Below are 288,358 nucleotides of genomic sequence, written 5' to 3' on the forward strand. Positions count from 1 at the left end.
ACTAAAACCTCACCCAGACATCTGGCGGGAAAGGGAGCTGGGTTTTAATTGACTTTGGACATCTTCTTCATCACGGTGGCTGTTCTTTCTGGAGTGCACTCCAAACTCAGGAGTGGGGGTTTCTTACAGGTTAGATCAGTGTGGGTCTGAAGCTGTCTCACTAAGCCCTCCATACTGTGTTAAATGAAGCCTGCAGGCCCATCATGTGACTCTGTGGAGTAACTCTGTGACCCATCTGGAAGACATCATCCAGATTGTCCGTCACCAGGCACCCACATGCCATGGGTTGCTAGAGCACACCTCTTCTGGAATGTGGGTTCTGGTGGGATGGCAAGAAAAACCAGCACACAAACAAGTTTTCCAACTTCTATTTTGAACTCAGAAACAGATGTAAAACTTTGAGAGGCAGGCTTGCTTGCTGCTGTTTATTTAATTTTAGCTTCACTTTCCAAGGTGCTGTGGATGGAACATGCTAGGTAGGCGTTCTTCAGCTGAGCTACACCCTCATTTTCATTTATTATTTTGAAATTTAGTCTCACTATGTTACTCCAGCCCTTTGGCTCAGGCAGTCCTCCTGCCTCAGCCTCCAAAGAAGCTGGAATGTTATGCCTGGAATCTCTTTACATTTTTTTTAAATCATTTTAGTTTAGAGGTGTGTTAGAGACACCAGCTAGCTGGAGGAGAGAAGGGTCAGAGCCTCCACTCAGCAGAGGTCCCGTGGAGTTAACACCAGGCTAACAGGACAGTTGTTAAAATCACGCTGATACATTGTTCTAATTCAGTTCTAGCCTTTCCCTGGACACCTTTCTGTTTCTTTTTGCTTGTTCTAAGATGGGGTCATACTTTGTAGACCAGACTGGAAACATGTCATCTTCCTATCTCCTCAATACCTGAGTACTAGGTTACAAATGTATACAATCATTCCCACCATTTAAAATATTTGCTATATTAATCAGTGTGTGTTTGTATGTGCATGCACATGCATGTATGTGCGTATACATGTGTGATGTGCTGTATGTTTGTATGCAGTGTGTTTGTGTATTTTGTACATGTATGTGCTTGCATGTGTGTATATGTGTGTTTATGCTTGTTCTGCTCTTTAAGTGTGGAAGTCAGAGGACAGCTTGCAGAAGTCAGTTCTTTCCCTACATCACATGGGAACAAGGTTCAATCTCAAGCCCTCCGACTCTACAGCTGGCTTCCTTGCTCTTCTCATCCTTCGATTTCACTCAGAGTCAGTCCCCAGCCAGGTCACTGTCACTTGGGGGGCTCCAGGTAGCTCGAACCATTACTCTACTGACCCTTTTTTAGATGACCTGGACAGTTGCAGCACACACTAGTCACAGCACGCCCAGGGTAACTCCCATTAGCCCTGACAGTGACCCCAATCCCCTAGCTCCAGCACCTTTAAGCATCCTTTTCTGGAAAGTTCTGCCATTTACTGCCCGAGAGACCGCCCATGCACTGATGTCTCCTCAGGGTTTGGCAGAAGGCTTATCCCTGCCCACTCCTTGAGGGCTGGGAGCTGCTTGTTATTTAATGTGGTCCAAGAGGAAGTTTGATCTAATTAATTTCAGAGGAAATACCAGTGAACATTCAGGTCTGAATAACCAGTCTTTTATAGTTGCTGTCAAACACAGAGCGCTTCATCACGCGACTGCTCACACACAGCTCTTCGCAGCACAGCCAGTGTGGCACACAAGAGTCAGGCCTGGCTTCCAAGGGCTGTACACAGAGGAAGAAGCACAAGCTGTGGATGAGTCCTCTCTGCTGTATCAGTGAGTATATGCTGGGGAACACTGGCAACAGTTTCTGTTGAAGACGTTCCTGGAGGTGAAGACATGACGGTGACTGTGGCCAACGCTGTTCTGAACTCCCCACCCCGCTTGAGCAAAGATGCCAGTTTTGCTCAACATGTGTTTAACCCACCAGCAATATCCAATGAAGAAGGCAGGTTGTGCCTTAGGGTGACCAGGAGAGGAATTGGCACTTTGTAGAACCCTTTTAGAAGACTTGAGGGTCCGAGAGGTACCCTCTGATGACAACCATTGTGGAATGAAAAACTTCCTCCTTACCCTCTGCCTTGGATCCTCACCCATTTAAGACAGAAAACAGACCCACTGCAGCCAGCCTGCCCTCTGCCATCCCTTCAGATCCTCTCTGAGCTCTGCCACAGCTGCCCACGCCTGAAGCCCTCCTGGAGGAGAACACCGCGTGCAGGCTACCCTGAGAATCCAACACCACCCACCCTGGGTCCAAATTGAAATGGCCCGTCAGCCTTCTGACTCCGTTTGTTTCTCTCTAGATTTTGAAACCATCTGCCTCATTATTTATTAGTGTGTATGCTTGTGAGTGTGTGTGAGTGTGTGTGCATGTGTGGGTGAATGTATGTATGTGTCTGTATGTGTTTGCATGTGTGTGTATGTGTGTGTGTGCATGAGTGTGTGAGTATATGTATGTACGTACCTGTGTGTGAGCATGTGTGTGAATGTGTGTGTATGTATGTGAGTATATGTGTATGCACACACACTCACATGTGTGCACCAGCAAGCTTGCCACTGGAGGTGATTGTATGTGCATGTTTACTCGGAAGGCACAGGAATGTGGAGGCCAAGATGGCCATTTGGTGTATGCCTGTATCTTTTTCCACTTTAATTGATTTTTATGTCTTTCAATGTATTTTAATAATTTTAAAAGTTCTTTTACATGCAAATTTTTTAATTTAAGGGTTTTTTTTTTACTTATTTTACATCCCATTCACTGCCCCCTCCCAGTTACCACCTCCCACAATCCCCATCCCCCATCTCCCATCCCCCATCCCCCTGTGGGCCTGTGGGCCTGTGGGCCTGTAGGTCTCCAGGGTTTTAAGCCTGAGTTCGACCAAGGACCAGGCTGCCTATGCAAAATTCACCACCCCACATTCCCTCTTCCTCTATCGTCCATCCCCCTCCCCTCCCCTTCCCCTCTGAGTGTGTGGGCACCCCCTGGGTATCCCCTACGCTATTACTTCAAGTCTCTGTGAGACTAGGCTCTTCCTCTCCCACTGAGGCAAGACAAGGCAGCCCAGTTACAAGAACATATCCCACAGACAGGCAACAGCTTTTGGGATAGCCCCACTCGTTCAGGTCACTTTAGGACCAACATGAAGACAGAGCTGCAGACCTGATACATGTGTGTGGGGAGGCCTAGGTCCAGTTCGTGCATTGCTCTGGTTGGTAGTTCAGTCTCTGGGGTCCAAGGGTCCAAGTTCGTTGACTCTGTCCTTCTTCCTGTGGAGTTCCTATCTGCTCCAGGATTGCTTGCAATCCTTCCTCCTGTCCCTCCATGAGAATCCCCAAGCTCCCTCCACTGTTTGGCTCTGGGTGTCCGTATCTGTCTGAGTCTCCACATCAACTTTTGGGACTTAGTCTCTCATGGAAACTGCTGATCACTGGTTCAGCTAGACTAGGTGACAGTAAGCTTCAGAGGACTGTGTGTATCCATGTCCTCTGCCCCCTTCTCCAGTACTAGTGTGGGGTCACTGGCATTAGCTCCCAAGCCTGTTTTTTACAGAGGTGCAGGGGATCCATGTTCAAGTTCTTTGCTTACACAGAGGATGTTTTGGCCACTAACCTGTCACTCAGACCCACTTTATTGACTTATCAGCTCTTCCTTAAGCACCCTCGAGTGCTGGCTTCCTAGTCCCATGACGGCTAAGACACCAGCACACTGTCCTTTTAGGCAAACGAAAGATTAACCCTTTCTCCTGAGCATCCCCTTTTTAAAATTTTAAGCCAGAGCTTAAGGATTAGCAGTTTGGGGGCATCATTATTAATTACATTAGTTCTAATTAAGGAAGTTTCTAGGGTCAGGCTTCCCACAGAAGTTTCTAGGCAGTTTGCCCAAGAAAGGACTTCATTAAGGAGCAAGGCAAACATGAAACTCGTAGAGTCCTCCAGGGGCAGCACGGATTGCCTGGGGAGCCTGGGAGCTGAGATTGCTTCATTTTCTCTCTCAGTCCAACTCCCTTCAGCCTCTCCCGATCCTGGTTATTGTGGACTGAGAGAGGCCAGTTTTGGAGAGATTCAATCAGAGCTTTCTGGTCCTAAAAGGAGAGGCAGGTCCAGGGGCTAGACAGGAAATCCCCGGGCGAAAGGGCTGCCCGGTGTGAGAACAGAGGTTTGGCTGTGCAGTTCTTTCCAACAGGACACATTTGGCTGGGAGAGTAGAAGTCAGAGCAGAGAGGGTACTGCTACAAGTCACCCCATGAGGCCCTGCAGGAAGTGTGGGTGCAGAGAGACTTGGGGATCACACAGTGGCCCGGTGAAGAACCTGATTTTCCTCCATGTGGCTCTGCCTTCTCCTGTGGTAGGGTTGGAGGTCAGCTGTAGGCTGCTTTGTGTTCCAAGCTTCCAGCCCCTCCTCTGCCCATACCTTATCTGAGACAGAGACTAGGCAGGTCATCTTCCAAGTCCCTCTAGGGAGGGCATGGCATCATTTTGTACCACAGGCTGAAGTGGCCACAGTGTGCTTGCTGCAAACCCAGTTGGCAGCAGTGATGTGTGCTTGGGAACCACAGCCATCTTTCTTCCCCAGGTGTGGAGCAATTGCATATGGTGGGGCTTTCAGAATGGAAGGGCCACTGAAAGGTGGCCTCAGGTGTCCCGTGGACATCTCTGTCTCAGTCTGAACACAGACATATCCTTGACCCAACTTTGTGCTGCCCTGGCTCTGCCTGGAAACCACAGCCTCCTGAAGGACGGCATCAGAGTGCCAGGGTCTAAAACCCACATCTAGAATCTACCTCTTGGGATTTAGGTACATCCAGAGAGGAGCCAGCACAGGAGACAGAGACCAGGTCTTCCACGAAGAGAGGGGGGAGTCAGTTCAGTCACATGTGGTAGAAAAATGCAAAGAAGGGTCTGTTGCTCTGGATTCTGCCTTTTAGAGTCTGTAAGAGGGGGCTGGACTCCTGGCTGGCAGGTTCTGTGTAGGATGTTAGGGGTCCCATATCCAACTTTTAATGCACCTTGAGAACTTTCTTATCAAGTATCAGTGCTTTGATTCAAGGACAGAACATTTGAAAGTGTCTTGTATGTTTTTGTTACCCTGAGAGTAACACTGACCTTGCCTCAGGGGATGCCCACCTGGAAAGGAGGCAGAACTCCTGAACTGTACCTAGGCAGTAGAACACCTGGGCCCCAGCACTCTGCCCTCAGAGAGTTCATGGCTAGCCTTGAGGAAGCCACCATGCCCAGCAAGGACCAAGAGAGATTGGCGTGTCGGAGACCCAGACCTGTTTCCTTCAGCCGCAAGGAACTGACTTTCAGCAATCCAGAAAGGAACCCTATTCACCTCAGGCGCAGCCTGGAGAATCTCCAAACAGAAAGTGTGGCCAGGGTCATTATGGAGTGAATCAAAAATTACAAGATAGTAAATGGATGTTTTCAAGACATTGTGTTTATGGTAACATGCAGTATGACAGAGACAGCTAAGGCACCAGCTATAGCCTCAGGTACAGGCTGAGCAAACACATGTGTAATCCTCTATGTGTAATCTCCTCAATGTGTAATCCTCTGAGACCAGCACCCACTGCATCACCTGGGAACAATAGGCTGACCCTTACAATCTATCCTGTGGCAGGCCCCTCAGAGGACCTGGTGCATAGGAGGTCATGAGTTGGCCAGCCATGCCCAGAGGCAACCATAGGAACCAGCTGCTAAGCTGCTGGACAAAGCGCAGAGTGTCTGTGGGTACAGAAGATGGAAAACCGAGGGGCGCTGCCTTCAGGTGCAGCTGGATCCAGGTGCATTTCTGAGTAATCCTTAGCCAGACCTTAGTGCTCACTGGTATCCTGAGGCCTGCATGCATGGGAGTCAGATGCATTCAGTAAAAAAGACCAGATAGAGGAGGAATGGCAACAGGAAACAGGCAGAAATTGCTGCCAGTCTCTACGCAAGGATCAGTTGTCTTTGGAACTTCTCTGGGCTGAGTGAACTGATCACATGGGAATTCAGAACCTCAAAGGCCTTCCCAGGTGGCATGTGGCAGAGGAAAAGCTAACCGTACCCATCCTGTTCCTGAATATCCTGTGCGTGGTTTCCAGGGGTGTGCTCCTGAGCAGGCATAAGCTGGAGGCAATGCTACACAGGGCCTGGCACAGCCCCTGTCATGGCTCAGGGAGCTGCGGGTTCCTGGCTCCCACCTACCACACAGACAGCTGCCTTTTACACCGTGTGGAGCCTTGAAGAGCTGTCCTTTCTCATGGTGAACTGCTCTGGAGTATCAGCCCACGCTGCCCTCTTGCTCAGAAGCCTGGCAGATAGGTCCATCTGTGGCATGCTGACCAAGGCCCAGAATCTCAGCTAACAGCAGTGTCTCTTCCACAGCAATGTCTGTGGAAACTGTTCCCAGCTGAAACCCGCCATTCTGCCTGTCTCCCTCTCCTCCTTACCTGCTCAAGCTTATCTGTCATCACTGGAGATCATCTTGGAACTCAAGATAAAGGCAGTGGTTTTCATAAAGAGGAGGATCATGGGAGCAGAGCTAAGATGGCCTCTCCCAGGAATAAGGGCAGGGAGGGGTTTTCGGAAGCAGCTGTGCTGTCACTTCCAAGCTGAAGACTGCTGCCAATTAGCACCAGAGCCACTCCAGGGCCAGGATGTGGCCCACGCGGAGACATGCAGACTCCACGGGACTTGAAAGGATCCTCTTAAAAGCTAAGCAACTTTCCTCTCTCCATCTCACATTCTCCCAGATGCAGCCATTTTCAGAACCAACTAACAAGATCGTCTACAGATGGCCTATTGAGAAATCGCAGGACCTCCATTATGAAAAGATGCCTTTGGGTACAAGGAACCCTGGAGAACTGGCCTCTGCAAAACCCACCTGCCTGGTGCAGAATTCAAGGAGACAGACCCCCCACCCTTTATCCCCTCCCATGTCCACCATCTCCCTGTTCCATGAATCCCACCCTTACCGATGCATTGAAGAGAGAGCTTGAACAGTCACCAAGAAGTCATTAAAACACGTGCAGGTGCATGAAGTTAACCAGCAGGAGGGATTTGTGAGATCACAAATGCCCATCCTCAGGCCATGTGAGCGCCTGGTTTCTCTGCTTATGTGCACATGAAACACTCTCTTCATACATGTTTCATACATTTTTTCCTTCCTTCTATTAGTGAGCAACATGGCATATTCTGAGTTCCTTCTGGTACTGTGCTTGGTTCCGAGGAATTACCTTTTAGTGGAGAAACCTTTGTGGTGGAGACATTTAATGCAGAGTTAAAATATTCCTGCTGTGTTTTCCTTGCTCAGGAACATGCATGAATTCCAAAAAACTGTTTACCATGTGGAAGATGTGTTGTGTAGTTTCCAGATTGCTTTAGGCTAACCCACCTGTGCGGGAGGTTGTGTTGGTAAGTCTTGATGTTAGAGACTGGCTCGAAGTAAAACAGGTCTCAACCAGGTTCAAAACACACAGTCAGCCCCCAGGAAGATAACCTTAATTTTACAACTCTGATTTTAGGTATAACATCAGCTGTAGACAGGATGATCTCCTGTGCCCCTGAGGATGTTCGAAAGCTGACTCCTATCTGAAGGCAGCATGGAGAATGGGGAGGAGGAAGCTTGATAGATGAAGGGAGCGTCTGAAAAGTAGCACTCACAAAACAACTATTTGGCTCCATTTTTGGCACCATGGCTAATTAGTATGGGAGAAAACCTGAGCAAAATCCTCACGATCCATTCCCCAGCTTGTGTGGAAGGACGACAAGCTGTAACATAGGCTGTTGCGCTTTCCCATGTCTGCTTGGCGTGACCTCTCATTAGCGCGGTCACTGAACGAACGCTGTGTTCCCCGATGGGGTGAGATAGGCCCTCTGCACACATATCTCCATGAAAGGTTAAGCTCATGATGTGGACTTGCTCTGAAGATGAATTTGCTTCTGCAGAGACAAGGATGCAGTTTGGGGATTTGGATGGAGCTTTGAGAAGCAAGCATACTTTGCAAACGGGCAGCAACATCAGCCCTCCCTTCTGCTGGTCTGTCTCCTGCTGCTTCTCCCTTGCAGCAGGTTCTCTGTCTGTGCACAGCTGTTGTCCCTGACTAGAGAGCCCTGTTAGTGTGGTGTGGTGAGGGTGTTTCCATGGGGCAGTGTCAGCTACAACAGTTCCTGCATTAAAATATTAACACCACTCTCCAGAGAGACAGCTGATGAAGTGCACGGTCTAGAAAACGGGCATTTCTTATGATTTCAGAAATGCTTAGTTCGCCCCTGGTCCTGCCATCTCTCCATCTCGTGGTCTATATGTTAAACTTTGGTGAAAGTAGGCATGAAGACTGGTTGATACGGGGACCGAAAATACTGCTGGTGAACAGGCGAGCACCAAGCCAGCCTGTGTGGCTCTTTCCAGCCCAGTCAGGCAGCTATAATTTGAAGTAGACTTGGGTGCCACTGGCAGTGTCTGTCTGGTTGAAATGAGGGCACCTCTTTTTGGAGCACCAGCCGCATCTGAACATTCCAATCTTCTTCATTCTGCTGGAAGATTTTTTTTGTGACACTAACTACTGGCTGGCTCTCCCAACTGCGGAGACTGGAACTGACCTCAAATTAGCTCAGGTACCATGGGGAAGCTTTGGTTTCTAAATCTCTCCTCTCTGACTGGAGCTACCTTTACATCATTCAGGATCCAGGAGCTAGAGATGGCTTAGTCTGCCTCCACACCCCCATCCATATGGTAATGGAATGAGCAGCTGGGGAGGGCCAGCACCTCCATCCACCTCATCACCCCGAAGGAAGAGCCCATAGGACAAGGACAGGTTCAGTGGAGTTCAACCAGGGCTCGGGCTTCTTGGAGGATTTTGTGTCTGTACAGTTGGAAGATGCTGCAGACATTGGCTATTGGTCGGGGAAGAAGTGTTAAGGTCCCTGGACAACTTTGCACAGCCGATAGATGCACTCAAATGTCAGGCCTGCAGAGACGACTCATTTTCTGACTCAGACCCAGATCCTGGTCTGGTTCATAGTGCACACAAAGCTTTGTGGTTGGCAGTGAGTTTGGCAGGAACTTTCCTCCATGTGACCTGATTTTTGGGTGTGGGGACAATCCTATGAGCTGCCTCCAGCTTTGGAGAGTTGCCTCTGAAGGAAGCTGCCTGATAACATATACACACATCTGTTTCTCTTTTCACCCATGAAAGAGCTGGGAAAGCACTGTGTCTTCTAGGTCAGGCCTTCCTAAGCCTTTGTGTTCTGAAGTACATATTTTGCTTTAAATTGCTTTCCCTTCAAGTGACCTTTATATTACAGTTAGGGCATGAAATTGATTTCTGATTAAATTATGTGTGTGCGTAGAGTTATGTTATTTCATTTCAGGGTAACATGGGGATTCTTGATGAATCAGTGTACTGTAGGGCTATTGGGACAGGGTGTGGGGACAGACATCAGATGCCACAGAGGGCACATGGCTTATGGAGTAAATCAGCCACAGACCCATTCTACATAGTCACAGAGGGTACCTAAGACTAAGCCACCAACCAAAGAGTACACATGGAGGGACCCATGGCTCCAGCTGCATATGCAGCAGAGGATGGCCTGGTTGGACATCAAAGGGAGGAGAAGTCCTTGGTCCTGAGAAGGCTAGATGCCCCAATGTAGGGGAATATCAGGACAGGGAAGTGGGAGTGGGTGGGTTGGTGAGCAGGGGGAGAGAGGATGGGTTAGGGGATTTTTGGCCGGGGGGAGGTGGGGAGGGGGGAAGAGGAAAGGGGACAACAGTTTTGTAAATAAAGAATATATCTAAGTAAAAAAAAAAGAAAAAACAAGAGAAGTACATGTCAAATTAAACATACATTCTCAAATTAAAAATGTATGTGTAGTGAGTGCACTCTTGAAAAGCAGAGCCAACTGTGTGTGTGTGTGTGTGTGTGTGTACACACGCGCGCGCGCGCACAAGTCTTAAGCATAAGATTGTATACGGATGTTACCCAGCCCCATGATATGCAGTTTTACAGCCTAGAGAACAGTCTGGAACCTTCCATCCCAACAGATCTGCTCAAGACCAAGAGGATCCAGGGTTCTGCTTGAGTCCACAAAAACAGGTACTCAGCAATCCTTACTCAAGGGAAGCCTGTTGTGATGGTTTGAAAGAGACCTTCTCTCCTTGCTGCAGTCAGATCAAGGTGTAGAACTCTCGGCTCCTCCAGCACCATGTCTGCCTGCAGGCTGCCATGCTTGCTGCTGTGATGAGAATGGACTGAACCTCTGAACCTGTGAGCCAGCCCCAACTAAATCATGTCCCTTATAAGAGTTGTCTCAGTCATGGTGTCTCTTCACAACGATGGAAACCCTGACTTAGATACCTGCATTTGGGTTCTAATCAAGCCTTCACTGTTAGAAAGAGTCCCACCCACATGGGGGAGGGTCATCTGTTCTACTCTACCCTCCCACTCAAATGACATCACACCCAGAAACCCCTCACAGACAGAGCCAGAGTAGCACTTAACCAACACCAGGTAGCCCAAGGCCCTGTCAATAAACACATGTAAGTAACCATGGCAACACACAATAAAACTGAGGCCAGGAATGTGCAGGTGGGGGAAGTTCTAGCTACCAGTGCTCGTTCAGTTTTATGTGGTCCTCCCCACACCTGCCAGGAAAATGACTCTTAATTAGGCTTTTCCTGAAATCTCTTGGGCTTAGTGTCATAGATATCCCGAGAGCCTGGTTGACATTTTCTTGATGACGTGATTTCCAGTCCTGCCCACACCTGTCAGGACAAACGTACTCAGAAGCACGTCTGATCTATCACAGTGAGGGCACTGTTATGAGCTGGAATTGATCACCTCTGCACCACTAAGGCTTTGGATCAGACAATTGCTTGTTAGGGATTTACGAGTGTTTAGCTGTACCCCGGGTCTCTGCAGAAGGTGCTGGAAACATCTCCAGCTTAGTTGTGACAGTCAAATCATCTCCAAACCCTGCCACACACCCTCTAGGGAACAGACTGCCCCACATGACTGTTGGAAGGGGCATGAAGCTCCAGCCCGTTCTGCTTTCTGATCCTCCTGTTTCTTTACGGGACAATGGCTGCCTTAGTGACATGTGGTGGCGCCCATGGCACCTTCGCCTGAGACTCTCCTGAGCCCCACAGCCCACTAGTTTGTAAAGCATCTATGGGCAGAGGACCAAACCAAATCCCCAGCGTGCTTCTCATAAGCAAGGATGACAGCTCCCTCTCCTCTGGAGGCCAGGACTGGACAGGCATGTGCTGAGATCACACCCCAGAGCTCCGGCTCAGAGCCGTGTCAGAGGAGAGGACACAGCAGACAATTTCCACTTGCAGAACACGGAGCGGCTCACCTTTGCAAACCCACCTAAGGGTGTTCAATAGAGCTACTACCCGTTCACCAGGAGAGATTTAAGACTCATGATTGAATTAGATCATATTAAAAGATTAATGTAAAATTAGATTTAAAAATAGCTTGAAAGGACTTTCACATTCAAAGGAGCTGCACAGAGATTTCAAAGCAGAATTTTTTTTTTCCTAAGGTGCATCGCAAGCTGTTTCTTCTTGAATATCAGATTTGACTGAAAGAATGAAGGCATCTTCAGGACACGCTGCGGGATGCAGAGAATGGTCCCTTGATGGATGAGATAAATGAAGGTGGGACAGGCCACCAAAGGCTGCAGAATCTGGCCTAGATGTTTCCTAGTTTCTCTTACATGGGGCAATGTCATGTGCATGTGTGAGTCTTGAGGCAGACAAGCGTAGGGAAATCTTAGCAACCTGGGACTCCACACCCACACACTGCTCCCTCTAACAAGACCCCCATCTGCATCAGGCTGCTGACACACCCCATTCGAAACACCATGTCTTCCTAGAAATCCTTCAGTCAACCCTGAATTCCATGTAAATGTCCTAGAACATATTTGGAAGCCAGAGGTAGGGGACCAATGCCTCGCTAATTGTTTTCACATGCTAATCTTGGTTGTCAGCTTGATCCCCAACTGAGGAATTACCTCCAGGAGACTGTGTACACACCAGTGGAGTGTTTCCTGGTTGCTAATTGACACAGCAGGACTCAGCCTGTTAAGAGTGGTAACACCTCTGGGCAGGTGGGCCTGGGCTGCTGAGAAAGGGTAGCTGAACATGAGCCTCAGAGGACACTAGTAAGCTGTGTTCCTCCGTGGTCTCTGCTTCAGTTCCTGCCTTGGGTCCCCGGCAGGAACTTTTTTTTAAATCATGTATTCTATAATAAAGTCTTTCCTTCCCATGCTGTTTTTGATCATGGTGTTTATCCCAGCAACAGACAGAAACCAACTAAGACAGTGTGCACATTCAGTCAGCGAATTGTGTCCTCTGAATGTTATGGGAAAATACCGCTGTCCCCATTTACAACCTTATGCCTATGCAGCATCGGGCATGCATATGATTAAAACAGATGCACCCTGGGAAAGGGACATGATCGGTAAGCAAAGGATTACATAACCTCAGCCTGCTAATCAAACCAGAAAGCCACCCACAAGGAGCTCCTCAGCTTCTCCTGCTGGACCCAATAATCAAGACCTTCAAGCTCTCTGGCTCAGACCCCAACTTGTGTGTTTATTTTTAGATACAGGTCCTTTGCTACTTCTCTAGATGCGTACATTTCTTCTGTCTTTAAATAAGATGATAAGCATCTGGAAACACCTGCTCCAGGCAGAGAGCTCAGGAAATAGTTCTGTCTAAGTGCTTGCTGTGTGCCAGACCTAGATTAGCATTCAGAGGAGTGTCAGCAAGACCCCCACCATGTTCTTAAAGAGAAGTGACTGGTTGGCAGTGGGAACCTCAGACTCCAGCCTAGCTCAAGCCCCAACGCTTCTCCCCTCCTCACACTGCCTTCATCCTTACTTGTAAGTACATGTCCAGGTTATTATTTCTGTCACAATGACACATGCCAGAGTCATCTGGGAAGAGAGACTCTCAGTAGAGGAATTGCCAGTGTTAGACTGACCTGTAGGGAAGTCTGTAAGAAATTTTCTTGATTAGCGATTGAAGTGAGAGGACTCCCTAGGTTGATGGTACAGGGTTTTAATAGAAGAAGAAGAAGAAGAAGAAGAAGAAGAAGAAGAAGAAGAAGAAGAAGAAGAAGAAGAAGAAGAAGAAGAAGAAGAAGAAGAAGAGGAGGAGGAGGAGGAGGAGGAGGAGGAGGAGGAGGAGGAGGAGGAGGAGGAGGAGGAAGAAAGAAGAAGAAGAAGAAGAAGAAGAAGAAGAAGAAGAAGAAGAAGAAGAAGAAGAAGAAGAAGAAGAAGAAGAAGAAGAAGAAGAAGAAGAAGAAGAAGAAGAAGACTGATCAAGCCATGAGGAGCAATCCAGTAAGAAGCATTCCTCCATAGCCTCTGCTCCAGTTCCTGCCTCTGAGGTCTTGCCCTGACTTCTCTCAAGTTGCTTTTGTCCTGTAATGATGAGATGGCTCACACTGCCCTAGGAAATAATAAACATGCAGCCCACACCCCTCTCTGACCCTAGTGGCTCTGCCACCTTCCTGCCAGCTCTGACTATGACTCTGACAGTCACCCACACCGCACATGTCTTTTAGGATACTAATCAGGCCACACCTGACTGCTCAACACTTGCTTGAAGCAAATGCCTGCTCTGTGTGGGACCCAAGAGTGAAGTGCACAGTGAAAAAGGAGCCTACAAAGAGAGGCATCCAAATCAGAGAACTGTGAAGTAAGCAAGAGAGAAAATTAAAAGACAAACAGAGCTTCAAACGGCTACACGAAATTAAACCTGCTATCGATGGAGATGAGACAGTATTAAAAATCACCATCACCAGAAATGCGGGAGGGGCCCTCGCTGAGGCGCCATGGTTATGAAGAGATAAGCGAGTTAAGAAAGAATTAATGCCAGTCAGTTTTAAATATAGATGGAACTGAAGTTAAAACATTTAACTTCTCAAAACGTGTACAATAAACACAAGCACCGACGAAGAGACGCCCAACCCCCTGTCTTCCCCTTTTACTGAAATTAAATGTCACCAAGTGCCCCACAAACAAAACTCAAGGTGCCCACCCCTTCCAAGAATGCATCCCCCACTAGGGGCGTGACCATCCTCCTCCCTGAGACAGGAAGCATCCACCAGGGCAACTTAAAAGGAAGAGAGCTTTCATTTGCTTACTGTTCCAGATGGTTCTGTCCAGTCACTAAAGCACAAGCACTTGAAGCACACACATGGGGATGTGAGAAGCATGAGACACGCAGTGGGGAGGTGCAGGGGTGCAGATTGTATGTGGCATGGGGCAGATAGGAATCAAAGAGAGGCTGGGGGTTACTATTGAAGGCAAAAGACACCCCAAGACCAAGTTCTCAGCACAGAGGAGATTCATGTGCCCCAGAGGGACAGGGAGCAGGGGACAAGACAAAAGGACAGGAGACAGAAGATGAGGGAGAGGGGGAAGGGAACAGAGGAGGAGGAGGAAGAGGAGGAGAAGGAGAAAGAGAAAGAGGATATTTGTTCCCTGGGGACAAAGGACTGCCTTGGGCTAGAGAAGAGACAGAAGTGGCCCAGAGGCATATGGAGGTTTATAAAGGTAAAGCACCGGGTTAGGATGAGGTGCTTAAGTTGGACTGGGCATGTTAATTAGGGGAGCCAAAGGGGGCTTTTGATTGCCCCACCTCAATACTTTGATAGCTGGGCCTTGGTAGTCAGCCTCAGGAGGAGGAAGTAGCCAAACCTGGGAACTGACCTTGGTGGCTAGCTGTAGGAATGGAATCTAATGGTTCTTAGGAAGGTGGGGGGTGGGGGGGGGGGAGAAGGACAAGGCCATGTTTGCCACGTTTGGGCTGGCTAGAGTCCCTTTGACTACAGACTTCAAACAAATCCTAACGACCCACTTTCCATTAGCCAGGACCCAGCTCCAGAACTTTCCGCAGCTGTTCAGAACACTAGGCCTTGAGGGAGTCTCATGTTGAAGCCATGTGACTTGGGACTGCTGCCAACACTCCATTCATCGGCAGGATGATTTCAGAGCCGGAATAAGGTGTCTGAGTGTCAGGATCCTACTCAGCAGCCTCTGTGGATCAATCTGGGTATCAAACACTGCGGGGCATTTTTCTAATCAGGGGTTTCTGGGAAAGTCCATGCAGAGGTCTTCTGGCAGTCTTCTTAGGATTTGACAGGAGTGGGGTGAGGTAAAGAGAAGACAGGGTCTGAAGAAAGCCCCACAGCGCTGTAGGGCTCACAAAGCCATCCTGCACCCCAAGGATCCCCCTGTACACAGTGCTGGGCCACTCAGCTGTGCTGCCAAAGGAAGGTGACATGAGACTTAGCATTAGCCAAGGTGGTTGTACTTGGCTGCTTTTGTGTGTCAACGTGACACAGGCTGGAGTTATCACAGAGAAAGGAGCCTCCCTTGAGGAAATGCCTCCTTGAGATCCAGCTGTAAGGCATTTTCTCAATTAGTGATCAAGGGGGGAGGGCCCCTTGTGGGTGGTGCCATCGCTGAGCTGGTAGTCTTGGGTTCTATAAGAGAGCAGGCTGAGCAAGCCAGGGAAAGCAAGCCAGTAAGTAATATTCCTCCATGGCCTCTGCATCAGCTCCTGCTTCCTGACCTGCTTGAGTTCCAGTCCTGACTTCCTTAGGTGATGAACAGCAACATGGAAGTGTAAGCTGAATAAACCCTTCTCTCCCCAACTTGCTTCTTGGTCATGTTTGTGAAGGAATAGAAATCTTGACTAAGACAGTAGTTCTCTCCAGAAAAGCCACCTCCCCAAGTGAGATTAAACTGAACCCTGTGGGTTGCAAATGCTCTATGCTTCCAAGGTACTATGACTTCAACTCTGACCCGAGAGAGAGGCATGGGCATCCTCAGTCTCCACAACCATCGACATGCAGAAATCACCTACATTTCGAGACCATATCAGTAAGCCCTGGGTTGCAAAGCATTCGACATGCCATTTATTTTTCCTTTTTTTATTAATTCATTATTTTTATATACTCCATATTTTATTCCCCACCCTGCTAAAGTGAACACTGGAGCATAAGTCCAGTTTCTATTTTCAAAACTAGAGAATGCAACACAGGTAAACTCCAGACCTAAGAAGGAGGAGAAGAATACCACATTGTGGAGGTTATCCACACTTTTGAACTGATGGCTTCCAATCCTGAGGTCAGGGTTTTCCATAAGTCACTAGCAATAAACACTGAATGGACCAGAGTGCATTCGCTATTTCTGTGACAGTTGTGACAAAAGTAACTTAAGAGAAGGGTGGGCTGGAGAGATGGCTCTACGGTTAGGAGCACTGACTGCTCTTCCAGAGGTCCTGAGTTCAATTCCCAGCAACCACATGGTGGCTCACAGCCATCTATAATGGGATCTGATGCCTTCTTCTGGTATGTGTCTGAAGACATCTACAGTGTACTCATATAAATAAAAATAAATAAAATAATATATATAAAAAAGAGAGAGATGAAGGGTTTATCTCGGTTCATAAGTCAAGGGTGCAGACCATCATGGTAGCAACAACATGAGGGTCACATCACAGCCAAATCAAGGAAGGGAACAGAGAGACACGCTGACGCTCACCTTACTTTCTCCTTGTTATTCATCCTGGGACCTGAGCAGCAGCAGCAGCAGGAGCAGCAGGAGCAGCAGCAGCAGCAGCAGGAGCAGCAGGAGCAGCAGGAGCAGCAGCAGCAGCAGCAAGAGCAGCAGGAGCAGCAGCAGCAGGAGCAGCAGGAGCAGCAGGAGCAGCAGGAGCAGCAGCAGCAGCAGCAGCAGCAGCAGGAGCAGCAGGAGCAGCAGCAGCAGCAGGAGCAGCAGGAGCAGCAGCAGCAGCAGCAGGAGCAGCAGCAGCAGCAGCAGGAGCAGCAGGAGCAGCAGCAGCAGCAGCAGCAGGAGCAGCAGGAGCAGCAGCAGCAGCAGGAGCAGCAGGAGCAGCAGCAGCAGCAGCAGCAGCAGCAGCAGGAGCAGCAGCAGCAGCAGCAGCAGCAGTAGCAGGATCACTCTGTGGGAAGACCTAGCACGAGCCCTTGAGCCCTTACTGCAGGATGACCCCCACATGGCTGACGCTATGTGACACCAAGAGCCCCCCTAGTGCAGCAAGACTCCATCGGAGCTGTCTGGTGTTTCACCACTCAGATGAAGCTGTGCACACACCTGCCCCTTACTTCATCCCAGGGTAACTAGAACCAGACCCTGTGGCTGAGAGACTATAGTCCTTTGTTTCAGAAATGGGCCTCCTGGGAAAGGAAACAAATGATCCTTCCAGGCTGCCCCCTGCTCCAGATCAAGCCAGGCTGCTGGCCTTGGGGTATCCGCCAAGCAAGGGGAAGCTGGCCCCTAATGAAATGACCTGAGATGAGACAGAACTGACACAGGACACCTCACACCCCTCAGTGTGTACAGAGACAGTTAGATAGGCAGGAACTTTCCTATTATGTAAGCCCATGCAGTCTCCTCTCTCCCATAGAACCAGCATCTTGCAGCCTCAGAGCCCTGTCTGCTTCAATCACTGAGAACACTGACTTCCTGGATTGCTGTCCCCAGGTTGTGTTTAATAGTGTCAACACACTGACTTGCCAGCTCTCTGCCTGGGACAGGGAAGACATGAACACCAGTGGTCTGGGCATTTCCTAATAGGGAACATGACAGAAAGGTAACCCCTGAGGACGTGGAGGGACAGACAAGTTGTACCTGGCTTACTGCGTTGTGCTCTGCGATATCACAGGAAGCTGATGCAGTCGCCAGGGAGGCTGTGTGGAGACAGCTGCTGTGCTTCCTCCCACCAAATGAGGTTTGACTGCTCGCTTATTTTGGATGACCATCTGGGAGGCAGCCACGACTCATGGTTTAGCTACATCCTGCCAGAAACCAAGTGCCTCCGTCCTTTTGTAGACGTTTGAAGGCTGAGCCCGCAGAACCCACAAGCAGACAGTGCACAGCTTCGCCTGGTGGCACAGCCCGCGGGGCTGACACTTCCGACGTTCATCCTGACAGGAACAGAGCACTAAAAGCCAAGAAGCGAACATCTCCCGTGTTCCTGTCTGCAGCTGCTCTACCAGCCCCACTGCCAGGACATCTTAGCTCTGGGTTTTTCAAGTGCTCTGCTTCCTGGGAAGTGTCACAGAGACATCACACAGGAGGAACACTACGTTGTCTTCGTTTTTCGAGAGCAGTCACTGAATCTTGCTGGTGAACTGCCAGTATCCACCATGGGTCATTTTTAATGAGAGCGAAACTCTTCCTATGAGACACAAAACGGGGTCACCAGAATTTCTTGAAATCATTGTATCTACATTTTGCATCTCAGAATACTCAATCATGCCAAGGCTGAAGCTGAATAGGTGGCTTTAACCCCTCTAAGCCTTGCACCATCAGAACATGGATACATTGTTGCCTCTAAGCCTTGCACCATCAGAACATGGATACATTGTTGCTTCTCCGAAGATGAGAGAAGCAGGGATGAAAGCCAGCAGAAGCTTCCCAAGGCTCTTCCTGTGAGAATTAAAGTTGGGAGCTCACCAGGCTCTATCCTCAAGCCCCCAATGCTTCTGTGGCTTACTGCAGCTGACACTTGCATATGTTCACACAAATCAACACCAGTGGGGTCATTAATGAAGATACCCAGGGCTGTGGCAATGAGTAGGGCTGATTCCCTGGTCAAAAAGGTCTTCCCATAGCTCCCTCCTCAATGTCCAACCTCTGAGAGACAAGGCCCCACCCCACTGGCATGGACTATGCCTTCCCTATGCTTTGGCACCCAGTAGGCCTTCTTATGGCCACTTTTGCCCTTAGTGCATAGTGGGTCTCCATTATTCCCCAAAGACCAACATGTGAAGCTATCTACCACCACTGGCAGAATCCAGAACCAATATTCAAGATGTGTGTCCTTGACTGAGGGAGGAACGGCAGCATGAAGATCTTGGCCTCTTGCCTGCAAAACAGAGGATAACAGAGTTGCTGCGATCACAGTTTTCTATGGATGTGACGTCAACTGCCTGACACCACAATGGCCTAAGAGCATGTCAACTCTCCTTGATGACTGCTGGTCTGGTATGTGTACCTTGTGAATTTGCAAACAACTCTTTCAAAGGTATATTTCGTCTTTCCAGCATGGGAAAGGCTCCCTGGGAGCCTCCAGGGCAGTTGTGGCCCAGGATCTATGACTGCAAAAGAGCCAGACAGGGCACCTCAGATCTGGGGGGTTGTGGGGGAAGCAGCCAAGCCATTTTGCCATCCAGAGGTAAACATCACTGGGTTAAAAGTGCTCCATAAACTCATGTGGCCGGATCTTGATGTTCTCACACACTGTCTCATTTGCAAAGTGAATGTGAAAACTTGGAGCTTATGGAAGGCAGGTTTGGGTGGGGGAGTCTGCCCATCCTTACTTTTGATGAGTCATGAGGATATCTGATAACAGATGCTGTAGGTGCTCCCACTGAGGTGCTCCTGCAGAGTGCCAGCCCTGTACCAGCACCAGTTTGCCAGCAGTATAAAGAATAGCCATCCCTACACCACGTCCAGAGAGACATGCGCCCTGGTACATGAACAATGAGGAGCAGCAGAAATACCTATGTCCCCTGTGCTGGTCACTCCCATCAAAATGGATGAATGAATGAATGAATGAATGACAAGAACAGTTGGCATGCAAAACAGTTACATTAGCTTCAGAGTCTTTGGATCCATCATCCTGGGGAAGGCATGACAAATGGCTCTTCACTGCAGTGGAATCCTGTGACAGAGCTTATTCATGGCAGCAGAGAGCAATCTGTAACTAAGGGTAGGTATAACCTTCAAAAGTCACTCCATAGTGGTCCACTTCCCCCGCCCCAGGGAGACCCATCTCTGGAAGTTTCCACAGTCTCTCAAACAAGCACACCATCTTGAGGACCAAGTTTCAGAACATGAGCATGTAGGAGAGAGTTCATGGTCAAGTGATATAGTTTCCATATTCATCTGTGTAGCTCGCTTATTTCCCAAGAGTGCAGAAACACCATCTTTCATGCCCCACTAATTCATTAGTTCATTCCATACATACATACACCCATATATGCATCAATCCACCCACCCACCCACCCATCCACCCCCCCACACACACATACACACATATCCATCCATATATATATATATATATACATACATATATATATATATATATATACACATCCTTTCACTTACTCACCTATGAATTCATCCATGCATCCATACATACACTCATGCATTCATGCGTCCATGCATCTACCCATCTATTCATCCATGCACCCACCCACCCATACATACATACATACATACACCCCCCACCCACACACATACATACACGCATCCAGCCAGCCAGCCAGCCAGCCAGCCACCCACCCATCCATATGATCAATACAAATGTAGTTGAAGTGCCTTTTTCATGTTCCTCTATATAGTGAAACACAGACATAAGAAGGACAACCACACAGACTCAAGGCCCGTGGGATAGTACAGATGTGGACAGAACAGTGACTGTAACAAGAGCTACTGAGGCTCAGGGTGTTCAGAACCACGATGGCACGGATAGGGTTATCCATAGTAGAACTTTCTAGAGAAAGTGGTTTTGTGTCTGAGATAGAATTGGCAGTATTGAACCAGAAGAAATAAATGAGTACGTATTTAGTCCTGGGGGCTCATTCTCTGTTCAGATGGAGCTGACAGAGGCAGCTGTGATGGTGTGCACATCCCTCTAAGCAGTCCCAGCAGGTGGCGCGCACCTTTCTCAGCTTTTCTGAGCTTCTTCTGCCTTGCTGATCCTCCCAGACTGCTCCTCCTAGACTCTGTCAAGCCAGCTCAGTATTACCATGGTGTGCTCAGGGGGCAGGGTCAGCACATATGTGATGTCCATGTGTATACTTATTTTCCATACCATGTTGGTGGTTTGGTCTTCAGTGTGCCCTGCAAAGCTTTACACGCAAAGGTTAACCTTCAGGTGGAAACTCTGGGAAGTAGTAGAGCCTTGAAATGAAGACCAATAGTAAGGAAATCAGGCGATCAGGGGCCACCCTGGATGGAACTGAGGTAGTTACCGTTGCACTTGATTCTTCTCTGAAGAGAAGGCTGTTATCTGAGAGCAAACCTGGCCCTCCTCTATCCTCAGCTTCCTGTTTGGCTATATGACTTAGTCCTCTATGCACTGCCACCATGACACTGTCCTGTAGAAGTCTTCACAGATGCCAAACAGATGGGATACCAACATCAGACTTTCAAATTCCTGAACTGAGCTCCAAACCCTTCTTTCTTACACATTACCTACACTGTGTTCCTGTGGACATCAACCTTCCCTGACAGGAAATCAGAAAAGACTAGGGGTGGGAGACGGCCCCAGAAGAGATGTCTGTCTGCTAGCCTGTGACTGCTGGAGGCTTTTATCTCAAAAATACAGTGTTTCTGCAAGAAGGTACACATTTTCACATCTATTAAATTGCTTTGCATGAAAGTGTACTTTCCCGGTGCCATAGCAACCCAGATCCCTAATCTGATTTAAATTTTTTACCTAGTGTTGCGAGAGTTAATGTCACTCTGAAGTCAATGGCCTCATGTGCCAGGCACATGAAGAACAGTTTCCAGAAAAACTGATAGTCATCTCCGGTCTGAAGCCCCCAGCCCACACCTGTGGGTGACAAGGGACAAGCACTTCCACAGGACTCAGCTGAGACACTGATCGGTTTCTCCATCTGTGGGGAAGAAATTAGACTAGTGTCCTAGGGTTGTTGGAAGGGATCAATGTCACAGGCAGTTAAAGAGGTTGGCCAGCTGTGGGAATGAACCTCTGCTGTGTGAAGGGCTCAGGACCTACACGGTACCAACTGTCATCTGCTACCTTAGCCCTTCACTTCTAGAGCTGATGAGCTACGGTGATATCACGGAGCAGAGGACATGGGACCTTCTCTCCCACACCATGACATTCACAGTGTATCTTGCTCACCGGCATATTCTGAAAGGTTCTGCTCCCTTGGAAGCAGCCATGAGTGGGGAGTGGCCCTTCCAGGTATCCAACGCTGAGTTCTCCCCTCTCAGCACAGCTTCCTCCCCACGAGCACTATACACTGAGGCCCCAGGGAGGTGAGACTGTCCTCTCTTACATTCTGGAGCTCCTCCCCTCTGGAACCATGGCCAATCTTGAATGACCTCTTTAAACATTAAGGAGATGCTGGGCTGTTCCGTAAAATGAGAAACACAGGGTGGATCTGCACACCTCAAGCCCCTTTAACAGCTGGGTCTTGTTCCTCAGACTCACACATCTCCTCAACCTTACCCTTTTTTTAGTTATTATTATTTGGAGAGTGTGTACATGAATGCTAGGCATGCAGGTGGAGGTCAGAGGACAGCATTGTAAAGCAGGCTCTCCAATTTTTATGTGAGTTTTGGAGGATAGACCTTGCATCACCAAGTTTGCGCTGCAAGCTCCTTTACCTGTTGCACCATCTAACCACCCCTGCCATGGTGTTCTGAAGGTGTCTCACTTCTCCTGGGAAGGTAAAGAAGTCTAAGTTGATGCCAGAACACACCAGCAATGCTGTAGGATCCATCTTTGGCTCTTATTTTCTATATGTTGGAATTTCCATCAGTAGAGGTTTTCAGACACTGAGGCATCCCACAGAGCCGAGCATCTAAGAACACCCCAACATTAAACTCCAGCAGAACATCTAGGCCCTCTGGGTGTCAAGAGAAGCAGCTCCAGTTCTGAAAACCCTCTGTTTCCGGGCTCAGGCATGGTGAGCTCATTCGTTTCTCTTTTGTCCTCCTTTCTCCTCAGGCTGACACAGTGGCTCACATCCCACTGGGAGACTATGCCTCCTAATGAATCTGACTGATGCATCTCCACATCACAGGCCTGAAGAAGACAAGGTACAGCTGGAAATCCAAGAGAAGTCTTCCTTTCTCCCCGCTGACGAGCCATGGCCTCCTCACCTCCAGGAGCATATGAAAGGAAGAGGGAAGTGTTCACAGGCTGGTAAAGATACAGTACAGCTACAAACCCAGGCACATGAAGGATAAAATACAGCTACAAACCCATGCAGAGGAAGGGTACAATACAGCTACAAACCCAGGCACAGGAAAGATACAATATAGCTACAAATCCACGCACAGAGAAGATACAACACAGCTGCAAACCCGTGCTCATGGAGCCCTATCTCCCTGCTAGCTTACACGGAGCCCTCTCAACATGAAGCTCACAGATCTTGTCACCAGCATGCATGTCAGGTATTTCTTGATCATGTTCACCTTGTTTATTAAGGTAGGGTGTTTCACGGAACCAGAACCACATTGACTCAGCTAAGACGCCTGGGTAATGAGCTCTGGAGATCCTCCTGCCTCTGCCTCCCAGCACTGCAGTTGCAAACATGTACGATGATGCTTTGACATGGGTTCTGGGAGCTCAAGCTCCCATGCTTGCACAAGTATTTTGCGAGCATTAACTGGGCCACCTCCAAAGGCTCTAGTTTCAGTATCTTGTGCAAAGTCTAAAGGGGCCTTGTAGGGAGGCAGGAGGAGGACAGCCTGCCTGCCTGCCTGCAACTCGAATCAAAGCCCGGCTCCGCCGCTCAGTTTTGTGACCACAGCTACACTCCTTTGTAACTCTAACCTCAGTCTTCCGGGTGCTAAACAGGGAGTAGTGATTTTATGGATGCTTTGGGAAGGATGAAGGGAGGGGGGAAACTCATGCAAAGCATCAACATGGTTCATAGCTGGCATTCATTACAGGTACTAATTCTTTTGGCATATTCATAAGCATGTACACACATATCCACAGCACTGAAGCATTCTTAGACTCCTCCTCCCAGCACACCCTTCTCACACCTCCTCCCCCACAAGCACACCATCATTCTTTGTCCCTACCACATCCTCAGGCCTACCCCACCACACAACTTGGGAGAAGCTGTAACCTGAAGAACCAGTCAGAGCCACGCCACACACACACACACACACACACACACACACACACACACAATGAGGTCCATGGATATAGACAGAGAGGAAGCTAGAGGGACATTAAGAAGACATGCATCCCCTGACACTTGCAGGCTTCCCACTGCAGGCCAACGATTCCCTCCTCCCTTGCAGGCCCCATTGGACCCAGCTCTTCCACCTCCTCTTCCTGTGGGTCAGCCTGAGTTCTCAGACTCACAGTGATGAGCCTCACGCAGCTCCTCTGGACCGGTATTCCACTCTTAAATTGCAAGATGGACACCTCCCTTCCTCAGGAGAACTATAGTGAGCCTTAGAGCAGGTGTACCCAACCTTTTGACATAGCAGTGTGAGACCACCATCTACAAAGTCTACAGTCCAGCATGGCACAGCCGAGTTTAAAAACATTGCAGAGGGTCACGTCATAATTTAAGAAAGCTTAGGGGTCTGTGTCTGCCGCTTCATTGCTCTCTCTGTCATGAGATCACCTCATTCATTTTCCTTTCTTGGATAAAGAAAAAAATATCAATAAATGTACGTCAACAGCCTTTCACTTTCATGGCAACATGTGGGCCCCTGCCAAAGTTTACCCAGGCCATCGCTGTAGCCCTGCAATGTAAATCCTGTACCAGGCACCAAGGAAAAGCGCAAACTGGGCCCCAAACGCCTGCTTGATCTGATTGTTAAGACTCTGCTGTTTGCTTCTGATGTCTTTTGCTTAAGCATTTTAGAAAATAATTTCCTGGCTTTAAGGCAGTTCAATTCTAGTTTAACGCTTCTGTATCTGTCTCTTAAATAAAAATACATCTACTTGTAAACCACAATGCTATTATTAGACTTAACAAAATAAACACTCTCCCTTAATACTGTCTGACAGCACGTCCACATTCAGACTTCTCCGAGTGCCTTGAAAATGCCTTTTTTATAATTGCTGTCATCAAGCCAAACAGGCCACGGGCACGTGTTGCCCGTGGTTGCTACAGCGTCCCCTAAGAGTGTCCCTCTTTATTCATGTCTTTGCGGAGTTGGAGTACAGATGGTTTTACTGCACACCAGCCCTGCACTGTGGCTGTGATGGTGCTCACTCTCCAAGGAGAAACTGATGCCCAGAGAACTCACAGAGCTTCGGGAGGAGGGCGTGCTGGGGTCTCAGCACTGCCAGGGTCTGAGTGGAGATGTGTTTTCCTTCCTCTGCTGAGCTCTTTCTGCTGTCCCATGGCTTGCCAAGAGATGAGGGAGAGGCAGGTGGATGCCTTTGAGTTCAAGACCAGATAAGGCTACTCAGAGAGACCCTGTCTTTACAAAGAATTTTAAAAGGATAAAAATGAAACAGTGTGAGCAGTCATGGTGCTTGAGACATAATGTGCATCAGACAAAAATCGGACAGACAGAAACACAAACAGAGGAGCTGAAGAGGTTAAAACATTAACATTTTTACTGTTAATTTTTGGGGGGGAAATTAAGCAATGTTTTATATGTGTATGAAGTCTTTGATGAATAAATAAATTAGAGACAGTTCTGCAGGGAGTGGGCTAGAGAAACAGTGGCCATCACTCTGTGCCAGGCAGGGGCTATCTGGGGGCGTAAGATGGGTGGAGACTTGAGACTTCACAGACAGACCTGTCAGATGGTCTGTCAGACTGACAGAGCCTGCACACGGCCCCTTTGCTAAGCACATGTGCCCCTGCAGCTGTCTGCTACTCCTAAGAGTGCGCGCTGGAGAAATATTAATAAAAACACGCTGTGTCCACTGCTATCAGGGGCAGCAGAGCTCTCAAGGGCCCTTCCCTCCATCCAGACCCTTTAGGCCAGGTTGCTTTGAAGGACAACTTGAACAGAAGCTTCCCTGAGAGAGCGCGCCTGCAGATAACGCTCGATAGCTTTGCGAATTCAGTTAGAGGCTCTCCCCTCTGCACCCACCAAGAGTGCAATTGAGTTTGGAAATTCTATTTCTTGTGTATTGCCGAGACTTAGGAATTCACTTTTGAAAACCCGGAGCCTGATGAATGTAGTTTTAGAATTCACATCTCAAGCCTATGGCTGTTTACCGGGAGAGATGAATACTCCCAAGGGTCCCAGGGTTTTGTTTCAGATCTGGTGGCCTCTTACAGTGAGCTCAGATTGCCACAAAGAAACCCTACAACCTGGCCCTCCAGACAAGCAGGCAGAGGACACGTGTCTCCATGGGAAGGCTGCTGAGGAACACGCAAAGCCAGAGCCCCAGCACAGGCTCCATAAATGCAACCAACTCTCCGCAGACTGAAGGGTATTCAACTATCCTCCTGCTTGAAGAGTGCTTGAGAAGAGGCTGGGGCCTGGGCTGGGGTTGGATCCGGGGCCTGGGCCTGGGGCGGGGAAGGGGGGCAGGGGCAGGGGCCGCTGCTCTGCTGGTAGTGTTTGCCTGCAGTGCACAAATCCCTGGATTTGATCTCTAATACTGTATAACTTGAGTGGAATTCAATCCCAGCATTTGGGAGGTGGATGCCAGTGGATCCGAGATTCAAGACCATCCATAGCGAGTTCTAGAGAAGCCTGGGCTATATGATAACCTGACTCAAAAAAAAAGCAGTTTGGAACCAGAGAAATAGAGAAATGGATCAGCAGTTAGGATATATACAGTTCTTCTAGGGACCTGAGTTCAGCACCCAGAACATATATAAAAATAAATATTTTTAAAGTCTTCAGTCATTAGTTTAATTTCAAAAATCTTACAGCAAGTAATGTTTTGTTTGTGAGAACATGCTCCCAGCAAGCACCGGAGAAAGCTGCTGGTGTTGGATGAGCAAGTCGTGACAGATGTGGGGAGATGGCCAAGGGAAGGAGGTGAGGTGACTTTTCTCTCTGAAATGGCGAGTCATGGTGACTGACGGTGTCATACATGTATCTGCAAGTCAGGAGATGAGACCATGTCTCCCTCCCAGGTCCCTGCTGTGTTAGCAGAGGCTGCGATCTTCCTCCCCAGTGTTCTAGGTAAGCTCGATTCCAAGGAGATTACAAAGATAACACAGACAACAGAAGATCTCCAGCTGAGATGATTTCCAAACAGAAGGGTGAGACAGACATTGAGGTCACCCCACTGCCCCAGTGTTTCTATCCTACAGGAGTTTGCTCTTGGGACCTCGGTTTAGTTCACATTGAGAATATCTCAAGCAAACCAGTCTTAGTTTTGGTCTTGCTATGAGGTCTCGGTATGAACTGTATCTCAACCAAGGATAGTGACTGATCCTGGTCCACAGCTGGTCTTTCTGTCTTTGGGATGTCAGGACTAGCTGGAGTCGGGACCACAATGCTTACGGTCCATTCTGCTGGCATGCCCTCTCTATTCCCCAGACTGCCAGGCTGTGAGGGATGTGTGGATCCTCCACACCCTCCTCCTCTCCCCTCTTGCACTAGAACATCTCATGGACTAAATTCAGTCATCTGAGATGGTAAGTGCTTTAACACAAAGAAGTGGCCCCTGAGGCTCCCCAGGTGGCCAAGGCTTTTCCTTTGCCCCGACTTTACCTGGTGAAGACTGATCGCTGAAGATACAGCCCCAAATTTGTCCATGGGGAAATCAATAACAAATCAAGCAGGTCTTCACTCAGATTTATGGGCATAACCAGGTGAGGCAGCCAAAAATCCCCAAGAGTGGGCTGTTGATTAAGAGTCAGGCAGCCGGGAACAGACTACGGGCGGATTTCATGCCTGTGTGATAAATTCAGCTACCGATGGCAATCGGACAAGTGGTAACTCCAACAGATGGCTCCTCAAGACACGGGGGCATATTTCATCCCACTTACGGCTTGATGCCGCTAATCAGTCTTAATCTCGGTGTGACTCACCAGTGCAGAAGAGCCTTCTGGGGGCTTCAGGGTGAGGCTCTTTGTCCATGGGCTTATGGTTTCTGTACACTAAAATCTCTAAGGGACTGGCTCCTCCTCAGTTAGAGGTTGGAGAAGTGGTTCCTCTGGGGATATGTTCTGAGAATCTCTTTGTGAGATCCAGCAGTGACACCCAGGTTGCTCATACTGGCACTTTGAGTTTGACGTGGAGCTGGAGGACCACACGATGGCCTGTGGTTTAGAATCTCCAGGCTGCTGGCACGGGAACAAGAGGCTTGATGGGAGCTAATGATCACACCTTTGCAAATGCTAACATTTCTTTCAAAAGCCAAACCCTACAATTAAAATGGAAAGTAAGAAAATCTGAGACAATGAAATCATTTTCTTTTCTCTCCTGAAGATTCCAAATTCTCTGGCTCTTGTGTTTTAGTTTAGAGCAAACACAGCCTGTCACCTCGGCGGCCCCTTCAGTCTTCCCTCCACCTCAGAACCATCTTGCATGTGAAAGGTTTTATATCCCCCTAACAATTTTCACAGCTGCATATATTTATAAGAAATAATTGAAAATGACTGATGTGAGAGTCACACTCTGTGCTCACGGGACTCCGGGGACTGGGATGTTGGGTGACTTGAATCAGGACATACAGGTGCACGTCTCTGGCTAATGTCCAAGTTCTGTCAGCACAAAGCAGGTTTCAGAGAGCAATCCCAGAATCCGAATCATCCTTGATTCAGAGCAAAATGAGTTATAATCCCAAACATCTGCTTCTTACAAATAGCGGCAAGCAGATGAGAAGCAGGGGGTCGCGTGCTGAAGCTGAGGTCTGTCGCCTCTGCCTCTCTCAAGCAAATGGTTACCCTCTTGCAGAGAGAAGGCTGGGTGCCTCAGTGCACGGTGGAGGGTCAGGGGACAGCAGCGCAGAGGGACACACAGGCTGTTTGCAGAAGGGCTCTTCCTCTCACCATACTATCACCCCTTTCTTCCATGTTTCTTCCTATGAAGAGGTGGGATAGCCACCCTCAGCAGTGCACGGGAGCAAGCTTTCAGGTGGGATCTTTCTCCTCAGCCCTGCATAGGAGCAAGCTGGTAACAGACCAGGCCAAAAGAAGTTCCACCCACACTGAGGCCTTAGAGACCCGGAGACACTGTCTGCGTTCTGCGATCCCGGCCTCCCACAGGTGTGGCCACACGGATTGAGCCCAGTGAGCAGAGGCACCTCAGCAGGTCCAGTGGACAAGGAAGAGAGCCCAGCTGAGGCCACAGGGCCCAGCCAAAAGCTGCATGCCTGAATGCAAGGGCTGAGAATCAAACTGGAGACCATGTGCTGTCTCCAAGGCAATTGTCAGGAGTCTACAGAGCAGAGCAATTTGTTACAGGGCTGGAGTAGCGCAGACCCCATGACGGCATCTCTCTTTTCCCCTCTCGCTCCTGCTCTCCCTTCTTCTTCATAACCTCAGGCATCTGGCTAGGACCACAGCACCAAGGAGAATTGCTTCCAGCATTCACACAAAGGTAGAGGATACAACTCGGACCCTGTTTACCACACCCAGAGTCCAGGAACTGGCTTTCAACTCTCAAGATTATTGAGAGCCCAGAGAGCTGCTCAGGCAGGCATGTTGGCTTCTTCCTCCACATGCAGAAACACCTGACAGAAACAACTTAAAGGAGGAGGATACACTCCGGAACAGTTTAAAAGCATCATTCCTCCATTGAAAGGCATGACGACTGAGAGGTTCTGACTGGGACAGTAGACATTCGTGTCACAGCTTGCTCACATGGTACTAACCAGGAAGTAGAGAGAGCTCAATCAAGACCTTCCTCTAGTGACATGCTTCCTCCAGCTAGACCCTGCCTCCTAAAAGTCCCAGAACATCTCACAACAGCAGCACAAGCAAGAGACCAAGTGGTCGGACATGTTAGCCTCTGGGGGATAACTTGTGTAGTATTTTGCCTGTGCATGATGTGTGTAGGGTGTTTGTGTGATGTATGGTATGTGTGAGTCTGTGTATAATGTGTCTGTCTACAGTTGTGTGTGTGTTTGTATATTGTGTCTGTGTATGGTATGTGTCAGTCTGTGTATAATGTGTCTATTTACAGTTGTGTGTGTGTTTGTGTATTGTGTCTATAGTTGTGTGTGAGTCTGTGTAATGTGTCTGTCTATGGTTGTGTGTGAGTGTGTAATGTGTATATATGTCCATGGTTGTCTGTGAGTCTGTGTAATGTGTCTGTCTATGGTGGTATGTGAGTCTGTAATGTGTATGTCCATGATTGTCTGTGAGTCTGTGTAATATGTCTGTCTATAATTATATGTGAGTCTGTGTTATATTTATGTGTGTGGTTGTGTGTGCGTCTGTGTAATGTATATGTCTATGGTTATATGTGAGTCTGTGTGAAATGTGGATGTCCATGATTAGGTGTGAGTCTGTGTGTAATGTATATGTCCATGGTTGTGTGTGAGTCTGCGTAATGTGTCTGTCTATGGCTGTATGTTAGTTGTTTAATGTGGGTCTGTCTATTGTTGTGTGTGAATCTGTGTAATGTGTATATCTGTGGTTGTGTGTGAGTCTGTATAATGTGTCTGTCTATGGTTGTGTGCTAGTTGTGTAATATGTCTGTCTGGTTCTGTGTGAGTCTGTGTAATGTGTATATCTGTGGTTGTATGTGAGTCTGTGTAATGTGTCTGTCTATGGTTGTGTGTGAGTCTGTGTAATGTGTATATCTGTGGTTGTGTGTGACTCTGTGTAATGTGTCTGTCTATGGTTGTGTGTGAGTCTGTAGAATGTGTATGTCTATGGCTGCACATGTGTCACAGCACAGGTATGGAGACCAGAAGACAACTTTGGGTGTTGGGTCTCTGCTCTCACCTAGCTCGAGACAGTCAATTGTTCACTGACATGTGCGCCTGGCTGCCTGCTCTGCACGCTTCTACGGGTTCTCCTTTCTCCTCCTCCCTCCTTGCCTCAGGACTGAGATTACAGGCATTTCTGTCCCCCGTCCAGATCTAGGGAATCTGAAGTCAGAACCTGATGCCTGTGTGGCAAACACGTCACCGACTGAACCATCCATCCCTCTTACTGAGCATTTTACATTCAAGATGGAGTAGTGGGTGGTGTCCGTCACTGCTTACATTTTAAAAATGAGGCTGAGAACTTCTCCAAACTCAAGAAAATGCAGGAACAAGGAATCGTCCCCAAGCCTCTGGACTTGCTGTCTGCAGTATCAGTCCCTTGTGATCAACTACTTCCCGAAAAAATTCCTTCCAGCATGTTCTCATCATAGTTTTATTGTGAGTTAATATCTGTCAGGTTGCTGTTGCCGTGGCAAGACACAATTGTAGAGGGAAGAGTGTATTTGGGTCCACAGTTCTGGAGGAATTGGAACCCATCACAGCAGGCAGACGGGGCGGCAAGACATGGCAGCAGGCAGGCTGACTGGTGGGAGCTCCCCAAAGGCAAGAACAAAGCAGAGAGAGAAGGCTAGAAGCCAAGGGAGGCTTTAATCTCTCACAGCCAGACCCAGGGACACAAGGCCACACCTCCCAAACGTCCCCAAGCAGTGCCAGCAGCTGGGGACTAAATATTTAAATATGGGGACATTTCTCATCGAAACCACCACGGTCGACATTACCAGTCTCTTATTGCGCTTACAAGTTAGAGTTCATAATAGGTGCATGCATATAATAAAAAAGTATGATAAGTCTAGGGCTTGATTTCAAGCAATGCTACCAGTTTCTATCTGATAGGAAGCTCGAAATGTGTTCATGGGACCTTGACTCCTAAAGGGTGTCATCTAATCTAGTATGGACGCTGGAAAATTACCCTTTGTACTCAAAACGTGGGAAAAATAAACATATATGAACTTTGCTGTTGTTGCATAAAGGGCATTACCCTAGAGGGCCTTGAGAACCTCTGACCCAGGCTGGGATGAAAGCATCAACCAGATCACTGTCTCCTATGTTCGCACCTTTCGTACTGTTTCTGAGCTCAGGGAGATTTTGCTTATTCTGTCTTATAACAATCAGAATGTAAACAGAAAGCAGCTTGCTCATTAGAGGGCCTGGGAATTTGCCACACAATAGTGAAATGCATATGGTTAATAATCATTGGTATAGAGTAAACACTCTAAGAATTATTATAATCATGCCATCTCCATGGAAATATTTATTTATAATGAATTATACACTTACAAGGGAATTTATTGAGCTAAGTGGGGATCTAATTACCAGCAGCTTATTCGGATCTTAAAGAAAGCGCCTTCTGCTCTTCCTCTGGGTGATTGGCTAGAGAAGCAGTTGTCCAGCTTTCAGGCTCAGGCTGTTATTGCCACATCGATCAACCTTTTGGCCAGGGTACAAATATTCCTGAATGACTTCATATGCTGATTATATTAATAGGACAGATATGCAGGCCATAAGGATGAAGAAATAAGGCATGGGCTGTGCAGGTGGCTCAGTTAGTAAAGCTCTTGCCTTGAAAGCCAAAGGACCTGAGTTCAATCCCTGACACTGCATACTTGTTCAGTCCCAATGCATTGACAGATGGCACCCAAAGACTGACACCTAAGGTTGTCCTCTGGCTTTCACAGGCATGCATGTGAAAATGCACACACACACACACACACACACACACAGAGAGAGAGAGAGAGAGAGAGAGAGAGAGAATGAGAGAGAGAGAAAGATAGGAGAGAGGGACACATTCATGCACACATGTGTGTACACGTACGCAAACACACAGAGAGAGAGACAGACACACACATAGAGACAGACTGTCAGACACACGCACGAATGCACCCACATGTGTGTACATCCACAGATACACACAAAGAGACATACAGACAAACTGACAGACACACAAGACACAGATGCATGCACATGCGCACATATATACACACTCATGTGTGTAAACACACAGAGACACACATGCATACACAGAGACACACACCGGGGAGAGAGAGGCAGACAGGCAAACAAACACGTACACACACAGAGACAGAAAGGCACACATACATACACATATACATACAGAGACACATATGCACACACAGATACAGACACACAGAGAGAAAAACAGACAGACAGACAGACACACACACACACATACAAACACACACACACACACACACATTCCTTTGCCATGCATCTTTTTGCACCCATCACCAGGAAATCATTCATGTTTGGTGTTCTGTTTCCTCTGCTGTAGCCCAAAAGCAGGAGCCTCCAGGAGACTGCCGAGCCGAGCAGGTGTCCCAGAAAGCTCGTCACACAGTGCACTTAGCGCACAGTAGGGGCATGGAGAAGTTACAATCTATTTGTCCATTCACACTTCATTCCCGGGAAGCCACATTGTGTGTCCGGATCACGTCTACAAAGGAAAGCATTGTCCTTGAAGCCATGGGGACACGTTGGCTCCAGTGCCCTGTCTTTGCTAAGACAATAAATTTGGGCACTAATCCTTACCTGAGACAAATCCATTTTCTCCGCAGTTCTACACCCAGGACAAAAGGTTCACGGCTGCACATTCCTGTTAGTTACAGCCCCGCATAATCTGGCCGGGAGAAATCCACTCTATCATCAGCTTTTATCATAGGTTTTTATCGCCCTCCCATCCACATTCCAATTAAGAAATTTCAAGTTTTATAATAGATCAATGAGTGGGCACCACATCATTAATTTAATGAGAACATTTATTTGAGTATTCAATTCCTGTGTCAATTCCCTTTCACTTAATTAGTAAAATTATCAGGAAAAGTGAATTTCACATAGAGAAAGAACATTTAAAATGGTGAAAAATGAAATCGCACAGGTAATACACACACACACACACACACACAAGCCCCCCCACACACATACACACATGCACACATACACATAGGAACCAGCACACAGTCACAGAAAAAGAGACACACACACAGATACACACATGAGCACGCATGTATGCATGCACACATGTGCATACACAGGCACAAGCAAACGCACACAGAGAGACACATGCACATATGCACAAGCACATTCACATAGAGCAAGAGAAACACATATGTGCACATGCACACATACATGTGCACACACACACACACACACACACACACACCAGGCAAGCTGCAGCTGCCTGAGACAGTGTCTACAGAAACATCCTGCAGACACTGCTCCAAGCCAAGTGAGATGTCACCACCGTCAGCAGGTACACGGAAGCTTTGCGCTGTTTCTTAGAGTCGCATATGAAAATGTTTTAAATATCTACAGGGAACTGTGCGTGTCTGGGAAAGGACACTTCTTCAATGATACAAAGCTGACAGTTGTGCTAAAACTCTGAGGGAGACGAAGGCAGCTTTCCCCAACCTGACTGACTTGCGGTCACTCACTGCACACTGCCTTCTTCACTCTGTGGCTTGTCTTGCACTTTTCTTGCCCCCGTCTCCTGAGTATCAGCTCTCCTCCAGAAAGGCTGCCCTGCTTTCTCCAAGCAGAGACCCGCCACCCCCATTCCTCATTCTCTCTCTCTCTTCCTCTCTCTCCCTCCCTCCCTCCCTCTCTTCTCTCTCTCTCAGATTGAAATTTCTGATAGGTTGAGAGCTGAAGGATTGAGAGAGGGGGTGACCAGGAGTGGGGCAGCAATCGGGACGTAAAGTGAATTAATTAAAGGAAGAAAACATTAAAAGAAAATAAAATTCTGAGTAAATCATTTTTGACTTTACAGCTTAGGCATCTGCTGAATGTATCCACTCCTGAGTCCCCAGCAGTGTATGCACCTGCAATGTGTAGATACACACACACACACACACAGAGAGAGAGAGAGAGAGAGAGAGAGAGAAGAGAGACAGAAACAGAGAGAGACAGAGAGACTCAGACACACAGAGAATCACACACAAACACACACACACACACACAGAGAGAGAGACAGAGAAAGAGACAGAGAGATAGACAGAGAGACTCAGACACACAGAGAATCACACACAAACACACACACAGAGAGAGCGAGAGAGAGAGAGAGAGAGAGACAGAGAGAGACAGAGAGACACACAGAGAATCACACACAAACAGAAACACACACACACACAGAGAGACAGAGAAAGAGACAGAGAGATAGAGAGACTCAGACACACAGAGAATCACACACAAACACAAACACACACACACAGAGAGAGAGAGAGAGAGAGAGAGAGAGAGAGAGAGAGAGAGAGAGAGAGAGAAGAGACAGAGAGACACACAGAGAATCACACACAAACACAAACACACAGAGGGACACACTCAAACACATAGAGAACCACACAGAGATAGACAGACACAGATAAAATCCGCCCCCCCTCTCTCTCCACATTCCCACAAGATTGCTTTTCTGGAGAACATGAGTTGACAGGCTACACAGTAGTGAAGTTCTCAGTTTCATAATTTAGGCAATGGTGATGATGATGGTGGTGGTGGTAATGGTGATGATGGTGGTGATGGTGATGATGATGGTGGTGGTGATGGTGGTGATGATGATGGTGGTGGTGATGGTGGTGATGATGATGGTGGTGGTGGTGATGAAGGCAAGTGTTTATGTATAAACTATACAAACATGAAACAAAGACATAGACAATCATTCATGGTTTTATCTTTTCTTCCACTTGAAAAGAACATACACATATCCTTGCTGAGTTCTGACCACGGAGCAGCACGCACACCCCATCCCATCCCATCCTGCTGTTCTCAGTGCCAACCCCAGTGTTGCCTCTCCATTCCTCCCCCTGCTGCTCAGTGAGAGTCACACCATCCCCCCAGGGCAGATGAGGCTTTCCTGCTCCCCACTCACCCCTGGGAGAGCAGAGCCCAGCCCTCCAACCGGACGAGGTGACAGAACACACCAGGTCCTGCGCGCAGCCTGGCTGCGCTTGCAGGTGTGAGGAGCAGAGGACAGGTGAAGTCCTCGAGCTTGTCCCATCCCGCAATACAGCGTGCCAGCTGGGCTCTGGCTGAGGCACGGCAGGACGGCGGACAAGCTCCGGAGCCTGAGATCCCGATCACTGCATCCAGAGCTACGCAGCCTGGTCCTTTAAACCCCTCTCTCCATCTCAGGATCTTAAAATGAAAACGTTGAGTCTTATCTCGGTAGACTTTAGGGCCACAGACTCAGGGAGTCTCCTGCCTGGATATACAGTATCTGCTGTGTGTCCACTATAAGCAGGGGCATGCCTATATTCATATGTTTTTATCACATGTGCCAACTTGAATCCCTATTTTTGTTACTGTTGTTTTGTTTTTTGAGTCAGGGTTTCTCTATGTAGCCCTGGATGTCCTGGAACTCACTCTGTAGACCAGGCTAGCCTTGAACTCAGAGATCTGCCTGCCTCTGCCTCCCAAGTGCTGGAATTGCAGGTGTGCGCCACCACTGCCCAGCAGGATCCCTATTTTTGAGCATTTGCACTGAGAGGCCCCCCCGGGCTACACTTAGGTTCTGCTTCTCTGTAGGTGCCTGCCTGGAGTTGGGCTCAGAGGGAACCCTCTCTGCCTGATGTCTGGTCGCTGTGGTGGTGACAGGGTAAGAACAGTCAGATGTGGGGCCTGTGAGTGTTAGGGTACTCTGACAACCTCGGGGCTCATCTGAATTGGGGTGGGGTGGTTGTACTGTTTTCTTACTAGTGTGATGATTTGTGTTGTGGTAAATATTAAAAAAGAACATCCCGCCAACTGTCCCCAGCGGCACCAGCCCCACACTTCCATGATGGTGGGGAGTTCTTTTTTTAAATATTTCCCACAACAGATTTGTATATGCTCTGCCCAGGGAGTGGCACTATTAGAAGGTGTGACCCTGTTGGAGTAGGTGTGTCAATGTGATCATGAGCTTAAGACCTTCATCCTACTGCCTGGAAGTCAGTCTTCTGCTAGCAGTCTTCAGATGAAGATGTAGAACTCTCAGCTCCACCTGCTCCATGCCTGCTGAACAGCGCCATGTATCTTGATGATACTGGACTGAACCCTTGAACCTGTAAGCCAGCCCCAATTAAATGTTGTCCTTATAAGAGTTGCCTTGGTCGTGGTGTCTGTTCACAGCTGTAAAACCCTAAGACACTTATGCCCTGTAAATCCAAGCTCAAGAGACAGTGGACCAACTTGTTGGGCTCCTCTGCTTACAGGAGCTCACTGGAGAATGGAGCTCTCCAGAAAGATGGGAGCCCTTTACTAAGGCAAGTCCTCACATGCATATGAACAAAGAAAAATGGAAAATAAGACGGTAGGGAAAGCAGAAAGAACTCCAGAAAGAGGGAAGCCATCGCATCTGACTGAAAAATGACTTTCCTTGGGAAACGCGCCATTTGTACTCATTTAGAATTTGCTTGCACCACACAATCCTTATCTCAGATGTGCTGATTTTTAAGCTAAATTAAAATAAGGTAATGTTTTCAAGCGACTGTTTGCCCACCTCTGTGAGCTCTCTCTGCCTATAAACAGGAAATCTAGAGCAGGATTTTTGGAAACATGCCTCTTCTACATCTGCAAATGGGAGGGCCCATGTCTTGTTCCTTGACCTGATGGTGGCTCGCCTCATTTCTCAGATCATGCCCTGAGAATCTCCAGCTCCCTTCCCTCTTCACAGGCTGTTCAGTGGATGCAAGGCAAAGGGACAGAGACCAGAGGGTAGGTCAGAGGCCCAGGTGCCTTCTCCACCTCTGTTAGATTACATGCTCCCCTCAGCCTAGTAATAATTCCAGCCAACCCAGGTCAAGGGGGCATTTAAGGGTACAGGATTGTGTCTGTCCCTACAGAGGTGCAGTCTGTTTGCTCAGCCCTTCACAATGAGATTCCTTTTTTTAAATGAAAAAAATTTTTAAAGAACTATGTATTTGTTGTAAGTGCACTGTAGCTGTCTTCAGACACACCAAAAGAGGGCATTGGATCCCATCACAGATGGTCGTGAGCCACCATGTGGTTACTGGGAATTGAACTCAGGACCTCTGGAAGAGCAGTCAGTGCTCTTACCCTCTGAGACATCGCTTCAGCCCCCACAAAGAGATTCCAAGAGGAGTTGCCAAGCCTGAGGAGAGGTGACAGACTCACAGAGAGATGCATGTGTCCTTTGAAAGGCCACCAGAACCAAGAAAAGATTAAAGGCCAGAGCAAAACAAAATCCCTGGCCACACCCAGAAATCTCTCTCAGCCCCCCCCCACTTTCCATGTCAGAGGACAGGTGTCCCCCGAACCCTCTATCAATGGGTTCCCCAGGAACCACCTCTTTAGATCTCTAAAGTGGGGAGCCTCTAGGCACCATATGGATTTTCACACTCCCCTGAGTGTGAGATCCGAGCTCTCAGTGTCTGTTTCTTGTTCCTGACTCTGTTCTAAATTCCAGGCAAATACCACATAATCAGAGGGCATCTCATCTCTGGGACAGAAATTGTATTTACTGGCGGACCTTTCACCATCTATTTCTTTTTTTTTTTCCATTTTATCCCTCTCATTTTTTTAAAATTACCTTTACATTCTTGAATGTCTTGCTGCAGAATTCCAGAACAAGGACCTTCCATGGTATCTGTGACGGTTTGTGTATGCTTGGCTCAGTGAGTGCCACTAGTAAGTGTGTCTCTGTGGGTGTGGGCTATAATACTTTAGTCCTAGCTAACTGGAAGCGAGTCTTCTGCTAGCTAACTTTGGAACAAGAGGTAGAACCTTCAGCTCCTCCTGCCCCATGCCTGCCTGGATGCCGCCATGTTCCCACCTTGATGATAATGGACTGAACCTCTGAACCTGTAAGCCAGCCCCAACGTTGTCCTTTATAAGACTTGCCTCAGTCATGGGGTCTGTCCAACAGCAGTAAAACCCTAACTACGACAGTGTCTCAGCCTTTTACGCATACCTAGGTGCTGTTGATCTGTTGCCTTGGATGGGTCGTTTGTCTACACTAGATTCCCTACTGTTGAGGGGCATGTCAAAGGAGGGTACACAAAAAAAGCACACTTTCTACAAATAGCCAACTCCCAGCTACTCTTCAGTCTCCAATCCCTTCCCAGCAGTGTCCCCTCTGTCTCTCATCCCTTCCCACCATGAAGTTAGCACAGTTTCATTTCTCTGTGCAGCTAAGAGCTATTTCATACAGATGTGAGCTTTGCCCATCCCCTTGGGTGAGCATTTATCTCTGGGACATCTGGGTACATCTGGCCCCTGCTTTGAACCTTGGCAATGTATGAGGAATGTTATTTTCCTAGTGGCACCCTGGGCCACCCCTCCACTTCAAGGCCACCGTGCTCAGGGTATTGCTGAGATTGTTAAGGACAGATTCCCAGCTAGTTCCCAGTCAAGCCACAGAGCACAGGCTCCAGGACTTGGGACTTGGTGCTGTTAATGAACAAAGGTTTCTGAATAGCTCTTGTCTAACGGACTATGATGTCCTCTCAACTGGGATGGGTGCTTATATCCTGATGTGTTTATTTGTTTGTTTGTTGTTTGTTCGTTTGGCCTGAGACTGCATGCTCCTTGGCATGTATTCCCTGAGCTTCTGGAAGCCAAGGCTTGGGGGTGGAGCTCTCAAACAATGAGGCAAGAGAAAGCATACCTCCTATGCATCCCCTTAACCCCAAACTCCATTGGCCTGGGCCTAAGTAAGTACTTTAGGACTCAGTGGTCACTGGCAAACATCTCTAGATTCAGGTGTAGTCGTTGCAGCTATGAGCATCCACTCTCAACCTGTCTTTTCACCTAAGAAGTGGTTCTGGGATGTCCAGGTCTCCTTTGTGGGCTCCTGTAAAGGAGACTTGGAGAAGGAGAGGCAATCTAGTAGCCCCTGGCAGGTTTGACTGTGGCAACCATCTGCAGGCTACACTCAGCACAAATGAGTCAATATTTTCCTAAGACTGAAAACTGAATTCTACATTTCAATGTCTTAATACAGGCTATCTAAATTCAATGTATCTTCTCCTGAGAAGAGCTTGTGGCTCCTGTTTCAGGGGTATAATCTGCCAAAGGCGAGCCCTGAGTAGCTTTGGGGTTGGGCCTCAGCAACCTGCCCCTGGAAATCAGACACACTTGAGGTTGCTTTAGAAATACCTGACATAAAGTGACCTACTTATCCTTAGAGTTAGAGCTGCCTGGCTATCCAGCTCATTAAACATGGCAACCAGAGTATAAGCCCTAGGTCCGCCGTTCCTGGCATGGAAGGCAGTCTTTAAAGAGTTTGTTTCCTGTTCAAATGGTTTACACATTTGATAATAAAAGGTGAGATTCTTCCCTGCCTACATTATTTGCCTCTTGATAAAATTCCCAGCCTTTATCTCCTTCTCAAAGGAACATAATTTAAATATGAATGATGAGAAATTGTTGGGAAATGTAAACGCAGTAATGCTTTCTGAGGTGTGAACAGACTTGGATGCAGCACAGAAGACTGAGCATTAGCAGATCTCAGTCTCTCCCTTGGCGAGATGCCCGCTCCCATGGGCTTGCCAGCCTTGGGTGGGGGAGGGGGCAGTAAAGACAAGGCAGACAGCATGGAGATTGGGTTATCCCTGAGGTGGCGAGCAGGAGTAAGCCCCCCTGGCAAGACCCTGAGATGAGAATGGCTGAGCTGATGGCTGTGGTCACATGCTCTGAGATCACCCACACCCCTCCTGTTCCATACAGATGGATCCAGAGATAACTGGGCATGAAACATGAACTGCACATTTATTCTCTCTCTACAAAAATGTGCAAATTGAACTGAGGAGGTTGCCGGGTCGGCAAAGTCATGCCCTGCTGACATGGAGACCCTGGAGACTTGAGTTAAACCCCCAACACCCATGTAAGAAGCTAAGTGTGTCAATGAGAGATCATTGGTCCTGTGACCAATGGTTCGATGCCCCAGTGTAGGGGAATGCCAGGTCAGGAAAGTGGGAGGCTTGGAAAGCAGGGGGAGGGGGATGGAATAGGGGGTTTTCAGAAGAAGAAGCTAAGTGTGGTGGCCTGTGCCAAGGAGCTCCCAGCACCATCTCAAAGGACAGGTGTGAGGTTCCTGAGGAAAGAAATGTTGATGTTAACTTCTGGAATCGTCCCCCCCACCCTCTCTTTCTCTCTCTCCATGTCTCTCCACCCACCCTAGATAATAAACATTGCATTCGATTCCACATGGGACTAAGAAAGTCTTCCTCAGGCCTTTCCTTGGTTTGACTGGGTGATCTCACAGAGCATAGCACACAGTAGCCTTTTCAGTCTCTCTGTGGCAGGCACAGAGGGTGGGATTGTACCTCTGGTGATGGTTGAGACATCCCCCAACCTCGTCATGGAAGCCCTCCAGGGGGGCAGCCACCCATCAGAATTGTCATCATTGTACACTGTATCCAGCCACAAAGAAGGAGGAGATGGTGCCATTTGTGGGAAAATGGATAGGACCGGAGATCGTGTTAAACAAAAGAAGCCATCGCCGGAAAACCAACTAGTCCATGTTTCCCTCCGTGAATGAAGCTAAGTACATATATGACAAGAAAGTAGAAGGGAAAAAAAGGGGGTCAACAATAAGGGGTCTGGGAAACAGAAAAGAGAAATGGGGTGAGTCCAGCAAAAGCACATGGTGCTCATAAATTAAAATCGCACCATGAACCTGTTGCTTAATACAGTGGTTCTATACGAATACATTCAAAGGGGGGAATTAAGAGAGCAGTGATGCAGACCGTCTGCAGAAGTGATGCAGAGTATCAGTGCTCAAGGTAGCTGGGCCTGTACCAGACGCACTTGGCTCTTCCACAGTTCTCTGTTTGCAGCCTTGTTACATTGAATCACATTGTTTGTGGTAACAGCTATGAGAAAGAGAATTTGTTTAGCACTAAACGCTTCACACCTTGAGCGAAGCTATTCTTGCTCAAACTCTAGTTAGGGCTTCTGTATGAATCTGCAGCTTTGAGAGACTTTGGAAGCACAGGAGCCAGCTGTGTGCCTCTCAGTAAAACGACAATGTTGTTGTTGATAATAATGGTGTATTGAACATATATCAATCAGCTGTCTCTCTTTCACATTAGGGGCAACAAATGAACCCGGGCCCCGTGCTGTGCATAACTGCCATTATCAGTAGCAGATGTTGGCTTGCAAGATGGACAGGCAGTGAGAGGCAACGTCATGGTCCAAGCTGTTCGGCTGAGTTTGGAGCGGAGACTGGACTTGCCTGCTCTGCAGAGGACTGCCATGCTCTTTTCTGCAACACAGCAGCTGTTTGGAGTCCAGGTAAGCAGCTATTACAACTGATCTGAGAAAAGTGTCATCAAACAGGGAGGATACCAAGCAACCAGGAACATTTTTAGCACTATTGCATCAGATACACATGAAATCTGAATAAATTCAAAAGCAGCTGTTTCTAGGGCTCTGTTCAAGCACAGGGTCAAATAGAGGTCAAATGGTGTCATGAAAATCAAACAGAAAGAAGAAATAAACACCCTTCCAAGTCTTCACTCTCTTGACCATGGCTGACAAGTGCATTTCTGGGCCAAAAGCCATTACTCCCTGGCTACTGTTTCCTTGTCCAGCATAGTGTCCATATCCAACTGCCCAGGACAAGCCGTTTTCTTAGGTGCTGCTGTGATGCTGTACACACTGGGAGCCTTGGGACCCCTGAGGAGAAGAGTGACAGAAAGGGCTTGTGAAGGAGCAAGTGTTGTATGACACTTTTCTGGGGAGACTCAACACAAGTGCTAACTTTTCCCAGATAGGAAACTGATGAAAGACAGAAGTAACACTACACCTGAGGTATGGATTGGTAAATTACTGACTTTATTGACATTACTTAAAAGAAAAAAGATGAATCAAAGACGGCTGTTTCATAGAACACCCACCCACCATGGGTGACAGCTCATGAAAGCTGGAGCTCTGAGTTTCCTGTGCAATTTGCAGGCAACTTAATAAGAAAGATAGCCTCTTCCAAGGCAGCTCTGCTGATCTGATTCTCCTCAGCCATCCTTACTGTTTAAATGACCTTGGAGAGTGAGTGGGGTATGCATCTGTTCAATTTCAGGGACTTCCTTAGACTTGTGAGTTGTTCAGTTCTTGGGATTCCCTTTCAGAATTTCCAGAGATTCTAGAGCCTCCCTCAACTCAGCAGGGCATGAATACTTCTCTCTGGGTCCATTTCTCCAGGTGGCTTACACTGTGAGGAGCAAAAGGTCACTGTGGCCTAGCCATCAGCCTTAGGCTAGCTTCTCGGAACACAGGAATATCAGCATCACCCAGAGCCCTAAGGTGGATGCTGGTTTTGTTTTGTTTCATAAATTTTGCTGTTTTGTTTTGTTTTTGTCTCTGTTTAGATTCAAGAAGAAAATTTGAAAGATTAAGCATAATTCTATATCCATCCTATTGAGATTTTTTTTTTCATGGTATGAAGGCCATTAAGGCCTTGCAAGTTGAAGGCTAAGTATTGCTTCCTTCATTTCCCAACTATCCTTGGGTAGGTCTCACACTTAGGTCTGGGGTCTGTCTCAGCTAGTTTGAAGGAAGGGTGAAGGCTGTATTGCACAGCTGCAATGCAGAATTATTTTCATACATTTTGCATTCAACTTTCTAGCATTTCATTGAGGAGTATCGAATCTAAATTCACAAAAGAGGTAGTTTTCCCTCTTGAAGTGTCTGGTTCTGTCAGCAGTGGGTTGCTGGCCATGTGGGGCGAACCTGAAGGAAGAGATTATAGAAGGATAGTACCATTTCCAACTTGAGTATTGAACAGAATGTAATGTAATGGATTCCATCTTCGGCTTGGCATTTCTGAAGGTCATTAACAATTGCTGGTATTAATTTCATGAATACATTATCTAATCATCATTTAGTTTTCCTTGGGTGACTCTATGGTATTGCCTTTAGCGTTAAATCAGCCCATCTTACCACAGGGGTGGGAGCTGGGAAAGGAAGGGGTGTGACCAACCTCTCTCTTTCAGTTCTGTGGGATCTGTAGTGATGGTCCTCCTTTTGATTCTGTTATTTAATTTTTGCCTTCTCTATTTTTAGTTTCATTAACCATTTCAAAGAAATAGTTTTGACTTTTTCTGCCTTTCTTGTTCCTATTTTAATTTTTAAATTTAATGAATTTTAATTAATTTAACTACATAAATAAAATATTTCTTTTTAAATCGAAGTATTTATTTACTTTACACTGTGACCACAGTTTTTCCTCCCTCTGTTCCTCCCAGTCCTTCTCCCCTGCACCATCCAATCCTCCTCTCTTTCTCTTCAGAAAAGGAAAGGATATCAACCAGCATTGGCACAACAGGTTGTAGTAAGACTAGGCTCTTCTTCTCCCACTGAAGTTAGACACGGCAGCCAGGCAACAGAGTCAGAGACAGCCCCTGCTCCTGCTGCTAGGAGTCCCCCACATGAAGACCCAGATGCACGACAGTTACATACATGCAGAGAGTCTAGGTCAGTCCCATGCATGACCTCTGGGTGGTGTTTGGCCTTTATGAACCCCTATGAACTCAGATGATTCTGAGAGACATTTTCTTGTGGTGCCCTGACCCTTCTGGCTTCATTGATCCTTACTCCCCTTCTTCTGTGGGATTCGAGAATCGTGGCCTAATGTTTGGCTGTGGGTCTCTGCCTCAGTTTCCATCAGTTTCTGGGTGAAGCCTCTCTGATGACAGTTATGCTGGGCTTCTGTCTACAAGTACAGCAGAGTATCATTAACAATACCCTAGAATCTGATGGTGAGCCTAGCTAAGACTCCTAGAAATAGAGGCTATGGAACCTGAATGGATGGATATGCATCCATCTCCTATAGCCAGGCACGACTTCCAATGGAGGGACTAGGACACAAACCCAACCACAATTAGATTCACAATTTGTCCTGCCCAAAAGATGTACAGGATTAAAGATGGAGCAGAAATTGAGGGTCTGGCCAAGCAATCACTAGTCTACCTTGAGATCCGTGCCATGAGAGGGAGCTCACTTGAATCAGTCAGGGTTCTCTAGAGTCACAGAACTTATTGGACTGTCTCTATCTATTAAGGGAATCTATTGGAATGACTTACAGGCTGTAGTCCAACTAACCCAACAATGGGCAGCTGTGAATGGGAAGTCCAAGAATCTAGCAGTTGCTCAGCCCCACAAGGCTAGGTGTTTCAGCTGGTCTTCTGTATATGCTGGAATCCTGAAGAAGCAGGTTCCAACAGATGTGCTGGCAAATAAGTGAAAGCAAGTGAAGAAGAGAGAGTCTTCTTCCAATGTCCTTATGTAGGCCTCCAGCAGAAAGTGTGGCCCAGACCAAGCCCGTACCTAAGCTTTCCACTTCGAACTTGCTCTTTCCCAGGCACGCCTTGAACTCAGAGATCTGATTCTCTCTTTCTCCTGAGATTAAAGGTGTGCACTACATTGCCTGGGCCTAAGCTTTTCATGACCACTATGCCTCAGGATCCAGATCGAGTGTGTCATCCCACGTCAGGATCTGGATCAGAAGAAGCCTTTGTCTTCTAGCCTCAAGATCTGTATCACAGGTGAGCCCTCCATTTCTGGGTTGTAGTCCATTCCAGATGTAGTTAGTTTGACAACTGGGAATAGCCATCACACCACCCATGACCCTTTTTTTTCTATTTTAACCTTATTAATATCCACTGTGTGGCTGGTTGTTTACTCTGCTTTATCTGGTGTGACTTACTCCTCTTTCTCTCCTTTCCTAAGACACAACTTGAGAGTGTTGATTTTTTTTTTTAACCTTTTCTCTTTCCCAGTATATGTATTTGTAGTTGCAGATCTCCATTTAGCTCCTGCCTTCTCTGTACCATGAATATCTTGATGCTTTGGGCGTTTTTTGTTTGTTTGTTTGTTTGTTTGTTTATTCAAAAAATTAACTTTCCCCTAAGATTCAGTTTTCTAACCTTGTATAATTTAAAGGTGCGTTGAGTCATTCCAGCAAACTTAGGGAGTGTCCCTGATCTTCTTGCTGTGACCATTAAGTCCTTTGCAGCATGAGGACCCATCCCATGTGGGTTCTGTCATATAAGCGGCGTTGCAAGCCTCGGGCTGAAGTCTGTCCTAGTGAGTCGTCCATATCACTTGAGAAGGATGTGCTCGCCGTTCTTATTAGATGGAGAATTCCCTAAATGTCAATTAGATCAACTTGATGGATGGTGCTATTCAGTGCAACAATATCCTTACTGATTTCCTGCCTGCTTAATCAATCAATTACCGAGAGAAGATGTTGAAGAGGCCAGGCATAGGAGTGCATTTATCTGTTTCTCTTTGCAGTTCTATTAGGGATGTCTTACCCCACTTATTACAAAGCGTTCCTTGCTAACTCGGCAACTCTGCTTGCTCTGTGTTCTTGGGACAGTGGCGTCACTTGGCACTGCTCTCTGTCCCTCACGTTCACCTGCTCTCTGGTGTTTGCATGTCTGAGTTGGCATGGACCTTCTGTGGTTCTGTTTCTGTCCATACTTTACTGAAGCCGTCTGAATCATGCTTAAGTTGGATTTCTATCAGTGGCGTACAGTTGAGCTTTGAAAGCCTCACTCTGGTTGTCACTGCCCTTCAATTGTGCATTTACACAATCTGTCTTCAGAAGTGACTATTGGAGGTTTGGAAGGATGGCCCAGAGGTTAAGAACACTTACTGCTCTTGTGGAATAAGAAGTTCAATTCCCAGTATCCACATGGTGGCTCACAATCTCCTGTAACTCCAGTTCCAGGGAGTCTGATGCTGTCAGCTGTCTTCTGCTTGTATTGTGTGTGTGTTTGTGTGCATGCAAACACACACACACAAACACAAATACAAACACACACACACCTGAGTAAATAAAATTTGAAAATGATTGTTAAGTATATTTGTGTCACTATCTATCACACATATAAAGGTTTTATTGTTTTCATTAATTCTTTTCTTCCGTTCCATCTTCATCTTCTATTCAACTTTTAGTGTGACTACATTGTCTGTTCTTTACTAATGTACATTCATACTCTTTTGGTTACTTAAGACAAGGTCTTACCATGTAGCCTAGTCTTGACTTAAACTCATAGTCCTCTGTTTGAGACTTCTAGCAAGCTAAAATTAACTGTATGCACCATCATACGTAGCTAGCCATTTTTATATTTTAAGGGTTGACTTAGTGTTTCACTGATACACATCTGTAATTGACCTAAGTCTACCTTAAAGGCAACATTCTGTGACTCAAGGTAGAGTGAGCCCTTAATAGGCTAGTGCCCCATGCCCTCCTCGGGCTAGTGCCCCATACCCTCCTCAGGTTAGTTCCCTATGTCCTCCTCAGGCTAATGCCCCATGCCCTCCTCAGGCTAGTGTTCCATGTCCTCCTCAAGCTAGTGCTCCATGTCCTCCTCAGGCTAGTGCCCCATGTCCTTCTCAGGCTAGTGCCCCATGTCCTCCTCAGGCTAGTGCCCCATGTCCTTCTCAGGCTAGTGCTCCATGTCCTCCTCAGGTTAGTGCCCCATCTCCTTCTCAGGCTAGTGCCCCATTCCCTTCTCAGGCTAGTGTTCCATGTCCTCCTCAGGTTAGTGCCCCATGTCATCCTCAGGCTAGTGCTCCATGTCCTCCTCAGGCTAGTGTTCCATGTCCTTCTCAGACTAGTCCCCCATGTCCTTCTCTGGCTAGTGCTCCATGTCCTCCTCAGGTTAGTGCCCCATGTCCTCCTCATGCTAGCGCTCCATGTCCTTCTCAGGCTAGTGCTCCATGCCCTCCTTAGGCTAGTGCTGCATGTCCTCCTCAGGCTAGTGCTCCATGTCCTTCTCAGGCTAGTGCTCCATGTCCTTCTCAGGCTAGTGCTCTATGTCCTCCTCAGGCTAGTGCTCCATGTCCTCCTCAGGCTAGTGCCCCATGTCCTTCTCAGGCTAGTGCTCCATGTCCTTCTCAGGCTAGTGCTCTATGTCCTCCTCAGGCTAGTGCTCCATGTCCTCCTCAGGCTAGTGCCCCATGTCCTTCTCAGGCTAGTGCCCCATGTCCTCCTCAGGCTACTGCCCCATTCCCTTCTCAGGCTAGTGCTCCATGCCCTCCTCAGGCTGGTTCTCCATGTCTTTCTCAGGTTAGTGCCCCATGTCCTCCTCAGGCTAGTGCTCCATGGCCTCCTCAGGCTAGTGCTCCATATCCTCCTCAGACTAGTGCTTCATGCCCTCCTCAGGCTAATGCTCCATGTCCTCCTCAGGCTAGTGCTCCATGTCCTCCTCAGACTAGTGTTCTCTTCATTACTCTCATCACTCTTAATAACCTGGACACTTAAACACCATACCCACAAGGCATTGCTGCCGTCCTTAAACTCTCAGCTTTCATCATCACCTAAGGGTTAGAGAGAGAGACATCTTCTGCTCATTCTCTTCTCCTCGTCTCTGACTCAGGACTTCTTCATAGACATTCCGTGTTCTCTCTGAGGAACTTTCTCCCAACACTGGAAGTTGACAAGGGCTATATCGCCATGATCTGCTTTTAGTTCCAACTTCACACAGCCTTGAGTCACGTGGCAAGAGGGAATCTCAACTGAGAATTTGACTCTGTCAGGTTGGCCATGACTGGTGATTGCTGTGGGAGGTCCCAGCCTACTGTGGGCGGCACCATCCATAGGCAGGTGGGTCTGGGATGTCTAAGAAATATATCTGAGCAAGGCAGGGCATGTGCATTGGTCTCCGCTTGAGCTCCTGCCAAGTTCCGTCAGTGATAGACTATGACCTGAACTTGTATAATTATAAACCCTTTCTCCCCACGTTGCTGTTGGTCATCAGTCAAAACAACAAAACCAAACAAAAACAATAAACAAACAAAAAAAATGACACTTGCAGAGTGCTTTGGCTAGTGGTGAACTCCCTGAGTTTTGCCTGTCTGGAGAGTCTGTCTCCCCACTTTTAAGGACTAAATTTATCACTGGATGCAGAACTTGCATTTGGCAGAAGCTCAGGCCACATTTCTCTGTTCCTCTTCCTCTCCCTCCTCACCTAGTCACCGATGAAATGTCTACCGGATGTGGATGTGCCCCTCTCTCTTCTCCGTGTGTGACGGCTCCTCCTCTGTCTGCTTTCAAAGCTTTCCCTTCGTCTGTTTCTAGCAGTCTGTGTTTGATATGCCCAGGGACAGGCTGCTGTTTGGTTTGGTTGTGTGATTTCTTTTTCATGGTTACCTCCTGCAAGTTTCTTAACGTTAGTCGAGTAAGTCCCCAGCCACCATGACATCAAATGTTACCTCCCCTCCTGTCCTTTATACTGCTTCTTGTTTTTTGATCATGTTACACCTTCTGACATTTTCCTGTTCCTCCAGAATATTCTGTTGTGTGTCCTTTATTGTGTTAGAGTTTGCAAAGTTCCTCTTAACACATCTTCAAACTCACTGGCTCCCCTAAGGACCCAACATAGGAGTTCTCTGTTGCTGCTGAGGGCTCTGTTCTCCCTCTGTCCTTCCCTCCTTCCACTCTCCCCTGGACCTGCCTTTCCTCGAGAGTTCTTGGCACATTAATCATCACTGCTTACCTCCCTGTATAATCACAAGTCCGCTCTGCCTCAGTCCTGCTCAGATGCTGACCTCAGGCATGTTTTTTTCTTTCTTTTTTGGAGGGGGAGGCAGTTGTGATTTTTGTTTTTGGTTTTTGTGAATTTTGGTCTGTCTGAGGTTTACTAGTGCTGCTTGTGCTGCAGGAGATGAGGTCTGTGTTAGGAGCAGCAAGAAAACAAACCTTCGGTGTGAGGAAAAGCGTCAAGCTGGCCAGGAGCCAGCCTCTGTCTAGTGTAACCATAGTGGAGGTGATGAGGTTGTCCAAGTCCCCTAGTCCTCTACGGAATCCTTATTTACAATACTAAGAATCCCCAAACTGTACCCATTAAGCACAGAGCCCAGCACAGGGCTTTTCTGAGTGCAGCGTCCTGTGAGATCACATGGGTCACTCCCCACATAGCTGTCCTGCCATCTTCCAAACTGTTGGGCTCTAGTCTTCATTGAAAGAAGAGACCATGGTTCATACAAGTCCCGTGTGAGAGGATCCTACCGTGGACTCACTTCATAAACCAGCAGAGAGCCTGCCTGTAAGTGCATGCCATGCATTGTTAATGAATTGAGTTGAGTTCCAGAGGTGTCTGTATAAAAAGAATTACAGGCTTTAAGTCAAGATATGAATAGCTTCATTGCCATCCTGGAAGTAGGCACCGTATTGATAACGCATATCCAGTGTACTTTAACAGTTATTTCTAGCTGAGGTAGGATTGATTTTTCTGAACCCTTGAAGAGCGCTGTCTTATGTGCAGGCAGATTTTAATTTTGGCACAGCTACCCAGAGTGCCACACTGCTCAATGTTTGCACCCAGGCCTTAGGTATGGCTGTAGCCCGTTGCCCTGCAGAGCTGTGGAGCATTTCACAAAGCCAGGGGCTCAGCAGACAGCCACTTGACTTAAGCAGTCACGGGGCAGGTTCCTGGGAATGTCCTCAAAGCCCCACACCTTCCCTTCACTTCTGTTGCTATGATGAAAACCCTGACAGGAAGCAACTTAGACGAAAAAGTCAAGGCAGGGCTGTGGCACAGCAAGTCGCAGCCGCGGGCGACAGCGGAGAGAACATGGATGCCCGCCTGATTGTGCCCAGCTCTCTTTCTCTCTATTCCAGTACAGCTCAGGCTCCAAGCCCAGGAAAAGCTGCCAACCACAGTGGGCTGAGTCTTCTCAATTAGTGTAATCAAGAAGACATATCCATACAGCAGTCTGCTCTACATAAATCCTCACTGGCCTCTCTTCCCAGGTGATGTTAGTGTCAAGTTGAGAGTTAAAACTGATCATCACACCCAACATTAGTGAATATAGATGGTAGGCTTCCGTGTCACTTTGACTGGATTGAGAGACTCCTTTGATTAGAGATCCCATGGTCTCTGGAAGTGTCCTCACAGACCCAGACAAGTCCCTTGGTAGAGTCAGTATACTGATGGGATTGACAGGCAGTGAAAGGTGGGAGGGGCCTAGCCACAGGAAGTATGACATCAGGGGAGTGGCCTCCAGCTCTGCTCTTTGCATCTCCTGTAGCTCCCTCTCTGCTTCCCTTCGTGGAATAACCGGCATCTGTCACAGCCTTCTGCTTCTTGTGTGATGTTCTACACAAGAGCATGGGATCACGTGACCGTGGACCAAACCCTTTGAAAGTATGAGCCAAATACATAATTCCTTCTTTTAAGTATTTAGTTGCAGCAATGATAAAAGTGACCCAATGGTTAGGGCCTGCAAACCATCAGCTAAGTCTATCCACCTGCACCACACAGCACTTGAATGGTGACTGCCTCTCAGTATTGACCCTCCCCTCTGTGTGGAACACAGGGATGACTGGGGAAGCTGCGGCAGAGTCTCTGTGAGGACTGAATGACTGGTGCTTAGGAGTCTTTGGTTCTGCCTAGGCTCAGTACAAGGCTCCATGGGCACTACCATTATCATTTCAGTGGGAAATCCCAGAACCTTAAATGCAATACTGCACTGTAGGACTTTGGGCTTGTAGATGTAGGGGCTATGATCCACTCAATTATCTGCACCATGCAGAGAGCTGTACATGGACACACAAGGGCTCACAGTGCTCACATCATGTGTGTTCATACATGTTCACACATACTTACATGTATTCATATGCATGTTCACACACTCTTATGGGTATCAGACTATGTATGAAGCTCTGAGGATGTTTATCAGACCAATGATGTTGCCTTCATCTAAAGGCATCTGTCTCCTCCTCCACACGCCCATTTTTTTGATGAGGATAATCCCAGTGACTGGACAGAACAGCACATAGCACATAGCATGTATGGCTACTCCTGTGTCCCATCACAGGTCAGCACACAGCACTTGCAGGTACTCTGTGTCCCATCAGAGAACAACACACACTTGCAGGTACCCTGTCTCCCATCATACAGACTGAGAGATGCTGGGGGCACAGCCCAGGCAGGTGACCCACTCATGGTGGAACAGCTGTACAGGGGAGAGTCACATTCCACCAAGCCCAGTGCCTTCCATGTCACAATGAACCCTCCATGTGACCCACAGATTGCTACCTGTCAAGGCCACAGATTCCTCCATCCTTTTGAATGAACAAGTCACTAGTTTCAACAGCCCAAGAAGGTGCCTTACCTCAGTCCGCAGCTCTGTTGAGCAAACAGTGAAGTTTTCTGTATATCTTTTTAGATTTTACCTTTGACCTCTGGAACTTCTGAGCATCACATTGATCTCCAGATCTGGTATTCTAGCTGCTGTCACACACCACAATCTCCATGCAGGAATTTCACCTGCATCCCCCTAAGAAAGTACTCCAGTGACTGGGACTTCACTGGTATACACTACCAACTGGGGCCCAACACCAGGCAAGTGAGCTGATTCATGCTGGAGTCTCTTGCTGAAAATACTAAAATCAAACTGTGCGATTGTTTGTCTAAACTCAGCTGTGAGAGAGGCCAAATCAGAGCTGATTTATTCTCAGACTCCAAGAAACTGTGTTGAGCCAGCACATCTGTGTGTACAGATCCTTTCTTGGTGAGCTCCAGGTCAATAAGACAAACCTGGAAGGGAAAGGAAGAAAAGTTATAGGCACGATTACCTGTGGAAGAGGCAGAAGACGCCTGCCACCACCCAGCTTTGCCCCAGTGCCAGCCCAGCCAGGCAGAGCACAGGGTCTTCCTGACTGTCCTCAAGCCCTCACTCACAATGCCAGGCAAGCATGGCTCCCCGCCAGCCCCCAGGCTTTCCAAGGACCGTCCACCATCATGGCAATCTAGCCAGACTGCAACCTCCTTGCCTGAGTGGCTCAGGAGTTGGGGGGGGGGGAGGGCAGGGCAAGCAGCTGTCTTCTCGAGAGGTCCAGACATCCATAGGTTGTGGATCCTCCTGGGTCTCCTATCCTAAAGACCGTCACGCAGTGCCACGGTCAGGGAGAGAAATGACCTGGGCATGGTAAACGAGCAAACCTATTTCACGAGTGTTTACTGTACTGCATGTCCAGACTGGAGCCAAACGCTGGCAGTGTTCCGTGAGTGACTAGAACAGCAATCCCACGCCACCTCCAATGCACAAAAGCACCATGGCAGCCTGTGTGTCCTGCCGACTGACAGCCAAGCAGACTGACAGCACCTCTCTTCCTGGCGTCCAACCCAGATGTTTCCCCAATGAGCTAGGACTGTATGTGCTGCTACAGCCTGGTCAGCCTCCCGGGACACAGACAGAAGTCCAAGGGCAGATCCTCTGCCGACATGGGATCATTCGTTTGATCTCTGTGGAAACATATCCTGAGTGCCCAAACAGCGCCAAGCTCTGTTCCAAAAGCGTACCCATCCCCTGTGCAGAAATGAGCAGCCCTGGAAGGAAAGGCAAAGCAGGAATCCCTCCTTCCAAACAGCAGAGGCTGACAGGACACATTCATTCCTGATACCTGTCGTTCAGGGAATTTGGACTCTGTGGCAGTGCTTCACACTCTAAACAGAAGCCACCCTTTCTGTGTGGATCTTCCAGGAATTTCTCCTTTTGGTCAGTCTGAGAACAAAACCTAGGCACAGCATGGATATCAGCCAGTCTGTGTTTCTGCTCGGTGCCTCTCCCCGTGGCTCTGCAACTTGCTGCTCTCCTCACGCTGGGTCCCAGCTCTTGAGGTGTCCCCTGCCCCAGGACCTTCATAAATAAGCCTGGGGTCCAGGGTGTATATCAAGGTCTGGGTCACAGGCATGCTCAGCTTACAGCAGATTCTGGCCGCACTGCTCAGCTGCCCTGTGGCTCTAGTGTGTTCACAGACACCACACTGATGGCAGAGCTCCTTGTGGGGTGCTTTCATTCACTCTCCCGGCGTGACTTGAGCCACTCCTGACAGACTCTGAGCCAGAAGCAGGAAGAGCAACATGAGGAACACCTGCTACCTCTTGAAGATGACTGTGGTCTGAGGAAGAAGCTGGTGGCCATGGGGAATTGAACGCATTCTGCAAGAAGAGAAAAGGACTTCAACTCGTTCTGTACAAGATCCAGGCAAGCCACAGACATGGGCAAGGCAGGACACAGAGCAGTATAATAGGCTTGAGAGACAGCCTAACCATCCGAGGAAGCCAGCCAAGCCATGTTCCACACGCTGACCCCACCCCAGAGAGCTCCACATGTGCATGCCTGAAAGCAAAGCAGATGTGTGTCAGGAGCCAGCACTCGGATCTCCCAGCACAGAGGAGCTTTGTTCCCTTTGCCATCCCACCACTGGCCCAAGACTGACGGAGATTCAAAGTATTTCGCCCTGGCCAAGGATCCCAGAGCCAGCAACCAACTGCGCGACCCCGCCTGGTCCCCGACCTTGGCATGGAAGTGCAGGAGACCAGTGGGGTTTCTCCTCATGACTGTGTGAAGTTCACACACTGATATGATCAAAAAGCCTTCCCTCAAAGGCCTGTGAAGAGGGATGAGACAAAGAGGCAGGAGTTGCTAGGAGCCTAGGACCATCAAAGCCCCTGAGAAGCCTATAGGGGAATGCAGGGATGGAATGCGCCCTGGGGCAGACATGTATACCTGCCCAGGTCCCCGGGAGCTGCCCGTGTCCTGACACCCTCCTCAGCATCTATGTTCACGTTTCACGGCAGTGTGGAACCCACTTCCCCGTCGTGCTTCTCCGGGTTCTGGAGGCAGCTCAGAAGTAGAAGGAGCTCAGAGATGATTATGGATGCCGGGAGCCCCAGCAAAGCCTGTAACCCTCAGTGTAGTCCTGACACAGGAGCGAAAGGCCTCTGGGGCTCTTCTCAAAACCTGGGTGTGTCTGGGCCTCCCTGAGCTGAGGTGGATGAAGCTCGGCCTGACAGGGTCAAGCCAACTCCTGCGTGCCTATAGGCTTCTACACAGGAGATCGTCCATCTTTGAAAACACTTTTTAGTAGATAGGGTGGCTCATGGGAGCAGCTCCCGGTGTGCAGTGGAGTCAGGACAGGTTAAGTTGAATGGTTTCTTGGGCTTTCCCCATGCAGTGTTCTGGATCACAGGCTTGACATGTTTGTTCTGGAGTACCCGCGACAACCCTAATATGTGTCAACATTCGTCCCCCATGTCACTTATGATGTTGATGCTGACACTGCTAGCCTGGTCTTCCTCCTGGAACCAAGTCACCGTCATTGCAGAAGACTCAGCTACAAAGAGCTTTGCTGGGGCACTGTGTGCCTGACCACACTCCCGGACCACGCTTGTCTGGCAATGTCCCTTTCTGCCAATGGGAGCTTGTTATGTCTTCCTAGCTTCCTCGCCCATGCAAATCACCCACTTATAGACTCTCACAAAATTCAATTGCCAATTTGTCTTTTTATTTCTTACACTTAAAGCGATTTGCCTTCAAATAATCTTCGACGAATTGTTCATTTTACAACCGCGGGAAGCGACCGGAGCATCTGAGGGCCACTGAGATTGCCTCCATCCTCGCAGAGCTCCGTTCTTTCCCGCTTCCTCGGGCTGCTTCCAGGAGGATTCTCTAAGGCACACTCATCCAAGTCCCCAGTGTTCTTCCCACTAGCTCACGAACTGGGGTCGGGGCAAGATGGGCTTCCATTTGGCTTCTGTGCTGCTCTGGGAAACTGGCTCGCCTCCAGGAAGGGGTTCCGTGGCCTCGGCCACTGTGCTGCTCCTGGCAGGAGGCCCTGATGGAGAGACTTGGCTGTTAAGTCTCTCAGGATCCACGAAGATGACTTCCATGGTAAGGCTGGCTAAGGCCTACTTCAGCTCTCCAAACTCTTCTTCATCTGCCGCCACCGAACCCCTCATCTGAGCATCACTGAGGCATCCAACTCAGGTCCCCAGCCTTCACAGCAAGCACCCTTAACCCTTCTGAGCCCTCTAACCAGCCCCCATCCACACATATCCTGGTGTTGCACTCCCCCGGAGGATGCAAGACCCTGCCCTGCCACGAAAGCCCATCTCGTCTGTCTCTTACCCCCTTCCTGCCTCTCAGGGAAGGACGTGTCTTCATTCCTTGTGTGTATAGGTGGGAAAGGGAACGACAGGTGGGAACTCACAGGCACTCTCAGACACATGAACTCGGACATCTTCCCACACAGTAGATTCCAGTCTTGGTTCTCCTGGCCTTGAACATCTGAGGAACTCAGCCTCAGAAAGTAGACGGAAGCTGAGATCTTGCAGTGGCGGACTGGCCAGGCCCCAGGAGGGAGCCCCAGTGGGGGCACAGGCCTGAGAGGCAGAAGCTGTGGTGCTTGAGCACCTTCTGGTCTCTTTACTGCTGTTATCTCTCCAGCAGCCTCGGGGTCCCATTTGTTCTTCTATCAACCATGCCTTTCCCCATTTATGGGGACCCAGGGGCAGAAGGTGGAAGCCATGTGCTCTCTGACTGAGGAATTGGCCCCCATCTGCCTGTTGACAGCGGCCTCAGAGCCGAGAGTGCACACAGGAAAACCCATACGGTGGAGTTTAATTGGCAATTAGAGACAGTGGCCTCCAGTGGGCCATCATGCCACCATCTTCAGGATGAGAAAATTGATCGTGACTCTGAAAGCACGCAACTTGAAGGAGAGGGACCAGCTAGGAACCGTGAGGCCAGCACAAGGCCCACACCACACGGGAACACTGGGGAAACACACTGCATTATTTATTGCCATAAAAGGCAAGACTGGAGTTTTATCATAGAACCCGTGTCTGCATAAAAGAACCTGACAGGGCGGATCAATAAACAAGGGAATTGCTTGTCTGGAATGGGCCTTTTTATTGTTTTTGTTTCCTTTCTTTCTTTCTTTTTTATCAAAATACTGCTCCAAGATGACCTCCCCGTCAGTAGGTCTGGGAAGATGGTGCCACGTGATGAGAAGGAAGGAAGGACCCTGAGGCTGGCTTGTCAAATTAAAGAATAAAGGTAGTATGAGTGCATGAGTGTGTATGTGTGAGTATATGTGTGTGGATGTGTGGATGTGTGCATGTGTGTGAGTATGTGTGTACATGTATGTCTATATGGTATATGATGTGTGTACATGTGTGTGTGAGTGTGTGTGGTATGTGATGTGTGTGTGTCAGGGGTGTGATATGTGCATGTGTGTAGTGTGTCATGTCCATATATTAGTGTGTGTTCATTTGTGTGTTGTCTGTGTGAGAGTGTATGTACATGTATTTTGTATGTGTCCATACGTGTGTATATGTGTGTGCATATGTATGTGTATTTGTATATGTGAGGTGTGAGTGAGAGTGTGTGTGTATGCATGTGTGGTATGTGTATGAGGGGGTATGATATGTATGTGCCATGTGTGAGTGTATGATGTGTATATGAGGCATGTATATGGTCTGTGTGTGTATATGTGTATATCTGTGTGTGTGAGGTGTATGTATCACTATGTGTATGTGAGATGTGTATATATGTATGTATGTGACTGTGTGTGAGTGTATGTGTATAAGGTGTGTGTATATGTGTGTGTATGTGTGTATGTGTGAGATGTATCTGTTTGTATGTATGTGTGGTATGTGTATGAGTGTGTGTGTGTGGTGGTGTGTGTATGTTTGTATGTGGTATGTGTGAAGTATGTGTGTGTGCATCTGCATGTGTGTATTTGTATATGTAAGTGTGTGTGTTTGTGTGTGTGTGTGTGTGTTAACTCCAGTATTGGCAAGAAAGAAGCAAGAACACTGTTAATTGCTTCATGGTGGACATTGGCGAGCAGCCTTGCTAGGGTCACATCTGCCTCCAGATGTGCAGCAGAGTGGAGCCTTCTATCCCTCATAGATCTTCAAAAACAACAGCAGAATGTACACAGGCAGCTGAGATAGCCCAGCCATGAGCGGTGCTTACTGTCAAGTCTGATTACCCGAGTTGGATCCCTGGAACACAAGACAGACAGAAAAAGCTGACTCCCTCAGGTTGTGCTTTGACCCCAACATGTACACATGGCACCCCCCCCATTACGTGCACAACTAATGAGTTAAATGTAAATTTAAGCACACACACTTTCTTGAGCCTGTGTGGGTCTCTGCCCATTCCCGTGACAGTCATATCATCCTTTTTCTGAGTCTTCCAGTGATGCTATGAGATAACTGTGTGATGGTCACATGACGAGCAGAAAATCTGAGATCATGTGTCCAAGAGGGACATTGATCATGTCCTGTCTGTGGTCATCAGAGCAAAGCCAGGACATAAATTAATCCCTTCTTCACCCCAGACATTGTACCTCATAGCATCTGCTCAGTAAGCCCAAGCTAGCCTTAAAGCCTCATCTGAGGTAGCCCAGGCTAGCCCTAAGGCCTCATCTGAGATAGCTCTCAGAGGCAGGATAGTTACCACCAGTTAGTCCAATAGTCTCAGTTTAGAGCATGCAGGCAGCCACAGGCATGGCTGTGAGTGTCAACCAAATTAAATATACAAAATATTGAGTAACTGTCATGTCAGCCATTACCATAGAGTCCTGTGTGACTTCTGAGTCTCCTAGTCTGAGGTCTAGTCCTCAGGCAGACTCTCACCAGTCATTTGGGAAGGGAAATAGGACTGTACATAGTCCAAAGATGCTATACCATATCCCTCATCACTAGCATGCTTATTTTTACTCATTGATTATCACCTCAAATTTGCTTCTGCTTTTATTCATGAAGGAACCTGATGGTGAATAATGATTGTGCTGAACATAGTTTTATAGGTGAGTTGGTGTGTGGGAGGTAAATAGACAGATGCTGTGTAGAGAGGTGGCTAGGTGTGTAGCTATATGGAAGGATACGTGAATGGGTAGGAAGGTGGATGGATAGGCGTTTGGTTGGGTTCATATTTGGATGGCTATATGGATGGATACATGGGTAGAAGAACAGGTCGATATAGGTGATAGGAAAATGGACAGGTAGATAGGAAAATGGACAGATAGTTTTGATGACCTGAAGGATGGCACTTGGGTAAGTGAATGCATAAAGGGTTGGGTGGGTAAACAAAGAATAAGCGGATGGATTTCTAAGTTAATGGTTGGCAGATCAGTGAGTGGTATGTCAATGGCTGAGTGGATGGATGGCTGTGTGGATAGATGGAAGGATGGATAGATGGATGGATGAATGGATGGAAGGATAGATGGATTATAGATGGTTGGTTGGATGGGCAGATGGATGGTAGTATAGATGGATGGGTGGGTGGATGAGTGGATGGATGGATGGACGGATGGATGGATGGATGGATGGATGGATGGATGGATGGATGGATGGATGGGTGGATGGATGGGTGGATGGTGTATATGTATATGATGGATGCCTCCTCTACCAGATCTCATGCTAGAAATGCATAAAAAAGAAAAAAACAAAAATGTAACCATGGAACAAGTGGATTTCCAGATGTGATCAGGAGGGACGAGCACTGTTTGCAGCTCATAACGCTGAGAAACCTTTCACAGCAGAAGGGAAGGGTAGGGAGAGGCCTAATTCCTCCTGAGGCTAGTGAATCGCATGCCCATGTCTCCAGCATATTGATCCAGGTGGATGTTCTCCCAGACTCAGTTGCAAACCTTCTTCCATTTCTTTGCTGCAGACGAGAGCCATTCACAGCCACCAATAGCATTCACACCATCGCAGAGATCCAAGCACAGTGAGTTTGCTCTGAGGACAGTGCCAGGTATTTTGACAGTTCGGCAGTATCTCTTGCCCAAGAGGCAGCAGCCTGAGAGTCTCAGCGGTCTGTCACTAATGATCATTTAATGCTGTTTGGTATCAGTTTTGTGTACACACTTCCAAGCAGAGTAAATTACATGTGGGTGTTTACATTTAAGACGAACGTCTGTGTTGCAATTGATGGAGAGCTGATCTCCACGTGGTTCCAGCAGGAAACATGCAAATGGTGCTTCCCAGCATCCCACCAAGCCTTTGCTAATTTTAGGTAAACAGAATGCTTTACTCTGGCCCTCACACAGAACAGAACTAAAGCAAAAAATTGGAGCAGGTCTAAAGAGATGCATCTGTGTAGAGGAACCACTTTCTTATTCCCCTCCTTCTACTCGGGTAGATCTTTTTTGTCAACTTGACACAGTTGGAGTCATCTGGGACTAGGGAACCTCAACTGAGGAATGGCCTCTATTGGGTCAGCCTGTAGGTAAGTCTGTGGGGGCATTTTCTTGATTACCAATGGATATGAGAAGGCCCAGCCTACTGTGGGTAGTGCTGATAATGGGTAGGTGGCTCCGGGTTGAATAAAAAAGGTAGCCAAGTAAGCCTTGGAACAAGCCGGTAACCAGCATTCCTCCACAGTCTCTGCTTCAGTTCCTGCCTTGAGTTCCTGCCTTAGCCTCCCTAGATGATGTAACCTATAAGCCAAGGCTATAGACCCTTACTCTCCCAATTTGCTTTTGATCCTGTACTTTATCACAGGCACAGAGAGGCAAACTAGAACATACCCCATGAGTCTCAGCTAGAACATACCCCATGAGTCTCAGCTAGAACATACCCCATGAGTCTCAGCTAGAACATACCCCATGAGTCTCAGCTAGAACATACCCCATGAGTCTCAGCTAGAACATATCCTATGAGTCTCAGCTAGAACATGCCCTATGAGACTCAGCTAGAACATACCCCATGAGACTCAGCTAGAACATACCCCATGAGACTCAGCTAGAACATACCCCATGAGTCTCAGCTAGAACATACCCCATGAGACTCAGCTAGAACATACCCCATGAGACTCAGCTAGAACATGCCCCATGAGTCTCAGCTAGAACATACCCCATGAGTCTCAGCTAGAACATACCCCATGAGACTCAGCTAGAACATACCCCATGAGACTCAGCTAGAACATGCCCCATGAGTCTCAGCTAGAACATACCCCATGAGTCTCAGCTAGAACATACCCCATGAGACTCAGCTAGAACATACCCCATGAGACTCAGCTAGAACATACCCCATGAGACTCAGCTAGAACATACCCCATGAGTGTCAGCTAGAACATACCCCATGAGACTCAGCTAGAACATGCCCCATGAGTCTCAGCTAGAACATACCCCATGAGTCTCAGCTAGAACATACCCCATGAGTCTCAGCTAGAACATATCCCATGAGTCTCAGCTAGAACATATCCCATGAGTCTCAGCTAGAACATACTCTTTGAGTCTCAGCTAGAACATACCCCATGAGTCTCAGGTGTCTTGGCTACTGGATAAGCTGAAATAAGAAAAAAGAGGTATGTCTCATTGCAATAAGGACTTAAGACAGCCATCTTGGGGAATGAAACACGGAGCCCAGAGCCTCTGAACCTGCAGGAGGCCAGCAAGCCACATGCTCACATCTTCCAACTTTGCTCTAGGAGAACAATGAACATATCACCAACATATTGTGCTAGGTGGCACATGACGCCTGGACTCGGGGACCCTGAGTTCTGAACAAGGTAATGACTAGGCTTCCACCACCTTTTATAGAGTATGGAGAAAAATAGGGGCTCTGAGTACATTGCTTATTGTTGTAATTATGAAAGAAGATGGGGAGCCATTCATACCAGTTCTGGGGTACCCCCGTACTGAGTATCCCCAGCTGTGGATACCACGAGGCAGCATGCAGCAGCATCCAGGCACACTGTGTTATCTGGCTTTGCATGGGGGTAAGGCCAAGAATGATGCCAAACACATTAAAGTATGATTGCAGGGGGCCCCAAGTGGAGGGGATTCTGCTCCCAATGCCAGCAGTGTCTGTGATGGCCTCTGCCTTGGGGAGTCTGGCACTGATGAAACCTTATCAGAGCTTCCCAAAAAGGCACACCCAGGGATTCACTGCACCCCCAGGAGAAGCCCGAAGCCCATGGCTGGTCACACATTCTCCATTAGCCTTCCCTTCAGTGGCATGGTGGTCTGTGCATGCTGGCTCTGGGCTTGGTGAGGATAGCCTGGAGCACAGGAAGCAGCTAACCATCCTTAGGAGGTGCCACTAATCCAGGCCTGTTGGAACGATAAGGGCCACGCCCTGCCTCTCCCTCAGATGTGGGCAGTGAAGAGGAATGTATCTAAAGAGGGAGGAGGGTAGTTGGAGTACTCGGTATCCCACTCTGTGACCTTGTTAAGTTATCCCAATAAACCCAATTCACTAATCAATTCAATAACCTAGACTTGGCTGGAATCATTCTTACGCTGGGTCTGCTGTGGGTGTCCTAGCACAGGCGAATGGTCACGTGTGCATATCCACACAGGTGGGTGTCAGATCTCCAGGGTAGGATAGCGGCCTACTTCCTGACCATGCATCCCACAGAGAATCCAGGTTTGGGGGACCCTGAACTTGGGTGCAGCCCTCGTTCAGCCTCGCCAATGCAGAAACCTCAGGTGTCCTTGTCTTGCTTAGAAAAAGTCATTCCATACGGTTTAAACTTTCTGTAAAGCACTTAAAGTTTTTAACATATCTGCAGTGAACTTTAATGGGTTTCCATAAAACCTGAACAGACCTTAGAACTAGCTGGGAGAGTCAGTGAATGACCTTGGCAGTTTTAATTAAATCTGAAGTGGAACTTCTAGACTTTGAAGGTGGGTGTCTGTGGTCTAGCTCAGGAGGGGTAGGGGTGTTAAGGGAAGAGCTGTGGGGGAGGGGTATTAAGGGAAGAGCTGTGGGGGAGGGGTGTGAAGGGAAGAGCTGTGGGGGAGGGTGTGAAGGGAAGAGCTGTGGGGGAGGGTGTGAAGGGAAGAGCTGTGGGGGAGGGTGTGGAGGGAAGAGCCATCTTTCTGTGCAAATATAAGGTCCTCCACCTCATGTCTTTCTCAGCACGGGTTCCTCATCCCTAGAGCCTCCACACTGGAAAGTTTATGTGGTAGTCACCCATGGCCACAGGGATGTCTGCCCATCTCTCCACTGTCACGGAACTGCATAGCCCTTGGCCTGTGTGAATTTCCAAGCAGTAGATGAATCATCAGAACCCAGGCTCTGGAGTAGACAGAGATCCCATCTAGCAGAAAGGCTTGCAGATGCAGCCAGCCAGATCAAGTCCTTTCCTACCTCTGCCCTCTATTTTTAAAAATCATAGACACAGCAAAACCACCTTTGTGGTTTAAAAGTCGGCATCCTTCACATACGTACAATTCACTCTGCCTCACGGTGAGCACACCAGCTCCACACCCTGTCTGCCGTCCCTCAGAGTAGCCACCTGATTCCTTCTTTTCCTTCAGCAGTAAAGCCTCTCCAAGAGCCTCATGGAAACGGAACTCCACAGTGGATGCCTTTTGTGCCCAGATTCTTTCATTTACTCTAATGCATCCGTGATTCCTTCATGGTGGCTGACAGCAACACAATCCTTGTCCTTGCTGCGTAATATTTCTTTGGGAAGACACACTACAGTCTACATATCCAGACATCCACTGGAGGGTATTATTTAGGCTGTCTCTAGTTGAGGATAACAAGGAATAACACCATTATATGTATTCCTGCTCTTGTTTTATGTGAGAGTCTGTTTACTTCTCTGAGGTACTGGCAGAGTCCTGAACAGCATGGCAATTGTCTGTGTAAGGTTGTGTGGCTTTGGCGCACTGACCGGAGTGACCATCCTGTCTTGTGGTATGTCCCAGAACAGTAGGCTTCGGTCATGTCAGTAGGTTAGCACCTCTGCTTGTACTTGTGGCCTTCTTGTCACCATTCCCAGAGGTCCCCACTTCCTACGGAAAGGCCGACATATGTACTCCAAGCTCTGACGTAGCCATCACATAAACCTCCAGAGCTAGAATCTCCTCTTCCTGGAGCAGCCTCATCTCCACCACGCCATGTGGCTCCCATAGCTCTCCTGTTCATCCCGCCTGGGCTGGGGCTGGAGTCTCAGAGAGCACAACAAAGACGGCTATCTTGGTAGAAAGAATTCTGAAGAATTTCCGCAATGACTTTCTAAACTAGATGACATTAGAGAACATGGGCAAAGGTAGGCTTACTTAAGATAGCCAGAAGCAGACCTGGCCACTCATGAGGTGTGGGTTTGAGGTTGCCATAGCGACGTGAGACGTGACCCCCTGGCCGCGGTGGACAGCTGCTGTGGACAGAGTCCAAGGTTTCTGTTTGGCTTTCGTTTTGTGTGTGTGTGTGTTTTTTTTTTCCCTTTGCATATGCTTCTGCCAAGTCACTTTGGTGTCAGGAGAACTGGCTGCCTGAGTTGTGGAGAGCAAAATGATTTTTAAAAATATAATAAATCTGATTGCATCTGCTTAGTCACTGTAAGAAAGTGGTGAATTAATCTCAGCTGTGGACTTTTAAGGGGCGGGAAAACGGAAAACGGCCCTTTTGTCTGTGAAGGAGGAAGGCCAGTGAGGTCCTGTGGGAGACGCACCGGCAGGCTGGGACTCCGCTGCTTCCTAAGAGATTATGTGGCCAGGCGATGCAGGTAGGCTGGGACTCAGGAAACGGCATAGTGGAAGAGGGGTCTTGATATTGGCAGGAAAGTCCACCTCCCCCAACCTCAGGGTCAGGGAATGCAGGAGCGTACCCAGGGGTTCAGGTGAACTGACAGTAGCTCTGTCAGAGCCATGTACTATAACTACAGATTCCCAGGCCTCTGGGGGAATTTCTCCTGCTAGGCTCCAGACATGGATTCCAGCATTAGAAAGGGTTGGGCCCATCTGATGGACAGAGGCAGTGACCAAACTGAGCAAGAGGAGAAGGCTCTGGAAGAGCAGAGCCCATTGCAAAGCAGTGCCGGCCACCCTTGCAGGAGGTCCTCGCCAGAAGCTGGCCTCTCTGCCAGCCATGCCACTGGCAGCAGAGACGAGTTAGGTAATAAAGGTCAGGTAGCCAGAGCCGGCAGCCAGGTACGGGCTTCTCTGCAGACACAATCACCAGCCAGAGATCCCTGACCCTTCTCGCTCAGCATGTGCAGACCCTCAAAGCTCCTTTGTTGATGCTTTTGCATCCCTCTGGGAACCACAGTAGCTTGACCTGCTTGTTGCCCTCTAAGAAGAGTGGGACAGGCAAGCTTTTGTTGCACTCATAGAAGTAAGCCGTGGCCATGCGAGGCCATGCGAGGGCGCTGTGTCAGGTGGCCCAGCTGTGGCCATGCGAGGGTGCTGTGTCAGGTGGCCCAGCCATGGCCATGCGAGGGCGCTGTGTCAGGTGGCCCAGCCGTGGCCATGCGAGGGTGCTGTGTCAGGTGGCCCAGCTACGGTTCTTATCAGCAGGGACTTCAGAGAAGTCAGAGGCTGATGGTCCTGAAGCCCTGAATGCTCTGTCTTTGTACATGTGACCTCCACTGCCTGTGTGTGTATGCTTGTACTGGCATGTGCACACACATACACACACATCATACACACACAAACATACAATGCTTACACAATCAGACACATAGAGACACAGACACACATGTACATACACAAACACACAATTCACAATCAGACACATACAGACACACAGACACACACACACACAAAATCACAGACACACAATGCTCACATAATGCATGCACACAGACACCCCCCCACACACACAAGCACACACCAACACACGCCAACACACAACCAGACACACATATACAGGCATACAAATACATGTACACAGACACACACATATACACATGCAGGAACACACAGACACACACAATACACACACACAATGCATACACACAGATACATACACATAAGTACATGCACAAGCACACACACACCATACATGCACACACAAAAGCAAACATAAACAGAGACATACAGATACACACACATAAACACACATACAGACACAGAGACACACAGACAAAGACATAAACACAGACACACACATATATGCACACATAAACACAAAAACAGATGCACACACAGAGGCAGACAAACAGACACACAAAAACACACAAGCAGACACAGAGACATACAGATACACACACATAAACACACATACAGGCACAGAGACACACAAAGACATACACACACACACACAAATATGCACACATAAACACAAAGACAGATGCACACACGGAGACAGACAGACAGATACACACACACACACACACACACACACACACGTCTGAGCGCATGGTGCCATGTGTCAGCTCCTGCCTCCTTCTGAATGAGGAGAGCACATTTGTCAGCAACACCACAGTCCCGCAGATCCCAGCATGATTTATGGCATGTGTTAGCGCAATATCTGTGTGCATTGCTGGAGGAAACTTAATTGATGAGAGGATTGTCAGAAATGATTCTGGGTGTGGGGAGGGGGTGCATTGAACAGCAGATCAAAAGAGAAGGCAGCCTCTCTTTGAAATAATATGTTCCTGCATTTTTGATTGGAATATCTCCTGAAGAAACAAGTCCCTCATTTTTCCATCTGAGACTAGATTTCCTTCTCCTTTGGTGACCAGTAAATAAGATACTGAAAGAGTGCATGTGTCTATCACCCAGAGACAAAGTCCCAGTGTGCGACCTCAAGGGCACTAGGTTGTAAGTCACAGTGAGTTCCACATGGGGAAGACTGCCTGGGGAAAGGCCCCGGGACTAGAGTGTGAAGCAAGAGAAAGATAAGGGCAGGTGACACGCTGGCTGTTGGTACTCAGAAGCAAAGGTTCTTGGCTTCTGCCTGTACACCTGTCCTTGCCAACTGTGTGGTCATTTTGCACCACTAGGCTGGACTCCAAAACCCTGTCAGGCAAACACCCATCCCTCAGCTAAGCCCGAGTGCAGCAGGTCACTGCCCTGGGGGACTGGGATGGGGCCAGATCTCTGCCTCAAGGAATGGTGGTGCCTTTGTGGACAGACTCTCACTGGAGGCCACAGCCACACCCGGGAGGTTTCCAAGGAAACAGGCATATGGACATCCAAACCCTGAACCATGCCCTGGCCTCGGCATGCAACCCACAGCCCGACACTGGGAGTCTCTCCCAACTTCCCCGGGCTCCACATTGCCCAGGTCTAACCCCAGGGCCACGCTGCTCATTCCTGAGGCCCTTGGCAAGTGAAGCTCCTGCTGATGGCAGAAGGTGGCTATTCAGGAACTATGCCATGTGGCCCTATCAAAGGAGATAAGAGAGATGGAGACCTCGGCACACCCACGCCCACCCTCTTCAAATGCCGCGGAAAGCCATAAGGCTGTGCTGCGAGCACTGGATGGCACCCTGGACACACTGGGAGGATGGTAGCAGATGCTTTTGGAGACCTTGCTGTTTCCCTCCGTCCTCCTGCCCTTCCATGAAGTTCAGCTCAGAGTGACTATAAATCAAGGACACAGTACAGAAACCCTCTCCAGGACTTGGTTCCGCCAGTCTACTAGGGCTGGCTTTAGGGAGGATCTGGTCAGAAGCAGCTGGGGCACAGGACATTCCTCTCCCCTGTAGTGTTGATCAGAGCTGGGCAAAAGACTCATTTCCCATGTGCATAGTTCTGCGGAGTTTTGAGTGTGGCCAACCCATGAATATTAACAATAAAATACTCTTGATCAATGAGGGCTTTGTTTGCGATAGAACCATCCTGGGTTCAGACAGACAAGGCCCCACAGCTTAATCACTGTCACCTGAGTGTGGTTTGCAGAAGAATCAGGGTGTTCCGACGAGTATTGATCTGCCATCGCAGTCCCAGGCATTCAGGGATGAGGGACCGGCCATAGCCCTTCTGCTTTGTATCGGGAATACGTCAGGGCCGTCCACATTAAACCACCTCGTATCGATAAGCCGGCAAGCTGAAAAACACCGCCATGGTGTGATTGATCGCTGCGCATTAACCGAGGTTATTAGAGCGGGAAAATATGATGCTTTCATCAGGGCCTCGCAGCGCACAACTTAACAATCCATCTTCATTTCCCTTGTGTTTTTCTTCTTCTAGGCCCATTTTTTTTCTTTTACTCAATTAATTGCAGTTAATTAGATGCTGAACACAATGACTTTATGTTGCACCCAAAAAGACCTGAAGGGGTAGATCTCTGTGTGACACGGTAGTCAGTCCTAGAAGACATTGTGCTGCCAGGGTCCTCAGGACAGACAAGGGACCCAGCCAATGCCTTTCTCATGACTGCTAGCAAGCGACAGAGACACCCGTGTAGACTGGCACACACCGGTCATTTCCTAGATCCAGGCTGTGTGTGTTTTTGCACAGGCCAGCAGGAGGCGGAGGATGGCTAGCCCCAATTGGTTTCAGCAAAGAAAAACTGTTGCATGATCCTAGCATTTCTCTGGGATTGCAGGATTAAGTTTTCCAAGGTCCTGAAGGAAATATGCGAAGTCATACCGAATGTTCAGAAGCCCTGTCTATGGAGGGCCATCGAAATGAAATCCCCAAATGTTTGCATTTGGGCACTGTGTCCTGCTTCAGTCTCCTTCAGGGCTGGGGTTAGCTCTAAGCTTTGGTTTCCTCAGCTGCAATTGGGAAAAGGCACACAGTCCTTGTCTGTCACAGTGTGAAGACCCAATGACATCATCGTTTATGTCACGCTGACTCTGAGCTGGAGACATGAGGCAGGTGACAGTGCTGTTTTCCCAAGCAGGGCTACCTTGCCACATCAGCACGGGCATCGTGCTGGACTTGCAGTCAGCACCGCTGATGCTGGCTGGACATCCATGGGTGTCGCCTTGTATGATGCCAGCCAGAGTTCATAACAGCTGTGTAAAAAGACCACATTCTAGACACATGCACACATGCACACACGTGTATACACACACACATACACACACCTGATAATCTTCAGTACTACGACAGAAATATAAAACCTTCTGTCAACTTCTATTCAGCCCACAGTGACTCTGTGGTGAAAAGAATCTGTTCACACTGTGGTCAGTGAACACGGGCTCCCCATGAACATGTCCCAGCCTGGGTGAGTGACAGTCCCTTTCAGTCTAGACTCTGATAACTAGAGTGGAAACAAGTTACTTCTAGGCTCCTTATAATGAAGTTCTTGGTCTAATTTCTCTGCAAAAGGAAAGGGGATGGAAAGTGAGAGGTAATCTTCAGCCTGCAGTAATCTGAGTCCTCTGTGCACAGTACAGTACACAGCAGCTTCTAGAACATTCTGAGAAGTGGGCCCTCCTCAAGGGCCACTCCAAAGGACAGGTGCCTTTCTGCAGATGGGAACCACAGTTTTGTTAAAGTCACTTTTTTTGTAAGTGGTCCTATTCCTGGTTTTCTGGTATGCTCAGCTGGCTGGTGTGTTCTGGCTCCCACTAGCCACTGTGCCTAGGTGGCTGGTATGTCCTGGTACCCAATGGCCACTGTGCAGAGTGTGTTCACTAATGCCACATGGCTGAACCACTTTCATCTTGCCTCACACTCTGCCTCTTCTCAGATCCTTCACGATCCCCACGAGGATCCCTCCTGTCCACCCTTTATCCTATATTCTTCTTGCCTGCCAGACGCCGTGTTGATTGCTCCCTGGCAGGTAAGGATGGCCTGTGCTATTCCCTGAGCTCCCACCCTGCTAGACACCGTGTTGATTGCTCCCTAGCAGGTAAGGATGTGCTATTCCCTGTGCTATTCCCTGAGCTCCCACCCTGCTGCTTGGTGACTATGGAGTATTTGCTCCCGGGTGGTGTCTCGCTGCATCCAATGGCAGTACAGCTTGGTGCTGATACTTCCATCCTTTGCAAGTGTAGAGGGTGGAGGAAGAGAGGGCAGGGGAGGACGAAGAGGAAGAAGTTCCAGGTCAAACCATCCCGAGCTCCTGTAGATATGGCTGCAGGAAGCAAGCTCAGGCTGGGGTCCAGTCGATGTTCACACCCAGGACAGAGACACAGCCTGCATGACTTCCTGTAGGAGAAGCTTACCTGACAGGTGAGCAAGCAGGCAGCTTAAAATAGAGACAAAGCCCAAGCTCAAAAGCCTTGGGGTCTTCTCTGTTTCCAGCTGTGTCTTCCACTGTGGCCACCAAACACCAGGCTTGGGGTAGCCACTAGCTCAGTGATGAGAAGTGACATCCAGAGCAGGATTCAACCAGTCTAGAATTTTAAGACTTGGATCCAAGAGAGGGAGCTGATTCCATTCTTACCCAGCCAAGGTACCCGTCACTCATTATTTGAAATCTCATGGAAAGGCTTGTTAGCCAGCATCCTGTGGCAGTGCTGGCCCCAACAGGTGGCCTCAGGTTAGCTGTGGCCTTGGTGTACTAGAGTCTCCTATGATCTAGAGATGGAACACAGCAATGAATTCAAAGTAGAACCACACCACTTGACACCAGCGCTTCCGGGAGATCAGAACCTGGTGTGGCTGGAAGTGTTCTTGCTTGTGAGGCTCGCAAAGGTGGCTTCTCTCACAACTATTTCAAGGCTTTTGTTTCTATTTACCACAAATCTGAAGCTATATTGTACATGTGACAATCCAGCACATTACACAGAAGAGAATATTCAGCTTATAAAGGCCATTAATTGGCAGACATGGCCTTCAAGTTTACCCCATGGGAATTCCATCTTTAACCGTGTGTGTGTGTGTGTGTGTGTGTGTGTGTGTGTGTGTGTGTGTGTGCTTTTCTATGCTTCAGAGCCAGTCAGCTTCTTCCTTGTAATGAAATAATTTAAATATTTTCGCTCTTCAGTTTGTATCCTTTCCAAAGCAGATCTTCACTAAAAATCATTAACATTTTTCTGTTCTGTTGCCTGCTATTTTCAAATTCTGTATTTACTTCACTCTTCTCATCTCCTGTCGATATTTTTATTAAATCCTCTCTTTCTTGTTCTTTTGTTATGATGGCCTGTATAGGGTTTTTTGTTGGTCCTAAAACAAGCTTTGAACTTAAAAACCTTAGAAGTGTTTTCTGCAGGTGGATGAAATCTGTCAGCTCAGATGCTCATGGGTAGGCGTGTGCTTCCTCTGTGTTTTAATTTTTCAGTGTGATTGTTTACGAACAGGGTCTTTTGTTTCTTCAGGGTTGGTCTAGTCTAAGCACTCATTCTTCACAGGAAACGATAATCCTCAAATAGCATAATCATCACCATAGCAACCTGAGGCGACATCGAAGACAGGATTAGGGCTTCAAGAACCCGGATCTGCATCCCTTGCCAGCTCTTTACACACTAGGCACCTCTGCTGACTGCACTCCACAGCCCAGAGTGTCAAGAGGCCCACAAGGAGGGCTGAGTGGCTCCCAAGCTGAGCACAAGAAGCTGGGAGTGTGCTTGCAAAGTCTGAGCCTGTGGATGCCTCAGCATAGGCGTGAACGCACACAGGCACACATGCATGTACAGGGAGTGAGCGCCTAATACACACACACACACATGCACACGCATGCACATGGTGCCACACAAATACCTCTCACTTCACCAAGATGACTTCAGTCTAACTCTCCAAGTCAACCTGTCCAAAAAAAGTAAAGAGATAATGAGGATACCGGTGAGTTTCCAACGAGAGACAAAAAAACAGAGCTTCGGTCAAGACAGCTCTGAACTGTGGAACTAACTTTCGGAGTCAAATATTAAGGGCTGAGAAACAGCCACACGAATCTGAGAACCTGATTTCTGATCATCAGTATTATGTTCAAAATCAAAAGGCACACACACCCACACTCCCAGTTCTGCAGAGGTGGAGTCAGGAAGATCCTTGGAGCTTCCTGGCCAGCTAGTCTGTCCTACTTGGTAAACCTATCCTCCAGGTTCAGTAAGAGACTCCATCTTAAAAAATAAAGTAAAAAGAGATTCAAGAAAACATGTGGCTTGAATCTCTGGGCTCTACATAGATGTTTATACACATTTACCTGTACAGCTGCTCACATATATGTGCATATGCACACATGAACCTGCATGCACATACATGTGTTTGTAAAGAGTCTAGAAGCTGGCATTTTAGTGATCTGTTTTTTCCTTTGCTTCTGTTTGACCTCTTAACACTCTATAATTCCAACCATGGTAAAGGATAGATTTCCCAGTGCTTTGTTTTATTCCCCAAAAAAACATGCACTGGTGTATCCCCGAGCGCATGAAGGAAGCACAGGTAGTGTCTATGAATGAGATCCTGGGGCACAGAAGCTTATGAAGTGCTCAGGTGACCTTGGTCTTCTTCCTTCTGGGCATCCACAGTGCATTTGCCAAAGCACACTGTCTACCTGTTCTACAGATGGCAAAACTGAGCTCACAGAGCACCCTGAGGCCTCCAGACAGCATGCCCAGGAAGCACAGGGACTAGCTTAGATGCTGTGACTAATGTTCAGGCTCTGGCAGAGTCAGCCCCCCACCCAAAGGATGGCACAGCTCTGCTGTGACAGAATACAGAAGTCCTGGAGGCTGGGGATAGCAGGAAGATGCTCACAGAGAGAAATGAGCTCACAACCTTTCCGCTTACTGCTCCGAAGCTCTCCCTCTGCACTGGGCTTCCTTGTGTTGTTCTTGGTGTGAGAAACGTTGATCCTTCCTTCATAACAGAGCAGGGGAAGCAAGGCAGATATACTTCAGCTTTACCGAAGCCAGACAAATGTCAAAAAATGAGCTGGCATACCATCTTGGCAAAGTACAGTCGTTTTTATATTCCTAATTGCGTTCCCCTGAGTCCCCATCGGTTGAGTTCTTCAAGGAGATATTATCTTTCTCAGACATTTACCATAGTTACCCCAACTTCCCTACCTTCCTGATGTGTGGGTTCAGTCATGTACGAGACTTGTAGAGACTTTCCAAACCTAAGACCAACTAGAAAGTGCCCACACAAGCAGGCGACAGCTGCCAGCCAGGAAAGACAGGCCTAGCCCCTCCCACTTGTCTGACATGCACTAATGAGCTGTAACTGTACCTTATGCTGAGAGTGTTACCACAGCTTACACTGGGACCAAGGGACACTGGTCAAGCAGGCCTCCTCACTGCTGCCCACTCAGCCATCACTGGCAACCGATCTTCTCCGCTCCTCACAAAATTCGAAGACCACCACTGGGTTTGCCTCAACGCGGGAATCCCCACAGACTTTAAAACATGCAAAATAAAAATAAACTAATTACTCCATCAGTGCTTTATGGCGCATTTATAATTTTTACTTAAACATTTAATCTCATAAAGCAAGTTTTCCATGCAGAGAACACTTGATTTCATCAGAAGAAATTGCTGCCTTTGCTTGAAAGGAAACAAGCCGGGGATCCCCAGAGTGAAATGAAGAGGGTGGATAAGCTCCCAGCCAGCTCATGCTGCCAAGCTTTCCCACAAAGGCTCCCCATGCAGCCACGTGCTGGATTCCCAAAGTGATTGGTGGGAAAAGAGAGGGGCCCATGAGGCCCTGGGGTCCAGGCTAGCTCTGGCCAGGATCCTCTTGCCTTGTCTCACACCACTCCTTGATGTTCTATGCTTTCTGTGTGGACATGTGAATGTGTGTATATGTTCATGTGTGTGCAGGTGTGTGAGGAGGTCGAAGGTCAACACTCCCCAGGTGCTGTCTACCTGAGTTTTGAGACAGAATCTCTCATTGGTATCTGATTCCCGGATAGGCTAAGCCAGCTGGCCAGGAACCCCAAACATCCTCCTACCCCCCACCTTGCCGGTGCTGAGATTATGGGTGCACATCACTGTGGGTGACCAGGACCCTGCAACTTCTTTTCTTCTCCTTTTTTTAAAATATTTTTTGACAATTCCATACATATTTCTAATGCACAGCAGCCATTTCCCCCTCTCACGACCCTCTCCTGGCCCCCTCCTTCCTCCCACAGGAAGCTCTCATCAGCCAGCAAGTCCTCTTCCTCTCCTGTGCTTTTTGTGAGTGTGACGTCCACTGACTCTAAGTGGCACACCCAGTTTGTTCACATAATGTCTGGGAACTGAACTGTACCATCTCCCCAGACCGATTCCGCTATCTTAACGTGCGTCCTGCTGCCTCCTTCTCCTTGGGGGAGGCACTGCCGGGGGAGGCAGACTGCCCATGTAGATCCGTCACTCTGACCCCGAGTGAAGGAAATAGGGCCTTATCATCACAGTATTGGGGGAATTAATCACATGCGCCATTTTAACTCATGCTTTCCCCCAAAAGCAGCACAGAAAAGCATTGATTAGCACAAGATCTGCACCACAAACACTCAATTATTCCAATGTTTACTACTGTGAAAACAGCAGAGAACCTGTGTGTGTGTGTGTGTGTGTGTGTGTGTACACGCGCGCATGTGTACATGCAAGGGCCTGAAACAAGGCTTCTTTGGATCCATGCATTCAGGCAGACTATGTAATTGAAGCCAACTACTTCAGGGCTCAGTCCCCCTTCCAACCTCTCTCTCCAGTTAGTCATAGTTTTAATATTGTTGTTGTTGTTTGAGACAGGGCCTATAATAGGCTGGTCTTGAACTCATGATCCTTCTGCTTCAACCTCCTGAGAGCCGGGGTTACAGTTGTATATTACATGCCCAGCTCCATGTCATCCTCTTAAGAGCAGTTTTGTAGTGTCTCTTTCTTGTCCCCGAGTTGGGTCAGAATAAACAGACTCAGGACTGAGATCCCAGGTCTTCAGACTCACAGTCCTCTCTCCTGAGGCCATCATGAAGAAGTGTCTGGTTAAAGGGCTCCTTACCTCCCACTCCCACTCTCTGCTCCAAGGCCTCACATTTCCTCTGTTGTCTCCAGCCTCAGCGGACGGGTGTGCTGTAGTCAACAGAGCAGAAATCTGAAGACACTGTCTCATTTCCCTTTTGTCCTCGACCTTTACATAGTTAAACAATCTACTCAGGGAACCTTCCAGAAACAAACACGGAGAGCCTGGAGGGCAGAGACTGGTTGTAAAAAGAATGCAGGAGCCAGTGCTGCCTGTGACAGCAGACAGCAGTGAGTACAGACCTGGAGTCTCTGTTCACAGAACCACTGATGTAAGAAGGCAGACACTCTCATCTTACGAGGGAGATAAAAAAACGCCCTCCCTCTCCACTGCAGCCCACAGACTTCACTGGAGGCCTTGTGGGCTGTCAGTCATTCAGAGCTCAGCCTTGCCACTCTGGTCAAGCTGTCAGGCACTGTTCTGAGATTTCATGGCCTCCAGGGCCGAGACTGCATGTCCTCAGGACACTGCCTTCAGGAATCCATGCAAAAAAGCTAGAGGCTCACAGCTTCTTCAGCACTGTGCTGCAGACTCCGACACAGTGAAAACAAATAGGATAAATCAATATTTGCTGATGAAGAAATAAAAAATGCACAACTGGGGAGTTCTTCAAGCAAAGCAGCCCTTGCAGAAGCTGGTCGGCTCCCATCAGTGCTGCCGCCGTGTGCTGCCTATTGGAAAACTATGTGGGAAGTTCCCCAAACAAACAGAAATGCTCAGGCCCCAGTCTGCAGGCATGAAAGCCACTTTGGGTACTGTCTGAATTCCCACGTCTGCCTTAACACTCTGGGAATTTCAGCCAGCTCTCTCTGAACCCTCATAATGTGACATCATCCACCCAGAGTAGTAGGCACTGATCCTCTGAGAGGCTACCAGCTTCCTGTCTCCCTATCTACACCTGCAGACTATTGTACAAGGCTCTGTCTTCCTTGGCACCTGTCACAGAGGTTAAAATGCCAGGATAGACCATGAGCTAAAGCCACGAAGATATGGCGTGGAGAAGGAATTTCCCAAGTTACATCCCCGCTGGGGTCAGTGTAGAGCCCAGCTTCTCTGTGCTGCCTCTGCACTGTCCTACACCAAAGCCTGGCAGTCCGCTGGCCCAGAGATGCAGCCCTTTGGGGTTGCCAAGCAATGGCACTAGCAGAGGGACCTATTGGAAGCTCATGACAATGATGGAGATTGTTCCCTTCAGCCTAGTTAATAAAGCATCTTGCTCACAGAACCTTCTGTCTGACAGAAAAGCAGCAGTGGTGAACCACACTTGGTTGAAGCGGGAGCACCATGTAGATCAGGATGGTGGCTTCCTCCATTATGCACTGACACTTGAAAACCAGAGAACTCTACTCTTGACCACAGATAAAGACTCAAGGCTCCCTGATGACTGGAGAATCCTGAAACACTTGATCCAGGGACTAGTGATTCCAAAATGAGCCCAGGCTAGGCAATTTCCCTAGAAAGTCCAAGGTTCAATACACACTGTCAAACTATAGAAGCCCATGAGTGTGAAACTGCTTAACCACACAACCAGCGGCTCCACATGTACCAGCTAAACACAGGGAGAGCTGAATAGCTGACTGGCAGGCTCCTCCTGCTCCATGGGGCCGTGTGGCCACCGATAATCCACATGTACCAGCTAAACACAGGGAGAGCTGAATAGCTGACTGGCAGGCTCCTCCTGCTCCATGGGGCCGTGTGGCCACCGATAATCCACATGTACCAGCTAAACACAGGGAGAGCTGAATAGCTGACTGGCAGGCTCCTCCTGCTCCATGGGGCCGTGTGGCCACCGATAATCCGTGAGTTGCAGTGCGCCTTAAGCCCAGAAGCCTTCTGCTCACATGGCCTGGGAGGTGCCTTTTATGCCTCAGGTCTGGTAAAAGCACCCTAATCATGGCTGTTTATCTCCATACAAAGAGATATTGTATCCCCACTGCAGGTTCCCATGGGGCTTTGGTGTTTACCAAGCTGTGGTTTAGAAATAATTTCTCCCACATGCCGTGTGTTTTCTGAAGTGAGTGATCTACATGTTCCCATTATACAGGTAAGAAAACTAGGAATCAGAGTCAGGAAATGTCCACCTGACATTGGGCCTGATAGCCATGACCCAGAAGATTCTTCTGCAGCTCCAGTCTCAGTATACAGGGTGGCAATGCCCCCCAATTGTGACCTCACATTTCAGACAATGCTCATATCCTCTGGATTCTGCAGGTGTGGGCCTCAGAGTGAAGACACTGTGGCTTTACATTTTAGAAATGTCTTTCTCCACCCCATTTCAGGATGCTGGCTCAGTCATCTGCAGAAAGACATAGCTGATTTAAAGACTCAAGTGATGGCCATCAACAAGACTGGGGTTCTGTTCACACCCCTGATAGCTGGTGTAGGTATTGGAGTCACCTGATCTTGACTGGCCTACAGAAACAGATCCGGGGCTCAGTCCTGGAAGTGTAGACCCCAACCCAGAGGACAGATTTCCCTAAGCCCACCCATCCAAGGAATGGCCTTTCTTAGCCCACTACCCAGGACAAGATTTCCCTAAGTCCACCCACCCAGAGGAAGACCTTCCCCAGCCCACTCATCCACAGAAGGGACGTCTTTAGTCTGCACACTCAAGGGAGGGCCTTCCACAGCCCACCCACCCAGGAGGTCTCTGCTTAAAGCAGGGCAGTGCCCACAGGCACTACGAGCTCAGTCAGGGCACTTAGTGGAGACCTTCAGGAACTTGGTCTTGTGCTTGACTGTGTCACCCCCTGCTAAAGCCACTGTGGACCCCAACATGCTCAGAGCTGAATCAAAGCCTGGGGATTTTGTTTTCGGGGCTATTCCTTCTAGTCCCAGAGAGTATGCTGGCTCACCGGGCTGCAGCTTGCTCTGAGACGATACACGCTTCCAGATTTCTCTCCCAACAGGCCACCATAGTCTGCTCTTACCATTGCACCAACCTGTCATCTGGCGCTGCTCCCTCTAGCCTTAAAGTTTTCCTTGATATCCTGAGCCCTCACCCCACTAGGTCTCTGTGGGACATTGTTGTGTTTTTACTTAACACAGCTATTTCCCCAGCTTGGCTTTAAGTAAAGATTTTATCTGTGTGTCTCAGGTGCCTAGGATCATGCCTGGGAGTCACTGAGTCTAAATCCACACTGTGTCAGCTTCTAGGTCAATACACAGACTCTGCTAGAGTATATGAGAAGGCCCTGCATGCTAAAATACTGCATGTTTTCATAACATAAATCAATGCTAATTTGTGCTAAGAAAATATATATAACCCCGAAAAGATGCTGATAAAGGCCAAGTCCCCATTTGAAAGTCTGACTGGCGAAGCAAAGCGCCATGATTTTATGTTTCCTTGGGGGATAAAAATAATAACATTTCAGTAATTCAGCAGATCCCCATCCCACCCCCAGATTCCAGTGCCTTCAAGATTCCCATGAGGCCAATGGAGCTTGGAGCACCCAGGAAGTTCTCAATGGGGTCTGTCTTGTTATAGAATGCAGTGCTCATTCCTGTGGCACAGAGCTTAGGCTTCAGTCCTGAGGCCTCTGGCGGTAGCCCTCAGACCTTTCTGCTTCCAGATCCAGATCAGCCTGGGTGGCAACACCACATCTCCAGGTCCTGAAAGAGGCAAGAGGGGCTTCCGGGCAGCCAGCGGGGAGAAGTCGGTGTGCTCCGGTGAATCCAGTGGGCCCCAGCAGGAGCCTTCAGGCACCTGCTTTGGGATCTGAACAGCCTGGGCCACAGCACTCAGTCTCCAGGAAGTGCAGGAGACCTGGTGTGCGCCCAGAGGCAGTCTGGGAGCTCACAGCACAGCTTGTTCCTGTGGCACAGAGCTTAGGCTTCAGTCCTGAGGCCTCTGGCTGTAGCCCTCAGACCTCTCCCCTTCCAGATCCAGATCAGCCTGGGTGGCAACACCACATCTCCAGGTCCTGAAAGGGGCAAGAGGGGCTTCCTGGCGGCCAGCAGGGGGAAGTTGGTGTGCTCTGGTGAATCCAGCTGGCCCCAGCAGGAGCCTTCAGGTGTCTGCTTCAGGGTCTGAACAGCCTGGGCAACAGCACCCTGTCTCCAGGCAGTGCAGGAGGTAAGCTGTGCACCAGAGGCCACCTAGGAAGGGGCAGCTTGCACTGGTGAGTCCAGCATTGATAAGACCAACTAACACCAGTGAGAACTAGATGGCAAAAGGCAAACGCAGGAACGTCACTAACAGAAATCAAGGCAATATGGCAACATCTGAACCCAATTCTCCTTTACCAGCATGTCCTGGATACTCCCATCACACCAGTAAAACAAGATTTGGATTTAAAATCACTGGTCATGATGCTGGTACAGGAACACATGAAGGACATACTTAAAGAAATTCAGGAGAAAATGGATCAAAAGTTAGAAGCCCTTGCAAGGGAAACACAAAAATCATTGAAAGAAATCCAGGAGAATACAAAAGCCAATAATGAGGAAACACAAAAAACACTTAAAGAAATACAGGAGAACTTTGGTCAACAGGCTGAGGTCATGAAAGAGGAAACACAAAAATCTCTTAAAGAATTACAGGAAAGCACAAACAAGCAAGTGAAGGAGCTAAGCAAAACCATCCAGGATCTAAAATCAGAAGTAGAAACAACTAAGAAAACTCAAAGGGAGACAACTTTGGAGATAGAAAGCCTTGGGAAGAAATCAGTGGACATAGATGCAAATATCAACAACAGAATACAAGAGCTAGAAGAAAGAATCTCAGATGCTGAAGATACCATAGAAACCATGGACTCAACAGTTAAAGAAAATGCAAAAAGCAAAAAGCTTGTAACCCAAAATATCCAGGAAATCCAGGACACAATGAGAAGACCAAACCTAAGGATTATAGGCATAGATGAGAGTGAAGATTTACAACTTAAAGGGTCAGCAAATATCTTCAATAAAATTATGGAAGAAAACTTCCCTAACCTAAAGAGAGAGATGCCAATGAATATACAAGAAGCCTACAGAACTCCAAACAGACTGGACCAGAACAGAAATACTTCCCGTCACATAATAATCAAAACACCAAATATACTAAACAAAGAAAGAATATTAAAGGCAGTAAGAGAAAAAGGCCAAGTAACATATAAAGGAAGACCTATCAGAATCACAGCAGACTTTTCACCTGAGACTATGAAGGCTAGAAGATCCTGGGCTGATCTCATGCAGACTCAAAGAGAACACAAATGCCAGCCAAAACTACTATATCCAGCAAAACTCTCAATCACCATAGATCGAGAAACTAAGATATTCCATGACAAAACCAAGTTTACCCAATATCTATCCACAAACCCAACCCTACAAAGGATAATAGGAGGAAAACAGCAATACAAGGAGGGAAACTTCACCCTGGAAAAAGCAAGATAGTTACCTTTCATCAAACCCAAAAGAAGATAAGCATTCAAATTTAAAAAATAACGTCAAAAATGACAGGAAGTAACAATCACTATTCCTTAATATCTCTTAACATCAATGGACTCAATGCCCCAATAAAAAGACATAGACTAACTGGCTGGATATGTAAACAGGACCCTACATTTTGCTGCTTACAGGAAACACACCTCAGGGTCAAAGACAAACACTACCTTAGAGTAAAAGGCTGGAAGACAATTTTACAAGCAAATGGTCTCAGGAAACAAGCTGGAGTAGCCATTTTAATATCAGATAAAATTGACTTTCAACCCAAAGTCATCAAAAGAGACTCTGAGGGACACTTCTTGCTGGTCAAAGGAAAAATACAACAAGAAGAACTCTCAATCCTGAACATCTATGCTCCAAATGCAAGGGCACCCTCTTTCGTAAAAGAAACTTTATTAAAGCTCAAAGCACACATTGCACCTAACACAATAATTGTGGGTGACTTCAACACTGCACTTTCCTCAATGGACCGATCAGGAAAACAGAAACTAAACAGGGACACAATGAAACTAATTGAAGCTTTGGACCAATTAGATTTAACAGATATATATAGAACATTCTATCCTAAAGCAAAAGAATATACCTTTTTCTCAGCACCTCATGGTACCTTCTCCAAAATCGACCATATAATTGGTCACAAGACAGACCTCAACAAATATAAGAAGATCGAACTAATCCCATGCCTCCTATCACATCACTATGGAGTAAAAGTGGTCTTCAATAGCAACAAAAACACAGAAAACCCACATACACGTGGAAATTGAACAATATTCTACTCAATGGTACCTTGGTCAAGGAAGAAATAAAGAAAGAAATTAAAGACTTTTTAGAACACAATGAAAATGAAGACACAACATACCCAAATCTATGGGACACAATGAAAGCAGTGCCATAGGAAAACTCATAGCCCTGAGTGCCTTCAAAAAGAAAATGGAGAGAGCATACATTACCAGCTTAATGACACACCTGAAAGCCCTGGAACAAAAAGAAGCTATTTCACCCAGGAGGAGTAGAAGGCAGGAAATCATCAAACTCAGAGCTGAAATCAATCAAGTAGAAACAAAGAGAACCATACAAAGAATCAACAAAACCAGGAGCTGGTTCTTTGAGAAAATCAACAAGATAGATAAACCCTTAGCCAGACTGACCAAAGGGCACAGAGAAAGTATCCAAATTAACAAACTTAGAAATGAAAAGGGAGATATAACAACAGAAACTGAGGAAATCCAAAAAATCATCAGATCCTACTACAAGAGCCTCTACTCAACACAACTGGAGAATCTGGAGGAAATGGAAAATTTCCTTGACAGATACCAAATACCAAAATTAAATCCGGACCAAATAGATCATCTAAATAGTCCCATAATGCCTAAAGAAGTAGAAGGAGTCATTGAAAGTCTTCCAACCAAAAAAAGCACAGGACCAGATGGTTTCAGTGCAGAATTCTATCAGACCTTCAAAGAAGAGTTAACACCAATACTCTTCAAATTATTCCACAAAATAGAAACAGAAGGAACACTACCCAATTCCTTCTATGAAGCCACAATTACGCTGATACCAAAACCACACAAAGATCCAACAAAGAAAGAGAACTTCAGACCAATTTCCCTTATGAACATCGATGCAAAAATATTCAATAAAATTCTTGCCAACTGAATCCAAGAACACATCAAAACGATCATCCACCATGATCAAGTAGGCTTTATCCCGGGAATGCAGGGTTGGTTTAATATACGGAAATCCATCAATGCAATCCACTACATAAACAAACTCAAAGAAAAAAACCACATGGTCATCTCATTGGATGCTGAAAAAGCATTTGACAAAATTCAGCATCCTTTCATGCTTAAAGTCTTGGAAAGAACAGGAATTCAAGGCCCATACCTAAACATAGTAAAAGCAATATACAGCAAACCGGTAGCCAGCATCAAACTAAATGGAGAGAAACTTGAAGCAATCCCACTCAAATCAGGGACTAGACAGGGCTGCCCCCTTTCTCCTTATCTTTTCAATTTTGTACTTGAGGTACTAGCTCGGGCAATTTGACAACATAAGGAGGTCAAAGGGATACAAATTGGAAAGGAAGAAGTCAAACTATCATTATTTGCAGATGACATGATAGTCTACCTAAGTGACCCAAAAAACTCCACTAGAGAACTCCTACAGCTGATAAACAACTTCAGCAAAGTGGCAGGTTATAAAATCAACTCAAGCAAATCAGTGGCCTTCCTATACTCAAAGGATAAGCAGGCTGAGAAAGAAATTAGGGAAATGACCCCCTTCACAATAGCCACAAACAGTATAAAGTATCTTGGGGTGACTCTTGCCAAACATGTGAAAGGTCTGTATGACAAGAACTTCAAGATTCTGAAGAAGGAAATGGAAGAAGACCTCAAAAAATGGGAAAACCTCCCATGCTCATGGATCAGTAGAATCAATATAGTTAAAATGGCCATTTTGCCAAAAGCAATCTACAGATTCAATGCAATACCCATCAAAATCCCAACTCAATTCTTTACGGAGTTAGAAAGAGCAATTATCAAATTCATCTGGAATAACAAAAAACCCAGTATAGCTAAAACTATTCTCAGCAACAAAAGAAAGTCTGGGGGAATCACTATCCCTGACCTCAAGCAATACTACAGAGCAATAGTGTTAAAAACTGCATGGTATTGGTACAGTGACAGGCAGGAGGATCAATGGAACAGGATTGAAGATCCAGAAATGAACCCACACACCTATGGCCATTTTGGTCCTCGACCAAGAGGCTGAAAACATCCAATGGAAAAAAGATAGCCTTTTCAACAAATGGTGCTGGTTCAACTGGAGGTCAGCATGCAGAAGAATGCGAATTGATCCATCCTTGTCTCCTTGTACTAAGCTCAAATCCAAATGGATCAAGGACCTCCACATAAAGCCAGACACTCTGAAGCTAATAGAAAAGAAACTGGGGAAGACCCTTGAGGACATCGGTACAGGGAGAAAGTTTCTGAACAGAACACCAATTCTAAGAATTCTCTAAGAGCACGAATTGACAAATGGGACCTCATAAAATTACAGAGTTTCTGTAAGGCAAAGGACACCATCAAGAGGACAAATCGGCAACCAACAAATTGGGAAAAGATCTTCACCAATCCTACATCAGATAGAGGGCTAATATCCAATATTTATATAAAGAACTCAAGAAGTTAGACTCCAGAAAACCAAACAACCCTATTAAAAATGGGGTACAGAGTTAAACAAAGAATTCTCACCTGAAGAACTTCGGATGGCGGAGAAGCATCTTAAAAAATGCTCAACTTCATTAGTCATTAGGGAAATGCAAATCAAAACAACCTGGAGATTTCACCTTACACCAGTCAGAATGGCTAAGATTAAAAATTCAGGAGACAGCAGGTGTTGGAGAGGGTGTGGAGAAAGAGGAACACTCCTCCACTGCTGGTGGGGTTGCAAATTGGTACAACCACTCTGGAAATCAGTCTGGCGGTTCCTCCGAAATCTGGGCACCTCACTTCCAGAAGATCCTGCTATACTACTCTTGGGCATATACCCAGAGGATTCCCCACCATGTAATAAGGATACATGCTCTACTATGTTCATAGCAACCCTATTTATAATTGCTAGATGCTGGAAAGAACCCAGGTATCCCTCAACAGAAGAGTGGATGCAAAAAATGTGGTATATCTACACAGTGGAGTACTATTCAGCCATTAGAAACAATGAATTCATGAAATTCTTAGGCAAATGGATGGAGCTAGAGAACATCATACTAAGTGAGGTAACCCAGACTCAAAAGGTGAATCATGGTATGCACTCACTAATAAGTGGATATTAACCTAGAAAACTGGAATACCCAAAACATAATCCACACATCAAATGAGGTACAAGAAAAAAGGAGGAGTGGCCCCTTGTTCTGGAAAGACTCAGTGACGCAGTATTCAGCAAAAACAGAACGGGGAAGTGGGAAGGGGTTGGTGGGAGGACAGGGGGAGAGAAGGGGGCTTATGGGACTTTCGGGGAGTTGGGGGACTAGAAAAGGGGAAATCATTTGAAATGTAAATAAAAAATATATCAAATAAAAAAATTTTAAAAAAAAGAATGCAGTGCTTTGGTAGGGCATATGAATGCATAGATATTTCTTGACCTTACATCTTCCAGCCAGGCGGTAGTGGCGCACGCCTGTAATCCCAGCACTCTGGGAGGCAGAGGCAGGCAAATTTCTGAGTTCGAGGCCAGCCTGGTCTACAGAGTGAGTTCCAGGACAGCCAGGGCTACACAGAGAAACCCTGTCTGGAAAAAAACAAATCTAAAAATCCAAAAACAAACAAACAAACAAACAAACATCTTCCATGGAAGGCAAGAACACAGACAGTACACCTTTCCTCCCAGCAGAACTATGAAGGGACTACAGGTACACCCTCTGTCCAAGCCACTTGATTATTTGAACTAAGGCAACTTGACCAACAGAAGCAAGAATCAGGTGACAGCAGCTCAGTGCTGTTTTTTGTGTCCCTTGGGACTGCACAGCAGCCCTTGATGGGACTGGGCTGTCCCACCATTCTTTAGAAATAAGCAGGTCTAGGATACAATTGGAAGGCCAGAGAAGCATGCCCAGGATCCTATGGGAGCTCCAAAGATCCTGATTTTCCATGTTGGCAAATGATACCGGTTCTTCTTTGTTTTGTCAGAAAGGATTGATGACTCTGTCCCTAGAGGTGCAGACCAGGAATCCCTGCTAATTTGCAGGGCTTCAGTGGGGGCAGGGGTTGCTGAGGGGGCAGAGTTACAAGTCTAAGACTTGTTTGTACTACAAAATGAATTCAGTTCCAATCTGGGCAACTTATGGAGAGCCCATCTCAAAAATCAAAAGAAATGAGAGGGCTGGGACTAAAGCTAGACCACAGTGATGAACTTCTCTGGTCACATGTGTATGAGGCCCAGACCACACATGTATGAGTTCATTTTCAATTCCAAAAACAAACAGTGGGAGATGTCTTCAACAGAACAGGCTGTCTAGACTTCAGTGCTGAATCAGGGAAGCCTCATGCTACACCCCTGCACTACGCTGCCCTAGACAGGAACAGAATTCTCACACTTCCAGCAAATGCTACTACTGCTATTTTGAGTGAGACACTGGGGTCCAAGCCTGGGGCCTGATGCATGCATGCTCACGGATGTAGAGTTTTATTCCTGGGTGCCTGGCTTTCCTATTTCACAGTGTACGGCTTGTGAAAAGGTAATAGATGTGCAGGTTTTGGTCTCCGACTCTAGATAGTAAAATAGAGCGGGCAGTGAGCAGGTGCGGTCCAAGGGAAGGTTGTCCCAAGAGAAAGGGGCTGGTGGCTGGACTCAAAAGCAAGATGCTTGTGAGTCAGGACCGAACTTCAGCATGAGAACTCACAGAAATCATTCTTCTGTACACAAAGGTTTCAGCAGTGAACCCTTGACTTCAACTGATTGAATGTCACATTGTACCGAGGAACCCCTCAACACACACCTTCCTGTGCCATGTAGGAGATTCAACTGAGCTCAGTACTCCTGGAACCACTCTGGTAGAGTCCTCATACTGGGGCTCCAGCATGCCCAGTCCCAAGGCTACCATGACCCCCACAGTGGGGTTTTTCCTCTTGCTTCTGATGGTGAAGGCCAAACCTCCTAGACGTCTGCAGTGTCCAAATGGATTCTTGTTGGCAGCAGAGGAAAGCCTCACCCAAAAGCGACCCCGCCTCTGCTTAGCAGGAGCTGACACATCTGCTTGTTTATTTATTTTAGCCTTTGGGTCTCACAGCACAGAGCTAGCCACCAGCCAGGAGAGCGGGCAGCACAGAGTGCCCACAGCCCAGGGAGGTGTGGCATGTGGAATAATCAGGCTCCAAGCTAGTCACTCTCCAGTTCCCACCACTGGAGGCGAGGCCGCAGTTGCTTGGTAACGATGTTCACGGTTGCATTAAGAGGTGCGTTCTGAAAAGAGGATTGCTTAAAACCTGACAGCAATTACAGGGAAAGCGGGTTTCTTTCATCTCAGAAACCAATACACAAATGGATCTTCCCATCCAGCCAGTAGTTTATTATTATTTAAATCGGCTTCCACAGTACTGGAAGCCTTGCTTTGTGTCAACAGTCAGTCAGAGGCCTGCACTCCCTTGGCCTCTGAGCCTCTTCAGGGAAGGAATGGAGAAATTTAGTTGGCTTTTGACATCCTCTTAGCCGCAGAGTTTATGATGAACAGGGGGAAGAGGGAATTCTGCAATCAAAGCTGTGTGTATTGCCTGTTCCTTGGGCCACAGACCTGAAGTCTCGCTTTCAACTGTTGATAAACGAAGCAGACAGGAATCTCGCCTTAACTGACTCATGTGTGATTGTCTTGTACTTAGTTATGAGTCCTTATGTTTGGTAACACTACGCAAATTGTTTGTGTTTCCAGAGAACCCAACATGGTGCGGGACTGTGGGGAATTCTCTAGAAATCGTTACATTGTTTCATCACGGCATAATCTTTATCCATACTGCCTGGTCATGAGTTTGGCTGCTCCCAGCCTAGGAAAGGAATGTGTTGATAACACAGCCAAGCATGCATGAAGGACCTGGGCACATCCACTCGTTCAAATTCTCTGTCCCATCCCCATACACATTTATTTGTAAGTCTGTCTACAGAGGTGTGGAGCCAACTCTTTGCTTGACATGAGTGCTTGGCAGTACTAAGTGCCCTGGGAAGATCCCCACCATTGTTCTTCATCCTAGTCACTCCTGATCTTATGGACCAGAGGGGCTTGCCCTTCAGTCTAGGATGTTCAGCAGAACTGCCTCTGACTGCCCTCTGACATCCTTGCATGTCCCTGGAGAAAGTAACAGCAGTTTTCCTGACTGACTGAAAGCAAGACCTGGGCACACTCAGAAGGCCCCATAAAGGACATTTAGTGAGCACTAGTCAGGGCTACGCACCTCCCCAGCAGTTCAATTGTTCCCTGTGTATGCTTCCTCCAGTTCCCTCACTACTGCCTGAACCTACTCTATCTGGCTTGGAAGAGTTCTTTGGTGAACAAAGACTTGTCTGTCTTCAACACGACCTTACCCACTGCTCCAGACACATAGCGGGCAATCCTGCTACTCACTGTAATATTTGCATCCTCCACTCTGTCCTTGTTCTGAGGTATACTGTCTTCTCTTGTCTGTGCCTACTGTAAGGCAGCTTCTACAATACAATGATGCACAGTTAGAAGCCATGGTTCTGACAACTTGCAAAGCAGATGTGGGTGTAACCAGCAGACATAAGCACCGGTTTCATCAGGACCTGGCTTTCAGGATAGCCTCAACCTCCAATTCTGTCATAGCAGAGAGGTAGACTTTGGACTCACCCAGCATGCCTCTGCTGAAGGTTATTATCCTGACATAAGGGAGACAAACAGGAGAAAGTCCATGTTGACCCAGGCAATTCCTCTGAAAGCATCTTCCAGGACCTTGTGCAGTGTAGATGGAGATTACTGCTCTCAGCAGTGTGAGGAGAAGGAATTGGTTCAGGGGGCTAAGGTACCTAAGCCTCAAGAGTTCAACAGAAGAGGGAGGAAACCAGCAGGAAATGCGTTCAGGCGTGAGCATATATGCAGGTATCCTGGACACCTACATACTAAGATGAGCACAACGCTTCCAGACTTTGCAGAAGATTGTGTGCGGAGACAGGTGAGAGGCTCTGGGTTCCAGGGCTGTAGCACTGGAGAGGGTGCCAGACAGAGGAGATGCATCCCAGAGCCTGCAGGTAGGTGTCAGCTGACACTGCATGCTGGACCCGCAGCGTCAGCTGACTCCACATGGTGCTGACTTTGAAGCAGTTACTCAAGTCCTGTGCCCTTCCCCCATAAAACCCCCAGCAGACAGAGCTCAGCAGCAGTCCACCTGCTAGAACAGGACTCTGCAGAGGAAGACCACATTCAGGTTCATCACAGTATCCAGCTCACAGTAAAATAACTTCCCAGGAACTTGGAAGATCAGAAGATTCAATCTGAAGAAAACAAACCCAGTGGGAGTTTGAAGGTAGCACAATGCTGAACTCACGTGAGGATCCAACACCAATATTCTAAGCAGGCCTAAGGATCTAAATCAAAAGTAGACGCCTACCCAGTGGATGTGAGAGTGCCTACCCGGAGAAATGGCATTCCTAAGAGAAGCCTAGCCTTGCTGTGAGAAAGTGCAATATTTGAGTTACAAGTTCACACCTGTCAGCATCAGAGGCAGAAGGCAGTAGTGGTTCTGATGAAAGGTGTGAGGCAAAGCACAAGGGGGAGGTTGAAAATACCAAGCTTATGACTTATTGAATGATTTCTGACCAGCTGATGCATCCAACTGGAAGCCCCCAAAGGTGAGAGTGAATGTAATTTTAATAACAGAAAGAGAAGGAGGAGGAGTGGAAATGGTGGTCATGATTGGGTTAAAATCTATGGATCACATGTTCCATGATTCTTGAGCAGAGCAGTACAAGTCCAGCACCCGCTACTGCAGAGTCAGTGTACTGAAAATCAGAGGTGAAAGCAAAGAAACTCATCACACTTAGAACTCAATTGGGTTGTACCAGCCTGTCATAGGACTCAGCAGCAATGCAGGCAGCACTGTGGGCAGCAATGCAGGCAGTAATGCAGGCAGTAATGTAGGCAGCAATGCAGGCAGCAATGCAGGCAGTAATGCAGAGAGTAATACAAGCAGTAATATGGGCAGTAATGCAGGGAGTAATGCAGGCAGCAATATAGACAGTAATGCAAGCAATAATGCAGGCAGTAAAGCAGACAATAATGCAGGGAGTAATGCAAACAGTAATGCAGGCAGCAATGTAGGCAGTACAATAGGGAGTAATGTAGATAGTAATGCAGACAAAATGCAGGGAGTAATGCAGACAGTAATGCAGACAGTAAAGCAGACAGTAGTACAGGCAGTAATTCAGGCAGCAATATGGGCAGGAGGAGAGTCCCTTAATTTTATTTATTTACTTATCATTGTCAGGGATTGAGATACAAGGTCTTGTCATGTAGCCCAGGCTGGCCTTAAGCTCAGAGCAATCCTCCAGCCTCAACCTCCTGACAGCCGGGATTACAGATGTAAGCCACCGTGAGAAGGTGCCTTTAGGACTGGTAGTGCCGGTGCCGTTGCTGGATGCTTGCTCGAGAATTCTATAACCAGCAGAAGCGCCTTCAACATAGGAACTTTTAGAGGCGACCCAAGATGGAACTGATCTCTCGAGTGTAGAACTGTGTGTGAATGCTCTCAGAACCTCTTCCGGCTGGAGGGAATGAGAAGGAAGAACCCTAGAGCTAAACAGACGGGCAGCAGCCCTCTGAACTGGCCACTGCTGGTCAACACAACCTCCTTGCCTCTCCTGATGGCAACCAGATGATTGGCTGCTCATGAGAAAATAACACATGCCTCTGATTTCTAAGAGGCAATATCACCAAGGACAAGAGGAGAGACATGAGCACAGGCTCCATTTTTAAGTAGTGTGAACACAGGAAACACATGGGAAGTCCCATGAGTACTGTGTGGACTAGTGGGTCCAAGCATGGCAAATGCAGCTCTGTCGAGCCTTGCCCTTCCCCCACGCCCTCTGCCAACTGTTAGATTCCATTCCTACAGCTAGCCACCAAGGTTGGGGTCCTCATTTGGCCACTTCCTCCTCCTGAGGCTGACCACCGAGGTTCACAGGTTCAGCTATTAGAGTATAGATACCCAGCAATCAAAGCCCCCTTCGCTCACCTAATTAACATGCCCTCCTCCTAATGTGGGGTTTCTTTTTCCCTTCAGAAAACTCCATTTGCCTATGGCCATATCTTCTATTTCCTCTCTATCCAGAGGCAGTCCTATGTCTGTCCAAGACAAATACTCTCCTTCTTCCTTTCCCTTCACTCTTGTCCTCAGTCTCCTGTCTTTGTCTCTTATTCCCTGCCCTTTGTCCCTCTGGGGCAAAAAAAAAAAAAAAATCTCCTTTGTGCTGAGAATTTTATCTTGGGACTCAGGCAGGGTGACTGACTGGAGGAGGATTTACCTTGCAGGCAACAGGAAATGGGTTCAAAACCAAGAAAAAGAAAGAAAAGCCGGTCCTGGTAGTGTGCTGTTTATTATCTGGGGGCCAGGAAGAAAGAATCAGGCTAATCCCTGACATTGAGTGTATACCTGCATAGCTCATGTGGTGAGTTCCAGGCTTTAAAACATGCCACTAATAGGAAGAATAAATTCTTCTAAAAATTTACTTAAACAATGGGTGATAATAAAAACTAATTATTGAAGAAAATTTGGACTTAAAAACCTCAAAAAGCAGGTTGCTCCTGAGGAATAACTTAGGTTATTCTCCAACCTATATGCATAAGTACGCACATGTGTGTGCACAATACAAAAGTAAGGCAAAAATATCTATACATACACAAGTTCAACACAAAACAAAACATAATTAAATGGGGCATAAAGGAAGGGGGGACTATTCTAGGCAGGGAAATAGAAAGCAAAATGAGAGTTAATACTCAGTTAATACTCAGGCACGGGTCAGGCCTTGGACATGGCAGGTGACGCTTAATATTGATCACCAGCTGTCAGGATCTAGAGTCAGTCACCTGGGCGACAAGCCTCTGAGCATGTCTGTAAGGCATTATCTATATTAGGTCAGCCTCTACCCATGCTTATTGGGAATTATCTTGGCTAGGCTAATGGGGGTGGGAAGACCCACTTTAAAAGTTGATGGTCCCATCTCATTGGTTGGCATTCTGGACTATATAAAAAGGACAAGGTGCGTTGAGAACCAGGATTCATCTCTCTCCTTCTCCCTCTCCCTCTCCCTCTCCCTCTCCCTCTCCCTCTCCCTCTCCCTCTCCCTCTCCCTCTCCCTCTCCCTCTCCCCTTCATTCTCCCTCTCCCTCTCTCTCCTTCCTGACTTTGGATACAATGTGACCTTCAGCTGTCTCCAGCTCCTGCTACCAGACCTCCCCACCAATGGGCTTTTCCCTCAAACCATGAAGCCAAATGAATCATTTCACCATGAAGTTGCTTCTGCCAGGGTACTTTGTCATAGCAACAGAGAAAGTGACTAAAACACTCTACCATGACAACTCCTCGGGAGACCGTAGGCTTTGTACATGGGTAGTCTGAAGACAACAATAAGAAGAGGTCGAACTTGAAGTTGGTTGTGTGGTGGTGACCACATCCAAGGATTCCAGGACTGTTGCTTAGATGCCGGCACCCATTTCTGGTCCAAGGCACAAGGAGGCTGTGAGCCATCATGACCATCTCTGTCTCAGCACCTTACCTCTTAGCACTGTGAGTGGGGAAAGATTTCACTCATTTTAAGTATCCTGTTCAATGGCTTGCAACAGATATGCATCTCTGCAGCCAGTGCCAGAGTAGCCCATCCTCCAGAATCATCCGACCCTGCTGCAGTCACTCCTTTCCCAAACCTTCAAGGTCTCCTGAAAAGAAAACTCTAATTCACAATGTCTGTGCACACTTTTGAAGGAGAGCAAGCTGTGCCTGTTTCTTGCACCAGCTGAGAATCTCTGTCATTTCAAGACATGAGCCCAGGTCACTGTCATCTTGACCCCGTGTGTATTCTAGAAGACTGCATATCTCAGGTCATGGGAAGACTGGCCCTGCCTCTCCGTGTTCTTCACATTCTCTCCAGAGGTTATTTCCCCATGAACTTTCCAGGAGCTTTGAAAACTCTTATTTGTGTGAACCTCATCATGGACCATAGGGTTTCTTAAAAAAAAAATCTCTGTGCAAATACTTGTGCAGATTTTGAAAAACTTGAGTATTTTGAATGGTGCCATTTGAGATTATTCTGACTATCCACTTTGATGTCCCCTTGAGCCAGCCAAGGAAGGGTTCTTGTCTCCTGTCCCATGTCCACTTACTGAAAATTATACTAAGAAGTTATATCCTGAAACAAATATCTGCCGCAGTGCCAGACAACAGAATAATACAGATAGCAGGTGAGAAACACAAGAAGCCAGTGCATGAAGGACAGTCTAAGTCAAGCAGTTCTTTAAAGTAAATTTGATCAAAGATAACAAGTTTCAGAAGGATCCAAAATTTGCATTTGACATTAATGAGAACAATTTATGATATAGAAGGAAATCTCCTATTCACAGAGACCTGATTTCCGATTGGTGTTTGGATTCGCAGGTCTCTCTAGAGGAACAGAAGCAGTAGAGTGGACATGTATCACAATGGAGGGATGCTGGACGGGCTTACACACTATGGGCTGGGAAGCTCAGAAATGGCTGTCTGCACACTGGAGAGAAAAACAGCCATGAGGCTGGATGTCTCCCAGTCATAGTCTGGTGGTGAAGGATTCTTGGAGAGTTGCTGGTCTTCAATCCGTGTAGGAAGCCTGAAGAAGCTGGTTCTAAAGTTGGCAGCAGCAATAGAGTAGGTTCAACTCTCACTAGGAGGAGACAAAGGCAGACAGACAACAGCTACAGCTTTTCCCTAGGTTGTTTTATATCTGGTTGCCCGAAGATGCTACCCATGTGAAAGAAAACACATTCACTCGAGATGCCCCCCTCCAAGTTCTCAGCACAAAGGGGATTTATTTGTCCTTGAGAGACAGAGAATCAGAAAGGAAGACAGGAGACAGAGGATGAGGGAGAAGGGAAGGGAACAAGGAAGAGTATTTGTCCCAACAGACAAAGGACTGTCTCTAGATAGAGAGGAGACATAGGATGTGACCATAGGCCAATGGCAGTTTATAAAGGTACAAAGGGAGAATCCCCAAGTTAGAATAAATTGGTTTGTTTGATTGGGTAAATTAATTAGGTGAGCCAAATTGGGGCTTTTGATTGCTGGATTTCAATACTTTGATAACTAGACCTTGATGGTCACCCTCAGAGGGAAGAAGTGGCCAAATAAAGAATAGACCTTCCTGGCTAGCTTTAGGAATGTAATCTAATGGTTTCTAACAAGGCAAAGAGGTTGGGTGGGGGGAGGCCTGACAGAGCCATGTTCACCATGATGGAGATGACCAGAGTCCCTTCACTGTGCTCAGAAGGGTCTTCCCCCTTATTTAATCCTTCTCAGCAATACCTTTCCAAATGGGCCCAGAAGTGTGTCTTCTAGTTCATCGAGACTCCGTTAAGCTGATGACCAAGGTTAGCCACGACAGTATTGATAAAATCACTCCAGTGTCATTGTGGAGCCAATGATGGCATTTCCTTGCCATTCTGAAATGACTGTGTGTGTCAAGTGAACACACACAGAGTGACAGTCAGGGAACCTGACAGAGTTTCAAATCTCTACAGCCCTATCTGAGCAACAACCATCATCGTAGCGCCATCAGTATGAACGTGAAACATGTTCTTCAATTGTTGCCTTTGGGGATTTACAATCGACCCTCTCACAATGGATATCACTTGCCCCAGCATGAAAGCCTCCTTGGGAGTAGAAGATATTTTCCATTGATGTCTTATTAATTAGGGAATCTGTGGCTTTCTATTTTCTTCTTTGCTGTGAGTAAATACTCATTCCTGCTTATGGTGCCTCTAGAATGGTTCATTAGCTAAAGGTGGCTGCTCAGTCATTCCGATTTTTCAGGTCCCATCAAACCACATAGCCTTCTGCCATAGAGGCTCCTTTTCCAGTTCCCAAGCCACATTCCCAGGGTGAAAATGGCAAGCCTCCCATCCCGGGGTGCCCTTCCAATGGCTGAATGGAAAGGGTGAATACCGTCCCTCTCATTTTATCTACCCACCAATCCTTCCATACAGTGGCTTTTTCTCTTTCCTATTTCAGAGAATTAATTATTTGAAACTGCCAGAAATATCCTTGGATCTCACAGCAGTTGCCACAGCCCATCAGTGAGAAAGTGCCTGCAATCACTCCACCAGGAATTACTGTGCTCTGAGGTCAGGGGTGGCCGACGCAGTGAAAGCCAGTCTCTTTCTCGACATTAACACACTTTGTAGATAATTATGTAATTTTCCCAGTATCCCTGGGGATTCGCTTCGGCTGCCCAAACTCATGAGTGATCTTTGACAATAGAAAATTGCGGGTAATTTCTGTTTGTTTGGGTGCCATTTCTATAGTAATGGGAGTAATTTTTAATAAATGGAGAAAGTTGTGCCAGGCATTTTGATCAATAAATAACCTCGTCTTTTCTTTAAAAAAAAAATGCTCACAATAGAGATCTGAAGCAGAAGAAACAAGTGAGCAAGAACATGATCGCAGAGTTCTTTTGTTGCTTGTCTTTTAGGTCTGATGGCATTTCCATCCTAAATCAGTCAACAGCAGACCAAGCAAGGGCTGATTTGTCTGCAGGATCCCAGATGGGGGTGTAGGGCTCCCCGGAAGGAGAAGGGTGAAGGTGCCAGTGTGATTGAAAGACAAGCACCTGCCTTCCCCCACCCACTCCCGTCAACACAGAAGACCCGTGAGAACCCCACTCATCACATCAGAACATTGGGTAGATGGAGGATACAGAGCACATCTTACACAACTGCTTAGCTTCTCTCCAGGACTTACTACCCATGACTATTTTGGGTTTCTAAACCAATGGGTGCCCATAAACCAACAAGTGAGTCCCTTTCCCAGCTGCTGAACAATCAATGGGGCATCATGCCTGCTTTCCTTCATCCACTGTGTTTTTATGAGACCATGTCACACACATGAATCGAAAGGTCAATGCAGTTTTCAATATGGTGGACTGTCCCCAAGGGACAACCCTCCTGGACCTGTCCATGTGTACTTAGCCTTAATGGTCAACCTGATACAATGGAGAATCAACCGGAAATAAAAAGTCTCAGTGAAGGATTGTCTACATTGCTTTCGCCTTTAGAAGTTCATTGATGTGGAAAGACCCAGACCACTGAAGGAGGCAGAGGGTCCTAGACTGTATGAGAATGGAGAACTCAGTCTGAGCACACAAGCAGCGAGTGCATGTGTGCATTTACTCCTTGACTGTGGAAGTGCTGTGAGTAGCTGTCTGAAGTTCCTGCTTTAACTTCCTCCAGTGATAGACCGTGACCTGGAATTGTAAGCTGAAATAAACAACTTTTGGGGCTGATTTCTGTTGGAGTATTTTGTCACAGCAACAGGAATAAAACCAGGACACATGGAAACTTGGAATGAGAATATCAACAGCCTGGCCAGGGTCCTCGTGTCATCATCTATCTCAGCTCTTCTAGAAACACAATCGAGGCAAGGATTCCAGAGCAAGCCTTGGATGTGGGAGTGAGTCCCAGGGGATCCAGTCGGGTAGTGGAGAAGGGAGACTCCCAGGAAGAAAAGGCAGTCAGTAGAGAATGTGGGAAGGAACCTCAATGTGTACCTCGAAATTGTCTTACCTGAGGTAAAAGGGGCCTTGGTCCACTAACTCTGGGTCCATGTTTGTCCTGTGTGATATTAATTCTCTATTTCTGTCTGGCAGTGTGGCATGGGATGGTTAGGTCATGTAGGGCAGAGTCGCTTGAACAATCAGAGAAAGTGTATGATCAAGAGGAGCACCACCCAGGTAGGCTGGGGCTCGACGTGATGCATTGTCCTTACCCCAGCAGGGAGGTGTGGAGACATGCCTGAAACATGGAGATGTAGTGTGCTCCGTTTCATAGCCAGGAGGTAAAACAAGGAAAAATGATTCCTGAGAATCTCTGGGACAATGGCGGGACGGGGGCACTGGCTTCAGGAAGGTAACCAAGATGGCAGAGATTCTACCAACAGCAAGGTACCAGGGAAGTGTGTTCCCGAAGAGTGTCCAGCTATGTCATAGACTGGAGAGATGCCTCTGTGTGCTGTGCGAAGGGAGTGGAGTGCAGGAGGCTGTTTCAGAAGCTTATAAGAAGTGGCAGGTGTGTGAGCTAGGCAGTCGCAGCAGTCTGGAGTGAGGAAACGGGTTAGGAGGGGCCACTCCAGGTGTTGTGGCAATGTAACAGAGCCTAGAATTTCAAATGTTGGAAGTCTGACACCCTTTGGTTAGATGAGGGTGAAGCCAGCCAATCTGATGACCAGTTTGGCTACGTGGCCAGAAACCTGTGGGAGACTCGGACATCCCTGCCCTCTCCCCAGACCCCTCTGTAAGAGGGGGCCTTGCAGTTGTGGGGCTCAAGGCAAGACCAGAAGTCTCCATTCTTGATGCTTCCTTGGTCAGCACCGTCAGACACAGAGGCCATGCAATGCCAGGCTCTCAAGGGAGCTGTGTGCATGGACCCCTCTAGGCACACCTCTGCCTACATGGTCCTGATTTTAGTTTAGAACAACCAGTGACATAGGGTCTGCCTCGCTTCTTCCTGGAAGCTTGCCGCTTTTTTGGTCTACAGCTCTGTACTCTGCTATGGACATTTAAAACTCACCTCCCAAATAATCAGACTCCTTAACTTTTGTCTAAGTCGGGGTTTCTATACCTGCACCAACATCATGACCAAGAAACAAGTTGGGGAGGAAAGGGTTTGTTCAGCTTACATTTCCACATTGCTGTTCATCACCAAGAAAGTCCAGACTGGAACTCAAGCAGGTCAGGAAGCAGGAGCTGGTGCAGAGGACATGGAGGGACATTAGTTACTGACTTGCTTCCCCTGGCTTGTGTAGCTTGCTTTCTTATAGAACCCAGGACTATTAGCCCAGGAATGGCACCACCCACAATGGGCCCTTCCACCCTTGATCAATTGAGAAAATACTTTACAGTTGGCTCTCATGGAGGCATTTCCTCAAGGGAGGCTCCTTTCTCTGTGATGAGTCCAGCTTGTGTCAAGTTGACACACAAAACCAGCCACTACAGCTTTCAGTCTGGATGCTTCTATCTGAGAATTAGCCCCAAGTACCATTCAGAAACAGTTGCAGCAGGACTGATAAGAAATTGAGGTTCCCTTTCCCACCAACAATGCTGGTAAGATGCCACAGCATGATCCTTGTTGTCTGTCATGTGAAACAGAGAACGAAGCCTGTGTCAACACTCAGGTGCTGTGGGCTTCAAAGAAGATATCTCCATCACTTCTCCTGAGACCGGATACCACCATACAAAGGGCTGAACGGGTGGTTTCAAAGTGCTCAGTGAGCAAGCTCAAAGGATGTGAGTGAGCACTGCTGGCCATGGGCTCTGTCTTATGGTTTCTATTGCTGTGATTGAAACACCAGTACCCAAAAAAAAAAAAAAAAAAAAAAAAAAAAAAAAAAAAAAAGCGAATTGGGGAGGAAAGGGTTTGTTTCGCTCACATTTCTGTAAAACAGTTCATCATCAAGAGCAGTGAGGGCAGAAAATCAAGCAGAGCAGGAACCTGGAGGGGAGGCTGATGCAGAGGCCATCGATGGAGGCTGCTTGCTGGCTTGCTCTCCTAACTTGCTCAGTCTGCTTTCTTACAGCACCCAGCGACACCAGCCCAGGGAAGGCACCACCCATGATGGACTGGACCCTCCTCCATCAATCATTAGTTAAAAGAATGCCTTATAGCTGGGTCTTATGGAGACATTTTCTCAACTGAGGGTCTCTCCTCTCGGATGACTCTAGACTATGACAAGGTGACACAAAAGTAGCCAGGACGATTGACTCTTTGTCATACTTGACACACAAATGCATCACTGTTAGCCATAACCTTTCCTTTCCTGTTTGTCCCCAAGATCACACATTAATACCAGGATCGCAACATAAAACATATTACAAACTTTAAAATTTGTAAACAGTTTTTACAATTCAGACACTTTAAAATGCAGTCTCTTTATAAATTTCCTTTTTAACCCTGAAAATGTCTTACAATATAGCCTCTTGACTGTGGGCTCCTGTAAAATAAAATATTAAGAGGGAGGATCCAGGGCACAGTCACAATCTGACCAGAGCAAAACCACCCCCCAACAGTATAAATAACTCAGTATCCAGTGTCTTGGAGTCACTCACAGTCTTCTGGGCTCCTCCAAGGGGCTTAGGTCATTTCTCTGCCTCTGCACCTACAATGCATGCATTTGTCTTCAAAGGTTGAGCAGGCTGTACTCCACCAATGCTGCTGTTCTTAGTAGTCATCTCATGATACTGGCACCTCCAAAATGCTGGGGTCTTCTGCAAACTAAATAGCTGCAACTAGGCTGCACTTTTACCAATAGAATCTCCTGGGCTCCCTTCATGGTGCAAAAGCTCAACTTTTCTTCACGTCTTCAACCCTGGGGCTTCCATTGCTGTACCTTTGCCAATGGCCTTTCCTGGCCTCTCACAGTGTGAACCCTCAGTTTCTCTGTATAACCCCTTCATGCCTTCAAACCCAGTACTATATGGGTGACTCTAAGACTACCAAGTTAGGCTGCCAACGCTAGGTATAGCCTTTGCTGCTTCTAGAACACAGATTCTGTGTTCTAGCTCTTAGGAAACACTTCCCAGAAGACTTCACCCCAGTTTTCTACTAATTTCTCAGCTCCAGATAACCAGCACCCACTGTCCCAGCAAAGCAAAGGAATTACTTTAGTGGTTCTGGTCTCTTGTTAATCACAGCTGATTCTTTAGCTCCAGCTGACCAGACTCCACAGATTCTTCATACCTACAACTAGTAGAGTCACTGATGCCCTCTCAAATATCACAAGCCAGGCTTCCATTGTCTACACTGATCTCAACAGTCTTACCTTCTAAGGTCGTGCAGAACAGCCCACCAAACTCCTCAGCACTTGATGGCTTTTCTAACCCAAAGTTGCAAAGTCCTTCCACAGTCCTCCCCCTCCAAAACAGTCAGGTCTGTCACAAAGATACCTCATTGCCCTGTTTCCAACTTGTCATAGTTAGGACTTCTGTTCCTAAAATGAAATAGCATGACCCAAGGATCTTGGGGAGGAAAGGGTTTATTCAGCTTATACTTCAATACCACAGTTCCTCATTGAAGGAACTCAGGACAGGAACTCAAACAGAGAGGGAACCTGGAGGCAGGAGCTGATTCAGAGGCAATAGAGGGATGCTGCTAACTGGCTTACTCCTCATGGCTTGCCCAGCCTACTTCCTTATAGAACCCAGGACCACCATCCCAGAAATGGCACCATCCACAATGGGCTGAGCCTACCCACAATGGGCTGAGCCCACCCACAATGGGCTGGCCCCACCTACAATGGGCTGGACCATGCCCCATCAGCCACTAAGAAAATACTCTACAGACTTGTATACAGCTAGATCTCACGAAAGCATTTTCTCAATTGAGACTCCCTCCTCTCAGATGACTCTAGCTTGTGTCAAGTTGACATAAAACCAGTCAGGACAGGACCTCTGGCTCTAATACAAACTATGAAAAGAAGAGATATTATCATTATTTGCGAACAGTAGGAAGAAGCATTGACGAGAATGTTACTGCTCTCAGAGAGAGGAGAAAACTGGTCAGCCATGTCTTATGAGTACAGCCCCAGGTGCCCGGGGTGGGAAGAGTCACATGCCCTGAGGAGCTGGGAAGTCTGCATCCCCAGCCACATTAGGAAAGTTCTGTTAGCACACAGGAAACACTGACTCCTGTGGGCTGGACCCCCCTCCATCCCAGACACTCTCCTGGGCCACCTGGGCCTCTGATCTCGGTGTCTCACCTAGGGCAGTGCCAGGCCTCGCAGCACGAGCTGCAAGCTCAGGCACTCAGGAAGCTGAAGCATAAGAATAAGGAGTTTGGAGGCTACCCTGAGCTACAGAGTGAGGTCAAAGGCAGATGGACAACTAAGAGATAACCTGTCTCAAAATAAAGAGATGGGATAGTTCTGGGGACACAGCTTAGTGACAAAGCATGTGCTTAGTATGTGTGAGTCCCTAATGCAAGATCCTGACATCTATGGACTCCAAAAATAAATTCCCACCATAGTTCTTATGAATAAAGCTTTATCATCACCCACCAAGTCTGTTCATTCACACCTAATCTGCTCTCTCCACCTCCATAGCCGCTGAACTGAACTATACAGACTGACAACCTTTCCCGCGTGGTTCTTCACAATAAAGGCATGCTGACCCTTGGTCAGGAGGATAGACAGCAGCGTGTAGGTGCACTCGTGTAGTTTTAAATTACAGAATATGCAGGCACAGGTGTGAGAGGGCTGAGGAAAGGAAGGCAGTATCCTCGCACCTGGAGGCTAAGGTGTGTGGTTGTACTCCAGCACCAAGAGGAGAGCCCGAGGTCCCCTACCTCCCACGATAAATGGAACAATTCAAGCTTATTCCTTTTACAACAGTCTGGAGAAAGGTCCACCTCCAAGAGGGCACGTTCTCTGTGGCTGGAACCAGAGAAGCTCGCCATTGGCCTCCCTGCCTATGTTTCCCTACCTGGAAAGCTGGAGCACCAGAATCTTCCTCTCCTGAAGGCCACTGTTGGACTCTAAAGTGGAAGCTTGTATGGAGCAATATTGGGTCTTGCCTGCAGAAAATACACCAAATACTTGAAAACCAAATTTCAGTGGTGCCTCTCTGCTGGAACCAGGGAGAAACAAATGAAGTAGTTCTTGTGTGTGACTGGAGCCAGCCCAACACAACACAACATCACTGCAGCCTAACACTACAACACTGCTACAGCCCAACACAATACAACACTGCTATAGCCCAACACAACACAACACCACTGTAGCCCAACACAACACTGCTACAGCCCAACACAATACAACACTGCTACAGCCCAACACAACACAACACCACTGCAGCCTACCACAACACTGCTACAGCCCAACACAATACAACACTGCTATAGCCCAATACAACACAACAGCACTGCAGCCCAACACAACACTGCTACAGTCAAACACAACATGACACTGCTACAGCCAAACACAACACAACACTGCTATAGCCCAACACAACACAATACTGCTACAGCCCAACACAACACAACACAAGACCATTGCAGCCCAACACAACACTGCTACAGTCAAACACAACATGACACTGCTACAACCAAACACAACCCAACACTGCTATAGCCCAACACAACATAACACTGCTACAGCCCAACCCAACACTTCTATAACACAACATAATACCACTACAGCTCAACACAACACCACACTGCTACAGCACAACCCAACACTGCTACAACACAACACAACACTTCATAGGCACTGGCTCTGCCATGACAACCGCCAACTGATGTTGGCACCCAGGATGGGGAACTGCAGTGACACCAGTTTCTAGAGATGCTAAGTTGTAATTCACCCTGAGGAGGGAGACAACATCCTCTGAGAAGCAGGAACTGATGACACAGTAGTGGATACTAATTTTTAAAGGAATGACAATGATATTACCAGATAGGCAATGAATTCACGCTTCTTTCTTCCCTCTACAACCTGCACTCACAGCCTTTCCCATTAACTCCAGGCATTCAAATAAAGATTTCCTGGGTATTGCTGGGATGGTTTGTCATCAAGGAGCACTCACCTCTCCATCGAGGCAGAGAGTGTTCCACCACCGGTGGTTTCTAGCTGCAACCAAGGAGAGGCCTGTATAGACTCAGATGATGGGGACTCCAGCACCACTGAGTTCCTGGGAATGGAGCCTGACTGAAAGACCACACCTAGAGAAACCAACTCACACATCACACATATTCAGACATAGTCAAATCACCCCTTAAGGCAAAGAGCAAAGATCAGAGAAGAGCACAGAGCTGCTGGAACAATCTTTTCTCTTTCTTTCTTTCTTTCCTTTTTTAAGATTTATGCATTTATTTTCTGCATATGAGTACACTGTAGTTGTCTCTAAATACATCAGAAAAAGGGCATCAGATTCCACTAAAGATGGTTGTAAGCTACCATGTGATTGCTGGAAATTGAACTGAGGACCTCTGGAAGAATAGCTCTTAACTGCTGCGCCATCTCTCTAGCATGACCATTTTAACTTTGTTCTTTGAGAATGTCACCTGTGTAGTCGGCCTGCCTTTATCATATCCCCTCCTACATCCCTCCAAGTCCTGGCCCTGCAACATGTCCCTCTCCCAACCTCACACCCTCTTTCTCTTTTTATAATTTATAATCAAATAAGTCTAACTAGTACTGCCCACCTGCACATGGGTGTGGGATCATCCACTGAGGTGTGGGTACCTTACGAGTGGGTGCTCCTCAAAACAATGTGACTCAGCTTTTTAGACATACTTTGGGAGGAAAGCATCCACGGCTCTCATTTGGAGACATGATTAAGTGGCCAGTTTCTGTTGTTCCTGACACATTAACAGGTGAATCCTGTGGTTCTTTGCTGGACTAGTACTGCCTGCTGACTGTGGTTACCACTCATGCAGTGTGCTGTTTGTACCTTCCCTGATGTGATGGAATGGAATCCTCTGAATCATGGACCAAGTAAACTTTCTCCACTAAGTTGCTTCTGTCACTTACTTCTCCACGGCCATGGGGGAAGTCACTAATGCAGAGGACCACCTTGTCCAAGCCAAGTCCATACACAGGTCTCTCTGCAGAGCAGTAAGTCGAGCTGCTGGGTGTATGCAGTGTCTGCCAGTCACCTGATCTGGTGGCAGATGAAGAGGCTGTTAAAGGAGCCTGACTCAGCCATGAACACACAGAAAAGCACAGGACCCCATGGGTGAGAGAAATCAGAGACACTCCCCAGAACCAGCAAGATTCTGCTGAAGACAACACCAAGGACCCTGGCTCCCTGTTCCCAGTCTCCAGAAGGTCTCCTTGGGGCCTCATGATAAACTTGTCCTTCATGCCTGAGCCGCTCTCAGACAGTATGGCCCAGACCACAGGACTGATCCTAGTGGAATCAGCTAAACGATGGACCCTTGGCAGGAAGTCCTCCACCTAGGTTTAACCCTAAGCAATTCAGCCTTCTTCTGGCACAGTGCTCCTGTCATGCCACAGAGTTTAGGGTCCAAATATATGAGCATTGGCATCTGTCCTCTGGGACCTAAATCATTCATTTCCTTCTACCATGACTGGCAGGAGCTTGGACCACACACAGCTGCGTCGGGCAGCCTGGCGCTGGAGTCACAAGTGGGGCATTTGGGGCATCCTTCCATAGGCTCCTCAGGGTTTTACTTTGGCTTGCCCTGGCCTCCGTCCTATCAACATAACATGCCACAAAAAGAAAGCATTGGCATTTAGAGTGTGGAGGTTGTGTTTGAGGGGCTGTTTTATTCTTTTCACTTAGAAATCAATGGCGCCATCCCTAACCTGTTCTCGAGATTTGCATCTCCAGAAAAGCCTGTATTGATTTGGAAGCCAATGCCACACTCATCCCGTAGGGAGTGTCATAAAAGCAGGCAGTGTGGAATCTTCCAGAAAGCCTTTCCCTATGCAGCCTCATTGGTGAACTGAGCCACAGCCCAGCCCTCCCGCTAGAAGCAAGCTACCTTTATGGGCTGGCAGTGCTTGTCTGAGCAGGCAGTTCAGGTCACACTGCCCAAGGCACAGGCTCTGAGAGAGAGAGAGAGAGAGAGAGAGGTATCCCTGTCACTCTGCCTGAGACACCATTGGACCTAACCAATGTAGAAAACCAGAACCAGTATCCGAACATATGCTACTAAATTGCCATGAATAGCATCCTATTTCTAGAACATTATATATTAAGAGACCAGCAGTAAAACAGTGTGTTTAAAACCATAGGATGAAATATTAAGGAATGATTGTAGAGTCATAAGGGAGGCCTTCTTTGACCTGACAATGCCAACATTACATCTTAAAAATGTGTACTCCTTGGTTGATGATTTAGAATTTGGGAGATCTGCTGGGGGAGGGGGTTTGGTTGGTTGATATTGTTGTTCTTCCTATGAGGTTGCAAATTCCTTCAGCTCCTTCGGTCCTTTCTCTAACTCCTCCATTGGGGACCCCACACTCAGTCAATGGTTGGCTGTGAGAATCTGCCTCTGTATTTGCAAGGCTCTGCCAGGGCCTCTAGGAGACAGCCATATTAGGCTCCTTTCAGCAAACATTTCTTGGCATCTACAATAGTGTCAGGGTTTGGTATATGGGATGAATTCCCAGGAAGAGCAGTCTCTGAATGACCTTTCCTTCAGCCTCTGCTCTACACTTTATCTCCATATTTACTCCTGTGATTATTTTGTTCCCCTTCTCAAAAGGACCAAAGCACCCACACTTTGGACTTCCTTCTTCTTGAGTTTGATGTGGTCTGTGAATTGTATCTGGGGTATTCCAAGCTTTTGATCTAATATCCATTTATCAGTGAGTACATACATACCATGTGTGTTCCTTTGTGTAGCAGAGTATGGCCTTGTCATGTATCAATGGGAGGAGAGGTCCTTGGTCCTATGAAGGCTCGATAGATACTCCAGAGTAGGGGAATTGAGGGCAGTGAGGTGGGAGTGGGTAGATGGAGGAACACCCTCATAGAAGCAGGGGGAGGGAAGATGGGATGGGAGTTTCCTGGGGCGGGGGGACTGGGAAAGGGGATAACATTTGAAATGTAAATAAAGAAAATATCCAATAAAAAAACATTAAAAATGTATAATTAACAAAATTCAAAAATCCAATAAAGCCGTCAGTCACCCACCAGTATTCAAGCTCATGCAGGCCTTACCTTCCTCTCTCCATAGCACCAAGTCACAGGAGAGCCAGTCTCCCACAACATGCAGAGTCTGGACACAGAGGAAGATCCTTGGGCTCCCTGCAGCAGATGCCTGGGCTAGGTGTCTTACTACAACAGCTTAATTCAGGCATGATGACAAAGGGCACAGACCATCAAGAATAAAGGCATGGGTCACTCCACCAGGAAACAAGCCAAGACCTGTTGAGGTTCTTTCAGAGAATGGCAAAAATACAGAAAGAACCTAGAGGAGGAAATACAGCAAAGTGGCTATAAATGCCATCGAAGGCCATGTGACCAGTTACAGAAATGAGGACTATAGTGGACATGCGTGTTTCTGTCATAATTTGTTAAAAATGCATTTGCACTGATAATAGTATTTTCTTTCCTCAATTTCTTTATCATGTGATGTAACATCAATTAAGGGGATATTGATGGTCTGAGATACTAAAAGTTTGGTAAGAGAATATTTAAGCTTGAGATACTAAAACGGTGTCCCTCAAGGGACATTGCTACCTATTCTAAATTTATAATGCATGTGCAGTTGTTTGAGGTCTAGTTATATCATGTTAGGCATAATTATGACCTAGTGAGGTATATAATACATTTGTAATAGAGGGTGGGATAGTTACATTCAGACATCATGACCTGATTATTGTTTTCATACAGAAATTAATCACGGTGTAAGATATGATTGTGTTCCAAGTTGACAAGGAGTGGATTGGGATGCCTATTATTGGTTGTCAACTTGACTATGTCTGGAATTAACCAAAATCTAAAACTGGGGAAGGGCACACCCGTGAGAGAATTTTTTGCTTTAATTTGTGCTCCAACTGTCCAGAACTACAGATTCTTCACACAACAATCCCAGTAGAGTTTTTCCTTCCCTCTGAGACTTCACAAGCCAGGTCTGTCTACACTGCTCTCAACAGTCTCACCTTCCAAGCTCCTACAGAACAGCTAGATCACTGAGCTCTCAGTACTCTGTGACCTTTCTAGCCCAAAGTTCTAAAGCCCCTCTACAATCCTCCCTCAACACATGATTAGGTCCATCACAGTAATACAATACCCCACTCCTGGCACCAAAATCTATATGAGTCAGGGTTCTCTAGTGTAAGATTATAGAATGAATGAGATGAATGAGTGTGTGTGTGTGTGTGTGTGTGTGTGTGTGTGTGTGTGTGTGTGTGTGTATGTGTGTGTGTGTGAAGGAGTTTATTAGGAGGACTTACAGTCTGTGGTCCAGCTAATCCAACACTGACTGGCTATGAATGGAATTGCCAAGAATCCAGAAGTTACTTGGTTCACAAGCTATATGTTCCAGGAATCCCAATGAAATGAGGGCTACTGCCAGTAGAGGAATGGACTTGTGAGCAAGGTGAGGACGAGCAGGCAATGAGAAAAAGCTTTCTTTTTCCACATCTTTATATAATCTTCCAGCAGAAGGAAGATCCAGATTATAGGTATGTCTTCCTGTCTCAAAGTTCTGGGATTTTTGTGTAAAGAAACTGTAGTTCTGGTCAGCTGGAGCTGAAGTGTTAGCTGCAATTAGCAAGAGACCAGAACAACTAAAGTAAAATCTTTGCTTTACTGGGTTATTGGATGCTCGTTAAACAGAGATAAGAAATGTGTCATGATTAAAAAGATATTCCCAGACATTAGTCACTGAGAAATTTACACTGTTGGAGCTTGGTTTTGCTTTATTCAGATTGTTACTGTGCCGTGCTCCTCCCTTCATGAAGAAAGGTATTTGACTTAGTTTTGGTTTTTACAGGAAACCACAGCTGAGAGTCTTTGAACTTTGTGGATTTTTAGACATTGGATATTTTTTTATTCGATATATTTTTTATTTACATTTCAAATGATGATTTCCCCTTTACTAGCCCCCCCCACTCCCAGAAAGTCCTGTAAGCCCCCTTCTCTCCCCCTGTCCTCCACCCATACCTTCCCACCTCCCCGTTCTGTTTTTGCTGAATACTGCGTCACTGAGTCTTTCCAGAACAAGGGGCCACTCTTCCTTTCTTCTTGTACCTCATTTGATGCATAGATTATGTTTTGGGTATTCCAGGTTTCTAGGTTAATATCCACTTATTAGTGAGTGTATACCATGATTCACCTTTTGAGTCTGGGTTACCTCACTTAGTATGATGTTCTCTAGCTCCATCCATTTGCCTAAGAATTTCATGAATTCATTGTTTCTAATGGCTGAATAGTACTCCATTGAGTAGATGTACCACATTTTTTGCATCCACTCTTCTGTTGAGGGATACCTGGGTTCTTTCCAGAATCTGGCAATTATAAATAGGGCTGCTATGAACATAGTAGAGTATGTATCCTTATTACATGGTGGGGAATCCTCTGGGTATATGCCCAGGAGTGGCATAGCAGGATCTTCTGGCAGTGAGGTGCCCAGTTTTCGGAGGAACCGCCAGACTGATTTCCAGAGTGGTTGTACCAATTTGCAACCCCACCAGCAGTGGAGGAGTGTTCCTCTTTCTCCACACCCTCTCCAACACCTGCTATCTCCGGAATTTTTAATCTTAGCCATTCTGACTGGTATAAGCTGAAATCTCAGGGTTGTTTTGATTTGCATTTCCCTAATGACTAATGAAGTTGAGCATTTTTTAAGATGCTTCTCCGCCATCCGAAGTTCTTCAGGTGAGAATTCTTTATTTAACTCTGTACCCCATTTTTTAATAGGGTTGTTTGGTTTTCTGGAGTCTAACTTCTTGAGTTCTTTATATATATTGGATATTAGCCCTCTATCTGATGTAGGATTGGTGAAGATCTTTTCCCAATTTGTTGGTTGCCGATTTGTCCTCTTGATGGTGTCCTTTGCCTTACAGAAACTTTGTAATTTTATAAGGTCCCATTTGTCAATTCTTGCTCTTAGAGCACATGCTATTGGTGTTCTGTTCAGAAACTTTCTCCCTGTACCGATGTCCTCAAGGGTCTTCCCCAGTTTCTTTTCTATTAGCTTCAGAGTGTCTGGCTTTATGTGGAGGTCCTTGATCCATTTGGATTTGAGCTTAGTACAAGGAGACAAGGATGGATCAATTCGCATTCTTCTGCATGCTGACCTCCAGTTGAACCAGCACCATTTGTTGAAAAGGCTATCTTTTTTCCATTGGATGTTTTCAGCCCCTTTGTCGAGGATCAAGTGGCCATAGGTGTGTGGGTTCATTTCTGGATCTTCAATCCTGTTCCATTGATCCTCCTGCCTATCCCTGTACCAATACCATGCAGTCTTTAACACTATTGCTCTGTAGTATTGCTTGAGGTCAGGGATACTGATTCCCCCAGACTTTCTTTTGTTGCTGAGAATAGCTTTAGCTATCCTGTGTTTTTTGTTATTCCAGATGAATTTGATAATTGCTCTTTCTAACTCTGTGAGGAATTGAGTTGGGATTTTGATGGGTATTGCATTGAATCTGTAGATTACTTTTGGGAAAATGACCATTTTAACTATATTGATTCTACCGATCCATGAGCATGGGAGGTTTTCCCATTTTTTGAGGTCTTCTTCCATTTTCTTCTTCAGAGTCTTGAAGTTCTTGTCATACAGATCTTTCACATGTTTGGTAAGAGTCACCCCAAGATACTTTATACTGTTTGTGGCTATTGTGAAGGGGGTCACTTCCCTAATTTCTTTCTCAGCTTGCTTATCCTTTGAATATAGGAAGGCCACTGATTTGCTTGAGTTGATTTTATAACCTGCCACTTTGCTGAAGTTGTTTATCAGCTGTAGGAGTTCTCTAGTGGAGTATTTTGGGTCACTTAGGTAGACTATCATGTCATCTGCAAATAATGATAGTTTGACTTCTTCCTTTCCAATTTGTATCCCTTTGACCTCCTTATGTTGTCGAATTGCCCGAGCTAGTACCTCAAGTACAATATTGAAAAGATAAGGAGAAAGGGGGCAGCCCTGTCTAGTCCCTGATTTTAGTGGGATTGCTTCAAGTTTCTCTCCATTTAGTTTGATGCTGGCTACCGGTTTGCTGTATATTGCTTTTACTATGTTTAGGTATGGACCTTGAATTCCTGTTCTTTCCAAGACTTTAAGCATGAAAGGATGCTGAATTTTGTCAAATGCTTTTTCAGCATCCAATGAGATGACCATGTGGTTTTTTTCTTTGAGTTTGTTTATGTAGTGGATTGCATTGATGGATTTCCGTATATTGAACCAACCCTGCATTCCCGGGATAAAGCCTACTTGATCATGGTGGATGATCGTTTTGATGTGTTCTTGGATTCGGTTGGCAAGAATTTTATTGAGTATTTTTGCATCGATGTTCATAAGGGAAATTGGTCTGAAGTTCTCTTTCTTTGTTGGATCTTTGTGTGGTTTTGGTATCAGCGTAATTGTGGCTTCATTGAAGAAATTGGGTAGTGTTCCTTCTGTTTCTATTTTGTGGAATAATTTGAAGAGTATTGGTGTTAACTCTTCTTTGAAGGTCTGATAGAATTCTGCACTGAAACCATCTGGTCCTGTGCTTTTTTTGGTTGGAAGACTTTCTATGACTCCTTCTATTTCTTTAGGCATTATGGGACTGTTTAGATGATCTATTTGGTCCTGATTTAATTTCGGTATTTGGTATCTGTCAAGGAAATTGTTCATTTCCTCCAGATTCTCCAGTTGTGTTGAGTACAGGCTCTTGTAGTAGGATCTGATGATTTTTTGGATTTCCTCAGTTTCTGTTGTTATATCTCCCTTTTCATTTCTAAGTTTGTTAATTTGGATACTTTCTCTGTGCCCTTTTTTCAGTCTGGCTAAGGGTTTATCTATCTTGTTGATTTTCTCAAAGAACCAGCTCCTGGTTTTGTTGATTCTTTGTATGGTTCTCTTTGTTTCTACTTGATTGATTTCAGCCCTGAGTTTGATGATTTCCTGCCTTCTACTCCTTCTGGGTGAAATAGCTTCTTTTTGTTCCAGGGCTTTCAGGTGTGTCATTAAGCTGGTAGTGTATGCTCTCTCCATTTTCTTTTTGGAGGCACTCAGGGCTATGAGTTTTCCTCTTAGCACTGCTTTCATTGTGTCCCATAGATTTGGGTATGTTGTGTCTTCATTTTCATTGTGTTCTAAAATGTCTTTAATTTCTTTCTTTATTTCTTCCTTGACCAAGGTATCATTGAGTAGAATATTGTTCAATTTCCACGTGTATGTGAGTTTTCTGTTGTTTTTGTTGCTATTGAAGACCATTTTTACTCCATAGTGATCTGATAGGAGGCATGGGATTAGTTCGATCTTCTTATATTTGTTGAGGTCTGTCTTGTGACCAATTATATGGTCGATTTTGGAGAAGTTACCATGAGGTGCTGAGAAAAAGGTATATTCTTTTGTTTTAGGATAGAATGTTCTATATATATATCTGTTAAATCTAATTGGTCCAAAGCTTCAATTAGTTTCATTATGTCCCTGTTTAGTTTCTGTTTTCCTGATCGGTCCATTGAGGAAAGTGCAGTGTTGAAGTCACCCACAATTATTGTGTTAGGTGCAATGTGTGCTTTGAGCTTTAATAAAGTTTCTTTTACGAAAGAGGGTGCCCTTGCATTTGGAGCATAGGTGTTCAGGATTGAGCGTTCTTCTTGTTGTATTTTTCCTTTGATCAGCAAGAAGTGTCCCTCAGAGTCTCTTTTGATGACTTTGGGTTGAAAGTCAATTTTATCTGATATTAAAATGGCTACTCCAGCTTGTTTCCTGCGACCATTTGCTTGTAAAATTGTCTTCCAGCCTTTTATTCTAAGGAAGTGTTTGTCTTTGACCCTGAGGTGTGTTTCCTGTAAGCAGCAAAATGTAGGGTCCTGTTTACGTATCCAGTCAGTTAGTCTATGTCTTTTTATTGGGGCATTGAGTCCATTGATGTTAAGAGATATTAAGGAATAGTGATTGTTACTTCCTGTCATTTTTGACGTTATTTTTTTAAATTTGATTGGTTAACTTCTTTTGGGTTTGATGAAAGGTTACTATCTTGCTTTTTCCAGGGTGAAGTTTCCCTCCTTGTATTGGTGTTTTCCTCCTATTATCCTTTGTAGGGGCTGGGTTTGTGGATAGGTATTGGGTAAACTTGGTTTTGTCATGGAATATCTTAGTTTCTCCATCTATGGTGATTGAGAGTTTTGCTGGATATAGTAGTTTTGGTTGGCATTTATGTTCTCTTAGAGTCTGCATGAGATCAGCCCAGGATCTTCTAGCCTTCATAGTCTCAGGTGAAAAGTCTGCTGTGATTCTGATAGGTCTTCCTTTACATGTTACTTGGTCTTTTTCTCTTACTGCCTTTAATATTCTTTCTTTGTTTAGTACATTTGGTGTTTTGATTATTATGTGACGGGAAGTATTTCTGTTCTGGTCCAGTCTGTTTGGAGTTCTGTAGGCTTCTTGTATATTCATGGGCATCTCTCTCTTTAGGTTAGGGAAGTTTTCTTCCATAATTTTATTGAAGATATTTTCTGGCCCTTTAAGTTGTAAATCTTCACTCTCATCTATGCCTATAATCCTTAGGTTTGGTCTTCTCATTGTGTCCTGGATTTCCTGGATATTTTGGGTTACAAGCTTTTTGCTTTTTGCATTTTCTTTAACTGTTGAGTCCATGGTTTCTATGGTATCTTCAGCATCTGAGATTCTTTCTTCTAGCTCTTGTATTCTGTTGTTGATATTTGCATCTATGTCCACTGATTTTTTTCCCAAGGCTTTCTATCTCCAAAGTTGTCTCCCTTTGAGTTTTCTTAGTTGTTTCTACTTCTGATTTTAGATCCTGGATGGTTTTGCTTAGCTCCTTCACTTGTTTGTTTGTGCTTTCCTGTAATTCTTTAAGAGATTTTTGTGTTTCCTCTTTCATGACCTCAGCCTGTTGACCAAAGTTCTCCTGTATTTGTTTAAGTGTTTTTTGTGTTTCCTCATTATTGGCTTTTGTATTCTTCTGGATTTCTTTCAATGATTTTTGTGTTTCCCTTGCAAGGGCTTCTAACTTTTGATCCATTTTCTCCTGAATTTCTTTAAGTATGTCCTTCATGTGTTCCTGTACCAGCATCATGACCAGTGATTTTAAATCCAAATCTTGTTTTACTGGTGTGATGGGGTATCCAGGACATGCTGGTGAAGGAGAATTGGGTTCAGATGTTGCCATATTGCCTTGATTTCTGTTAGTGACGTTCCTGCATCTGCCTTTTGCCATCTAGTTCTCACTGGTGTTAGTTGGTCTTGTCAATGCTGGACTCACCAGTGCAAGCTGCCCCTTCCCAGATGGCCTCTGGTGCACAGCTTACCTCCTGCACTGCCTGGAGACAGGGTGTTGTTGTCCAGGCTGTTCATACCCAGAAGCAGACACCTGAAGGCTCCTGCTGGGGCCCACTGGATTCACCGGAGCACACCGACCTCTCCCCGCTGGCTGCCCAGAAGCCCCACTTGCCTCTTTCAGGACCTGGAGATGCTGTGTTGCAGCTCAGGCTGATCTGGATCCGGAAACGGAGAGGCCTGAGGGCCACCGCCAGAGGCCTCAGGACTGAAGCCCAAGCTCCACGCCACAGGAATGAGCTGTGCTGTGAGTTCCCAGACTGCCTCTGGGTGCACACCAGGTCTCCCGCACTTCCTGGAGACCGAGTGCTGTGTTCCAGGCTGTTCAGACCCCGAAGCAGACACCTGAAGGCTCCTGCTGGGGCCCACTGGATTCACTGGAGCACACTGACCTCTCCCCGGTGGCCGCCCGGAAGCCCCACTTCGACATTGGATATTTTAAAGAGACTAAACTTTTAATGTGTTTGAATTTGTAGGAACTATGTGACTTTTAGTTATTTATATTTTATATTGTGACATTAATATTAATGTTCTATTCAAGGAAAAATGAGAAAGTAAATGTCTAATTGAGAAGTGGTATGTTTGCATGTCAGTCTGATGAGGGGTCAGTTGTACTGTCTAGTTTTATGTCAACTTGACAGAAACTAGAGTCTTTAGAGAGGAAGAAGCCTCAACTGAGGAAGTGTCTCCATAAGATCCAACTGTAATGTATTTCTTAATTATGATCAATGCGGGAACTTCCAACTCATTGTAGGTGGGATGCACTGGTGGTCCAGAGTTCTATAAAAAAGCAGCCTGAGCAAATCATGAGGAGCAAGCCAGTAAGCAGCACTCTCTGTGGCCCCTGCATCAGCTCCTGCCTCCAAGCTCCTGCCCCATCTGAGTTTCTTCCCTAACTTCCTTCAGGGATGGACTATTATCTGGAAATGTAAATGAAATAAACTTTTCCTTCCCTAAGTTCCTTCATCACAGCAATAGTAACTCTAACTAGGACAACATCTCACAAGGACAAACTCAGAATGGCTGGTGTGCCATTGACTGTCGTCTCCTCCAAGTTCTCCTGGAAAACAGGGTCGCACCAGAAGGCCACCTACCCACCACACACCAGGACCTTGCACTGAGAAGAACCAGCTCTAACCCTCAGATCACCTCAGGCACTAAGGAGCCCTGTTTAAGTAACAGTGCTTTGGGAGACAAAGTAACATGGACTCACAGGTCATGGACCAAAGTCTACAAGGATGCTCTAGTCCCATTTCTGTTGATGTGATAAAACACACTGACAGAAGGTAATTTGTGTAAAAATAGGGTTTAATTTCAGCTTACAATTCTATGTTTCTGTCCATCATTGTATGATGTCAAGGCAGGAACTTCAAACAGCTAATGACATCAGAGGCACAGTCAAGAGCCAACAAACGTGCCCATAAATGCTTTCCTTATATCAATTAACTTAAGACATCCCCTCCCAGGGATGCCAAGGACCAGTTATAACTCTTCCCCGATGATGTCAGGCTTTATCAAGTTGACAAGTGACTGTCACACAAACATGATGCCATCAGACAAATGGCTTCCTCAAGGTCACAGACTGAGAAACAAAGCTGATGGCGTTGCCAGTGACAGTGAACGCACCGGCTGATGACCCTTCCTTCTTCTCATGCTCTAGTGTCCAAATCTTGATGTGATGGTTAATGCTATCCACTTTGCAAGATATGAAACAAGCTAGGAGATCAGCAGCCTCTGAGCGTGTCCAAAGGGATTTTCTAGATCTGGCTAACTGAGATGGAAATATCCACTCTAAATTCGCCATTCAGTGGTCTGGGTTCCTGGGCTGAATGAAAGGAAGGACGCTATATGAACACCATCATTCATCTCTGTCTGCTTCCGAATTGGGGACACTGTGTGACCAGCTGCCTCTCGGTCCTGTTACCATGAGTTTCCAGGTGTGATGGACTGTACCCTCCAACTGTGAACCAAAATAAATCCTTTCTCCCTTCCTCCCTCCCTTTCTCCCTTCCTTCTTCCCTTCCTTCCTCCTTCCTTTCCTCCTCATTCCTTCCTTTCTTTTTCCGTCCTTCTTCCTTCCTTCCTTTTCCCTTTCTTCTGCCTTCCTTTCTTCCTTTTCCCTTTCTTCCACCTTCCTTCCTCCTTCCTTCCTCCTTACTTTTTCCTTCCTCCTTTATCTTTCCTTCCTTTTCCCTCCCTTCCTTCTTTCTTCCTCAAGTTTCTTTTCCTCAGGTGCTTGGTAACAGGAACAAGAAGAATCACTAATGAACCTGAAGAGGATCAGGGTTGGGTGCAAGAGGCTCTTGGGGGCTCCCTTGTGTCACTTTGGTTCTTCATTACTGAGGTGTCATTGATTCAAAATGAGTGCATCCTTTTATTTTTTCATGTCTCCTGATCTCAAAAGTGTAGATTCAGTTTTGCTTTGACCTGATTTTAATTCCATCTCTTCTGTCTAGAGCTACTTTCCTAAGTTCCCCTACTCCTCACAACCTGTGTCTTTTAGTGCTGTGGGAAGACACAGATCCCGGTCCTTTGAGTTCTTAGAAGTCTGTGAAAATCACCATGCCTGCCAATCCTCCCCCCCCCAACAATATTCCCTGTTGTGCCAAACTGAGGAAATAAATGGAAATAAGAAAAGAAGTGGGCTTGAGGGAAACATTTTCAAATCTCTGTTTCTATAATTGAACACATTTCCATGACTCTGGTTTAAGAGACTCGTGTATTCATTTTTCTTAAGCATCCCTGGTACTCCTTAATGGAGCCATTGCCACACGGAAAATCAGGTTCTCCTTGGATTAATACCTTTGAAAATTAAGTTGATTTATAACCAATTTTCTCCTCGTTTAAACAGCGACCTGCAAGGGTTTCCCAGGGGACCCAACAGGATCCGGGAAATGATGTGTGGTTGGGACGGCTCAGTGAAGCAGGGTCCTCACAAACACGGGCATATGGCAGCCTCGCTTATGGAGCGGGATAATGCGTTTCCTTGTGTTGCGTTCCTTTCCTCATTTTGGAGGTACACAGGCACTTGGCTGAGGATGAGGAAACACTAATTGGATAATTACCAAACAACCCCATCTGATTTCTCAATTTCAAAAGGTTAATCAAAACAAAGGGGGCATGAGGAGACTGCTCCAAAACACTATCTGGTAACCCAGCTATAAGACATAAAAGAGCGGTAAAAGGCATATGCCCTGCTTGGGTCAGACAGTGCCAGTCCTGGAACAAACAGGACACCAAACAAAAGCCCCAGTACCAGGTGCAGGATATCTCTGGAGGATCCCATGGGGCCCTAGAACAATCTGGGTTCTCTTGGTTGACCATGAGAACTACTGGGTAAGACTCTGAAGACATAATACCCTTCAGGTTCAAGAGATTGAGTTAGAACTAAGCAAGAAGCTTACTCCCAACTAGCTAAGTTCCAGTGTTGTCTGGTGATGAAGAGGCTGCTGAGGATGGGTGGGGGCCAGTAAAATCATCACGGTCTTTACACAGCTGAAGAACTCTATAATACTGTAATACCAGCCTGCCAGGCATGCTGTGTCATCCGTGCAACAATGACAAAACTATTAGGAGCAACAACCACTCCATGACTGGATTTAATGCCAACACCACAAGAGGGAATCTATGCTTAGTTCTCTGAGTTCAGTTAAAAACCCACAGCTAAAATGACCCCAGACCCTGCAGGACTGAACACTACTACTTAGCTGAATTGACCTAACATCAAATCACCTTTGAAATCTCTATGTTTTTACCCACAGACAAAGCCTACTCCCTGCCTTAATCAGAGAGGCTTCTCACAGTGAACAGAGGTGAATACAGAGACCCACTGCTACACAAGATGCTGAGAAAAGGGATAGGTGAGGACCCAGATCCTACTAAAACGTGTATGTTCCCCCTTAGAAAACATTGTGGAGGGGAAGTCAGAGAGGGTACAAAAGCCCCACGATCAGGAGAAGGGCTTCTTGTAAGTCTCATCTTGTAAACACAACATAGCCATAGCATGGACACACAGCAGCTGCATCTACATAGTAGGTCCACACAAGTCAGGCCACCTAGCAATCAGCTATGAAGGGAGAAAGGGTTCACAGGTCCCGACCACTTACTGCTGATGTATTGGTAACTAACAGATTCTGGGAACAACGGAGAAACGGTATCCAGTGGTCCACCCGGCGACTCTGATGGTTAATTCTAAACCCGAGGTTACAGAGATGGCCCTGGTTAAACTCTGCGGGACACTAAACAAAGAAAACATAGTAAATACAAGAGAGAGATTTGTAAAGAAGAGGCGGGGCTGGCGGGGGTGGGGGGATGGTGAAGGAGGAAGAAGGAGCGCCCAGATGCAGGTACGTGTATAAAACTGTCAAGTCCTTCTGTATAAAAGGTCAAAGGTTATTAGTGACACAAACTTTTTCATTTGTCAACAACAACAGAAAGCAATAACTGTGTTTCTCTCTTCTCAGACATCAATGCTCCACGGCCACCGTGGGCAGGATCAGGATTGTCAGAGTATTGCAAACTCACCTTTGGCACTGAGTGGGCACCAGATCCCCGTCAGCCTTCTCTCTGAGCTCTGTGGGGACAGAGTGCAGCTTCAAATCTGCTGAGAGACTAAGGTTCAAAGTACTCAGGCCCAACATGTGGTCTCTGTGTGCATGTTAGCCTGCTGGGGACAGAAAGCAGGTAACCGGCTACCCTCAATAGCAACCCCTAGGGCCATTCTTTAGGTTCAGTGTTTATGGTTAAGGAAACCAAGAACCTGATTTAAGCATCACACCAACTAAAGAGGGTGCTCACCTGAGCATTTGGGGTTTTGTTTTCAGAGGAATACTTGGTTTTCAGTACTAGGGATTGGACTGAGGACATAGTATACACTGATCCAGCATTCTACCACGAGCCACCTCTCCAGCCCTCTTTTTGCTTTTCATTTAGAGACAAGGTCTCACTGTGAATGTCAGTGCTTACTAACCAGGGTTTCCAGATATGGTTGGTGGAAACAAAAACCAGGCCAAGTTGGAGGAGTCTTGGCAAAACTGAGGCTGAGACAAGTTTATTTCAAGCAATCAGAATTTTTTTATACACTTAAAAACAGAATACAATGTGGTTGCCATGATATGATGTCAGTTGCAAGTTAGACAGAGTATACAAGATTAATGTATAATAATGATGGTTCAGCCAGGTTCCACATGCTTCACAGGCTCAAAGGAAGATGACAAGAAACACTAGTGGCCTGAATGCTTCACGGCCTGAGGAAGTGCCTCAGATTCTCAGGAAACTGAAAGGCCCACAGTGCCCCAGGAGCTGTGGACTGAAACCTCAGAAACCCATGACCCACACCTCTCAGTGCAGCTAGAGCAGGCCGGCGCCATGTCCCTGCATCTCACTAAGATGGCCAGGTTGGTTTTGAACTCCATGTTCAGCCCAGGCTGTCCTTGAACATGGGATCCTCCTGCCTCTGCCTCCCAGCTGCCAGGAATGCCAGGAACATTCTCCCTCAGCCAATCCAATAGTGGCTCTAGAACTCACTGTGGTACCCAGGCTAGACTCCTGATTCCCTGCCTCAGCCTCTTTAGCAGGTAGGATTACTCATCTATGTTAGCAGGCCAGTCCATGCGAACATTTTAAAATCCAATACACAACAGAATCTATAGGACTCCTAATCTCTGTGTTACCCTCTTCCCTGCCGCCAGTCCCTTTAGGAAGATGATTTCCTCTGTTGTTGCTCACACAACCCTCCTCCCCAGCAGAGCTCAATAAATATTTACATTTGCATAATGAGTGAGTATGCAAGCACAGACTATTCCATGCTCAGAGAACTTTCCCCCAGAATGCTTAGCTCTGCTGCCCCACCCTTTGATTTTAGATTGCACTGGTCTTCAGCTAGGGAGTATCTTTCGTCACAGGATGATGTCCTAGGCAACTGCCTGGGCTCCTAACTGCCGGGGTCTCCTGGGGCAAAGATTCTCTCCATTCCCAGAGCCAGAGAAGCTCTGGCTGAGTGTGGCTTAGCCCAAGAGCAGCCTGGAGCCAGACAGCCCGGCCACCCAATATCGATGAGTGCTTTGAAAGGACAAACTCATTGGCCCTGGCTCCCCTACGGCTGCCTCCTGGCCTCAGCTCAGTAATCAAAGGAAAAGTAGACTTTGGGAGCCATTTTGATCTGTGGGATTTTGTTTCTCCAGTGCTCAAATTTCAGAGTCCTGGTCTTAGAGTTCATTTTAATGATCACAGGGGTAATTAAAAATTAATAGTAGGAGCCATAATTTACAGCATGCTTTCAATTGGCCATGGAGATCTCTAAGGATTCAGACACAGCACAAATACTTGAATCATTGCTTGTGAAACAGCTCCCATTTTTATTTTGTTTTTCAAAGGAAGGAAAATAAGTGCTTTCAGGGCCTAGGAAAGCTGTGTCTTTCTCCTCAGATATAGTCACAAAATGGCGTGTCCTGGGCTCCAGGAGCTGGATTTCTGAGGGTTTCCAATGGGAACTTCCCACTACACAGTCCTGCAGGGCAAGTGAGGAGGGATCCCACCAGAGGTACCTGTCCAAACTCAGGCTACCTTGTGAGAGCCCACCCTGACTGAGACAGCACGGAGCAGCCAGACTCTGGCTAAGGAGCCAGCCATGCTCAGTCACACTGCACACAGTAATTCAGGGAGGCGTGGGGTGCGCACTGATCTACCCTGCAGGCTTTCTAAGCTCCTTCTTGTCCTTCTCCCTGGCTCAGGTCTTCAAGTTGACCTCCTGATATGTCTCTGGCCTGGGAACCCACAAAAGTGACAGAATTATCGCCTGTCAGGGTCTCTCTGGGTGAGTTCACGGCCCAGCTCTAATCCTGGGTAGCCCTAGAGAATGAATGACCATCTCTGAACTCAAATTCCCCACTGACACTGTGTGGCTGACAAGTGGGCCCTGTGGGAATGTTGGGAGGACAGACAGACAAACACAGGTCTCTCTTGGCAGATAGTCAAAAATCAGGAAAACAAACCACAGTTTGTGGTCCCTGTTCAAACCACAGGATCTCACCTACAGCTCACCCTTGTTTGTGGTGCTGTAAGGTGAGAATGGTCTTCACTGGTTCCCTCCTGAGCTCCTACAGACCTCAATACAGAGCATCACAGACTGACCTGAAGATGTCCCACCCAGCTCCCCATGACAAACAACTCAGCAAGCTCATCCTGGGTCATGCTCCTTAGGGTCTGTCCCCACACCAAGGCCATGTCTCCACGATCACCCTCGTGGCTACCAAAACCAAGGTGCCCTCTTGAAACAGCCGCAGGTTTCCATGGCATTTGCTCTCTCCCAGAAAACTCTGCCCAGAGTTCTCTGTGTGAGTCGGAAGTAGAGGCGTGCACACACGTCTTACTATTTAGATGTGCACAGCTACCAAAATACGGTAAAGTAATTTGCAAGTTGTATATTTTAAGTTCTTAAGGCTTTTTTTTCCAGTACAGTTCACTAAATTGTAATTTTATATAATTTAATATTTACAGAAGCTATTGCTAATAACAAACTCCTTCAATTGCTGAGGTGTTAGATTTGGCTCTTGTGACTGTGCCTGTGTGAGCCCTGCTCAGGCTAAGTTCTTTCTCACTTTCCCTGGCTAGGTTCCCAGCTATGGCCACAGGGGGAATCTACTCCAGCTGCCTCTCTCCACTCTCTTGGCCTTTCTGCCTCTGGTGTCCTGATGCTTGGGCACCTATGTGTTCTCCTCAGAAATACTTCATCTCTGTTCTTATCTGAAAGCAAACAGGGAAAGCAGAATAGAAACCCCCAGGAGGCTTAGAAGCCAGGCAAAGAGAATCATGGCTGCACCCCAGCCCTCCCTGCCCCTGCTCACATCCCCAGCACCCTTGGGTGCACTTAAAACAGAGATCTATGGGGTATCTCAACCCATGCAAATGACTTTGGCTTGCTTCTTGTCACTGAACAAGCCAGGCACGGAGGCACAGATCTGCTGACTGGAAGTTAACTACTATTGTACTGCATCAAACTATGACTAACATAGCAACATAGAAAATGAAGAAGCCCACTGTTTTCTGTTAGGTGTACGCAGAGAGACCTGAGGGCATGTATAGGAGGCTGGAGGTCAACCCTGTTCTTCCAGAGCTGTCTAGCTTGTTTTGTTTTGTTTTTTGTTGTTGTTTTTGAGTCAGGGTCTTGAACTGGGACCAGGAGTTCACTCTGTAGGTTAGGCTGGGTGCCCATAAATCCCAGGGATCCTCCCGTCTCCACTTCCCTAGGTGACAAACATCGATTTCATGCCTGCCTTTTTTGCATGTGCTCTGGGGCTCAAACTCTGGCCCTCACATTTGCACAGTAAACACTTGGCTGAGTCAGCTCCCCAGGTTCTGGAGGTCAGAATCCCAGATTCAGGTCCCAGCAGAGTCTTTTTCTTGTGGGGGCTCCAGAAGAGTCCGTTCCTTGCCCCCATCCCTGCTGACCATGCTCCTGGAGTGGTACCTCGCCCAGCTTCAACGCCACCGTACGACATCTTCAGTGCTCGCTCTCACCCTGACCTTCCTTCTCCCCTCTCCCAGGGGCTTCATCTGAATTGACCCCATCATCCTGACCCAGGTCCACTCTCTGTCTCAGACTCCCTGCTGTCATGAGGTGACTCCCACCGGTATATGTCTCAAGGATGAGAATATGGGCGTCACTTCACCCTGACCAGAGGATGTTTGGACTAGTTGACTGAAAGCCCATGTCTGGATGTGTTGCTCAGATGTTCTCCCTGTGACAGGAACCTATTCTTTTCCTCCTGCAAACTCCGCAATAATCACAACAAAGAAATGAAGAAATGAAACAAAGAAATGCTACATGCAGAGTGAATGCACCTGTTTTTGTCTTTTCAGATGTTAGAGAATACTTTTGGGCTTAGACTTTCTTGAGAGTCTTTTCTCCTAAAATTCCTTAGTGAAATCACTTGGACCAAGAGCCACCTTCAAGGAGGGTAGATTTGAGTTCACTCTGTATGGTGTGTGTGTGTGTGTGTGTGTGTGTTCTGCAATGCTGCTGGCTCCCACAGCATCTGCCCCAGAGACAGTGTCATTGATCAAAGAGTGATCATTAGGAAAAAGTGCCTTGTTTATCTTGTCTCCATGGGAACAGCCTGCCTAATGGCGGCTTTGGCTCCCTGGAATGGAAACCCTCTACACAAAGCATCATTAACTCCTCACAGTGGATGTGCTGCCAGGAAGGGGAGACCAACAGGGCTTGCAGATGAAGGGCAATGCACAGGAGGCACAAAGATGCAGATGTGGAGGGGGAAGGGCGGGCAGGAAACGCTGCAGCCAATGGGCCTTTCCTTGTGACCCTCCAGCCCATGGGATGAGAGGAAAACCCACAGAACCCCCAAATCTAGAGTGCCATGTCAACAGCCCCTTTGTTATAGAATCCATTGCACCCATGGACACTTCCCTGTCCTAGCACACATCAGGGAATCTGCAAAGGTCCAAAAGGACATGAAGAAGAGGCGAGGTTGGCCCCCACACCAGGGCTGTTATGAGTCCAGGATACCCCATTTCCTGTTCTTCCCTCTCTATGAAATCAGAGTCCCAGGGTCCTCCCTGAAGTGAGCAACCCCATTGAGGCCACAAAGCACCAGAAGAAACAAAAGTGAATTTAAGAAGTAGATGGCGAAGCCTCCCGCAGAATCCAAGGGCAAGCAAGTTGTGTTGCTTGCTCAAGTTTCTCTAGCACCTTCTGTCTTACCATCTCTCCTTGCCCTGTCTCTCTCAGTCTCTCTCTTTGGCACCACCCCCAAAGGTGGCTCCTTTGCTGGTCTTCTAAAGAAAAGCCTTCAGGGTGCCCCCACTGTCCTCTGACAGCTCTATATGTGGTGTATGTGGTGGCCATGGGTAGGGATGGGTCACAGGATATTATAGAATGAGCATCTCTTCCCCAGCAACTCAGTGGATTTTCCACCATCCTGCCACAGCCTCCAACACCACTGGGTTGATGGCTTCCAGTTTTGCTCATCTGAAACCTGCTGTGCCCTTGGATCCTGGAGTCTAGGATGACTCTATCCTGACCCCGTGCTCACCTTCAACCTTCACTAAATCCTCCCTTAAGAGACTTGATGTGCTTGTGTGCTTTGCTCTGCCCCTGGGGCCACAGCTCCTGAGGAGATCCCTCAGTTACCTGGGCTGAAGGGCTCTGAGGCCCACCTGAGACTCCAGAAGTATGTACTAGGGACCCTCCATGGATTCATGTCCCCATCCTTTAAGAGACACCGTCCTAAGCAGGAGCAGCTCAGGAGGACATCAGCCAGAGGTGAGGATGAGGTAAGAGAGAGGCCAGCAGACCCTTCCTGCAGCCCATGTCTCCCAGGCTCTGTGTAAGTGAGACTTACTTCCTCCTGTATGGAAGGCGAGGCCTGCCACCTCAGTGTCTGTCAGCGCTCCTGCTGATCCCCGAATCTCTGAGGAACAGACCATGTTCTCCCGTAGCTGATGGTGGTTGTTGGTCTCTGGCGTCTCACAGCCTCCTTCCGTCTCCACAACAGGTCCACATCTAAATCACTCCTTTATCACAGATACCAGTCAGGAAAGACTGCAGCCCACACCTCTGTCCCGACTGTGCCACGGTAGAGATCCCTCCTCCGTAGAAACCAAGTCTGAGGCTATGTCAGCATGTGACTCCGGGAGCATGGAGATAATCAGAAATGACAACAGTGACCCATGACATCGGCACAGACACGCCGCTCCTAACACACAGGTGTGGGAAATGGAACAGGAGGATGTTCGGTTACACACCTGAGGCCACACACTAGGAATGGTGGGGGCCAGAATAGAAACCACAGTGAGTTTGTGCCTGCCTACTCTTCAGTAGTTTTGTTTGGCCCACTTTTTCACATCCAAAGGAGAGAGAGAGAGAGAGAGAGAGAGAGAGAGAGAGAGAGAGAGAGAGAGAGAGAGAGAGAGCTATAAAGGAGTCTGTATTTCCAAAGTACAGATGGCCGTGCCTGTCTTCAACTCAAGAACTCCTATCCCTCCTAGGCGCAGGTGTGGAGGCCCAGAGGTCTGCCAGATGCCAGGAGAGAAAGGGATTAAAAGGGCTTTCAGAGACACCTTGAGGGGGAAGAAGTGGCATTGAGGCTGAGTCCGGGGTTTTAAAACTCAGAGGATGATCGAGGACAGGGTTGAGGACAGAGACGCTGACTGCAGGCATCCCTGGGGATGAGCTGAGATATAAATATGCTCCTGAATGTGTGCCGGTAATGGAAAGAGATTAATTAGGATTTGTTGGTTGCAAGCAATAGGAAATTACTAGAGTGGAGGTAAACCAGAAGAGGGAGGATTCATTACAAGGTTCTGTCTCTTGGAAGGCCTGGGTCAAAGTGGTCGTTGGGTTCAGGACAGATGAGATCAGAAGAGACACCATCTTGGTTGGGTTTCTGTTGCGGTGATAAACACCATGCATGACCAAAAGCAATGTGAGGAAGAAAGGGTTTATTTCACCTTACAGACTATAAATCCATCATCCAGGGAAGTGAGGGCAGGAAGCTAAGGCGGGAGCTGATGATGCATAGGCTATGAAGGAATGCTTCTTACTGGCTTTCTCCCAATGGCTTCCAATTTGCTCTTCTAAAATGAACTTGTGTTGAGTTGGTGTAGAACCAACCAGCACAAATAACGTAGGCTGCACCAAGTATCTCACACCATTTTTGGGCTGCCTGCCCACTTTCCAGTCCATGTGGCTATCCTAAGCCTTTGAGGTACATCACTACATTAGAGGTACATTCCCAGCAACATCTCCAAGACCAAGTTTGCTGCCTTTTATGTGTAAAAATGACAAGAGCTAGGTTCATCTGGGAAGAAGGAACCTCAACTGAGAAAATGACTCCATCAGATTGGCTTGTGGGACATCTACATCAGATTGGCATGTAGGACATCTCCATCAGATTGGCATGTGGGACATCTCCATCTGATTGGCTTGTGGGACATTTCATTGATTGATAATTAATTATCCAAGCCCATGGTGGATAGTGCTACAGGTAGCCCTGGGTTGTATAAGAAGCAAGTTGAGCAAGCTGTGGAGGACAAGCCTGGGAGTAGAGTTCCCCCATGGCCTCTGCTTCAGTTCCTCCTTTCAGGTTCCTGCTCAAGTTCTTACTTCAACGTCTCTCAACGATGGACTGTGAACGGGAACATGGAAGCCAAGCAGCACCTCTGTCCCACACACGGAGCTGCTTTCTGCCAGGGTGTTTATCACAGCAACAGGAAAGGATCTAAGACACCCAGGTCCACATTCCTAGGACACAGAACTTGCCCCAGCTCACATTGTATCCATTCTGTGTTCCAACCAGCTGTGGGCAGCATAGTGGTATCAACATGGCAGGGGGTGCCCTGAAGGGAAGACGACAGAAGAATGAAAAGCCACCAGAAGTAGAACAAAGTCCCCAGACACCGCCTTCCCTGTGGAACTCAGGTTAGAGCAAGGGAGCTAGGACAAGAGACACTGGCGGCCAGACATGGCTGACGGACCCTGTGAGTGCGAGAGGAGCTCCTCTCCGCACAGCCGGGCCCTCCACACTCTGCAGACAATGGCCTTCCCGACTCCTCTAGGAACAGGGCCACCTGCCAGAGCTCTTGTCTCTTAGCAACTAAACACCTGACTAATATTCAGTTTTTCCAATGGCTTTAAGAACTTCAAGATATTAATTCCAAACAAGACGTTTAAAGTGTTACTCCGGCAACACGTCTGAACTGTTCCACGGATTACAAGATGGAATGTCATGTTTAAAATACCACCACGTGCTTCCTGAACCTTCCCACAAAGGGCTCCTGAGCACTGGACAGAGAGGCGAGGCTCGGGTCGAGTACATGTGCAGTCTGAGGAGGCATTGAACTTCTCTGTGTCCGTGACTGGAAACTGAGGGTTCAGGTTCAGGGGTCATCAGTCTGAGGATGGTCGCTCTGAGATGTTTATACTGTGCAGAGAAGGTGAGCATTTGGCAAAATCTGGAATCCAGGGGACAGTTGCCCAATATTCAGTGACAGAATAGAGCTCCACTACTTCATGGCTGCACATACCTGCAGTGCTTCCCAGAACAGTGGGTGAGCCTCATACACACTTTGTATAAAATCTCAAAGAGAAGGAAGCCAAGCTCTCAACAACAACAACAACAACAACAACAACAACAGCAACCAAGAAAACCCCAAGAACGATAAGCCATCTTGTCTCCTTTGCCAGAGTCTCACACCTCATTTAGAGATGGACTCAGTCACGGCCTCTACAGATGGGAAACTGGGGCCCAACGGATGCTTCTGGCCCTGTAAATGACCAAACAGACAGTGCACCTCAGGACCTTCCTAATCACAGAGCCAAGGTATCCAACCGCCTGGGAACAAGGCCTTGATTTTGTACTTGCGGCCAGTTGCAGTTAGGGATAAATGTATCTGCGAACTGTGGCTATGACAGGGCCAGGAGCCATCCTGAGGTTTGGCCTGTGGTGGGCGTGGTCTTGGGGAGGAGAGAGATGCCAACCAATCTGATTCTTTTCGTGTGTGTGTGTGTGTGTGTGTGTGTGTGTGTGTGTGTGTGTGTGTGTGGTGTGCCACTTTCTGGTTGTTTCTCGTTTCTGCCCGATAGAGAGAAAAAGTTGACTCTATGATGCCTGCAGACAAATCCCATGCAAAACCCAAGGAAAGTAAAAGGAATTAACAACCGGAAAAGAAGATGAATTATTTTTAAAAACAATCGAAACGGAACATAGAACAGATCAACTGATCACAGACTCCTGCCAGGCTCACTCTGATCTTATGAGACCAAATGTGCAAGTGCCCCAGGCTCAAGGCCAAGGGTGTCTGCTGTGGAGACCAGGGAGCTGCCTGCTGCTAGCTCCTCACCTTTCATCAGCCGGCTGCAGCCCAGTCCTCCCCGGAGTGGGCCTCCACCTACACGTTCTTCAGGAGCCTCTACCAAGCCTGGAGGAGATAATGAGCAAATGCTAACCCAGGAAGCAAACACTGGGACTGATCAATAAAAATCACAAGGATGTTTGTTTTCTAAAGACAAATAAAATGAACAAAATTTTACCAGGTAGGACAGAGACAATGCAAACACAGGCTTAAAAAAAAAAAAAAAAAAAAAAAAAAAAAAAAAAAAAAAAAGCAAGAAAGCGGGACACGCCTCAGTTAAAGGACTCTATTGTTCCCCATTGGTCTTTGCTGGCAACCATGCTTGGTGATGTCCCCTGGTTGCCTGGAGCTGGTAGACGCTCTGGTTGCTGTTCTTTTCCTCACCTGCTGTTTACTTTGTGGGTGACATCATCTGTCTCCTGGACAGGCCTTGGGATAGGTGGTCACTGGGAACCCAAGATATGTCTTATGGAAAGGCTGGAGAAACTCTGCCGTCACAGCCGGATGCCATGAGCTAAGAGCCTGGGTCCCGGTGTGGCTTCTCTTTGCTCTTTGTTTACTCGGCTGCGAGGTACATCAGAGGAAGACCTTGAGTGAGCACGGCACACACTCCAGCTCAGGGAGGTGACAAAGCACAGAGTAACTGACTTTTCAGTGTGGCCTGGTGCTGAGCTACAAGAAAGGCAGCTAAACTGCTGTTCCCTTGACCAGGGTCCTCATCAGCCAACCATGCTGACATCCAGTGTAACTGATTTTGACAAGAAGCTCCGTGTAAATGAAACTCTAAAACATCGTTGGCATTAAAGTGCATTGTGGTCTAATGATTTGAAATTTGCTCCTAGGTGTGTCCTAGATGACAGAGCAAGCCCCTTTGAAGAAGCCTCCTATACATTCCAGACTCTCCCAGAGGCCTGCCAATCATTTCAAAGAGGAGGTGTCTGGCAAGAGGACACTGGAATCAGCGCTTGCAGTGAGCTCTCTCTCTCTCCTTCCCAAAATCCACTTCTCCTGACCAACCCCAGACTATGGGCACACTGTCTCCTTAAGTGATCCACATCACCTCCTGCTTCAGTCACCTGTAGTGACCCCTAAGATGTATGTTCAAGTCCTGACCTTACTTGGAAAAGGAGAGGAGAGGTTTATTTGGGCTAAGCTCCAGAGGCCTTTCCATCTTAATGGACTGAGGGTGACATGGATAATAGCATCATGGTAGCAGGGGTGTGAGCTACAGGAGGCTCCTCACCCCATGGCATCCAGGAGGCAGAATGAATCAGGAGAGGGCAAGGCCGAGACACAGCCCCAAATGGCGTGTCCCCATCTCTATTTCCTCCAACCAGGCCCAGCCTTCCATAAGTCCCCCTCCCAACAGTCTAATGAGACTTTGAACCACTGATGGGTTAAGCCAGAGCTTCTTACACCTTTCCCCTCTTACTACTTCACCCGAGGGACACACCCAGAGGTGTGACTCTCTCATCCCCCTGGGTGATCCGCAAACTGATCACACCACAGTCACTATTAACCAACACAGAGAGAAGCTGCTGGTGAGACGAAGGCACAACTCAAGGTCATACTGGAGCTCAGACAGTCCTGGGAGGTGTAAGGACACTCTGTCAGCCCATCTGTCATCAGACTACAATGCACTTAACACTAAAACGTCATAAAAATTAACACTCGCTGAATCCTTTATGAACACCAATTGGTCTCCAGTTAGCTAGTGGGATGGGAAGAGGGCACCCACAGAGGCTGGGAGATGGGGACCTCAAGAAAGTACTGGACACAGCTGCGTCCCTTGGTGTGTCAATGAGGACATTTCCAATTATGAAAGGGGACATCAAAAGGGAGAAATGTTTGAAAAGTCTTTAATGCATGAACCTGGAAGGCCTGTAGCCTGGCAAGCTAGAGAGAGCAACAAGGCCCTGCGCCCTGCCTCACTGTGACTACAGATTCCATCTCCTGATCGGTGACCGGATCAACCCTACTGAAGAGCTTCCTTCTGCTTCAAGTTTCACAGGATAGCCAAAGGAGACCCATGAAGAGCCAGGCCACTAACTTCACACCTTCCCTTGTGTGTACCAGAGGCTGGGTGTGTGACAGCCAGAACTCCATTGTACAAGACTGTACATTGAATAACATAGATTGTACAACAGAGCTGCCTGTGTCCCCTGCGAGCATGGGCTTCTGGGACCTGATAATCTCATTGACTAAACTTTCATAGTCTGAGGAGACCTGTGTCTTCTCCCTCACCCTAGTCTGGGAACCAGTTCTGCCTTGTTCTGTCTGGCCCTGTCTCTAGGCTGCTTCCAGGAGTGGGGTCATGCAGCTGCTGTCCCTGGTGTCAGCCCAATGATACACTAAAGCCCCACAGGCCATCCAGGCAGGAGCCAGTGTGGTGGCCTGAGCACGATGTAACTCAGGGATCTGCACAGGGGCTTCATCCTCAATGCTCTGTAACTGTGAGGAGAGTAGAATTCAACTGTCCTGTGGAACTCAGAGGGCCTGTGCAAGGGGACTGGGGCTTAGTGAGGTCAGTCTCTAGATCCCAGTGGCTTTGCATGAAGGGGGAAGACACTGGAACAAAAGCCTCAGGATCTTCTTACGTGACATTTTCTGCAACTGGAGGACTGCCACCAACAAGGCTATCACCAAGTAGGTCCCTCCCTAGATCTTGCATGTCCAGAATATTAAGAAAAAATAAACTTCAAGTTGTAACTTCACCTGTCTCACTATTTTATTATAGTTTTGAAAACTCCGTGATACAGGCACGGAATTTCTTTACTAAGAGCTGGGTGGTACAGTCAGGTGTGCACACAGAGATATATTATGTTGTGCATACAGTCAGGCATGCAGACACATATTATTACATTGTACACACAGTCAGGCACACACACAGATATATTACACTGTGCACACAGTAAGGTGCACACACACACAGAGATATATTAGGTTGTGCACACAGTAAGGTGCACACACACAGATGTATTACGTTGTGCACACAGTCATGCATACACACAGAAACATACCAGTTTATTCTCTATTGATTCATTGATTTGCACACATAGGCTCCTTCCACGTACACCTGCCCTTTCCCCAGTGCAGATTTTTCTCCACTTTGGTAAGCGCTAAGAAAAGGGATGGCAAGGTCTTAGGTGTTACAGCTTTCATTTTTAAATAAATAATATATTTCTAAAAGCCCCTCCATCCTGTTTTCCACCATGAGTGTATCAATTCACACCCCCCAGCTGCACACAGAGCTCCCCTCCTCCCCACCTCACCCGCACTTGTAATCATCTGTGGCTCTAGAGTGCCCACTCTAACAGGTGTGAGGCAATGTCTCATTAGGCTTGGCTCTGCATTCTCCTGGTGATTAGGGGCACCGAATGCATGCTCACACACCAGTAGCCATTGTACATCTTTAGAGGAATGTGTATTCAGATCTCTTGGCCATGTTTTTGGTCATGTTTTTGGTCACCATATCTGGTTGAGTGGCGCAGGCTCCTTGAACATTCTGGATGGCAAGCCCTTGCCTGGTGGATCGTTGGTAAATATTTCCCCCATTTTGCAGGCAGACTCCTCCACTCTCTCTGTTGGTTCTTTCTTGGTCTGGTAGAATTCTACATGTTTATCACCTTGTCTCGTCTGTGCTATGCCCTGACTCGCCATATCTTGGTGGGGGTATTGGGTGCTTCTCTGTCCTCTCTTATCTCACACAGGTTAGACTGCCAGCTGCACTCCTCTCTGTCCCTCCATCCCTTCAGAATAACAGAGGGACCACTGGGTCCACATATTGGTCCAAGCTCTAGCACAAGGGTACATGAGGCAGAGTCGAGTGAGATGCTGGCCCTCCTGGAGTTCATAGTGACCACAGGCTTGTATAAAAAAAGGCAGAAGTATGAACAAGTATCCTTAGGTGTGGCAGCCATGTCCTTTCACAGAAGCAAACTCCAGGTCTCACTTATATAGTTCGTCTCTGAGGCAATACTTCAGGGTCATGAGCAGAGAGCTGGGCTCCAGCGAACTTTCTGTTCCTGTGTGTCTGATGGGAGCACAGAAGCCTCATGATCATCAGCATCCTTACGTCTGGTCCTCTTGGGGCTGGAGAGATGGCTCAGTGGTTAAGAGCACTGACTGTTCTTCTGAAGGCCCTGAGTTCAAATTCCAGCAACCACATGCCATATCCAACCTTCATCCTAGAAGAACAACCCTCTATAATCTTCAAAGCCCTCCATGACCTTCAAACCCCAAGAACTTCAAAGCTTGCAGAAAATGTCAGACAAACTTCTGAATTGGCTCATGGAGAGCAGCCACAGGGAATGTTCTCTATCCCAACCTCCTGCTTTCCCTAAGGCTCCTGATTCCTAGAAACCCAGTCTATCCTGTGCAATAAATTCCCCATTAGAGAAGGAAGTGGAGGCAGACCCCAATCCCGGGCTGACTAATTATCTTTAAAGCACATGTTGAAACCCAATCTGCATATTGAAAATATGGCGGGGCAGGAAGGAGGCCCGCTGACATTTCCCAGCTCATAGTGTTGTCTTCCAACAGTGTCACAAGACAATCTCCTAATGAAGTAATAAAAACAGTGTGAAATTTCAAATCCAAGGACATCTTTAAAGGACACCATCTTCTCTTCATGCAGTGATATAAAAGAAGGGACTTAGAAATTAAAGACACAGGATGTTTTCCAGAGTCCCCACCACAATGAGGAGGAGTGCCACCACCCAGGCCACCCTATAGCACTTCAGAGCCTTCAGCAATGGTGCCCTTGCTATCCACAGTCACCTGGTATCTCCTACTCACTTTAAATTTCCAAGAAAACATGGAGGTAATAAAATCTGCTGTGTATGTGTGCAGTTTCTAGTCCCCACAAAAATTTGAGGTTTTAATCTTCAAAATGTGTGTGGCTGTGGTGACAGTGCAGGGATGGATAGGATCCAGGGGTCGTTGGCTTTTAGTTGTCAGCTTGAAGCAATCTAGAGTGTCTAGATTATCTAGGTTGGGTTGTACTGTGAGCACGCTTGTGAGGGAATGCGGCAATTGTGTTAATCAGTTCGGGAAGGCCTGCACACTGTGGGGGGCATCATCCTCTACGCTTGGGGATCCTGGACTACGTGTGGATGGAGAAAGCAAGCCCAGCACGCGTGCATCACCTCATCACTCCCTGCTCATGGCTGTGGCAGCTGCCTCAAGATCCTGAAGCTGGAACAGCAATGGCAAGCCCACAGTTCTCTCTCCCTGAAGTTGCTTCTGTCAGAGTATTTTTATCGCTATGAAGGGAAACGAAACTGAGGTGGCAGGCTGTGCCTGTCCTCTGTGTCTGACTGGGAAAGCATCAGGACACTCTGAGAAATGGCCCCACAGGTCTACAGGCAGCAGAGAATACTTCAATTTCCCAAACTTATGCTGTTGCCCTCTGGTTTTCCTGGACGGTGTAGAAGGTGCCACACTTGGCCTGCGGCTCAAGCTCTCAGGACCGCAAGCACCTCCCTCATCCTCAGACCAGTTTTCCAGTGTTCTGAGGAGCCCATCTGACATGTGACTAACCAGCTTAGATGTAATGGACTCACACTTGTAGGGAGGCGTAGGATTGGGGTGCTCCTCCCCCCTACAGCTGTCAACAAGAAAGACCAGGGAACAGAGTCTAACATGAGGGGAGAGGGAGAGAAAGCAAGGTTACAACTGTATCAGTTTGCTCTCTGATCCTGCAATAAACACCATGACCAAGAGCAACTTAGTCAAGAGGAGGAAAGGGTTCATTTAACTTACAGATTATAGTTCATCACTGAGAGAAGACAAATCCAGAACTCAGTGCAGGCATGTAGAGGCAGACACTACAGAGGGACACTGCTTATTGGCTTGTTCCCATAGCTTGCTCAGATACATTTCTTATAAAAACCTAGGCCCACCTGCCCAGGAGTGGGACTACCCACAGTGGGCTGGGCCTTCCCACATCAATCATTGGTCAGATACATAAATAAGCCTCACAGACTTGCCCACAGAGCAGTCTAATGGGGATGATGCCTCAGTTGAGGTTTCCTCTTCCTCTGCTGGCATCAAATTGATAGAAAGTAACCCGCACAATGTCCAGAGTACATGGTGTACTTGAAAGGATTGTCTTTATGAAACACCACACTATGTAAAGCTACTATACATTGATAAAAGTGCATTTTTAAAAATAGATGGATTTAGATGCTTCTTCCTTCAGCACTCCCTATGGTGCCTCCTGCTCCTGTGCACACATCCTCTCCTGTGCACACACACTCTCCTGCACACACACCCTCTCCTGCGCACACACCCTCTCCTATGCACACACACTCTCCTGTGCACACACACTCTCCTAGAATGCACCAGGGTCCCTAGGGCCCTTGCCTGAACTAAGCTACATGTGCACTCCACTTCGAGCCATGGACTAGGTCTCTTCTCCCCTAGCAACCCTTAGTGACCACCTCTGTGGTCAGTTTCCATTCAGCCATCCTCAGGAGCATATTCTGGTGTGAGAATCAAGGGACAGATCTGGACTGAACTAGTTTGGGGTGCATGTGCAATGATGCAATCTGTATCATCTTAGTGAACGCTTAGAGAACTCCCTGTTAGCATCAGATGACAGCAGGAGAGTACCATTCAGCTCTCTAAGAGGAGACACTGGACCACATGCCCATGGTCAAGCCATGGGATGCCCCCCACCACATCACAAAGGACCCTTGACAGAGGCCAAGGGGACCCCAGTGCTGCGACTTGGACTTCCAACCCCCAGAACCTCTATGATTTAAAGTTGCCCCCCCCCCCACATCCACAGTGTTCACCTAGAACAACAAAGAGCATGCTAGCTGCTGCCTCTGACTCATTTCAAAATATCCTCAAAGGCTATTTAAGCCAGTCCCCACAGGTAGAATTGTAACAGGCTTTATTAGCTTTTAATAGAAACATATTTTAACACATAGACAACTCACCCAATTGATAAAGCTGGAAATTGATTTCAGTAAATTATGTCAGCTTCTGGGATTGGGTTCTGGGGGCATGGTGCTTATTTGATAGATTGATTTACAAGTTTCTGCTGGCAATCAGTCCACTAGATCCAAAGTTAATCTTCCCCCCTGAACCCCAGCTCCCTCTGGACGCTAGCACCCTGCTTTAAAGAGCTTCTCTGACCTCTGGTGTGTGGGTCAGACTTCCATCGCTCATGCTGAGCCCCACTCCACTGTCTGAAGCAATGCGTGCATGGCCTTGTGAACACCCCTACCAAGAACTGTTCCAACAACCAGGTTTACAAGGGTGACTTCACAACCTTGACTCACCTCTTTTCCCTGGTGTCACTTGAAGTGCATAGCTCGGTCCATTCCAGCCTCAGATGTTACGCCACATCCCATGCTGTGTAGCCATGGGTCAATATGTATCTGGAAGCAGATGCTCTCCACCGGAGATCCCCTTCTACCCATCTCCCATTCAGATGTGACTTCAGACTCCATGAGCGGAGTTACACTCTTGGAATGTCATGAACAGATAGATGTCCTCACAAGAGAGGGCAATACGAACATTAGCCTGCGGGACCCTGGGGCTTCTTTTCTCTGAAGAAAAGCCTGTTTGTTCATAATGAACTTCAGGGTGAATCATTCAAAAGTATGTGTCTTAGAGAAAACATAGGATTTGGGTGTCCAGGCAGAGCCACCACCACAAGTATCCTCTTGGGCCAATGTGATGTCAACAGCCCCAAACAGATGCACCACACAGCACCAGAAATTAATCATAGCTGTTGACATTTTAATAAACAGCTGCTTTGGAACATGCCTCAGAACAAACATGGTCCAGAACCAAACCTTTTGAAAGGAGACCAGAGGTTATAAAGTGGTTTACTTTGAAAGCAAAGATGTAATTTTTAATCAGATTCCTCCAGAACTAGGTGCTTACAAGATGACTCCCAAAGGGAATTTTGTGAGATCAAACCCATAAAACATACCAACTGGTGGTCAGTGTCCTGTGCCCAGGTACCTATGGTGTCTTGACTTATCACATGACTGACAGCATCTCACCTGGATGGGACTCGATTTCTTTGCATGTGAAACATTTGCATGCTTCCCTTCCTGTTCTGTGAGCACTGGCAGGTGTCTTTTGATAGCTGGACATGGGTACACTTGAGGAGATCAGGCAGGTCCCAGATCAGAAACCATCTTTCCATCTTTTAATCACATACCCAAAAGCCAAACCTGAAGAATATCCCTGGGTGGAATCCAGAGACTTCAACTATAGTTCAGCTAGATCTGCATTTCAAGTAGTGTGGAACCCAAGATGCTAACCCCAGTCCTCCCACCAAGCTTCCACAGAGACAGATACACAAGGCAGAAAGAGACAGGATTCCAACTCCACTGTACTTCCTTATGTTGGGGGGAAGCAGATGATCGCAAAGGCCACATCCTCTCTACCAGTTTTTGTCCCAGTAGCAATACCTTTCTCCCTGTTGTTGGTTCTTTGATCATTCAATGTTCCCTGTAGACAGTAGGTAGAAAGAAAATGTTCACTCAGTTTGGGACACTGTCATAGAAGAATTTCCTGGCCAGTTCAGTCACTGTGCACCACACCATAGACTGCCTGCCGAGTGGTCCTATGCACATAGAGGAAGGGTATGGGGGTCAGATATCAAATGGAGGACCCAAGGGAGCAGTTCCCTTGCTATGGGCACAGGTCAGAGATTAGCCTTTGATCTGTGTTGCCAAGCAGCTTAGAGGCAGCAGATACAGAAGTTAATGCCATGACAAATATGCTTTGCAGCTTACTGACCTGGGATGGGGTTGGGGAGGAGGGTTCTGTCCTTAACATGGAGAAGGCTCTGCTGATACTGTAGGCATCATGGGCCTCAGTGTGCACTGACAGGGCCTTTCTTCACCCTGCAGAGTCAAGAGGCAGCTCACACATTCCCTTTAAGGTTGAGCAGGCTTGGTCTTTGTGTTAGTTCATCTCACAGCAGAGGCTAGGTCTGCTACAGCTTTAGACATCTCTAGCCTCGGTCTATAGTTGACCCTGAGGAATCTCTACAGCAGGTTGTCTCATGACAGATCCCTCACAACCTTGGAACCTCCTCCAAAAGCATCTCCTCCAAAAGCATGTGCAGTCATCTTGGCATAGGAAGGCATGGTGGGTTCACTGTGGTGACTCTGTATGGGGGCACGCCTGCTTTGCACTGCATGAGAGCTCTCTACACACCAGCCTTCCATCCTATGCAGATAAAAGCGAGACGACCTCTGGAGAAAAGAAACATACACCCTTTAATCAACTCACAGGTAGGTTTTTAAATTATAATATCATAATATAATCAATGACATCCAGAATTTCTCAGAGGCTAAAATACTGACTGACATTTCTAAAAGACAAAGCAAAATGGGAAATCCTGTGATAGGTTTTTAAAAACAATTCTAGGCCCTGGGGAGACAGTTCAGTGGATAAAGCACTTGAGGACCAGGGTTTGAACTCCTGAAATCTATGCTGAGCACTAGGCAGGCATGGAGTGCCGGCTATAATCACAGAACTCAGAAGGCAGAGGGAAGAGATCCCCAGAGCAAACTGACTAGCTAGACTAGAAAGCCTGCCTCAGTAAAAGAGTAAGAAGACACCCAATCCCTGAGCTTGACACATACCTATACACGTGCATGTCTATCCATATACATATAAACCTGCAAACATGCATATACACAGAAACACACAAGCCCATCACACACAAACACATGAAAAATAACAGTAAAATCCAGGCATGTAGGGCCCCATGAGCCAGGTTCTGGGCCCACAGAGCCAGGTGCTGGGACATAGACTGGCCATAACTTGGTTGTTTTAGAGTCTTGCCATGAAAATAGGGCTTTTGCTGGCACTATTTGAGTTTTTCCTGTGTAAGAAATGTTGATAATTTCTTATTCAAAATGAATATCTTATTCTTAGCTTTTTGTCTTTGTGAAAGTGTTAAAGAACAATAATATGTATAATTACCGAGATGGGGACAGTGATCATCACAGAGACAGTGTCTCCCGTGGAAGGCGGTGAACACCGAGAAAAGCTCCAGTCCCTGGGAGGCTAACCCGTGGGCTGCTGTGCTCTACACTGTTGGTAGCTTTCTTCCTCTACACAGTGATGTAGAGCAAATGTGCACAGCCTCCAGGACTTAGGAGACCAAACCGGACATCATTCAGCATGACAACTCAGGGCCTATTCTAAGAATTCCACATGCAGGGAGTGTTACAGTGCATTGGGTGATGTTAATGCTGCATTTCTGAAAAACAGCTGCTTAGTTAGGCTTTTGTTGTTGTGGTAAGACACCATGACCAAGATAACTTCTAAGGAACTGTTTAATTGGGAGCTCATGGTTCCAAGAGATGAGTGTTTTACCATCATGGCCAGGAGCTTGGTAGCAGCCAGGGAGTCAGTGGTGCTGGAGCGACAGCTGAGTGCTTGCCCCTCAACCCACAAGCAAGCAGGAGGCAGAGAGCCGAGAGCTAACTGCAAATGCACAGGCTGTTGAAGCCTCAAAGCCTATTCTCAGTGGCACGCCCTCTCCAACAAGACCACACCTCCTAGTGGCACGCCCACTCCAACAAGACCACACCTCCTAGTCCTTCCCAAACAGTTCGGCCAGCTGTGGACCAAGTGTGCAAACAGGAGCTGGTAGTGTCCATTATCATCCAAACCAACACACCAGGGGTGGTTTTGTATCCATGCATCCTGCCTGCATCTTAGCACATCTTCATGAAGACAATGCTATGAAGATGCACCTGGCAGAGAGCAGTCAGTTTCCATCATGAATGGGACCTCTTTGGTCTTCTTATGTCTAATTTTTATTCTTTTGATAGACCTAAGCTCGCTCTCTCTGTTTCCTTTCCTTCCTTCTTTCATTTCCATTCTCTCTCCACCTTTCCCCTCCCCATCCCTTCCCTGTCCCTCTTCCTCCTCTCCCTCTCCCCCTCTCCCTTTCTCCTCCCCACTCTCCCTCCCTGTCTCCCTCTCCTCCTCTCTCCTTTCCCCTCCCCCTTTTTCTCTTCCACTTCCCCTTCCCCCTCTCTCTCTAACTGAACTTGAGTTTTGAAATTTGAACCTCGGAGACCTTACTGTAGCCCCCTTTGCACAGCAGTGTGAGAAGAAAACATACATTTGGACTGTCCTGTGAGTTAACTGCTAACCCATCAATCAGAATCCACCTAGCCATAATTTCCTAAATTGTTCCACAGATGATAATAATCACAAGCACCTCTTCTCCCCGCCCAGGGAAGCAGAACATGAGCAGTTTCCTGAGTACGGCATCATGTGACACTGAGCCGGAAGAAGAGGCAAGAAGAGGCAAATGTTGGCGAGCTGACTCCTTATGCCTAGGAGGAGGTCGCAGAGGCCCCTGCATGGCTCCTCGCTCTCCAAGATCTATGCTGTGCCTAAGAGACCTGCATGGGCCCCTTCCAGGTTTTATCACCCATCTCTGAAGAGCATAGGGCTTCTCTTGTTGCTCATGGGATATTCCTGCCCAGGATTAGTCCTCTCTAAGGAGTGATGGGTGCTGGGACTCACATTGAATCCTCTTTTCGATGCAAGCACACTGTGTTGTCAAAGGTATAGCATGGGGCTGCAGCAATGAGAGGAATCTCTTTTTTTATTAGATATATTCTTTATTTACATTTCAAATGATTTCCCCTTTCATGCCCCCCCGAAAATCCCATAACTCATCTTCCCTCTCCCTGTTCCCCTATCAACCCTCTCCCACTTCCCTGTCCTGGTATTCCCCTACACCATGGCATCAAGCCTTTCCAGGACCAAGGGCCTCTCCTCCCTTTGATGTCCAACAAGGCCATCCTCTGCTTCCTGTGCATCTGGAGCCATGGGTAACTCCATTTGTACTCTTTGGTTGACAAAGTATGGATACTCTGGTCCTTAGAACGGGTAACAAAATACCCACAGAAGAAGATACAGAGACAAAGTGTGGAGCAGAATCTGAGGGAAAGACCATCAGAGACCATCCCACCCAGAGATCCATCCCATATACAGTTACAAAACCCAGACACTATCATCATGCCCACAAGTGCTTGCTGACTGGAGCTGGATATAGCTGTCACCTGGGAGGCCCTCCTAGTGCATGAGAAATACAGAGGGGGACACTCTTAGCCAGCCATTGAACTGAGCACAGGGTCCCCAATGGGGGAACTAAAGAAAGGACCCAAGGAGCTGAAGGGGTTTGCAGCGCCATAGGAGGAACAACAATATGAGCCACCCAGTACTCCCAGGGACAAAACCATCAACCAGAGAGGAATCTCAAACACAGTCTTCTCCCACTGATTTCTTTTAAGCCACTTATAACAAATACTAGGCATGGGCCACAGACTTGTTCAGGGACAAATCAACCAGTTGTCCTCAGCCTACAAAACTACAGCTGAGAACTCAGGTAGGAGGAGGTTCCTCCCTGAGCCTCGGGCTGGGATTGTTGGGATTCTGGCCTCAGGGTTTAGTTTGGGAGGGCGCTGCAGATGGTTGCAGAGAGCTGAGGTATAGTCGGAGGCTCAGCTGCTGCTGCTGCCTCTGCCCCTTCTGTTCCTCCTCACCTCAGGCAAAGAAGTCAGAAATCAGATTAGAAGTGAGGGAGAGGCAGGCGTAATTCCTCAGTGAAGTTGGTCTCTAAACACGCATCGATGGAGAATGGCTGTAGCTGTTGGCACACTGCACACAGAAGGTTCAGTGCTCACCTTTCTCTCCTTGGGAAGGCTCTGTTCCTTCCATCCCTGTGGGATGCCCATCACCACGGATGCCTAGGAACCCTGAGAGCAGGAGCTGCTGCCCGCTGACGAGGGCTGGCTCACGCTGAGGTTACACAGAAGTCTAGGGAGAAGTGGATCCAGTGCTTGCTTTAAATCAAAGGTATTTCAAAAGTGAAGAAAGCCATTTGGTGGCTTGTAGCACTTTTTAACTCTCAAAGTGTCCCATAGTGACATAGGAAGGACAGGGTCATTGGGGTCTGTAAATGCCCCCCCCCCCAGTGCAGCAGCACAAGGCTACTAAGGAATACCACTGGTGCTTGTCTACTCCTCTGATCCAGCATCTGGCAGACTTCTAGGAAGCCAGGACCCAGCCTCATGTGCTGTCGACACAAGCAGAACATGGCCCTGCTTGTTACATGGGCAATTGCAATGGGTCGATAGCTGCATGCATAAGACAAGAGTCCCAACCTGCATTCAATTGCACTTGTGTCAAAAAGTTACCTTTTATAATTAAAATAAAGACAGCAACACCAACTTGTGAACCATGTATGCATGTTTGAGCCTGTGCATGAGTGAGTGAATGCATGGTGTGTGTGTGTGTGTGTGTGTGAACGTGTGTGTGTATGTGTGTGAGAATGTGTGTGTGTATGCACGCGTGCATGCGTGCATTTACCATAACCATGGTCTTGGTTATTGTCCTGTTGCTGTAGCAAAATGTCCTCACAAACACAACCTAAGGAAGGGTTTTAGTTCATAGTTCCAGGTGCTTTCGATAATGGCCAGGAAGTCAAGGCAGCAGGAGCTTGGGAGCTTGGAGCTGCAGATCACATTGTGTCCTAAGTCAATAGACAGTGAGGGCAAACTCAGCTCACACACTCCGTGTGAACAGTCCAGGATCCCAATCATCTTGCCTCCATTTACACAGTTGGCATGATCCCCATCGTGCATGCCCATAATCATCCCCCTCGCGCATGCCCATCGTCATCCCCACCGCGCATGCCCATCATCATCCCCCTCGCGCATGCCCTTCATCATCCCCCTCGCGCATGCCCATCATCATCCCGACCGCACATGCCCATCGTCATCACCATCGCACATGCCCGTCGTCATCCCCATTGCGCATGCCCATCATCATCCCCACCGCACATGCCCATCGTCATTCCCATCGCGCATGCCCATTGTCATCCCTTTACGCATGCCCAGAGACTGGTCTCCTAGAATCTCTGGTTTCTCTTTGACAGAAACCAACAATTAACAGGAACCATCATAGTTACTATCCTGTGGTCTCTTTTAGTTCTGATTTGTAAGGATACATAGTTCTATTCAGCCCTTCATTTACTATAAAATGTTTACTGAGTATTTTTAAATTATTTCTTTTATTTTTTAATACTATAATAATACAACTATATTATTCTCCCCTTTCCTTTCCTCTCATCAAATGCTCAAATATACCTCTCCTCTTTTTCAAATGTATGGCCTCTTTTATGATGTGTTCTTGCGTTCTGTGTGTGTGTGTGTGTGTGTGTGTGTGTGCGCGCGCACACACACACACACACACACATACATTTCTAAATACATAAGTATAATTTTCTCAGTCTGTATAATGTTGCTTGCAAGCATGTTTTCAGGGCTGACCATTTTGTATTGGACAACCAATCAGCATGCTCTTCCCTGGGGAAGACCATTTCTCCGGTCTCAGTTTTCCTCCGTTGTTGCCTGTAGCTCTTTGCATAGAAACATAGAAAGTCTCACCATGACTGCCTAAACCTGAACTGAACAAGGACAGCAGAAATACAAGACCCGAGGAGTTTTGGTTTGCTTTGGTTTACTTTGGTTTGTTTTTTGAGGCTAAACACACCTCAATATGAAGATCCTTAGGTCCAAAGTTCAACACCAGCTTATATTACAGCCTCCTGAGCAAAATGTGAGGGGTCAGAAACAGGGTAGGGTTCTGAGAAGGTTGGCGGTGCACGGCTAATGGGCTCATTGAGGGTGTCACGTGACAGCGGGGCTCGGGGAGGAAGCTCCATCAAGTGTGGACAGTGGGGGAAGACTTGGCGGATGCAGAAGGTGCTGGTGTGTTGGGAGAGCAGCCAGGAGGCCAGTGGGGCGTCCAGAAAAGGGAGAAGGTAGGAATGGAGGAGTGGGGGAAGGCTGGGATCAGGACCTGTGTGTGGGCAGTCATGGCCACTGAGAAGACTCAGACTTCTGCTCTGTACAGTGGGGACAGAAATTGGGCCAGAGGACAAGCGTATACTAACCAGCCCTACCGCCACTGCTGAGCCAGTCCCCACCCTGGAGTCCCCCACCTCATCCCTGACCGAATCAGCGCTTCTGAGCTGCTGAGACTGATTTTACAAACCGTCAAACTGTTCTTTCAAGGAATTATGCCAATTTATGCTGCCACCCTCAATTCATGATTATGATACGCACTGGCCCCAGTAGTGCCAGCACTGCAGTTTTCAAACATGTTAATTCTATACATTTTTATATACTGTTATTCTAATATACACCGGGGAGGTGACATTCTATTTGTGGCTATCAACATTTAGATAGTGTGAATTACACCATCGACTTCACAACTCTCAGCCATTTGGTGGCCTCATTTTAAAAAATAAAAATATCAGGAACCCAGTAAGACTGGAAAAATAAACAACTTTTAATATAAATGCATTCCATGTAGTATTGGCAACATGTTAAAACTGCTTCTTGTTCTTCTGAAAAATCAAATTCTATAGACTTCTCATGTGTTGTGTGGCAGTCCTAACTTAAAGGGAGAACGAAGCTCTGATCTGGCCGGGACACTCGGCCTAACACTGTAGGCCTACTGTTCCCGCTCATGGAGTGAGAAGTTATAGCCTTTCAGGGTGTGTGTGTGTGTGTGTGTGTGTGTGTGTGTGTGTCTATGTGTCTCTGTATGTGTCTCTATGTATACCTGTCACTATGTGTCTATGTGAGTGAGTGTGTGTGTGTCTGTGTGTCTGTGTGTCTGTGTGTCTGTGTGTCTGTGTGTCTATGTGTCTCTGGATGTGTCTCTGTGTATACCTGTCACTATGTGTCTATGTGAGTGTGTGTGTGTGTGTTTGTGTGTGTGTGTGTGTGTGTGTCTGGATGTATCTCTGTATGTGTATCTGTCTATGTGTCTATGTCTATGTGTGTGTGTCTGTCTGTGTGTCTATGTGTGTTTCTGTGTGTGTCTATGTATGTGCATGTGTGTGTATTGTCTGCATGTGTTTGTGTGTGTGTGTGTATCTGTGTGCCCCTGGATGTGTGTCTCTGTGTGTGTATCTGTCTCTATGTGTCTGTGTGTGTGTGTGTCTGTGTGTCTTTGTGTTTGTCTGTGTGTGTCTTGTGTCTCTGGATGTATCTGTGTGTACACACAGCCCCAGCTTCTGGTCTTGTGCACACAGCCCCAGTCTCAGGTCTTGTGCCCACAGCCCCAGCCTCAGGTCTTGGGCATACAGTCCAGCCGCTGTGAGTTCCTTGTGCAACTACAGTTTCACTGCAGACATCCACTACCACTGACTCCTAACATCCTGGTGTTCCCCCTTTGAAGATAGATGATCCTTGAGGGTTGTAGGGAGGGGTGTGATAGAGACTTCACTTTTGGAGTTGTGCACTCCACACTACCATACTTGCTACACTTTGATACCATATTGGTATCTGTATTAATTGCCATCTACTATAAAAAGGAAATGTCTCTGATGGAAGATGTGAGATGCAGTAATCTACGGGGCCTGTTTGCTACTGTGTCTAATAATCAGCATAGCAGGAGCAGCTTCTCCCTAAGGCCTCTGATATGAACAGCCTCTGCTCTGGGGACCAATTAACAGAAGCAGACATGAGGTGCAAGTGAACTTTTAAATGCTGCGGGTGATGGAGCCAGGTCGGACCCCAAAGGCCTCCAGGTGAAAGGAAGATTCTTCCCCAAATCAAGATAGTCTGCTTATTACTGTAAGTGCATCCCAGGTATCCTAGCCACCATGCCCCAAAAGAATGGATCGCATGTGAAATGGAATGAGCAAGGCCACATCACCTAGGAAACACTACCCACAGTCGGTTTATTTTGCCTGGATCGACAGGTGGAAAACCTGATTCTTTGGAAGCCTGGTGACACAGAACCAGAGGACTATTTTGAAGCCTGCCTGGGTAGTTCTGCTCATACAAAAAAAAAAAAAAATGTTTTCCCATTCTCTATCTCCAATGAGAGCACAGCCACAGAGAGTTGACCACTGGGAAAATCCTTTTTTATTAAACAAGAAAGCCAAGCCTGAGACCCAGTTTCATAGCGGGGAGGAAATGTTCTTGGGTTGATATGGTGTGTAGGCAGGAGACAGGCTGCACGTGGCCAGGACTCCTGCTGACTTGGGCTTGGGAACATTGGAAATGAGGTCCAGCCCTCTCGTCTCAAGTGTTCTGCTCACAAATCAGCTGTTTTTGTTACAGAAACAAAGGAATATTGCAGGGGAAGTGCATCCCAGAGCAGGGCTGAGAGACAGCTCAGTCTGTAGAATGTTGATCTTGCAAACATGAGTGTTGGCAAACATCTTTTAGCCACTTTACTGGGTTCCTCTATCTACCATCCTTTCAACCCTCATTCTACCCCGATTCCTTGCAACCCCCCCAACACTTAAAACCACCTAGAAGATTAGAGGGGGAAAGGGGGAATAGACCTATTTAGACTGCTTCCTGTTGATTAGAAGCATCAGATTGCTAGGGGCAAGACCAATCTTGCAGAGGACCTGATTTTGGTCTCCATGGTGGGTATCTCATAACCATCTGTAATTCTAGCTCCAGAGGATTTGACATCCTTATCTGGTCTTTTTGGACACCTGCACAAACACACACACACACACACACACACACACACACACACACACTAAAATAAATGTATTATTAAAAGAAAACAACTATTACCACTAATACCTCTTAACACATGCTCTCACAATGGTGATGCCTAGGGGACCAAATGGAGTTCATACTTCTGCCCATCATCAGATGGAGAGTGACAGATTGCTCCATGTGCTCTATGCACACATCACAGAATGAGCTGGTGAGGGAGAATGATACCCTGGCACACACTGCTAGGAGAGTTCACCTTGGAAGCATCAGGCTAAGTGATGAGGTCACAGCTCAGTGTGTGCCTCCTCCATGAGTGTCCAGGAAGGGAAGAGGACAAGAATCTGCAGACTGAGAGTGTGGTGAGAGAGGCACTGCTCAGTGCCTGCAGGGTCTGCTTTTGAATGGACAAGATGTTCTATAACTACACAAAAGTAGTTGTAAAGCATTGTGATTGGACTGACTGCCGTTGTGCTGTTTACTTTAAAGGGTTAAAAGAGAGACAGACAGACCCCCCCCACACACACACACACAGAGAGACAGACAGACAGACCACGCACCCACACCCACACACACACACACACACAGAGAGAGAGAGAGAGAGAGAGAGAGAGAGAGAGAGAGAGAGAGAGAGAGAGAGAGATGGAGAGATGGAGAGATGGAGAGATGGAGAGAGGCCTGCTTTTCTGCTAAGCAAAGACTGGAGACAGTGGCTAAGCCAGGGGCTGTCTTCCAGCACCTTAACCTTGAACTTCCAACCCCCAGACCTTCAGTGATCAAATGTCTCTTGTTTGAGGAGAGTATTCCAGGGTTCCCTTTAAACAATCCAGACAGCCCAGTGTATTCCCTGTGAAGCTAAACTTTTTTGAATGGAAACTACCTTAGCTCGTGACTAGGCAGAGATGCTCTGGGATCCTCCATAGCTGGTGTCAGACTAATGTTGCTAACTGCTTTGATTGAAAGACCACAGATCATGTACACATCAAGAAATGATCCTTGATGGTTACGTCCTGTTCTGGCTACAGAACAGGTCTGCATAGTGCCCTGAGCCTCTTCCCTGCCCTGAAGAGTGCATCCAGGCTGGAAAGCCAGGCACAGTTTTCAATAGTTGATAGGTTGTAAAAAGTCCCTGGGTAATATGATCCTCCCAGAACAATTCACCGAGAGCTGGGCTCCATCCTTCCCTTTGCATCTGAGTCTTGTTCTCAGTCAACCAACACTCATCCCAATGCCGTCCTGACCAGGCATTCAGCAAGATGGAGATGGTCCCTGCCAGGTTCCCGATGGACAGCTGGAGTCTGTCATAAACATATTACAAAGAGCAGCTGAGGATGCTGGCCTTGAGGGTGACAGAAGGAGCTATGTAGAGAAAGGATCAGACCCACTGGGGTCCTCACTGTAGCCAGAAGCAGGACTTTGGTGACCACATGCCTGCCTACACCAGAGCACTTAACCCACACTTTGCAAGTAGTGGAATCCATTGCCAGATCTTAAAGAAGACACTAAGTAAGATGAGATTTCAGAGTGTGAAAATCCTCCTTGAGGTGGGAGCTTGGAGAGAAATTTCCTGAGCCTACTATAAAAATGAATGTCAAATCAGCTTTCTTATCTTGAAAATGTTGTAAAAATAACTCATTTTGAGTTTGGGGTGTGAAGAGATAACAGTCATGACAGCTGTCATTCACCGAGTGCCTCGGCATCAAGCCAAAGGTCTCAGGTACATGATCTCATTTAATTTAATCCTAAAAGGATTTGCAAGTTAGACATGATCACCTGCCTCTCACTAGGAACAGGGAGTGTCAGAGTCATTCAGTTTCTGTTTGAATGCATCCTCCCATCAGAGCCAAGCTGGGTCTGAACCCTAGATTGTCTGGGGATGCCACGGCCTCGGCACTCCTTGCCTGAATTGGATGCCTGACTCCAGAACAGGCACAGGGTGTTTAACATCTAACAGACAAGGAACTGAGAAGGCAGTCTCCTAAGCTGGAAGCCGAGGTCCTCTCAGCCACACTGCTTTTAGAGATCAGAAGAGAATATACAGGGTTGGTGTTTGAGCGCACTTGCTGCAAAGGTGGATGACCTGAGTTTCATGGTGGTCGGAGATGGAACTGGTGATTCCTGAAAGTTGTCCTCTGTCCTACACACACACCACATGCACCAGAGGGTATGTATTCATACCCACATACATGAGCACACACACAGATAGACAGACAAATAGATAAACAGATGGGTAGGCAGATGGGTGGATGGACAGATGGGCATATGGACAGATGGACAGATGGACAGACAGATGAACAGATGAACAGATAGATAGGTGGGTGGACAGACAGACAAATGGGTGGGTAGGCAGATGGACAGATGGACAGGCAGGCAGACAGACAGACAGGCAGACAGATGGACAGTGGATGGATGGGTGTTGTGGATGGATGGATGGGTGGGTGGGTGGGTAAGTGGGTGCATGGACAGACAGATAGGTAAATGCAAAACAAACATTTTTTTTGAAAAATGGAAACATGCTGTTGGTTTTTGCAGCATCATTAGCTACCAACATTACTAATGAAAGAAAATACCTCACATTCATGTTGTATCACGAGACCTTGAAAGACTTAGAAAAGCACAAAATATTTTTAATTCCATGAAGAAAGATTGTGTCAGACACATCCAGAGAGACCATGTACCAAGCAGGGTGGCAGAGCCATTCTGCAGAACAGAGAGCAGAAAGTCTGGGGTAGGATTCAGGAACGGAGGGGCTCAAGGCAGGGTGGGACCAGGAAGCAGCCTCCACCACTCACTTGACTCTACCACTCACTGCTTGAATCACCTGTGGCCAGGACGAAGGTTCATATGACAGACCTGATGCTGGAGACAGCCACACCCAGAACCAGGGATTCTTCACAGTGAGTCTCTCCAGCAGCAGCAGCCTTAGAAACAACCTCCTTATTCCCGTGTTTAAATGATTGTACACAATTGTAGCCAACATCTCAACTTTCCAGAAAATGCAAAGTGATTTATTTAAAAAAAATGAATTCAAGCCCTTGAATAAGCCACATTTGAAATTGTGACTGAATCTAAAATTCAAGAAGAAATGAGACAGTGATTTGGGTTCTGTAATTCTGGGTCTCTGTGTGACTCCTGCCAGGGAGGGGACAGCCTGTGATATCAGCTCCCTGGGTGAATGGTCATTCCACACCAGGCTCTGTCCCTCTCAGACGATGAGGGAATCCTGTGATGAGCAAGGACTTATTCCATCTCTCTGCACTGTACACGGGTCTTTAGGTGATTACAGATGGCACCAAACAGCATAGTCAACACCCTTGGTTGCCGGGAACACTACACTCAGGCTCCAGGACTTCGGGGGGGGGGGGGGGGAGGCTCATTCTGCAAAGCTCTCTGTGCAAACCTGGGAACCTGAGTTTGATCCACAGAATATATAAAAATCCCTGGCATGGTGGTAAGTTCTCCATGGGGTGGTGAAGTCAGGAGGAGCCCTATGTACCACTGGGCAGCCAGGGTATCTTACATGGTGAGTGCCAGGCTAATGAGAGATTCCACCTCAAAGAATAGTGGGTGGTAACTGAGGAGCAATATCGAGGCTGTCCTCTGGCCTTCAGATGCACAGCACACAGATGCGAGTGTACACACACACACACACACACACATGCACACACATACACACACACATGCACACACACACACATGCGCGCACACACACACACACACACACACACACACACACATGCAAGGAAAACACTCCAGTTACATCTTGGATCACTGAAGTGCTTAAGAGGGGTCTCTGGGATGCTTAAATCTGAACAAAACTAACTCCAAAGCAGAACTTTAGATTCCAAACAATGCCCAGAGGCTCCCTCACATTTGTTGCAAGTTTTATTCTCATGACAAAGTTGACATTAGCAGAAACTAATGAAAAGGGACTTAAGGTAAATCTTAGGATCCAGCCAAGGGACAGATAGATCTTGGGGTCCAGCCACAAGGCAGATCTTAGGATTCAACCATGAGGCATATCTTAGAAGCCAGTCAAGAGGCAGATCTTAGGTTCCAGCTAAGAGACAGATCTTAGAATCCTGCCAAGGGACAGCTCTTAGCATCCATCCAAGAAGCAGATCTTAGGACCCCGCTATGAGGCAGATCTTAGGATCCTACCAAGGGAACAGATCTTAGAATCCAGCCAAGAGGCAGATCTTAGGATCCAGCCAAAAGACAGATCTCAGGTTCTAGCCAAGGGACCAAGCTGAATCTTAGGATTCAGCTATGGGCAGATTTTAGGTTCCAGCCAAGAGGCTAGTCTTAGGATCCTGCCAAGGGAAAGATCTTAGCATCCAACCACGAGGTAGATCTTAAAGCACATCTTAGGATCCCATCATGAGAAGCGGGTTCACAAGTGCACAACTGTAACATTTCCCAATAACAAGATGGAGAATCTTTAAGTAATAAATTTCAATAACAAGTAAATTCAAAGCATTTCCCATTTAACTCTAATGCATATCTATAAATTTGGGGAACATGGGAGAAGATGGTCACCTCCTTTCCACTCCTGGCCAGGAGATGCCAGGGTGGGTCACCAGCAAGGTCAGGTCTGCTGAGCCCCTGCTTTCTCTACAGCCCAGCTTCTTTCCAGTGGGCCACGCTCTGCCTGTGCCAGGTAACTGAAGGTGAGGGCTACGGAAGGACGGTCAACAGTAAAATACCTCTGGATGTGCAATAACCAAAGCCCAATTAGAATGTTAGCGAATCTGAGGCTCTGTCATGTGAAGCAACGGCTTCAGATCTGAAGGCAGGACAGCACGCTTCGCTGTGCTTTTGCAGGCATGCCACCTAACACCAGCAGACACAGCCTGCAAAGCGGGCTCAGACTCCACACTGCTGCTTATCATGAACGGCACATACGAGCGTTTCCGCTCCTATAGCAACACAGTCCTTTAATTACAGAAAACGAAGACATTTAATATTTCATCCTCAGGAAGTAAGTACCAAGTCAGCGTATCATCTTGTTAGAATATTTGATTTTTTTAAAATTTCTATTTCAGTTGATAACTTGAGTTTCATTTTTTTAAATAAATAAACAAATTTTGGCTTGGGATTAGGATAGAATTTCCAATAATCTCTGAAATGTCTCTAAACATACTTCTTCCATTTTCTACCACATATTTATGTAAAGCAGCCTTTTCAGACCTGATTGTTATAAAACCAAAATATCAATAAATTATTTTTAAAAGTGAATATAATCTATGTCCCGCGGGATCAAATATTCAGGTTAAGATTCAACCTCTAGGTAAAAATAGAGAAACATTTCCATCTCATCCGGATGCAAATTTGCTTTTATCTTTAATAAATGATAACCTTGTGTGTATGCTAAAGAGATGTTTTAAAATAAATTTCCTTATCATTTATTATCAGTAGATCTTTCTTTGTATACGAGTTTATCTCCCTGAAAGTGGTAGAGCTTTTTCTCACAGGAAAAGGGGTGGTAACTGGACCACACACACACACACACAAATAAATGCCATAAAAACAGTTTTTAACAAGAAAAGACCAACTCTTGGGAAAAGACTGTATTTACACATAGAGTAACATACAAAAGCTGACAAGAAAGTATACAAACCCCCATTCCTTTCCTAAGAGGCCTCCAAATAAAGGTCTCCCCCCACCTGTGTGTGTGTGTCTGTCTGTCTGTCTGTGTCTATGTCTTTGTCTGTGTGTCTGTATCTGTGTCTGTGCATGTGTCTGTGTGTGCATGTGTGCACATACATGTGTACACCTGTATGTATGGCACATGCAGCCCAGAGGTTGCATCTTCCTTACCTGTTCTCCAATTTAATGCTTGAGACATGGTCTCCGACTGAACCTGGAGCTCACTAATCAGGCTAGACTTGCAAGACCAGGAATCCTCCTGTCTCTACTTCTCCAGCATTGGGTTAAAGGTCCATGCCTCTGCATATGGTCATTTAGGGGGTGCTAGGGACTGAACTTGGGTCCTCATGTTTTGTCTGCAAGCCCTTTCATGACTTAGCTCTCTCTCCAGCCCCTAACATTCTCACCTATAATAATAGTGATTAAGTTTCAATTCCAATGTATTTGGAAAGACACAGTCAGAGCTCAGCAGGTCCAGAATCCTCACGCACTGTCTGCTCTCGACTTGCTTCCTGTTTTCCTCCAAACCAAAGGCTTTTTGAGAATAGGCCCCTGGGGCTGTAATTGTACCCGCTCCCTGCCTTCTGCCATAACAAGGTACTCCAGACCTAGCACCCTAGAACCAACGATTCACTTGCTTCAGGAGTTGGAAGCCGTAAATCTGAAGCCAGCACCCAGACACTAAAGCCGAGAACTGGCTTCCGTGTGAGCTCGTGGATGTGGGCCTATGCCTATGTCTCTCTGCGTGTGTCACAGACTCCCTGTACTTCTTGGCTGTTGTGCCCTTCCTCATGTCTGCAGGCTTTTGTTTCAATGAAAACATCTTCTACCTCTGTGTCTTTGGGACCTCCTGCCTTCTAGGAAATCTGTTATTACAATTGTGGCCTCATGTGGTTGGTCCAGGACAATGTCTCTGTGAGACTGAGAATTTAATCCAAAAAGGTCCATTTGCACTAGACATTAAAGTATATCCATGGAGCTTTTGTCCAGGAAGGAGATCTGTGAGAATCCTAGTGACTTGTGCCTTCGGTAGCTCGCAGTCTGTCCTATGCCGACTCTCTCTTTCTCTTAAGACCTGGTCCCTTGATCTGCAGTTGGGAGTAGTGCTACAGTCTCTGCCCCTCTGTGAATTTGCTTGCTCACCCCGTGAGTTGTAATTGGTTGCCAAGTTGTGGCAGATGCTACTGGGAATCAGGCAAGGCTTCCACTGAATTAACAAGGCATAAGTGGCTCCCAGAAAACTTACATGGGCAGGAAATAAGGAAAGACACCACTGGTGTTAATGGCTCCTGTGGAGGGAAGTGACCTGGACCAGTGATGAGGGACACAGGCAGAGGGGAAAGAGGAAAAAACGAATGTCTGCCAGGTCCAGAGGAGGCATAGCTGGTGTGGAGAGCAATGTTCTCTTGATAGATTCTCTAACTTGCTCAAGGCTGGCTTCTGAAGTGTCTGTAGTCGTGGGGACTCTCTTCAGTTAGAGAGGGGTCCTGGAAGGATTATAGAGACTATTCTAGGATATAGTAAACAGAGTAGGGATCAATTCAGTGTGAACAGGAAGATGAAAGCTGGGTATCCTAGACTGGGCAGCATATGGGACAAAACAGGAGTCATTTGTGAGAGAGGCTCTAACTGTGGGGCCTTTCTTTGTGAGGCCAGGGGTAAGAAAGACGGAGGGTGGTCCATGCAGCAGAACCCAATAGCAGACTCAGCCAGATACAACACACACACACACACACACACCTGACATGACCATACACAAGCTAAATGGCTATGAAGTGGGGACATCCAGATTGTGCAAGTGCCCATTAGAGTTAGGGATTTCATGTACAAAATGCCAGTCTTTGTGGAAGATAACCCAGGAAAAGTCAGCCATCGCTGAGTGAGGGAGGAGCTATGCCTCTCATCATCCCAGCTCACACACACGAGGAGGCAGACTATTTTTCGATAACTCACATTATGTTGGCAACAAGCAAATATAGGAGAGATTCAATAATATTAGGTTTAAGAGTTAAGCCTAAAAGCCCAGACTGATGAATGCAAGGGATAAAATGTCACACACTGGGGCTACGCGACGGCTCGGATGGTGAAGTTTCTGACACTGCACCCATAAGGATCCGAAGCACTCTGGAAACCGGCACAGTGGAGCATATCTGCAGATTTCTGACTCGCTGGCTGGCCAGTCCAGATCAGGGAGAGACCTTGTCTCAAAAACTAAAATGGACTCTTTCAGCCAAGCTTGCCAGCAGACCTGCTGCCAGGGGTCATGAGATCTGAGGTCAGAGGAAAGGCATCTGGGGTATGTTTTCTGCATGTAAGCACATGAAACTTCACAAGGACACCCGCTTGCCTGCATGCTGTGGACTTTGCTGAGCAGCACTGCCATATAAAGTGCATTGTAAGGGACATCATGACCCTGGCCACAGTGTTCCCTGGCGAAGGTGGTCTTTGTATTCTCTATAGCCATCTAAGAAGGAGAGGAAGCTGTTCACTACTGCAGAGGGAATCCATACCAGGCAGTCTGTGTACTGCAGCACAAAGGCCCACAAAGGCCCACACAATAGCAGCAATCATTTGCCCATGGGCACCACACCTGAGGGTACTATGGTGTGTTGTCTGGAGAAGAATCCTGGGAAGAGAGGCAAGCTGGCACAAGCCTCCAGGAACTCTCCTACAACCATCTCCCATGACCATGGAGTCTGAGAAGACTCAACTGAAGCTTCCTTCAGGATCCAGAGTGATTTTCTTAGCCATGAGAACTGTTGTTGGCATGGTTGCCAGTGAGGGCAGAGTTAACAAACTTAACTATCTGTGTATAATACCACAGATACAAGGCAAACAGGAAATGCTGGCCATGTGTCCAAGGCCTGGCCATGAGCACTGTGGATTGTCTCTTTGGAGGTGGTAACCACCCACACATTAGCAAGCCCTCTAGTATTTGAAGAGATGCCCCTTCTGGGTGCAAAACTGGTCTCATTGCATGCACACTGCAAATATGTATACAAAGGTCACATAAGCAAAGTTTTACAAAGTTGCCAAAAGAAAATGGAAACATTGTAGCTCTTAGAAGAAATGTGGCATCCTAACAAAGAACAGAGTGTAAGACTGACTAGCTCCTGGGGATACTCCAGAAGGAAGAAGCTGGAGAGTCCCACTGAGGTCAGGTTTGGTCACATGAGCAGCAATGCTTGTCAGTGAGAGATCTGGTTCAATACAGACCCCAGTGCCTGGTTGGGCGGAGAGCCCTCCTTGAGCTTTACTCACAGATAAAGCTGTGACCACAGAACCGAGGCAAGAAGAAGAAAGTGAGTCAAGACCCAAAGGTATGCTAGTGGAGCATGGCGCCCTGGCACACTCAGGAAAAAACACATTAGTTCATGCTTTAGTTTCTAGTGTTCAGAATATCATAGTGAATAACCTAATAGCTAAAGAACTATGGTTTGCACTGGCATCATCTGTGGGTACCAATGAGCTCTCTCGGTGACAACCACTCTCCCCGTGCACTGACTTCATGGTTGGTGTGACTACTCTCCCCTTGCTCTGAAACTACATGGTTGGTGTAACCACTTGCCCCATGCACCGACTTCATACTCTAAAACCTCATGGTTGGTGTGACCACTCTCCCTACACACTGGCCTCACAGTTGGTGTGACCACTCTTCCAATGCACTGACCTCACAGTTAGTGTGACCACTCTCCCCGTGCACTGACCTCATGGTTGGTGTGACCACTCTCCCCATGCACTAACCCCACAGTCAGTGTGATCACTCTCCACATGCACTGACCTCACAGTCAGTGTGACCACTCTCCCCATGCACTGACCTCATGGTTGGTGTGACCACTCTTCCCATGCACTAACCTCACAGTGTGACCACTCTCCCTACGCACTAACCTCACAGTCAGTGTGACCACTCTCCCCATGCACTAAAACCTCATGTAGAATTTAAATCCCAACAAATGGTTCCATGTGCTTGGCCACAGCAGCTTCTCCTAACATTACCCGGTTTTCTTTCCTGCTTTAACTAGGAGCGGAGTCTGCTTCTAGGGTGCTGAGCAGCACAGCTGTGCTGTGGCCAGCAGACACGGGGCTGACTCTGCCTCAGTGCATGGGGATATGCTTGTCATGACGGGCTTCTGGCTGTGACTTGCGGTGTTCAGCCAGCTAAGCCTGAGCCTAACTCTTCCTGTGTCTGCCTCTTGTGTTCCACAAGGGAGGACTGTTCTCTGGCTGAGTCTCCCATATGTCACTCCTAGTCATCCTGTGGTAGGGTCCTCACATTCTCCCAGCTGTATGCTGAAGGGAGTTCAGGTGACTGCCCAATTGTCCCTACCTCACACATCGCCCTTCAGTTTTGAAGCTCTAGGGCTCCTCACAAGGCACACGCTGTGGGACTACTCCTGTGGGAGTCCAACAGTAACTGTGACTCTTCCCTTTCACCACCAGGCAAGAAGAGTTCTTATCTGCTCTGAGAAAATGAGGAAAATCAGTCTAGACCAAGTCATAGGAGTTTACCCATGCCTATCGTCAGCCCTGAGGGTTGGTGGGTTCTTGGACAGCTTGAGAGCAGTGCCATGCATTTCCAAATCCTATTGTGAACCCCATCACTCTATTGTGAACCCCAACACTCTATTGGGAACCCCAACACTCTATTGGGAACCCCAACACTCAAGTATATGTCTGTCTTTTTCTCTACATCCCCTGTCCCCCATGTGAGAGTTGGGACAGGAAGCAAAATGAGGCACAACTAGTGAGCTCTGTACTTACTTTTGTGGCCCTTGCAATGCTGTCATGACAGACATGACAGAGTGGCGATCTGTAACAGCGGAAGGGTGTGTTTGACTAGCAGTCTGGAATCTGGGAAGTTCAAGATCAAAGAGCCACATCTCAGAAAGGCTACATTCTTACATCAGAGCATGGTAGAGTCATGGAGCATGAGAAAAAAACAGCCAGAGGAGCCAAGCCCAAGTGTTAGCGCATGCTATGAAATAAGGTTCCTACTCCACTGCAGAGACAGTAATCCACAGAGGGGTGAGCACCCAACAACTTCATAAGGTTCTACCACTCAGCACTGAGGCACTGGGATTATGTTCCCAACTGTCTTAGTTAGGATTATGGCTACAATAAAACACCATGGGTAGAAAAGGGGTTATTTGGCTTACATTTCCACATTGTAGTTCAGCATGAAAGGAACTCAGGACAGGAACTCGAACAGGGCAGGAACCTAGCGGCAGGAGCTGATGCAGAGGCCACAGAGGAATGCTGCTTGCTGGCTTGCTCAGTCTGCTTTCTTACAGAACTCAGGATCACCAGCCCAGGGATGGCACCACTCATAATAGGCTTGGCCGTCCACCATTGATCACTAATTAAGAAAATGTCTTACCTACACCCTGACCTTATAGAGGCATTTTCTCAATTTCAGCTTCCTCCTCATTGATGCCTCTAACTGGCATCAAGTTGACATAAAAATAGCCAGCACACCAGCACATGAACTTTGAACCACCTTCAATCCACAGCAGCGAGATCCATACATGGGCACCAACTTTATGCCAGTCTTTCAGCATCTGCTTCCAGCTGGGCAATGCCCCAGGAACCACATTGTGAGTCTCTGATAGGGAAAGTTCAGTTTTCTAAAAATTAGCTCTTTTGCTTTTGAGTGAAAAATAAAACCTCAATTTCTGCAAATAACATACTATATTGCCAAAGCAGAAAGAAAAAATAATAAGATTGTAAGTCAGAAAGTGTTTTGACTTTTGGTAATTTATAAGGTTTAAAGAAGTAGCCCATTTGTCAAAGATGAATGATGCATTAATTTCCAGCCTGGTTGAGCTCCTGTAGAAGATGAAAGGGCTGGTTCTAAACACGTTCTTCGTGTGTATCGACAGCTTAAGATAAAAGTATGAATTTCAAATGGAACAGGACATGGGAAAGAAGAAATGAACAATTGGGAGAGAATTGGGTGGCAATTGTGTTGGTGTGTATGTGTACATGTAAGTGCACACGCATGTGCATCAGTGGAGTGAAGGTACACCCACCAGCACTCCAGGAAAAGATATCCCTCCCCGCCAGGAAGCCTGCTGTTTTCAACAGACGTGATTGTTGTGGTAGGAAAAAAATGCATACATAAACAGCCCAATGTCCCTAAATGTCCCAATCTTGGAGTCCTGTCAACTTGTTTCTTTACAAGTGATCCTCAACCTGTGGACTGTAACTCATTGATAGGGGGTGGCCATATACCCGATATTTACATTACAATTCAAAGCAATAGCAAAATTGAAATAGCAATGAAATAACTTTATGGTTGGGGGTTACCACAACAGGAGGAAATGTATTAAAGGATCATGGTGTTAGGAAGGTTGAGAACCAATGCCTTATAAGATGGATTTTGCCTGTGTGACTTGGTTAATGATTGTGCGGTGGAGTAGCAGTGGACCCAGGGCGTCATGCACGCTAGGCAAGCGTTCTCCTGACAAAGCTCCTCCCCAGCCCTAAAGGACAAGACTGCAGTGACATGACTTGGAGAGCCTCTATAACCAGGGCCACAGGCTGATGGTGCAGATAGGAGCTGACAGGCTCCTCATTATCTTCCTAGTGTAGAAAAGCAGAGTTTGTACACGCTCCTTCACATGTGTGCATGCATGTCTTTGCACATGACTGAATAACATATGTGGCAGAAGGTTCAATGTCTCCAACCCAATAAAAGAGGTCAGATCAATAATGAGACAAAAACAGGCAGGAGACAGATGCCCACATTCTCGTAGCTGGAGGAGGCCAACTGCCCACGCAGTCTCTTCATTTCAAAAGCATGTCTTTTGCCATATCCACAAATACAATTCCCCACCTGTGGACAGAATCTGTGCCCACTTCCTCAGCCCCTCCATACCCTGCTAGACTTGCTTTCTAGCTAACACAGGGTGAGCATCGCCTGGCCGCACACGGGACCTCCGAATGGAAGGTTTTGTAATCAATTAAAAAAACTCGACCTGAATACGCATTTGACTTTTCCTTATGTTTAATTAAGTCTAATTAAACAATGCTGACATCTTCCTGGCACCTGTGGTGCAATTACGTTAAATATTTAATGCCTGTGAAGGATTAGGCTGCGCTCCTAATCTATAGCTGCAATCTGTTTCCTCTCTGGAGTGCTTTTAATTTAGTTCTGTCTTCATAGGATGAGTTACATTTCAAAGGAAATTGTTAAGGACCTGGGCATTGGACAAGCAGATCTGTGCTCAAGGATTGGAAAGTTGAGATGCCAAGCCAGCACTGCTCATATGTGGGTCCATGCCCAGGTGTGTGTTTCCGGCAAGCCCAAAACATCAAGAGGCCATCAGGAACAGTTACAGGTTCATTCAATGTCATATAGTGACATGCATGAGAAATACCCCACACACACAGTCTCAGGCATATGATGTTGACCCCCAGTTGGTAGTACTGTTTAGGGAGGTTTAGATGCTACCACCTTGCTGGAGGAAGTATGTCATTGAGGATGAGATCGGAAACCTTAAGCTACTTCTTCACTCTATCTGATTCATATCCTTAGTTGAGACATGAACTCTACGCTTTGGATCCTGCTGCCATGTTTCTCCACCATGTTAGACCCTTACACCTCTGGAACCATAAACCCAAATAAACTCTGCCTTTGTAGTTTCATTAGGGCCATGGTGTTTTATCACAGCAACAGAAAAGTAACTACAACACTTGGAAAATAGCTGGCACTTCTTTGCAGGCCAGCTATTTCTCTCAAAGGACTGTCAACTGCAAAATAATAGAAAGTGATGGTGATGATGACGATGACAACTACGATGACTACAATGATGACAATGATGATGATGACTATAATGACATTGACAACAATGACTATGATGATGATGATGACAATGAATATGATGATGACAGTGATAATGATACTACAATGATGATGATAATGATGAGACTATGACGACATTAACAACAATGATTACAATGATGATGATAATGATGAGACTATGACGACACTGACAACAATGACTACAATGATGATGATGACAATGACGATGATGATGATGACAACAATTATGATTATGATGGTGATGACAATGACTTCGATGATGACTATGATGATGATGACGACAATGATGATGATGATGATGATGATGACAATGATGATAATGATGATGACTATGACAACAATGATGATGACGACGATGATGACTGTGATGATTATGATGATGACAATAACAATGATGCTGATAACAGCATCAATAATTTTTTAATATTTTTATTTTCTATATTCTTTGTTTACATTCCAAATGATTTCCCCTTTCCCGGATCCCCCCTCCCCATATGTCCCATAAACCTTCTTCTCTCCATCCCTTCTCCAATCACCTCCCTCCTTTTTCTCTGTCCTTATATTCCCTTCCCATGCTAGATCAATCCTTTTCAGGATCAGGACCCTCTCCATACTTCTTCATGGGAGTCATTTGTTATGCAATTTGTGCCTTGGGTATTCAGGGCTTCTGGGCTAATTAATATCCACTTATCAGAGATTGCATTCCATGTGTATTCTTTTGTGATTGGGTTACCTCACTTAGGATGATATTTTCCAGATCAAACCATTTGCCTAAAAATTTTGTGAATTCATTGTTTCTAATTGCTGAGTTGTGTAAATATACCACATTTTCTGTATCCATTCCTCCTTTGAGGGGCATCTGGGTTCTTTCCAGCTTCTGGCTATTATAAATAAGGCTGCTATGAACATAATGGAGCATGTGTCTTTATTGCATGTTGGGGGAATCCTTTGGGTATATGCCCAGGAGAGGTATAGCAGGGTCCTCTGGAAGTCTCATGTCCAGTTTTCTGAGGAACCTCCAGACTGATTTCCACAGTGGTTGTACTATCTTACAGCCCCACCAGCAGTAGAGGAGTGTTCCTCTTTCTCCACATCCTCGCCAACACCTGCTGTCTCCTGAGTTTTTGACCTTAGCCATTCTGACTGGTGTAAGGTGAAATCTCAGGGTTGTTTTGATCTGCATTTCCCTAATGACTAATGATGTTGAACACTTCTTAAGGTGCCTCTCGGCCATCCGAATTTCTTCAGGTGAAAATTCTTTGTTAAGATCTGTACCCCATTTTTTAATAGGGTTATTTGGTTCCCTGGGGTCTAACTTCTTGAGTTCTTTGGATATTCACCAACCCCACATCTGATAGAGGGCTAGCATCAATAATTTTAAAACATATTTGTAGGTCTCTACCCACTCCTGTCCCCTACCTGGCCATGCTCCAGCCAGGGAAGTAAGGAGAGGTGACAGAGCTGAACACCAGCCTTAAAGCACTCATTCCAAAGAAAAGGCCAAGGTTGAGGATGTTGGCAGCACATCTTGCTCCTCCCTTAGAGGATAATATGATGCTCATTGCTCTTATGGGCAGGAAACACTTCTTGCAGAAGAGATTCCAAGTGTTCTCCACACAGCTAACAACTGGTACAAGACCTGGGAACCTGCGGCTTTGCCTTGCTTCTCTAACAACATTTTAAATGAATTCAGTAACAAAAGACACATTCAGGCAGCTTTGCCAGTCAGAGCCTCTCTGTTTCTAGTTCACTGTCTAGGTCTTTTTTTAAAAATCTGTTTAGATTTACTTACTATATATGTTTAGTTGTTGCCTGAGTGTATGTGTATGATCCATATAGTGCCACGGTTGTCAGAAGAGATCATTAGATTCTTTGAAATTGGAGTTATAGATGGTTATGAGCCACCATGTGGGTGCAGGGAGCCAACCCTAGGTCCTCTGAAATAGTAGCCAGTGCTCTGACCACTGAGCAACCTCTCCAGCCCCAGTTCCTAGGTCTTTAACGCTCTTCCCTCCTTAGCCGATGCTTCCTACCTAGAAGCTGGAACAGAACTCCCAGGCATCCCTTTTTTTGAAGTCATTATGTGAAAGTTTAAAAACATAAATCGCCACAGTGAGCACATGCTTGGTGCTGATTCCCTTGTCTTCTGCTTCCCTATTTGGGGATAGAGGCCAAAATGGACTCCAGTCCTCAAAATTAAGGTCCAACTCCCTGGAAGAGACTCCAGATCAGTCAAGAAAAAGGATGGTTGCAGCTGCATCAAGACCCATCCAGGGACAAAAGACAAGGCAGGCTGAGGGGGAAAGCCAGACACATGGGCAGGAGATAGGATGCATGCTTCATCCATAGCTTGGGGATCATTACCTAGAGGGAGGATGAAACACACAGGGTAGAGATCTGCAGGACAAGCAAATGCAGCTCCAGGGGATTCCAGTATAATTGCTGGAAGAAATGCACCCCAAATGGAAGTTAGCCATGAGGATTGGCAGGCAACTGCTCCTCCCCACCTGTTGAGGAGGATGAATGCGCATCTGCAGGAACTCAGGCTGTTTTTCCGAAGTAACTTTCCACTTATGTAAAATTAATAGGGAGTTCATTATGAAATCCATGTGACTCCTTATTAAATGCTTCCTGTCACTGGAAACGGAAGGTGGAGGCTCCTTAAGCTGGGGTTTTGTTGCCCTCTAGTGAGAGAGGTCAGCATTATGTATGCAAAATTATTTTTTGCCACTGCATAATTAATGCTAGGTGCAGGAGGGGGGAGAGAAGGAAGCCCCAGCGGGCTGGCCAGGGTGTGTACACACTCAAGAATATTCCAGTTTCTCCCTTTCCGGGCCCATCCTCCAGCTTGACTCAGGTAACATATGGAAGACACCCCTCGCTCCCGTCACTTCCGTTCCTTGGCAGGGAAGTTTAGTATTATATGGCTATCAACAGGCAAAGATCCAAGCATGAGGAATAAATCAACAGAGCAGATCCGAGACACGGAGCCTTAATGCATAAGTATATATTTAATGTGTCTGCCGAAAGAATGTCTAATGACCCTGTCATTGAACAAAGCGTATGTTCAGCCGTGATAAATTACGCCATCTTTTACTTCTGCAAAACATACTGAGACTCCTCAGAGCCACGGAGAGATCTCTGTTCCATCTTCTCAGCAGGACTAGTAGTACCCAGACCAAAGCAGGAGCAGGAAGGAAAGAGAGCTGGGAACAGCCCAAACCCTGGCTCTCGGGCCCCTGGGTGGTCGATCACTTGGGCAAGAAGCAAGCCATCTCCCAGTGGTCAGTCTGCATCAGTGTGGGCTGCATCACTCTCTGCTGTCGGCAGCTTCCCAGAATCTATCATCTGCTATTCTGAACCTTCCGGGCAAGGAGGCTGCATTCCAGACTTCAAAGAGAAACCACTGGACCTTCCAGAAGAGGCAAAGGGAATCCCCAACACAGCACCCTGATCTCTCCAATGCAAGCTCAGGCTGACATCTTCCCAAGACTTAGTCATATTTGTGCCTCTGACTCCAACAGGTGACAAGATTCAGTCACCATCAGGGATCAGGTCCCTGGGGATTGAACAATCCTAAATGGAATTGCAGAGAGCCTGTTAGTGTAAGACACTACGGTGTTCTTCTTAGCAGCATAAAGAGACTAGCTTGGGAAGGTGCTGGGAATGTGTTCCAGCCCTTCATGAAGGCACAAGTGTGACCTAGAGGCCAGCAGTGCAGGGGCTTGATATTCAGTGTGTGCTGAGGATGCTGGGTACACCGTCTCTGCTACTGTCATCCAATCTGACCATCTCAGTAGGCAAGGGGTCTCCTACTCATGCCTGCCTCTACCCCCCTCCATCTCTCCTGGCTCTTCTTCCACCAGTCACCCCATACCTTCTCCCTTTGACACTGGCCATCATGGCTTGCCACAAACCCAACACCAGAATTGGTCATCTCCTTTATGCAGAGGAAGAGTGGGAGCTGTGTCTGCCCCATAACTTGTGCAGGACTAGGAAGAGTAAACACAAGACTGCCCTGCCGTAGACCTGTCCTTTCCCGGGAGGATGCTCGGAGCGGCAGTCAGCCACTGCCTCATTGGCAACTGTATTTCTTATTTCTTTGATTATGTTTGAAATAGCACTTTTATTTACCGACGCGGAAGAAAAGGCTTTTCTGTGATGCCACCATCCTGTGTAAAATATATAGCTAGTAACCACCAGCCCGTTTATTTGCTTTACTGGATTGAGATCTATAGATGGAAGGGCAAATGAAAAATAAAGATAAAAATCTATCTCTGATACCAGATTGGCTCTAAAATGTCAAAGTTTTCTTTATTACTTTAGTAGCTATATATCGTTATTTATCTTTCTTGGTTTGTTTTCAAAGGCTCACAGGCTGGCTGGATGTCGTTTCCATGTGTGCCTTGGGCTTTCTTTGCTGCAGCTGGTCTTTTATAGAAGTTGGAGGAAGCTCTGGATTCCAGGGATGACAGGGCCATCATCATCTTGAAATCAGAGCGCCAGCGTGAGACCCTAAGAAGATGAGACCCTCACAAGACCACGCCCATTAATATTGCTCCACAGAAGGAGTAGGTCATCAGACCCTCAGCTGAGGCTCAAGTCACTCCCTGCTCCTGCATGTGTGCATGGAAGGTACTTGAGTGTAATGAGAGCTGGAATTCTACTGGGGCTTCAGTCGCACACAATACTTTAGTGACTTGTCACCTGAATGGGGTGGCTTTGTGTTGATGCACCCTGCTTGAGTCACTCGTGCTCCTGAATGTGACCCCAGTAAATTGAGGGGTTCACCAGGTAGAATCATGGCTTTATTCTGTTGTCGCTTTTATCATCTGAGATGGATACAAATAGATCCCCCAGGAAAAATATCACAACAGCCTCCTAAGACAGCTGAGAAAGGGATCAGAAATCCCAGTAGAGACCAGCACAGGCCAGCGTGAAAGTCGCCCCAGGCATGCTGACCCACCACACCTTAACTATTATCAAGTACTTTCTGGACATTCTGATCATTAAATTACAGTACCAAGCCATCAATGGACATACTAAAGCCAAGATTTTGCAGGACCTGTTAGAGTCTTCAGTGGGACAGTATCCAGCAGTCCTAGAAAAGCCCTGCAGGCATTGTGAACTTGAAGCACTGGGCTCCTCTGCTCCTGGAACAAAATATGCCTGCAGAATATGGTTCTGCATAGAAGGTTGTTGCCTGAGCAACAGGTGGGATGGAGGGGATGGAGGGCCGGACGCTTCACCCAACGTGACAGACAACTGGATCTTCTAAGAGATGCTAAGAGACAGTGCCTCTCCTCCTTATAATCCTTGTCTCCAGCTTCAGGAGATTGGAGGAGACTGCAGGGAAGACCTGTCTCCAAAGTATTCATCTACAGGGGCAGCGCTAAGCTATGATAGTGCCTGGGACCTCCAGGGTGGTCACAAAGACTGTGCTGGAATTTGCCCTTTGAAGAGTTCCCTGTTTAATGTGTTTCTCACATTGATGGGGTTTACAGACACACAGGGGTGTATCTCTGTGAGAACCATTCTGAGGAGGGAAGATCCGCTCTGAATGTGGGCAGCAGCATCCTGTAAGCTGGGGTCTTGGACCAATGAAGAAGAGCAGCAGACTAAGAAGTCTTTAGCTCTCTCTTCTTGACTGTAACCCCCATGTCTTCTCTACCCATGTCTTCTCTACCAGAGACTGCATCCCCTCAGACTGAGAGTAAACCCTTCCCTCCTTACCTTTCTTTTGCAAGGCATGATGTCACAACAGAGACACACTAGAAGTACAGCAGTGGGGGACAAAGCCTTTCAGAATCCTGTCTGAGGTTGTCAAGAGTTTGCAGTAGCAAAATACTCCATGACACTTCAAGATGGGGAAAATAAGCTAGAGAAGTGGAGGAGCCAGAGTTGCAGAGGGTGTGGCCTGGTAATCTTCTAAAAGGCTTAGAGCAGAACTAGAAACTGCCTGACCTCATTCAGGCCTCATCCATGGAACCTGTCGCCAATGGAAGATTCCCAATGGCTAAGAAACCAGGAGTCACCTTGTTGCCAGATCCACTTGTCTTACAATGGCCTCCACCTCCTCAAATCCCCCACAACATCTCACCGAGCAGGTCTCACCTGGGTGACACCCACAAACCTTAGATCCAGTGCTCAGTGCCTCTCAAAGGCCAGGGCAGAGGGAGGAACCTGACTGGGAAGGCTACAAAAGAGGAGACTGGACTGTCTCTAAGGATGGTAGATGGCTGGAGAAGGGCTGCAGACTTCCCTGCCCTGCCCTAAATTAGAATAGGCTTCTCACTGTTCTGCAGCTAGAAATGCCTCTAGCTGCGTGCCTTAGACAGGATTCTCTGAGCACCAATGAGTGCTGGATTCTAGGGATTCAAACTAAAACCCTAAGGCTTGCAAGCAAGTGCTTTATCCACTGAACTAAGCATCTCCCAAGAGCCTGCTCCCCTTGCAATGATTTATTTATTTTACTTAAATGGATGTATTTCTTGCATGTATGTATGTATGTATGCATGTATGTTCGCATGCATTCCTGATGGCTACAGGGGTCAGAAGGAGATTTTGTGATCAAGGATGAAAGTGGGGACACAGATCCTAGCCTGTGTTTTGTTCACTTGTTTGTTGATTGCTTTTAGATCTTTGTTTATTGGCATAGTACATAAGCCCCATCATCTTACCAAGGTCAATGCATGACAGGTGCTGACGGAGCAATATGACTGCCAAGGGAAACACACAAGACAGGAGAGGGGACTACAATGTCTATGAACAGTGTGACAGCCACACCCATGATGTGGAGCAACCACCACTGAGCTTCGGAGAGGTCTGGTCTCAGGCCTTTTGGAGCCAATCATTTACCCAACAAACCACTCAGTCCAGAATCCCAACTCTCTGACCCACTGTCAATCACACAGGTGCCCTCACACCTCTGCCCGCAGAGGGGACTGAGGTCCCCAGCATTCCTCAGGAGAAGTTCCCAGATCCCTGTCCATAAAACCCACAATAAGACAGAGGTTTTAGGCCAGGATCATCACAACAGGCCTCGCTTGGCATTTTTCACTCATAAGGTTGTAGGCAGGAGAATGTATTTACATTTTCTATGCCATAAATCAAAGGCAAGATAGCATTGTTTCTAATTTATCTTGCAGACTGCTTGGATGGTATCTTGCCACTGCAAATATTTTTAATATTTCTTAAACAACGGAAGATAAACGGGTCATGAATGCTGAATGTGGCAAGTCTCTTCATACCCCAGAACTTTATTTCAAGGGACAGGCTTTCTTTCCCCCCTCAATTTCTAAGGAAAATAATATTCAAATTATGTCAAGCAAGCACTAACTGTCAACATCAAAATACCAGCTTCGCTCAAACCCGTCTTTACAACAGGCAACACCAGCCACCGTGATCGCGAGCAGCCCGGTGCACAGAGCCCATGAATTATAAATCAAAAGGCAAAATCGTGTGTTGTTTTTCCTGGGTAGACACAGAACAGGGTATTAGGGGCCTAAGGGAAGATGAACATTGCTGCTTTCAAAGTGCTTCACCTCCATCGAACTGTTGATTCAGCAAAAAAACGAACCTGCTTTCCCCGAACCCCACACTATCTGTCTGCCAAGAGACCCCTCCCAGAACACAGCCAGCAAGATTGGCCAAATGGGTGCCTAAAAAAATCACATTAACTGCAGGAAACTGTCAGTAATTTGGACTCATATTCTTCAGACTCTGTAGTCATACAGCAGGGATTTGGCTTAAAGGGGAGTCTATATAGTCTTCACGAGGAAATTCTGATTTAGCAGACAAAACCAACTACAAATATAATTACCAAGGAAGCAGGTATCCTGCTGAACGGCGCATGCTGTTTCTAAGCAGGTTGAGGACATTCATTTCCCTACAAATTTCTATTATATGCTAATTACCAACCATATTAACCTGTGTTTAAGTTTTATTATGGAATAATATGGCTGCTTATAATTAAAAAATCTAAACCCAAAGTGTCTAAATGAGAAGTGAGGTTTCCTCCATCGGCGCTTCTCCGTGAGAGGAGGCGGTTTGCCAGCGCCCACCTGCCCTCACCAAGTGCAGCCCCACTGAATTTCTCGGTGATGAATGTTTGTGGAGGTCAGCCTGAAATCATTAATGAGCTTCTTCTGGCCCTCATGAACGGGCTCACGCCCCTTCGCAGACTCTGGTGGCTGAGGCCAGGTCATCATCTCCTGAGAGGGCAAACTCGGTGTTTGGGGTTGGTATCCGAAGTCTTTCTAGCCTCTGAGAATATATGCATGTTCGTTGCCCTAAAGACCTCTCAGGGGAACCAAAGGAAGCTGCTGGGGAGGGCAGAACACCGAACTCAGAAGTGCTCAGGACACCAAAGGCTTCCTTGAGATACTTTGAACAGGAATTGACAGGAGGGAAGGGGAAGAGATCTAAAGGTTCGTGAGTTGTCCTTTCCTCACAGTTGCATATGAGACATGCCATTAAGATGGTCTTAATAGGCCCTAGCCTAAAGGGCGGGGTTCTCAGCCCCTGTAAAGTCTAAAGCCTGAGCTTATGTAGACGCATCACACAGTCCCCACTCTCACCCCACCCCACCCCCGCCTGGAAGGGTTGTACCTTCCCAGACAAGGGTGCAAACACTGAAGAGTGAGGAGCACTCAGGGGTGGTTCCCACAGACCCATAGTTCCCTGCAGGTCATTCAGACATTCAGTCTCCACCTGCTATAGGATTGGAATCTCCACAAGGCCTTTGCAGAATTCCCTACCTAGGGAGCTTGGCTCTTCCCTGGCTCACCAAGAAGGAAAGACATCTTGCACACTTCAGGAAACCAGCTTATCCCAGGGACTGTAGGATAGGTTGGCAACTGGAGACCCAGGATGACATAGACCTAGTTCAGAGGTTAGAAAGAGACAACGTTGGGCAAGAGCGATGCACTTCTGTTCCCTAGAGGATCGAGCTTTTTATTTGAGTCAGTCTGTGGCAGAGAGCTTTTCATTTAAATCCTCATCTCACTCAGAAAGCACCCCCACCTAGAACAGCCACAAAAGACCACAGACACACTGTGGCCCAGTCCCAGACTGAACCATCCCAGGGCTCACTGAAAACGATAGGTCTCCAAGATGTTCTGTCCACAACCTGCTCTGAGGAATGGGACAGGATTCATCTTTTAATCTTGGGTGTGGTAGCTCATGTTTGTAATTCCAGCCCTGGAAAGGCCGAGGCAGAAGGATTGCCTTGAGTTCAAGGCCGGTCTGAGCCACATTAGCAAAACGCTCCCCTACAAACAATAAACAAACAGGCAGGAGGAACCTATAGGAAACCATCTTCCAATAAATTCAAGTTAGTACCTCGAAGGATGGCTGGTCCTCGGATGCTGCTAAGCCTGGCATGGCTTTGCCTTACCCTCCTGGGTCCATCCATCCCTTCCTCAACCATCATTTGGTAGTTCACCTGGCTGCGTCTGCCTCCAGGTCATGCTAAACGCACAGTAACAAGAGGATCAGAGGCCCTATGGAGACTGTAGAGAGAATCTCTTATAGGCATCACCTGTCAATAAAAAGCCGATGTCCAATGAGCAGAGGCATGAAACAGAAGGTGGGACAGTGGCAGGAGGAAAGGGGAGTCTGGGAATAGTTAGGGTGTGCGGATTCACTTGGGAACAAGAGAAGATCAGAGGCATGGGAGCTGAACAGAGGTGACGAGGCACATAGAGGAGCCTGGGATAGAAAGAAGAGGCGATCGGCTGGGAACACTGAGGAGACAGATTTAAACCTACACGTGAACTAGTCAGGGAGTGAGCCAAAGCTCGTGGTCTAGGCATTTATTAAAAATAATTAGGCGGGGCAGTGGTGGCACACGCCTTTAATCTCAGCACTTGGGAGGCAGAGGCAGGCAGATTTCTAAATTCGAGGCCAGTCTGGTCTACAGAGTGAGTTCCAGGACAGCCAGAGCTACACAGAGAAACCCTGTCTCGAAAAACAACAACAACAACAATAATAATGTCTCAGAGTTATCATTCTGGGAGCAGGGGCTGGGAGGAAAAATTTGTTTTGTTTTGTTTTGTTTTGTCTTGTCTTGTCTTGTTTTGTTTTGTTTTGTTTTGTTTTGTTTTGTTTTCACAGAGACTGTTCAGTCCACTGCTAGACTAAACTCTCACAGTAAGTCCTTTGCTCCATGGGTTATAGGCATCTCTAAGGGCCGTTGATGACTGAATTGTGGCTGCCTGCTCTGAGTCATGGCCACCAAAGACCATGAGAGGTAGCTGTGCCAGGCTGTCCTGGTATGTGGGATGAAACCTTTCTCCATTTCCAGAATGTTCTTTGCCGGTGTCAGGGAGCACATCTAGGAAGCGAAGCCCTTACCAGATACCACGCGCAACTGCCATGACTTACATGCAACCTGCTTCCAGCCCCAAGCCACGCCTGGCCCTGCCCAGATGGAAATGTAGGAAAGAGCATGACGTCATCCTATGACGTCATCCTGTCCCCAAATCTGATTTCTTGTGGTGTGCTGGTGGGCCCCGAAGTAGAAACTTAGTTGTGAGCACTCTAGTCACTACCGTTTTATGTTCCCAAATATAGGTCGACAGGGAATGTGCCTGTGGGCCTTCAAGATGGCCAAGAATCCCCAAGCTCAGTGTCCACAGGATGCAGTATGAATCTGGGGGCCAAGAACCCTCCAGGTTCACAGTCAGAAACTTGAACAGCCAAAGACGTGGCTTCACTTCCCCTCACTGTGAGCTAGCCTGGGCAACAGCATCACTTCAGGCTGAATCTGAGGCCAAGGCTTTACAACAAACGGTCTGTCCCAGATACAGGAAGACAGGGTGCCCTCCACTGCACTGTGCTCAGGTCAGAAAAGATTCCAGCGTCTGTGGTCAGCCTCGCCCCCAGCAGCACAGGCCCACCCCAGAGCCCCACCTACCACCTGGCTGGCTTCTTCCTAACAAATTCTGACCACTGATTATCCTGCTTCCCAGTCCACCGACATGCTGCTCAGCTGCTTCTGGCATTTCTGCATTTTACCCTGCATTCCTTTTTCCCATTGCAGGGGCTGGCTCTGGCCAGTCCACACACCGCTCAGCCCTTTTCAATAAGGACCACAGGAGATGATTTCCACTGGCTCTCTCCCTCGCCTTCCCCTCCTCTCTTCCTCTCCATTCCCTCTTCTCTCTCTCTCTCTCTCTCTCTCTCTCTCTCTCTCTCTCTCTCTCTCTCTTCTCTTCCTCCAGCCACCCCCCACACACACACATGCATGCATGCTCATACAAAGGCATATGTGCACAGACTCCTGAGCCAACCCCTACGAAGGTTTTAGCTCAGTGCTCTGCGCCCTGCTAGAATTTTGTGGGGCTTGTTACTCCTGTCAGGCATTTAATGAGAAGCACTGGAGTTCAGTTTCGCTCTGCTTGCAAGCAGCAAACCTCTGCTCAAGCTTGCCTGCATGTATGGTTCATAGGATGGTGATAAGAGACGCCACACGAGGACTACCACAGAAACCGGGGCACCCAGAGACCCAGGGGGTGACCCTGAGGCTGCATCTGAGAGTCACATCCGAGAATCATGTACCTGTTACCTGGATGGGTTGGATTGGGAGAAGCAAGACCCCAAGTTGCCAACACAGCCATTGTCTCTGTAGCAAGGACTAATGGTGCCCAGCCTCCTTTAAGAACAAACACAAAGAGCCCCTCCAGTTCTCTGACTGACATCTGCTGTAGTATTCCGAAAGGAAAGACATCCCTCCTCTTCCACAAAACAAAGGTTTTGGTGGATGTGTATTGTCTCTGGAGCAGCCCAGGCAGGTGCTGCAGCATCAGAGTTAGCATACTCCTGAGGCCTGGATGGATTCTGCAGGTCCTGCAGCTGAGCTCAGCTCTCCAGCAGTGTCCCCTGAGCCTGAGGGGCAGACAGCACACCTGCAGTTCCGAGCAGACACACACCACTTTGCTTAAAACCTGTTGAGTAGTAAAGGAAGAGAAAGTGGAAGGAGGGGGCTGGGAGGGCACCTGGCCCTCTGCCATCCGTCCTGGAAAATAAAAACCCTGAGGCTCTGTGTCTCCACCCTCCTTCACAGCCGCTTGGCTGGGAAACAAGATGAAATCAGAGAAAGATGACAATGGCTTCCATTAATACCTCTGTGAACCTAACCTCCCCATTGTCAGAAGCGAGCCCACATGCAAAGAGGTCACCTAGACAGACCTGAGATACACAAAGAGCCCCCGAGACATGGAGAGTCAGCAGTTTGGTGCTCTCTGCAAACAAAATTAGGGCTATCTTCCTGAGTGTCCACAGCATTGTTGCATGACTGTTGTTCTGTTTCTCTTGCAGCCCCTGAAATCCTCTCCGTCTGTCAGTCTGCCTATCACATCAAGCCAGGCCTCATCTCCAGGATGCACCGGGGTTAGGATTGGTCTCTGAGTGTGATTGGTCTCAAAAAATTTGATGGGATTTAGAATCACCTGGAAGATGAGCCTCTCTGAGCATGCATTTGGGAGTTATCTTGTTTGCATTAAAAGAGATGGGAAGAGGTGTCCACCATGGGTGGCACTATTCACTAGGCTGTGGGTGGTTCCCATTCCCTGGCTGGGATCATGGACTGAGTACATGCAGAAAGCAAGCCAAGCATCAGCGTTCACCACTCTCTGCTTCCTGATCTCAAAGGAACATGACTGACTGATTTAGACTCCTGCCTCTCCACCTTCCCTGCCATATTGACTGTACCCTTGAACTCTGAGCCAGAATAAACCCTCCCTCCTCTCAGCTGCTTCTGTCAGTGTATTTTACCACAGAGACAGGAAGAAAAATCAAGACAGGTTAGTTTTTGGATTGCTGAAGGACTTCCCCAAGCCCTTATGGCCTGCTGATTTGAACCCCCACTTTCCTCTATATTTGTCCTCCAAAGAGGTTCAAGGCCACCACGGGCATCTTAACAGTGAGGGGCGAATTCAAAGAAACTCACACAGACCCCATTCTGGTAACTGTGGGTCAGTCAAAAGCGGAAGGCAGAGCCAGCAGCTACCTGCAGAGCCAACTTCTGTTAGAGAGCCTACACACCGCAGGGCCTGTGGAAGAACTGTCATGGTGAGCATATCCCTGAGCGGAGGAGCATGGAGCTCTGTGAATGTCAAAGAGTAAGCAGGCTGATCCCAAGCTCCTCTCAGAAGCCAAGGAGTTATTAAGGCAACCAGGGCACCAGGAAGATGAAGACAGAACACTCTAATATTGCTTCATGGGCTCTCAAGGACAATATGAAAGGTAATTCTCCCTGGGTAAATCAGCTGCACAGAAAACCACGGTACCCAGTGAAAATCACATCTGTCACAGAAAGCTAAACGGCATACAACCCCAACCCCGTATTGTCCAAAAGGCCCGTCTCTTTAGCAGGGCCAACTGCGGCTCCTGTGATAGGAAAGGGGTCGCCTGCTCCAGCAGCATTTGAATAATTGGCTCCAGTGGAAAGTTAAATTGTACCCCAGATTGCAGAGACCAACATATCTCTCGTGCCACTGTAAAGATTTGCAGTGTGTTGGAGTGTTTGCTGCATGCATGTCTGTGTACCTTGTATGTGTAGTGCCCAAGGAGACAGAACATGCTATCATTACAGACAGTTGTGAGTTACCATGTGTGGTTCTAGGAATAGAACTCAGGATCTCTGCAAAGGCAGAAAGTTCTCTTACCCACTAAGTGGTCTCTCCAGCCCCACACTGACAGGGACTGAGGCGGGGTGATTTACTGGGATCTGTTTGCCCTGGAATCTGTTTCAACTTCATGAAGTCACTTCATGGTGTCCAGCGAGCTTTGGACACTGGGTGTGCACAGCCAGATCTCTCTGGAGAACAGGGTGTTGCGTCCACCTGGTCTGCAGCTGGCAGATCGTGTTCCCCAGGAGTGAAGGGTCCTCCAGGCATTAGATCCTCTTGGTGTCTCTCTTGAAGCCATGCCCCTTCCCCCAGATGAGTCAAGTCCTTCCCTGGATCTCCAATTGCCACCCAACCCTGTTACATCTCCCACCTCAGACTCTGAGCTCTGGGTGTGGCACCAGGAGAAACCTGTGCCTCCAGGAATCCCAGACACCCCCTCTGACGGAGTCAAAGACAATCGGCCACCTGGCTTAGTCCTGCTCATTCCAGTGTGCTCAGGCCACTGTAGCAGGGCCTGTTCCCAGGGAAGAAGGGCATCTGTACCCACCCTCCCGAAGGCCAGGAAGCTGGGTGAGCGCAGTGCACGGTTGGGGGGAGCTCAGACTCTGAGTGTGCATCCTGCCTAGTTTCCTTGAGCTGGACCCATTTCCTTCCAGTATCTCCTCTAGGACAGAGCATTTGCCACGAGACCTCACAATGATAATGGTGTCTTTTCCCACTCAGGCCCTATGTCTTCAACAGGTAACTCACAGAGGGGCACCAGCAACAGTGGCTGCCTCCACCATGCAGACATCAACTCCTGCTCTCTTCTTGCAAACAACAGAAAAGGATGTTTTGAAATCTCAGCATCCCAATCTGCTGATCACTGAACTAGCTGTTTCCCAAGGGAGTGCAGGAAATCCCCACAGCTTCTTCTCCAGAGAGCCAACAGCAGTCTGCTCAGGGGCTCCAGGCCTGGCATATCTTATGAATCCAGCTCCCCACCTTCCTCATATGCTGTGGGGGAAAGGCTGCCCTTTCCCTACAGGCCATGGGGTAAATGCAGGCTCAGGCCCGGGAGGACCAGGATTTCTGGTTCTTTACTTTTACTGTAAAAATAATCCACACAAGCTGCAGTAAATACAACTAATATAGATGCCCCAAAGGAAAAACTCTTATGCATACCATGCTGCCATCCTCAGAGACATAGAGATAAATCACGCGTGTCTATACTTTCATACATGCACTGTTGAGTACAAGTGTGCTCACAGGGAAACATGCACTCATGTAAACAGGCACACATATATACACACACTTAAATATGCCAAGACAGATTAGCACACATGCTCATGGATCTATATACACACAAGTACACAAAAAGGGATGTATGTATATGCTGTGAGCTCACACATATAGACTTACAGGAAGATGCACACAAGGCTCATGTGTGTGCATCACATAAGTGTGTAGGTACAAGTATGTACAAACAGATGTATGTGCACACAGGCATGAACATATGTACACATTTACATACAAAGGTATATATGCAGGCACATACACACAGACACATATATGCATGCACTGGCATGCAGGCAGATGCACATAAGCACATACAACATTAATGTATACAGATGAGATATTCACACATGAACAGAGGCATGCAAAACCATAGGCATGCATACACACATATGTGTCTATGCACAGGTGTCCACATGCAGAACTATGCATGACATGCAGACATACACTTAAACATGTAGATATACACACAGAGGTGTGCTCAAGCATAGGCAGGTACACACATAAGTGCATGCATGCATGCATGCATAAAACATTTGCATGTAGTCACACACAGAGAAATACATTCATATAACACATATGCATACAGATGTGCACTCCAAGCAGACACCTCTACCCAGAGAGAGAGAGAGAGAGAGAGAGAGAGAGAGAGAGAGCGCTTCATTAAGTTCTTTATCCACAAATGGATTGTGGGTAGAGACTGATGTGACTAAAAGCTCCCTATATCCTGTGCCCAAAGGGACAGGTCTCTGGATGCACCACAATACGGTAGAGAAACAGAAGACCTGTCACAAGGAAGAGGCCAGGCGTGAGTGGTGACCTTGCTTGAGAATCTTCCACTCTGTAACAGCGTTACTCCTCATAGGATGCTGGAGTCCCACAACCTAATAACTATCAGGAGGCCCCACTTCTGGAGCATTCCATCCCCACACTGGGACAGGCACAAACCTGAAAGGCATCCAAATGGCATCCAAGCTACCTCAGGACTGCCTTCTCTACACAATGCTAGTGTACAGAGGATGCCAGTCTCCAGCCTAGTTCCCACCTCAGTGTTGACTCTGTGACATGGTTGAAGGAAAGGACCAGGAAGGAAAATGTAGCTGATGAGATCTGCCACAGGGAAGGGAGGTGCTCTCTTCCCAGAAGTGGAACCCTTCTGAGGAAGGGATGAGGAACACAGGAACATCTGCTTGGGGCATCGCTCCCAGATGCCTGACACTCTAAGTCTGCCACACCTGCATCCCACAAATTCTCCCCATGAGCAGTCCCAACAGACCACAAATTGTTGCAATTTTCCGGCTACTTTGACAGGACACCATGGCAGGAAATCTTGATACCCAGTGCCTACAAAGGTCAAGATCTCAGCCCTGAGGGGCTCCCTCGCACTGTACCGTGGCTTCCTTGCTGAAGATGAATTGCTCCTGAGAGGCAGCTGCGGTTTTAGGGAAGACACTAAATCAACGCTCCTTACTTCTCACCTTGTTGAATTTATGAGCAGGATGTAGCATGCCTTGCCTCTGAAATCGCCAATTAGAAACACGGAGAGATGATCAACTTTGGATTTCCCAAAAGCTAGATGTATCTCCATCCTCTTAAAAGAATAAATTATGCCAATTAGGGCTAGATGCTAAAGAACAGGGTTTGAAGAGATAAACAGGAAATCGAGCTGTTCAAATGGGCACTTATTGATTTATTTATCTGTGTTTATTTGTGAGTGCGTGTCTGCGGATGCCTGCGTGTGTACTGTGGAAATGCGTGCATACACCACACAGCATCAGGCTCCTTTACCCTTCTTCAGCACCTTTTTTGAGACGTGTCTCTCACTGACCCTGCAGTTTACCAATTCTAGCAAAACTACCTAAATAGTGATCCTCTGTGCCTACTTCTCTGATGAACCCAGGTCCTCACGTTTCTGAGACAAGAGCTCTAATGATTGATCCATCTCCCTAGCCCAAGAGCCAAGAATGGCAGAAGCCACTGGATCAAACAAGGGCTGGCTTGAGTTTTCTCTTCAGAGCCACGAGGCCCAGTTCATATGGAAGCTTGATGCCTTCTGAAGAATGAGTGCCATCCTCGGGCCACAGTGTTCTAAGATCACTCATTCCCTCTAATTAGCTCTCTCCAAGGCGCTGAAAATTGAGCAATATCATGTCACACTGTGGGGACAGGCTGCCTGGAGTGGGCAGTCACGAGTGGTCTGAAGGTTTGGGTCACATTATTGCAGCATTAGGCAGGGACAGGCGTAGCTCATTTCTGCAGCACCACAGAGTGTGTAAGGGCTCTGGCTACGTGGCTTGCTAGACCTGAAGAGGAAGAGGCAAAAATGCATAATGGAGTGTGATTTAACAGAACTGACATGCCATTTATTCAACTTTTCTTTAGAACCCCATGTTTTCAAGCACCAACCTCATTAAAAAGCCTCCGAGCAGGATGAGGTCTGGGTCCCGTATATATTAATAAAATCATCGATTTTCATGGAGCTGACTCCTCGCCGGCATCGGGAAACTCGAGAACGCTGTGTGCAAACATCGCTCATGTCAATTTCCAGTGTACCGCTGTTAATATCTAATTCTGAGAGCACAGCTCTTGTAGGCAAAAATGAACTGCTAGAAGACAGAGCGCTCACATGCCATGCTTCTATTTTCAAAAGCACGTCTTAATGGGCAGTTGATCAGAATACTGTCCTAGATTCCTCCATATTCCATATAGAATGACTCTTTGTATGTTTAGAGGTATATGTGACTAGATAGTTTAAAAAAAATGACGATGATAGAATCTGTATGGATTTAGAATGAGATTATGTTGGGTGGATGAAACAGCTTCCACTGAAGAATTAGAGCCAGAGGCTGCAGTCTGGAAATCCCCAGGCGTAAGCTACACTTGGCACTCACAGTGGACACTCCCAATAGCAGCCCTGGCAGTAAGGCTGCAAGCTCACTGGATTGGGAAGTTAATAAGAACCATTCCAGGAATTAAAGGAAGGAAATTAAGGACATGTGTGGGAGAAAGCAATTTTTCACTGGGATTATTGACTGAATGATAAGTCAAGTAATATTAGCATCAATCTCAGAGCACAGCTCCATCAAGTAAATAAAAAGGGTGCATGCAAAATGCATTTGTTTCCAAGTACACAGGACACAGCTCACAGTGTGTGTGAGGACGAGTAGAGCAGACAGGGAGAAGTCAGGGGAGGGTGAGATAGCAGAGCCAGGCATCCAGTCAGATCAGGCTTCCAGCAAACACTACAGAGTCAGCAACACATCACGAGACAGAGCTCCTGCACTAATGTCCTGAAGCATCCATTTTTTAAAAAAAATCTAAGAAGGTGGGCACATAAAATCCAATGCATCCACAACAGGTGCTCCCTGTAACTGAACCGCCGAGTGAGTAGCATATATGGGAGACAACCTCAGGGTCACAGGAGACTGCAGGAGACAAGGTACTGTTTGACAGGGATCCTTGGTGGCCGGGGACGGCTGGTCTTTATTGTCAGCTCAGCTGGACCAAGAATCACCTAGCAGACTCAGCTCCTGGGTGTGCCTGGGAGGAGCTTCCAGATGGATACGGGCAGCAGCGTCTTATGTGCTGAGGTCCCAGAGAATAGAAAAAGAAGACAGTGAGTGGAGGACCAGCACTCAACTCTGGCTGCTTCCTGGATGCGGTGTGGCCAACCACCTCTTGCCACCATGAGTTCCCTCTATGACGGACCAGCCGTCAAACTGTGACAAAATAAACTCCTCCTCCCTTAAGGTGCGTTTGTGTGGAAATTTTTAAATTTTTTCTTAGTTATTCTTCTCCCACTACATCCCAATGGCAGTTTCCCCTCCCCCCACTCTTCCCAGTCCCTTTCCCTCAATTCCCTTCTCCCTCCAGATTCACTCTGACTCCATTTCCCTTCAGAAAAGAACTGGACTCCCTCCCAGAGATATCAGCTAAACATGGAGCAACATGGTATGATAGGACTAGGCACAAACCCTCAGATCAAGGCTGGACAAAGCAACCCAGGAGGAAAATAAAAAATAAGGGTCCAAAGAACAGGAGAAAGGGTCAGAGATAGCCACATTCCCATTGTTGAGAGTCCCACAAGAATACCAAGCTACACGAGCTGTCTAATGTATGTATATACGTATATGTGTCTGAGTGTATAAATATATGTGTGTACATATACACATACACACACATATACATACCCTAATGCGAACCAAAATTAATAAAAGGATTCTTACTTTTCACTGAAACCCAGTGGCCACCATTCCACACAGAAGACTTTGCTATGCCTCTAAGGAGTAAGGGAGAAAGACATTCACCCTGTGCTCTGTACTCTGTCATGTTTTCTTTCCTTAGCAACTCGTCATGTCTAACCCAGAGACTCTTGACTGTGGGAGCCTTCAGAGGAAACATCAGACTTGACATCAGCCCTCTTCCCTAGCAGGCCAACTGGACACCAGGAAGCTTGACTGGAGGCTGGAAAGTGCGAGCAGCCTTGGCTCTGATCAGTCTGTACGAGCCAGTGGCCTTCCTTCTATCTCATTGTAAAGACTGTATAGCAATTGTGAGAGCCGCTGTGCTCCAAGCTGCAAGGGAGAAAATCAATTTCTCTTCTGCGGGGCTCACAATGCACCTGGAATTTTACCTGAACCAAGTAAACAAAATTGTCACCTAACTTGAATGGGGAAAGGTGTTAGAAAAACTCTTTATTGCTCTGCTTCTAACTCGCTCCTGTTATTATTGAAGTCTGACTGTGTCTTTCAAGGGATGGGTTATTAAGGGGCAACTTTAAGATGAAACCATTCTTCAGATATTATAATAGAAACATTTTAAAATCTAAATCAGTGGTGGAAGATTGAAGCCATGCAGTTGAGACACCGTAATATATATATATATATATATATATATATATATATATATATATATATATATATATATACATACATACACTTTTCTTCTTATGAAACATCCAGCCTGTTCTGGCGCCTACATTTAAGCCCTGCTATCCAAACATAAGATCTGTAGAGCAGCTGAAAGTTGAGCCAGTGACCTTGAGTGTGCCAAGGTCCTGAGAAACAACTGTCTTTCTCTCTGAATGTAGAGCCCATGACATTGTCCCAGGGGTGCTCCCAGGAGGGCACAGCGAGGACAGCTGGAAGGCATCTCTAGTGCCTTGTATAGAGCAGGAAGGAACACAAGTCAGTCAACCCAGACTCCTGTCTCTGAGACAAGGAGGCCTGATGTTAACCCTAATCCCTAATCCTATCCCTCTAAAGTCTTCTGAATGCCTAAGGGGAACCCTAGACAGAACGGGCTTTAGAAACCATCCTGGCTATCATATCTTGGGTTATTGATATGTAATTGATGCAACATGCCTTGTGATGTACTGTTCTGAGCATCCAGAGCGTATGGGCTGTGATCAAAGTGTGTGTGCCTGGCACGCAACAGGTGACATAAGGAAGTTGAATCCAGGTATTCCTAGGAGTTGGCTACAGAAGTTTTTCTTCCCTAAGCTTTATGAGTTTAAAATGATCATATCTTTCTTAGAAGAACTCCACAAGGAACCTGACAAGTAAAACTTGAGCAGAGCACGGTAATTTGTTGGTTTTGCTTAGTATAAGCAGCATGCTTTCCCAGGATCCATCAGAATCCAGTTGTGCCCAAATGGACAGGACAAGGGTAGGAACCGAATGGAAGCAGGACAGCATCAATCAAGGGTTTAGGAAACAGAAAATGGAGAGAACTGCATCTCTACTCCACCGAGGGAACAGATCCTGGGAAGGAAGAATGCCAGGCACGTGCGGGAAAGAGACAGCTTGGTAAGCAGTCCCCGTGTGTGCCTCCAAGGGTGAATACACTCCACACCAGTCTCTAGGCTTCCATCATCTTTCCCCAAGCTTGCTTATCATGGGGAAGCATCTCTATGGGGACAGATCTGTTAGATTGATGCATGCTATAAGGGGGATTTATGAGATCAGCCTACCCAGTGGGACTGGGTAGACATGCTGAGAACCCAGGAGTTTCCTATCCCATGAGATTGAACAACTCTGGTTCTAAAGGACTGGAGCATTCCTGGAGAGCCGCTGGTCTAAGATCCATGCTGGAAGGTAGAAGGAACAACAAGAGTGGAAAAGAAACACTTAGCAATAAGAAGCAAGGGCGGGCAGCAAGCCTCACTGGTTTTCCTCAGATCCCCTAAAATCTGGGCCTCTAAGGGAAGGTTCAGGCCCCTTTCTGGAAGGAGCTTCTCTTCTTGGTTAGTCCCCCTGGAAAACCCCTCACAGGCCAGCCCAGAGGCACATCTCTTGGCTGACCCCAGATCCAGTGACGTTAACAATAAAGAATAGCCTCCACTGGGGTGGCTCAGCAGTTAACTGAATTACTGCTCTTTCAGAGGACCCAGGTTCAGGTTCCAGTACCTATATGGTGGCTCAGCCATCTGTAATTCTAGTCCATTGTATTTCACACACACACACACACACACACCACATACACATGCACCATATGCATGCACATATGCCACATACATACCACATACACACTCACATACACACACACACCACACATACATACATACACACCACATACACACACTACATACATGCACATATGCCACATATATACCACATACACATAGACACACATACCATACACACGCACATACACATGCATCACGCACACACAAAAAAAATAAAATAAATGCACTTTTTAAAAAATGAGACAGCATCCCTAGAATTACAGTTTCCACTTTCCAGGAAGATGGTGTGAATTTACCAGTCAGTAAAGATGCCTGCAAATGTCCTCAGGACTCATCTCACAGAGTGCTGAGGAGAAGGTGTTCATTTAACAGGAAGAACCAATATTGCCACAGGGCTCTGACACTGCCTCTTTCCCATGCACTGGTGTATCTTTCAGGATGTCAGCGGTGGCTGAGAAGCTGTTGAGATGTTATCGGAAACATGTTAGCTCCCATTCATGAGATCACCAGTGGAAACACATGAGCAGAGCTCAGGGGTATCTCTGAGGGACTCTCACCCAGGCCAGCCTGCTTCCGCTGTGGGGTGGGCAAAGTGGAAACCAGGAGAGACAGGAGCTGGGGATCTGTGGGATTCCTGGTGTGCACTTTCCAGGAGAAAGCTGAGCCTGCTTCTTGTGACTGCCACTGTCTCCTCAGCCAGATGGTTGTCCACATTAAATCTCTCCGACATATTCAAGAGTCTGGACGGCAAAGAGCCACACGCTCCTCAAGTGCTCGCTGCTCTCTCACACCCAGCCAAGAGCCCGCCCACCAGGCCCCCTCTCACTTTGTCTGTCTCATCTGCAAATACTTGAGGCATCCTCCTGCTGTCTGCAGGATGAGACTTGGGCCTGGCTCTCCAGCTGGTGACCTCATTCATCTAGAATGAGAGTTAACTGCTCCGAGCTCCTCTGCAAGTTGCTTGAATCGGAATCTGGGAACTTACGTGTTACAGCAACAAAAATCTCTGAAATGAGTTATTGCTTCCTCCATATGTTTGGAGGAATTACCTTTCACTCTGACTCTGGAATGTTCTGGTCAGCCAAGGCTGTGGCCAGCCTCCCAGGTGACCAGCTCACCAAGGCTAATGCTCCCAGGCCATTCCCCAAACTCCCTGACACCCTCTCCCACTCTGCACAAAGACACGCCATCTGCTTGCAGACACTCGGAAGGGGACGCCTGCACCGTGCGGGATGTTGATCATATGTTAGCCACTTCTGCGAGTGAAGAAATATTTTGAAAGCTGCCAAGCCACCTTCTTCATCCAGCATGCATGAAAAATTCATTGGGGTTGCTATTTGTCAGGGGACTGCAAACATTTCCTCTCATTTGTCTCCATCCTTGCTTACATTTCGACACCCAGCTTAGAAATCTACAGGCCCCACCATTTGGAGCCCTCCTTCCCTGCTTCCTCTCACACCAGAACTATCCGTCACTTACTTTCTAAGAATAGGCAAGCTGTTGCTGCCTCCGGTTCCTTCTCTGTGAGGGTGAACTATGCTGCTTGTGGACAGGCCAGGGTTCAGGCGAGAGGAGGCTGAATTGTAGATCTAGGCTCAAAAGAAGAGACAGTGTCGTTCTGAGGGCATGACTCTGTGACAGAGATCTTGGCTAGCATGTACAAGGCCCTGGGTTCACTCCCAGCAGAGGGGGAAACATAGGAACAGTGAAGGTTCCACCCACGGCCCACTTTGCCCCTCTTGTCTAAGGATTCACACCACATGGCAGAGTGTGAAGTCCTCGCCATGCCTGGATGTTTGCTTGTTGCAACACAGTATTGTAGCATTAGAGTTGTGAACTGGCTGTGTGGTAGGGGTTGGGGACATTGATTAGCTATTTTAAGTATTTGCATGATAGAAATTTCCAAACTGGAAATACCCAGAGGGCTGTGTTGGTTTTCTTTTCTTGTTATTGGACAAAACCTCTGTCAGAGGCAACTTAGAGAATGAAGTTTATTTTGACTCAGTTTGAAGTATCTGAGAAGTAAGTTGATCACAGCAGGAGAGTTAAGGTGGAAGGAGCTTGAGGCAGCTGGTCACATTGTATTCACAGCTGGTCACATTGTATCCACAGCTGATCACATTGTACCAGTCCACATTGTATCCACAGCTGGTCACATTGTACCAGTTCACATTGTATCCACAGCTGGTACACATGCGTGTACATGCATGTATGCATATATGCATATGTTTGTGTGTATGTGCTGTGTGTACATCCATGAACAGGTATGTGTGCATGCACATGCATGTGTGTAAGCACTTATGCATGAACATAAGCACGTGTTTATGGATGCATAAACACTTATGCATTAAGGTCAGAGGAAGACATGCTTTATCATTCTTCACCCAAAGCTATCTGCCCAGTAAGATCCCAGGAGCCACCTCCCTCCACTCACTAATGCTGGGGTTACAGGCACATGCAAACATGCACAGGTCTTCATGTAGGTGCTAGAGATTTGAACTCTGGTCTTCATGTTTGCAGAGCAAGCAACCAACCCACTGAGTAATCTCCACAGCCCTAATCAATATTTTTAAAAGACCATGCTATGTGGCTGTTTTCTCTGAATTTGCCATGTCTATGACCACCTTGAATCAGAGCAGCTGCATTCACTCCCAGGTGGTGCTCTTCAGGGTGAATGATGGAGGACAGACAGGGTGCGCCAGATACCATTCCTTTCCCTGGGGCAAATGTCAAACAACTTTTGAGTGAAGATTTCCATGGTGTAGCTGCCTACATATTGCCTATAACCCTACAAGTAACTCCCCACCATTAATTCTATAGCCCAGACAAACTCACTGGTTCAACAGCAGGACTTAGTGGGGTCACTTCTTTGACCTCCAGCATCCTATCTGAAATAAACAAGTGTTTTTCATCTATTTCCCCAGGAAAACACAATGGTAATTTTTAGTTTGCCCTTGGCTCTTCAGCTGACTAGAAAGCTGTCTTGGGGCCCATAATCACTTTCTAGAGAACGTTATGATACATCTCAGTGCAGAGTTGACACTTACACACACACCATACACACACACCACAAATTCATATATACCACCCATACACACACATACACTACATGTACATACCACACACATACACATTCACCACACATATTACACACCACATACACACCACACACACACCAAACATCAAACATCACATACACACCACACATTTACCACATACACACACCACACTCACGCTCCAAACACCACACACATAACACACACACACACCACCCATACACACCACACACACCACACCATGCACACACACACACATCATACACCACACATATCACACACATACACCACATACACCACATGCACACATCACACACATACCACATACACACCACACATACACCACACACCACCTATACATTCAAACCACACACACACATACGTACCACATGCATCACACCACACACACACATACACACATACAAACACACACTCACATGCGGCTCATGCACAGGCCCACTGATGGCATACATGTCCCCGAGAGAGCCATGATGGGTCATACAACCACATCTTTGCTTGACTTTGAGCCCTCAATGATTTAGCCATCCTCCCACCCTCGAGACCCAAACAACCCAGTTAACTGCTAGGCCCCTGCTATCCCTCCAGCTGTGACACCACCATTCCCTCAGGACTCTGTTACAGCCAGACCTTCATGCTCACTGGTCCCTCACACCTCAGGATATTTGCATATGTTGTCTGCACTCTTGGAAACCTCAAGGGAACACATGCCCCCATTCATAGGAACACACACTCTCATTCTTAGGGACACATGTCTCCGTTCACGGGGACACATGCCTCCATTTATAGTGTATACCTGTTATGTTGTTATTTGATTGACATTTGTCATTCTTGCTGGAAAATCACAGAGGGATTTGTCTATTTTGACTGACATTACAACCTGGGTACATTTAGCTACAATACAGTAACTCTAGCTAAGCTTCTGTTTAATGAATGAATAGTCAGTGGAGAGATTAGCTCATACTTTACTTAGTCTGCACCATAATGTGAAAATTCCATTGAGTGAAAAAACAGGCTTTCCTAAGACACCAGGGGCAAAATCATCCCTGTAGTCACTCTCAGTTCCTTGTCTTCTGATCCCTGCCCTGGGTGCTTCTGCCACAGCCCTCTATGAGTTCTGCAAACACGTGCTCTTGAACCATGTGATGACCAGTCATGCTAGTCTGAGCTCCAATGTACACATGGAGAGTGGTGGAGACTCCAAGAGACCCTTGGGGACACACACAGTTGGGGGGGTGGGAAGTGCAAAGTGTCCATCACTATGGGAGCAGCTTTAATGGCCCCTGTATCCCAGATACACCCTGTTTTGCACCCTGTTTTGCCTGTAGAGCTGCCCACATCCTTCAGGTGGCTTCCATCTTGTAGAGTAGCACCTATCCTATAAAGTAGACCGTGTCCTTTGAGATGACTGTGTCCCACAGTGGGACTCTGCCCTATTGAAGAGAATACAGAAATAGTCTAGGCCATGTTCGCTGTGTCACCATCGGTATTGTCATGCCAGCCATGCTGTGCTACACACGTGTATCTTGACAAGCGCAGCCCTGCCTGCCCTGTTAAAAAGCAGCCAGGCCACGCACAGCTGGCTTTCTCATCACCTGCATCTCCAGGAGCAGGAGCTGGCTCCATCCTCCAGTGACTTCAGCCAAGGAAAAGGGAGAATCAGTATTATGTCTGGAAGCTGTGGACTGTTGTCTTTCCGGGGGCTCTTTGCAAGTGTTCAAAAAATGCTCGTCTTAAAACCTGATGTGATGAATTTGAAACCTGTGCTTCTAACCCCATGGTATCATGGAAAGGAAGCCTGCAGCCTGTCTCCATTGAGGTGAACCTGAGAGGAAAATAAGAATACCTAGCCTGAGCTGGAGAAACGTGAGAAGCATGTTTTGCTTTCAAAGAGCTGTTTTGCTGTAAGTGAAACCAACCAGAGACAAAGAAAGAAGGTCTTTCTTACAGACCACGCATTTTACATTCAAGCCTCTTCCACTGGCCCTGTATTTCCTGACAGGAAGAAGAAGTTCAGCTAAGATCAGATTCCAACACAGTTCTCTGTGGGGCTGATACCACAAAACCTGGCCACTCCGCCTTCAAGACTGAAGAGTGGCCTGCCTCTGCCTTGATGAGCAAAAGGAAAGAATTTTCATTGACTGTGGGAGGAAGGTAGCTCTGAGATTGGAACGTTCCCAGAGAGCCACCTCATTTTGCCTTTGTTTGGGGTTCCTACAGGAGAGAGAGAAGCAGTCAGTCCAGCTGTGTGTGGAGAGGACCTGCCGCTGGCTGGCTGGCTGAGCTGTGATCCAAACACAAGCATTTACCAGGGCTTGGGGGAACAGCTGCTATGTAAATTTACATCTCAGAACTTTGAGTCAAAGATCAAGTGCAGCCTAGCAGAATCCTGCACAACACAGACACAACAGCTTCTGGCCAAGAGTTCACATCTGCTAGATGGGGTGAAAGAGGCAGAGCCCCCCCCCCCAGTATGAACAGCTGCAAGTTTCTATTGGCATCACTTCTGACTTAGGGTGTCTGCACTGGACGTGCTGTGGTGGGGCAGATGGCAGATACAGGCTGGAGAGCCAGAGCGCAGACATCATCAAACAGAAACCTCCAGACAGTGGCCACTGGACTCATTTTGCATACATGGGACCCTCCACCCTCTTCTACTCAAGGATCCCCTCAGAAAGAGAGGCTTGTTCATATGGCAGCTGGCCATAGCCACACCACTGACCTTAGATGGACAGGGCCAGCCGCCCAATTACCAGAGCAGAAATAGCATGGTGTCTGCCTTGTTATCTTGCAGCAGTGATGCAAGGGGGCGGGGAGGGGGAAGGGGGGATGAGTTCTTGCTCCCTGCCAGTGAGAGGCCATTGGAACGACACTTTGAGGTTATCTGTTGAGGTTGGCTTTTTTTAATTTTGCAGAACAGTTGGACAGCGTCATTTAGAAATTAAACTGTGCATACCATTGACCCAAGAATTCCATTTCTAGAAAATCCATTTACAGAAATGCTGACAAAAAAAAAGACAGAGAAATCACTCGTGTGCACACACACACACACACACACACACACACACACACACATGGCAACCACCATGAATAGTGGAGAACTGGAAACAACCGGAATACTTACCAAGGCTGTTCCATCTAACTCAAGGGCATCTGCGGAAGGATGTACTTTGTGCAGCCAACACAAGAGGATAATCTAAATGACCCGCAGGTGCCCAGGTTGTCATCAAAGTCAGCTTCATCTAGGCAAGGGTTCCGCCACCGCCTGCATGTATTTAAGGCACACAATGAGACCAGCAGTCCAATCCCTACTTCTATGGACTGTCTCCACCCTAGATTCCAAGTGACACTCACTCCTTAAGAAACTCTATCCTGTGGCTCACCACTTTCTAGCTTGAGACAACAAGGTTTTGCAAGGGTCCATGATTCACCAAAGAATGATACCCCCAGACTCAAATAATATGTAAACAAAAAGAGCATTTTATTCTGCAGAAATGTAACGCTGGTAAACCCAGCGTTCAGGGGTCTACCATTTACAAAGATGGAGAGAGACCCTGAAGTGATCTTGAAGGCCTGATTTAAAGCACATTAGGAGAATTTTGGAAAGAGGTAGGTGGCCTCTATCTTAATCTTGGCTCTACTCTAGGGACATTCCAGAACCATTCCTGGGGCCTAGGGGGTCTGGAAACTGTTGCTGGCCCATTGTCCTTGCCTCAGGCCAGGTGGCAGGGCGGCTTCTGAGGCCCGGCCCGGATGTGCCTGGACTTGCTCAGTTCTTGGAAACAGAGATTTAGGCCTCGCCTCCTGAACTGCCAATTTGAAGTCTGTTGTGGAGTCTGCCTAGCCTTCTCAGTTTCACATGATAGATTTGGCCTGTTTACTTTCAGACCCACACATATTGTATGCATCAATAGCTCACCTTTTTTAATGGCTGAGTAATTTTTCCTTGTATGGATATACCACGAATTTAGAGAGCAGTTTTATACCCAGTCCATTTAATGAAATAACGGTAGTAGACTCCCTGCTAAGGCCTATGAGCTTCCCAAACAGATTCTTGTCCAGATATATAATACCATGCATATATTTCTCCCTGGGGAGTAAGCCTTAAATCCGACTTGAAAATGGTTGGTTACTTCCGGCAACATTCATGCCTTTGTTACAGCCATAGTGTACACTAATTGTTATTGTAGGTCACAGATTCATAGCTGGATAAGAGTGTTGGTGAACTCTCCCTTGGCAGCCTCCTTCTGGTTCTGTGTCATCACTACTACCTATGAAGGACAAGAATGTGGTTGGATGACCCTAGATGTCTATTGTAAATACAAAAATAACTATTGTTTTATCTTTCAAGTGGTAATGGTGTATCCTATGTATTATATTTTCATGAGATTGCTTAATAATATTTTAGAGCACTTTTTGATCTCCCAGCCAGACCCTTACAAAATTTTTAAAAAATTACAAAAAGATAGAATACCTTAAAGATGGCCAAGTGGAGAAAGCCTTTCTGGGTGGGGCCATCTTGAATCTATCTCATGAATGAGCCCCTTATGTGGCATATTAAAAAAAAAAAAAACATGTTTGAGCAAATCTTATGGAAAAGCTGGGCATCGTGGATCTCCACAGGTGAAGGTCTTGATGTTGGATGCCAACAAAGGCTTGACCTGTGGAAAGCAGGACTTGGCTAAGAAGAGCACTCCCACAGCCTTGAGAGAGCATTTATGATGGCAGGGGGCTAAGGAAGGAAGCTGGGAGTCTCGTTCTTAAGAGTCCCACTGAGTTATTCAGTCAGTCATTATCTGGAAAGAGTAACTGCAAGGCTCAACAAAAGGATGGCTGAACGGGTGCCAATAGGAAAGGAATATTCATGACCGCACACTGTGACAGTGTCCAGTCTGGAGAGGTGGAAACGGGAAGTCAGGTGGAGACAAGGAGCTCCAACGCTGGAAGGCCTTTGCCAATCTGAGTTTCCTGAGAACTCCTCTATGCAGATTAAAAGGCCAGGGTCTTGAAAGAAACAGATTTCTAAGAGAAGGTAAGACTGGAGGCGCTCAGAGCTCCAGCAGCTGCTCTGCCAAGAATTAGAAGATGCACGCCAGCCAGATAGCCAAGTAAGACCACACTTCTACAATGGACCAGCTGCAGTCTGAGACAGAGTACGAGTCCAGATTCTGCTTCAGCAGGTGATTCCTGAAATGGGCTCCCTCCACCTCCACAAGTAAAGAATCAAACCGGCTCCAGACAACTGAACCCAAGCAACCCAACAACAACTGAAATCCCGGAGCAAAGAAAACACTTCTGAGCTGGAAGAGACAGTGCCTGCAGCAGCGCTGTGCTGCACTCTGAATGCCCGCAGAGCGTACCTCGGTCATGAAACTTGGCTCTGAACTGAGAGCCATGGCCCTAGCTTCAGTCTGTGACTGTGGTGAACGCCCCAACAAAAGCAGCGGAGGGCAGGAAGGGTTTGCTTCAGCTCATGGTCCAGGCTACAGTCATAACGCGGGAGTCAAGGAACTTCAGGTAATCCCACCATATTCCACTATATGGAGCAGAGGACGGCCCCGTCCTTCCAAGTCCTGTCCGCTGCGACCTTATATCATATTATGAGAGCACAGGGTCCTCCTCAGCCCACAGTACCATGAAGCCACACACCGCTAATTTGGGTACCGTGTACATCGGCCTCCCTGCAAGCTGCCGTTCCACACGGTTCTGAGCAGAGCTAAGGATGTGTTTCCATGGTGACCTGGTAATTGCCTCTTTGGAAGCTATCCAAGTCAGCCCTGCTTTCTCTGGACCTTGGCACTTCCAGAATCTCTTCTGCCCCGGGGGCAACTGTTGTTGAAAAGCTAAGTTGAGTGATCAAGCCATAGGAAGTGGGACCCACTTTCTTCTGCTCCCAGCGTACCTCAAAGAGCTGCCGCTTCCACAGACTCACGTCCCCCATGTTCCTCCTCATCTTCTTACACCCGAGAACAATGGATCTAGCTGGCTCCTGGGCTCTCTGTCCTGAACCTGGCTCCGTCATAAGAACGAGGCAATATACAGAGAACTGGATGGTTGGGAATGCTGGCTTCTATCGGTTTCCACAGTCAGTGGACTTTAAGACACTAAACGTACCCCCTCAGACCTGTGGTGAAAAGAGGAACAAGCTTGCCAGGACACCCCAGGAAGGCACGTCTCCCACAGCATGCTGTAGAGATGGGTTTTTCGCCAGCATTTTGGAATTCATTGTTTAGCTTCTTTATGCTCGAGGCAAGACACAGAGCTTGAGACAATAACACACTGTTGAGACAATGGTGATAAATTCTAAACAGATAGTGTTACTCTGTGGCCTAAAGAGGAACCATTGCCAGTTAATATTGAGATTTGGCAAGTGTGAAACCCAAAGAAACATGTAATTTATCAAGCAAGGAAATTTTAGGAACAGCCATTGAGTAGAATTAAGCACGCGTCTCCAGGAGGGAAGTGGGATCCCGCTAGGATGGACGTGGGAACTGGAAGATGCTGGTTGACACACCGTGGGTTCTCCCTCCTCCAGACTGGATCTAGATCCTGCTGATGCTGCTGATGCTGATGCTGTAACAAATCCTCGAGGCCCAATAAGCTGAAGGGGATACTGAGACCTGCAGCCTGGTGTGTAACCAGTACCTCAGGACAGGCAAGTCCAGTTCTTTAAGCATGAGAACCCATAGTTCAGTCCCTGGAACCCACCTAAGGAGCTGGATATGAAACACATGTTTATTCCAGCATTTGGGAGGCAGACAGAGACAAAAGGACCCTGGATTCACAACTAGATGAGTGTGCTCCAGGCTCAGTAAAAGAATCTGTCTCAAAAACAACCTCTGGCCTCTACACATGCACATACTTGTATAAGCACACAGACACATACATATTACCACAGCACACACTCACACACATAACACATACACATATACCACATACATATAACACACACTCACACACATACAAACATACACACACATTAACACACACTCACACACATGCACACACATAATACACACTAATATACATATACACATAACACACACACACATGCACACACACATATAACACACACTCATACATACACATTCACACACATAACACACACATTATATCACATTTCTGTCTGTCTCTCTAACTCTCTCTCTGTCCCTCTCTCTCTCTGTGTGCCTTTCCCTGTGTCTCTGTGTTTTTCTCTCTGTCACTCTGTCTCTCTTTCTCTTCGTGTCTCTCTGTTTATGTCTGTCTGTCTCTCTCTCACACACACATACACATGCACACACACATACACACACAGAGAGTAAACAACAGCCCTGTCTGAACTGTGCCTAAGACCCTGTCCATTTCAGGAGCATCGAATCAAGACTCTGGTATCCAAGACAAGGCTCTAAGAATGGAGGTAGCCGCCTGTGGAGCACTAATCTTCCTGCATCAGCCAGTGAGGCTGATTCAGCAGAAGGATAGAGCAGTGACTGGCTCTCGTGCGATAGTTCTGAGGCCGTTCCCAGACATGTAGCCTGTATGCAAATGGCAAGGCCCAGGCGTGGCCACTGCCCACCACACACACATGTCCTGGCATGCTGTGACCGCACCCTTTCCTAGCGACAGAAGCAATTCCAGAAGCCAGCTCTCCAACAAGCCCCACGCAAAGCAGCTGTTTTCTTCATGATTGGCTCTTTTCTGAGTAAATCCTCCAGAATCAAGCTGCTTGACGGGTAATTGTTCCTGACCATCTTCTTGTTTTCTCATCTATGCAGCTGTGGTATTGAACCAGTGTAACGTCAACAGGCTGGCGCCGCAATCGTCGGTTCGCTTCCCGCTGTCATTGTGCCTTGGTGAGGCTTCATCTTTAGATTTGGAGTCGGAATGCTCCAGTTTTGAGGGAGAGGTTTCCTTCCTTCCTCTTTCTTTTTCTTTCCTTTTCTTTCCTTGTTGTATGGATAATGCAGAGTAGACGTTCCTATTGTAAAATTAAATACTTTAAAAATTTAAAGCCTGACAAGAATATCTCGATAGTTTGACAGGAGCCCATCTCCTGACAGTAGATGTGCTTGAGTAAATCCTCCAGAATTAAGCTTGACTTACCTCAGTGGCCTGAAGATGACCCAAGCAATCCTGGTGTCATCACATAGAACCCTCTTTAAGTATTAGATTTTGGGACAGGAAATTGGGAAATGGGGTGACCACGGTTTTTAGCATATCCAGGGATGCAGGCCAAGGGTGACCCCCAAATCACAGTGGCCTCTGAGTCTTCCATCTGGAACTCTAGCTTTCAAGTCATCCCTGCAGAACTGCTGGAGAGCAGGTCCTGGTAAGCAGACCCTGGCCTGCAGTGGGCTGGCATTGGTACTGGAACTTGACATGTATACCAGGGAGATGCGATGGGGAAGCAGTGTCAGTCCTCATGATCATCCTGTCTCTGCAGCTCCACGTTGCTGGCTTGGGGGTCCAAACCATCGGCCTCAGCTTACCTTAGAGAACTGTATCTGCTCAAACCATGGCAGCCGCTTGCCTTGTGCTGAGCCTTCATCAGTCCCTGTGCACTGAGCCCTCTTCCTGGTATGGGTAACAGACTGCAGGACAGAAAGGAGAAGCCAACTGGAGAAGAGACCAAAGCACAGAGGAAAGAGGGGTGACCCAGAGCCAAAGGCCGGGCTGGGTCTCCTCGCTGCCCTTTGTCCACTCGGAAGCTACCGAGGTCCAGCTCACACCACCGATGCGCTCTCAGCCCCCCATTGTTGTCAGGGCCTCTGTGACCTGCTCTATGTACTGAGGCCACAGAAAATGGCACAGGTCGGTCCTGCTTGCCCAATATCTGGGATTTGGCTACAGACCTGTCAAGAAGCGGCTTCCTCAGAGAGGCGGAGGGGTGTGTGGGTTGAGGGAGGAGCAGAGCAGCTCAGCCAGAGACCCCAGGTGTGCTTAAGGGCACATGTAAGAATTATGCTTGCAGACACAGTTAAAGAGGTAGGCTAGTGTCACTGAGAAACTTCCTCCTTAAAGCATGGCTAATGCAGGTCTAATTGGCCCAGTCCTGCAGTGATCCAATTGTGAAATCTCTTCTTCTCCATTAGTGAAGGAACCATGGAGCCTCCTGCTCACTGGCGTCCTCAGCCTGGGAGTCTTCCTCCGTGAAATGCCCTAGAGAATCCTCTTGGCCCGATATCTGCAGAGAGACAAGTGCAGATAGATCTGGAACATCTCGCTTCCAGAACTCTCCCTAAATGCTTCGGGAATTACACCAAGAGTGGATATTATCTTGATTGGAAATGGAATGAGCCAGTTAAGCAAACAGCCACAGGTCCAGAGTGCCAGGGGCGATATGAGATCCCCACAAAGCCATCAAGTCAGAGGCATCCAGGAGCACTGGGGGAGGCAGGAGTTTTGTAGGCACCAGGTTCTAGGACTATAGACAACTTGCTGGATTATACAGAAAAGCTAAATCTGCACACTAGGGGAAGGTTGGTGGCCTCATACCATCCTGGCGAGGCGATGTCCGTGCTGGGGAGCAGCCGGCCCTGTGAGTCTCACCGTGGGCACACAGAACGTGGGCAGAAACATCACCATCAAGTTCAAGGCAATGAAATGATCCCTGGTTGTTGCCAAGATATTTCCTATCCATTCACATTGAGTCAGTGAGAGGCCAGCAACTGAGAGGAGAGAGGAGGAGGAGTTAATGAAAGTGAGGGGCGGAGAGAGAGGAGGGAGTGGAGCAGGGAAGGAGACATGATATCCAAATGACTTCAGACATATTTCTAGTGTTTTGGAGAGGTTAAAAATATTGGGTTAAACTCCTGGGCATATACCCAGAGGATTCCCCACCATGTAATAAGGATACATGCTCTACTATGTTCATAGCAGCCCTATTTATAATTGCCAGATGCTGGAAAGAACCCAAGTATCCCTCAACAGAAGAGTGGATGCAAAAAATGTGGTATATCTACACAATGGAGTACTATTCAGCCATTAGAAACAATGAATTCATGAAATTCTTAGGCAAATGGATGGAGCTGGAGAACATCATACTTAGTGAGGTAACCCAGACTCAAAAGGTGAATCATGGTATGCACTCACTAATAAGTGGATATTAACCTAGAAAACTGGAATACCCAAAACATAATCCACACATCAAATGAAGTACAAGAAGAAAGGAGGAGTGGCCCCTTGTTCTGGAAAGACTCAGTGGAGCAGTATTCAGCAAAACCAGAACAGGGAAGTGGGAAGGGGTGGGTGGGAGGACAGGAGGAGAGAAGGGGGCTTACGGGACTTTCGGGGAGTGGGGGGCTAGAAAAGAGGAAATCATTTGAAATGTAAATAAAAAATTATATCGAATAATAAAAAAAGAAAAAAGAAAAAAAATATTGGGTTAAGAACTTATCATTGTAAATTGGTGTTTGGACTTTCTTATACATAAATATATTTGGTTAGCCATCCAAGTTTAAGAGTCAAGCTTTACCAGATACTTGGAAGGAGTGTGTGCTGGGCAGAAGCATGGAACTCCCACTGATTACAGAGACTATGGTGGAGAGGAAACACAGCTGGGATGCTGTGAGAGCTAGCTGGGAGAGAAAGTCGCCCTGAACAGACATGCTGGGACTTGGTGCAGAAGCCTGGCAGGGTGGCACTCTTTCATAATAATTACACACTACACCTGGTAACCCCCTACCAGCCCCGTGCCTGTCACAGTGAACACCACTAGGCCTCACTAAGTTCATCAGTGGGCATCATGGCATTGGATGTCTCAGCAAGATGAAGACTTGAGTGAGGATCTCTCGTTACTTCTTCAACCTCGAAAATCTGTCCAGATACGCAATGACGAGCCTGCCTAAAGGGGACAGAGAGCAGGCCCTGAAATATTCCACACAGGCTCTTCCCACAGCTGTGTGCAACTCAGATTCTCTAAAGGAACAGAACTCAAAGAGGGGGCTAATTAGCTTGGCTTTCCTGATTGGGACTGATCAGTCCATCCATGGCTGGCTGTGTACCAGAGAGGTCTGACCTGGCAGCTGCTCAGTCCATGACACTGGTGGCATCAGAAGCTTCTATCTGGTATGGATGGCCATGAGGACTCCTAGAGATACTCATTCTTCAGTTCATGTTAGAAGGTCTGATGGCATTGAAGGGTGACAGTCATGGCAGCAACAGAGCGGGTGTGCTCACCAGCAAAGGCAGGAGGTGGGCAAGCAAAGCAGCAATTGTTCCTGCAGACCCCACCAGAAGGTGCCACCCACTTTGTGGGAGGAGCCTAGCCCTTTAGTAAATCCTTCTAGAAATGCTCTCAATAGACACACTCAGAGGCACATCTCAGTGGATCCCTGAGCCACCTGACACCCAACAATACCCATCACACCATGCTATCCCGTAGCCTTTGTGTACCCACAAGACGTGGGTGTCAATGTTTCCAGCCATATACCAACACACTGAGACTCCCTTACACTGAAGAGGCAATGTGAGGCAGTGAATGGCAAAGCTCCCTCTGAGCGCAGGAACTCAGGTAGCTGTCCATCACCCTTACACGAGAGGCCCGGTGGAGAGGCCTTCACCACTCAATGAATGCTTCTGAAAACACCACCTAGAACTTAACATTTATTTTCCATAGAAAAGAATGAGTATGCTTTTTTTTTTCCAAGCTGGAAATTTACTACGTCTTTATTCTGTTTAACCGATAATACCTTCTGGGCTCTTGGAAATTATATTCGCTCAGAGATCAAGCGGTTATTTTCATTCGTCCCAACAGAAAGCTATAAACTGCCATTGGGTCTGCAGAGCCCCACTCGGGGAATACCTGGACAACAATGGCAGCCACCAAACCTGCCCACCACTCAGTAGCCTGGGTCTCTGCTCACAGACCTTTGCTGGAAGCAGGACTGCCCTCAGATGGGAAGCTGTTCCTGTACCTCTCTCCCTCCCCCTTTCCCCTCCCTCTTCTCATCCTTCTCCTCTCCCTCTTTTCCCTCCCCCTCTTCCCCTACCTCTTCCCATCCTCCCCTCCCCCTCTTCACTCCCCTCCCCTTCTTTTTCCCTCTCTCCCTCTCCTCCTCTCTTCCCTCCCCCACTCTCTTTCTTAATCTTTCTTTCACAGACTAATTTACCTTCTTTATTTTCCACTCCCCAAACTGTACCCTTGCTTACCGCTTTTCAGCTCCTTCTAATAAACATCAGGCTCTCTAGAGCTCCTGGGTTTGGGATTTGGTCCCACATTTGATTTGGGCAGTGGAAGGTGCTGTGGATGGAATGGTGTGCCAGTTCTTAGCCTGGGAGAGTAGTTTCAAATGGTCAAGCAGAGTCCAGAGGAGACCATCAAACCACTCCAATCAATGCACAGTCATATGGGAAATCAGGGTGTGAGTGTGTGTGTGTGTGTGTGTGTGTGTGTATGCACATGTGTGTAGTGTATGTGTGTATAGTGTGTGTGTGTGCATGTGTGTGGTATGTGTAGTATTGTGCACATGTGGGTGCACATATATGTGTACATGTGTGGTGTGTGTGGTGTGTGTGCATGTGTGTGGTATATACCTATTCATGTATATGAGCATGTGTATGAGCACATTTATAAACAGGCAGATTTGCATGTGTGTGCGTGTGCATAAGTGTGTGCAGTGTGTGCACATGTGTGTGTGTGTATATGTGTGGTATGCACATATTCCTGTGTATGAGCACATTTACAGGCAGGCACCTATACATGTGTGCGCACATGTATCACATGTATATAGAGTTCAGAAATCAACTTTGGGCATCTTTGTTGGTTGCTCCTCCCCCACCTCTGTTTTTGTAGTAAGTCCCTCACTGGACCTGGAGCTTGATAAGCTGGCTAACCGGCTGTTCAGGAACCCCTTAGAACCTCTCTACCTCCCTGGCGTCGGGATCATGAGTTCACACTACCACACCTGGATCTAAAGGGTTGAACTCAGATGCCCACACAGCAAGTACTGGGTGACCCCATGAGCTAATTTTCCCGTACAGCAGACATCTTTTCGGTCACCTGTTTGTGGCAACAGCAGGTGAGGATGACCTCCTCAGGCATTGATTTTTCCTGGCACTAATCTTCAGAGGCATGCATTTGCAAAACAAGAATGGTTGGTGAGAGCCCTGGCCAGCATCTCTGATCCTCAGGTTCTTATCCTCTCAAACATGAGGAACCCTGTCTCTGCCTGTCTAATGTATACTCATTTGGTCCTGTGGTCACAGTGACACAAATACAAAGAAGATGATGGTGAAGGCGAGGGCCTCTGAGCCACCCATAGCTGAGGCATCACACTGCTGAGGAACCCCGCTTAGGCCATTTACAAGAGTTTTCCCCGCACCATGGCCTAGAGCTCCTCTCTGCTCCCATACTCTGGCTCTAGCTGTGTCCTCTGACCTCATTTGGTAATGGCCCCTCACACCACCTCTGCTTCAGCAATCACACAAACTCAATGGACTGATATACAAGAAGGACTATTTCCTGTGGCCAGTAACAGCCTTACGGCAACTGCTGGATCCTCTACGCTCTGGGCCCAGCACGGTCTCTGTCTGGGCCCCAGCATGTTCCCTGGGTTCCTGTGGCTTGGCCTGCTCAGTGGCTCATCCATGAAACAGGAGATGAGGCCATTTCCCTGGCACCCAGCAGTGACTCTTCCCTGAATGGGTCGCTTTCTGACTACCCTCCCAGGAGGGTCACCAGATATTTAGTTTTTTTCCATATGTACTGTCTGCCTGGAGCTTTGGATTTTAGAACACTAAGCCAGAAAGAGCCTCGGGGACCTCAAGTTTTGGTGTGAGCCTTCTCTCTGAGAAGAGCCACAGGTGACTTGAGAACACAGATGGGAGAAAGATGATCAAACAGCAGAGATGAAACTTTCCGCATTACCCTGAGACCAGCGTGGTGGGCACCAAAGCCTGGCCACAACACAATAAAAAAGCTCAACCTGAAATTCTCTCAGGAACGGTTTTGAAACTTTTGTACAAGACCCAACCAAGAGCTGATAAACTCCGTGGAGGGGTATATGGAAAGAAGTCCACACTGAGACCAGCTGAGACCCTCTCTGAACTCCACAGCTGGTCTCGTTTCTGAGGCCCACTAAGGGAATACTTAAAGTCCATGGGGAAAAAAACCACATGCCTGTAACGTCATCTCAGTGAACACGGGAAGGCTTCCACCAGGGTTTGGCCTACATGGCATGAGCACATTAGGGATTGGGAGCTGGGAGACATCTTGACTTGGTAAAGGACTTCTCCAGCCAAGGAAGCTCACTGGGAGCCATGTACAGGACTGAGGGCATCTCCTCTGCTCTGCCTCTCAACACCAGGAGCTGGAAGACGATAGCAAGGCAATCAAACGGTAAAACCAAATGCGTGACTTCTAGATTGGGGGGGAAGAGCTATGACCACCCCTTCTTCCAGATAGCACAATTTGGATATGCAAATCCTATGGAACAAAAGGCCATAGAAATAATAAATGATTCTATCCAGTATACAAAATGTAAACTCAGTGCAGGAAATATATTGCATTTTTATGCAGCGGTAATGAGCACAGTAACGTAAAAGTGGGAAAATGTCTCCATTCTTAATAGCACTGGACTAATAAAAGACACAAAAATATTTTTTTAGCAAAATGGTTGTGTTATAAACATTCTGGATACAATAAAACATGATCGGAGAAATCAAGAAGGCCCAAATGAGAGGGCCCTGCCACCCCAGGCTCCCAGACTCACGTTTGCTAGGGCACCATTATTTCTAGCACACCTATAACCAAACTCTATTGGCAGTAAAACACAGGTCGTTTGGAGGGACCCAGAACTGACAAGAAGAACTGATCTTTCTGAGTGCTCAACAGTCGAAAGCACGTGCCAGACAACCCTGGCAGACCGGGCTTCATTCCAGGAACCGTCCTTGAGCAGTACGAGGTGAAGTGGTGCAAACCTGTAGCCTCCACAGAGGTGACCCACCTGATAGTGATGGGAACCAGCAGGCAGGACACACAGAGCCGAAAGTGGGTGGGAATGAGAACTCACTCCCAAAGCTGTCCTCTGACCTTCACAATTTGGATTTGCAAATCCTACGGAACATACTCTGTACTCCCTCTCTCTGTCTCTCTGTCTCTCTCTCCCTCTCGCTTTCTGTCTCTCTGTCTATCTCTCTGTGTGTGTCTGTTTCTCTTTTTGTATCTCTCTCCCTTTCTGTTGCTGTCTCTCTGTCTCTGCATCTCTCTGTATCTCTGCTTCTGCCTCTCTCTGTGTTTCTCTCTGTCTCTGCCACTCTCCTCTGTCTCTCTGTCTCTGTCTGTTTCTCTCTGTTTCTCTCTCTCTCTCTCTCTCTCTCTCTCTCTCTCTCAACTAAAAAGCTGATTGTGATTAGCAAAGCCCAAGAGAGTAGTATTGGAAGGAGATGAGAAAGGGGCATCCTTGGCAAACTTCACAGTGTGGCAAGAAGTAGGCTGTGTCCTGTGTTTTATAGTGGGATCAATATAACTAACAGTTATCTGGAGATGAGATGGAAGGAAGAAAACAACTGTGAGGGACTCACATGTTCCCCTGTCACAACCTCCTCCCAAGCTGCAGTCATCAGGATAGTCAGCTCTGGCCTCAGACCGATTTGCTGGTGACATGAACCTTTCCACAACAGATGGCTCACTCCCAGTCAGACACAGGATAGTTCAACAAGGATAGCACACACTTCACAGCAAACTGAGCGAAGACAGCTGGACACCTGTGTAGAACAATACATCTGGATTGTATACAATGTATAACAAAATTAAAATGGAAACACAAGTTGAAGCTGCAGAACTCTGAGGGGAAAAAGTTTAAAATGTTCATAACGTACTCTAAGCAGTGATCTGCTAGACTTGATGCAAGAGAAAACAATAACAAGGAGACATGGATGGACCCCACCACAAATTCACCCCAAAATTATGCCCTGAATGACTACCAGGAAATTGCAAAGGTTTCACAAAAAAAGAGAGACGCCATGCGTAAGCTGGAACTTGCATCTGGGTGCTACAGAGAGCTATTATAATTCAATAATAAAAAGGCAAATGATTCCACTTAGAAACCGGCAAACGATATGAATAGACAGATTCTCCAAAGAAGACGCACAAATGGGCGACCGCCCATAAAAAGGTGCTCAGTGCCACCAGAGTAATGTCAATCATCCTGTCAGAGAGACACCAGGTACTCACGGAGTGGGAGCCGATGGGGAGAGACGGGGACTCTCACACGATAGTGGCAGGCATATAAAACAACACACCGTGGAGAGAACAGCCCATCTGGCCCTCAAAGGGTCAGACTTATCCTATGGACCACCCATTAACGCCACTCGTAGATACCTTATGCAGATACAGAAATGAAGACGGTTACAGAGGTGTCCTGTGTTCAGAGCAGTGCTGCTCTTGTCTGGCCAAAGTAGGAGCAAGAAAGTGAAAGAATAAATAACATGATAGCCTAGGGTAGACCTGAATAAGGAGTGAAGAATGGATGTCCACCAGCACGCACATGAACTGTGCCAATGTACTGTGTAATCACATGCATGAAACCTTCAGGAAAGGTGGTGCCAGAGAGGTGGCCCAGCTGTATTAGGATAGTGTGCTGTTCGTGCAGAGGACACAAATCCAGTTCCCAGCACCATGTGGGAAGCTAAAAGCCTGCTGAAACTGTAGCTCCAGCACAACCAACTCCCTCTTCTGGTCTCCGTGGGCATGTGAATGCACGTGAGCAGACACACACACACACACACACACACACACACTAAAAATAAAGCATCCTTTACAACAATAGGAGCTAGAGTTACAGCTGCTGTGGGCTAGGCATTGGGGTTGCAGAGATAAAGGAGAAGGCTAGGGTATGTAGTTTCTTGGAATAATAAAAAGCATTCAAAATTGACTGTAATGTTGGATCAGAACCCTAGACGAACTATAACCATGGAGCTGTTCAAGGTAAGTGGGCAGTGTACCAAACCTCAAAGCTGCTAGAAAAGAGACATGGAGGGTGGCCATGTGGATACCTGGAGTGGAGACTTTGTTGCTATCTTCAGTGGGTGCAGTGTAGATGTCATGCTGGAGTAGGGGCTGTGCTGATGTCTGGGGTGGGTGCTGAACTGATATCTGGTGTGGAGGCTATGCTGATGTCTGGAGTGGAGGCTGGGCTGATATCTGGAGTGGGGGCTGGGTTGATATCTGGAGTGGGGGCTGGGTTGATATTTGAAGTGGGGACTGGGCTGATATTTGGAGTGGGGGCTGGGCTGATGTCTGGAGTGGGGGCTGGGTTGATGTCTAGAGTTGGGGCTGGGTTGATATTTGAAGTGGGGGCTGGGCTGATGTCTGGAGTGGAGGCCAGCTGTGTTGGTATCTGGAGCTGAGCTGTGATCTGCTCCAGTCACTGCATGTTTGCAGTGGACAGGTAGCTTAGCCACCTCTAGAGATTTCCATTCTTTTCTGCTGAGGCTGGAGACCACAGGGATCAGGCAGGAAGATGGAAGTACAGCTCATGCCAACCCCAGCACACTCAGCCCCCCGCCCCAAGGCCTCTGAGTTCGGAGGCAGCACTATCAGCACTGTGGGGTCAGTGGGGCAGGGGAGTCAGCTTATTTATTTATTTTTATAGAACATATGTTCTAGTTTAACAACAAGGACAACCAAACAAATTAAAGAAGCAATTAATAAGTTTAATTGGCCAGATTTCTGTACAACTCATCCCGATCTCAGATGGGGATTTTAATTAACTAATTAGAAGTGCCTTGTGCCATAGTTTTATTAGCGGCCTCTTTAATGAGCAGGCTAGCATGGTCCCTGCTTCACTCATCCATCTCAATGTTACTCCTCGCTAACAACAGAACTCTTGACAGCTAAGTCTTAAATTCGTGGGAAGGGCAAGAAACCAAGAGGATGCTGGGATTCTGCTCAAGGAACAGAGTGAACTGAAGGTGTTGCAGTCTTTGAAGCTCTTGGTCAGGTGTATTCACACACCCTTGGCTTCAAGTAGAGCGTTCTTTTGAGACAGAGAATGTGGAGTGAGAGGCTGGTGCTAAGCAATACGCTAGAATGGTTTGCCTGAGGACTGGTCATTGCACACTGCTAAAGAGGCAATCTAGAAAGCTCAGAGGGAACAGTGATGGGTGCTGGTTCAGGGCCAGGCACAGGATTGCCCACTCTAACCCACTTTGAGGAGTTGGTGATTCACGGGGTACTGATCAGGTTATTCAGGAAGGCATGTGGTATCAGGAAATGGAAGCTGCTCCTGTACTAAGCTCTGCTGCGTATCCACATCAGGTATCATGATGATAAAAATATAAAACGTAAAAGGAGATACCTGTCTCCCAGTGACGTCATAACATTTCATAAAAGAATTATTTTAAAGCACATCAGGTTTTTAAGAACATTAAGATATCCGGTACTCAAGTGGTCACGGGGATTGTCTAAATGAAGTTGACCTAAGGTCGTGACTTGCCTTAATTGATGTGGGAAGACCTCACACTTGAAAGTGTGAGGCTCATTGGGGTTTGGAGCCCAGGATTGTGTAGGTAAGCACTGGCAAGCATTCATTCATTCTGAATGTGACTACACTACCCTGCCTTTGCAGCTTCCCTGACCTTAGGGGCTATGACCTGAAAACATGAGCTCAGTTCCTTTTCCCAGGATATTTTATCCTGGCAACAAAGATGGAACTAGGAACTATAGAGCGACTGCACACCCCGACCATCACACAGCTGTCACTGTGCTCCCCATTGCTCGTGGCAACGAGCTGCCTTTGTGCCCACTTGGAATGTCGTTTAAGAGTGTGCCTCTTTCAGGCGGTGGTGGTGCACGCCTGTAATCCCAGCACTTGGGAGGCAAAGGCAGGAGGATTTCTGAGTTCGAGGCCAGCCTGGTCTACAGAGTGAGTTCCAGGACAGCCAGGGCTACACAGAGAAACCATGTCTCAAAAAAAAAAACAACAAAAAAAGTGCTTTCTGATGTTGTGACATACATAACACTGACCAAGACAAACTTGGAAGAGGAAGGCAATTTTTGGCTTACACTTTCAGGTAACGGAAAGCTTTCATGGTCAAATAAAGCAAGGGCAGGAGGAACCTGAGACCAAAACTGAAGCAGACACCATTGAGGAAGGATGAGTACTGGCTTTCCCCTCATGGCTTGCTCAGCTTGCCTTTTGTACAAGCCAGGATTAGCATCCCAGGGTTGGTACCACTCATAATGGGCTGGACACTCCCATAATCAATCATCAATCAAGGAAAAAAACAGATAAACAGGCCCATTGGCGGTCTGATGGAGGAAATTCCTTAGTTGAGGTTTCCTCTTTCCAGGCAACTCCATCCTTGTCAAGTTGACAAGACTAACCAGCACAGAAATTCCTGCTTTCTGTATGGGAGGAGGGATTCCCTTTTTCCTCTGCAGTGGTCAGAACAGCACTAGTAAGGACAGCTCAAAACCACACGTGAGGCTGGTGGACTGCCATGCCAGCTCAGCCCGCACAGCATTGAAGTCTGGGGTCATGGGTTTCCAGGGCAAACTTTCCCTCTCAGAACCTCCTCTCGATCTAAGTAGACCTCACCCACCCTGCCCATACCCTCACCCCACACTCCTACCCCCACCACTGTGCACTGTGCAGTGCCCTGAAGGAGACTCAGCACCTCATTTCTCGTGGAGGTGGTCAGTATTTGCGCTCCTGTTTCAGGATGAAAGTGACTGGGTTTGCCATCACTGAGAGGTGCTGAGGTCCAGTCCCTCTTGCCTGTTCCTGCCTCTGTGTTGGGCTCCCAGCAGCCATTGGTGCTGTCCTGCGGAGAGAACTCACTTTCTCTCCGGGAGCCCTGCATTTTAAAGGGATGTTTTTCTCATCAGCATCTGGGGCAGATTTTAGTAGTTTGTCATATCTCACCCATCACTCTGCCAGAGGCATCCTTTCTAATAGCGGCATAAAATTCCGCATTATAAATGTCCCAAATTTTAATCTTTGATGGGCAGATAGTCAGTTTGTTTCTGGACTGCTCTGCTTGTTTTTGATACCAAAAGAATCTTGGGCACGCATATTCATGAGCGTGTGCTCTTGTTTCTGAAGGATCAGTTCCCACATTAGAGTGTCTGCCTCTGATTTACATCCACACCCACACATGTGTTTTGGGTAGACACTGGCAGCCTCCAGATATATCCCCCCCTTTTCCCAACTTGTTACTTCTAAACTCTTATTCCTACATACTAGTTGCAAGATGGGTGTTATACACACTAGAGTGCCCATGGAAATGGGTACAATGCACATACACACACATGTACACGCATAAACATATAAACACACATATATAAATACAAATGCACACCTACATATACACACTAAATACACCAAACACATATATGCATATCCATACACATGCATGAACACACACAAATACATATACATGCACACATAGTAACCATGCACACACACTTGTACAGTTTTGCACCATCTCACTGAGCTGTTAGATTCATAGCTATTGGGTCACTTTATTATTAAACAAATCAATGATATGTCCTTAAAAGCAGACACCGTGACTGGAATGGCTACAATGGTAAAGTACTAGCTATACAAGCATGAGGAGCAGAGTTCGGATCCCTCACCACTCCCCCTCAGAAACCTGTGTAAATCCTGGACAGCTGTGTTGACTTGGCCACAGTCCCAGGCTCAGAAGGAAGAGACTGGGATCCCCGGGATGAACTAGGGGTTCATCCCTAGGCTGAACAAGAGTCAGCCTATTGGTTAGATCTACATTTGAATGAGAGACACTGAGTGATGAATAAGATGGAAGAGCAATCAGCAGTGATCACCGCTATCAACCTCAGTCACATACATACACATACACATATAAGTGCATACACACACACACATATATATACACATATATATATACATACATATATACACACATGCACATATACAACTCATACACACATACACACATATACACATATAACATATATATTCACATACATACACACATATGTATACACATGCACATACATACATAAATACACATACATATATAAACATAGATATACACATGCACACACATATATACACATACATATACACATATATACACATACATATATACACACATTCACATATACATATGCATACAAACATATATACATACATAACATATACTCACATACATACACACACTTAAATATATATATATACAGACACAGACATGTATACACACATAAATACATGCACACATACATACATATACACACACATACACATATATACACGCATTTAAACACACACATATATATATATACATATATATATATACCCATATATACACAATACACACACATACAAACACACATACAAAATACATATGCATACATATACACACATATAGGCACACATACATACATAAATGCATACACACATATATACACACAAACACACATAAATGCATACACACATATATACACACAAACACACATACATGATATACACACACATACCTACACACACATGCATACATACAGGTATACACATACACTTATATATATGTACACATACAAACACATACACACAGAGACATACACAAACACATGAAAAGCAGGGGGAAAAAACAAGTGAGCCTTCTCTTGTCCACTGTGACACGGTATCACTCACTGTGCCTCCACCCTGGTGACAGTTACATGACCTTGATCTTATCTGAAATTATTTCCATAGTCAATTTTTTCAATTGTCTCAATAATTCTTTTTATATCTGCTTTAATTTTTAATCCAGGAAAAAAATTCAGGGTAATTAAGGATCAGAAATTCTTTGGGTTGCAAGATTCCTTTAATCCCCTCGAATCTGGAATAGCTCCCCAGACTTCGTCTCTATTTTCTGCCAAGACACTGATCTCCTGGTACATCTGGGCAATTAATTTGCAGACGACCCCTCTATCTGATCCTGGATAATCATGTTCATGAGGCAATGTCCCCTTACTGCTCAGTCCACTGGGGTTTGTGAAGTCACCAAGTCCTTTGTTCAGTCTCTCAAGCTTGATCACCAACCACACTGGAGTGTCTGTCAGCCTCCCCACTTATTAAGTCTTCCTTTGCCCTCAGTAATTAATAAGTAACCATGACACTGGACTTCTCCGTGGTGTGGACAACCTCTCCAGCGGGCTCCTTCATCACATGCTGTGAGCATCCATTGATGTGCTTGCCTCAATCAGTTCTGATCACTGAGGCTGGGAAGACTCATTTCATCCCGCTCCTTCAGGGGCCAATAATTCTAACTTAAAATTTTTTTTTCACGGGCCTAATTTCAAATTTGTGTTTATTTGGTTATTTAGAAGTTAGTTGGCTGGCAAGCTAAGCGTGAATATGCACATGAATTTTCACCCCCTTATTTGATGGGATAAGTTCTCACCTTTCTTCCCATACTGCCATTGCGCAGAACCTGGATCGCTAAAGTCTCATCCAGACAGCTCTGCAGTTCCACTGCCCTTCCTCTGTTCCAGCATTCCTAGTTTGGTGGTCACATGATCTGCTACGATGCCTTATGGATCCTGCCCTTGCCCTTGTAATTCAGAAGATGACTTCTGGATGCTTGATGGCTTCATAGCCCATGGTGGCCAACGCGTTGGCCATTTGTACACCTTTCTTCCCTTGACTTCGATGGCTGCATCCCACAGTCCCTCTCCTGCATCCGGCTGAGTTTGGGCCTCTTCTTGGAGGATGGATCTCGCTCCGGTGTGACCTTCCCTGGAACTGTAACAAGTCTCTTCTGGCTTCCTGTTCTTATGTAACTCCACTCATCCTGGTGTCTGAGAGAAGGAAAGTGGTTCCCTATCCAGCACTCAGCCTCTCACGCTTACACGCCACCTTCTTCCTCTGACACCTGCTAGGTCTCTCAAGCCATTAAATCTGCCCAACTTGACCCAGAAATGTCTGGAGTGTGCGTTTCCCTCCCCACTTCTCTCTGGCTGCACAATACCAGCTTTCATCCCCACAGTTGCCTGACGTCCTGCTAGAACGTCATGCTAGAACGCATGAGACTGCATGTATGTCCCTTGGCCACACTACTTTCCGTCTGGGAGAACTCCCAAGCTCTTGGAACACCATAGCACCTGCCAAGCTGGCCGTGTTATCGCTAGCGGGTAAGCGAAATCCATGAGGCTCAGCCGTCTTAAAGGCAGGGTGCTAAGCTGATCAACAAAAGAGCTGAACATATATGATCCTTCAGAATGAGTATACAGAACTATGTCCTAAACACATGCCCAGGCTCCTTCTACCAGGTTGGTACAAACTTAAGTCTTATCTAACTCACCCCAGACCCAGCTGTCACCACACTGCACAATAGTAAGGAAATTCCCTCAGAACCGGCAAGAATTGTGACTTGTGATGTATAAATGCAAATGGGTAACATTCTCCCTACTCACCTGAATGAGAGCCTGCATCCTCTGGGCCAACCACACTGGGACACACGCTGAGCAAGTATTCCTATAAGTACTGGTATTGAGGCCCCTTCTGAGCATATATATTAGGGACCTTTAACTAATGATTTCCATGTGCCTCGTACCAACAGCATGAAGTCACTCTTCCTTTATTTAGTCTGAGTTGATTTTCTTTACACTGTATGAAACTCCTTCCAGACTCGAGAGCTGGGATTTGGAAAACAAACTCTTCTTCCTCCCTTCGCTGCCTTCTTGGCCCGAAACATTACATTCACATCCTCTTAACATGTTCTGGAAACAGCCTGTGTGGGTGTGTCCACCATGAAGTCATTCATCTGTTTCGTCTCAGATCGGTGCTGACTGCTCACGGTGTCCTGAGCTGTGTGGAGCAGCACTGTTGGGGGGGGGGGGCACTCCCTGCCAGAGGCAGAAGAGAAGAGGAGATGAGGGGCAGGTGCCTGGGGAGGGCACATTGCACTTACGCTGGTGACTTCTCCATTATGTAGGCTAATGTATTCACTTCACTCTTTGGATCAACCCAGGTTCTCTTAGGTCTCTGCCAAGGCTCAACCAAAAAAAGTCCCGACGTGCTTACTTGTACATTTAAAGGCCAGCCTTTTATGTTCAAGCAAACTCCCAGCATACTCCCATTGTGCGACTCATGGCCACTGAGAGAACATCGGAGGCTGCCTCTGCTCCAGTCAGACTTTCCCCAATCTCCGAACCCCGGATTCTTCAATTCTTCTCGCTGAAGTCAAGAGTAAAGCACACAGCCCAAAGCTTGTTAGGGAGAGCGTCACTCACCACCTGTGTTCCAGGCAAAGTGCATCCCCTGCAAGCCTACACACTCAGCAGCTGCCACTGGACACAGAAACCATCCCACGGAACGCGCATAAACGCCAGTGTGGAGGCCCTAGCGGGTGATGAGTCCTACCTAGTCCCAAGATTTACATCCAGGGTGTGAAAGTCAATAAAAACTAATTAGATGTTTACCTCATTTCCTTGGTAATGACCCTTACATGCCACTAATTGTCAAACTGAATCTATATGCAGCCGTTACCTCTATCAGGGTCAGGGCTAATTTCTGCATACGCAAAGAAACAACACCACGGTTATTTATACCTGTGGCCAGCATGCTTTGCGCAGATGCTCGGGGAGCTCATTTCCATAGGAGGAGGAGCTGCGGCCGAGATTGCAGTGCGCTGAGCAGGGGAATTAGGTATGCAACAACCATTCACAATAATGAGAGTTATGCACTTAATTCCCCGGCATCGCTTTAAAATTTGTTTTATTAAATAATGCTGTAATGTTATGTTAAGTAACATTGGCTTCAGCCTCATTAAATAATCTCCTTAACTATCACACTGGAAAACTAGTATCATTAGACAAACTCTATTTGTCACGGGCTAGGATGGGATGGCTACAGAGGACCCCGTGCTGAGGATTAATCAATAGATAAGGTATCATCACCATCACTCAAGCATCACAGAAGGGGCACAAGAGTGCAAAGAAGAAAGCCCCAACATACTAATTCAGAGTGTGACGTAGCCAATAAACTCCAAAACAGCCATGCAAGCACGAAGGAGGAATATAAACACAACCTTGCTCTTCTTTGCATGGATGAGAGGCCGTGGCTGAGCAACTTGTGTGGGAGGACTGGCTTGTTCTGTCTCAGAGTTTGAGAAGATTTCAGCGCCTCGTGGTGAGGCATGGCAGCAGGAAGGCATGGCAGACCCATTCACATCATGGTGATGTAGAAGGCGGAAAGATCAGACCTGCTTCTGGTGATCTGCCAATTACGCTCCAGCACCACTGTTTGGATGCCGCGTGTTTGAACACATGAGCCTGGACAGGCACAGTCCAGGTTCAAATAATTGCATTTGACCCCTGGTACCACAGGCTTATGGCCAACTCATAGTGGAAAACATGTACAACCAAACTGTGCAAGCCCCTATATTCTGTCCCAACCCTGTTAACTGGTGTTCCAAGGCTTCTGAGAGCTAAGGTAAGCATTTAAGTGTGAGGTTCTGCAGAATTAACAAAAATCAGCTCACACCCCCGCCAATATATAGTGGAGCAGAATAAACAAAAGAGAATAGCAGGAAAGATCAGACCAAAGGAAGAACCAGAAAGACAAACATGGAAACCAGTGGTTCTACATCCAATAGTGAGGGTGGAGAGCATCCAGTTAACTCTAATGGGCTTTGCAACCTCCCCTTATGACCTTTCTATTCAAGGCAACATGGCTTCTCTTCTGACAGCTTCCCTCCGTGCCCTACAGCTTTGCTCAACAAATGCCCCACATTCCTGACATTTCCGTCATCCTGGGGTCTCCACTGCAACACGAAGCTTCACCCTAAAAGGTCCACACACCAGCGTCTTTGCAAGGAACCCACCCTTGCTTCCTGTGGACTGGCCTCTTCAATGTTCTTTCCCGAGCTTTGGTGCAAACTTCCCTGAACCCATAACTCTCGTATTCCAGATTTCCGAAATGCCAGCACCCAGCCCTTTCTGCCCGTGAATTTCTCTTCCAGGCACTCTCCTTTTTAGCTTAGGTCTTCCCACTGATGAGTTTGCATTCTATACCTTGGGCCTCCCATGTGAAGGGTGGGTCCTTGTGTAACCGCCAGCAGCTACATGTGAACCAGGTTACCTGTTGAGAGAATCTTGGGGTACAGGGACAGAGACAAAAGGGATTTGAGTCAAGGCGGGGATTCCGGTCAAGACTGGTTTTAATAAATTTAAGACAGGTTATATAGACATTTGGGGGATCGGCCAACCCCCCAGAAGTCGGTAGCTTCAAAGGCGGTGCTGTGAATCCTCTGGCTCCAGGTCTCAGCGGGTCGTCTGCCTTCAGCCTGGTGGCTCAGGTAAACGCCGGCTTGGGGGCGGTGTCGATAGCCGAGGTGTGGAGCCTTATTGTTCACAGAACAAAGGCCGGAGGTAGCCATCGGAAGAGTTGGGTGCCCGCCAGCCAACTTAGTTGCAGGGGGGGGAGGAGACATCCTTGCCCTTCAAGTATATTTTCTACTGATCCAGAGTAAAGGTACAGTTTACCTTAGTCGTGTGGTTTCTTTCCCATTGGCTCTCATTTCATTCACACCTGTCTCGGTGACCACACTGATATACTAGCGTGCCTTTACACACGATGCGTGGTTCTCACATCCATCAGGTGAAGGAGTGGTTAGAGTTATCATCTTATGTGTAGGGAACTTACCTTGGACTTGTCCTCTGCATCCTGCCTGCACCTCCTTAAAGGGTCTTATAAAGAGGGACTTAAATTTATGTCAAAAATTAGTCTCCAGAGTGCAGAACTGATGTGAGATCGTGCTGTTCCTCAGAGGGCTGGCTCAGTGAACTTTGCTACATGAACATTAAAAAAAAACATGAGTTTGGTTACCCAGAACTCTCTTAGAAAAGCAGGGTGGTGTGGACTGTAGACACCAGCTCATCCAGAGTTCTGGGAAGGCCTTATGGTCATTCATACATGTGTGCACCCCTGCGTACTGTACACACACACATGCACACACACACACACACACAAACACACGTGCTTTACTATATGATGCAAGGTGAAAAGAAATAATTTGTGGGGGTTGTTCTGTTCCACAGATTTCTAGAACGGTGAAAATGCTCCCTGTCTACCCACTCCAGTATGGTAGCCTCTATTAACCACACTGGTTAGTATGGTTGGTTTGCATTCAATCAGCTATATCTTGTGTAAATTCACGTATCCCAGGCAGCCCTTAATAATGGGGGCATAGAGCCGTGGGCTCACATGTATTCAGGATCCTAGGAGACTCCTGGGCGTGTAGAATGGTCAGTTTCAGACAGGTTCATCCCATCCTCCAGGATCTAGAAAAATAATCCTTCTGTGAAAAGCTGTGTTCACCCATCCATCATCTTGTCATTTTTAAAAAAGACCTTTCGTCTGGATGTCTTGCATCTGTCACTGGGTACAGTACCCGTCAATTTGTATTACACAGTGTACCTCCTACGAGGTCCTGCCCCAAGGGGCCCACTCTTGGGGCCTTTCTATTGCACACACAAAATTAATACAGTGTTAATCACTATCATCAACTAGAAACAAAGTTCACGATAAAAAAAGAACCTTTGAATGTTTTGGAGTTCACAGCCTCATGTGCAGTCAAGAGGAGTGAGATCAGACTCTGAGGAGCTTCTGGCCAAATTTTCCTCACCAGAGAACTTGTCTTCATGTGTCAGTCTGGGGATCTGGGGACAAAGGGGCCTCCTGGACACTGTCACCTTAGCATGATAAAGACCACAGGAGACACACATTTTCAACTTCACTTTGGCAGTCACAAACACCTCCAGAGTCGGCTCGCCCAGGCCATAATCCAGGTTGAATGACATTTTCAAAGGAGGAAAGTGAGATTTATAGATTCTCGCTAGCCTCAGCATTTTGGTCCTCAAATCAGCAGGGCACATTTGACAGGTGTTATTTAGAACGCTGTCTGATTGGGCTTCTGTGGGGAAAGGCAGCATTGAGTCTCCCTTCGGCTGGTTATACCACTGTCGAAATTAGTCATGCTCGTCCCACCGTGACCCCTGGCCTCTCTGCTCCACGTGTGTGTGGGCTCTTCTCCTCACACCTGCACGAAGTTACTTTATTGTTCTCACAGGATCAGGGTTGCTGTCAAAAGGTAATCTCTCCAAGCGAGCCACACGCACACGTTGGAGGCAGCTATTAAATATTTGCTCAGTTAAGGCTGCGACTGTGCTCAAAGCCAGCTAAAGGGCACAGGGTAAACACAGCAAGCCCGGTACAAACACTCCCAGCGCTGTCAGAGCTAGCCTGGGTTGCTGCCATGTGAGGAACAGAGTGCACACTCTGAGTGACTGTGAGTCAGTATTTATTTTGTGGTGAGACAGACAAACCAAAGCAATAAACTATCTCATTAGCTGTTCCCACCCAGGAGAGACAAGGATTCTAACGGGCGCCCCCTGGAGTCTCCTGCGGGATCCCATAGGGCTCTTCCAAAGACTGGATACAACAATCTGTGGCTGGCTCCTCCCACTTCAGCGGTTCTCCACCTTCTCAGCGCTCTGACCAGTTAATACAGTTCTCCACGTTGCAGTGACCCTCGACTGTAAAATTATTTTTGTTGCCATTTCACAGCTGTAATTTTGCTACTGCTACGAATGTAAATACCCGTGTTTTCTGCTGCTCTTAGGCAACCCCTGTGAAAGGGGTCGAGACCCACAGGTTGAGAATGCTTCCCCACATCAAGGCTCCATCTCAATGCCTTCTTATAGACGTGAATCCAAACAAATGAAGACATTTCTTCATTTGAGCTTCCTTTTCTCAGATGGTTCTAAGCTCTAGGTTGTGTTGAGAATTAAAACTAACCAGGACACTAAGCATCAACACCAAATTAATTTAAATTATAAACACCAAACAGCAAGCAAAGTATAGTAATATTTCACTTGTCTGTCCTCAGGGGTGGGGATGAAGACACACTGGCCTGAAGGGGTGTCCAGGAATCCTGACCCGGAGGAGGACCAGTGGCACCTCTGCTCTTGAATACCACCTTGCCTCACCCAAGTCCTTCTGTAACATCTGCAGGGAATGGTTGTGGAGGCAACAGGCTATATTTGAGGCAAGCACTTCTCGTTGCAGAGACATCAGAAGTACTGATGAGCCCGGCTGGCTCTGAGCATTCTTGCTGTCCACCTGTCCACACCCCAACATGTCCTGCCTGAGCCTCTCTCCCCAAGCTCCACCTGAAAAGGCTGCACTGATCGTAGTTTAGTGAGGTTCGTCTTCCCGACCCCCCCCCCCCCCCCCCCCGCTGTTATAGCCGTTTGCTGCTCAAAACATGCTTGGAATCCTTGCATCAATTTCAGGCTCAAACTGTCTCACACATAGAGAGGGAGAATTAAATCAGATCAAGCAGAAATTGCCTTAAAGGGAGTTAATATTCTGACTAAACTCCTGCTCAGCGTGGCCAAGCTAACCAGGTCTGCCACAGACTATTATCTGGTTCAGACAAATGAACAAGTCAAGCCTCCCTTGGGTGTCTTTTAGGGGACTGGCCCTGGGAAATCCCATTTACCTTATGGCTCTGGGTTTCAATTTACGGCAGGGTTAGCAGATGCCAAACAATGAGAGAACCGTGAACGGTTTTGGATGGGTGGATGGGTTTAGGAAATTGTCTGTTCAGAATGTGAAAAATGTAGACTGTGTTTGAAGCGTTTGAAACGGAGGCCACTGTTTTTATAGCTAAGAATTGAAAAACCCCTCCCAAGCCAATGGGAATGGGTTGGGAGGCAGATTATGAAGATAGAGTGGGTGTAAATTGCTGTTGGAGAGGTAATCGCCAGCTCGTGCAGACACCACATGTTGGCCATAAGGCGGGCTACATGGAGAGAAGGACAATGCCCTCAGAACATCGCACAGGCGTCAGTATCTTACCTGGTGCAGCAAAAGGAACTTTGCAAGTGTAGTTAAGCACCTTGAGGTAAGGGACATAACTCCATTTCTCCTGTGCATGACATACAAGCCCGAGGGCTCCAATTCCAGTCCCCTGAAGCCATGTACAAAAGCAAGGTGTGGAATATACTTTTGTAATCCCAGCATCAGGGAGGTGGAGGCAGGGGGGTACCTGGGCTCACTGGCCAGCCAGACCTGTGCTGTTTAGTGAGCTCCAAATCAGTCAAAGAGACTGTCAGGGATAAGAAGGGTGATGGTGGGTGTGATGGTTTGAACATGCATATTCAATTATCGAGTGCCACAATTAGGAGGTGTGGCCTTGTTGGAGTAGGTGTGGCCTTGTTGGAATAGGTGTGGCCTTTTGGAATAGGTGTGGCCTTTTGGAGTAGGTGTGGCCTTTTGGAGTGGGTGTGGCCTTTTGGAGTGGGTGTGGCCTTTTGGAGTGGGTGTGGCCTTGGTGAAGTAGGTGGGGCTTTGATGGAGGAATTGTGTCACGGTGGGCATAGGCTTTAAGATTCTCCTCCTTGCGGTCTGGAAGCTCATCTTCTCCTAGCAGCCTTCAGATGAAGATGTAGAGCTCTCACCCCTTCCTGCACCATGTCTGCTTGGATGCCGCCATGTTCCTATCTTGATGGTAATGGACTGAACCTCTGAACCTGTAAGACAGCCCCAATGAGGCAGACAGTTCCTGAAGTTGACTTCTGGTATTTACACACATACACACAAAATTCAATTAAAATTAAGATTTTATTTGTTTGTTTGTTTGTTTGTTTTTAAAGAAGAACCTTGGGACTAGAGATTGCCCTCAAGAAGGACATCAAGCCATGATCTGAGGAATAGAATATCCACCAGGACCTCCAGACGCTGGGAGAAGCAGAAAATCCGTGCTATTCTCCCCCAGGGGATAAAAGTCATACTATCCTCCCAAGGACCACACAACAGGTCCTTTTTTTTTTCTATGCCAGTTTTTCTCTTTTTGTAAGACAGGGTCTCATGTAGCCCAGGCTAGCCTTGAACTCCTGATCCTCCTCTTCTACATCCCAAGTGCTGGAATTACAAGGCTGAACAATCACATCCAGTTTATATTTCTTTTTTTATTTTGCAGAAAAAAAAATCAAACGCCAGGTTTAAGCTCACAGCCTCACACTTCATTAGCACATTTGAGGGAAGTTTTTTTGGAAGCCAATTTTTTCTTCCTGGCAGTCTTCTGGGCAGGGTCCTTGTGACTTCCTCTGAGTTTCATTGTCTTTGGAAATGTATTTCCTTTGTCCAAGCCCCCCCTGGCCTGGGATGGGCAGTGACTATTGCTGCCAGGTTGATTATAATGTCTCAAGCCACTGGGCAGCTACACCTTAAAAGCCAGTGATGGGGATTCTGAACTTCAGAGTGTGGCATCATCCAGTGCCAGGTGGCCACAGTGTCACTTGCTGTTCAGGACTCTGGACAAGTTTTGGTGAGGTTGGGATAAGAAGGTGATGGTGGATGTGTTGGTTTGAACATGCATGGCATATTCAATACGGAGTGGCACTATTAGGAGGTGCGGCCTTGTTGGAGGAGGTGTGGCTTTGGTGGAGTGGGTGTGGCCTCAGTGGAGTGGGCGTGGCCTCAGTGGAGTAGGTGTGGCCTCAGTAGAGTAGGTGTGGCTTTGGTGGAGGAAGTGTGTCACTGTGGGCATGGCCTTTAAGACTCATCCTAGCTGCCTGGAAGCCAGTCTTCTCCTAGCAGCCTTCAGATGAAGATGCAGAACTCTCAGCTTCTCCTGCGCCATACCTGCCTGGACGCTGCCATGCTCACATGATGATAATGGACTGAACCTCTGAACCTGTAAGCTAGCCCCAATTAAATGTTGTCCTTATAAGACTTGCCTTGGCCGTGGTGTCTGTTCACAGCAGTAAAACCCTAACTAAGACAGTAGGAAACTCTGTGAGACCTCTAACTATGGTGGTTTTCCCAGGCAGTATCTATAAATCAGTGAAAATTAAAGAATGCATGCATGTGTGTGTTGGTATGCTCAAAACTGTCATATTAGACATCAAAAGTGATCCAGTGGCTAAACCAGATACTAGTGTGTGAGGAAAAATGCTGACAGACACATGTATTTTTTTTTCACTCCAGAAACAGTCTGATGATGTTTATAAAGCAGAAAGCCATCTGTCTTCAGAAGTGAAAGTTTCATGGTGTGTGTGTGTGATGTGCATGTGTAGAGGACAGAGGTCGCCTTCAGTTATCTTTCTTTCTATCACTCTCTACAATCTCTATCTTTAAAAAAAAAAAACAGGGTGTCTCTGACCTGGGACTCACCCATCTTGGGTTCAACTGGCTTGCCAATGAAGCCCTTCCTATGTGGTACCTCAAAAGCGCAGAGTCCAGGATAGTGCCAAACACAGAGAAGCAGGCCACACTCTCACCCAGCCCATCCTGGCTCCACCAGGCCAGCAAAAGCCAAGCCAAGCAGCCTTGCCTAAACCAGGTCACCAGAAGTCAAAATCCACCCAGGCCACAGTGCCATCACCTCAAGTCAGGCAGATCGAACCACGTAAACTTGTTTGGCCTTCACCACATACCACCACACCCCAGGGTACAAACAATCTATCGTGGCTCTGAATGCCTTGGGCAGTGTGCACGTCTTGAATTTCTTACAGCCCATTCTGAGGCAGGGTAGAAGGGAAACCCAGCCCTCCCAATGCAAGGGCCCACCAGGCCCCCAACCTGTCAGCTCTTTGACAGCCATAGTCACAAGATCATTATGCTGTCAGCTACTTAACATTGCTTTCAAGCCACGACTTTATTTCAATAATTATAAAGCTGTCTGGCCCCTGACAAACAAGAAGGAGGCTTTTAGTCAGCAGTCAAGCTTGGGAGGAGGTGGCCACAGTCATGTCTGCCCCCCTGTGTGTTTCTGCTCTTCCTAATTGATGTTTGCCCAGAGCAATTGAAACGGGGAGCTGGCAGCTTGGTACTCACACTCCACCCTGTCAATCACAGTGAGGCTCGACATGATTGGATGTGAGTTTGGGTGAATTACTCATGTTCTGTGTTTTGATGAATGGGGAGACACCTGTGGAGAAACACCTAAGGGTGAGCGTGCTCACATATTCCAGGAAAGCAGACAGTGGTGCCAGCACCCCCTAGTCCACAGCCTGTGATATATTCCCTGCGTGACTTTTGGTCCCTGCCCCATCAACAGCTGGGCTTTGGAATTACAATGGCATGAACCTGGGCCTCAGATGGCTTCTCTGTAAATGTTCGTAATGACACTAGGGCCGAGGGTTGGCATGACTCTCATTATCTCGGCCTGGGTCACTTCCTCACTTGTGCTTCAGAACACTGCAAAAGACATGCCTCCTTTTCTCATGGGACAGAACCTACTGCCCAAGCCCCCAGTGCCTGCTGGCTGTCACTGGAGCACACTTTCTCTCTACTCAATGGGACACAATGAACTTGGGCCCTGCCCTTCTTCACATCTGGGCGGTATGACCCATGACTATTGTCCCTCTGTGAGCATGATGAGAGCCTTGTCTGGAGACTGATGACCTCAGAGAGCACTCTGGGCATCTCTGTCTTTGAAAAGCTCCATCCTGGGGTAAATTGTTTCCCAGCCTCCTCTGCTTTTGGATTTACTTCTCACTAGCCACCTGTTCCGGACAGTTGCTTCACTTCCTGTTTTCATAACTCTGGGGTAGCTAGTGAGCTGGCCAAGGGCCATGGATGGTGAGAAGGTTCCCAGGGGAGGGAGCTGCTCTTGTCTCAAGCAGAGCTAACTTCAGCAACTTGTTATTGCTACAGGTCTCCACCTCATATGATTAATTCCATTTATAGCAGAACCAATAACTCATACATTCAAGGTACTCTGTCATGCATACCTGTAAATAGATTGAAAGTTTACTGAAGCATGCTGGGTAAACACAGCTCGAGTGTCTGCATGTCTCCTGGAAGCATGCCAGGTTCTTTAGATTCGGGCGATATTTTTTTATAATGCATATGAATTCATGCTACAAAGGCCACCTTCCCACCCTGGCCCCGCCGCCATCACCCCTGAAATTCCATTTACTTTCAATTTTGCTGTCGAGTTTCTCTGCCTGAGCTGTGCCTGTGAAGATGAGGCACACGGCCATCACTCTCCATTGATTTAGAAGGGTCGCCTCCCTGTCCCAGGCTCCTGTCACATCTGTGCAGTGACCTGAGCAGATACTGCTTGGCTCTGCACAAGGTGAGGACCTGAGGTGGGGCTACTCTGGCTGAGCAGCAGGATTCAACCCTAGGAGCTCAAAGAACCCAGGGGGAGCCTCCCACACTGCAGTCAGGGTGAGCAAGGACCCCAGGAAGGATACTAACGCTTGGGTCCATGAGGATAGCAAGTCTTTCATTTTTCTTTCCTCCTCCTCCCCTTCTGCTCCTCCTCCTCTTCCTCCTCCTCCCTTCTGCTCCTCCTCCTCCTCTTCCTCCTCCTCCCTTCTGCTCCTCCTCCTCCTCTTCCTCCTCCTCCTCCCTTCTGCTCCTTCTCTTCTTGCTCCTCTTCCCCTTCTCTTTCTCCCCTCCTCCTTTCCTTTCTCCTCCTCTCCTCTTCTTCCTCTCTTCTTCCTCCTTTCTTTCTGCTCCTCCTCCTCCCCTTCTGCTCCTCCTCCCCTTCTGCTCCTTCTCCTCTTCCTCTTCCTCCTTTTCCCTTCTCTCCTCCTCCTCTCCTCCTCTTCCCTCTTCCTCCTCTCCTCTTCTTCCTTCTCTCTTCCTCCTCTCCTCCTCTTCCTTCTCTTCTCCTCTTCTTCCTTCTTCCCTTCTGCTCCTCCTCTTCCCCTTATTTTCCTCTTCCTCCTCTTCCCCTTCTGCTCCCTCTCCTCCCCTTCTTTTTCTCCTCCTCTGCCTCCTCCCTTCTCCTTCTCTTCTTTTGCTCCTCCTCTTACTACTACTCCCCTTCTGCTCCTCCTCCTTCTTTTTCTCACCCTCATTTTCCTTCTTATTTGAATATATTTTATTTAATGTGTAAGAGTATTTTGGCATGTATGTAAGCACACTGTGTATGTGTCTATTTGTGTGTATGTATGTTCAGGTGTGTGTGCACATGTCTTACCTGAGAAGTCTATAAGTAGATCTCAGACTCCCCAGAAACTGGATTGCAGACATCTGTGAGTTATCAAGTAAGTGCTGGGAACCAAACCTTAATCCTCTGCAAGAGAAGCCAATTCTCTAATCATTGATCCATCTCTCCTACCCCTCATTTTTCTTTCAAGGCCTTATCAATAGTCAAAGGTAATAAAAGGATGACATAAACCCCTTTCGTCTCCTTTCCAGGACCAGGCCTGATTTCAAAAGGGAAGTCACCAGTCCCAGGAACTAGGCTACAGGTCAGCAGCTCTAGGAACTAGGCCATAAGTTACCAGCTCCAGAAATAAACCATAAATTCCAGGAATAAGTCATAAGACCCCCGTCCCAAAGAACAGCCTGGAGATAGCCACAAAAATAGAAAAATATCTTAAGATGGTCCATCTGTGCTGGGCAGCCCTATCTTATCCTGAGGTTAAATGTTCACAACAGAGGAATGCAGACCACTGACCACCTGACACAAGCCAATCAGAAGCTGACCCCTGTGACCTTCCCAACACCCACCAATAAAATCTTAGATTACCTAACCCACTCTCTAAATATAGAACTAACATATTAACATAGTAGCTAATCAAAATCGTACTAATGTCACGCTTTGGTCCCTACCAGTCACATTAGAGATTACCTAATCCTTCTAGAGAATTCCCCTGTAAGATGACCTACACACCTTTGTCTGGGGTCACAATTTTGAAGAATGGTTGACCCCTGCATACTGAATGTTTCTGCAGAATAAATGTTCTTTGTCTTTGCATACTCTCTGAGTCTGGGGTCTTCCTTTGGTGAAGGAAAGGGTCCTTTCAGACCCTTACAGTAAGGAGATGCCCAGTTCTGTCTTCCAGGCTGTGGACCCTTCACTTTGGGATTGCCTAAAGTACCCAGGTCCAGCTGGCCCTGAAGTAAAGGCTTGACTTCACTTTGGGATTGCCTAAATCTGATTGTCCTACCCAGGTCCTTACTCGGGAGTACCCTGAGCTGTTGAAGCAGGACCCCAGGAGCCTCTCTCTCTCGAGCTGAAATGTCCTGACCCCCTCCATGAATGCACAAGCTTCTTCCTTCCCTTCTGATCCTCTTCCGGGTACAAAACTCTTGCTCTCCTGGGAACTCTACCCCTTGATATGATTCAGCCAACTCCACCAAGCCTCCCGCTGTCTCTCTAGCCTGGCCACACAGAACACTGAATGCTCTACTACGGGCTTAGCTGGGACTGTGGTATCCTGGGAGGTTCCTCTCTAGAACTTTGGCTGAAGCAACTGAATACGCTCTGCTCACCAGCGCAAGGCTGCTGGGAATGCAGTGTCTAAGCCTTCAGGTGCACATGACCTTCTTGCTACTGTGAGGCAGCCTCATGCAGAATGGAGCTGAAGCCCACGGGTCAAGAACAAACAACTGAGTACCCAGGTCCAGCTGGCCCTGAAGTAAAGGCTTGACTTCACTTTGGGATTGCCTAAGCCCAATGTAGATCTTGCTTTTTAGTTATCTGAGTTAAAAATGTATTCTGTTTCTTTCAAGAGTTGGAATGAACTCAGGCTTACAGTTTTCGGATTGAAAAGCAATATCCTAATGATACTCCTTAGAGTCCATAGCCCAAGCCTTGATCAGGACTTGCCAACTTTTCTAACAATGGCAACAATCCCCTTACGAGTTTTTTTGTTGTTCTTTTGTTTTGTTTTTAATTTTCTTGGGTGCTACCATGGTGTTTGGGGGTTTGTTTGTTTGTTTGTTTCTGTTTTTGTTTTTTGTTTTTAAAGAAAAGCAACCTCTCCCATTCTCAGAGCGCTCACTGATCTGGTAGGGGAAGACTACCTTTTAAAATCAAAGGTTAAGCTTGCATGGTGGCTCACACTTGTAATCCCAACACTTTTGAAAAGCTGAGGCAGGAGGATTACTCTAAGCTTGAGATAAACCTGGACTGCACAACAGGTTTCAGACTACAGAGTTACAGAACAAAGTACTGTCTCTTCTCACAATTTCCTCCCCCCTACGCCACGCCCCCTCAAAGGCCCCACCCACCTCTGTGGGCTTCTCTGTAGTGTTTCCTGCCCAAAGATTTCAGGCCTCCCCTCATCCCCCTTGTTTCTGCCTGGGGCATTCCCAGTTTCTCCACAGCTAGCAGAGCTTCCCCTTGGAGTCAGCTAACAGGGCAGACCACCAATCTTCTGCCCCATGGTGCCCTGCGCATTCTCACCCTTGGCCTTGAATATTATGTGTGAATACACTTGGCTTAGGTTGAACTATTAATTTTATTTGATTTTACATACCGAAGTCAATGGTATTTTGAACACAACAGGAAAAATCGATGTCCATGAATATGCATGATTATGTAAATGGACCATGCAAATGAGAGCCCCTGAGGCCTCTGGCCTGCATTCTGACTATCCCAGACCTCAGGAAAACAGGAAGGCTGCAATGGAAAACGGAGATGGGTTCGCCCACTGCCCCTCCCCCTGTACACGATGCTGATTACAGTAGGATGGCTTGAAACAAAGACCTTGTTTTATTTACATTAGCTGTGATTAAGCTCCGTGCCCACTCTGCTTACAGGGGGCACTGACAGAGCCCTACCCCTGCTCACTCTAAACTTGGTGTATTCTTTTTCTAACTCTCCCTGACATGTGGAGCCTTGGGACCACCTTTAGTGTCCCCCTCATCTTGATACAGTGTGTTTCATCTCCATCTGTCTCAAGATATTCTCTTATTACCTTTTTGTTTCTCCATTGGCCCTTCACTGTCCCAGACTGTTGGTTCTCTGTGAAATATCCAATATTTCTGGGTTGGTGGCCCAGGTTCACTTGAAAACAGTGTCTAAACCCAGGTCCCCAGCAGCCTTCTCCCCCAGCCAGGCTATGAAACCAACCCATGTGTCTATTGACAGGTGGCAGACATGGTCCAGAAACAGAAAGGAACATTAGTCAACCTTAAATAAGGAATTCTTGCCATAGGCAGCCATGCAGGGGATCCTGGAGTGACTCCAACCACCCTGGCGACCATGCTAACTAAAATAAGCCCACTACTGCCTGATTCAATACAGGGAGCCTGCAGGAGGTAGGTCCAGGAGACTGGAAACTGATTGGTGGAGACAGGGCTCAGATGGGGAGAAGGCAAGTTCACCAGTATAGTCTAGGCTGTGTAATGAGAACAAGCCCCGTGGCCCAGTGTACAGCTCAGTATGTTTGCCTGGTTTGTGAGGGATGCTGTTACCTCTTCAGATTCCAAAGTAGACAGGCACAGCCATGAAGACCTGTGAGATCATGTCAGGAGGAAAGGCCAGGGGGCGTGAGGCCAGTCAGGGCTGTGCTGTGGAGCAGGTACTGACCACACCCATGCACATGGGGTTCTGTTCTCAGGAGACATTGTTAGCATCCCACAAACACACTCAGAAGGCCCTGCCCTGCTGGGGCCATATGGCGTCTTAGCTCATGTAATCAGATCACTTCCCACTCTGACAACTTTAGATGAGTTTCACAAAGGATGTGGGACTCATTCTGCCTCTTGCTCTGCCTCCAGCCCCCCTCCCTGAGCTCAGCCTACACACAGCCACAGAGATGCCTGAAGTGAAAAGAAGGTTGGGCAGGGTAGGCAGCCTGCACTGAGGGACACCAGTGAGTTCACTCCAGCACAGAGGGTCCCTCCTTGACCATATGTCCTGAACCTACCCTCTGGGCAGGAGCAGGCATGGCACCTCCACTCAAGCCTCCTGTCCATGCTGGCTCCACTGTTCAGTGGTTCCTGGGAATGTGACTTAGATGAGGTGATAGTCAGTGAAGAGAAAGACCCAAGGACACCACATTGCCCAGGCCTGACCCTCAGACTCCAGTGTCTGGGGATCCGGGACTGATAGGAGGGTCTTCCTGCCCTCTTCCTGTCATGGATTTCCTCTCGGCCGATCAATACTCATCCGCCATTGACAGTGCTGCTTCCTCAAGTCAGGGATTCTCCCAGGAAGCCAAGGCTAAGCAGCCCACCTCAAAAGGAAGAATGGGAAGAAGGTGAGTGGGGCATTACATGCTAATCAGTCCACCAAGGGGCCAGAGCATCGCTTCTTCCCCTGGGCTCAGGCTGGACAGAAACATTCCAGAACATCAAGCTTCTTGGGTGTCTCAGACCAAGTGTGCTGTGCTGGGCTTTCTCTCCCAGTGTCTCATGGTGCTCCCCAGAACACCACATTCCCAGTGAGCTGGGTAGGGAGGACCACGTCAAACCACTGAAGGTTGTTAATGCCAAGAACAAAGTGTGTTTACTTAGAATAGAACTTCCTAGCTAGCACTTGTAAGCAAGAAAGACAAAAAATCAAAACTTTAATTGCACACCCAGGAGGGAGGAGACTAACCTGGATGCAGAACACTCTATTTATCTGGAGCTGAAGCTCTCAAGTGGGAAAGGTGGGGGTGGTTGTGTTTGTTGGTAGCTAAAGCATCATCTTATGAAAGATGTTTCCTGGGACTGTTGGGGCTCAGAGGACTTGTAGGGGTTTGTGGGGTTCATTGAAACTCATGAGGGCTCACAGTGGTTCATGGGGATCCCACGGGCCATCACAGTACAGAGGTGCTCATAGCAGGTTCCAGGTAGCTTTCTCACCAGGCTAAACTGCTCAGTGCCAATCCACCTGGTAAGACAGAAAGCAGCAACTCTGTAGCTGGGAAGGTGGGTGGAGAAGGTAAGAGGCCAGTGGTTTATCTGAAGGTTATGTATGGGGGTGGCCAAATAAGTGCCTATCTGTGCCCCCCAAATTCTATGTTGTAGAATATTAGCCAGATATGAAAAGGAGCTATTAAGCTGTGAAGACATGAAATAAACTCAAATCTATACTGCTAAGTGGAGGGAGGCTCTGAAAAGGCTCCACATTCTGGTTCCAGCAATATGACTTGCTGGAGAAGGAAAGACTGTAGAGTCCTTAGAGAGAACAGAAGGTTCTAGCATAGGAGTGAGCACTGAGGATGCTTAGCCAGGAAACTGACCTGAGTGGCACTATCAAAGTGGCTATAATGTTTCCATTCAAATAAGGGAGCTCTCTAGTAAAGCCAGATCTCAGCAACAGTGTAGCTGTACAAGTTTGTGACCTGCTACAATCTTACTACAGTGCTGAGCTCTTAGTAAGAAGAGGCTGCTTCACTGGTACGAGCCTCCAGAGCACACCTGTGTGAATCTGGTAGCGAATCCAGTCTAATCTCCATTCTTTCTGACCCATCTTTCTGTAAACCTAACTCTTAAAAAATAAAGCGTTTTAAAACATTTTTAAAATACATGTCTGAATTTTATGTGCTTGTGTGCATGTGTAGGAGTCAATGGACAATCTGCAGAAGTCAGTTCTCAACTTCAAATCCTCAGGTACCTCGGTCCACTGAGCTGTCTTGCCAGCCCCTTCTTATTTGTCTGCCTCTACCTCTTACTTTCTGCAATTACAAATATGTTCCACCATACCCAAGGGAAGTGGTACTAGAGATGGAACCTAGGGCACTAAGCATGCTGGGCAAGCATTCTACCAACTGAGCTAAAGATAAAGTATTAATTTTCCAAAAGTGGGAGGTGGTGTCTACTTAGCACAGGAAATAGAGGCTTCACTGGGAACGTATATAGAATGAGATCTGAGACAGAATATAGACATCTGACCCTGTAGTTGTGCACCTGCTTGGGCCGGGAAGCTTGGACTACCCACAACGACTTAGTTTCTACACCTCTGCCCCTTTCTTCCAGGGAGAGGTACCTGTGTTCTGACCAAACTCCTCTGTGCATAAAGGCTGACACTAATGTGGCTGTCCTCTGCATGTTAGGGAGTAAAGACAGGCTGAGTTCATGGTGTGAGTCTGTGGTGAGGCTACCGTGTGCACCTATTGAGCCAAGTAGTCTTTGTTCTAGGCCCAGCCTCTCCACCAGAATGTGAGGGCAGCTAGGCAGAGAGGTTCCACTCAACGCTTCTACAGCCCTGAAGCATGCACAGCACTGTGCTCATAGCAGGGATACAGAGCATCCCAGAGTGGCGAGATCAGTGACACTGGCCTTTCACACAGGACTAGACCAGACTGCCTCGGTTTACCTGACCTACATCTGCTCCTCACCTCTGCACAGGAGTCCATCTGTGCTAGACTAAGATGCGGGGTGGTGGATTGAAGTGACTTTCTCCACAGGCTGGCAACTCTGGTGCTGACACACACGGGCATGGGGAACGCCCAGCTCTTCTGGAGCAGCTTGGCTTTTTGCTCTTTCTCCTTGGGCCTGCAAAGGACCCGGAAGGAGTTACTGTTACATTCCAGCTGGGATGCTCTCTGCTGAGCCCTTTCCCAGAACCAGGGGAGGGTGTGGGGCAAGGGCTCCTTCTCTTCAGTTAAGGAGGAAATCTGGTGCCACCTTACCTAAGGTGAGACATCTGGCCTCACCTTACCCCAAGCCCAGCTCTCAGCATAGTATGTCTAGTGCCTGCTGCTGCCACCCCACATGTGGTCACCAGTTTTGAACTCTTTCTCTCTCTGTGTCTCTGTCTCTGTCTCTCTCTGGGGGGGGGGGGCTGTAGGTATATCCACATCAGCATACAGATAACTATGTGTGCACATATGTTAGACGTCCAGATGTGTCTTCCTCAATCACTTCCTATGTTACTCTTTGAGACAGGCCTGCCACAAATACCATTGCCAAAAGTCACTTAGGAGGGAAAGGGTTTACTTCAGCTCACAGGTTAGAGTGTCTGTCACTGGGAGAAGTCAGGGCAGGGGCTCAAGCAGGAACTTGAAGCAGAGATCATGAAGGAATGCTGCTTGCTGGCTCCTTTGAAGGTTTGTATATAGCCAGCTTCCTTACGTAGCCCAGGACCATCTGCCTAGGGATAGCGCTACCCGCAGGTGGTCTGCATCAATTAACGATCAAGACACACCCTACTGACACACCCACAAGCCAACTCGACCAGAGTACTCCCTCAATTGAGACTCTGGTCAGATGACTCTAGGTTAACAGTAACAGTCATCTGGGACACAGGGTCTCTCGCTAAAGCTGAAGCTAATAGATCTACTAAACTGGCTGGCCAATGTGCCTCCCCAGGGCTGGGATTGCAGATGTCGCCTTGCCATGGTCGCCTTCTGCGTGGGAAGCTGGAGCTCCTCCTCAGGTCCTTATGTTTGCAAGCGCTGCCCTCTGGCCACATTTCTTTCCTCATATGTACATCTGTGCTGGCTAGGTTTGTTTATTTGTTTCTCTGTGTAGACTGGCACTTTCCTAGAACTGACTTTGTAGACTAGGCTGCCCTTGAACTCATAAAACTCCTCCTGATTTTGCCTTCCACGAGCTACAGGTGTGTACTGCCATGCCCAGCTATGCGCTGGCTAATTTGATGTCTACTTGATACAACCTAGAGTTATCTGAAAAGAGGGAACCTCAACTGAGAAAATGTCTCCATAAGATCTAGCTGTGATTGGGCATTTCTTAGCTAGTGATTGAAGGGAGAGGGCCCAGCCCATTGCTGGTGGTGCCACCCCTGGGCTGGTGGTCCTGGGTTCTATAAGAGAGCAGACTGGGCAAACTATAGGGGGCACAAAGCAGTGAGCAGCACTCCTCCGTGACCTCTGTTATCAGCTCCTGCCTCCAGGTTCTTACTCCGTTTGGGCTCCTGTCTGACTTCCTTCAGTGATTAACAGTGGCATGGCAGTTTAAGTCAAATGTACCCTTTCCTTGCCAACTTGCTTTTTGGTCATGGTATTCATTGCAGCAATAGAAACACTAAGATACATCTTTCTGCATCCTGTAGCAAGCCCCTCATCAGAAAGATGGCATCATTCCTTCCTAGCTGAGGTGCTGGGAACCTCTTGAGGTGATTATCCTCAGTAGGGGAATCACACTGGTGTCAGTCACCTGGCTGGTACTGAGCCCCCGGGGGCTGGGCTCATTCCCCACAGTGACAGTTTGAGACTCTGGCCTAGAGGCACTACACTTCATCCTTCACCTGATCTTCCAGGGAGTGGTTCTCCGGGGACACCTGAGGAGGAGGCTCTACCTCTGCCTGTGCAGTTTCTTCTCCATCAGAGTTACTACTGTAGACCCTGAGACTGTAAGACTCTTTCGGCAGCTGTTGGTACACACTTCCTGGGACAGAGCGCTGAGTAGGGCAGGTCCCAGACAAGGTCACCTGGGTGTCATGATCTGGGCTGAGGATACCTGTTGCTCAGCCTTACCTTGCTGCATGGGAGAGAGCATGAGTGGTCCCCAAGTTCAGCAACTGGCCTGTTTACATACAACGTGCAAGGGCTTACCACCTGCTGCTGGTGGCAGCTGTGTCCCCAGGCCCTTCTGGGGCTGCAGACGTCAGAAGCATCATTTCAGGGCAGGCCTCACAATTCCAGGCAGATGCTTGAATTCCCACAGCTCACTTCCACTTCCTTTCCATTTTCTCCGAGTCTCCGTTTTTTTATGGCCACTCTGTCTGCTCCTGTTCTAAGCGTCCCCCATGTTCTTCCTCCCTTAAATCTGATATTATCCACTTCGATGCTTAATTTCATTTCCTCTCCTCGGATGCTGGTCTTTACCTTCTCCCTCCCCCACTGCCTCTGGAAATCCCATCCTGCTGTCATCATTAGGAGCTGGCTCACCCACCAGCGCCAGGACTCCTCCAGCCCTGGGCTGTGGTTCAGAAAGGTGCAGGCACACAGCCCTCCTCCCAGCCTCCTCCCTCCTTGCAGGAGCACAGCCCCTCCCCCCACCCCCAGCCCAGGCTGCCTTGCTGAGTCCACTTCTCTTAGCTATTCTTCCAGAACTTAGATATGTGATGAGTACTCCAGAGCCAATGAAGGCCCTGGGGACAGTAAGGGGGAGGGGAGGGGTTGGTGGTGGAGTGGGAACTCACCAGAGACCAAGTGGTACAACACCTCACAGGCCACAGAAAGGATAGCAAGACCCTAAAGGGGTCATCTGCAACAAGACCATCTCAGATCGAGCTGTTCAGCAGATCCTTCAGCCTTGGTGTGCAAATTACATAGAAGAAAAAGGAGCTGTAGGGATTGGGGCAAAGAGAGATGAGTCCAACCACTGGCCAGAGAGAGTACAGGGACTTGGGGTGTGCTTGGGGGGGAAGTGTAAAGAGAGGAGGTCTTTTTAAAAAGTTAGAAGTCAATCTACAAACCACTGAGGGCCTGGGGGTCTGTGTCACCCAAAGCGCTGGATTTAAGAGGGACACAGCTCTACCCACATGGGGAGACCTTAGAGGGTGTCTTAGTTAGGGTTTTACTACTGTGAAGAAACACCATGACCAAGGCAAGTCTTATAACAACAACATTTAATTGGGGCTGGCTTACAGGATCAGAGGTTCAGTCCATTATCATCAAGGTGGGAACAGGGCAGCATCCAGGCAGGCGTGGTGCAGGACGACCTGAGAGTTCTGCATCTTCTTCTGAAGGTTGCTAGTGGAAGACTGACTTCTAGGAAGCTAGGACATGGGTCTTAAAGCCCAAGTCTACAGTGGCACATCTACTCCAACAATGCCACACCTCCCTGGGCCAAGCATATGCAAATTACCATAGGGGGTGAGTGGGGGCATAGCCACACTCCTGAGAGACAGGGTCCCTGCCCTCATGGGAGTGAGACGATGCTATCTACCAGTGACTCCGTCCTGATCTTTCCTCCTGCTGAGTGACTAGGCAGATGGAAGGCAAGGTCCTGAGCCAGTGCCCTTTATGTCTGTCTCCATGCTGCCACTGGTCCCCCCCTTTTCTAACATTAGACACAAACCTAACAAGCAAAGCAGCAACAAAACAAGGTGCCAACTCAGGTCACAGGGTCACCGCCTCTGCCTCCCCAGCAGCCATGTCGCCTCTAACAGCTGCTCTTCTGACTCTTCCCCTTTGAGTTGTCCATCCTCCTTCTCAGACATCTCGGACATCCTACATCTCTTCCCACCGCCAGGCAAGCACCCAGTGTAGCAGCCTAATAGGGAGAGAGTAGACTGGGCTGTCATGAGGCTCCAGTCTGAGCTTCTTGGCTAGCTTCAGTTTTTGGTTTCTTCCTCTGCAAAATGGGATGGTGGGATGTCTGCCTGAGTGGCGTGCACAGTCCGTATCGATGGAGGTTTCTGCCAGGTAGAAATCCGGGCTGCGTGGGGAGTGGGTGCGCATCCTGTGCCCCTATCCTCTATGCTCTTTGAGGGACCTTGGAACAGATGCACAGTTATCTGCTACAGTGCAGAGGGAAAGATCAATGCGACCAGCTGGAGGGGGTGAGGCCAGGCATGTTTCCTGAACTCCTACCTGGCTGTAGTGTGGCCCAGGTCAAGGGGAGAGAAGATGAGGAGTTGGGACTTGCTTACATACCCTTTGCTTCCTTCAATCTCTGTACAAGGCACCCGAGCTGCCAAGCAGCTGGTCCAAATCCCTGGTTGCAGAAGCTCAGATAGAACTGGGTACGGTGGTACCAGTCTGTAATCCTATCATTGGGGAGGCTGAGGCAGGAGGATTGCCAGAAGTTGGAGGTGATAGGCCACCACATATTCAGGTCTTTTGTTTGTTTGTTTTTGTTTTTGTTTTGTTTTGTTTTGTTTTTCAAGACAGGGTTTCTCTGTGTAGCCCTGGATATCCTGGAACTCACTCTGTAGACCAAGATGGCCTCGAAGTCAGAAATTCGCCTGCCTCTGCCTCCCAAGTGCTGGGATTACAGATGTGCGTCACCACTGCCCAGCCAGGTCTTTTTCCTATTGTGGGACACAGGATCGTGTGAGGTCACAGTTCCAAGCTTGCAGAGCAAGGCTTGGCAGGGTTGCCAGTGACAAAGGATACTGAAGAAGAGCAGCTGACATAGGAAAACTTGAACAGAGCGAAGCCTCCTCCCTCTGACTCCCAGAAGAAGCTTCCCTTCTCTGACTGCCAGGGAAGTGTGGCCAGGCCGGTAAGTGATGCCAAGCTTGAGGCGGCCTACACTTGTGCTCTGCTCACTCCCTCTCCATCTCTCTCTCGCTTCTTCCCTTAAGAGTCTTCTGTCTTCTGCGCAAAGAGGCTTTCAGGAGCCAGTAGCAGGTTGATTCCATTCCTTCTCATCCTGCCTCAAATATTCTCAACCACACTCCCCCAAGGACCTGGCTTTATTTTATGAACACAATTTTTGCCAACTCTGCCTTCTTTGCAAGGCGGCTTTTCATTTAACACTAAGGTGCCTAAAAGATAATGATAAACACAAGCTGGAGAAATGGCTCAGTCATTAACGCGCTCACCACAAAAACATGAAGACCAGAGTCTGGATCCCCAGCACCTACTTAAAAGGACACCCATGGCAACATGCATCTGTAACCACCCCCCCACACACATTCCACGGGAAATAGTGTCTATGGAATCAATGTCTACAGTTCAAATGCTAGTGTGCATTACTGTCCACGAGGACAGCTACTAAAAGCAGGGGCCCAGGGGTCTAAGACCCAATTCCCTGCACAGCATTGTTGGTAACAGGCTCTTCTTTCTTTCTTTCTTCTTTCTTTCTTTCTTTCTTTCTTTCTTTCTTTCTTTCTTTCTTTCTTTCTTTCTTTCTTTCTTTCTTTGTATGAAGTAAAGATGGAAGTCCTACAGAGGCAGCGAACCTGGGCCCATCAGGGTTCACCGTGACTGAAAGCCCGAGAAGTGCGCTTTTGTTGCAAAGAGAACTTATGAAAAGGCACCAGGGAGTGGGTGCCCCACACCTGTAAAACTGTGGATGCTCGAAAGCAGGGGAACATGCATGGATGCAAGCTCCTACAGTATGTAGCAGATGTGCTGCTTGTCTTCGTGTGAGTCCTCTAACAAGTGAAACAGGGGGTTGTCTCTGACTTGGACTCTGTTGCCTGCCTGTGGATCCCTTTCCTGTAGCCAGGCTGTCTGGACTCATTGGGAGAGGATGGGTTTAGTCCTGATGAGATGTGATGTGCCAAGGCGGGTTAGAACCCAGAAAGGGGCCTGCCCCTGCTTTGAGGAGAAGGGGAGGGGGATGGGAGAAGTGGGGAAGGCAAGAGTGGGAGGAAAGGAGGGAGGGGGCTGGGATTGGGATGTAAAGTGAACAGATAAACACACATACATACATACACGGAAAAAGTTTTTTAACTATAGATTTTAGTATGTGCATTAAGAGACGAAGAGGAGCTTAAGGAAAAGATAATATAGACTCAGCCCTATGATCCTCACACTAAGGAGGCTGAGGCAGGAGGATTGCTGTCAGTCTGAAGCCAACTAGGGCTTTAAAATAGGAAAAGAAGGAGGGGGCGGAGGAGGGAGGAAGGGAGAGGGGGAAGAAGGGGAGAAAGAAGAACTGAGGGACGAGAGGGAGGGAGGGAAGGAGGGAGGAAGAGACTGTATTGGTTGCTGCAGACAGAACTTGGAGAATCTGTATTTTTACTAGGGATCTGCATATTTCCTCCTGAGTAGAAGAATGACTTGAAGAGTGGCAGTGAGTGTGTGAATGTGTGTGAGCATGTGAGTGTATGAGTGTAGGAGTGTGAGAGTGTGTGAGTGTGTATGAGGGTGTGTGAATGTATGTGAGTGTGTGAGAGAGTGTGAGTATATGAGTGTGTGAGTGTGTTAGTGTGTGAGGGTGTATGAGGGTGTGAGTGTATGAGTTGTGTGTGTGAGAGTGTGTGAGTGTGTATGAGCATGTATGAGTGTATGAGTGTGAGTTATATGAGTATATGTGAGTGTATGCAAAAGTGTGTGTGTATGAGTGTGTATGAGTATATGAGTTGTGTGTGAGAGTATGAGTGTGTGTGAGCATGTGAGTGTGAATGTATGAGTGTGAGTATATATGAGTGAGTGTGTGAGTGTGTATGAGTGTGTGAGTGTATGAGAGAATGTGTGTGAGAGAGAATGTTAGTATGTGTGAGTGTGTGAGTGTATGAGTGTGCGTGAGTGTATGTGAGTGTGTGAACATATGTGTGAGTGTGTGTGTGTGTGTGTGAGCATGCGGGAGTGTAGGGGGTCCATGCATATGAGTGTGAGTGTGTGAGTGTGTGAGTGAGTGTGTGTGAGTGAGTGTGTGTGAGTGAGTGTGTGTGTGTGAATGGTGTGTGTGTGTGTGTGTCCTATGGATTTCAGTAAGTAAGGTGATGAGCCCAAGAACCCAGCTTTTTAAACCAACTCCCTTGGCCATGCTGGCCAGACTATAAGAGACAGCCTAGGACAGTCCCCGGAAGAGCTGCTTTGTATTTGCCTGTCTCAGCACGTCCGCCCTCTCTGCTTTACTCAGAACAAGCCTGACAAAGCAATGCTCTCTGCTGGACTCGCATGGGTTACTGCAACGCTTCCGAGCCATGTTCTTGGAAACATGGATTCCTGTAAGAAGCCTCAGCCAACTCCTTGAATAAGTGAGTTTGGGGAATGCTGCCTCTGCCAGGGGTCCTGGAGTCTGTGTGCTAATGCTGGTAGCCGGGTTTTGGTATGTGAACTCTCTAGACTCCCCTCTGCAGGCTGTATAAAGGGAGCCTCACAGGTGCACACCTGGGGCAGATTAAATTACATAATGCTCCTGTACTCACAGTAGGGCTAGGATAGTAAGCTCTGTCAGGAAGTCTGGAGGGCCAAAGCTCTCAGATAGATAACTGTAGGCAGCAGTGAGATGTGCTGAGGACCGGCCTGCCTCCTCAGAACCACGGCTTGCCCCTCAAGTTGACATGGCTGTCTGCTCAGAGCCTAAGCTGGAGAGAGGAGGGCTCTTGCAGGTGACTAGCTGTTGCCTTATGCCTAGACTTGCTAAGAACACGAAGTGGCCTTCAGGGTGGCATCTCAATACAACAAGAAGAGAGAAGGAGCTGATGTCACCTGGGCAGGATGAAGTGTGTTCAGGAAAGAGGCATCTCCTTAAGGGACACGCGCCCTGGATGCAGAACAGAACTTTCCAAAAGAATTTTGCTCCCATCTCCCCCTGACTGTTCAGTGTGTCTGACTCCTCTGGGTCTCCATGTTCCTTCAAACCACCCCAGTAAGCTCACTGACTCACCAAGCTGTACTCAAGTTTTGCTTTGGTCTGGGTACCTCTCTATCTAGAGTGAATGTTTCTTAGTTTCTCCAAAGAAGGCCATGTAGCAGCGTCTGAAGACTACCCAGACAGCCACGCTAAGTTAGTAGCCTCCCTCATTCCTTGGCAGGCCAACTCTGGGACAGACTGTGGCATAGGGCCAGGCTGGCACAGGCTTGGTGTTCAGATACTTAATGGTACAAGCTAAACCCAGTCTCACACCTCTGGACAGAGCCCACTATGCACCCTGGGTTTATCACCCCTACCCCCACTCCCACCCCATACCTGACTTCTCCTGGCTTGAGTGCTAGCCAGAGACCAGCCAGCAGATTAGGGTGTCATCCACCATTGTGGGGGGTAAGAGGGGGCAAGGAGGAAAGGGTCTCTGACCTTGGAGCAATTTTATTCACTCTTCTCAAACCAGAACTATTGTATTCTGGACACAGATTTTCTCAGAAGAGAGACAAAGAACATTTGAAAAACATCTAAGCAAACATTCCACTTTTCTGTACATTGCTTAGCCAAAGGAGGGATAGGGAAGCCTTCACTCACAGTCCAAGCGGCCCTTATTTTTCCACGGAGTGATATGATGCTTTAAGAAATGCCTGCAGTCAGGGCTGGAAATTGCCCATGCGAAACAAATGGAGCTGGCCTGCCCAGGGAGCTGACGGGCCTGACAGCTCTGCCCGCTGGAGTCCCTTCCTTCCGGGGCTTCTGATTTCTTCCTTGCCTTCACAGAAGACCTAACTACATTTTGGCACACAAACAGGAATGGGCAGGGATCCTCCCAAACCTTGGAGGGTAGTCGGAGCCAGGCCCACACTATAAGGGGTCAGCCCAGTGGGCCAGCTGGAGAATGAACCCACCCACCCATCCACCCAGCCCCCCCCCCCCCCCCGCTCTGATCCCTGAGCTGCTCAGAGGGCTGGAGGCCATCTCGAAGGCCCGTGGTGTCGGGAGACTTAGATGATACAGAGCTGAAGGAAATGTCCACTCTCCACTGTGGGCTCTGAATAGAAGTTGACCTAACATCATGGTATGACCACAAGGAGGGGTCCCACAGTCTACAAAGGACATCTAACTTGTTGTGCAGAGACTACCCAGTTTTCTTCAGTCCTCACCGTCTTTGCATCTAGAAACCCAGTCTCCTGGGCTTCTGCTGCCCAAACGGGCCTCTAGTTGTCCCATGGGACTAAGGCCGACGGGCCAGCAAGCAACCAGGCCAGGCGGCTGAGCGAGTGGGCGAGGGAGCGGCTCCTTTAAGGCCCGCGTCAGGCCGGGCCGGAGGGGCGGGGCCTCGGCGGGGCCGCCGCGCAGCTTCACCTGCAGTTCCGAGCGCGCGGAACAGAGGCGCGGGCGGCTGCGAGGCCGGCGGACGCACCGGCCAGAGGGAGCGCGCCGCCGGCCCACTTGGCCTGGCTCCCGGAGCCCGGGCGGCGAGCGCGGGGAGCAGCAGGGCGGGCGCGGGCGGAGCATCGCCGCGGCGAGGGAAGCCGGGCACCAAGCGAGCGCCGGGGCGGCGCGGCGCGGCGGGGACGATGACCACGGGCTCGGTGCTGCCGCTGCTGCTGCTCGGGCTCTCGGGCGCGCTCCGGGTAAGTTGCCGCCTCTCCGTTGGCGGGTCTGGGAACCCGTGGGGATAGCTAGTCTCTCCCGGTCTTCTCAACCCGCCGCGAGCGCGGCGCGAAGCCGCCCGCTATCTGAGCCGGGAGCTGCGGGGCTGAGCGGGCGGGACCCCCGGGTGCCATCTCGTTGCCCGATCTGCGCTCCGCGGCCGCCCTCCGTAGTGTAGTACTCGCCTCCACCGCCCGGCAGCCGCGCATTCGGAGTTCCAACCGCGCGCCCGGGTCGAGTCGGCTGCGCGGGGCGCTCGCCTGGGTCCCTCGCCCGGGTCCCTCGCCCGGGTCCCGTGGGTGCCGCGGAGCTCGGCTGCGGTGAGAGGCGGAGGCGACTAAGGGGCACAGGGCTATAGCAGCGGTGTCTAGCGGGCCCTCCCGACTTAAAGAGGGATCGGGAGGAGGGCGCAGCGGGAGCGCGAAGCACTGAGCCCGAGGTGGAGCTGGACACCCGCGCTGTCTCCGCACAATCTCTGCGCGGTTCCCGGCCGGCTCCGCCGGTTGACTCCTGCTCGCTGCGGGGCCTCGGAGCGGCTCGGCGGCAGCTCACGCAGCGACCCTGGGCGGAGACCGAGTGGCCCGAACCCCCTCTCGTGGCCGATCGGTCCGGTGGCCTGCTCGCTGCCACGCCGAGGTAATCTCTGTGATGAACCAGGGCTGGCGACCGGCTGCTCCGAGGCCACCGGATCATCTCCTTGCGCGGAGAACACGCCCCGGGGGGACAGAAACTTTCCCGGCCGACTTTTGCCTCCCGCGGGCTGCAAGTGCATTTTGGAGCTGCAGTCTCCAAGAATCGGATGCCATTCTGAGCTTGGCCCGGGGAAGATTCCCCGACCCGGCCATTCCTCTCCTAGCCTCCGGGGCCGGGTACTCGAGCCCGAGCTACAGGCTGCAGGCTGCGGGCGGCCTCCCAGTCGAACCCGGGCGGAGCTGTTGCGCGCAGCTGGAGCACTCGGCCGGCAGGGAGGCGCGTTCCGCTCCGGTGGCCCGCGAAGCTGAGACTGTGGGGTGCTGGCTGCGCCCGCGGCTCCCGAAGCTTGCTCACTAGGGATCGGGAGCCTGATGCGCCTTCTCCTCCTTAGCGGAGCGAATTAGTGGGGACACATGCTATCTCCCTTGGTTCCTGGCAGCTTGGGTGGAACCCCTTGCTCATTGCCTTCCCTTCTCTACAGATGCAGACTCCAGAGGAACAGAAAGCCCTTCTGGTCTGTTAGAGGAGCCTTTTCTCCTAACTAGGCTTTAAATGGGGGCTTCAGAGTGAGCAAGGGTCCAGGACATTGGGTGGGTGAACTTCACACACACACACACACACACACACACACACACTCACACACGAGCACCTTGCCTCCCTGAAGCCTAGTAGCGGAACTGGTCACTCTCCGTTCAGCTTGGAAACAGCCCTGGAAGCACTGAATTTGCCAATTTGCCAGCTCCATTTCTTGGAACTCCACCCCTGTGGGCTGCAAAGGGAGGCCTCCTCCTCCTCCTCCTCCTCCTCCTCCTCCCCCTCCTCCCCCTCCTCCTTCTCCTTCTCCTCCTCCTCCTCACCTAGCCTAAAGGCAGAGCTCTGCAGCCTGGAGAGATGGTTCTTCCCAGAGCTCCCTCTCTCTCGAAGGACCTGGCTTCGCCTGTGGATGGATGGGTGATACAATCCTCCTCCTCCTCCTCCTCTTCCTCCTCCTTCTCCTCCTCCTGCTGCTGCTGCTGCTGCTCACCCACCTCTCCTGGGCACCTCTTTGCCTCTTCTCCTTGCCATTCATCAATATAGCTCCTCTGGTACCTGGTATAGGCATCAGCTGACCCTGTGCTTCCCATAGAAGTAGTAGCGCTTTCCAGTTCAGGAAGCTCCTACAAACCTGGGCCAATACAACCCGAAGTCCCCCAGAGACCTGAGGATCCCCATACCACCTCTGGGTGGAGATGGTGCTTTATCTGCGCTCCTCAGCAGAGGCTTTTGATGTGGCCATGACAAATGTAGGTTGGATTACATTTCTGCGAACTTATGTTGGTTTCACAGTCTCCTTTCCGCCCCCAGGCCCACCGTGAGGATCTTACAGTCAGAGAGGCCTGTAAGGCTGGCTTCTCCGAAGAAGGCTACACTGCGTTGATCTCCCCGAATGTCCTGGAAGGAGAGAAACTACTCAAAGGTAGTGTGGGGTGTGTGAGGGGTGGAGGGATAAGGAAGAAGGCTTGGCTGGCCTTGGAGCACTGCTCTTTGCAGAGAGATGGCTATGAAATTGATGAGGTCCCAGCGGGCCACCTCTGCATGTGCCGAGTGATTTGGAAGGCCTGCCTGTCATTTTGGACTGAGGTGAATCATTTCCTGTGCGACAAACGAGAATTTGGGTGGAACACTGTCACCCAATGCTGTGCAGGGAGACTTCCTTACTGAGTATTTTTATGTATGAAATGCAGGACTCTTAAATTATCTCACTTCGAAATGCGTGACAAAGCAGACGATGTTGTTGGGAGCTTGGTAAATAAGCTCACAGACATTCTGCTCGCAAATGTGGCATGTGGCTTTCACGACTGCCCCTCCAACGACAGGAAAACCCGTGGGGAGTGGCATCCATGAGCTTCTGGGATGGCGATGTGCAAGGGGCAGAAGGAAATGGCTGGCTGCGTAACTCCTTGCACACGGATCTGTCTTCCTTTTTCAGACAAACTAATTAAGCATTTTTGCTTTCTTAGGGCAGGAGATAAGAGGTTGGTTCTGGGGGTTTAGGGTCTAGGAGTTCTTGGTCTTGACCTCAGTTTCTTAGAAGTTTGAACTGTTTTTCATGGAGACAGGGGAAGTGGGCTTTCAAACAGATATTAAAGGTGAATTTCCATATTGGCTCTGAAGTCCAAAGGCTGTTGACACAAACCCGAGAAAGTTTGTGTTCTAAGAAACAGAGCAGCTGTCTATGAATAGGTGTGCACAGGTGTGTGAGCTGTCCCCTGCACACTGAAGGCAAGGTCTAGGCACACCCCGCAGCAATGGTCTGCACGACTCGAGTGCCTGTGAATTCACTTTGATATAAAATCCTAGATGTAGAACTTTGTGAGGTTTTCTTCTCTCCCCTTTGTGTGTGTGTGTGTGTGTGTGTGTGTGTGTGTGTTAGTTTGGTTGTATGGTTCTCAGTTGTGAACTTCATAGATGATTCCCATTACAATGCCAGATTGGTCCTGCCTGCTGGGTATGTCCGCTCCTAGCAGGATTCTTTTAGATTCTTCTTCCTTACAAATTATGTGAATGAAGACAATGTCCAACTTTTCATACCTGATTTTTGTTTTATGGTTGTGAAGCAGAAGCCATTATCATTGCTGATCATAAGAAAGGAAGGAAAGAAAAAAAGGAAGGAAGGAAGGAAGGAAGGATGGAAGGACAGACTTTAGTCACTTGGCTGAGGGGTGGGCCTCAGTGAGAAACTGTGTTCAGGACACTCAAAGAACTGTGTATGTGTTTTGATTTGGACTGTGATGTGGTAGATCACCTTCCCAAGTCTAGTGTGGCTCATTTCTGCCAGTACCTCATTCTAGACTCCCCCACGCTTACCCTGGGGCAGAAGGCCTCTGGAAGCCTAATACACCCATGGAGATCTTGCCACACCCAATGACCAGGGACTCAAGAAAAAGAAAAAAATGGTAAAAAGGAATGTCTGCAGCAGATAAGAAATTTCTATACTTTTGCAGTGCTTCCTAGATCACACTCCCATCATGACCATGTGTCTAGCCAGGCCCAACTGTGTACTCTGGTCCTGGATTTACCTGATGCATTCTGGATGAACCTGATACAGCAGGCCTAGAAGGGAGGAGAATGCGTCATCCACGTGTCTGGTGCGCTCATCTGGTCAAGCTCAGTGGTGGGTCATGGCCACGGCCACAGCACCCTCTTCTCGCTCCCTGTTCTCTTCCTCTTGAGCTTGAGGTGCAAGATATCAGGAGCGAGGATGTTTTTACATCTTAGAAATAATTTTGCACACAAGGAGATGAGAACGGAGGCCTGCAGCACACTTGAGCTAGGACCCACAGAAACAACTGGGTGTGCAGAAAACTTTGTCACTTTGAGAGCACAGTGATGAAGCCACTGTCAGAAGTAGGCCCGGAGCTTGGAGCTTCTGGTAGGTTCTGTGCTAAATAGATAATGACTACTGATAATTGAGTTATTCCGAGCGAGAGAGCTTAACCTTACTTAATTTGACAAGCAGAGCTTCCCAGTCATGGTTTTACGGTGAGCACGCCATGAGCTATTACCGGCTGCCCCGTGGCTTCCTCTCAATGCCTGAGTCAGCTCGCCCAGCAGCCCGGACCTTCGCATTCTAGCGGGAGAGATTTGTTACACAGTAATTAACTTGTTTGTGATAAATGGGTGGAGGAAATGTCGTGGCATTTTGTTTTATGTCTAAATGAAAAGCATTTGCATTCTAAAATAATATCCTGTTAATTAGGCTTAAAATAGTTTTCCCCAACAGGGTAACAAGTGCATGTATAGCTGCCCTTTGGAGGTGCAAAACCACCAGAGACAGAAGGCAGGATGCTCTTCCGGCCCTCACTGTTCCAGATCTACTTGGCCTTGTATCTTCCTGATGCCTCTGCTGGCGAACAGGGAAAGGCACCCGCAGTGCAGCCACAGCTCTGTTTTTAGAATAATTTACTTATGATGACTGATGTATGCTAATATCTAAATTTGGTGGTTGGGTTCTGAGGGCTATCAAACTGTGTCAGGTCAGGGCAAGTTTGTAAGCCAGTGTCTCTTTCTCTGCTGGGTAAATTATTAATGGTCAACCTGCCCAAAGAGGCTGCAGGCCAATGTGATGTCCTGTGTTGTCCTCCTGCAAGAAGGGCCAAGTCTGGTCTACCCTGCCTAATCTCATGGTCCCCCAAAGGTAAGAAGGTTTCAGGTGTCTCAGAGGAGGATATGTGGATATGTGGGTCAGGTCCCCACCACAGTCTTAGAGAAAGATGACTCTCAGTCCTGGCCTTGTTTGCTCTGTAGTAGGAGGGCTGGGGTTGGCCAGTCACCTGACGAGTCTGTGCTGAGTTCAAAGAAGTTAGAAAAAAGGGTTTTGCCATTAATGACCTCATTTAAAGATTTCTTCCGGTCTCCATCCTCTATTAGTCTGGGACAGTCTGTGTACTGGCCACACCGGTTTCTTGTCAACCAGCTGCGTCTCTTATAAAATAAACCTTGAGGACTGCAGAGGTAACAGGCCTGTTGCTCAGTTTTTACCATATTTTCTATTCAAAGGCATACTTGGCCAACAGGCTAAGACCTAATAACAGGCCCTTGAATAAATGGGATTGATTTTATTCACACTACATCGAGTGCTGAGATATTATGGCCAAGAGATGGGCAGAGGATCAGACCCACGCCTAGCAGGAGCCTCATCTCTATTCCTGCCACTGTGCTGTGGAAACTGCTACTTTATTGCCACGTCGCTCTAGACCAGCTGCTGCGTTCTGTGAGTTGCATCCGAGCTCAGGGCAGAGTGGGGGTGGGAGGTGGGAAGGAAGAAACAGAAGACCCCTCTGCATTTCTTTCCTGCCTCAGGAAAGCATTTTCTCATAATCCCCACAAGGGTTCTCATCTGCTGTCACCAGGTCACATGGTGTTCTGCCTGCACAAAATGAACTGTTACACTTGTTTTAAATCAATTGTCTCTGGAAAGGACCGAAAGGACCGAGGGTCTAGGGTCTCGTTTTAGGAAGGAGGGAGGGGAAGATGCCCTGCAAACAGCCCTAGTGCCTGCCAAATGCTGCTTTCCCAGTCAGTCTCCCTCCCTCCCTCCTTCCCTCCTTCCCTCTTTCCCTCCCTCCCTCCTTCCCTCTCTCCTTCCCTTCCTCCCTCCCTCCTTCCCTCCGGTCCTCTTGTAGCCCACCTTTGCCTCAGACTCACCATGTAGCTACAAATGACCCCCATCTTCTATCTCTTCTTTCTAAGAGCTGAGGATTATGCCTGACCCCTGACCCACGTGTTTATGGGAGGACAGCCCAGCAAAGGTCATGAAAGACACCTGGGGTCAATATCTAAGACATGCTGAATCCTAAAAGCACTGAATTCCAGAGGTGCCGTCTTCCTGAGCATTCTAAAAAGATTTATTTTAATTTTATGTATATGTGTTTGCCTGCATGTGTGTATATGCACCAGGTGCATGCAGTACCTGTGGAGGCCAGAAGAGGGCATTAGATTTCCTGGAACTGAAGTTCAGGCCATTCCCAGTCATGCAGGTGCTGGGACTGAATCTGGGTCCTCTGCAAGACCAGCCAGTGTTCTTGCTCGCTGAGCTTCACTGAGCCATGGCTCCTCACGCCCAAACAGTCTTTTATAATTCATCAAGAAGTGTCTTTTGCCCGTGTGTCTGGATGGGACCCACTTCTAAACCCCAGCAATCCTGGCAGGGCAGAAGGCTTGGGCAGGCATGAATCTGTCCAGTGCCTGTCCTGCACTGAGCCTCTTCGGGGAGTCGGCCATGCCATTAGTAAACGGCCTGGAGCGGCATTCTTGCCCCACACGTGACAGGGTGAGAACTGCTACAGAGACTGAAATCAAGACACAAGTGGGTGTCTTGAACCCTCAGATCCCGTGGCTGCCTGACCTGGCTCTCCTCCCTCTCTGTACTGGCCTATTTGACTGTGGGCCTCATTTAAAATGTCTGTGGGCTTTTACACCCACATGGTAATGTGGCCTCTTTCTGGTCAGTGGTATTTAATTAGGTTAGGCTTCTGGGAAAGCTAGATTTAAATAAAAAAAATTGTGACAGAAGAAAAAAAAAACTAAGTTGGCTATGCCTGTGTTCTTTCCCCTGTGTCTGGAATATAGACGTATTTCTTATTAGTCAAGTAGCTTTTTGTGACTATTAGAATGGTGGAGTTGGCCTCACCACAGATCACCCTCTAACCTTGGCAAAGGTGAGACAGGAGAATTGTAGATAGCCCGGCGAGTGACTAAGAGCAGGCCCCCAGTGGAGGGGCAGTCATAGCTGTGGGCACCAGCTGTGGAGCCCATACCTGGCTCTACAATCCATCCTGAGACCTGGCCTCCACTCCTTTGTGCAGTGAGCGTGCAGGGCACACCAGAAAATATTTGATATTTAAAACAAACAGCCACCCCTTCAGACCCCCATCCAGCCAGGAAGATGATGTACATTAAATGTGTCAGCACACGACTTTCACCCAAGCCTCTAGGAGATACTGGCTCCAGGAGTGGCCTGGGCACTCTGCAGGAGTGGGAGGCCATACTGTGTGTCTCCCTGTGTGTAGCAATTCTCTACCAACACGCCAGAGTCTCGGACAAGGTCAAAGTGGCATGAGGTTGAGGGGACACAGCCCCAGACACCAAACTGCCCTGCTGGCTGCTCCTGTGGCCAGAAAGAGACACCGTTAGAGAGGGATACCATCAGAAAGGGACACCGTGCTTCTCCTGGCTGTCATTCTAGGGGTCTCCCCAGAATGACCAACTGTCTCTAGGGCCGATCTCAGCATCAGTCACTGCTTTTTTTTTTCTTACAGTTTTGCTCTATCAGGTGGGTGTCTTATACAAGGCTAACATGTAGAGTGGGCAGCAGGGCTCTGTAGGACAGAGGGGAGCTGGGTCCAGGGAGATGAAAAACAGTGCTTGTGCCCAAGTGTGCGCTTCACACACAGAGGATCCTGACAGCCAAGGAAAAAAGTGCACACCGCACACCACACACACACACACACACACACACACTGGTGTTCTTCCACCTGCCCCTCAGTTCATGTCTGTAAGTGACAGTTTTGGGAGACAGATCCCAGAGTTCCACTGCCTATAAGGAAAGGAAGGCCTGATGGAGGGGCTGTGCCTCTTTACTACACACACCCCCGCCATGGACAACAGCTCCCTCCATACTCTACCGCTGGGGACATGCTGATGTCGGAAAATAGCATTCTTGGTAGCTTCTAGGTTTAACACGCCAGTCCCATGCAGGGTGTGGGGACAAACTGAAGACTCCCTGTCTTTAATCAAACCGTAAGATGACGGGCCACAAGACTTCTGAGCTGCCCTCTGCAGATATCTCAGTAGATCTTCAAGTCTGTTACTAGATCAGGAGCCAAGGGTCAGTGCCGCCAATTGGCTGGGTTGCTTTCCTTCCCGTTGTTCAGCCCCGTGTTCCTACCTGTTTCTCGTCTCCCTATGACATCAGGGCAGATGACATAGAGAGCCCAGAAATACATGTGCACAGTCAGATCCCCCACGCGATCAGAGCCACTGGCATGGTTGAGGGTGACCAGGAGGTATGTTGACTGCCCCCCTGCTCAGACAGCTTCATAACAGAGACTGCATGTCAACAGCCCTCCACAGCACGGCTCCTGTTCATACTTAGCTCCAGCTGGTGGAGCACTGGGCTCCCACTGGCAGGTCTGACCTTGGAAGGCTGGGATTCTGCAGTGCCAGTCCTGGGCAGGGCTTTCAGATTGTGCCACTGGGCACATAGCACAACAGGTTGTAGATGAAGGTCTGGCCAGCTCATGAAGCCTGAACACACTGCTCCCTGGCTGGGTTTACGCACAGAAGCACTGTCACATCACGTTGTGACTCCTGACTGGCGTTAGGGACCTGGAAGAAGGCTGATCATGGATTCATATGAAGATCCTGGGATTCCACTGCCTACACACCTCTTGAAGGACCTGCAAACATACAGGTCTCATCTCCCCACATGTGCATCCTTTCTGTTGGGGCGTGGGGTCCTGGCTGGGTGTTGAGGACCCCATCCTAGTCTCTCAATGTGAGCTCCAGAGACCAGGGTCTTTCTCCAGTTCCTCCAAGCTCAGTCCATGTTAATTAACCTCTCTGCGAGGTTGCCCCAGGCTACCTTCTCTAGCAAGGCACAGACAGGATCAATTCTAACAAGTAGTACTTGTTATATATATATTTTTATTTACTTTAATGTGCATGGGCATTTTGCTTGCTTGTATGTCTGTGCTCCATCTGCATGCCTGTTGTCTGTGAAGGCCAGAAGAGGGTGTCAGGTGTCATGGGATCTGAGTTCTAGTTAGATGTGAGCCACCAGGTGGGTGTTGGGAACTGAGAATGGAACCGTGGTCCACTGCAAGAACGACCCACGCTCTTTACCACTGGGCCATCTCTCCAGACTGTGGCTTTTGTATCAGCTGCCAAAACATTGGAGGTTTTGTTTCGCTTCAGAAATAGTGATTTTCCAATTCTTCCCTGCTGGGTTTGTAAATTTTACTAAAGATCACAATAGTTCATAATAGTCTAAATGAACTCCGTGTAGCGCACAAGGCACCTGTGGTGTTTCTTCAAAATCCTTCCTTGTCTTAATTTCAGAATTAAGAATGTGAAAATTTCATGAATTCACCAAATTTGCAAGTGCATGTAGGTTAAAGGTGAGGCTGGGTGACCCTCCCCCATCTCTTCCTTTTTTCCTTTGGAAGTGTGGTTAAGCAAATGGCAGAACTAGTCAGGAGGTGAGAGCAGACAGGCAGGCATTCATCTTTTCCTAGAATGTGCCTATTATTCTGACTTCTTGAAGGAGCAATTTTTCCTGAGAGTGAATTCCACTATAAAAAAATGCCATGAGCCCAGAGAAGCTTGTGTGTGGAGGGTGATAGAGTTCCCCGGATGCCCTCAGGGCATCCGCTTGCCTCTTTATCCCTAGAGGGTCTCTGGCCTGTGTTTTGAACCCTGGCTCTGGGCTGGGCTCTTCCTGCTCCCTTTAATACTGTCTTGGGGATTCCACATCAGCCAAGACGCCATCTTCCTAGTAGCCTGGTACTGTGTGTTTTTCTGTGAATTAGCATGTAAATGTGTTTGTGTTGAGCTCTTAATGCTTTCCCCACACTGCTCTTTCATGTCATGCGTGTTCTGTGACCTCAACTCTTCAATACCATCTCTCCTCACGGTCTTCCTTCAGCTTTTGCCACCTCTACCCGTAATCGTGCACACAGATGCATACACACATACACGCAGATGCACACATGGGTGTACACAGATACACATATGTATGCACACAGATACACATGTACATACAGATGCACACATGCATGCACACAGATGCACATGCATAGCAATTAAAAGTTGCTGAAATCTGCATGTGAGAGGGAACATAAGGCTTTGTCTTTCTGAAAACTGGCCACCCCACTTAACATAGTAATTTCCAAATCTGTCAGGTTTGTGTGTGTGTGTGTGTGTGTGTGTGTATGTGTGTGTGTATATGTGTGTGTGTGAAATTTTCATGGTTTCATTTCTCTTTATAGCTACATGATCTTCCATTGTGCACACACACCCCACTCTCACGATCTACTCTGTTAATGAACATCTATCTAGGCTGGCTTCACCTCCTGGGTACCACGAGCAGTGAAGCAATGGATCTGAGAGCGTCTCTATTGTAGGATGTAAACCTTTGGATGTATGCCCAGCCACAGTATCGCTGGGTCCTACCAATTCCATTTTTAATTTTCTGGACACCCCCATATCATTTCCATAATCAGTTTGCAACCCCACCAACTGAAAATAAGTCCCCATTTCCTCATGAGCATTTGTTGTCTTCTGTATTCTTACTCAGAACAAGGTGTGGGGTAGGGCAGACTGGAGCAGTCAGTAGTGCTTGCTGCTCTTCTAGAGGCCTCCAGTTACTGTTTGTCCTAGCACCCATGTTGGGCAGTCTCTTAGCCGCTGTTCTGTTGCTGTGAAGAAACACCATAACCAAGGAGTTAATAGAAAGCATCTAACTGGGAATGTACTCAAAGTTTCATAGATTTAGTCCATTCTCACCACACAGAGAGGATGGTGGGACACAGCCAGGCACCGGAGCTGAGAGTTACACCTGGTCCGTAGGCAGATAGAGAGCACCGGACACTGGTCCTGGGATTCTGAAACTTCAAGGCCCCACTTCTAGCAGCACACTTCCTCCAACAAGCACACCTCCAAATCCGTCCAACCCTATCAAAGAGTTCCAGTATTTGGTGACTTAGCATTCAAATATATTAGCCTTGGGGACCATTCTTATTTAAACCACGATTTTTATTTAAGCTCACAACCACAGGCAGCTCACAACTGCCTATAGATCCAGTTCCAGAGGATTCAATGCCCTCTTCTGGCCCCCGAGGGCACTCACACCATATATGCATATACAAGATACACGTAACTGTGTACAAATAAACAGAAAATGTAAAGAGAACAAGGGATTGGGGATGTAGCTCCGTGGGAAAGCATTTGACCAGCATTTGCAAAGTCCTAGGCTCCCTCACCAGCACCACAAACTTAAGCAGAGCAAAGCACTTGACTATCTGTGACCAGGTTGTCCCTACAAAGGCCATTTCCTTACAGTGCCCCCTCAGGGGTCAGGGGTGAGGGACATCTGGTGTCTGGAGGATGTGTCTTGTGCCTGTGTCTCTCTGTGGGATTCTGCTTCAGTACCTACAGATTTCAGGCGGCTCTAAGGGGATGCTCAGGCCACAGGCCACGGACTTAGGCTCTGTAGATTTCCCCCAGTTTACAGATTGCGTGATTCTTACTGTGAGACAAACTCACTCAGATGTGGAGCTTAGCAACCAACAGTTCTGAGGTCAGGAGGCGGCCATGGGCTTCAGCGGGCTGAAATGAAGGTGAACAGACTAGCTCTCCCTGAAGGATCCGGGGGGAGAATTTTCCAGTTTCCAGTGGCCATCGTTCCCTCCCTCCCTCCCTCTTTCTCTCCCTCCCTCCCTCCCTCCCTCCCTCCCTCCCTCCCTCCCTCCCTCCCTCCCTCCCTCCCCAGCCAGGAGGCGCCATACCTGCTCCAGCCATGCGTGGGTCTTCTCTGCCTCTCATCGGATTTAGGACAATCTGTGATGGCAATGGTTCCCTACACAATCTATGATCGTCTCCAGCTCCAAAGTCTCCAGTTTAACCAAGAGCTTCCCTCTTATCTCAGCATGCCCTGTGCAGAGGGCCAGAGCACAGCAACCACTTCTGGGAGTCTCTCGGGCTGTCACCTATGAGGAATCGCAGCAGCCCATGGCATGCCTATGGGGGAAACTGAGGCAAGTGAGCCACCACTGTCAGAGAGCGCTCTGTGAGGAGAGAGCTTCAGCCTTTCACAGCTGTCCATCTCTTCTCAGTCTATCCTATCCTGCACGCCCACAGCGATGCAGTGCCTCGCTTTGCCCAGTGTCCATAATTAGGACACAGAAGGACAGCTGCATCCCAGCAGCCCGCTGAGAGGAGACGGTCACAGGAATGTTTGAAGCAGACCCTGCCAGACAGCTACAGGACTTCCCATTGGACTGCTTTAACTTGGTCTCCTCCTTATTCACTGTGTTTCCTCCTGACAGTGTGTGGGGATTTAGGGAGGATTAAGGTAAGCCTTTAGGGACAGATGAATATCCACAGGCACACCAGGGATTCCTGTACCTCACTAATAGTCAGATGGACTTTGTGGAGCTTGGGAGCTTCCTGTCTAGGACAGAGGCACAGGTCAGCCACAGGCATGGGAGGGTCCACTTGTCCTCCCCCCACCCCAGAGGGTACCTCTTCCATTTGAAACTTCCAGCCCTAGAATGTGGGCATTGTGTTTGTCCTGAGCATGGGCCTGTCTCCTGGTGCCTCTGAACATTCCAAGGCTTGGTTCCTGGTTGTGCTGGGAACCTGGAGGAAACTGAGCCACCACTGCTCCAGGTGCCTGACCAGAAGAAGTGCAGGGCTCTTGTGGGGAAATAAGGGGCGGGGGGGTGGGGGAGGACCCACGTCCCGCCAGAGCTCAGGGGCACTGGGCTGGCAGACACGGGAGACTGCTGTGTGTCCCCATGGAATTGCTGCTGGATGGGGGGGGGGGGGTGCATCAGGCTGTTGGAGGCTGCTGGATCCCGCTGAGGGGAAGCACAGGCCAGGATCCCTGGGCCTCATGGAGGCCAGGGATGGCAGGTTCTAGCTCTTGGGCATCTCAGAGCACCACTGGATTCTGCAGAAGAGCTGAGAATGGATGGGGGCCCTGGGATAGCAGCCCTGGGGTAGCAGTAGCCCCTGGCTGAAGGGAAAGGGGGGCAGTGCTGGCTGGTTCCCACATGGGCAAATCTTTGGTCCTGTCTAACTGCTGATGGCGGCTTGGCTTCATGAAAGCCATGGCTGGAACGCTGTGAGGCTTCCGCAGGAGGTTAGGCTCCTTGGAGGGAAACCTGCTAAAGTGCTCCAGCACAGCAGGCCCAGATGAGAAAAGAGGCAGTCCATGGTTTTAGAGCTTGAATTGTAGAAAAGTAGAGAGAGAAAAGGTAGAGAAGTAGAGGCCATGGCCACGTGGAGAGAGGGGACCAAGAGGACAAGAGAAAGAGCAAGGGAGTAAGAGAGCAAGGGCAAGAGAGAGCGTAAGGGGGAAACCAGCCCCTCTTATAGTGAGCTGGGCTACCTGGCTGTTGCCAGGTAACTGTGGGAGGAGCATACTTGGATGTAGCCAGGTAACTGTGGGAGTGGAGTCCAGAGTACTAGGGGCTTAGGGCGTGGCCCTACGTGACTGATGGCCACAGGATTATGGAATTGAGGGCCTTGTGTCAGGAGCCTAAGTGTCTGGGAGCATGGCTCACAGTTCCATCCCTTGTAGAATATTCTACTGGGTCTTCAGAGTAAGCCTCGCTCAGCCAGGCCACGGACCGCTTTCATGGTTGCACAGGTTCTCATTTATGCTGCCTAAATATGAGTGTGTATAACACCTGTAGGAGTGACTGTTCTTATCACTGTGACCAAGCACTTGACACAGTCTATCTTCCTAGAGGAAGGGGTTGTTTTGCTTCTTGGGGAATGCAGTCTAACATCGTAATGGCATGGGTAGTTTGGTTCGTGGTGTGGATCAAGCAGAGACGGAAGACTGCTGGTGCTCAACTGCCTTTCTGCCATTACTAAAGGCCCAGCTCATGAGATAAAGCTCCCCACACTCAGCATGTGCTTTACCCCCACATTTAAAACTCTGGAAATTCCTCTACAGACACATCCACAGGTGAACCTCATGATCGGCCCAGATGTTTTATAACCTAATAATGTAGGCAATCGAAATTAACTTCCAAAGGTCCACCCCTTTGTCAGCCTGTCACCCAAATATATCACTTTATAAAATAACAATCCATCTCTGGATCCCACAGGCCATTAGGTATTTCATACCACAAGATACATCCATCGTAGAGTCTAAAATGCCCTGGTCTTAGAAGTTTTACCAACTTGAAAATGCCTCCTAAAGTCTTCTGAGAGTAAAGGCGATCTCTTAACTGTGGACCACTATAAATCAAACAAACAACCAACAAACACTAAATTACCTATTTCTAACACATGCACAGAGTAAACATTTCCATTCTAAAAGGGACAGATGAGATCCTACGGAGGGGGAGGGCAGCGGGGAGGACGGGGGTTGGAGAGGGCAAAGCGAGACCAAGACGCAGCAAGGAAGACCCATGCCATGCAGCTCCACGTTGGCCATCTGAAGATCTTAGAGATCATCTGGGTGCCAGCAGACTTAAAAGCCCCATTCCTCTTGTCTTTGACACCTTTGGCACATATAGCCTCTTTTTCTTCAGTCCACACCAGCAGCGTTCATCCGAGGACATCCCACAGTCCTTGAATTTCTACCATGTTCATTGCAGCGCAGGACTCTTCTGTCATAGACTTGTTTAGCACCCTCGTGGCCTCGCTATGGGAACCGAGCCTTGCACACACTGCCTGATGCCAGTGGCTTTACAGAACGTTGGTGCAAGCCTCTGTGTCCCTCTAACCCTTTCATTCCGCGTGTGAGCAAACCAACACCTCATAGATGGTTCTGTTGCATTCCGCTGCCAGCCCCCTCTCGCCCCAGAGCTGTTTGGCCCCTATGTGCCTTCTTGGCTGAGCGTGGGAAAACACCTCCCCAAGTAGTTAGTTGCTTTTAATCAAGGAGCCCTTCAACTGGTTCACACTCCAAGATCTCTACTTTTAAACTTAAGCCACATCTTCACAAGCTGGAGCCCTTGCTGGATGGAAAGTTGCTTTGAAGGTACCTTTCCTATTATTGCAGTACAAAGTGAGAACTATTCATCTGTTTATCTTGTATGTGAAGGGTGCTTACATGTGTTTATCTGTGGACGATACACACGGACATTCTGGTGGGAAAGGTGGAGAGGGCTGAAGGTGTGGGGAGTCTGGAGGTCAGTAATAGGTGTCTTCCTCAATCAGGAGCCACTGTATTTTTAATTAATTAATTAATTCATTCATTCATTCATTCATTCATTTGAGACTCTTTCCCAGGATGTCTTAGAACTCACCATGCAGAATGAACTGGTCTGGAACTCACAGAGATCCTCCTGTCTCTCCCTCCCTGACGCTGCGACCGAGGGTGTGCACTTTCCCACGCAGCAAGAATGTAAACTACTTTTCTTACTGATAAGCATCCAAAAAGTTTCTGAGACAGGGTCTCACTATTTTGTCCCTGGTAGGTCTGGAAGTTGGTACGTAGACCAGGTTGGCATTGAACTCATAGAGATCTATCCGCCCCGGTGTCCTGGGCGCTGGGAATTAAAGGTGTTTGCTTCCCATCTTATTTTTGCGAGGCAGTCTCTCACTGGTTTGGCTGTCTCTGCCCCTCCCCTGAGTGCTGGGATTACTGGTGTTTGCTGCTGAGTCAGCTTTGCCTGGGTGCTGAGGTCCTCAGGCTTGTGTTCCACGCACCTCTCTGATGAGCCATCTCCCCAGCTCTGAAAGGCGTCCTTTAGGGCACACTAATCTTACTAACGACTATAATTGCTTCCCCCACACCCACCGAGGCTGTACCTTTGAATTTGCTTACAATCTCTTCCTCTCCAAGCTGAACAGTTTCCCTTTCAAGTCTGTTTGCCATCGCAGCTCTGACCAAGAGCAGTGAGCCGTAATGGCGCCATGTTTCCTCTGACAGCCTCAGCTACTGCTTTCAAATGTAGTCTCACTCAACTTATGAGGGTGTGGCAAATATAGCTAGATTCTGTGTCACAATGGTCTTAGCCCAGGCCAGATAGACTCCTTGTCCTCTGAAGCACCGTGAGCCTGTCCTTTTCTGTCAGACTTTCTCCCAGGAGTCTGTTCTTCCAAATATTCAACACGGAGGACCACTAAGCTCTGCTTACAGACTTCAGTGGCTTCTCTAGCCTACAGCTCCACATTTTCCAAACTCCTTCCACAACCAGTTTGGAAGGACAACAGCTGTGTGGCCAGGGGGCCCCACTTGTTGATCTCTATTGTTTCTGTATTTCTTGTGTTTCTTTTCATCATTGTGACCAGATTCCTAACAAAACACCACTTAAAAGGAAAGGTTTGTTTTGGTCACTGTCAAAGGAGCGCAGTCTGCTATGAAGGGAGAAGCTTGGGACAGGCACAGAGACTGGGAATGGTGGCCAAGGTTCAGCTTCCATTTTCTTTGTCTCCTTTGTATTGGGCCCAGAACCCCAGCCCTTTGGTTTTCTGTCCACATGCAGGGTGGGGCTTGCATCCTCACCGGAACCTGCCTGGAAACACTCTCTAAGACACCCCCAGAAGTGCCTCCTCCTCAGTTGATTTCAAATCTTATCAGGCTGACAATTGTCTTAGTTAGGGTTTTACTGCTGTGAATATATACCATGACCAAGGCTAGTCTTATAAAGGACAACATTTAATTGGGGCTGGCTTACATGTTCAGAGGTTCAGTCCATTATCATCAAGGTGGGCGCATGGCAGCATCCAGGCAGGCATGGCGCAGGAGGAGCTGAGGGTTTGTACATCATCTGAAAGCTGCTAGCAGAATACTCACTTCCAGGCAGCTAGGATGAGGGTCTTAAAGCCCACCCTCACAGTGACACACCTACTCTAACAAGGCCACACCCACTCCAACAAGGCCACACCTACTCTGACAAGGACATGCCTACTCTGACAGGGCCACACCTTCTAATAGTGCCACTCTGTGGGCGGAGCATATACAAACCATGACAACAATGAAGATAGACCATCATGCCAGCTCTGCTAGTGTACCCAGAAAACTGGAAGGGGACCTCAGAGCAACCCAAACCAAAACGGCCACAGGTCACAGAGAACATCCGGCTAGGAGAGGGTCACTTAGGTGACCCAGCCTTGATTTCCCAAACTGAAATTCAGAGGTTTCAGAATGTTCAACTCTGTGGCCTGCCTGGCTGCACTCAACTGACGTGGCTTCTGAGTCTAATCCCAGACCTTCTACAGTGAGATGAAGAGAGGGCCCCCAAGTGGTCCACCTTCTGGGAATCTGTGACACTGTATAGAGAGGAGGAGGTCTTTGCAGGTATATTTAAGAATCTCAACATGATGTCATCCCAGGTGTAGTGGTTTGAATAAGAATGGCCCCCACGGGCTCACATATTTGAAGGCTCAGTCACCAGGGAGTGGAACTGTTGGGTAGAATCAGAAGGATTAAGCCTCATAGCCTTGTTGAAGGAAATGTATCCTTGGAAATAGGCTTTGAGGCTTCAGTAGCCCAGGCTAGGGCCAGTCTCTCTCTCACGCTCGTTCTCCCTCGTTCTCCTCGCTCTCTGTCTCCATCTCTGTCTGTCTCTGTCTCTCTGTCTCTCTCTTCTTCCCCCCCACCCCCAGATCAAGATGTGGTTCTCCATTACTTCTCCAGTACCCTGTCTGCCATTTTCCCCCTACATGCTGATAATGGACTAACCCTCTGAAACTGTAAGCCAGACCCTCAACTGAATGCTCTTCTAAAAACAAAAGCTGCCATGGCCATGATGTCTCTTCACAGCAATAGAACAGTGACTAAGACACCAGTTAGCTGAGCATGCCCTACATCTAATCATTTTCCTTCCTAGGGACACAGAGGAGGCCATGTGGGGACATAGAGATTAGAGTGATTAGTCACAGTCCTTCCTAGAACTTTCAGGGGTCTGTGGCCCCACCCACTCCTCTGGGCCTGCCCGCAGACCTCCAGGGTCTGCAGGGACTAAAGCATCTCATCTTGTGCTACCAAGTGCTTGCTCATTCATCGCAGGAGCCAAAAGGAGCCAGCCCACTCACTGACCTGGAAATCCTAGGAGTGTGGCCTGGAATCTCCTGAGAGTCTGTCTCCCCAGGAATTTGATGTTCATGGAGATTGGAGGGCCTTCCAAGGATCAGCATGCCCTGTGAGCGCCCACATTACCCACCAAGACATCTCACTGTAACTAGTGTCCTTAAGCATCCTGTGGTTGATGGCTAAGATGGCACCCCTCGTTTCCATCTTGCTGGAATGGCACAGGAACTTCTCAGAATATCACCTTGTACATTGTAGAGTGTGGTGTGGTGTTAAGTAATTAAAATATATGTGAATTAGATTTGCCAGGTGACTCAGTAGTTAGGAGCATACACTGTCCCTGCAGAAGACCTGAGTTCAGTTCCCAGTACCCACACCGAGTACCTCACAAGTGCCTTTAATTCTAGCTCCAGTCGATCAGATGTCTCTGCTGTCCACAGATACCTGCATTCGTATGCACATATACACACATGGACACATACACATAATTAAAAATAAACTAAACTCTTATGCATAGATGCATAAATATGTATGTGTATATATATATATATATGTGTGTATGTGTGTATGTGCGTATGTGTATGTATATGTGTGTTCCTATATATATGTGTGTGTATATGTCTGTATATGTATGTATGTATATGTATATGTATGTCTGTGTGTATATGTGTGTATAAGTATATGTATATGTGTATATGTGTGAATATGTATGTGTATATGTGTATATGTTTGTATGTGTATATATATGTATGTATATATATGTATGTGTGTATATGTGTCTATATATGTATATATGTGAGCATATGTACCTATATATGCATGTATATGTATGTGTATAGGTGTGTGTATGTGTATGTGTGTGTGTGTATATATGTATCTGTCTGTATATGTGTATATGTGTGTATACATGCATATATGTGTGTATATGTGTGTATGTATGTGTATATGTGCGTATGTATGTGTATATGTGCGTATGTATGTGTATGCGTGTATATTTATGTGTATGTGTGCTTGTATGTGTGTGTTTGTATATGTATGTGTGTATATGTATGTATATGTATGTGTATACATGCATGCGCGTATATGTCTGTATGTGTATGTATGTGTGTGTACATGTATCCCCTGCCCATCCTCTTCCTCTGTTGAATGGGACTTATGGGATATGGGTCACAGAAGATCCTTAAGATAGATACCTTGTGAATAGTTTGTTAATCTAAGGACTGTATTTGGGGACAGACATCTCGGCAGAATCAAAGCACACTTCCTCTGCTGCTGACACATGGAGGCATGCAGGAGGAAGTATTTATAAAACAGGCCTGTTCGCTCTCCAAAATGCTCTACTGTGGAGATGTAGAAAGGCCTTGCTTCTGGCCACAGGGGTTTGTTTCTCGGGTTACAGTACCTGTTCTCTGGCTGTCTAGCTGATCTACCTAACCAGAGACAGAAGCTAAGCACAGTGGCCGAAGGGAATGATAGCACAGGTGATTCTGTGGGCTGCACACACCTGTCAGCCTCACCCCTGGTGTTGTGGGTGGATCTTCATGCCATCTAGGTCTTACCCAGGTCTGGTGGCTGTGGTCAAGTGGACAGGGCAGGAAGGTCCAACTGGTGAGGTCAGAGCCAAATGTGTAGGACCCTCTCTCATTGCCTTTTGCTAGAACCCAGCTTGGCATAAAGGCGTAAGATGCCTTTTTCCTTTCTCTCCCTCAGTGAGATATCCACAGAGATTCTGGGGCTCATTGTTGGGGCACCTATTGGTATTTGGTTAATGAAAACTTTCCTGCAGGTAACTTTGGTGGGCATCAGTACCTCACAGAAGCCTATCAGCATCTAGGGTAGCATCCCTAAAGGGAACGGAGAGCTTGGCTCTGAAGTTCTTGCCTATTGAACTGACCCTTCCTGGGCAAGCACAGGGCAAGCCTCCCATCCATGCCAGCTGGGCTGATCTGCATCTCCCTCTCCTCTGGCAATGGATGCCTTCTGAACTCTTTTGATGGAGTTTAGGACTCAGCTATGTGTATAAATGGGCTCACTTGCTTGAGGTTCTGAGAGGGCTGAGTTTGCAGTGAGGCCTAGCCTCCACCCCTGCTCTATGAATGGCCTCAGGACCAGGTTGTGTCCTGCCTGGAGACTGTGCTTCAGAGTCTGACCCACTTTAGGGTTCTGGTCCCAGTTATTAGCCATGTCTCAAAGCTCTGTGGACCTTCTATGGGATACGGTAACAGATCCCTTTCCCTGGCAGGGTTTAAGGTTGTGGCAGACTATTCCCACTGGTGTGTTGCTATGTGCCTGATGCATGGGAACAGAGCTGTACAGAATAGTCCTGTCACCATTGCTTGTGGAAATGCACCAGCACCTAGGGAGTAAACCCAGGTGAACTCCGCCCTTGCTCCCTGTCTTGCAGTGGCCTTCATCCCCCTTCCTGTCTCCATCTCGGCCTCAGTCTTCAGTGCTGCCACAAGAATCAGGCCCCAAAGACTTGCAAAGCTTCCCAGAGTTCATCTAATTCCTGGATAAGGAGGGGATACTCAGAGACTGGGAGCCTTCTCTTCCATCCTTCCCAATTGTCTATGGGAAGACCCCAAACTCCTACAACAAGCCCACTCTAGAACCTGGGCTCTGCATTTAGTGGTGGGTGCCTTCTCTATCCCAGGAGCTCTGTGCCTCTCTTTGGAGACTTTCTCTCATTAACAGACTTTATATTCTTATGTGTGGCTAGAGACCTTCTGGGCAAAGGTGTGTTTTCAAAATTGAGTAAATAGATTATGGAGTGATTTGTTTAAAGCTTCACGGGATTGTGGGCAGATGTGTGAGCACCAGTCGCTCACTCTCATTGTTTACTCGCACCAGGATCCCTGAAATGTCCTGTCACAGTTAATGTGGTTAATGCATAAATGCACAGGAGCTTGTGGGGTTGGAAGCAACTTACTACAGAGGTAGCCCTACTGTGGGACCCCTGCTGTCAGCCCCACTGTGGGCCCCTGACTGTTTAAAAATAGACTTTTTTACTTCTTATCTTATCTTTTCTTATCTTCCTCCCAGTTAACAAAGAAGGGATTATAAAGCTTGCCTTATCTGGGTCTTATATTGTAAGATAAACAGCACAGTGCAGGGCTGGGGCCCGCTGCAGGGCCAAGGGGTATAAACGTGTGATCAGAAGTCTGTAAAATTACAGAAGTTATGTTCTTCTTGAGGGGAGAAAGGTGGTTTCAATGACTTACTTTTCCTTCTTAAAGGAACTAGACAGCTTAAGGGATTGGTCCCCTCAGGAGTGCAAGATAGACTTCCATGTGGGGGAGAATGAAGGTATATGCTTGAAAGGTTAATGGGTGGTAAACACCAATTTTCTACAATCTTGGCTAATAAAAATAGCTTACAAGACATAAAGTGTCAAACAGCTAGAATTACAGAGGAGTTCAAAATCCATTTTGAAGCTTTGCATATTTTGAAATTGGTGCATAGCGCACTAAGCATCATCTTGTTATGGTGGAAACCTGGCACCCCTAGGGGATGGTACCCATCCATCTTTCCATAGTGGGGTATGCATGTGTGATGGTGGAGGCCTGGCACCCTTAGGGGATGGTACCCATCTTTCCATAGTGGGGTATGCATGTCTGATGGTGGAGGCCTGTCACCCCTAGGGGATGGTAAGCATCTTTCCATAGTGGGGTATGCATGTGTGATGGTAGAGGCCTGGCACCCCTAGGGGATGGTACCCATCTTTTCATAGTGGGGTATGCATGTCTGATGGTGGAGGCCTGGCACCCCTAAGGGATGGTAACCATCTTTCCATAGTGGGGTATGCATGTGTGATGGTGGAGGCCTGGCACCCTTAGGGGATGGTACCCATCTTTCCATAGTAGGGTATGCATGTGTGATGGTAGAGGCCTAGTACCCCTAGGGGATGGTACCCATCTTTCTATAGTGGGGTATGTATGTGTCTTAACATCCCTGGATCTCTGGGCCTAGACCCTGAACCTGAATCCTATTATGATGGATCTAGCCAGCTTAATTCATGTAGGCTGTCTCCAGTTGTTTCTGGACCGCTGGGGCTGTTGTTAAAAGTCATAGTACAATAATCTGGGCAAATTTCAGCTTTTCAATGTGGTGGTAGTAAGAGACTATTGCTGTACTGTACATCAAACAGAAAGGAATTATTTAGATTGTAACCTCTGCACAGACATTCTAAAACATCTTGGAATATTTATGTGTGTGTGTGTGTGTGTTTGTGTGTGAGTGTCTATGAGTGTGTATGCATGCATGTGTACATATTTGAACTTGTGTGTGTGCACATGCATATCTGAGTGTGCATGTGTGTACACATACATGTGTGTTTATGTGTGGACATGTGTATGAGTGTGTATACACATATGTGTGTAACTGTATGAGAGTGTGTCTCTGAGTGTATGTCTGTGTGTATGCATATGTACACAAATGTGTGTGAGTGTGTATGAATATATGTGAGTTTGTGAGTGTGACTGTGAGCATGTCTGAGTGTATGTTTGTGTGTGTATGCAGGTACGTGTGTGGGTGTGTATGTGGGTGTGGGTGTGTACAGAGGTCAGAAGATAGCTCTGTGGAGTTAGCACTCTCCCTCCATCTTTATGTAGGTTCTGAGCATTGAACTCAGGCTTACCTGTCAAATTCCTTTACTCAACTGGCCCATTTTGCCAGCTAAAGGGAAAGAGAGGGAATGAAGACTCAGAGTCCCTTACCTGAGTATTTCTACCTTCTTGTCCCTGACTTCTTGGCTTTAACACAGCTTCAAGTCTGAGTGGTCAGAGCAAAAGCTTTTGCATCTTGAGGCTATACAAAGAGCCCAGCTAAAAATTAATTGCTCTCTGTGCTAATTTCCTAGAGCCTTTTGGGTCCAGTATCTTCTGCTATATTAAATCGAGCCCATTGACAACAGAGTTCTCTCTAAGTGATGGAAGATGGCCTCTGCATCCAGGCAGCTGAATCAGCGTAACCAGCAGGCCAGTGGGCTGTCTTTGTAATTTCTTTGTGAGCAGGATTAAATTACCCTGCAGGCTGGCATGGAGCCACAGGCCCTGGCTTTGCTGTCTTGGAATATGAGGATCCAGGCCAGAAGCACACGTGTCTGCATTTAAATTCTGACAATCTTCCGTGCTCACCTGATGTTGCATCTGTGGCTCTAGCCCTCTACCCTCTCATGCTGCTTGAGGCCGCATGAACATAAATAAGAATTAGATTGTTCAGCACTGTCAAACTGGAGGCCGCACCTTTCCTTGGATGGGAGTAAAGGTGCCACTAATGAGGTGGATCTTTCACCACTTGGGAGACTTCTGATGTTGCCCATTCATAACAGAAGAGGAAGTATGAGGGACATCCCTCTCTGTACCAAGGCTTGCTTTTGGGTATGGGGTGGGACTTCAGAACTCTATTTGTATGTACTGTGCTCAAATAAGGCAGCCCATCTGTGGGAGAGAGTGGGCCAGCTAATGGTTGGGGTCAGCACCAGAACTTATGCGGAGGAATAGCCAGAAAGAGTAGGAAGGAAGAAGGAATCTGGAAGAATATCATTCTCTGAGATGTATGTGTAGAGTCCCTAGCGGTTCCCCAAGGTTATACTTGAAGAAGGCATTAATTAATCACTTCTTCCAGCCTCAGGGGAGCCAAGGAGCTGCTCCCAAGATTAGGAGCCTGCAGCCACCTTCTGTCTACTAGTTCTTCCCCACCAAGCAGGAAATCACCATGTTTCCCCACTTCGAATGACACCTATTTTACCAAGAATGTCCCCTCCACAGTTAGTGAAGGGTTCTTAGTGTAGCCCCGTTATTGGGTTTTAAGTAATATTTTTTCCTTTTGCTTAAATGCCAGCTGGGTCAAACATTTGTCATTGGAAAACGACGTGTTGAACGACTGCATTGTTTATTGTAGGTGTCCTCTCCTGCCCCCAGGAATGGTAAACTAAGAATAGTACAGCTCAGCACCCTTGTGTTGTGGATAGAATCCTTGTTCTGAACATCAGTAGGATGGAAGATAAAGCCTTATCTATTTATTTCCTAACATACTGCACTGCTAATCTCTACTGAAGCTCTCTGTGGAACTGCTCTTGGTGAGACTGTGGCCTCTCTTCAGGAAGTTATTTGATTTTTGATGTAAGAAAGGGGATTAATACGGGTGGATTTTGATAAGGCCGGCTGTTTGGCGTGGCTCTGATACTCTCATCCGTCCATATCGCTGACAGTTGGTTCGTTATGTTGGAGCACTGCAGAGTGGTGATACAGACATGCAGAGATAATTGTAGTTTTGCTATTTAAAAAAATAAATGTAGTGCTTTACGGTGTTAAAATGATAACCTGTTTAGGGAAACTCTCAGCGCCTGTCTCTTGGCAAAGAAAAACCTCTTCTAGCAATTTTACTTGGATCCTATTAATCTATTTTTATTTTCCTGAGTATAATTTAAAGTCTCATTGCTGTTTGAACTCCTAAGCTAGAAAGGAAAGGCAGAGTGCCTCTATGTATTTTAGAGATAAATGCACATACAGAGGTTCCATGCCTTATCTTTGCAGTGACCTCAAGCTTTGACCTCAGACACACATGGCTAGACTTGGGACAAGTAGCTTGATCTGTGGTAGGCATTTTTGATCAAGGCACTATTCTTGGTGGTTTCTTCACATTGGGAGAAGGAAGATTGAGGAGCCCATTTGACCAGTGAGAAAATTTCCTTCCATTTTTTGTGCTAAATTCATACTTCCTTACTCCCTCTGGAAGTAAGTGCCATGCCCAGGAAGCACACACTCTTCAGAGGCTGGTGTCCTGTGATTCTCTTACAGGAAATACTAATTCCTTTATTCCCAAAGCAATTGTTTTGATGTGATAAACATTCTTGGAGGCCCCTGTGTTTCTGGATAAAAGATACTAGACCTTCAGGTTTATAACAGTGGTTCCAAGATAGCCTTGGTGGCACAGGGGCTATTGGAAAGGAAATGGAGCATACTTTTTAGTAAAAAAGATGCATACTTTTTACTAATACATATTTTTCATTTTTGTTATCTTTAGGGCTTTGCTGGATAGATGCTCAATAGTATTAAAATTTCTGGATATTAAAGGAGTTGTAGCCATTTCCCCCTTCTAACCTGAAAGTCCCAGAGTTGCTTAGACTCTCTTAAATCCCATAAATTAAGACCAAGATGCTGTCCTCCAGGACCTTCAGTGTTGCCACAACCTCTCCCTTTTTCCCTGAGCCATGCCCACTCCCTTCTAGACACCAGTCCCTTACTGCCCAATGAAATAGCAAGAATTGCCACTTCCCTGTGGTATTCCTTTGTTGTTTTTGTTTAAAAGCTGATTAATTTCCTTGTACTTTTCTTATATGAATGGTTTTCCTGCATATATGTATATGCACCATGCATGTGCATGTTACCCACAGAGGCCAGAAGAGGGCATGGAACTCTCTGGAACTGGAGTTACAAACAGTTGTAAGCTGTCATGTATATGCTAAGAATTTAAGCTTGGTCCTCTGCAAGAGAGTATGCTCTTAGCCCTTCAACTGACTCTCCAGCCTTTGTTCCATTATGTTTTTCCCTGTGTGTGTAAATAACTTCAGGAGCTTCTAACTTGTATGACACCCACCTCTATTTTTTATTCTCAGTCTTTCTGATTTCTCTTCCCAACTCTCTAAAGTAAGTCAACATATTTCTACCACTATTTTCTCATGGTCTTACTAAATGGTAATGCTACAGTGTTAACTGTGCTGTATTTCGTGCCCTCCCAAAACTGATGTTATGCTATTATTTCGCATGTGTATATGTACACACATACATGTATGCTGTAAACAGCTATGGAACTGAGGAGTGGTGTGTGTGTGTGTGTGTGTGTTTTCGATGGAGCCATAAACAGAGATAGATGTTACCCACATCAAACCAAGCCATCTTCTCATAAAAGAATCTTTGTAAGGATATAGATGAGCTTTTCCCACCTCTAGAAATAGGGAAAAGCTGAACCTACAAGTAAGAAGATATGAATGCATGATAACTAAAGAACATTATACATAAAACAGCAAACCGGAGTATTTTTCATTTTGCACCGGTGCATTTGGGCTTACTCAGTTTATTTATTAAGCTATTATCAAAGTAAAGGAAGACAAGTAGGTCTTCATCTAATGAAATTGCCCCCTTGTGAGCTGTGCTACCTTCAGTTATCCAGCACATAATTGGATAACAATGGCAGTGATTACATTGAGGGCCTCAGACTGGACAGATTTTTCCTCTGTGCTCCTTTTGCACACAGCCACTCATCCTAAGGAAGCAGGGAAAGGGCTGAGTCTCAGACTCTAGTCCAAACTCAAAACAGCAGTCAAGCCTGATGGGCTGCACCATCCATTCCCTTCTATTCTTCTTGTATTCAAGATAGTGCTACAAACTCACAGAAAAGCATCTCTATTGCCTTTTGGTAAAACATTTCCTCCATGGGTATATTCCTGTTTCAAGAGCCTGCATTCCAGGCAGCTGCTCTCCTCAGGGCCAGGCTGCCAAGGAGCCCACCTCTAAATGTCTACCTTGTTTAAAGTGCTTGACTTACTACCCATTCCCAACCTCATCCCCCTCCCCCTTGCTGGTGCTGTCTTCCAGTTTCATCTCAACTGCTGAGGATTAGGCACCACTATAAAATTATATTGACCTGCAGGAGCCGAGATATACAAGTGCCCATGTGCTTAAATGTCCAGGAGCCAAGCTGCTTGGCTGATAGCATTTATTGATTCATTCCCTCCCTCCGCTCCCCTGAGCCAGAGTTCTCCCTAGTGCAGTACTGATGTGTTGGTGCTGACCATGGCATAGATGTCCTTACCGTGAACACTGAAGTGATGTGTTTGTGAGCTGGGGACATTGATTATTGTCATGACCCTGATGCCTGCAGGCAGAATCTCACATGGCTATATGATTAGAATTTCTTTGAGAACAGCCATTTTCTTTTACTTGCCATGAATCCCCCTACCCAGAACACTATCTCTTTAAAGTCTTTTTAAAATGTATGCAATAATTACAGTAAATGAGGATGTGCAAAATGAAAGATAAATTGAGGACATTTGTAGGGAAAAAATGGAGAGAATTGAAGTTTTTCTAAAGCATGCTTTCTTTCTTCCATGAGCAGTTGAGACTGCAGAGTCTCCTCTCCTGTCTGAGCAACTGGCCCACAAATGTCAGGGGCTCAGAGGAGAATAACACTACCCAGTAGTCTTACCTCATGGGCTGAAAGTCTGTTACCTGGAGGGTGTTGGTTTGACAAAATGTATTCCCTAAGTAAAGGATATCTTTGGAGTTTTGTGACAAGAATTCTTCATTTGGTGAGAAACTAGATTTGCTTTTGAAGTCTCTACTCATTCAGGCGTGAGTAGCTGAAGGTGGTGAATGTGTAAGCAGAGAGGCACACTTTTGGGGAGCTTACAGTACAGAAAGGTCCCCCTTTCTTTTCCCCTAAATTGTTGCTCATATCTCTTTGTTGCTAGTGACGGGGAGTCCCTTATTTGCAACTCACTGCTAAAAACTGTCCATCTCTGTAGCCTCTTATTACTGAATGTAATTGAATGATTACCGAGAACATTCCACACTTTGGGTAAAGATTGAACTCAGGAGATACATGGTGGGGTATGCCATTCTTCCTGCCTAAGATGTTGGGAAAAGCCTTCCCTGGGCCTCTTGTCCTCTATTCCCTCCATCTCCAACTGGGATGAGCTTTGTATGTAATAGCCCAGTGGATCCTGGTATATATGGTGACAAGTAAGCTGTGTGTGAGCCCCATCCCCACCCCTCACAAATTCCAAGCTACATATTCTGCCCTCTCCTTTCTTCTTTTATCCTGGGGCCTCTCGTAGGGTCATGACTTTGGCTTGAGAGCCTCTACCTGTGATTCTTGCTGTTGTGTAATTAGACCTGGTCCCTGCCCACAGAGGTCTCTCCACCCTTCCTACTCTTCGCCTTTCACACCAGCCTGTACAGAGCCTATGGCCACCCAGAACCACCACTGCTCTGTCCCACATATCTTCACTGTTGATGTGGCGGGTTCTGTGAGTATGAAACCCGTGCTCCAGTCTTAGATACCAGAGCATGTGGCTATAGTGACTCACTCAGGACTTGAATTCATGGCCTTTCTCCGCTCTAAGCCTTCCCAATCATAGTCCATGGGGAAAGGTGGAAGGTGGAGCACTCTCACCCACCGGCCTCTTCACAATACTGTTTCCTTCACTGTTCCCTCTGTGTTTGGTCCTGCTGAGTGTTACAGCTCTTCCTAGGGGACAGCTGAATGCTCCCTCCCTCCTGGCCCTTCTTATCTTTACTTAGTTGGTTGTACTAACCCTCGAGGACATTCAATCTCATCTGGAGCCTTTACTCTTTCTTCATGGCTGGAACCCCTGCTACAACTATGGTGTCAGGAGTCTCTCAGGGCCTGAGATTATCGGTTTCCACATACTTGAAGTCCTGGAGCTCATGAACAAGGTCCGTCTCCCATATAGCACCTGCTGGTGCTTAATTATTGGAGCTATTGAGTGAAAGTTATTGATCCCTAAAATTGATGTGGGTTACCCTCAATGCCTCCAAGGTAAGGCTGCAAATGAGGAGTGAGGAGACAGAAGTATGTATGGTATGGAGTCCATACTGGGAATCTTTCCTCTAGCTAAAATGCTACATTCTTCCCTGGAAGCATAGGCTTGGCCTCCTTTCCAGTTCCAGAGATGCACAGGCAGTCTGGCCCTCCATTTGCAATGTCTCTATTTGTAAGAGCCCACAAGTTCTTTCTGGCCTTGTAGCCTGTTATAAAGGCATAGTGACAACATAGAATCCAGTGTTACTATGTGCCTTTGATGCCTTCTGGAAGGAACATCAGGAGAGAATGAAACTTCTTAGTCTGAGCCTGGTGTTGCAGGAAAGAGAGCATCTTCTAGTTGATTATCCCAGGCACCGGATGGCACTAGAAATAAGGGTCAACCAGGTGGGGACCAGAGTGCTGTGGGCCTCTAAGGAAGGACTGGGACATCCAGATTCCTACACTGGCTATGAGTTCTCTTGGTGTTGCTGACCTTGAAGTGCTGAGTGAGGCTCTCTGGTGAACCCAGTTCTGGTGGGATGGGCTCCCTGCAGAGGTGAGAGATGGAACATAAAGGAGGTAGGTGGGTACTGATCAGGAAGGACAGCTTATCTTGACCTTGAATGCTCATAGTGGAGTGGAGGATTTGGAACATATTTGGTTTGAATGTGGGCTGTTAGAGCCAAAAGTTATCCAAAACATTTGGCTATTTCTTGACTTTTTCCAAGTAAGTACCCATGATTCATGCAGAGTACAGTAGATGCCATCACAACATGCACACAATCTGCCTAGTGGCTTTTAGTTCTCTGTCCATATCCAGGTTAGCACCAGGTGGCCTGGCTCCTTCATGCCCCCCTTCCCCAAAGCAAGCCCTGTTTGATACAAAGGCAAGGGCTATCACTCTATGTTTACTGTGCTATTCATTAGCGCAGTGTTGGAGCAGTGGTATAAGTATTGCATATACATTTATGTTAAATAACATAGTAGATTAAATACAATAGACACAATTTGACATGTAGGAAGTTGCCATGGGGGTGACCACCATTGCAGCAACCCTAGGCTAAAGCAGTTCTGTGGCATGTACATGGTGGCTGTGCTTGCCTTCTGGTATGGAGTTTGTGCCGATAGCTGATATGTTCTTATGAACCCCTAACCAAGGTTCTAACCAAGTCCCTGCAAATGGGGAGAGTGGTGTTGGGTTCCCACAAAGCCTCCTAATATGACTGTCTCTGGTGTCAGGTTTCTACACTGTTGCCTTCCCACCTCCCACTCAGGGTGTGGCTTGTTAAAGGCAATAGAATATATGTGTATACAGGGTCTTCACATAGGACATAAAACCTGGATGGGATGTCCAGGCTACAAGCTTCCCTGGTATGCAAGATGGGAGGATGCCTCTCATCTCCCTCTCAATCACATAGCCTGTTCTTATGTAGGGCTGTGGTCTGGATCTTTGTATACCCCCCAAACTCCCAACATCAGAATCCCCACCCATGGAGAGAAGGTGTTACATGAGGAATTAGTCATTTGAATGGAACCCTCTGGAATGAGACTTTATTTAAGAGATCTTGGGACCTTATCACCTCTCCTCCTTTGCCAGGATGCAGAGGAGGTGTCTACAAACCAGGAACCATCTTTCACAGGACATAGAATCTACTGGTGCTATCACCTTGCCTTTCTAGCCCTCCAATATGCAGAAGGAAGACTTTGTTCTGTTTCTCAGCTGTCCAGTCAGTGGTATTTTGTAACAGTAGCACCAAAGGATTAGGCTGTGGAGACCCTTAGTAGCCAGGTGTCTCCCCCAACCCCCACCCGTTGTCACCTGCCTCCTGGATAACAAAATCAAGCAATGACATCAGGGAAGCCAGAACCAAAGGTCTGTGCTCAGATTCTCACTTCACAGGGTCACACTGCTTCCAATGGGACAGGCACAGCTGGGAACTGTCAGTTGTCTATCATGACTGCTGACATGCTTAGCAAAGGAGAAGACACACTTGGTTTGCAAATTAGCAAGTTCTTTGTAAAACACTCCATCCACTTGAGTGTTTCTTTGAGAAGTCTGGTTGATAGGAAGGAATTAGGAAAGCTGTCCGTCAGGACCAGCAGAGGGTAGAATAAATGGAGCATTAGCATCTGGAAGATGCTAAAAAAAAAAAGTCTACCTTCAGCTGCCCTCTTGCTTAATGGGAGCTTTGTGGTTTTGTTCCTCTCCCTCCCCATCCCTGTCTTTCCCTCTCTCAACTTCAAACTTGCAAGCCTCTTTCCCCAGCCTCCCAAGTGCTGAGGTTAAAGGGCTGTGCTTCTGCACCAGTATCCTAGTTAGGTTTTTGTCCCCTTGATACAAATTAGTCATTTGGGAAGAGGGATGCCGTGCTGGCCTGTAAGCCAGCCTGTGGGCATTTCTTGATTAGTGATTGATGACTGGGGAGAGAAATACCCCTGAGCTGGTGTTTCTAGGGTGTATAAAAAGCAAGATGAACAAGCACTGAGAAGCAAACCAGGAAACAGCCTTCTTCCATGGCCTCTGCTTCAGTCCCTGTCTCCAGGTTCCTACCTTAAGTTCCTGACCTAACTTCCCTGAAAGATGGCTATTAGATGCAATAGACACATTCCTCCCCAGTTTGATTTGGTCGTGGTGTTTTTATCACAGCAATAGAAACTCCAGCTAAGACAACCAGACTTTAAGTATTTTGTGTTTTTTAAATGCTGACTGCCAAATGCAAAGAAAATGATTGTTACCTATCTCATCTCCCTGAGCAAATTTCCTTCAATCAGTGTCGTCTTATTTGTATGTTTGTGTGTGTGTGTGTGTGTGTGTGTGTATGTGTGTGCTTACATGCATGTATGAATGTCCTTGTACACACAGGCACATGTGGGAAGCCATTATTTAGTGCATACATTATATAGTCATGTGTATGAGTTTGTGTGTACAAATGTGTGTTATGTTCACACATGGTTCTGTATCATATGCACACATGAAAGCATGCATAGGAGAGTACTGGTGTGTGTTTGTGTGCATGTGTGCTAGTGAGTGTGCATATGTATGTGTGTGCATGCGTGTGCGTGGTGGGGAGAAGGGCACTTGCAGCCCTTTGCTTCAGGATGTAATCTGTGAGGAAAGCCATCTGTAAGCATCACCTGCTGCATTTCCTTCACCTCCGTGTGCTGAGTCATTAGATTCACAGTGCAGTTTCTGGTTCAGAGAAGGCTCTGCCTGTGATTGGCCTGGCATCCAGACTCTGCATCCAGGAATGTAAATGTCCCAGAGGGGTGGAGCCAGTCTGTTTGCTAAGAGCAGAGCAGGGGTGCCCGCTGGCCTGGAATTCTGCCAGGGGTCATTCTTCTGCACCATTTCCTCTCAGGCCAGTGTGAAATGGTGTGTCTCAGCCTGATGTTTGTTAACCTGTGGATACCTGCCTGTGATTGGCAGCTTCTCTCCTGGGGGGGAACCAGTGAAGATGGGTTCAAAGTTAGGTGGGCATCTGGTTTCACCCACAACACAGCTTTGGTGTCTGCTCAGCCCTGTCACCACGGAGCATTTCAGCCACATGGAAGGTTTTTATATGGTTCTGGTACATTCTTAAGGATCTGTTCCTCATTGCTTAGTATGTAGGCAGCATGAGAGTGCTATCTATGTATGTGGTTGGTGGGATTTTTTTTATTTGACATGGAATGGAACTGTCTGAGGCCTGAAAGTAAGGATTCCTCTGACAGTTCCTCCTCTACAGAAAGGATTTGTGTGAGTTTTCATAAAGAGCCAGAGGGTAAAGACCTTAGGCTTGTCAGGCCAAGAAGGATGTGGTCGGTCACTCACTCTGCATTTGGCTCAAAGGATGCCACAGAGAACAGACGGGGCATGGCTGAAACAAATGGGTGGTGTGTACTAATAAAACTTTCTTAGTCGTGGCAACTGGCTCTAGAGTCCACCCTTGAGCTGCTGTTCGTCTCTCTCTCTGACCGAGAACACAGAGCCTCTCGTGGCTGCTCATCTGTGTTATCAGCCCGTTTCTCTCCCCCTCTTTCCTGTTTCCTGTGAGTCTGGAGGAAGAGGACTCTGGGTGTGAATGCTGCCCTGCACACCTGTCCCTGAGTCTTCAACACAAGTTTGTGAGAGAAGGGGAGCTGCAGCTGGAATGCCAGACACACAGTGACAGTCACGTGAATGTTCAGAGGCAGAGCTACCACCCAGGAATGGCACTGCCCATGCAAATTCAGGAGTGGAGCAGAAGACTGTGGTGGCTGCCACAGCTTCACCAGTGCCACCCAGCCTCAGGAAGCAGAGGAGGCAAGGACCCAGAGAGAACAGGGAGTGATACCCAGGGCTGCCCTGCTGATCCCTGCCGTGGAGCGCTTTCTGCAGGGCAGATGATAATGGCGATACCATGCCGATGGCCGTAATAATGAGAGATAAAGGAAATGAAACATTGCCAACCACTGATGGATAGCGCCTTCAGTGTGCAGTTTAATGATCTGTGAGTGCAAATCTGTAGTTAAGAATGAGCCAATCCCTCACTTCCTCCCTGCGCTGTTCATCCCAGATAAGGAAATGAAGAAGTGCTCAGAACCTTAATGTCTCAGATGTCATGTTCCACCTTATTAGAGGGAGCAGTGCCAGTGCCCCGAGGAACACATTAGGTTCTGGTGATGTCACCCGTCCTCACCCCATGACAGTGAGGCAACACTCTCAGGTGCCCCTTTGGACACTTGGTGCTTAGCTGGTGGCATTATTATAGGAGGTCCCAGAGCCATTGCAAGTTGGACCCTTACTAGAAGAAATGTGTTCCCCCTGGGGTGGGGTGATGGCTACTCTGTTTCCTGTCTTCTCTGCTTCTAGACTAACCCAGATATGGGCAAGCAGCCTCCCCCTCCCCCGCCATGGCCAAGACCCACCCCTCCTCCTTGCTCTCTATTATGGAAGGTGCCCTCAAAATCTGAGTTCAAACAAGCCATTCCTTTCTTAATGTGTCGCATATTTGGTCAGAGCACTGAAAAGCTCATACCCTGCTTTGGCTCTGGGCACACTGAGAGCTGAAACCAGCTTTGAGTCTAGGTGGGCAGGGAGGGTGATTTAGGAGCATACGCCGGCTGGGAGCAGGTGCCCTGCAGGTGAGGCCGTCCATAATATGTAACTGTTTCTCTCTCCAGTGCTACGTTGTCTTTCTGGCTCAGCCTAGGGTCACCTGTCCATGATGAGTAAGTAACCTTTTCTCTCTCCAGTACTGCATTGTCTTTCTGGCTCAGTCTAGGGTCAAGTGCACTTTGCAGGCAGCCTACACAGCTGTGCACATGTAAGGAAGGGATTCCAGGTGTAAATGCTGTCTTGACTGTGCCAGTTGACCCCAGGGAGGTGCAGGTGAACAGAGGGAGACTTTCCCAATCGCTGGTGAGCTGACTAACTCTGCTCATCCCGCCCCAGTAGCCTTGCCACACTGAGAGGGAACATCATACCATGAGTTACTCTGTTCAAAGCCAGGCCTGACTCCAGTAACCATGCCAAGTGCACAAGACTAGGGTGCAGATGTTCCCTCCGGCTGACCTGTGCTCCCCACAGATGTGGCTAGGTGTATGTAGCCAATGTGTGCAGACATCTATACACGTGGCTCTTCCAGATCAAGTGACTCTAAGTTCTGCCTACATGTTCTGGGGTGTGGTTTGGCAGGTGCCGGGGAATGCTGATGGTGGCTTTGGAGTCAAGTTCAGGCTTCTGTGCTTCAGAAGGGAAATTAGGAGCAAACGTGTCTGCTCGGCAACTTTGAGGAAACAAACATACAGTGGTGGAGGAGCTTTTTAACAGCCCTGCACATCGGTCTGGTTCACAAGACATTGGAAACCCAAAATAAAACAATGGGGAAGGATGTGCGGCAGCTTGCGGGAGGATCCCGAATAGCTGACGGCTTCATTTCTGCTTGTTTATGGGTAGATTTCAGAGTCACATCTGTTACTTCTTTGTGAGTTTAAAGACATCCTCCGGGTTGTTTGCCTTTCCAGCTTTCTTTCTTTCGTTTTTATTTTTTGGATGCTTTGAGACTGACTCTGCCCCGAGGTTGGGTGCCAAGGAGGGCAGTTGGAAGAGTGGCCAGGCCAGCCTCAGGGAAGCAATGGCTGCCCTGGGACCTGGCTCCCGGGAGATTTCTTCATGATACTCCTCAGAACACTCGCTCTGTGGAGCAGCCACCTGAGATGGGGCTGCTGATCCCCAGACATGCAGGACTGTCACACCCACGGGCTCCCCCTTGCCCTCTCCATTTTGCTTCTTGACCCCAATGCCATGTATCTTCTGTGAGGTCTAATCTTATACAGTGGTCACTCTTCAGGATGCCTGGTTTGTGGCCACCACTTAATCTGTGCCAGCCTCTTTCCTTCCTCCCTTCCTTCCTTCCTTCCTTTCTTCTTTCCTTCCTTCCTTCCTTCCTTTCTTCTTTCCTTCCTTCCTTCCTTCTCCTCCTCTCCCCTCTCCCTCCCCTCCACCTCCCCTCCTTTTCCTCCTTTCTCTCCTCTTCCACCTCCCCTCCTCCTCCTCCTCCTCCTTTCTTCTTCTTCTGATTCTTTTTGCCAGCCACTTTCTAAAAGAAGGGCAGTCTTAAAGGCACTGGTAGATTGCAGGCCTCTCCAAGCTCTGTTTATTTCTCCTGATGGGATGGCACTCTCAGGTGCACTGTCTCTCAGGTGCGGTCTCTCAGGTACGGTCTCTCTCAGGTGTGCTCTCTCTCAGGCGTGCTCTCTCTCTCAGGTGTGCTCCCTCTCAAGTGTGGTCTATCTCAGGTATGATCTATCTCAGGTGTGTTCTGTCTTAGGTGTGCTCTGTCTCTGACGTGATCTATCTCAGGTGTGGTCTATCTCAGGTGTGATCAGAAGGTGGTCTCTACTCTCCCCGGTGAGTGCAGGTATGGTTGTAGCTGGGCATTAGTGATTTCCTGAAGCTGAACAACTCACCTTGCTTATGGGGTGTTAGGCTTACTTGACATATCCTGAGTAGTCGCTGGGACAGATAGAGAAGATATCTTACCCTGTGAGGTGAAGCTTGTTGTTTGAGCCCAACATGGGGACTCCCGTGAGGGAAGAATGTGCCTGTCACTGACCGCTGATGTGACTAAGAACGAAACCCCAGAAGCTCAGAGGCCAGACCAGGTACCCAGCAGCACTGAGCTGCAAAGCTAGGAAACCAATACTTTCTTGGACTTTAACCATAGTAAAAATATGTCTGGAGTCATATGTGTTTCCATGAAACATGAATTTTACAGAAGGCAAGAAAATGACAGACAGTTGGATTTCAAAGAATTATGTGCTTTTAAGAATCATTAAATTTGGTCAGGCATAGTGGCTTTTGTCTGTAGTTCCAGCTGAAGCAGGATTGCTGTGAGTCTGAGGCCAGCTTGGGCTACATAATGAGTTCCAGTCAAGTCTGGGCTAGTCTGAGGCCTTGTCTCAAAACAACCACCAACCATTCAGCTTCCGCTTATCCACCTGGTGAGAGGCTGTCTACTGTTTCAAACACGCTTTGGTTTTTCCGAGCACAGTGTGTTCGTTCCTCTGAGTCTTTAGTGTTACCAGGAATATTACCGGGAATATCTTTCCATGAAAAATCCCCTTTCATGGGACTGGTCCTGTTTTCTGGCTGAGCTGGATAAATAGGGATTTCTTAGTCTTGCGGCCAAGCCCCTGAAGTCTGTCTGTATAACCCGCTTTAGCTGGAAAAAAAAAAAAAAAAAAAAAAAAAAAAAAAAAAAAAAAAAAAAAAAAAAACATTGCTCATGGCTGACAACTGCTCACAGTTGACAGGCAGCTAGCATGTGGGACTGTGGCTGTCGACTGCAGAGTGGCCTGCTATCCACCCTTGAGCTGGTCTTGGGTCTGGGTAGGAATGAGTTTGGGTTATCACTGGTATTGTCTAGTGGAGGATGGCCATAGAGAACTCAGGAATGGCAATGGGGGCATGCTGAACAATTCCTGATTAACAGTGATGCTTTATCCAGCAGATTCCTGCTGTCTCCAGGGACCTGGGCTGGCCAGCCAGAGACCCAGCAACCCTGGGCCTTAGTAATTCTCAAACAGCTTGGGAGTAGCCATCATTGTGCAAAACCCAGCTCTCTGAGGCCAGGGACACAGCATCAGAGCAAGCTGCAAATGAAGGAGCCTGCTCCCAGAGCACGCGCGCCTGGCACTGACTTTACAGGGTGATTGGAACAATACAAACATAAGCGGTTTCCACTTTTTATCTGTGTCGGCAGGTTCAAGGGTATTCATTGTCTGCAGGCAATAATAAAATCATCATGTTCTCAGGTGGAAGTCACAGGCACTCACTCCTGGAAAGTAAACTGGGGCCAGGAGAGTGGCTTACACAGATCCTATTAGGAAGGACAAAGCCCAGCTCCTTAGAGTGGTTATCATGGGTGGCGCTTCTGAGCGCAGACATTCAGAAGGTGCCAGGCCTAAGGTTTGCAGACACAGCTCCAGCCAACTCATCTGTCCCTGACCCCTGATCTGTGAGTGGTCTTGTTGTGCATGAGGACATCAGCTTGTGCATGAAGCATCTCCCTGGTGCCAGGGGTCTGTGGGGTAGAGTACTTCCCAGAGACTGACTGGACTTATCACTCAGGGCTCTGGGGAAGGAAACCCTACACTGTCCTTACTTTAAGTCCCCTAGACACAGAGCTTGCCCCAGATACACTCTCCATTGGACCACGTGGCCAATCCACTTTGGAGAGTGCACCCATTTACACACTACCTTGTCTGAGGGCAGGTGCATGGTGCAGGAATCCTTATACACAATGGCCCTTATCTGTGCAGAAGCCCAAGCTGGTGAGACGTGAGACTGATGCCCATAGGGCTGAGCTGGGGAAACTGAATCCCAAGGCTAGGTCAGACCAGGACCTCCTTCATGAGACACAGCACAGACATCAGGGTACACACAAGCCCCAGCCTTGACATCGACTCTAGCTGGAGCCTTGGGTGAAAGGTCACTGGTCTCCCAAGTAGACGCTCTGTGTGCTGATGTGGCTATGGTGCTTTTGGGGAGGATGAGCTAGAACTGTGTGCTTTAGATAGAGAGAGTAAGCTTCCTGGAGTGTATCCTTAATGCAATTGTGTGAGAAGCCAGTCTGGCCACTTCACTGGAGCAGTGTGTCTGTGTGGGCTGGGACATAATGTGGTATAATTGTTAGCATGTATGCACGTATCGATCGTTTGGATCTATATTGGTGTGAGGAATTGCTTTGTTTTCTTAAATGCAACTAAACCCTCATTCTGCTCATGGAAAGGGTTTTAACTTGTTTGTGGGTGGGATGTGTTTATGGGTGTTTCAAGCCACAGGCAGTGGAGACCTTAAGCTTAAGATGAAGGGAGTTGAATCCAATGCTGGCAGACAGAGCCAGTGTGAAGGTCCAGGCAGGTCACAGCAGCTGCCACACAGGCCACTGCACTGCTGAGTCCCCGCATTTCCTGTCTCCTGGCATTTCCTGTCTCCGTGACTGATTCTCTGAGGTGTTATCCCACAACCTCTTGGAGGTTATAGGCCAATCAGTGGCCAGAGCTGAGGGATAAGGCATTATGTAATCGGCACTTGGGTGCTATAGACCCCAAGTGTGGGAGAGAGCTTGTGCCTGCTACAAAGGTGGGAGGCTTGAGGAGACAGAGCACAGGCTAAGGTGGGACTGAGGGACAAAGAGGAACTGTCTGAGCAAAGCAGAGGGTTTTCAGGGTTCAGATAGAAAGTTGTCACGCCATGTTTAGGGTTAGACAAAAAAAATTATCTCAGATAGCAAGTGTGAGTGTCCATATGTGTGAGTGTATGTGTGTGTGTGGTATAAGTATGCATGTGTGAATGTATGTGTGCAGAGTATGTGTACAGTATATGTATGCGTGCATGTTTATGTGTGTGTGTGTGCAGTATGTGTATGTGTGTGCAGTGTATGTATGTAGTGTGTGTATGAGTGTATGTGTATAAGTGTATGTTAGTGTGCAGTGTATGTATGTGTGGTGTCTGTGTGAGTGTGTTTGTATGTGTGTGTGCTGTCTGTGTGAGTGTGTGTACATGTGTGCAGTATATATATTCAATGTGTGTGAATATGTATGTGTGTATGTGTCACTGTATGTGAGTGAGTGTGTGTGTGTGTGTGTGTGTGCCTAACCCTCAGTCACTGTTCTCATCACTGAAGTGTCAAGTCTTTGCTCCTGTGGAACTTGTCATTCAAACAGGTGGGTCCTACCCAGGGCTGCCACTCAACATCTTTTGATCACGACTCAGAAAAGAATATGAGTGTAAGCCAGTAAACACCCTCCACTGCTCATGACACCAAAACACAAGCAGAAATGAGCATTACAGAATAGTATTGAAGGCTCTAGTGACATAATTAAAATGTGTCTTTTCATATTGCCTATTTTTTAAAATAGAATTTTTTTTTTTACTGCCACCCACTTCAGCAGTGTCAATGATGTGAGTGGAACCCTCTGGGATCCCAGGGGTGAGGGGGCATTTGAGGATAATTAGGAAGAGTGAATGGGAGAACATGATGAAGGGCTCCATGCTTTAGAGTGCAAACCACGTCAGATATGAGAATGAGTGGGTGGATGGATGGTGGATGGATGGTGGACGGATGGTGGATAGATGATGGATGAATGATGGATGGATGAATGGTGGATGGATGGATGGATAGATGGATAGATGATGGATGGATGGATGGTGGATGGATGGTGGATGGATAGATGGATAGATGATGGATGGATGGATGGTGGATGGATGGTGGATGGATAGATGGATAGATGATGGATGAATGATGAATGGATGGATGGATAGATGATGGATGAATGATGGATGGATGGTGGATGGATTGATGGATGGATGGATGGATGGATGGATGAATAATGGATGGATGGATGGATGGTGTATGGATAGAAGGATAGATGATGGATGAATGATGGATGGATGGATGGATGGATGGATAGATGATGGATGAATGATGGATGGATGGTGGTGGATGAATGGATGGATGGATGATGGATGGATAGATTATGGATGAATGATGGATGGATGGTAGATGGATGATGGATTCTTGGATGGATGGATGGATGGATGGAAGATGGATGGATAGATGGGTGGATGGATGATGGGTAGATGGATGATTGGATGGATGGATGGACTGTGGACGGATGGATGGATGGATGGTGTGTGGGTGGTAGGTAAATACAGCAGATTTGGATCAAAGATTGAGTGGGTCAGTGACTCAATAAAAAGGTGAAGGGATAGAAGAGGATTGTGGGTATATGATGGTGGATGGATGGATGAATGGAGAGTAAGTGGAGAGAGGGTGGTTGTATGGAAGAAAGGTGGCAGGACCTGGGCAGCTGGAGGGTGGATGCGTCAATGGATCGTCTTCATCGTGCTCCCCATCTGCAGATTTTCTGAGGTTGTGGCATGCTTGGAAAACTTGGGATCAAAGCCCTGGGTCTCTCTCTCTCTCTCTCTCTCTCTCTCTCTTTCTCTCTCTCTCTCTCTCTCTCTCTCTCTCTCTGTGTGTGTGTGTTTTCTCTGTCTCTCTCTGTGTCTCTGTCTCTATCTGCCTGTCTCCCTCCATCCCTCCTTCCCAGAACAGAGTCCTGCTATTTGCCCTCAAACTCTTGGCCTTAAGGAATCCTTTTGCCTCTGAGTATCTGGGTCTACAGGTGGATACCCTCCCACCCAGGGAAATTCCTTACTTCATATTTTTAAACTTTATTTTATATCTATGATAGTTTTACCTGTCTGTGCACTGCATACATGCATGGTGCTCACAGAGCTCAGAAGATGGGTGGATCCCCTGGAACTGAAATTACAGATGTCTGTGAACCACCATGAGGGTACTGGGAACCAAACCTTACTCTGCAAGAGTGGCCTTTGCTTTTAGCCATGGAGCCATCTGAGCTGTCTCTCCAGGACTTAGTTTTATTTTCTTAGTAGGGCAAAGCTCTGCTCCTGTGGCATGAACAGCTGGTATCATGTATGAGAAGAGAGAAAGACTTTGCTTACATAAAGCATTGATTCTGAGGAGACAGAGCAGTATCTGTCAGGTGCTGAAACTCATGTACTTCTGCCTGCCCCAGGGACAGCACCTAGCTGAAGCTACAGAAGGAAGCTCGTTCACCTCTTAGATGCATTCCAGAAGCCCACAGAGCTTCCCCTATGAGCGCAAGAGCAGCAAGTGCATGTTCACACACACACACACACACACACACACACACACACACACACACACACACACACACTAGTGTGATAGAGACATCAGTGCACACGTCAGACCTTTACTGGGGATTTCCATTGTTTCAGCGCTATCCTTTAATCTGATAACTGCATGCCCTTCCCTGAACTTTTCACCAGTCCATGGGGAGCTGGAATGAATGCATCAAAGACGCTGTGGAGTGAATGACAATCAGGAGCGGCGTCTTGGCTGATATAAAAGTGCATCATTCTTTTTCTGGGCTTGTGATCCTGGCTTGGTTCAGGGGCCTGGTGTTCTATGTCAGAAATGACTCTAGGTATTCCTGGAGGCTTCTGTCATTGTGTATTGGCTTCTCTTTTTAAGATTTATTTTTATATATGTGTGTGTGTCTGTATATCTGTGTGCCTGTGTATCTGCCATATTTGTACAGGTGCCCACAGAAGCCAAAAGAGGGGGCCAGAGTCCCTGGAGCCAGAGTTACTGGGAGATATGGACTGCCAGATGTGCTGGGAACTGGATTCCGATCTCCTGGAAGAACAGGAGTCGCCCTTAACTACTGAGCCATCTCTTACACCCCTGTGCAATTGCTTCTGCTTGGTGACTCCCAACTGCCATTCATTGGTGTCTGGAATGATAGGAGCACAGATGTTAGCCCATGCTGGTCTGGGGGAGCCTCTGTCCATTCAGGGGCCACCTAGGTTTGTTCACTCAGTGTCTCACCTTTGTGAACTGCAGGTTTGCTGGCCGTCAATTCTCCACGAGTAGAGATTTAATTACGTCGAGTGTGTGAAGTGTCAGGATTAGGTTAGAATCATATGTCTTAGATCTCAGGGTTCTGAGCCCCCCAGAGATCTGCAATCCATGGCTCAGTGGGAGAACTGGCTCCTTCCCACTTCCAGAAGGTTTTCACAGGCCACAGCCTGTTCACGCCCCAGGAAAACAAGGGCCAGACATCCTTGTGCCTGGAGCTTCTTCAGCCCGGCCCAGTCAGACACCTATGGCCCCTCATTTCCTTTGAAAAATAAAACACGGCATCTGACAGACATACTGAGACTTCTGGCACGAAGCACTTTCCGATTTTACTCTGATCATTACCCCTTTCCTCCTGCCAAAATATATTAAAAATAATCTTAACAGAACACAAAGCAAAGAGAACATTTTCCAAGTCAAGCTGCCGGGCGGCCCGAAACGGATCTCGGGTGAGAGCCTACTTTTTTCACAGTGACGAGAAAAGCAAATGTTGTGTGTGTCTGTGTGTGATAAACACAGCGGCTTGATGGAGTTCTAGAACTGAGAGAACGAGTTAGCTTCTGAAAGAGGCAGGCCACAGTCAGGGTGGCCCAATTTTCCTGTGAACATTTTTTTTTTTTTTTTTTTTTTTTTTTTTTTTTTAGTGTGATAGCTCAACAGTTTGTGGCCAAACCCAGGACCTATGGATGTGACCTTGTTTGGGAAAACAGGATCTATGCAGTGAGTCAAGTTCAACATGGCTGGCATGGTAAATGCTGGAGGTAGAGGCTGGTGTTATCAGACTGAGCAAGGAACCACAAGAGTGCCAAGAGCAGGGACCACCAGGCACTGGGAGAGGAAAGGGAGCCTCTAGAGCTTTCTTAGGGAGCACGGCCAGGCCCACTTCTGGAGTTTGGCTTCTAGACCTTGTTGTTTAAGTTGCCGGTGTGTAGCTGTGCCTTAGTGAACACAGAAGGGTGAGTCACAGAGGGAGTGTCAATTTGAAAAACTACGAAGAAAAATGTCCCTTCTGACATTTCCCCGGCACTCCGAGCAGTGATGTGGAGGAGCTCTGTCCATTACGAGCAGAGCAGACGTGTTCTGTTCCTGGATTGCTTGCTGAGTCTCTCCATCCCATGCCAGGATTGGTACCAGTACTCAGGGGCTGTTACAAGGACATCTGTGATCCTCAGGACGAGAGCCAGGTGTGCTGCTCGCAGCCTGGATCTGCCTCTCGCTCAAGACAGCAGAGACAGAGCTGAGGGAGGCAGGCTTATCCAAGCACTACGGGTTCTGCTGGATCACCTGCATGGGATGGCCGCCTCTGACTCCCAAGACAAAATGAAGCCTCAAGGGCTGAGTGGACCTGGAAAGAGTTCTCACAGGGGGAGATTACTATTTAGGGGCCGTGTTTGTTCATTCACTCTGCAAACACCGTAGACAAGGTTTTACCTACCAGTGGTCTATTGGTGGGTAGTGGAGATGTTAACCCGGTTGCAGTTCATTGTCGCCAGTGGACGGCAAGACTGAAGACACAGACTTGCACTTTTATGAGTGCCCAAAGCGAGATGATAGGCTGGGCGCCTGAGAGCAGCTCTGACTTGGAGCAGGTGGAGAGAAGAGCTATCTGCAGATAGGCAGGATCAGTGGTCAGGACAGAGCAGGCACAAAGGCCCTGTAGGCTCCACAGAATGACCAGACGTCTTGGCTTCATGGGCTCAGGCCCTGCCTGGTATAAGCAGTAACTTCTGGGTTAGAAGGGCACCTCCCACTTTCTCTGACACAAGCCTCCAGTAACCCAAGTCACTTGTCACTCACAGCCCTGTCCCTCCCAGCTGCCCTGCCTTGCTGTGCCACCTTCCATTTTATCATGCCACACCCACCTCTGTCTGCTGTTCCACCCTGCCCTTGCAGCATGGCCAGCCCTATCTGATGTGTACAGCTTTCCTCTTTGCCCCGCACACCTCCAGGCTCAGGGACCTCTGCAAGGCTGTGGCAGCCTCTCCCCCGTCCCCAGGATGCCATCCTATCTGACTGAGAGAAGGAGGATTTCTGACACAGCCATTAGAGGGCAGGGACTCGGGAAACAAGCCCTCTTCATGTGCCTTTCATTGAAGCCTCAAGCATTCCGGTCTGGGAAGATGGGCTTAAAAAGGACAGAGTCTGCTGTGCAGACTTGAGGACCTGAGTGTGACCCCAGAATCTACATAAATAGCTGATTATGGTGCTGAGTGCCTGGATCCCCAGCTTGGGGGATCAGATTAGGTAGAGACAGGCATGTCCTTGAAGCTCATTGGCCGGGTAGCAAAGACAAATAGATGTGCTTTGGGTTCAGGGAGAGACCCTCAGAAAATAGAGGTGAGGAATGACTGAGGAAAGATCCTAAAGTCAACCTCTGACCTCTGACCTCATATCCACAGAAGCATACATATACACAATAGAGCCTCACAGACACTCACACACACCCGTGACCCCACACATGTGTACACACACTCACACCCCACATATGTGTCCTCTCTCCCTCTTTCCCTTTCTCTCTCCCTCTTTCTCTCCCTCTTTCTCTCCCTCTTTCTCTCTCTCTCTCTCTCTCTCTCTCTCTCTCTCTCTCTCTCTTTCCACACACACACACACACACACACACCCCTATAGCATTCCAAGCCACAGTTGGTAGCCACCCACTGCAGTGGACAAGAACCTCCCCATTCTCTCATAAGCCTTGGGAAAGGCTTGGATTTACACCAACATGGAATTCTAGTAGCTGTCCAGTAAGTGCCCAGTATGGGAGCTACATAGCTCCCTGGCTCCCAGGGGACCCACAAAAGGCCTCGTTCACTCTTTTCTCTGGAATCAAAAGGGACAGCAGCCACGGCCTTCACATACTTTCATGGGTGCAGCATTGGCACACACTGCTGGCCATCTGGCAACAAATGTCCCTTGAGTTTCAGGGAGGTGACCACCAATGCTGCAGGTCCCTTCTGCGTGTATTTGTGCATGGTGCGCCTGCCACGATGCCTTCACTGGCCCGTTGTGCCCTGGCCCGGTCAGAGACCTCTGGAGAGTTTCTTGCATTTTAAGTTGTTTCCAGCAATTATTCCCGGGCAATAAAATTCATCTCTAAAAATAGGTCGCATAAAGGCCTCTGCTTCTCTTCTAATTAGTGTAAGGATTTATTGAATATATATCATACGTATAGGTCATAATATTATTAAAATTACTATTAAGACTTTACTCATCAAAATCTTTCGGGCAGTGTGGAGACAGGGAGCCCGATGGGCCCCGGGAATCGTATCTGCATTAGCAAGATAAAGGACAATTTAGGACAATTACAAAAGCAGTGATTTAGGGTACAACATAAAACTCTGCTGAGAACTAATTCGTAATGCCAGCTGCTGCTAAGCTTCTTAATCTTTATCTAGTTCAATTAAAATCTGAATGTTTGGGATTTCATTAACAACTGGGGGCTTGGAAATCACACGCACTTTTACACCGTGCTGCGATGCCAACTTACAGTGCAGAAGTCGCCCCAAATGTCCAAAGGCAGAATGAGGTATTATTGAAACCTCAGTCCTTTAAGGATATGGGGAAGCAGAGACTAGATTCCTTTGAGTCTCCTCCAGTCAGATCCGGACAAAGGAAGGAGACCCCACTCTAAGCACTGCCGAGGACTGAGACCTGGGGGGGCAGCTAGCTCCTGTGCAGATGAAGACCTCCTTTTACCGGGAGCCTTTCTAAGGTCTTTCCTTCTGGGCGCCTGGCCTCATCCCGCCTGGGGCCACCTCAGGGTAGTCTGCCACCTGTCTCTTTGTTAAGCCTGATCAAGTCTTCACAAGCAGTATTTAATGAAGTGAACGTGTCCAAGCTGCTTTGTGTATGGCTCCTGGTTGGCCAGGAAAGCCAAAGACTGCGTTCCGTGTTTTCCTTACTTGGGTGGCTGTTGGCTCAAGCCTTATTCCAGGCATGGGGAGGGTCCCCCACCCTGCTGGGAAGCGCTGATGGAGACAGATGGGCTATACGACTTTCTTTTTCTTGCTTCTCCACTCAGTCATCCTGAGACTCCAGTCATCCCTGGAGGTGGGACTGAGGAGCCTGGGTCCCCCATGAAGCTCGTGTTTCATGGTCTCAACGTAGTCTTTCAGTGTGGGCTGAGAGGTGTCCCTGTGATGTCCATGCCCAGCAACTGCACCATCTTAAGCAGCAGCAGGGGCTTCTGCAGATGGGGTGGAAGCCGTGGAGTCTGAGATGTGAAGTCATGGCAGCTGTCCCCATCATGTCCCAAGTCTGCTCCCAAAGGCAGACAGGGAGATCAGAGTTATAATCTGAACGTGGGAGATCGTATTGCCTCTCTGCACAAATGTTGATGAGCGGAAGAAGGACTTGGTTCATCCCCGCATGCTGTGTGAAGTGCACTCGCCTGTGCGCGTTTGCCTGACAGTCAGAGGTCAATGTCAGGGGTCTTCCTCAACCACAGGGTCTCTCCCCGAACCTAGAGCTCACTGTACCACCACCAGCTTCGGCTGGCTGGCCAGCAAGCCCCTGATGTGCTCCAGTCCCCACATCCCAAAGCTGGGGTTACAGGTACACGCTCCCATAGCCAGCTTTTATTGGGGTGCAGAGGATCCAAACTCAGGTTCCCACACTTGAACATCAAATTCATTATCATCCACTGAGTCATCTTCTCAGATCAAATTAAATCTAAGTTGTGCTTTGTTTGGAGAACATGCAATCGGATAAAGTGCCCAGTTAGCACCCTACAAGCAAGCTGCCTCCCTTTTATTTACAGCCTGGGGCACCACAGAGACCAGGACACAGGTAGTCAATCATTCCAGACCTCCCCAGGCTACCAGTGTCCAAGGCCAACATCAAGCACGCCTTTCCTCAGCCACAGAGAAAGAATTGCTTCTATCTGCACACTGCCCCGGAGGCCCACCTTGGTTTTCAGTTCTTTCTCCATAACCCTCTGAGCTCAGTTCTTAGAAGTCAGGGTTTTATAGGGAAATGACAGGCAGCCTGTGGTCGGACACGGCTCCTTCCCCAGGTAACCACTCAAAGTGTGCTCTCAGCCACTCTTCACCTGATTTTCCTGGTCCTAATTGGCTGCTGTTCTCCATTGGTATCCATCACTCTGGCATCTGTCATGTTCCCTTCCGGAACCGAGATCTGGGAGCACAGGAGGCCTGTCTTGTCTTATCTGTTCTCTGTGTATGTTACATGTGTATGCACCACATCTATATACACAGTGTGCATATTAGATGTGTATTTGTGCTGTGTGAGTATGCTATGCATATTATATGTGCATGTGTGTCTTGTGTGCTATATGAAATATAAGCATGACTGTGTGTGTATCTGTGCATGTTACATGTGTGTAGATATACATATGCACATGTGTATTGTTGGGTATATTATATATGCACATATGTTATGTGCACATATATTATATATGCACATATGTTATATATGCATGTGTCATATATTAGGCATGTCTGTGTCAGATATTGTGCTATAAATGTGTGTAATGTGTATGTATGCAATAGCATATGCAGTATGCTGTGTGTTCTTCATATGTCTAGGTAGCATATGTGTACATGTATTGATGAGTGCTATGACACATGTGATATTCTGTGTGAGCTATGTATCAGTTACATATGTGTATGTGTGGTGTGGTTCTCTGTGGTATATGTGTGTTGTTGAGAACTGTGTGTCTTATGTGGTATCTGAGTTTCTTAGCATCATCTGCCCTGACCTGATCGTGAGAATCTGTGAAAATGGCTTGCCTGGCCCCCTTGAGCAGCCTTTTTATCCTGTGACTGGTATTTCTATGTCTCATGGGGAAGCAATGCACAGTCTGACAGAACCTCAGGCCCAGGTCTGACTCTCAGGCTTCTAAGTGTCTCTGGGGGGTCACACAGCAAACAAGACTGAAGACCTGGTGCTCCCGAGTCAGAGGGTCTGCTGATTCCAGAGGGAGCATCACCACCACACAGGTGCTGAGAATGGTGTTCACCTCAGAGCTTGGGTAACGTCTAGACCACACGGCCGTCATGACCTGGAGTTTGTCACATTGGCTTGGAAGGGAGGAGACAGAAGCAAATGAAGGAAGGAAATGTCCACATCCCCAGCAGATATGACTGTGTGTCAGCAAAGATGTGGGGCTGCGGATTCGATTCCTATCCATGGAATTGGCCTCTGATCTGAAAATCTGGGTCACAGATTGATCGGATTGCAAGTGACTGCCCTGCCTGTAATTACTTTGAGTATTGCAAACCTTCTAATATCACCCTTCCTTTTTCTTAGTCCTTTTAATATTTTATGACAGTGCCAGGCACTCTAGTGTAATTCAGAGTCCCAAGATGGGCTGCGCGCTTCTGCTCTTGGCTGCCCTTCCAGAACATTCTGAGTGCTACCCTCTCCCGCCCCTCTCTATCACATGGGCTTTCCTTTTCATCTGCTGATTTGGAGTCTTTTGAAGGTTGTCGAATGAGTGGCCATTGTGAATTTGACATGACAGATAACTGTAGAGTCTCACAGGCAGAACATCCTACACACCTTTAGAGTGTAGGTCGTGTGGCCAGTGTAACAGTGGCCGCTATAGGAACCTCTCATGGTCCTATTGGAGCATTCCAAGGAACACACGTCCGTAGTGTCCGTGTAAATGGTGATGTGCAGAGCCAGCCCTTGGAACCAGCTCCAGTCAGAGCAGGAAGCAGCATCTGCCAGTTACCTTTCCCTGATCTGGTAGAATACCAGACAAAAGCAACTTAAGGACAGACAGAATGTGGCCCAGCAGGTCAGGGAGAGGATGGGAGTTAATGCTGTCCATCACAACAGCAGGGAGAGCATTGGAGAGATTGTGGCCCATCACAACAGCAGGGAGAGCATTGGAGAGATTGTAGCCCATCACAACAGCAGGCAGAGCATTGGAGAGATTGTGGCCCATCACAACAGCAGGGAGAGCATTGGAGAGATTGTGGCCCATCACAACAGCAGGCAGAGCATTGGAGAGATTGTGGCCCATCACAACAGCAGGGAGAGCATTCAGAATGCTGTCCATCACGATGGGAGAGCATGGGAGCAAGAGTGTAAGGTTGCTGCTCGTCACATTGTCTACACAGTCAGGAAGCAAAGAGCAATGGATGCTGGTACTCAGCTCACTTTTGTATTATTACTCAGCCTAGGACCCCAGCCCCTGAGATGGTGCTATCCAGGCTCAGGGTGAGTCTTCCCACTTCAGTTAAGCTAATCTAGAGAACCCCTCCCAGACATGCCCAGATGCTTATGTCCTAGGGTTCTAGATCCTTCCCAGTTGGCAGTGTTAATCACTGAGATGGCCTTGTCTTTCTGAACCTGGTGGGGGATGGTCCCCGTCTCTCTGTCTCAGGTTCGTGTTGGGAGCTCTGTCATTGCTCCTTCCCTCTGTGCTGGCATCCCCACGACTGCAGCAGGATCAGCTTATCCAGTTAGCTCTCCATGGAGAGTTCATGCCATATTGGAGATGGTGAAATTCGGGGGCTCAGCACATGAGCTCTTGGATAATTAATTTGGAGCATACATTTAGCTGTCACAAACCCACCAAGAGCACAGGAAAGGTGGCCTGGTTTTCACACCAGAGAATTAGCAGGATCCAACAACTTGTGTGTTGCTGAAGATGCTGTAGATGCCAGTGACAATGGGAACCTCCCACTCCATATCCGACTGCCAGCCTCAGCAGTGGCCTGATGAAGAACAGAAATGCTTGTGGAAATGAAATAAACAGAGTTCCAGGAACCTGAGGGAAGGTGGGCGCTGGGGTGTGGTCTGGGGTGCGTTCTGTATCTTTCTAGGGGTTCCTCAGGAGCCTCTGGCTTTGAGTTCATGCCATATTGGAGATGGTGAAATTCGGGGGCTCAGCACATGAGCTCTTGGATAATTAATTTGGAGCATACATTTAGCTGTCACAAACCCACCAAGAGCACAGGAAAGGTGGCCTGGTTTTCACACCAGAGAATTAGCAGGATCCGAAGTCTTTTGAGGGGACGGGGAGGTCTGGAGTCGTGAAGCCAGACCCTGTCCTTCTCAAAGCACTGAGCAGGAAAGTGTGCCCACAGCACGTCTTTGCCCACCTGCAGAGTAGGGAGGGAGCCGGACACGCTAGCATTTTTCTGCTGACTCGGCTACTTCTCTATACTTGTGCTAAGGGTGGCGTGGAATCAGAAGAGATAGGCTTCTGTGGTGTCATGATCCACACGAGCCGCTGAGTGTGCCCTTTTTATGTGCTGATGAGCCAGCTCAGGTTCCTTCAGGGTCAGGCGTGAACAGAAAGATGAGGTTTACAGCTAACAGAAAGGTAGGGCATTTGGGCTCTTAGACTTTGCTGCCTGCATCCTGCCCAGTCCTTAGGCATCCTTGCCTATGCTTGAGAAGTTGCTCTGAGTCTTTGGAATGGTGAGCCCAGGAATTAGGGTTTGCAGTGCCCTGGCCGGGAAGATGACGTATTAGAGGGTCTTCCAGGTCTGTCCCTTCCCAAGAGACTTGGTCCCAGCTGGACTAGCTGCAGATTTGCAGGTCCAGAGCGCGTCAGAAATCGGGGCCTATCACTCAAAACTTGTGCAGTTTCAAGATGCCAGTGACATGACACAGGGTGTAAGCCTGTGAGTGCAAGCCTCTGTTGATACACTTACTTACCTGTGAGTGCAAGCTTCTGTTGATACACTTACCTACCTGTGAGTGCAAGCCTCTGAAGGCTTACCTGTGAGTGCAAGCCTCTGTTGATACACTTACCTACCTTTGAGTGCAAGCCTCTGTTGACATACTTACCTGTGAGTGCAAGCCTCTGATGGCTTACTTACCTGTGAGTGTTGAACCAAGAATATGCAAGCACAGGCCATCAAGTGAGCAGGTCCCTCCACAGCAGGCCAGCCCTCACAGAATGAGCCGTGATGAACTACCCTGTGCTCTCTATGGAAAGAGGCCTAAAGACCATTGGCACTGGCCGTCCAATTACTGACCCATACAGGAGCTCAGGTGCATCGGTGTCACTGTGGGATCAATGTCACCATGGGATCTCTGTGTGGCCCCACCCGCCTCGGATCTGAGCCTACCTTCTCAACTGCCCCGGCACTGTGAGAGTCAGGCCTCGCACTATGCATAGAGCATGTTGGGAACATCGGGAGGACACATTTGTCGTGCCAGACATGTTACTTGGAGTTATGAGGATGAGTGTGACTAACTGAGGTGTCTTAGAGGGTAAAGGCACTTGCTGCCAAGCCAGATGACCTGAGTCCCATCCCTGGACATGCATGGTGGAAGAAGAGAACTGTTTCCCACTAGATGTTTGTGATCTCTGCATGAAAATGCACACCACACACACACACACACACATACCACCCCAGCATGCACAGATACAGTCAATAAAAACTCATAATGAAATGGTTTATAAAGTTCATGGAAGGGAAGACTCTATGACTGTTATAACTGGAACTGTGTGTCCTCTCTGCCCTCAGCCTAGCTCTCTGTTACAGGATGACATTTGTAAGACTTCTTCCTGGTTCACACAGGTGGGTAGGCCAGGGTAGACCCAAGACTGACACTGATGCTGTCTGATGGTTCAGGTCACTTGTTTATCTTCAGTCCCCTGGCTAATCCCAGGGAGGGCTAGCTCCAGGTCACCCTCAAAGCATTTAGGGGCTAGGTGACGAGCTAGTTAGACTTTTCCTTTCAACAAGCCAGGATGAGTTGTCCCACCAGGTCACCTAGACAGCTCACATCAAGGCCCAGTGAATGAACAGGTACCGAGCAGCTTGGACAGCAAAGGAATCCCCAGACAGGAAGTTTTCTATTTTTTCAGAACTCTGGAGACAGATTTCAAAGTCTTAGGCTCTCTTGACAACCACAATGGTGAGACACCCTGTTACAGCTGGCGTGGAGCACACACAGCCAGGTAACCCTCGGGGCCATGTGTTCTGGGAGAGTTGGGTGGCTTGATGACCTCTGCAAGACTCAATGTTAACCCACTAAACACACACACACACACACACACACACACGTGTGTGTGTGTGTGTGTGCACTGTATGCATGTACACGGTAGGTGGGTAGGTGTGGTTCATGTATGGAGTGTGTGAGGAGCATGCTGTGTGTGGTGTGTAGATATGTCTCTGTGTGATATATGTATATATATCTTTGTGGGTACATCCCTCTGTGTGAGCCTGGGAGGGTCAGCAGAATAAAACCAAACCAAGCAAGTAGACCCCGGGGCCCTCGGAGGCTCTCCTCTTCCATCTCCTTGTTGGACAGTCTCCCTGAATGCAAGTTTCTGGAAATTCCCAGCACTGAGTTCTATTCTTCTTCTGTCAAGAAGCCCCTTAGAGCCCCTTCCCCATACACAGGAGTGCTGGCTGCCCTGTCCATTGTCGGTGTCTTCCTTGTAGCCACCCCAGGTGTGGAAGATCTCTGATCAGGGCCTGTGTGTCCTTCCTCCACTCTCTCTTTGTGTTCCACGAGTTCATCTTGTGGGATGATACTTACCATCCAAGGCGGAAACGAGCCACTGCCCCCGGAGCTTATGGGATGGGCAGAATCCCAGGCCTCTCCCTCTGCTGTGACCTTGACCCTCTTTGCTCTTAACCCTGGACTCTTGTGCTGAGTAACCACGCCCATGTGATTGCAGAAGGGTCTCAGTTCAGGTTCTTCTAATTACATTGCCCTGTCCCTTAGGTGATTGTGCCTCCTGTCTGTAGCTCCTCCCAACAGACCCAGAGGCACTTTCTCTCACTGGGCCTTCCAGAGAAGGCCCCAGTAACGCCATAAAGAAGGCCTATTTCAGGCTGGCTCCATTCCAGCAAGGCCTTCTTGTTTGGGCTTATGGCAGCCTACCAGTGTTTCAAATCCCATTTGTGCCTTTGCGTCTCAAACCCATGTACTACACAGGCCTAGGTTAACCATGTCCGATAAGCGTTCTGCTAAGCCCGGTGGTTGGCGATACTTCGTTATGTGTCTCCAGCCACTGTGAAGGCAGAGTCCGGGCTGAGTGAGCCACTGCCCACCAAATTGCTGGGTTTCTTCAGAGGGGAAGTGTCTCCATCCTTAGCCCTGGGCACTTATTCTCCCAATACATGAACCTCTTCATAAAAGTTCTCAAACCAAGTGGAGGAGACTGTTATTCATGCTCAGAGAATACGCCATCGAAGTCTGTGGCAGGCAGAGCAAGGGTTGTCCACCTCAGAACAGCTTTGCTGAGATGCGATCAGGCTGGGGAGATGGCTCAGTGGGTAGCATGCCCTCCGTGCATCGTGAGGACCCAAGGTGGATCCCCAGAGCTCACAAGGCAGGGGAGCACATACCTTGGCACAGCCTGATAATTTGTTAGATATATATGATATGTAATACATAACCACTTCCATTAAATCAACGGATATATCTTTTTTACCTAGAACGCCGAAGCAAATTTCACACAAAAAAGTCCAGATTTTACACCCGAGTAGCAGAGCTGCAGTTATGTTTTCCAGACTTCTGCCTCTCACATCTGAGCTCATTAACCCTTTCACAGTCACCTCTCCATTCTGTGCCTTACCTCCTATTTCACTTCATTGACTTTGATTTCCTTAGCTTATGAGTGTGAGCAGTATCCTGTGGTATTTTTCATTCCCTGTCTTGTATCACTTAGCTTATCTTCCAGGATGATGCTGTCAATGCAAATACCACGTACTCCTTTTTAAGGGCTGAATAATATTCCTTCCTTTTCAAAGGTTGAATAGTATTCCATCTTGATAAGGGAACCTCACTGTCCCCCATTTGTCCATCCTCAACACTCCATGTCTTGGCTGTTTTGAAAAGTCTTTCAATGGACATGGGAGTGCACATGGGACTCTGAAGTTGGAATTTATTTTTCTCTAAGTATTTACCAGCCATGGGGCCTCTGGCTCACGGGGTAGTGCTATTTTTAATTTCTGTGGGAAGCTGCATGTTGTTTTCCATCATAAACATGCTCGTTTATATTCCCACCAACCTGTCAGCACTCAACTCTTATCTTTCTGATAACAGCGTCCTAACAGGTGTGAGATGATAGATCTTTGTGTTTTTAATTTGCATTTCCCTGTTAATTAGTGATGCTGAACACTCCTCCTTCCCCCTGTGAACTGGTTGGCCATTTCCATGTCTTTTTTTTTTTTGAAGAGGCATCTCTTCTGGTTCTTTGCCCATTTTTTTAATTGGGTTGTTTGTTTGCTTGCCTGACTCATTTGACAGCTAACACTTGCAGCTGGGTGGTCTTCCCTGGCTGGGATGAAGGGAACCCTACTTCCTCCAGTTACACCTCTTCTTTCTAAAGCAGGAGCAGGATGAGGAGAGCAGAGCTTGTGAGCCAGCTCTAGTGAGAGGCTCTGGGTGACCTGGGCCTCTCAGCTGGGAGAAAGCTCCCAGACCGAGTTCTCCACAGGAGACAATCCTCAGCATTGCAGAGCTAGGGCCTGAACCTCAGAACAGAGGGAGCTACACTGGGGGAGGGGTCAGGAAGGCATTCCCTGCCTGAGGCTGGCGTGGTGTGCCTAACAGGATGGCTGGACTGTGGACTGCCCACGTGGCGCTGGGGTGATGTTCACAGCCTGGTGAAGACATCCCTCCATTGTCCCTTCCACCCCACCTCCATCCTGTCCTTTCCAGTTCAGAGGACAAGACCTGGAAGCTCACCTCCCAGATAGCACAGGGCTTTCAGGGGCCTTGGAGATGGTTTAGTGGGTAACATGCTTGTTACAGGTGTGAGAACCTAAGCGTGATTACCAAAACAAGTGCAAAAAGTGAGGCCTGGGACCAGGAGTGATGGTGCATGCCTTTAATCCCGGAACAAAGGAGGAGGAAGAGGAGGAAGGCAGAGCTTTGGAGCTGGAAAGCAGCCTTCATCTGCTCACTACTGTAATCCCAGCTGAGCCAAATTGGTGAGCTACAGGCCAATTGTCAAAACAAACAAAATAAAGCAACCAAGCTGGACAGCTCCTGAGGAACAATAACTGCAATATCCTCTGACCTCCACATTAACATGTGTGCATATGCATGGGAACCTGCACACATACACACACACACACACACACACACACACACACACACACGCATACTTACACCCATATGTATGCACTCACACACATGCACACACATGCACACATGCACATGTGCACATACATACACATACTACATGTACACACACACTCATATGCACACCATGCACTCACACACTCATGCACACATGCTCACATGCACACACATGCATACATACATGCACACACACACTCAGGCCCACATGCATGCATTCATACACTCATGCACACACTACACATACATGCAAACATGCACACACACAGAGACATACACTCACATACACACAACACACATACACTTACATATACACCCATGCACTCACACACTCATGCACACATATGCTCACATGCACATACGTACATACACGCACACGAACACACATGCACGCACATACTGGCAATGGAACAAGGACGCTTCTAGACATGGATTTGATGGATCTTCATTTTTCAAAGCCCATTTCATCAGACGCTAAGGAGACGGAACCAGCTTCCCACATCCGCCCAGTTGGGAAGGAAGGGCTGCAGCCCTCGCCGATGTAGCCTGCTCCTGACCCAGTTTGTAAGCTGAAGGCTCTAACAAGTTTGAAAGCAGTCTGTCCCCCCTCAGTCAGGTTCGGGCTGTGGAACAATTGTGCTGCTCCAGCAAAGACAGCAGAGGTGGAATGAACCTCTGGCCTGGGAAGAATGAAGCCGTCAGCGCCTTCTGCCTTATCTGGTGTTCCGCCTCTCCCCCTTCCCTGCCCACATCTGCCCAGACTTTGAGCAGGGATCACTTTTGCTTGTTAAAGGGAAAGAGTTGCTTTTCGGCACAATTAATTAAGTAGGCCACCAGTGTTGCTGGCTGATGGAAGTGAGGTTTGATCAAAAAGATCGGCTAATTGGTAGCGAAGACACGCTGACCGCATGAAACAGACTGAGAGAGGAACCTGGCTGTACTGTCTTCAAAGTGCCTGGGGCCCCGCTAGTGTGGGGAGCGAATGGATAAGTCCTGCCTCAGAGTCCTTACCCACAGCTGGGAACATCCACCTGTTTGTCTCCAATTTTATCCAGATGCAGGTCAGATGGGGCACCTGGTCAGATGGGGGCACCTGGTCAGATGGGGGCACCTGGTCAGATGGGAACACCTGGTCAGATGGGAGCACCTGGTCAGATGGAGCACCTGGTCAGATGGGGCACCTGGTCAGATGGGGGCACCTGGTCAGATGGGGGCACCTGGTCAGATGGGAACACCTGGTCAGATGGGAGCACCTGGTCAGATGGGGGCACCTGGTCAGATGGGGCACCTGGTCAGATGGGAACACCTGGTCAGATGGGAGCACCTGGTCAGATGGGGGCACCTGGTCAGATGGGAGCACCTGGTCAGATGGGAGCACCTGGTCAGATGGGGGCACCTGGTCAGATGGGGGCACCTGGTCAGATGGGAACACCTGGTCAGATGGGGCACCTGGTCAGATGGGGCACCTGGTCAGATGGGAGCACCTGGTCAGATGGGGGCACCTGGTCAGATGGGGCACCTGGTCAGATGGGAGCACCTGGTCAGATGGGAACACCTGGTCAGATGGGGCACCTGGTCAGATGGGAGCACCTGGTCATATGGGAGCACCTGGTCAGATGGGGGCACCTGGTCATATGGGAGCACCTGGTCAGATGGGAGCACCTGGTCAGATGGGTGCACCTGGTCAGATGGGGCACCTGGTCAGATGGGAGCACTGGGTCAGATAGGAGCATTTGGTCAGAAGAGGCACCCGGTCAGATGGGGCACCCGGTCGGATGGGAGCATCTGGTCAGATGGGTGCATCTGGTCAGATGGGAGCACCTGATCAGATGGGAGCACCTGGTTAGATGGGGGCACCCAGTCAGATAGGAGCATATGGTCAGATAGGAGCATCTGGTCAGAAGGGGCACCCAGTCAGATGGGAGCACCTGGTTAGATGGGGGCACCTAGGTGTGGGTCCTCAGGCACCCTCAGGGATGTGTAACACTTTACTACATGTGTGAAGAACACAGAACTGTAACTCTCTGTAGCCCCAGACTTCTACACCAGCCCAGGCACCCCTGCTATAAATTCTGTCAAATCCTGTTTGAAATGAAGTGTTCATTCAGAAGCCCCTGTCATGCACTGGGTGGGTCATGAGCAGGTAGGCCCATTCCGTTCAGCTGACACAGCACAGTTGACTTGCCCTGAGTCAGCTTCCCTAACCACAGCATGGTGAGGCTGGGGGGACTCCTCATGGTGGTTTTGTGTGTCGAACAGTGGCATGATCTCTCCCCACTAGAGACCCCTGGCAGCCCATCCCCGACACACTTGTGAGACAACCCAGAGTGCCTTTGGATGTCACCAAGAATCCCTGGGGACAGAGGCCCTTTCTGCTTACCTCTTTTGCTTGTTCCTGGTAAGATGAGGTGAGCCCAGAGAGTCTGGGCTCTGCAGGAGGCCTGGGATACCCCCTCTGTCTTGGCTATAGACACACCTCCACCCTGCACTGCCACAAAGCAGAGCTTGTACTAGGAAGAGTTGAGTGCCCAGGACCAGCTAGACAATGTCTCTACAGTGTGCTTCCACATGGTTCATGTGAACCTTTCTAACTGGAGACAAGTTCCCAGATATCTCATTTTGCAGTAGGGAATCCACAGGGCTTGACTGACCAGCACTGAGAATCATGGGATACATCCTCAAGTCTCTTTTTGATTTCCACTTTGAATGACTTAAAAAACTCTTAGTGTGCGAAAATGAACTTAACCAGTACATATGAGCTTAATCCTTTATCTTATATCTCCTGAGGAAACCTTGCCCACTGACAGTTTTATTTAGAGCAGGAATCTAGGTAGCTGGATGCCTGTTGTGGGTTTGTATGCTAGGAAAGAGCAGAGGGGGTGCAAGCTTGCTTCCCACCCAGAAAGGCTTAGGACTAGTAGACTCTGGCAGGATATCTTCCCCTTGCACAGCACAGGCTGGAAATGTAGAAGCTCCAGGAGGTGGAGGGAAGTGAGTGCGTGTGGCTGGCTTGAGTCTA

The 288,358-nt window shown here is 47.7% G+C and overlaps 1 protein-coding gene and 1 pseudogene across 1 annotated transcript in view; both read left to right on the forward strand.

Annotated features, from left to right (window-relative positions):
* The first annotated feature begins 1,841 nt into the window (after positions 1 to 1,841).
* Positions 1,842 to 156,056, forward strand: LOC127685004 (60S ribosomal protein L8-like; annotated as a pseudogene).
* A 74,557-nt stretch (positions 156,057 to 230,613) lies between these two features.
* The window catches only part of Cdh4 (cadherin 4), a 478,659-nt gene continuing 420,914 nt past the window's right edge, over positions 230,614 to 288,358 (forward strand). The window contains exons 1-2 of the mRNA XM_052184496.1: positions 230,614 to 230,849; positions 232,906 to 233,017. Coding sequence (XP_052040456.1) covers positions 230,793 to 230,849; positions 232,906 to 233,017 — 169 coding nt within the window. The 5' untranslated portion in view covers positions 230,614 to 230,792. The remainder of the gene's footprint in view (positions 230,850 to 232,905; positions 233,018 to 288,358) is intronic.

The sequence above is a fragment of the Apodemus sylvaticus genome, chromosome 5 (assembly GCF_947179515.1).
Source record: "Apodemus sylvaticus chromosome 5, mApoSyl1.1, whole genome shotgun sequence".
Taxonomy (NCBI): Eukaryota; Metazoa; Chordata; class Mammalia; order Rodentia; family Muridae; genus Apodemus; species Apodemus sylvaticus.